General features: G+C 40.7%; 4 protein-coding genes across 10 annotated transcripts; 3 read left to right on the top strand and 1 right to left on the bottom strand.

Annotated features, from left to right (window-relative positions):
* Positions 1-1,267: 1,267 nt before the first annotated feature.
* Positions 1,268-17,870, top strand: LOC136012983 (tumor necrosis factor receptor superfamily member 1A-like). Of its 3 annotated transcripts, none has more exons than XM_065676140.1 (10): positions 1,268-1,446; positions 10,668-10,866; positions 11,091-11,219; positions 11,527-11,670; positions 13,060-13,141; positions 14,113-14,180; positions 14,387-14,527; positions 14,861-14,898; positions 15,641-15,800; positions 16,354-17,870. In XM_065676140.1, the coding sequence occupies exons 1-10, from the start codon at positions 1,408-1,410 to the stop codon at positions 16,650-16,652; spliced, it is 1,299 nt and encodes a 432-aa protein (XP_065532212.1). In that variant the 5' UTR covers positions 1,268-1,407; the 3' UTR covers positions 16,653-17,870. The 3 variants fall into 3 exon arrangements, with proteins under 3 accessions (XP_065532212.1, XP_065532213.1, XP_065532211.1); XM_065676141.1 differs by lacking the exon at positions 1,268-1,446 and adding an exon at positions 1,852-1,976; XM_065676139.1 differs by lacking the exon at positions 1,268-1,446 and having other exon boundaries at positions 8,795-10,866.
* A 1,010-nt stretch (positions 17,871-18,880) lies between these two features.
* Positions 18,881-31,376, top strand: METTL16 (methyltransferase 16, RNA N6-adenosine). 3 transcript variants are annotated; one of them, XM_065676136.1, is made up of 9 exons: positions 18,882-19,531; positions 19,635-19,834; positions 22,669-22,809; positions 23,981-24,096; positions 24,863-25,005; positions 27,508-27,577; positions 28,698-28,787; positions 29,762-29,935; positions 30,040-31,376. In XM_065676136.1, the coding sequence occupies exons 1-9, from the start codon at positions 19,404-19,406 to the stop codon at positions 30,655-30,657; spliced, it is 1,680 nt and encodes a 559-aa protein (XP_065532208.1). In that variant the 5' UTR covers positions 18,882-19,403; the 3' UTR covers positions 30,658-31,376. The 3 variants fall into 3 exon arrangements, with proteins under 3 accessions (XP_065532209.1, XP_065532208.1, XP_065532210.1); XM_065676138.1 differs by having other exon boundaries at positions 19,415-19,526; XM_065676137.1 differs by lacking the exon at positions 28,698-28,787 and having other exon boundaries at positions 18,881-19,531.
* A 1,794-nt stretch (positions 31,377-33,170) lies between these two features.
* On the top strand, positions 33,171-89,272 carry POLQ (DNA polymerase theta). Its single transcript, XM_065676135.1, has 30 exons — positions 33,171-33,375; positions 36,379-36,561; positions 37,411-37,541; positions 39,637-39,793; positions 44,130-44,238; positions 46,883-47,102; positions 48,937-49,081; positions 49,182-49,328; positions 50,387-50,599; positions 53,884-54,026; positions 55,708-55,912; positions 56,686-56,828; positions 58,759-58,952; positions 59,270-59,394; positions 61,184-61,427; positions 62,245-65,396; positions 66,339-66,482; positions 67,073-67,269; positions 68,735-68,975; positions 70,425-70,618; positions 72,227-72,364; positions 73,741-73,915; positions 74,388-74,523; positions 76,663-76,781; positions 77,406-77,590; positions 77,946-78,057; positions 79,400-79,524; positions 81,014-81,167; positions 83,643-83,758; positions 88,811-89,272. The coding sequence occupies exons 1-30, from the start codon at positions 33,171-33,173 to the stop codon at positions 88,922-88,924; spliced, it is 7,866 nt and encodes a 2,621-aa protein (XP_065532207.1). The 3' UTR covers positions 88,925-89,272.
* A 5,834-nt stretch (positions 89,273-95,106) lies between these two features.
* STXBP5L (syntaxin binding protein 5L) lies at positions 95,107-287,875 on the bottom strand. 3 transcript variants are annotated; one of them, XM_065676132.1, is made up of 27 exons: positions 287,678-287,875; positions 268,520-268,617; positions 219,422-219,503; positions 217,260-217,360; positions 195,627-195,761; positions 186,716-186,779; positions 180,943-181,026; positions 174,376-174,499; positions 172,780-172,858; positions 172,446-172,600; positions 171,191-171,263; positions 169,727-169,874; positions 168,055-168,122; positions 167,346-167,386; positions 166,045-166,262; positions 162,771-162,943; positions 156,266-156,391; positions 149,639-149,790; positions 147,975-148,046; positions 140,982-141,053; positions 120,012-120,182; positions 104,489-104,728; positions 103,167-103,527; positions 102,087-102,252; positions 99,695-99,806; positions 98,877-99,097; positions 95,107-97,568 (listed from the first exon to the last, which is right to left on the bottom strand). In XM_065676132.1, the coding sequence occupies exons 1-27, from the start codon at positions 287,873-287,875 to the stop codon at positions 97,527-97,529; spliced, it is 3,576 nt and encodes a 1,191-aa protein (XP_065532204.1). In that variant the 3' UTR covers positions 95,107-97,526. The 3 variants fall into 3 exon arrangements, with proteins under 3 accessions (XP_065532204.1, XP_065532205.1, XP_065532206.1); XM_065676133.1 differs by having other exon boundaries at positions 140,988-141,053; XM_065676134.1 differs by lacking the exon at positions 147,975-148,046 and having other exon boundaries at positions 140,988-141,053.
* Between the last annotated feature and the right edge of the window lie 483 nt (positions 287,876-288,358).

The following is a 288,358-nucleotide window of genomic DNA, read 5'->3' as shown; positions in this document are numbered from 1 at the left end:
CCAGGCTGAACAAGCCCAGCTCTCTCAGCCTGGCTCCATAGGAGAGGGGCTTAAATCCCCTTCTGTTTTTTGTATCTTCCCAATTTTCGGCAAGGAAAAGAACTAGACAAAGCTCAGTGAATTGTTTCTAGTTCTATCCCTGGAGACGGCTGCAGACTTATAACGTATTATTCTATTTTCTTCCCACTTGCAGCTGGAAGGTCAGAGCTGCCCAAGCCTGAAGTGTGGAGGAGAGCTTTGTGGCTGTGTGGCCCTTGTCATTTTGTCCCGTGCATGTGCCATTGCTGGCTTCCACACTGCAGATAAGCAACTGCATAGCAGACACAGCTGATGGAGGTGTTCGGGTTTCTTCACAGCAGTTCAGGCAGTGCACAGAGTGAATCATATGCAAACTTTGGGCTTACATACATGGAATGGGTATATTCTTCCCAAACAGTGCTTAGTGCCTCAATTTAATGTCTTTGTATGACAGAGATAGGGCAGGAAAGGGGGGAGAATTCCCTGTCACAACCCGATCACTGGGAAGTAGGTGCTGCAGCTGTTTCCATTCGGGATCCCTCCCATTCATGACACCTGCATCTTGTAACAACCAACCAATTCCTATCACCCAAAGCAGACAAGCAGTCAGGATGAGGTAACTAACCTGGCAGCTGGTTATACCAACTGGGAATAGTTCTGAAACTACATGAAGGCGGGATCTTAATGTGCAACATAGAAAAGGGAGTGCTTTATCTCTTTGCCACCTAATCTTTACTGTGTTTTTGAACACTATAATTAAAAGCATATATTAAATGAAGCAGAGCTCGCATAGAATGCTGCATTAACTTCACTTTATATTTGCATTGTCAATGCAGCTGGTTCATCGGAGCATACAAGAAAATGTATGTTTTAAATTAAAAAGTATAGGCATAGATACTCTAAATATGCTAGTTTGGGCTGATAAGTACCTTTCTCGACAATTATTTAGGTGCTGACAAGGCAGTTGAGGTGCAATGTGTTATGTCTCATCACTACACGGTTAAGTTTCACATGAACTCAACATTAACAGTAGGGGGTAAAGGTGAAACGCTGTAAGAGACTCATAGAAGGGTTTGGGTTGGAAAACGCTCACCCTGCCGTGGGCAGGGACACCCTCCACGGAGATGACTCCGTTCGCAGGTGTTTTCCAGCAGGTTTAGCCACGGAACACACCATCGGTCGTTTCTTTTTAGCCTGTTCACCCCAGGGTTAAAGGAAAGCAGCCGCCAGCGGTCGGTCTGCGCCGGTGGGTGGGCGGGGCTGGGCCGCCTCCCGCTTTCCTCCTGCCGCCCCGCTTCGTGCTCCTCCGGCCGGGGCTGGGCAGAGCTGGGGCGGCTTCCTGCGGGCGCGGCGGGACCCTGCCATGGGGACGTAGTGGGCCGCGGAGCCATGCGCGGCCCTGCGTTGCCCTGCAGCAAGCTGGGGACGGTAAGTCACGGCGGGACGGGTCCGGACCTTGAGACACCTCACTCGGTGGCGGCGGCTCCGCTCCCGCAGCGGACGGTCTGCGGGCTTTTCCCCCGGAGCTGCGAGGCTACAGCCCGCCGCGGAACTTTGGGGCCCGGGCTCCCTTCGGTCTTCCTGGTCCCCATCGTTCCGGGGTCCGGGTTCCGCTCCCACTGTCCGGGGGCTTTCGTTTCCCTCACGGGAGCCCTGAGCCGTGGCGGGGAGCGAGGGGAGGGCGGTGGCAGCTCCCAAGGAGCCATTATCACCTGAGGGGGGCGGTCGGGGGCGGCTGGTGCCCTGCTGTCGAGGCCGGGCCCGGCCCGCAGTGCCGGCTCTCGCCCGCCCACCGCTTGGCCGCTGGGTTCGCCGGGGCCGTTTCCGGGGTTTATCCCTGAGCCAGGAGAAAAGGCGGCTGGATTTCCAGGAATGGAGGAGCATTTCCTGGAGCGAGGCGCTGGGTTGACCCCGCCGGGGGCACGGAGCCTCCCGGGCTGGGCTGGGCTCCGTTCCCGGTGAGCGGGGGTCGGGGGCGGCTGCAGGCGGCGGGAGGACGAGCCGCCTCTGCCTCACCGGGCTCGACTTTGCCGTGGGGTTGGCTGCAGGTGCCTGCGGTTGTACCGCGGCGGACGGGACGGGCGCGTCGGTGCCACTCGAAGCAAGGGAAGTTGTGTTGCTGCTCTGCGGGCTTTTAAACAGAGGTTAGCGGGCGATACCTAAAACCCAAACCGTGGGGTTTGTTTATCCTCACCGGTAAATCGTCATTTTCCCGTGTGTCGAGCATCTTCTTTTAGATTTGACCCCTTGAACAGTGAGTTTTGCTGAAGAGCTTAGCCCCCTTTTGCATTAAATTTTAAGGAGAACAGAAAGCAAGTGCCATGAGGTATGAAATAAGTAAACCTTTTAATCCACTTGGGGGTTGTTTGACAACGTTGTGAAAACACGCCACGTGCCTGTATGTCTGCACATAATCATTGGCATTTGCTTTTGTTGTCAGCATCCCTGGTGGTATTTAGAAGGCATGTAGATGTGGTTCTGAGGGGTGCAGTTTAGTGGTGGACTTAGCAGTGTGAGGTTAGCAGTCAGACTCCATGATCTGAAATGTCTTTTCCAGCCTCAATGACTTCACAGTTCTGGGGTATCATAGGTCAAGATTTTTAAGCTGTCAGTTGTAACTCTGCAGGTGAAAAAGTTACTTGTGAAATAAATTGTGAGTTTTATGAATAACCAGTGTCAGCAGATGGGTGATAAAGCTGTGACAGTAGGGATGACATCAGCACCACGATATGGCTATAAATTCTGTTGCAGAAGTTACAAGATCAAGCTCTTTATTCCCCAATAGCTGAGCATTGTAGTAATTTGCACTTGACTGCACTGGGCTTGTAATGCTAGGTTAGTTGTTAATTTGCTGTCAGAAAATTGTGACTCGTGGCTCAAAGTTTCCTTCTTCCAGAAGTTGTATTTCTTTTTTTGCGCTTGGAAGCTTTCGGAAACCAGGTAATAAATAGCATTGCATCTAGCACTGGCAGGACAACACAACTAAACCGGTGGAGTAGGAGAAGTTTACACCTTGACTCTAATTGTGGATCATTTACCATCTTGGGACATAGGTAGGATACATAAACTGACTTGCATATGGATTTCAAAGCAGTTAGCAAACCTGGAAAGGTGGTTTAAGTGTTAAGTATAGTGGCGCATATATTTTGCGGTAATTCAGCTAGTATATGTAACAGTATTCATATTATTGGTGATAAAATGCACACAAAAAAGTATTTACTGTATCCCCCAAATTCATTATATTGTCTTCAGTTCAGTAATATGCTGGCGAAGAGTATCCATCCTTCAGTGGGATTTATGTTTCTTTTTGAGGACATTTTTCCTCTCTTATTTACATGTCATTTCAAGTTCTCAATAGCACCATACTCACTTATTACAGATAATTTTTATCTTTTCCATGAAATAATACTTTTTTTTTTAAGTGTTACCAATCTCACTCTGTTGCATGCCCTTCCATCCTCCATGTATTTTCCATATCATCCTGCGTTTTGCCCTCATGGCCTTTCCTACTCCCTTGATGCCCCCCCTTTTAGTTTTTGATTCTTTTACATTTCCACTGATTCTTCAAAATTTCCTGTCGGCTGTTTCCATGCATTTTCTTTTTTTTGTGTCTTTAACCTTATTTCCCGGTCCTTCATGTTTTTCCTGTGCACTTCCAACTTTCACAGTGAATAAAAGGGCATCTGTTTCTGCTTAGGCCCTTTTGTGCACTGTGAAAGTTGGAAGTGCACAGGGAAGTAAGTGCAGTGCTTCAAGCATTGAAGCCTTTTGAAGGTAAAGGGAGAAAATGCAATTTTGAAGTTAGAAGCTATGTTATATGAAAATTGAAAACCAAGCCACCAAGAGCATTGTAAGAAAGAACTGTTGGGCTTACGGTCCTGTGTCCTGCAGCGGCCAGCAGCATGTATCTGCCGAGGGTTTTGGAGCAGGGTGAGTGTAAAAACAATGAAAATAAAACCACTTTCCCAGCTTCCAGTGATCTGTGGCTGTAGGAATTCCCAAGTTGAAATGGTGTCTTCATATTTTGGAGCCCTGAGTGTGTTTTTTCTTCTGCTCATGAACGTAATGATTGCTTTTGGAACACAGGCAAGTTTCTGGCACCCTCAGCCCTCTGACAGGGAGTCGCACACATCAGCTGTGTGTTGGATAAAAAAGTACCTCCTTGTATGTGTTTCAGACCTTTCTCCTGCTTGTTTAATGTGATGCCTCTTAGATCTTGCATTGAGAGAGGGAGAATGTGAACTGGGATGGCTGTTCTCTTCATGGTATCCATGACTTTAGGGCCCACTATAGTATCCCCTACCAGCATTTTTAATAATTGCCTTTATGGCAGGTAGTCTGTACCACTGATCATCCTTGTTACCTTTCTCTGTATAATATGTGGGTTAATATATATTCTCAGGATTGGGGACCAGAAACATAGTCAGGATTCAGTCCTTATGGGTTAATATATTGGCATAACAACACTGTCTGTTTTGTCCTCAATTTTTTTTCTAATAATTCATTTGATTGCATTTCTGACTGTTTTCTGGGGCAGATGTTGTGTTCTCTTCCATAATTGTGTCCTCATCCCTGGATAACTGAGTGCTTCCTTTGAACCCTTGGTAACACATATCTTTCTATTGTGGTCTTGGGAACCTGACAGCAGAAAGCACATCTCAAAGCAATGTTGCTACGTTTATTAAACCAGGAGTATTTTGGTTCCAGTGAATAGGACTCCACATGACCATGACTTTCCTACTCTTTATCTCTGCTAATATGAAATACAAACTTTTAGCTTTGTATGCTGTATATGTATATATACACACATTTTGTGATGTGAAGTCCATGATCTTTACAAATAAATCTTTCTGTTATTGTTGTTTTAAAGTGAAGATTTCTAAGGCCTTTCTTCATGGTGTGAAAGCTGTTCCCAGTCTCCTGATTTTAGACAGGGCCCCTGTCCGATCTTCATAAAATGGAGGACTGTTCACAATAATAGCTCTTACATCCTTCTTTTGACCTTTCCAGGTTTTAGTGAGCAATGAGAAATAATTCCTGTAAATGTTGCTTTAATATACATTTCTTAATGTGTAAAGCAGAAGTTCTGGTTCCCTGTGCATCATTGTAGAGCAAACCAAAAAAACAATGCAAATCTCAGAACTTTTGGAGATGCCTGATGCAGTCAGGGAGCATAAGGGTAATCTTGCACCCTGATTTCTTTGGTACCTGACTATGAGCAGGATCTGTTTGAACTTCCAAGCTGGCGGATTTTTTTTTCTAATGACTCCTCAAAAAGACTAAGATAGGGCTGGTGCATAGATTACTTGTGCATTGGTGTTTACCATGCTGAACTCTTAAGCAAAGGGAAATTTCTATTAATATATGTTTGAGAAATTCTAATGACTTGTAACGTCTTTTATTTGCAGGAAGTTCTTTAGTTTAAAAATGGAAGTTGTAAACTGAATGTCTTTTCTGAGAGAAGCAGTTGAATAAGCTGTTGGTGGGGAAGCACTTTATTAAATGAGTATGTTAGGTACTGAAAAAGGAGTAAGCCTCCATCTCTGGATTTTAACAGCAGGTCTGGATTTATAAAATTGTTTTATTCTGAAATGCTTTTGTGTTAAGGATGTTTAAACTCTGGAAATTATTAATTTGGATTATTTTAAACATTAGCTTAGTGATGAGCAATACTATGTGAATTGTTTGGAATACTCATACTTGAGCAGCTGCTCCAGCAAGTATTACCTTCCTGTGAGTTCAAGTGAACAGGCACTGGGGTTTCCAGGTGCTGGGGAGGGTGGGGGCAGGAGTCACTTCTCACCTGTTGAATCCCTCCCTTCCCAGTCACTTTGCTTTCTGTGACTGGCCTTCCTCCACTCTGGACACCTCTAAGCATCCACCAGCTTTCTAGGAGAAGGGAGTCTTGCTCCTAACATGACCCTCTCCATCTTCTTTCCTGTCATACTGTCATACCTGTGTGTCACTGTACCTGCTTCCTCTGCCCTTTTACCTGAGGGTGGGGAGACTTGTAGGTTGCAGCCAGGCTACAGCTCTGCATGGGGAGGGCAGAGCAGATGATACAGAGCTGCAGCATTCCATGCTGAGTGATTTGGTATTTCCTAGCCTTGAGGGCACTGGCAGATAATAAGGTAACTCTGATATGCTGCACTTCCCTGTCCTTGTCCCTCTGTTTCAGATACTGTGCTGCCTTGGAGTGAGTCCAGAGGAGGCCACAAAGATGATCAGAGGGCAGGAGCATCTCTCCTATTGAGCCAGGCTGAGTTGGGATTGTTAAGCCTGGAGAAGAGAAGGCTCAGGGGAGACCTTGTAACAGTCTTCCAATACCAAAAAAGGGCCTAGAAAAAATGTGGAGAGGGACTTTTTACAAGGGCATGTAGTGATAGGACAAGGGGGAATGGCTTTAACCTGACAGAGGGGAGACAGAGATTATATATAACAAGTTCTTCCCTGTGAGGATGCTGAGGCACTGGCACAGGCTGCCCAGAGAAGTTGTGGCTGCCCCATCCCTGGCAGTGTTCAAGGCCGGGTTGTATGGGGCTTGGAGCAACCTGCTCTAGTGGAAGGTGTCCCTACCTGTGACAGGGGCTTGGAACTGGATAAGCTTTAAGGTCCCTTCCAACCGAAACCAGTCTGGGATTTTAAGATTCTTTTTCCTTGGCCTTAGAACAGTGTTCTCAAGTTCTCTCCTTATTTCCACCCTGCCTTCCTAATCTTCCTTGCATCTTGCTACATTCTTCACTTTTATATTTCCTGTTCCTTCCTTTTTTTTGCCTTACTCTGTAGAGTTGTCACCTCACAGTTCTCTGGTCTGGTGAGCAAGCAAGGGTGTGAATTGTAGCGGTGGCAGTAATTCAAGGATATTTGAGGTTGAAGATGCTGCAGAGGATCCAAAGTCCTGTCTCAGCTGTCAAAACCTTCCATAGAAGAGCTACTGGGCTTGTGCAGTGTTGTGGGTTTTTTCACTGTAGCTGTCCAACATTAAGTGCTCTCATGAGACATGAGCAGGAGCTATGGTTCCCTCACATGTGAGGGGACATAGCTGTTACCCTGAGGGGCATAATGATTTAGGGAAGCAGCATTCTGGTTTTGTTGTGTTTATTTCAGCAGCAATTGCAGAAGTAAAACCTAGAGTTTCTGCTTACTCTTCTTTCTCCTGGGTGCTCTCGGCTCACTAAGAATGTGAGTCACTGGTGTGCATGATGTGGTTTGGTGGTTTGAGTTACCATTCAGCTGACGCATGCTGTCCACTCTTGTATGCAGCATTGGTTAGTGGCTACTCGTTCTTTCTCCTGGCAAGTGAAAATGGAGCATGCTGTAAATCTGACAATGGAAAACCATTTTCAGTTGTAGCAATCTCTGAACTTTGCCTTGGTGAGCTCTTACCTATGACTTGAGGCTTCAGTGCTTTGTAAATGGAGCTGTATCTAGCTGGTGACCAGTCACCAGTGGTGTTCCTTGGGGTTCAATTTTAGGGCCAGTTCTGTTCAATATGTTTATCAATGATGTGGATGCAGGAGATGAATGCACCATAAGCAAGGTTGCTGATGATACCAAACTGGCAGGTCCTATTGACTGTCTTGAGGGACAGGAGGCCTTGCAGAGGGATCTAGCTAGGCTGGAGCACTGGGCAATGATTAATGGGATGCAGTTTAACAAGTGGAAATGCCGGATGCTGCAGCTGGGACAGTAGCACTGGGCACAAGTACAAACTGAGAGAGGGGTGGCTGGAAATAGCCCTGCAGGAAGGGCCTGGGGGTGCTGGTTGGCAGCAGCTCAGTAGGAGCCAGCGGTGTGCCCAGGCAGCCCGCAGTGCAAACCCCATCCTCGTGCATCAAACCCAGCACAGCCACAGGTCAAGAGAGGTGCTTGTCCCACTGTTTTCAGTATTGGTGTGGCCTCACCTTGAGTGTGGTTCTGGGCCCCACTGTTTAAGAAGGATATGAAGGTCCTTGAATGGATCCAGAGGAGGGCACCAAAGCTGGTGACAGAGCTGGAAGGCAAGGCCTGTGAGGAGGGCTGAGTGTTTTGGGCTCGTCTGGTTTGGAGAGAATATGCTTTAATTTTTGGTCAGCTCAGAATAGGTCAGGCATTTGGACTAGGTGATCACTGGAGGGTCGTTCCAACTGAAATAGTCTAGTCTATTAGTCTATTCAAGTTTAATGTATTTCCTGATTTTCATGAAGTGTGTCCTCGGTGTAAATCCACTGCTGCTGGATGGCCTGGGGAGCTGCTGAAGATGGTGGTGGGGTTTTTTTCTGCTATGGGAATACATTTTTCTGGAAGGCCAAGTCTTTGGTTTGTGAGTCACTTGTGGTCTGTGGCTCTCCGATTGTCATCAGTAATAATGTGTTAACTCTGGGTTGATTACACTTGCTTTCACTTAATCTGAAAAATTTAAAACACCTTTCCTGGTTTCTTTTGGGTTTTAAGGTGTATTTGACCAATTTTCTGTGGTTTTGGCTTAGTCTTTGATGCTTTTCTGTTATTTCTATTAAGGACTTGTCTGACTTACAGGCCTGCTGTATATATTGCCATGTTGGGGATTAATCATCGGCTAGAGAATCAGGATTCTTGCTGTTAAACCATCTGTGTGAATGATCTTTTACCCATTTTCTTGCAGTCAAGTCAATCTGTAGGACTGTCAGTTGCTGAAATGAGTTTTATTTCTGCTGGGTTGTTGTTGGAGTGCTTACATTTTATCCTGTGGTCAGATAATTAAGTCTGGAACAGTGGTATTTAAATATGTGGTTTTGTTTTTCTTGTTCACCATTTTAGCATCTGTCTATTGAATATGTCTTTGTATGACAGAGCTCTCTGAAAAACAGGGTTTTTGCTTTGTCAGAGTTGCAAACTCCTATCTTGCTTGAGGTTTTGAGTTGCTTTCATGTATGTACCTTTCTCTCCAAGGCTTTAATTTTGAGAGAGCAACAGGACAGCGTGGAGCTGTCATAGTTGTCTCATTTTGCATATCCTTTCTTAAGCTTGCAACCACAAAATTGATATCAACACTGTGGTTTGCCCTTATTGCTTTACTTTGCTTTTGCTGTAACTCTCCTACCTGAAAATGCAAAAAGGAACCAAACTCTGAAGCTATGCCTGTACAGGCATCTTATCTCGTCCACAAGAGCAAGCTGGGAAAACATTACAATGTAGGGAAGCTGGTGTAGTAAAACTCAGTGTGAGATCATGCAGACAGGCAGGGTGGTGTTTATTTGCAAAAACATGACTTGATTTTCATGAATTCACTCAATCTAATGCACAGACTACACCAGTACACACTCTCCATGACATACTCAGAAGTACCAACAGGTATATGGCCAGATGATATGGCCAGGATCACATGTGTGCAGCGCAGATGGCAAGGGATGCTGTGGTGGCTTGATAGTGCTGCTGGGGTTCTTCATGGCACTACAGACTAGTTTTTGGACAACTCCATCATACTCTTTGGGAGTCATAAGCTGGAATGGGATGGGCCTTTGCCATAGAAACTGGCTGGCTTCAGGTTCCATATATCTTGGGCCAAGTTGTTTCCTGGCTTTGTTTTTTTAACTTATTTTTTTATTATTGTATGGGTTTTTTTTCCTTTTCTTAATGTGTTTTGAAATAGATGATGAGGATCTTTTCTGTTGGGCCAACAGGCAAAGGAATCATGTTCGTGATCTGCTGCAGTCTCGTGACCATCCTCCTGGTGCCTCTTTTGCTGATGAATCATCTACACTGTCCTCTCACCAGTGAGAGCTTTTGGCCACAACATAAACAGCACATATCTCAATTTCAGTGCTGGGAATAGTGTTCTGAAAACAATGGCCAGGAAAATGGTGTTCTTCGTTATCAGTGCAGGCTGCTCTTTTAACCCTTTGTTTTGCTGTTCCTTCCCATGTGTGTGTACACATGCTCCCTTACAATCATACGGCAATCATGCTAGTCTTACTATTCCTGTTAACATTCTTGACAACTGCCATCTTAAAAATTAAGAATAGCAAATAAATCCTAAAGGAATAATTGAAAAAGAAAAAAGGGAACAAGTGCACATTTTTATGACAGACTCTTCAGACTGAATGTTAGTGGCTGCAGTTTAAGATAAGGAAGAATGTACGTTTGTCAGGGGGAGAGTTGAAAACCTAACTTTCCCATGTTTCTAGGGCTTGCTTGCTCAGGAGAAGTTCTGGAAGTTTTTCTGGACTTTGCATGCAGTGAGATCCTTCTCCGCTTTCTTATTCCAGACTTCCCATCTGGTTTATTTATTCAGTAGAACTGCAAGTGCTGGACGTGTTCTTCTCTCTGTTTCTGGATGGGCAGTCTTACTGCCTCCATTAATAGAAACACTTCTGTGCTCTTGAGTAACTTTCTTGGAAGCTGCAGCATTTTCAAGGCATTCCATCTATAAATTGCACATCATAAAAAAGCATTTGCTTTATATACAACCAGTTAGTCATAGAGACCATTGTATGGAGTATTAATAACACAAATGTCAGGCATGAGGGTTTTTTGGTTGTCTTTTTTTCCTAATACCAGAATTTGTCAAGTCAATTGAACTTGCTTTTGTAACAATATTTTAGTGCTGAAGTCAGCTGTGCAGTCTGCAAGGGGATATGATGTTTTCTCTCTTCCTTTCCCTCTCCTTCTTTCTCCCTCTGTATTTACAGGTTATCCTAACATTTGTCTGCATGTTGACGAAGGAATCTGTAGAAATCTCTCCAGTATCATATACACTTCAAGTCCATCAGATACCTTTGGATGGAAGAGACCCGTCTAGCTCCTTGAGTGAAAAAAGGCAGATGCAGTGTCAACTGGGACAATATCTACATCCCAGAGAGACCCACTGCTGCATGAGGTGCCATGCAGGTATGTAGAAAAGGACAGTAATAGCGACCTTCACCTTACAGCATTTCCCCGCACACTCAAACTGTCTCTGTCCTACAGCTACATCAGTGCTCTCTTTACTTGGCATGTGTCCCTACCCAGATCAGCTATTACTCCTGATCTTTTTTTTTTTTGAGGGGTATGTCCTTCACAGTGGTGAGAGGAAGCATACTCTGTCAGAGCTCTGCTAAGTGATTTTACTGCAGGTACCTACAAGGCAAAAGACTGTGATCGGCCTGACCAGGCACCCGTCTGTCTTCCTTGTGCTAATGGCACATTCACAGCTGTGGATAACACCATGTCGAAATGCTTCCAGTGCACACGTTGCCGTACAGGTGAGCTACCTATAGAACTGAGGAAAAGGGGTGATAGTTGGCAAGTGGGGGTTTGAGGGGATGGCAAGGTGAGAAAGGAAGCTTGGAAAAATGAACAATTGATTGCGCAGAAGGATGGTGTATGGGAAGAGACTGAGGACAGCAGGAATAAGAGTTGCTGAATGTCTACAGCCTGAGATATAGTCTGCAGGCCTTTTTGGCCTTTCCTGGGAAGATTAGGGGATCATGATGCCTCCAATCGTAATAGTGCTTTCACCTGAAAGTGAAAGAAGAGATTGGAAGAATCACTTCTCCTTTCTTTCCTCAGAATTCCAGCAGATAGTAGAGACTCCATGCACCCCAAAGCAAGATACCGTATGTGGCTGTCGGAAGAACCAGTACCAGATTGGCCTGGCCGATCTCTTCCAGTGTAGGAACTGCAGCTCATGTGTCCATGGGACTATTACTGGCTGTGAGTATGGCATGGACATGGTTCCAGTACAGTCATACTGTTCTAGGGTAGACATGAACAGCCCTCTGTTTACTTTCCGACGTGCTTCAGCGCCTTGCGCTGAAGTGATTGTTTATCAGCTCTCGGTTTTGCCTGCCCCATTTCCCCAGGAAGACTGGCAATTTTTGCCTGCCTTGGTATCAATCCCTGTTTTCTGTCACAGTTTCTATCTTCCTTCCGTGAGTGGCTTCTTGATTTTTGGCTGTATGAGGAGATACTCTTTACTCAATTCTGGTACCTCTGCCTTGCATGTACTGCATGTCTTTATGCTCTAGAGCAGATGTCATGAGATCAAGAAAGCTCAGGTAATTCTGAACTATACACCAAGTGGCATCAGGCATGACATGGGAATGGTGCAGGTGTCTGGGAGAAGTACCTGTGTTAGCTGTCTTAGGCTGCCTCATCTCCATTCAGGAATCGGATCTTGACCAGATACTGCTTACTGCCCTCCACTTCAAGCTATAGTCTTGTTCTGTTCATGAGCCATACATTGTCCTCAAGCTATCTCCTCTTCTTTGCAAATTCTGCTTCCCCTGACACCTTTCCTGTCTTGTAGCCTGTGTAGTGTGAGGTTTGCTGTCCCAGTGATGCATGTGTTCTTTCTGGTGCTGGGTAATCTTCGTCAGTTTCCAAACTTATACTTACCCTCAAGGGTCATCATCATACGCTGGCCTTGAGCATTTTCCTTTCCTCTTGGCTGATGTAGAACTGTTTTAGTCCTGTCCCTCACTTGTCACAGAATGCATGCTGCTTGTTCTAGTATCTTTTCCCCTCCTGCAAGTTTGCATCCTTCCATCACTATTCTTGTCTGCTCCTCCCTATGCTTGTTTTACTCAGTCTCCATACTGTGACTTGCTTAGAAGCAATACATCTTTGATTTCTTACCGCTGCCAGTCACAACATAGCAGATCACGGGAGTGAATGTGTCCCATGGCTGGAAGTGATTTCTCCTTGCCCTGAACTGACTTCCTCACCAGCCCCAGCTGCTAGGGGACCACTTCTCCCTCATCTTTGCCTGACTAATGCAATTTCTTCTTCCTGTCATGCTTGAACTTGAGTGGCTTCTCCTGCTTTTGCACTGGAACTGTCACTATCCTTTAGACCAGTTTCAGCTGCACTGTAATTTTAGTCCCTTTCCCTGCCTACCAGGACAGTGGTACCCTTATTTGTTATTATTTTTATCCTTCCCCAACCCTGTTCTCAAATGTAGACAAAGTTGTTCTTTCTGTTCTTCAGAGGCAATTCTTCAGACTCTGAGGGAAAATCTCCCACCCATCTTGGAGTAGATTTTTCTCCTTTTGTTTTCTTCTCTGTCCAGATCATGGCAATGTTTCCTTCTTTTCTCTACAGGTACAAAGAACAAAGATGCAGTTTGCAGGTGCAAGCCTGGATTCTTCCTGACACTTCGTAATGTTTGCAAGCCTTGCACCAGGTGAGCTTTTTTCTCTATATGCCCATGTACTGAAGGGGGCATACCCTTCATAGGAGAGACAGCAGACATGACCCCCCTGGTGTGGTTTAAGCCCAGCTGGTAACTTAGCACCACACAGCTGCACGCTCACTTCTCCCCTTCTTTCCTCCCCCTCCCCCTGCTCCCAGAGGGACTGGGAGCAGAATGGAAAGAATGTAGATCCCACAGGTTGAGATAAGAACAGTCCAGTAACTAAGGTATAACATAAAACTGTTACCACCAATAATAATAATAATAATAAGGGAGATAACAAGGGGAGAGAATATGAAACTAAAAAGGGAAGGGGAAAAAACTGTCAATAAACACAAGTGATGCACAACAGAATTGCTCACCACCTCTTGATTGATACCCAGGCTGATCTGAGCAGTGATCTGGGCCTTCCGAGTGATTCCCCCCAGTTTATATAGTGGGCATGATGTGCTGTGGTATGGAATACCCCTTTGGCTAGTTTGGGTCAGGTGTCCTGTCTCTGCTTCCTCCCAGCTTCCTGTGCCCCTCCTCACTGGCAGAGCATGAGTCTGAAAAGTCCTTGATCAGGGTAAGCAATAATGAGCAACAACTGGAACATGGGTGTGTTACCAGCGTTGTTCTGAGGCTAAAGCCAAAACACAGCACTGCACCAGCTACTGGGAAAGAGAAAAATTACTGTTACAGCTGAACCCAGGACAGCCCCACAGGAAGAAATTTTTCTCAAGGCTCTGTCCATCTCAACATAACTTTATAACATTCTGCTTTTCTGGGGCAATTAGGTCTTCTCCTCTGTGATCCTCAGTCTTCTCTTAGTAGGCACTGGCCCAGTAACAACCCAGAGTCACTAGTCACGCTCCACTGCTCTGCTTTGTAGGCTCATCTTAACTTGTCTGTTACTTAGGATAGTTGCAAATGGCTGGTGTTTCATTTCATGCATGCTCACCTCTGATTTGCCCTTTCAGCTGCATTGGTGAAGAATGCTTGCTGTGTCATAGCCCAGTGACTGCTTCACCAACTTCAACTGGGCTGAGTGAGTACTGGGGGAACTATGGGGCAGTGGTATCTTTTCAGTGCAGGCTTTTGTTCTGTTAATGCCTTTTATAAAATCTTTTTTCCATTCTCTCAAACTGTTCTTTTTCTCACTACTACTTATACATCTTCACTTGCTGTTCTTCCTCTAGCACTTGCCTCCTTCTTTCTCAGTCACTCACTAATTTGCTGTCTTCTTTTGTCCAGATGGGAGCCTTGTCCTTGGCATCATCGTTGCAATATTTGGAGTTATTTTCATCCTCTACATTGTAAAAAAAGTAGTGAAGCTCATCCAGAAAAAGAGGATAACATCATCTTCCTACTCCTGTGGAGAGTCCAGCATACGTGGTGATGTTATTTGGGATCGACATCATTCTCTGTGTGTTTGTGTATGCACAAGTGTGAGGGAGGGCAAAAAGTGGTATCCCGTTGCTCTGCTTTGCTGCAAGGGCAAAGGAATGTGAGAACTTGACAGCTAAGGTTTTTGGAGCAGTAGTTTTTGCAGTTCTGCATCCATGCCCATAGCTGTGACTGGAAGTGCATGTGAGCTTATTGCTGGAAGATGTGTGTTTTGCTAGAAAACCTTTTTGCGGGCACGACTGTGAATAGCTGCTTTCCTGTTTTTTCTGGGATGAGAGGAAATTAAAATAATGTTTGCTTTCTCTTTGCTTTTCTTTAAAGTCCCTTTGCCGCAGACAACCAAGGAGCTAGTATCCGAGGTGAGCAAGATGACGGGTGTAAGAGCTCTCCTTCTGCTCTCAATTATGTTAGCCTGGGATCCAGAGTAACAATTTTCCCCATGGGGCTGTTTTTTTCAAATGAGCTGAGTAATAGGGCTGTTAAATTCAGAAGTTTTTTTGAGGGTGGAGCCAGTAACATTTTACTTCTCCTCTTCTAGAGGATGCTTTTCAAACTCCTGCCTTCTTGCCTTTTTCTTTCTTTATGCATTTTTTTTTTTTCAGATAGCTGGTCCTTAATCCCTTTTTCTACCTATACACCCCAAGCTTGGAGGATTTAACTAATTTTACTTCACTTCAGATCTTGATCCTACAAACCAGTGTTGAATCACAGTGTTCTCTCAGGTGCATTGTTGTTCTGCAAGTAAGCAGTAGTTGAGGTGGGGTTTTCACAGCCTTACAGGCTGATAGGGACAGTGGCATGTGGAGATCCTAAAATGGTGGTGATTTTGGATACCAGCTTTACCAGGTTTTGTAAAGAAATAATTTCTTCTGGACTACATTTTTTTGATGCCAGGAGGGAGTTAAACTCCTTGGGTTCTGCTGGAAGGAAATGTTTGGTGCCTTCTGCTCAGAACAGGTATATAGGAAGAATTAAAACCTTAGCACCTGCTCCCCCCCTATCTTGGATAAATGTTAATCTATAAAGCTAGTGGCTCCTTGCAGGAGACAGGTGTATTGTCCTGCTGCAGGTGATTCAGGACTAAGAAAATGTGTCTTTCAGGTTGAGGTAAAAAGAGGTGAACTTTCCATCCTTCTTCCTGAGCCCCAGAAAGAAACAGAATTGTTGGTGAATGCAACACCACCACCTGCACCTCTGCCACAAAGCCCACATGAGTTCCCAGACTGTGTCAGACCTGCCAGGAAGAGACAGCTTCCAGACAGTAAGTGAAACTCCCTCATCCTTCCCTCCTTCCCCAGGCAAATGAGAACCTGGTTATGCAGATGCAGCTTAGGAGGATGTTGGACAGACCTTACCCAGTGTATATGGCCTGTGTCTATACTTAATGCATGGCCCAAAGGCAGTACAAAGCCAGAAGCACACCCAGAGCCTGTGAGGCTGTATATGCTAAATATCTATGCTAGGTTTTTCTGTTGTCCTTTTTCCCTACCAGCAAAATGGATTGTCATATGTAGTGACATGCTGTCAGTCTTAATAGCTCTGGAATGGTGACACAGAGCATTTTGGTTTTGCTGTAATGTGTGGTAGCAAGGCCTTAACATGTATGCTCAACTTTGCTCATAACTTTACACAAGAGCATGTGGAAGCATTCACTTTGCTTTTTGAGGCATAAGAGCAAATCCGTGTGACTGTAGAAGAAATGAACAGGAGTGGGCAGTGCATGATCCCAAGGCACCATTCAGCCCTGGATTTACTCACATTCTCCTTGAGGCTGCAGAATCCTGTTTCTCATGCTATTTATTCTCTTTTCACAGGCCCTTCTATTCTCTACACTGTGGTGGATCATGTACCGCCATCTCGGTGGAAAGAATTTGTGAGGCGTCTGGGCCTGAGCGACCATGATCTAGAGCGAATTGAGATGGAGCATCGGTGTTTCAGAGATGCCCAGTATGAAATGCTTAGACAGTGGAAACTGCAGATGAGCCATGCTGCAACTGTGGAGCACATCAGCTGTGTTCTCAACCAGATGGAGCTGAGTGGCTGCAGTGAAGCCATTCAGGAGGCTTTGCTAAACCAGAGTTCTCAACCTTGCAGCTTCCACATCCATCATTAGTCTTATTTCTGCTTCAGCTGCCCTGGCTGAGGCTGTTAAAAGATGATCATAAGTCCCTCCCTTTCCTGTCTTCCTTTTCTCATACCTCCCTGTCTTTCTGACACTCATCTGCATTTGTTGGGAACAGTAGCACATTATGCTGGAGGAAGGCTGAGGTTTGCTTCTCAGCCACCATATATTCAGTGCCTTTAAGCCAAGACAGACCAGAGTGACTTAGATGTTCTATGGACTAGTTGTTTCTGAAATAGGTGCTCCATGCAGCATATGTGGTAGGTGAACTTGTAGGGTGTCTTGGTTAAGCTGGCTGGTCAGATGGTAAAGTACTTAACTTTTTGCAGATCTGTGTTTCTGCAAGATCAGACAATTGAACTGGCTCACATTGCAGCCCTTGAATTGCTAAATCTGACTCAGGGGAGTGGAGGGAGGTTCTGCCTTTCTGAGACTAGGAGAGGACTGCCCCCTTTCGGCATCAACTGGTTATCCCTGTGGCAAAAGAGGCATGGAGATTCAGAAGTGGTGGCTGTGAGAAACGGGAGGACGTTACCCTTTGCACACCCCCATTTTCCTCAGGTTCAAGTGGAACAAGGATTCTGAGGCAGTGAGTCAGATGAGAAGGTCGGTGCTTTTTTGTCAAGTTTTTATTTTCCTATACCTAGAAGCCATGTAAGATAGCATTAACAAAACACCAACTTATGCGTTTGTCCAGGTGCAGAAAAGGAAGTAATGTGTGCATCTCTCTGGGTGAGAAGGTACCTATGTACCTGGTAGCATGAGCACCTGTGCGCATCTGTGCTTGCACACAAGTTGGTAGGCTTGTGTCTACCTGCTGATCTCTCTCTGAATGATTTGCTGGATCTGATCTAACTGCAAATGGGACTGTGTATGTGTACATATATAAATATATATATAGATAGATAGATATAGATAGATATGTGGGTTTTTTTTAGCAACTGTTGAATGATTTCACACTACTTCCTGGGCTGCACTCTGTGATTGCTGCCTGGGTGCAAGAGCTGTTTGGTACCATCTCCCTGCTCGCACCATCATTTTCTCATGAGTATTACACTGGGTGAAGTGTAAACAGCAAAAATCAATTAGTCTGCATCAGGTGCAGGCTGATTTGTAATGTGGACTGGTTTTAGTCTCTCATCCCTTGGCCGGAGAGATACTTTCTACTGTAAATACACTAAGTGCTCCGAATTAAAATGCATATTTTTACCTCTGCTTCTTTTCTGGTTTCTCCATATCAACTTCTGTGATGGGGGGGGGGGGGGGGCAGAGAAAGGGGAATAACTTCCAGAAGTTGCCAGAGTGGGTGGCTTGATGGTCTGATTTAAAAATCAAACCAAAACCCAAAACAAGAAAGGGTTTATGAACCCCTGTATGTAAAGCTTAGCTGCCCACAAGTCACAGGAAGCTGACTGAGGGCAGGAATTAGGACTGAGCTTAAACTGGGCTGCAGGTCTTCTCAGATATCCAAGAGTCAGAGGGGAAGCTGGCATATTTAAAGTGACTTTTTTAAACAATATGCAATGAGTCATTTTGATTTGTATTTGGCTTTTTAAAGAGGAAATATCTTAAAGTAGCAGATTAAATGTTAATGCTAATCTCACTGTGTTTTTTGTCTGAGGAACCAAAGCACTGTGTTAAGGCAGTAGGGACTGTTCTGACTCCACTGATGGGGAAACTTGGAAGTCGGTGACAAAGCCAGGAACTGAAGTAAAGCTATTTTGTTATGCTTACATCCTATTTTAGTTGAGGCTGGTTCATTTTCTTTCTTTTTTTCTTAACCAAAGGAGACAGTACAATAGTAATACACATTGGCTTTCATAATTCTGTTCACCAAGCACAACTGTATGATAACTACTAAAAGTACATGCGCTGGAGGTGAAATTAAAGTGGGGAAAATGTCATCAGTCTTCTAAGCTCCTTCTTCAGTTCATCATCTAAAATCCAGGTATTCTGAAGTTCAGTGTGCAAGGTAAGCTGCAAGCACGAGGCCCCTAGCTGCTATGTGGTTGTCAGTGATTTAATGCACTGGTCATACAGTAATTATAGAATCCCAGACTGGTTTGGGTTGTAAGGGACTTTAATGCTCACCCGGTTCCAACCCCCTGCCATGGGCAGGGACACCTTCCACTAGAGCAGCTTGCTCCAAGCCCCTGTGTCCAACCTGGCCTTGAGCACTGCCAGGGATGGGGCAGCCACAGCTCCTCTGGGCACCCTGTGCCAGTGCCTCAGCACCCTCACAGGGAAGAGCTTCTGCCTCAGAGCTCATCTCAGTCCCCCTCTGCCAGGTTAAAGCCATTCGCCCAATGTTAAAGATCTCTTCAAAGTAGCGGAGGTGACTTGTGCAGGTGATGCCTGTAAAGAGCAAAGTGTGGTCTGACCCTGGACAGAACAGGACTTCCAGTTGCTTGCATCATTTTATTCTTTTATCTTTATTACTCATTGAGTATCTAACTCTGAGGCGACGAATGTGTATATAAAACACCCAGGTAAAGCACATTGGTCTCTTCTCTATTTGGCCTGCAGGGACCCACTGCGCCCCTCAGCGCGGTGCGCTATGGTCTGAGCGGGACGGTGTCCGCCTCCCTCCACCCCCCGCCGCCTGCTGCTCCTTGGTACGGCCCAGGGCGCCGCAGTGCGCGCCGGGAGCAGGGTCGGTCGGTCCGCCTGTGGCGGGGGAGGACGTTAACGCGCCCCGCACCGGCGCCGGTTTCCCCTCTCCCCGCCCCTCTCCTCGCCGCCATGGCCCTCAACAAGTCCATGCACGCTCGCAACCGGTACAAGGACAAGCCGCCCGACTTCGCCTACCTGGCGGGCAAGTACCCCGAGTTCCAGCAGCATGTGCAGACCACCCTCACCGGCAGGGTGAGGTACGGCCCGCGCGGTGGCGGGGGTGGGCCGGGCCCCACTGGACTGTGTGTGGCGAGCGGGAGGGCGCTGGCTCCGCTTTGAGCGCTGGTTTGTATCTTTCAGCCTGAACTTCAAGGACCCCGAGGCAGTTAGAGCTCTAACGTGCACCCTCCTGAAGGAGGATTTTGGGCTTACGATTGACATCCCCGTGGAAAGGCTTATTCCGACCGTTCCCTTGAGGCTGAACTACATCCACTGGGTGGAGGATCTCATCGGTCACCAGGATGCTGGCGAGCGAGTCGTCCGACGGGGCATTGATATAGGTACTTGGAAAAACAGAACGTCTGGTGTGCTGTTTGCTGTCAGTAAAACTAGCTGGTGAGGCTTGTAACACATCTGTACCTAAACGTGAGTTTTGAGTGACAGAAAAAGCTGAGCTGTGCTTGCCATGGGGAAATGGGCAGTCTGACTGCACTGGTATGACATTTGGTTTCCTGGGGGGCAGGGTTTCTTTGCACAAACACAAGCATGGCCATAGCAGGCAACTGTTCGGCTTTTTGTGGCCTCGATCTTTCTTGAGCATAGCTTTGTGTGGTACATAAAAATGATGCTGCCACTAACACAGGCAAAAATGTCACATCAGAGGAATTAAAACAAAATGGCAACTCAGTTAGTCTTCTAACTAGTGAATTATGTTAGCCGTTACTAACTTTGCTTTAGATTTCTACATGAGTTTGTGAGTTGCATAGCAATGTTTTCTAGCATTCCTTTTAATAATGTTTTTCTGTTGTTCCAGTTGTATTCGACAGATGAATGATCTCTCTTTATAAATTGGTTTTTTTTTTTTTTTTTTTTTTTTGCCCAACGCAGCTACTTTTATGAGCTAAATTGGAAAAGGGGCTTAGTTAGAAACCAGGGCAAATGCTGGCAAAGCTGTGTTCTGGTTGTAGATGGTCAAAGATTTTCTGTTTATTGTTGAAAACAAAATATTTGTTAAACTGGACAGAACATCCACAGGTGGATGATGTTGTCTCCAGTGCCATTTGTTCAGTTTCAATATCTGGATTATTGAATCATAAAATCAGCGAGGTTGGAGCAAGACCTTTAAGCTCATCAAGTCCAACCGTTCCCCATTGCTGCCAAGGCTGCCGCTAACCTATGTCACTGAGGGCCTTGTCCACACTGTGCGTGAACACTTCCAGGGATGGTGACTCCAGCACTGCCCTGGGCAGCCTGTTCCAGTGCCTGACCACCCTTTGGGGAAGGAATTGCTCCTGATATCCAGTCTGAACCTCCCCTGGTACAGCTTGAGGCCATTTCCTCTTGTCCTGTCACTTGTTACTTGGGAGCAGAGACTAGCCACAGATCTCCTATAGCCATCTCCTACTGGGTCATAGCTGGACAATCTGGATAAAGCAGCAGATTAATGTGAACAGTTACTCAGTAGAGATGTGCGTTTATAAGATGTACGCTTATGCACAGAATTTGGTTTTCATTAGAAAAAAATGGCAAGCTCTGTAAGAGATAGAAACTATATTCCACATACAGATAATAAAACTGGCATTTGGAGTCCACGTTTTGGGTGATTCTGCATGAATAATGTAAAAGGCACCTCTGATAGTACATTTGGATTTAGTTCACACCCTTTATTTTTGTTGATAGACTCTTCTCTTAAGATTTCAGAGGTTTGTTTTTGAAGATTGTTTTCTGCAGAAGTAAACTCATAATGAAATTGAGAGAAGCTGGAATTTCCTCTCTAACTTGTGTTTTAATGGTTGACATTAAAACTTGGAAGTTACTAACTCCCTCAAAGCTTGGTACTGTTTTCTTGGTGTTTGCTAGTATGACTTATTTTTTTCTTTTTAATGGAATTTTTGATCTCCTGAAATGTACTGACTTGTACTTTTAGCTGGATTTGTGATGCATACAAGCTTTGTATCATCACAGGCATGGTGTGTGCATAGCTGCTTTCCTTTCATAACTTTTAAACTTGTTAGCCAGCTTGTGTGCATTTGATAGTAGGTTTCATTTTTGAAAACAATTTATATGAACCTCGTCATGGGTAGAAGAGACAGATGCTTTAAATCCTCCAAATATTGCAAAATCTTCAGTTTGAGTCTGCAATGAGTGTTGATGTTCCAACTCCTGGGAAGCAGAAAGTCATCCAGGAGGAATGTGGATGCTGCAGGAGTGCCTCAAATAACTACATGCTTTTGTATACTGACAGACTTTGTTAGTTATGCTTCAGTAAGTCAGTATAACAGTAGACTCATGATATGCCTCTGAACTCAAGGTTTGTGGTGGTGAAGTGCCTTTCCCTTTTCTTGTATCTCATTAGTCCTAAGTTTGACTGTCATGGGTGATATGATCACCTAGATATGCTGTAATTATGAGGAGGAATTATTTTGTGCTGTTGTGTCTTTCTGTTTGTTACCAAATTTTATCTGTTGCATCTATCTTTTCAGATGTTTTAACTGGCATTTCTATTTCTTTGACCATTTTCGGCATTAGGGAAATACACCCTGAGGGTGTTGAGGCCCTGGAACAGGTTGCCCAAAGAAGTGATAAATGCTCCATCCAGGTTGGACAGAGCCTTGGGTGACGTGGTCTAGAGTGAGGAGTCCCTGCCCATGGCAGGGGGTTGGAACTGGATGATCTTAAGGTCCTTTCCAACCCAAACCATTCTGTGATTCTATGGAACAGAAATGTTTGTAGGGTTTTTTTGGTTGTGGGTTTGGTTTTGGTTTGCGGGGTTGTTGTATGCATTGAAGTAATTTATTTGTGGCAGATAATAGAAAAATGCAGAAGAAAAATATTTGTGATTGATAGGTTCTTTTTTTTTCCCCAGTAAAACCAGAATATATTTGGCTTTTGTTATATAAGTTAATCACTGTCATATAGGAAAAAAAAAAGGTTGATAATTTACTAAAATATTTATTCCAGATTATTAAATTATTTTATTTAAAGTATATATTTGACAATGGTGTATTTCAAATCAAGAAGATAAAGTTCATTAAAGAACTGAATAGCAGATGATTATTAATCAACACTTTCTGAAATCAGTTCCTTTTGTTGTAAAAAGTCCATACTTAATAGCCATACTGTGTATAATAGCGGAGATTTCTTTTGCCTTTCTCATGCCTTTTCACTTCTGCAGGGACAGGGGCATCTTGCATATACCCACTGCTAGGAGCAACTTTGAATGGCTGGTATTTTCTTGCAACAGAAGTGGATGATATGTGCTTCAATTATGCCAAGAAGAATGTGGAACAGAATAACTTGTCTGATCTTATAAAAGGTACGAGATAATAACGTATTTAGTAGCACCAGGTGGTCCATCTGTCAAATTTATGTCTCTCCAGTTTAGAGACAAGGATGTTGTGTAGGACAGTGTTACAAGGGAAACGGAGAGATGCAGAGAGAAAGCATCACATTTCAATGTCAGTAATTTTAAATGTGAAGAACTTAATATAGGGAGAAATGCTAAGTGTTTAATTTAGATTCTAAGCCAGTGAACAATATGTTAATGTATTTTTAAAATGAACCATCCTTCTATTCTCACAGGAGTTAAAATTTGTTTCTCTCTTGTCTATAGATTTCTGTACTCTGAAATGCTTGTGACTTACAGAACTGCAGCTTTGAAGTTAGTGGGTATTCTAGGTATTAATCTTGCTGCATATCACCTGAACACCTTGGTGATAGTCTGCTACCCTAATGACTTTGTTGTCTTAGGATTGTGATCAACATGGTAAATGTTAAACAGAGAGGAATGCCTTCTGCTTCTGTTGTAAATATCTTCATTCTGTGTGCATTACCTGTGAGTTGCAGGACTGGTAAAGTCTATAAGAAGTCCTTCTTCTAGTAATGTTTACACATGCTTTAACTGGACTTCATCCATATTTAAATTCCCGCTCCTTGGGCTGGAGTTTCTGTGGTCTTCAGCATATGTGTTACAGGACTTGAGCACAGTTTCCAAGGGAATGAAAACAGCCTTTGGGGAAAGGCAGTGGAGATCTACATTGGATGTTTGCTTTCATCCTTGTGATGGGGAATAAATAACAAGTTGGTGGACCCTAGTAAGCAGAATGTTTTCCAGAAAGGAACTCTTATCTATTTCTTTTGTTGTGATTCTGATAAATTGTTTAAGACTGCAGTATGTTTAAGACTATAGTGGTTTTGGTGTGTTTGTAGTTGCATCAGAGAGCTCAGTATAACTCAGGCAGTTCCAATTGTTTTAAACAGCCTGGTGTAATTCTGCTACTGTATATAAACATACAATTTGTTTTATGCTAATCCTTGACCTGAAGTCTCTTTTTGCATGTTGAGGTTCGTTACAGTTTTTGGTAGAAAGTATTGTTTAGAAAGTACGATTTTTATACACTGTATTGTTTCAAGACACACTGAAATGTGAATGGCATGCTAGATAAAATATGGAGTTCCTTACTGACCAAATTCCTGTTTTCTCTTAGTGGTTAAGGTACCACAGAAGACTCTTCTAATGGATGCACTGAAAGAAGAATCTGAGATCATTTATGATTTCTGCATGTGCAACCCCCCCTTTTTTGCCAACCAACTGGAAGCGAAGGTAAGCTAACAAGCTAAATGTTGCATATATTCAGTGATCAGTGAGTGGGAGGGTAGCACCAATTTAACCTCTTCCCTTGAGGGAGGTTGAGTGGAAAATCCCAAATCATTATGACATAGAATTTAAGTTTTCTTTTTCCATACCTACTGGCTCCAAAGGAGTTCTGAAAAAGTTAAATGTTGTCCTTCCTAAAGTGGAGGATGACCTGTAGAATTCTTTCACAGGTTCTTGCTGTCTTAGAGCACTAGTTTGGAAACTGCTACAAGCTACTACATCCAAAATCAGAAGCCTGTTGTGTACCAGTGGTACAGGGGAATTAGCTTCTGGCATTGTGCCTGCCTGTGCTTCTTGTTTCCTTAGTGATCTAAGCAGTATCATACATGTCAGAACAGTTCTTTCAATATCCACTGAATACAGTCAGAAATGTAACTGTATAATATAGGGCAGAAAAAAATTAAGTGTTGAGATTAAATACTATAGATTGTGTAGATGCATGTAACTAGCACGTTTTATATGTGTTTGAACCACATATTTCTTATTAGCAGGATAGTGATGCGTGACAAGTAACTTACCTAGGTTTGAGATTGTAGGAGATTCGCTACGTTACGCTTATTTTGCATGTATTTCTCTATTATCCATGGTTATTATGGGGTGGGGAGGGTAACTAGAGGTGCTTGCTACCCATTAAAGATTGAGGCAGGAAGCAGTGTGCAAAGCAGTCTAATGTTTTATTAAATGTCCATCTCAAGTGTTCTTTTTCATCCAGGGAGTGAATTCTCGAAATCCACGGCGTCCTCCTCCCAGTTCTGTGAATACAGGAGGGATCACAGAAATCATGGCTGAGGGGGGTGAACTAGAATTTGTCAAAAGGATTATTCACGATAGTCTACAACTTAAAAAGAGGTTACGGTAAGTGCTTTGTTCCAGTTAAAACACACCCAATCAACCCCCTTTTATCATTTGCACGTGATTTCTGCCAAAGAAACAAGATATTTTAAGTATGAATGTACCTGTGGTCTGGTGGTATCTGTTTGGTTTGTTTAATGATACACACACATCACGAATTAGTCTCAGTTTATGTAAGATTAGTTGTTCTTGAGCATGAAAAGGTTACTACTCATCACTGGAGGCAAAAAAAAGCCTGTGCAAGTGACACCTGCAGCTTGCGGCTGAATTAGCACACATGCTTCTAAATACAGTCAGGTGGATTCTTAAGGGCTTCTGGGTTGGGGGGAGGATTTATGACATTGCCTGTTTATTATCTAAAAGTTTCTGTCTTTTTGTGGCAGAATGTTGGTAAGTTGCAGCTAAAGGACATTATCGTACTGAATGCTGTCTTGGGTGAGCATAAGCTGCAGGAAAAACCAGTGAGATCTTCTTTTGAACAAGATAAACAGATGGCACATCCTCAGTTTTCTGACTATCAGACTTCCTCTCCCCCAGTTGTGTACATTATGATTCTGGCTCTTCTGGAAGATTCTTTTTAGTTTTTTTGTTTTGTTTTAATACCCTTCTAAATTACAGCTGCTAATTTTTTTGCTTGTGTTGTGTTACCGCAGTTTCATGAGTGCCCTAAGCAGAGGAAGTACAGTCTGCTTTTTGTACATTGAAAAGTGTTTTGCTTTTGGTTTTTTCAGACCCTACTAGGCTTAGTATTGCATTAAAACCTCATCTTCATCTGTCTAATACCAAAATTTTTCTTTAGAATGCTAGTTTTTCTAGTAATGGGCCTGAAAAAATTCAGACTATATTCAGTTGGAAAGAACAAGACAAAACAAAACTGCATTGGGCTCTGTTAGAAATGCTTGTCTTCTAGTGTTTTGAAAACAGTTGAGAAGGTTTTCAGAAGCTGCAGTTTTGCAAACCTTGAAATGTGGGGCTTTTTGGGGCCTTTTTTTTTTCCTTACATTATGGTTTTCCTGTCTTTGTCACCCGCAAATCTTACAAAATATAAATGTGGGATAGATAGTATTTCAGAGTGATAAAATAGAGGTTTTGATGTTCAGAAGTGGTTCTCTGAGGCAGGGCAGAGGATGCATCTGTGTTGACTTCTTGAAAGGCCATAGCAACATGATTTCTGGTTCCGCATGTTGTGTGTAGGTCCAGGAGAAACTTGCTTTTGATAAGTTGCCATTTGATGACCTTGAAAGGAGGAGCAAATATAGTAGGGAACTGACTGACGTTACTTTCAAGGCAAGAAGTCTTTGCTTTGAAAAGGTGAGGTGGAATTATGAGGAATGCATCATCCCTGTATTGCTCCTCTTGGCAACATACCCTCCTCTTTCCTAGAGAAGTGATCTCTTCATCTGATAAATCTGATAAATTGCTTAAAGCATAGAACATACCCCAGATGCTAACTGTGTATCATAATTAGGGAAAATAAGAGTCCGTTACAGAAAGTTTACTTAAAATACTGTTTCCTGTTTCGTTAAAGGTAAGGAATGGCAACTCCACCAAAGGGCAGTGTAGTGAGCTGTTAGTAAGTAGAGATTCCCTTGGGCCAGGACGTGGTCTTGACTTATTTACCGCCATCCTCACTTCAACTAGGAGTCACAGATTTAGGATGTTATTTTGGGAAAGATGTGTGTTTTCATTTTGCCAGACGTCTTGGGGTTTCATTTAAGTATTGCTGAATGAAATTCTGTCTATTGCATTATGTGTGTGTGCTCACAGCCCAGAAAGCCAACCATATCCTGGGCTGCATCAAAAGGAGAATGACCAGCAGGTTGAAGGAGGTGATCCTGCCCCTCTACTCTGCTCTCATGAGACCTCACTTGGAGTATTGTGTGCAGTTCTGGTGTCCTCAACATAAAAAGGACATGGAACTGCTGGAACAAGTCCAGAGGAGGCCACAAGGATGATCAGGGGCTGGAGCACCTCCTATATGAGGATAGGCTGAGGAAGTTGGGGCTGTTCAGCCTGGAGAAGAGAAGGCTGCGTCAGACCTCATAGCAACCTTGCAGTATCTGAAGGGGGCCTATAAGGATGCTGGGGAGGGACTCTTCATTAGGGACTGTAGTGATAGGACAAGGGGTAATGGGTTAAAACTTAAACTGGGGAAGTTCAGATTGGATATAAGGAGGAAGTTCTTTGCTGTGAGGGTGGTGAGGCAGTGGCACAGGCTGCCCAGAGAAGTCATAAATGCTCCATCCCTGGCAATGTTCATTTATTTACTAAAACCTCAAAGAGATTCCCCTGTCCAGTTTGTCTTTAAGCCTTCTGTTCCAATATATGTTGTACTGTGTCCCAGCTGCTGTGTTTAAGAGTGTGATTTTGTTGTTGTCTTTTTGTTGTGTTTTTGAAATCTCCGACTGTTCTTGCAGGTTTCTGAAGGAAATAGTTCTTTCTGGTAGTTGCCACTTTCAGTTGACCTGTCTTTGTAAAATACTTTATTAATGTGTTCTTTTGCAGATGGTACAGTTGCATGTTGGGGAAGAAATGCAGTTTAGCACCACTGAAAGAGGAACTTCGAATCCAAGGGGTGAGTTCGTGCTTAGTCCTGTATATGTTCTATACAATATGTACTGTGTTCCAGTGCATGTGGGTAATTATTACTAAATTATTTTACTGAGGTTTTTATTTGCAAGACAAAACTGTGATTCCTTGTTAGGGAAGCACTCAAAGTGGTTGAGATTTAATTATTGTAGATTCAAAGCCGATACATAAGTAGAATATATTGTCTCCAGATTTACGTTTTTATCACATGTAGGAGCAGGTCTTTGTCACGCTAGAACGTACAGGGATCCTGCTTCAAAATAGCTTTAACAGGGCTGTTGTTAACAACCACAGAAATATAATATAGCTTTCTTTCCTCTTAGCTAACATGAAATCGAGCAATTTGCATGATAAAAGAAATGCTAACATCATTCAAGAGGCAGCGCTAGGTTTTTTGTGTTCAATTCTGGCACCAAGTAAAATTGAACCTTCTGCTCCTGTTCTCATGAAAGAAGGCTGTGTAAGGACTTCTTAATGGCTTTCTGGAGGAAGTGTAGTCTTCTCTAATTTCCATACAAAGAAAATGATTGAGAGGGCTGTTCTTGTATTTGGTGGAAGGTGAAAGGAGAGAGAATGCCTGTGAAATCAGTTCCCAAAAGGATGAACTGCAGGCTAGAGGGAGTCTGTAAACTCGGTGCCAAAAGCAGATGCTGAGCTAGGTACAAAATTTCAAGTATCTGATGTCTTGGTTGTGTAGGTGCTGTTTCAATAATAGTCTTAATGTGTTTCATGGAATCATAGAATGGTTTGGGTTGGAAAGGACCTTAAGATCATACAGTTCCAACCCCCTGCCATGGGCAGGGGTGCTACACCCTAGACCATGTCACCCAAGGCTCCATCCAGCCTGGCCTTGAACACTGCCAGGGATGGAGCATTTACCACTTCTTTGGGCAACCTGTGCCAGCACCTCACCACCTTTGCAGTGAAGAACTTCTTCCTTATATCCAACCTGACATCCATGAGCCGTGTCAGAAAGGATCTCCATTTCTGTTACGAGAAAATTACTCTATGCTAACTTTGTATTTTTTAAATATTTGAAAATGTGTGCAGGAAGGCAGTGTTGTTTATGAATATGAAATGAAGTTTGGTATTGCTGCTTTGCACAGGTTTCTAAAGTTACCCATACTGAATTCTGTCAAGGACGCACCATGAGATGGGCACTGGCATGGAGTTTCTATGATGATGTACAAGTACCTGTAAGTTGCTTCATTGTGGTGTGCTTGTCATTATCTCTGCCTCTTACTTGAGGAAGGGCCTAATGAGCTACAACCACTGTGAAACAAATTGTCCTTCTTCAGACCAGAACACTGGATGTGCGGTGGGATTTCTTAACTGGCCGCCAGTCTGTTAGCGGTCATTAGATATGATTCAGGAATAACCTCTGTTTAGGAAGGTAAAAGAAGCCTGTATAGGAACTTACTGTGGGTTTCAGTGAAACTAAGGATCATTTGTAATATACTTCAAATAGCACGGTTGTAGTATCGGAAATATGCCAAGTATGGGACCAGATTTGAGCTTTAAGCTTCCCTCTGAGAACCTGGTTTTAATTTACTGAATAGATTCAGTACCAATTAGACTTGAACATGCCTATCTCAGACTTGCCTATGAGAATGTAAGTTGAGCTTGTTTACCTTGCATGAGCCAGTTGCTTTTCTGGATCCATATGTACACATACTTGAAGATAGGTAGAGACAATAACCAGCCATATAGAAGATGCAAGTAAACCTTCAGTGAACTTTAATCACAATGTGGATATTAGCACTATTCTCAAGAGTAACCACACTTTTTCAGCTCACAGAGAATAGTTTGAAGGAACCAATGAAACTTTTTGGCTAACGTCTGAAGATAAACTCTCTGTCCATCAGGCTAGTGTAAGGTGCATGATCCTGCTAGCTGGTTTTATTCTCCTGTTAGGTGTTTTTAATATAAAACTCTTTGAGGTGAAGTGAAACACAGGCCATGTCAATGACTGTTTAGTGGCTTACATTTTACCCTTCATAGAATCAACCAGGTTGGAAAAGGCCTTTAAGGTCATTGAGTCCAACCATTATCCCAGGGCTGCCAAGACCACCGCTAAAACATACCACTCTTAATCCCATGTCTTCTGGGTACAAAAGTCCTCCCACTAATACTGCATAACTTTATAATTTGTTTTTCTTTCTTCTTCTAGTCACCTCCCTCTAAAAGAAGAAAATTAGAAAAACCACGAAAACCAATTACATTTATGGTCTTGGCTTCAACAGTCAAAGAGTTGTCCATCAAAGCTGCAGCTATGGGTTGGGATGCTGTAGAAGCCATTGCTGTGGTTAGAGCCTGGGTGGAGAAGATTCTCACTGATCTGAAGGTACAGTATTAAGTATTATACAAAACAATACCCTACTTGAAATACCCTACTTGAAAACGTACCTGTGAGAGGACAGTATGAAGTTCTGCTGTTTTCTGCTATAGGTTCAGCACAAACGTGTTCCCTGTGGAAAAGATGAAGTTAGCCTCTTTGTGACTGCCATTGAAAACTCCTGGATTCATTTGAGGAGAAAGAAACGCGAGAGAGTAAGGCAATTACGAGAACTTCCTCGAGCTTCTGAAGACGTTCTGCAAGCAATGGAAGAGGAGAAAACCAGCCAGAAGAGTGAGAGCAATAATTCAGGCTATGAAAACTCCAAGGCTGAAGACTCTGAAATGGGGTTTGTGGCACCTGATGAGGATGTCCAGTTGACCACAGGTGATGAGCTACCAGAAGAATCTGCTGCCAAAGAAGAATGTGGTGAGCACGTGAAGGAGGAGGGGACAGACGCAAAGCAGGGAGAAACATCACTTGGGAAAGGTTCCAGTAATGCAAAGGGGGAATCTTGCTCTTCAGAGGAATCTAGCAATCTGACAGTTGAAAAAGAACAAAGCCCCAAAGAAACTAGTAGATGTTTTCTCTTTAAGTGTTTAATGAATGTCAAGAAAGAAGGAAATGATGTATTAGTAGAAATGCATTGGGTTGAAGGGCAGAACAGAGACTTGATGAACCAGCTGTGCACATACTTACGGAATCAAATTCTTCGACTGGTTGCTAGTTAGCCCTTTTTCCTACTTTGGTAAAGTAAGTCAGTCCTCAAATTTTGTAAACTATTTTTAATGGATTAAAATTTTCAGTTAGCAACACCTGGCTTTCCCCCTTAAAAATAATATTAAAATGGAGCTAAAAGTCCCTTTAATATTTTAAATAGCTTTGTCAAAGCTGCACTCCATTGGACATGAGGTCGTGGGGAAGTAATAGATTTTGTGCTGCAATTGTAAAACTACATGTTAAAGTGAAATATGTTGGTTTGAGTATTTCAGATAGCAACAGTGCTTATTCTGGTATATTTTCTGGTATAATAGACTTATATATTGTTACTAAGTAGAAATCTTTACTGAAATATTTTCTTCAGTATTTTGTCAATAGTAAAGCAGGAAATGGTTAGTCTGCTGTGGGAATTGTTTTCTGCAGTGAGGAGTCTTCACCAAAGGATTTACGTATGCCTCTCTTCCCTTTAATGCATTCAACCTGTAGTCTGCAGAGCTGGATACATCCTTCAAGGGTCAATTCGTTAAAATAATCAGTTCAGGAGAAACACGTGTTGTACCTCTATGGTGCTTGGGCTTTGAAACACAGAAGAGGCTACTGTTAGCATCTGATACTGTAAACTTTTAACAACAAAATAAGCTTTTTTGAATTGCTTGCTTTAAAGAGGTTTTATGTTGGCTGTTCATTAGACCATTCCTTACACTAATTCAAATAGAATTGTCTGAAATGATAGCAGTGTTCTTAAAGGATGTTGCTTCCATTTAATATTTTAAGAGATTGTTTTAATGACAGGAATGAGAGCACATGCTCATCTCTGTGGGCCAGAAATTCCTTATGCAGGACAGAGGGTACAGAAGCTTTAGGCTGTTGCGAAGGCAGACAGCTAGAAAGAAGGCTGCTGCTTGCACACTTGACTCCCTGTCCTTTTTACCACCAGCTGTTTTCCCAGTGTTCCTGGGCCAGTGACTAGTTCTTGTGAGGAGAGAGGATGAGCGACATGGGTCTTGGGTGCCTCAGAGGGGGTGTGTGCATGTGTTTGAGATGATGTGCACTCACAGTGCTTCATGTGAAGTCAGCCTCCCGAGCTGTGATCCGTTTCTCTGTAGAGATGTACAGAATATGGAGAGAAAGTTCTCTCTAAGGAAGAAGCTCTTCCCTGTGAGGGTGCTGAGGCGCTGGCCCAGAGTGCCCAGAGGAGCTGTGGCTGCCCCATCCCTGGCAGTGCTCAAGGCCAGGTTGGACAGAGGGGCTTGGATCAGCCTGCGCTAGTGGAAGGTGGCAGGGGGGTGAACTGGATGAGCTTTAAGGTCCCTTCAACCCAAACCATTCCAGGATTCTATGAAAAGTCTTTCTAGGAAAGTGGAATGTTTGTGTGTTCACCCACAGTAAGAGATGCACTGCTGATGGACAGAAGGAAATACTGCATATGCTCATGCCGCTGGAACCACTTTGAATGTTCACCCGTAACTCCCGGTGTTTCTGGAAAGATTAATATGTTAAGTTGAAATTAAAAGCAACTTGGAAAAGCCTTCATTTTTTCCCTCGAGTCTTAACTCATTATGTATCATGCTTCCTGGCTCTGCAGGTGAGGAGGGACAGAGACCTGCATTTTTGGGGTATTGCAGAGTTTTCACGTAACTGCTTCTGACACTGATGTCATTGGGGAGAGATAAAACTAGTCTTTTAGAATCCAAAGAGGTTATTTTGGCTAGCTGAGCCTTTCAAAACAGAAAGCAAGGCTGTTTGTCCTTTGTACTGTTCCATCTTTACAATTTCAGTGTCGTCCTGCAACGTTGAAGAAGCTCTGCCAGGTAAGTCTGTGTGATTGAGCAAGGTTGTTTCGTTAAAGCAAGACTCCTTTACATAGTTTTGTTAATTACCTGTGTCTTTCATCTGTATGATAACATAACATACACTCCAGAGTGTTGCTTAAACAGAACCAGGTGTTTTTATACAGAAAACCAGTCACCTGGGGTCTGGATAACCATTCTAGGAGTTCAGACATTGTCTTGACACTTCATTTAAAACAAATACTGTAGCAGGGTACTGTTTGAGTTTGAACCCATTGCAGGTGAACCGATTACAGGGGTAATGGGTTCAAACTTAAACAGGGCAAGTTTAGGTTGGACATACGGAAGAAGTTCTTTACTGTGAGGGTGCTGAGGTGCTGGCAGAGGGTGCCCAGAGAAGTGAATGCCCCATCCCTGGCAGCGTTCAAGGCCAGGTTGGACAGAGCCTTGGGCAACTTGGTCTGGTGTGAGGCATCCCTGTTCATGGCAGGGGGTTGAACTGGATGATCTTGAGGTCCATTCAATGAAATTGATTGACCAAGGTGAGTGTGGCGCTTGGGAGCCAGCCCTGTGTTGGGAACGAGGAGCAGTTAAACCCTGCGAGCGGTGTGACTGCAGAAACCGCCGCAGGAGCCGTGGTACCCTGCCTGCTGCGGGACTGCCTTCCCGCAGCGGTCCTGCGGCACCGAGCCCGCCCGGCGGCCGCTGCGGCTCGGGGCGGAGCCGGGGTTTGAATGGCGCGGCGGGAAGATGGCGGCGTCCTCCCCAGGGGCGGCTCCGCACCCTCGGCCGCGGCGCTCGGTAGGGGCCGCTCGGGCGGCCCGGGGCAGGCAGGCCCGCCCGGCCCCGCCGCTCCCTGCCGCCGCCCGGTGCTGAGTCCGCCCCCCGGCCTCGACCTCTCCCTGCGCGGCAGCGGCAGCTCCGGCACTGGCTCAGCAGGTACCGGCGCAGCCTTCCGTTCCCTGCCTTCCCCCGGGTCCGGGTAGGGACGTGCAGGGGGGCGAGGGGAGCGGGGCTGTCCCGCTCGGCCTGCGGGTCGGTGCCCTTTGAGGCAGCATGGCGCTGGGGCGGTGCTGGAAGGGACCGGGGACTCTCTGAGCCGCTCCCGGGCTGGGGTGCGGGGCCTTGGCCCGGGGTCGGTTCGCCGTCGGGTGGGGAGTACCGTGCCTTTCCCCCGTGAGGGCAGCGGCTGCAGCCGGGGAACGTTCCGAGGGTAGCACGGGCGGTAGCGCACAAACTGGAATCGGGGGATCTTGCAGCCCTGTTCACTCTGTGGTTGAGGAAGGCAAGAAAGCGTGTGCTCTGTGCGCGCTTGTGAAGTCACGCTGCTTTCGCTGTGTGCCATTGAACAGCAGCCTCGTTCATGGCTTGGCCTCTAGGTGCTACCATAATACAGACAATCAGTATTGTCTGCGCTTTTTGGTGTATGCTACGGGGCTGAATTGTGGTTTTAAATTGATTCAAGAACGCAAGAAGCTGATATTGTGCTTTAAGTGGTCCTGGTTTGTGCCCGGATACCTGCAGATGTAGAAAAGTGTTTTATTACATGACACCACGACTGCATATATACACACACACAAAATATCCGGGATGTTATATAAACGTCTTGTGTTATATAAATACCTCGTGGCAAGATGTCGTATAAAGTGGGCCTGTCACCAGCCAGGACCACTGAAAGTGACACTTCTAGATGCAGTACCTCTTACTAGCTCATTGTGCTCTGGAATCGAGAGAGAAATCAAGGTGTACGCAGCATCATGGTCTATCTGACATCTAAAATCAAGATGTTTGTATAACATCTTGTAACTTCATCTCTTCTGCAGTTTTTCCGTAACCCTTCAAAACATTTACATCCTTCAGCCTCTTCCCCAGTCCTGTCGCATCTTCTCCCTCATATGATTATGTTCTGCAAGATCCAGTCTTGTCAGCTTCTGCAAATGGAGCTGAGGAAGGCAATGGGAGTATTTCCACAGGACAGCTCCTCAAAGACCACTGAGTAAGTGGCACACTTGTGTCCTGCTGGCACCACTTTTTGGAAGGGTTTCCTTTCGGAGAAATCTGGTGTCCGGGGCTTTTACATAACGCTGTGCATCTTCCTCGTTTTGAGTGTGTGTTTTCCTCATTCCTTAGCACTTTTTTAGTAGGTAAAAAAGAGATTAGTGTCAGTGATACAGTCTTGTACACAGATCTTTAAAAACCTAGGCACAGGTTTCCAACTCATGTTCAGTGCTGATCTACAGATGTTCTTCGAACAGCAGAATCACATAATCCATTCCTTATTTCATCTTTTACATGTAGCTTGGTTTTAACATCAAGAAAGAAGCTTGAGATCCCATCGTGGATGTTGTTTTTATGTTTCTGAATCCTAATTCTGCCCTATTAATCGCTGTATTGAGTTTGCATGGGAATGTTTTTGGAAGCAGGGGGGCTACAGGTGTGGCTTCTGCAAGGAGCTGCTAGAAGCTTCCTCTGTGTCTGACAGAGCCATTGTCAGCTGGCTCCAAGATGGACCCATCACATGGACCTATGGCCAAGCCCATCAGTGACAGCGGTAGCGCATCTGAGATAATGAGTTTAAGGAGAAAAGTTGCTGCACAACAGTAATTGCAGTGGGAAAGAGGAGAGAGAATATGTGAGAACAACTCAGCAGATGCCCAGATCAGTGATGAAGGAGGGCAGGAGGTGCTCCAGACACAGAGCAGAGGTTCCCTTGCAGCCCATGGAGGTCCATGTGGAGCAGATATCCACCTGCAGCCCATGGAGGACCCTATACTGGAGCAGGGGGATGCCAAAAGGAGATTGTGACCTGTGTGATGCCTGTGCTGGAGCAGATCCTGGCAGGACCTGTGGCCCTGTGGAGAGAGGAGCCCACACTGGAGCAGGTTTGCTACAGGACTTGTGACCCCTACGGGGGAGCCAGCCTGGAGCAGCCTGTTCCTGAAGGATGCAGCCCATGGAGCGGGCCCACACTGGAGCAGTCTGTGAAGGATGCAGCCCATGGAAGGGACCTACACTCAAAACCAGCAGCTTATCCCCAGTAGTGTTGCTGATCTAGCCTGCCCTAGTGCTGTCAGCAATGGTGGGAAACTCTTCTCAGCTCCTGGAATGTGCCGGGAGAAGTATGGCTGCAATAGAGGCAGTACACAGAACTGCTCGGTCTGCATTTCAGTGTGACAAGGTCTTTCACAGACTGTTTTGTGGGAACTATATAGTCACAGGGAAGGCATTCCTGTGGATCGGAAACCTCTGTCTCAGATGAAGAAAGGAACAAAATGTCAGAGTTTTCTTAATGATTTGGAAAAAGGGAAGAGGAGGGGAGGGAGGAGACAGTATCTGTAGCCAGCTGAAAATCATTTAGGGTCATAAAGACAAGAAATGAGACAATAATTAAGTTAGAGGTACTGGTCCATGTGGCGGAGATTCTCATCAGTGCTGATAAACTGAAGTAACACACGTTGCACAGAGTAGCTTGAGCTGCTTGTTCGCTTTGTGCAGGTTTCTTCATACATTCATAAAGCAAGACAAAGACTGGGCAGTTCTGTGGTCTCTGAGGATTGCTGAGCTCTCTGTAGCAGTATAGGTAAAGATGAGATGGCAACTATGTTGTAACGCTGTTATATTAATCAGTGCTGAGTAGGTATTTGGTAATGGCTGCTCTGTCTCAAAAGCAAATATCAGAGCAAGTGTTTGGTGAAGAAATTATTTAAATACAGAAAATCTTAGAGGAGGAAAACTTGAAAAAATGGTTTCAGGAGATACGCAGAATGGTGAGACATCCATAGGAAATACTGAGAAAAAGAACAGGGAAGATGGTTTCTTCTTACTTTCCCTCCTAATACAGGAGCTTGCAGAGAAGTTTGACATTTAGGTGTATAACCTAAGTGACCTCAGGTTCAAGGATGATGCTTGACTTCTTTGGTTTTTCATTTTCTCATCCTAAAGGGCAACATCCACAGGTAAATATTCCTGAAGAACAAGCAGACAAGCTGCTCCTTGCAAGCTGGGGTCTTCCCAGGGCAGTTCTGAAGAAATACCACAGCCTGGGGGTAGTACAGATGTTTGAATGGCAAGCAGAATGCCTAATGCTCGGACACGTTCTCGAAGGGAAGAACCTGGTTTACTCAGGTATGCAAACATCTGACAAACCCAGTTCCCGCTGGCATTCCCAGTGCCCTTTACAGGAATGTATTGGTGCCGAAGGGTTCTGATCTGGCAGATAAAAAGGTCAAGATCCTGTTTATCCTGGAGAGACCCCACTGAGACCTCTTCCACTGCTGTACCTTAGACCTGGCTTAATGGACTCCTTTCCAGATGTGAGGAGAGACTTTTCCCCCCGTTTCCTATGTTAGTGTTCTTTTAGAAACCAAAAATTAGGAGTCAGTTAATGACAATTCTCTTAACCAGGGATCTGTGGGAAACGGCAAATTCAGTGTCTGCTCTTCATGGGAAGCAGGTCCCAGAGCAGCACTGGGAGGATGAAGAACTTAGAAGGTGGGTGGGTGATTTTCTTAGGCTTGGAGCTGAGTTTTATCTACTTGGTTCCAGAAGACTTTGGGCCTGACTGCTAGGTAATGGCTGTCCCCTCGTATGTGGCATGTCCTTCACAGTTTTCTATAGATGATGGATGGGAAACAGCAGTGCTCACTGAGCAGGATGTGTTAATTCATGGGCTAAGTCAGTAAGGTTGTGGCTGATCTCTTCTGTCTTTTGTTTCTTTATTTTTATCCCTTGCTTATCTCTGAGGTGCTGTTGCTTCTGGAGCAGAGCTAAGAACACAAGCCGTGGTAGCATGGTGGAAGAGGCTGGAAGAGAAATGCTTTGCAGTCTTCTGGGGTTAACTGAAATGTGGTTGTGGCTGTGGGAGAGGGGCATCAGTTGAGGAGTCCTGCCCAAGTTCTCCAGTAACTGCTTTCTATGCTAACTTTGTAAAGCTCCTTTCTTGGGTTGGATTTATGTATTTCTTTTTAATTCCAGCTCCTACCAGTGCAGGAAAGACTCTTGTTGCAGAATTGCTTATTTTGAAGCGAGTCCTGGAGACTCGTAAGAAAGCTCTTCTCATCCTTCCCTTTGTCTCTGTGGCCAAAGAGAAAAAGAATTACCTCCAGGTAAGCAGCATTCCAAGAGGGTAAACTTACAGTTGTAGTTGTTGGGTCCTTTTTTTAAGCAGTTAGAAGTTTTGTGCATGAATTTGAGGAAAAGATAATATCGCAGAGTTGTTTCAGAAAGGATTTGTAGGTAATTTAAAATGTGCTCATTGTAAGTTGAAGATAAAAACCTGTCAGATTTAGCCAAAAAAGGGAGACTTGAAAAAATTTCAAGGAGTTGATTAAAACATTTTGTTTCAGCTTTGACTTCTAAAGCATTGTTACTTGCATTTATCATAGAATCATAGAATAGTTCAGGCTGGAAAGGACCTTAAGATCATCCAGTTCCAACCCCCTGCCATGAACAGGGGTGCCTCACACCAGACCATGTCACCCAAGGCTCTGTCCAATCTGGCCTTGAGCACTGCCAGGGATGGAGCATTTACCACTTCTCTGGGCAGCCTCTGCCAGCGCCTCAGCATCCTCACAGTAAAGAACTTCTTCCTTATATCTAACCTGAACTTCCCCTGTTTTAGTTGAAACCCATCACCCCTTGTCCTGTAGCTGCAGTCCCTGATGAAGAGTCCCTCTCTAGCATCCTTATAGGCCCCCTTCAGATACTGGAAGGCTGCTATGAGGTCTCCACGCAGCCTTCTCTTCTCCAGGCTGAACAGCCCCAACTTTCTTAGCCCGTCTTCATACATGAGGTGCTTCAGTCCCCTGATCATCCTCGTGGCCTCCTCTGGACTTGTTGCAACAGCTCCATGTCCTTTTTATGTTGAGGACACCAGAACTGCACACAATACTCCAAGTGAGGTCTCATGAGAGCAGAGTAGACGGGCACAATCACCTCCTTCAACCTGCTGGTCACCCTCCTTTTGATGCAGCCTAGGCCACAGGTGGTTTCTAGACTCAAGCTCACACTGAAGCTGGCTCATGTTCATTTTCTCATCAGCCAACACCTCTAAGTCCTTCTTCTCAGGGCAAATTTGTTCACAGATTTTTATAATTCACAAACTTTAAAGGAATTTTCTAATTAGAGGTTTCATCTGAAAAAAACTACAAAGAGAAGGTGCCAACGTTATCTGAATGGGTAAAAGGATATTTTAGCTTTCCTTGGGGGGTGTTCCACCAGATTATAGTGCCTTTGATTTCACTCTGACTTCACTACAACTTTGCTCTGACAGAATGTGGTTATGTCTTGGCTTCCCCACCCCAGCTATTTGAAAACAAAATTACAGTGGGAACAGTCTTTTTAAACCAATAAAAGATACTTTTTCTTGAAAGACTTTCATAGCAAACATGAGCTAATATGTCAAAGTAGCAACAATTACTAAGGACAAATCCAAAACCAGCAGGCGTTTTGATCAGTTTCTGACATTTAAGACATTTTGGGTGTTAATAAACTGGCATGGTACCTTAACGTTGCGAATTGCTAGGAAATGCTACAAACTGAGTGCAAAAGCTGGTTTGTAGGGATTGATGATGGAGACATGCTTTTGCTTTAATCATGTAAAGCTGGAGGATTTTCAATGCTGTGCCCTACTACTCCTGGCCTAAGGTTTGGCTGTAGCTGCACATACTTGAAATCCTATGGTATCCTCCCCATCTACTTCAAACCTCTGTACCTTTTGTTAATGCAGTGTGTAATATGCCAAAGCATTGGCACTGCAGTGCCAAGCATGGAAGAAAAGAAATAGTTTCTTAACTTTCAGTGGGAGATGTGACATCTTTGTGTTTGTGGTACCACATTTGGTATTTCTCAGGAGCAAGGCTCCATCGTACATAACCCACTGTTATTATAAACTGTTGTACTTGTGTTCTCTAACCTTTTTAATGGTAAATGTTTTATACAAAACAGCCATCCCCATCTCTTACTCAGCTATGCACACTTTATCCTGCAGTGTGTACTGTGTGGCTTTGGAAATAAAAGATGACACTGGTGACAAAAAATGATGTAGCAGTAAATGGCTGAGCTGTGGCTTTAATGTCATTGCTTGGCATTGTAAGTACTAGAAATCATGGCTGTAGGTTGCAGGCTTTTATGTGGTTCCAGGCATTGGTCAGAATTCAGAGTTGTAACCTTGGCATGGCATTCTGTATCCTTGGAAAACAGGCACTGTTTCAGGATGTGGATGTGAGAGTTGAAGGCTACATGGGAAGCATGTCTCCTGCTGGACGTTTCTCTGCCCTGGACGTTGCTGTCTGCACCATTGAGAAAGCCAACGGTCTAATCAATAGATTAATAGAAGAAAACAAAATGGACTCACTGGGTAAAATACTAAGGCTTGACTGTTGTGGGGATGAGGTTTATTATGTACTCTGAGTACATGTGAAGTCATGGGATAATTTGTGTTTGCTCAGTTCTGTATGTGACAGACATGCAAGATAAGAAAACTGAGCAGTTTTTCTTCCTCCAGAGCACCTCTAATTTGGATTTAGGAAGGCAGTCAAGACTATTCTGTGTAGCTCGGTGGCTGGGGTGCGTAGGCAGAAGCTGCAGTTCTTGGCTTCTCTGACATGGATGACAATCCATGGACAGTGATTAGCTGCATTAAGCAGTGATTCCCATAGCTAGAAAATGTCTTCTAATTAATAAAATTGAATTAAATGCCTGGGATTTGTTTGAGTTCAAGAATGTACATATGTTTGTTTTGGACAGAGACTGTTACCCAGCATCCGTGGTTTTCTTCAGTTAGCTCAAGGAAGAGGTGGAGTTGTGTTTGGTGCACATCTGGGTCCAGATAAGTGGAATGCATGCACAGAGCTCCTCTGGGTAGGGACAGTGACTAAGGAGGGCTGTGACTTTCATTTCTCTCTTGTAGCTCACTCAAAAGCCCGCTGTTCTCTTAATGTAAACTTCTGGATCACCATGGCCCTGATGGCCACTGGATAACTGTGATACTCATTTAGTGTTTGGGAGGAGAAAGCCTGAAGAAGCCTTATGTTTCCTGTGTGCATTTGGAGAGAGATGTGTTTTCCTAGTCCAGTCAGAAATTTGTTAGCTTTGTTTCCCTACTCAGTAAAGCTATATCCAATTATATTTTATACAGTAATCCCTCCCAGCTTCATTTTGGCCTGTAACATAGCTGGCTGCTATTTTAAGACTATAAAAATTGGAAAACTAGATGAGTGTCAAAGTGCTCTGGGACCTCCACTTATGAAACTGCTGTTCCATGGGCAGCTGGTGTCACAGTATTCTGCCGCATTATATGCCAGAAGAGTTTATTAAATACAAGAGAGAATAAGGGAAATAAAGCCTTGCAGTTTTTCTCAGAGTGCGCGATCATGAGATAACTCATTCACACCTGCATCTATAGGGGCTGAATCACCATGAATGCTTTAGACTACCAGTGGGCTGGAAGATGAGTGGGTGATCATGGTTGTGCAGCATTTTAAGCTCATTCAAATTGAGGCTCCTGCAGTCCAGCCTGATTCTTGAATGTGTATCTTCATCCCTTCCCTTGCAAGAGAACGTGATCGTGCAGTTAGTTATTTCAATATATGACTACTCAGTTTAGGGTTTTTAGTCTTGTTTTAAATAAGGTCAGTTTGATCCTAGGTCACCACACTGTACAAGCTGTACTGCCAGCAGAAGGCAGAGAGTGGGGTCATGATGTTCATATTTATGTTGGCTTGGAAGCATGCTCAGTATACTAAAATGTATTATTTAATGATAACATCTTTCAGAAGCTAGAGATAAGCCAAATTCCTTTGGTTGGTACCTTCATTCCATCCCTCTATTTTGTTGTGCTCTCTAAGATGAATGTACCTGAGAAGAGTCATATAACCAACAAAGTGATTGCAAGATATGTATGAATATGTGTCCTCAACACTGATACACCTCTGTTGCAACCCCTCATTTCTCTTGTGCTCTAATATAACTATATAACTGAAAGGAGGATAAAAATATTGAGGGTTCCTTTTCTTTATGTCCTTATTTGAAATGAATTTTGAAATTAAATTTGAGGTTTAAAATTTGTCAAGTTCTCACCTTAAAGATGAGGTTTTATTTGGAGATAAGTTTTCTTAAAAGCTGCAAAATACAGGCGTGAACTTAAAATGCCAGCTTAACTGTCACCTAAAGTAAGGCAGCATGTCTGAAACTGCAAGATTGTACCTTGTCTTCTAATTAAGTCTAAATTTAGACCAGTTCATAACGAGGGTGTTTTATCTTTTGAGATGAGTTACTGGGAGATGACTGCATTTCTGGCTGGATTCCATCTCAAGCTTGAGCTGTTCCTTTTGTTGATGTCAACCCCATGCTGATAGCTCACGTTGCCCTTGGAAATCGTCGAGAGAAACTCAAATCCCATGCCTGGCAGAGCTCTCTTTGCTGTATGAAGCAGTTAAAAGCAATTTTGTGTGGCTAATTATAATAGAACGTGTGTCAGGTTTGAGCATCCTGGTACACAAGAGATGCTGTTCCTCTTCTTGTTCAGCCTCTTGACACTGATGCTAGAGAAATCTTTAGGAAAGTGGTTAGAGAAGAATCTGCTGCCCTCTCAGTGTGTCAGTGGGGAATGGGTTTGTGATGTGCTGTCGTGATACTTAGTTTGTTTCTCTTCTTAATTTAAACTTAAAATTAAAAAAATTAAAAAAAAATACTGGTTTAATTGTATTTAAAAAAGGGAATAATCACATCCTCCCTGTCTGCTATTCAGAACTTTTTCATTTTAAGCAGGATGTGCACCTGAAGGAGCCTAGTTATGCTGCAGTAAACATGTTGGATAGCTCTTGGGTACTTTTTTATGGGTGCTTTTCAGCGGTCTCCTAGAGACCTATTTGCAGACAGAAACAGAAAACTGAGGCCTCATTCTCAGTAGCAACACAGTGTGATTCAGTTCTGAGCTTGCTGTTGAGTAGAAGATGCCATTGCATGCTGGGACCTGAAGCCTTCCTTGGCTGCAATTCCATTTCCAGATGAGGATCCACTTTGTGGAAAACGCTGGTTGTCTGATGGCTGCTGCTGTGTTATCCCAGCAGGTGTGCTCTGAGCACAGCCTAACCAGAGGAGAGCCCTGTGCATCTGTGCCATGCAGGTCTCACCAGCTTGCAGGCTGTCAGGGCAATACAGCACACGGGTTTAGTGTGGGCTTGAATATGTTTTCCAGCTGTGTAGCAGCAGAAGGTACACAACAAGTAGCCGAAGCATTCCCTGTGCTTTGGCCTGTAGGTACCACTAGTGTTCTGTGCTTCATCTCAGGAAGCAAAATATGCTGCTTGGCACAAAGACTGGGAAGGTAACTTGCATGCATTCCACTTTGGTAGATACCTGATTATACTGTCCTGTCTCAGCTGCTGGGAGCATTCAGATGACTGTTGTTTGAGGAAGCAGGAAGAGGCTTTTTCTGGTATCTGAATAAATATGTATGTGGTGACCAACAAATTACCATTTTTTTACAAGTGAGCACAGAACAGAGGAAGTACAGGAAGACAGAGGAGCTGGATGGGTGGGAGTTTGTACAAGAGGCTGATGAAGCATTGCAGCACTCTTTTCTAACTTAAGTGCTTTGGAAGAGAAGGGGGGAGAAAACAGACGGAGAGAGAAGGAACATATGTAGGAAGGAGAGAAAAAAAAATGAGCAGGAAAAAAGCATTGAAACAGATAATAAAAGGTCACATTTGCCCTTAAGCTCCTGCTATTTTAGCCATACTGGAAAGATATTACATAGCTGCACCAAAGAGGGAAAAAAACTCCTCAGCAGCAGAACTAATGAAGTCTGGTGTCTTCTGTGCCCTGCTTTCTTTTGTTCAACCTTCCTTCAGCCTCTTCCATGGCCCTGTGACCCTGTTGGCTGGCCAGAAAGGGTACATGCTGCTGCTAGCTGGGATGTGTGCAGGAGGCAGCTGAGTTGTAGTGGCTTTACGTTTTCTTCTCAGGGAAGATCCTAGTCTGCTCTGCTGTCTTCAGCTCCTGACAGTCAGAAAGCTTTTTAGACATTATTCTTTTCAATAGTTCTGCATTTCTCACACATTCAATGGAGGTGGCTAACAGATTAAAAAGGAATTCGCAGGAGATAGGATGACAACAAAACAGTTGTATCAGGATTTTTCTCAATAGAAAGGCAAAGTTAAATAGTAGAGCTCATTCAGGTTTGGTTAGTGAAAAAAGGTAAAACAGGAAGCAGGGTATGCCAGTGCAGTTACATGTGCTCTAGGGGGTTTTATCTGACATTACTGGGTTGGTAAGGAGTGATGCTTTTACTAAGGCAGTGATGTCAACAAAGCTTTTGACTAGGTCTTTTGGGCTCCTTTCTAGATACTCTGAAGCCCGGGGGTTTTTGCTTGCAAAGAGGTTCCAGTACAGAGGCTGCAGTACTGTTTTGCATGGAGGCCAGACTAACACCTCAATCTGTTCATGTTTATTTTTGTAAGAGCTGGTTGTGTGTGTAAGAGGTTTTTGGGGTGGGAGGGTGAAATGCCATGGTATTGGTCATGATTTACCTCTCTCAGAAGAATCAGTGACAGGAGGAAGTAGTCTTAGTAAGCACGGCTGCATTTGTGGATATAAATCTCAGTTCATCATGTGGAATCTGAGAGAAAAGAGGCTATCTGTTCTTAGTTTGTCAATTTGTCAAATATAACCTGAGTGCTTCTCTTTATCAGGAGTGGTGGTTGTGGATGAGTTGCACATGCTGGGAGACTCTCATCGAGGATATCTGCTGGAACTCCTCCTGACCAAAGTTAGATATGTTACGGAGAAGGTTGCAAAACGGTGGGTACACCAAGATGTTTGTCTCTTAATGCTAAATTATGGGTGGTTCTAAATATTCTGTTCTATGGGTGACAGGAAATTTGGGTTAGCTCCAGGTTTTCTGAGAGTGGTGACCTATTTTGGTTGTTAGAGTCTCATCCTACCACCTCTCAGGGGCCTGCCATTGTAGTCAAAACCTCTTGTCCTCATGGTTTTCAATTTGTGTGCTGCCATGGGATTCATTCTCTCAGGAAAAGAAATAAGGCTGAAGCTTTCATTTACTTTTTTTAGCCTACTTACGTAAAACAAAAACCCCAAGCCTGGATTTCTTTTAATGTTTTTGCCAGCGGACTTGCTCTGCTTCGTCTTTCAGTGTTTCATGGAATGAGGTATTTATACTGCTGAAGTGGTCAGGTACTGTGGAAGAGTGAGCATGCTGTTAACTTGTCAATGGTGAATTGATCAGAAGACTTGAGAGGATGTGCCAGTAATCTGCTTAGGTAGCACTGCCCAGGATGATCTTCAGTATCGTGTGCTGTCATAGTGGTTTCATGGTTTCTTGCCTTTAGCACAACTGACTGGACACTGGAGAACAGATTTGGTGTTTCAGAAGAGCTTTAGAGGCTTTTAAGAATTCGGAATCTGGATTCCCAGCACCAAACTGCCGAGTGGCTTCATAGTGCTCAACCACAGACAAAGGCACATTGAGGAGATGGTGCATCAAGCTTCTTAACCTTTGTCGGTGGTGCTGAGAAAAAGTCAAAATCAACTGTTTTCTTAGCACTAAAAGCCAGATTTTGCCAGTTTTCTCTGTCGCTTCCTGTCTGGAGTTGTGCCAGTGCTTGACTAAGCACAGACTACCTATTTAGTGCTGGGGGAACTGCCATTTCTACGCTGGCTCTCCAGCAGACATGTTAGCCAGTATTTCCTAGCCTGATTTCCAGGATCTAGCAATGTTCTGGGTTTAATCACCTCTGACTTTTTCTCATATTGTGCCCATTAGTCCTGGAACCCAGTACACTTCAGAGCAGTGTGAGTGGCTGCCACTCCTTTTACCTTGGCTTATCATGCAGCTGCAGCACAGGTGAAGTCCACTCTCTGCTTTCATCCCTTGCATTGAAAAAGCAGGAGGGAGAAAACATTTGTCAGGGAAAAAGGAACACATGCATCAAGGAATGTTCCTGGGAAGACACAGTACTTCAGCCTTCATCATATAGGCCCAAATACCCAGATTCAGCATCTCTTTGTTATGGTCAAGTTGACACTGGTTCCGTGTACCACTTACAGACACAAAGGAGGTGGCTGCTAGTTTTGTTTTGGAATCCATTTGAGATTCCTGGAGTTGGAGACCACATTTTATCTCAAATGCTCTCCCAAGTCTGTGCTGCATTTTTCCCTTTATCCAAATTCTTTAAACACTGTTCAGCCTGACTGACTATCAGAGTGACCAGTGCCTTTAAGAGCTTTTTAAGTGGTTAGCTGGACATCCCACTGAAGTATAAGGCTGTGTCTTCTCACCAAGAGAATATCATGTGATGGCCATTGCCAGTGTGCATGCTTTGCTTCTCCACGAGGCTTCTGCAGAGCCAGCCAGAATTCTGCAGCAGATTTTTCTTCTTCCCAGTCAAAGAGTGTGTTGTGGAGCTGTAGGGGGAAAAATCTTCAACCTGGATGACAGAGCTATCCTAGCAAATGCATGAAGAGCTTGGATCACAGAATCTGCCTCTCCACATCCTCCTTTTTTCTGTCTCATCTACTGTAGCTTCCGAGTAGTCTTTTTTCCTTTATCTTTGCTAAGATTACCTGGATCTTCTAAGGAAGGTTCAAGTTATTTCTGAGCTCACAGTGATTTGTCAGACTATTTCCTTTTATAAAGTCTCAATTTGTGGCTCAGTGCAATACGAATAAGGAGTTTTCAAACGTAGGCTTGGGAGCATAAACCCCCCCTATTGTGTGGATGTAAAAGCCTGAATTAAAATATAGATCTGGGCATCTAAATTAAGGGTTTGTGTTTTCAGATCTGTTAAGAGTCCATTACTTCTCCCTGCCGTTAGTGGAAGCTGCTGTTCAGCACTTTGAGAACTGAAGCTGCTTGCTTCTTTGCTGGACTAAGGGCTTTGGTTCCCAGCTCCAGGAAGACCTTAGTTGAGTGTTATTTGTCCTGAAATTGAAACAAATGGAAGTGTTTTAATTAAGGCATTTAAGCTTAGAAAGAATCATTCCTTTTTTGCATGTTTTAGTGAATGGCAAGGAAATAGTTGCTTTATTTGTTTGTTTCCAGTTTCTCCAAATATGTAGTCAGTTTATGGCTGTTGTTACCTAAAGAAGCTTCAAGTTTAGGTTCAAAATGATGAACAGTTGTATTATTTTGTTACCAGTGCATAACCTGACATGTGTTTGCTAAGAATAGAGTATGTCTTGTTTCTTTGGGCGGGATGGTTTAGTGTGAGGTGTCCCTGCCTATAGCAGGGGGGTTGGAACTAGATGATCTTGAGGTCCTTTCCAACCCTATTCTATGATATGATATGATATGATATGTTGAATGGAACAGCTTTGCACTTTAGCCACTGGAAGGAAGTAGATTCTGTTAGCTTTTCTGAATCCTGTTTTCCAGGACAGGAACCTGTGTTGTCACTAACTTTCATGTTCTTTTAACCACGTCCAGACAGGTGAAGATGACCAGTCCAGATTCTGGCGGGATACAGATAATAGGCATGAGTGCTACCCTCCCTAACTTGGGGCTCTTAGCCTCATGGTTAGATGCAGAGCTATACTGTACAGATTTTCGGCCTGTGCCCCTCAAAGAGTGGGTGAAAATTGGCAGCAACATTTATGACTCCTCTATGAATTTAGTGAGAGAATTCCAGCCCAAGCTTCAACTGAAGGTAACAAAACTGAGCAGTGGCTTTGGAATAACAACTTTTATATGGCTAATGTTAAACAGACAGATACTGGTATGGTTTTAATTGTTTTTTTTTGGCAATAGATGACATTCCCAACTTCATTGCTTACTTCACAGATTGTATGCTTAAACTGAGAACAAAATTGGGGTTTTTGTCCTCTCCTGATTTAAACAAAAACCAAACCAAAACACACTCACACGCATGAAGTTTCTTGACTCTGACTTGAAGACAAAGTTGACTGCATTTATCTTGTTTCTGAGCACGTGACAGATAGAAGGAGTTTGGTTCTTCCCTTACCACCCTGTCTTGTGTCCTGTAATCTACTTCACTTTCATAACTGAAAGTATTTCTTGGTTGGGCCAAGGAATTTGCGTTAATCATTGGGAGAATATATTTGCATTAAAATCTGGTATTGAACCTGCTTATGTTAAACTCCTAAATGATCTAATTCTGTTGTTAAGGCAGATGTCCATCCTGATTTTTCTGAATCTGCTTTCAGTAGTTAGCCCTTTTGTGCACTTGAAAAAGATATGGTAAGTTATGGGCAATTTACTGTAATGATTTGCAAGAATCAAATGGGTAGAAATGGGAAATTTGCACTTCCTAATTGTAGGCTCCTTTTCTGTGGAGTCTTGAAGGGTGAGTTCTCTCCCCAGTCCTTCCAACTGCTTTGTGTAATACTAGTGTAGTAATTGGATGATATGGGCTGAATGTGAGCAATACTTTGGAATATTTGGCACACAGTTTTGTGGTGCACCATCATTCTGTTGCCAGTAGCAGGGTGATACAGCAAAGAAAAAATAACCTAAAAGCAAAAGGTAACGTTTGTGACAAGAATATCTGGAAGCTTGCTTTTGAGTTCATATTGAGAAGGTGGTGTTGCATCTCCCTTTCTGGCTATTTTTTGAAGTAGTTTCTTTGGGTAGGTACTAAATTAAGTGAGAGAAAAGTAAACTAGGTTCATGACTCAATAGTTTAAGGGGGCCAGCTTATTTTATAAGACCAGATGATCCTCTTGGGCTTGAAATGTGTCACTGGACCTTCAGACTTCTGTGCCTCAGACTGAACCAGGAGAGGGAACTTGATGTCACCAATTCTGCTGAATTTGGCTGCATCCTTACCGGTCTTTTGCTGTGTATATGCAGTTCCTGCCATTGCTCCCCTGTTTTCATTTGCATTTTAATGCTTTTTATTTCTTACTGTCCACCTACATTTTTCTCTTCCTCCTTTGCTTGCTGGAAGAGAATCTGGCTTAGTCAAGCAAAACAGATCAGTTGCAGGCACTCTGTTAGGATCTTAAAACCTAACAACAGGCAAGATGAGAACAGTAGGGCTCTGCATGCGCATCTATATAAGTATCCATAAAAGCCTTCCACTTGCAATGCTTCCTGCATGCATCTTATTGGGTATGCTTAAACTCCTAAATCTTATGCCTTTAGTTCAGACATCCTGGTTGCTAAGTCTTTCTTAGTTATTGCAGAGGAATGTTTTCCTTTGGGACTCTATCACTGCTGCTAGCCATGACATAGAGGTTGCAGTGATTTTTTTGTGCACAGTGGCCTTCATTCAGAAACAGAGCTATGAAAGCAAGAGCTAAAATCTTATATTTATTCATGGGCTGTCTTTAACAATGTGGTCATACTGGTGCTTGGACTTCCAAAAGCAGAGAGAAGCTAAGAAACAGTGCTCCATCTTCTTTCGTTGCTCCCCTTTATGACTTGAAGTAGAAGATTCATACTGTGACACGGAAGAATGACAGCATTTACAAGCCTCATTCAGTGTGCGAGTGCATTGAAAATATTTTGTCTCAATTCAGGGAGATGAAGACCATGTCGTGAGCCTGTGTTATGAGACTGTTCGTGGTGGCCATTCAGTCCTCCTTTTCTGTCCGTCCAAGAACTGGTGTGAGAAGCTGGCAGACATCATTGCCAGGGAGTTCTACCGTTTGCAACAGGCTGAGAGTAAGAGAAATGTAGTTGATAGAAGACTGAAGTGTAATGCACAGTGCCTTGAATGGAAATTAATTTTAGTAGAAACTATAAAAGTATTTTCTATCTCAAGGTTCTGGAAAAAACTCAACCCTGGCCCCAGTGGCTGTGGACAGAGAAGGGATCGATGAGGTTCTGGATCAGCTAAAGCGTTCTGTCTCAGGCCTGGATTCTGTGCTTCAATGTACTTTGCCATGGGGAGTGGCATTTCATCATGCAGGTATTCCTGAATCTCTTGGTCTTGATGGTCAAGTATTACGGGTTCTTTTTGCTGTAGTTATCAGTAATTTGCCAGTTGCTTTTTAAAGCCTTCTGTAGCTTGTGAGTGAAATAAAATGCTTCAAGAACCTCACAGTTGGAGATAAGCTTGAAATTGTTTTATTGCGGCCTAAGACTTGAATTCACTCATTGCTATGATAAATCTTCTCTTGATTGGGTTGAGTAGCAGCAACTTTTTAAACAGAATTTATTTTTTTTTTTGGTGAAAAATCAGCTGATTTGCAGCTCAGGCATTTTCAACTTGTGCCTAAAGCTGACAGAGTATTTCAGAGCAGTTTTCCTCCACTTCATACTGGAATCGATGAGTGAATAGAAGAAGTATAACAATGAAAGCATAAATAAAAAGAGCATGTGCTGCAAACACTTCTGGCTAGATCTTTTATTTCTTACTTAAGTTGGCACTAGTGTATGTGACCTGTTGATCCACTGGGAGACTGACTCTGGTAGAGAGAACACTGTCTATGGCATTGAATATGTAGTGTAAGTAGTTGCAAATGCTTGAGTGTGGATTTCTTTCTCAAGAGTAAAATTGGCCTGAAGCCCTCAAGGAAATGTAGTAAGATACATGTTAGACCTGTAACCTAGAATGGAAATAATGAAGGAGGATTCCAGGGTTAGGATGGCAAATGACTAATTCCTAGTTTCCTACTGTTTGTTACATCCAGTTTGCTTCTTTTTATTTTCTTGCTTTCTCTCTCACTTGCACTGCTTGTAGATATGGAGTAGATAGTTGCTCATCTTGTTACGATGTGCACAAGAACCTTAGAAAAGCTAGTTTATAGCTGTTACTGTCAGGTTAATAATAAGAACTTAATGGTGAAGTTTTGCCTTACTTCCAGTTTGAAAGAAGTTAACTGAGGTGGTGTTGTAAGTCCTGTTCTTAACACTGAAAGGCAAATATTCATTCACTTTGTTCTTCCTCTTGCTGGTCAGTAATAATATAAGCTCTTAAATGCAGTCTCACCTTTTCTAGATTCACTAAAATTCATCTCTCCTCAGGTCTTACTTTTGATGAACGGGACATCATTGAAGGAGCCTTTCGCCAGGGCTTGATCAGAGTCCTAGCAGCAACCTCCACACTCTCATCTGGAGTGAATTTGCCAGCACGCCGAGTCATTATCCGAACTCCCATGTTTGGTGGCAAACTGCTGGACATTCTCACTTACAAGCAGATGGCTGGAAGGGCTGGCAGGAAAGGAGTAGACACAGAGGGTAAGCAGAGGCTTTATTAACGTTCTCTAAGAGCAGCATTAACCTGATTAAATCCAGTGCAGTGCTTTGCAATTACTTGCTGATCATGACGAATTCCTTTGGTATTCAGTATGATTAAGTTAATCAAGATGAATTTGTTTGGTATTAATGGAGTAAAAAATTGTAATTCCCAGGGGATTCTTTTCACTGCATGAGACTTTGGTATTTACACGTCAGTTACTTCAGGAATGGGCTATTTTCTGATTTGAATACTTGTTAGCTTCTAAGGCTGTGTTGTTCATTTGGCTTAGTTCTGGAATCCATGGTCTGGGATCCATGAGCCATGGTCAGTTTACTAGAGCGTTTACAGTTTCAGTGAAAGTATTTATGGTGAACTCTTATTGCACAGGCCTAAAATGTTAAGAACTGCACTTGGAGTCTATAACTAGAATCTGAAAACTTCTGTTGTGTGAAGTTCTGATTTGGGTTTCTTAAACTTCCACTAAACTTAACCATAACCTTTATGGGTCATGAAAGTAACAATGCAACAGTGAAGCAGGGAAAGAAGAGCAGTGGTTCATGGATAACACGGGGTCTTCCTGCATACAGCGGCACTGGTTGATGTTCAACAAAATAATCCTGCCTGCTATTTTAATTTGCAATGGAAATTTGTCTTCATGGATGATATTTGGAAAAATTCTATTACACAAGTATAAACAGGGAATCAGAAGCTTAACAGAAGCGGGAAGTGGGATTTGCCCTACTGATGGTGTGATTGGTGCTTGCTGGAACCCTGTGTAAGCAGACTGTTCTTACATTTCACTTTCTATTTTTGCTGGAGTAGCGTAGCAACAGAGCATTTTGCGACCTATATCTCTGGGAGCTATCCCCGTGTGTTAAAGCAAAAGGCAGCTGCATGCTGTATTCTGAAATTGTACAGGCTTTGTCATTTGAGTGTAGTTGGCAGGTGTAAAGTTACATTATTTCTTGAAGTTTCTCCCCCCCCCCCTTCAAGATACAATAATTAGAGCCCATTTTTGACAGTTGTGATGTGTCTGTGTTTTGCACTGTAATCACTTGAGTTTATGCTGATGAGCTTGGTAACTGCACCGGTTTTTTTCCCACTCCGCAGAGTCTTTTGGAGAGGACACAAAGCTACATTGCCAGCTGCTGCTCTTTCACAGATTAGGGACACTGGAGGATAGCAACTTCAGCTGGAAAAAATGCCTTATGTAGATATGAAATTCAGCTGACAGACAGCAGAGAAATGCCGTAGGGTTGATTTTTCCCCTCTCCTCCTAACATTGTAGTGTTGGATTGTCTCAGGTTTTGATTTTTTTTTCTGCTTTTTCTAATTTGATGGAAATCTAAACCCATCATTTTAGAGAATGAAATTGGGTTATTTTTGCATTCATCAAAACCGTTGTGTTCCCAAGGTGAAATACGTAAAGCTGTTCACGATTGCTGAACACAACTTAGAAATATAATAAGGCCTTTTTTTGCTTTTAATGGAGTTCTGTGAGTAGATAGCCAAAGTTTTCTGGTGCTAACCTGGACTTCCCATCTCATCTGAAATGTTCAATAAGGGTTCTTCAAATAGCTTAGTTCCTTCCCTCCCCCCCCACCCCAAGCACACACACACTGTTCATCACACTGTTCATTAGGTTGCAATTACTGGCTTGAAGTTCTTAGTTGCATCTTGGGAAAGAGTTTCCCCCAAGTCTTGAATGACTGTCAGATAAAGTAGAGTCAAGTGGATACCCATCTTCTGTTACATTTATCACATTGAAGAGTCAGTGTTTTCAGAGGGAATTGGAGGTCTTATCAGAACCCAACTATGAAATAAGGGAACGTTCTTTATTGCTGCAATCAAAACAAGCTTTGCTTTCACAGAACAGTGCTTGCAGGCAGTTTGTCTTCTGTACTCTCAGCTTTGGCAAAAGGACCTGGTCAACAGATGTTTAAAGTTTCACCTGGCAGGATAAAAAAGATCCCAGAGACACATGCTCTGAGTATGCCTTTCATTCTGTAATTCATTCATGTAATAATGTTTAAACTCTATTCTGTTACTCACCTACACTGCATTTGTGCTATTTATTCTGTTCATTAAAGTGCAGTTGTGTTTTCATTACCTCTGGATTTGCTAATTACAGTAGCATTACCACAGCTACGGTTTTATCATAACTTAACATTCCTAGGATCTTACTGAGATACTCACTACCAAAAGTACCGTGGTGTTCAGACAGTGTGCACTTAAATCTCAAGTAGTTGTCAGAAACCTATCGTGGTATTTAGTGTACAGCTAATCATATCTAATGCTCTCTTCTTAATCAAAGGCAAGCTTGTCCTACCCATAATTCATTTATCCTGTGACAACTGGCAAAGCTTCTTACTAGGCTAAATCTCCCAGGGACCAAGTTTCATAGAATCATAGAATGGTTTGGGTTGGAAAGAACCTTAAGATTATCTAGTTCCAACCCCCTGCCATGGGCAGACACCACACACTAAACCCTCTGTAATGGCTTCGTTGAAAAGATCTCCTTTATGTGGTGCTGCATTTTCCATGGGTAGTTAAAAGATTCACTTAATGACGTCTGAGAGAATTTTAAAGTAAGGTCTATTTGGATGTATTTTCACTGGAAAGTATTCAGGATACTTAAGATCTTAAGTATCTATTTAGGATACTTAAGATGTGTGTGTGTAGGTATATGTGGGTATATGAAAGTTCAGAGGATGCATAGTTACTTAGATTAGTAACTTTGGATTTCTGGATTACTTTGGTGTCTGTGTTATTTCATCTTGGGAATGTAAGCTGGTTGACTTAGCCAAGCTGTTGAAGTGCTGTTTGGCTTTTAAGTTTTCTTCTTGCTTTTGAGAATCTTTTCAGTTTAATAATGTAGCATAGAAGAAAAATTGATGCCACTGGATATTATAGTTCCAGTCCATTCCAGAAGAAGAAGTGAGAGTTGTCCATAGAATCATAGAATAGTTCAGCAGCAAAACAGATGAGCAGAGGCTATGGAATCTCCTTAGATGATTTGGTAAGACCCTGACCAGCGTAATGTAACTTTAAGTTTGCTCTGCTTTTAGTTCTGAAAGTATTATGCTTCTGTGGAGTTCTTACATAGCAATGGATATACACTGTTCAAAGTTGCAAAGGTGCTTCTCTTTTTTGGTGTTCACCTTTTTTAATAATACCTATGGTTTTCCATTCCATTAACATGTCTGTGATGAAAAGCTATTACACTGCTAAGCTGTGATATGAAGGTCACTGTTTGTTTGCTTATTTTTGTTTTTCCTTGTAGGTGAGAGCATTTTAGTTTGCAAGCCCTCAGAAAGATCAAAAGGAACTGCTCTACTTCAGGGATCTCTCAAGCCTGTTCGCAGTTGTTTGTTTGGAAGAGAAGGGGAAGGTGTTGCTTCTAGCATGAAAAGAGCAATACTTGAGGTATAGGACATGCGGAGAGGGGTTAGAACTGGGTGGGTTTTTTTGTGAGACCATGAAATGTTTTCTGTGGGCTTTCTTTTTCTTCTGTTTCCTCCCTTGTCAACCCAAGCAGCTTCAGAAGAAAATTACTTGGGTATGCCCAGCTTGCTTCAATATTCAGCATTTTGCTTGGTATGATTCAGTCTCTGCTTGCTGTGTATTAGGACTTGAGCACAGTCAAACGGGTTACTAAGCTTTGCTATTGCATTTAGATATGCTCAGACTTCAGGCGGAAATAATCACACAATCATGGAATGGTTTGGGTTGGAAGGGACCTTAAAACTCGTCCAGTTCAACTCCCTGCCATGGGCAGGGACACCTTCCACTAGAGCAGGTTGCTCCAAGCCCCATCCAACCCTCCCTTGAGCACTGCCAGGGATGGGGAGCCCCAGTTTTATTGGCCACCCTGTTCCACACATATTCTGAGTTTTATTAATCCTGACGGTGGAAGTTTCTTTTGTCTGCATTTAAACTGCACACAGTGGATGAAGCATCACTCTGCAGATGTGACCTTACAGTGTTGATTGAGAGATGCTTGTAAACTACAGATCCTGGAGACTTTGTAGACTGAATTGGGCCATTATGATATTTGTAGAACCTTGGAAGGTTCCTTATTTCCTTCCTGAACTTGTCTACCTCTTTGCACAGAAATGATTGAAGTTTTGTAAGTAGATTTTTGGTGAACAAGCAGGTGTGGTACCTGATCTGGTCCCTTTAGCCTGCTGTCCTCTGTGGAGTTCCTACAGGAGTAAAAAGGGCCAGAAGGATCTTTTTTTCCACATATGTGAGCCTATCTCCCTTTCCAGAGTTGCTTTTGGTCTTGAACTGAGTTAAGGCTCTTTAAATACAGCTCATTTGCCGTACTACTTCTACTGCCTTGTGAAAGCTGCTGTGGCACTTACAACTTCATTGTGGTTGCATAGATTTTGAATTTTTAGCAGACCAATGGAATTTCTAAAGGCATTTTTCTACCTAAGAGCCATCTAAAAGATGGGGGTTTCTTTTTGGTAGCGTTGATTTATAACATGAAACAAATCCATTGAAACCATGAAAGAAAGTTCTTATTTAAACACCTTGCTATCTCAAGAAAGATACACACATGGCAATGACTTGGAAAGAAAAAACAGTTATGAACCAAAAAGAGAACAAAATCCAGGGAAAAAAAAAATCACTTTCGATCAGGACAACAATGGTGGAGTATAGCACTCACATTTGTTAAGAGCAAACTTCAGTATGCTGAAGAGCCTTAGGAGAGCTCCTTCTTCCTGCTTTGCTTTATGTCTTCAGAAGATTACAGTTTGTGTTCTAACCTTTTAAAAGGATTTCACAATGTTGGCTAAGCAAAATGGCAAGGCCTAGTCTCAAATCTAAATTGCTACTATGTGCATGTCTGCTATCAAAGTAAGATTTATGATTCATTCTTTCCCATAGTTTACTCTTTTTACTTCTACCTAAGGTGTTTTAACTTCTTGCCAAGAAAGAAAACCTTGCTTAAAGGCTGGCAGTTGCTTTGCCTCATGTTCCCCTCTTGTACTGGTTCTTTAAAACCTAGATAGCTGGTGGATCAATGTCTTTGATTCTCTGATCTGTGATGCATCCTAGTGCTTCTCTGACAATGTGAACAAGTAGTTGTCTTCAACAGATCATAGTGGGGGGAGTGGCCAGCACTCCAGAAGATGTGAAGACCTACGCTTCTTGCACTCTTCTTGCATCAAGCTTGAAAGAAGGCAAGTGGGAAAATGAGAAAGCACAAGGCAAAGTGCAGACTGGACCTATTGAGGCTTGCGTGGCTTGGTTGCTAGAAAATGAATTCATTCAGGTTCTGGACTCTGGTGATGATGTGAAAGGTAATGTTGGTGTTCTCATGTACTTCAAGAAGTTTTTAGCTTTCCGAAGGGTGTCTTTATACTGGCTTTAACCGTTTGTGCATGCACATATTCTTGGAAGGCCCCACTGCCTATTACCTCTGGGACTGATGCATCCTTGTCTGCAAATGCCCAAAATATCCTTAAACAAGGCATACTTTTACTGCAGGATTTCTGCACATTATCTGTAGACTGTGATTTTGTCTTTCTCAAGAAGAACCAGTACATTCTAAGAGAATGCAAGTCTCTTCTAGAGCTGCTGCTTGGTATACATGGTTGCACTTTTTCCTGATTTTCTTAAAATGGCTAAGGATGAGACTCTTACAGTAATGTCAGGTAATCCTCATGAAAATCCCCATTGCAAGTAGTTTGTGTCTCTTTTTTAAGACAAGATGGTAGGAGATATTTTGTGTTCCTAAGGAAAAAATACTCAGAAATGATACCTCCTAGGTGGGATGGCAGATGGACTTCCAATGTTTTAGTTTGAAGAGTTGTCACAGCTGTTAGTCTGACTAGTTAGAGGGATAGAAGCTTGTGATCAGGCCTCTGAAAAAGGCTGGGTTAGACTTAGGCAAGTCTAAACCTTTTATTGTTTCCATTTCCCTTCAGAATGGAAAAATATGCTATTTCTTCTTGAGAAGACAGTTAGGAAAAATGAGTAGAATTGATATCTATAAAATACTTTGCAGCCTGAAAGTGAGATAGAAACTTGCACTTCAATGGTCTTCTGTGGTTTTGTTTTCTTTTTTACACAGAGAAGGTTTATCATCCAACACATCTTGGCTCAGCTACTCTTTCCTCTTCTCTTTCACCAACTGAAGCCATGGAAATCTTTGCTGACCTGCAGCGAGCCATGAAAAGCTTTGTTCTGGAGAATGATCTACATATTGTCTACCTGGTAGGTTCCCCCTTCTGTGTTTTGTATTTCGTCCTGCCAAAACTCGAGGGCTCTGTGAATGTAGGGAGGTGTTTTGTGCTCTGCTTTGCTCATCCTTCATGAGGAAAAGATTCTAAATTGAATGTCCTTCAGAACTAGTCCGCTCCCATAGTTTGTGTTGTGGAAGCAGGTGCTCTACCCCCGTCTAAGCCCATTGTGGCCGCTCCTGACTTTGAAAGATTTTGGAACATTGTACATTTTGGGTGTGTAGAATAATGGCAATTCTTCTGAGATACTCAGAATTGGTTTGTTGCGTGTTTGGGATCAGCAGGCTGCATCTCGAATTACTTCTGGAGGCCAGAAAACCTTTGGGGTTTTATCATCTATTTTGCCTACAAAAAAGCCTCAGAGAACTACACTGCTGTCTTCCTATGGGTGGGCCTTTCTTCAGTTCAGTAGCAGTGAATTTCTTCTCTGATTTGGTTTACTTGCCTGGCGATGCTTCCAGGGCTAAAGGAAGAAGCATGATAAATCTTTTGAGGGGAATGTGTCCCAAAGTTGGTCACGTGCACAAACATTTAAGCTAAGCAACGCTATTTAAGACCTTTGGAGAGGAAGCCATGAGCCTGTGAAGATTACTGAAGAAACAAGATGGAGTTTCAGTGAACATCTTAGTATTCATGGCTGCCAGAGGTCCATCATACAGTCACCATCCAAAACTTGGTAGTTGTCTTTAGCCTCCTTAAGTATAAAGTGAATTCGCTTTACCAGGCTGATAAATCAAAGCCAGTGATGGCAATAGAGTTTTTTACCTTGTACTTTTTCATTACATGTCTAATGTTTTTTTTAGTCAAATACACTGTTGAACAGAATGTTCTTGAGATTCTCCTCCGTTAGCTAGCCTGAAACACTTCTTTGCAAGTCTGTTCATGTCCAAGGGTGAAGGTTTTATTGGTTTTTATGGCTCTTCTTTAGTTTTTAAAGAATTGTTCCTTATAGGCTAAAGGGAATTTAAGGGACATCTGCTAAAGGGACATCTGCTATAATGCTTCTTAATTCTTTAAGGCTTGAATCTTCTACTTGTTACAAATAGGAAACTGAATTCCAGCACCTTGTGTTTTAGGCAAGTGGATTAAAGCAAGTATTTGCTAGTCAAGAAGAACTTGCAACAAAAAAGAGCAACAAACAACAAAAGACAATCCGCAACCTTAACAGCGTTTGTTCTTATCAGCAGATGAAGGGGCATGGATGATTTACAACAATGTAGACATCTGGTATTCTATGTTATGCTAAATATTCCCCAAGAACTATTAGTTGTTTCAAACTCATTAATCTTGCAGTATATTGATACAGATATGAAGACGTTTTGTCTCCTCTTACTGACACCGACTCTGTGCTGACTGAGCTATAACAGAATTGCTTTTCTGTCTGAAAGTGTTGGAATGCTCTGGGTGGCTTTTTTCTTAGTGTTAATCAAAGCTGAGTTTTCTTGTACTCCAGGTAAATGAAAGCTTCAGCAAGTTCTGGCAAAGGCTATGATCACTCTGGCTTTGTCAGATACTGTGGCAGTGGTTAGTGTGGTTGCTACTGGGTTTAATACGTAGCTGTCAGTTTTGTTAAAAACAGCATAAAGCTTAGTTTTGTTAAAGGAAAATAAAGATGGAACTTAACATCTTCTAGTGACTTGGATGTAGGGAGCAAGCTGACCAAGATTCCAGATTGTTTGATCATTAGAGTACCCATGAGTCAGATCTCATCAGTGCAAATACAAAAAAACTAGGTTAGAAGAAAGAGCTTTTGCTTTCTTCAGGGTACATGGGTATGACTCAGTGCCTCCGAGTAGTGTGTAGGATGCTCCAACCATATTCCCTAGGCTGTATTTTTGTTTACCCAGAGCTCTGTTCTGTTTGTTTCTCTGAAATAAGTTTTTGCATTGTCTTCCTTTCTTTAGGTCACCCCAGTGTATGAGGAGTGGACTGCAATTGATTGGTACCAGTTTTTCTGTTTATGGGAGAAGCTGCCTGCCTCAATGAAACGTGTGGCTGAGCTGGTGGGGATTGAAGAAGGTTTTCTGGCTCGCTCTGTAAAGGGCAAAATCATTGCTAGAACAGAGAAACAGCATAGACAAATGGCCATCCACAAAAGGTAGCCACCGATGGGTGTGAATGTGTGAAGATTAGAGTCTATAACATGTGGAGTGAATAGGCTTTGTATCTGTTTCCAGGATCTGGCTCTCTTGCTGAGAGAGCTGATAGCTCAGAGAGACTGGATCTGGTCTGCTCTGGACTGAGAACACTGCTGGCATAAGATGTTTGTGCTGATATTTTTGGAAGCCACCTTCTCTTGTTTCCTTTGTGTGCTATGCTATTAGTACCATTCTGCCCTAGGCTATCATGGTACATTTTGCCATGTACACTAATGTGCCCTTGTTGATTTTATGTTCATGTGTACTACTACTACAGGTTTTTCACCAGTCTTGCCCTTCTGGATTTAATCAGTGAGGTACCCTTGAATGATATGACCAAGAAATATGGCTGCAGTCGTGGCCAGCTTCAATCCTTGCAGCAATCTGCTGCCACCTATGCAGGTGAGTTGTCAGGGCAAAATCCTCCAGAAGTTGTAGGCTAGTCTGTTTTCTTTCCTTTCAGATAAGATTGTCACAGTGTGGTACTAACAACAAGCAGTCTTATAAGACCACTTCCAGCTTGATAGCTTCATCTGCGGTTGCCCCTGCTTTGAGATGGAACCACAGAGTGTGCTGTGGGAAGGGGGCCAGCTGAGTGGAATCAAGCAGTGCTGTAGCATGCTGAAGTCTGTGGAAACCATCTGTGTGCTGTGCAAGAATATGGTTTGTTCAATACTGAGTGTGGAAATAAGTACCAGTCCATCCTGAAGCTTTGCTCTATCAGGAAAGAATACCTTTCAATATGGGTAAAGTTTGGAGTCTCTAAGACTTAACAAGGCTTTCTCCTGCTTGCAATGTTAATTGGCCAGAAAGTATAAGTTTGTAGTTTTCAAAACAGTGTGAGTAGTTTCTGGGTCATTTATCACCATATAACAAGAAGACAGATAGCTGTCACCTTGAACTTCATTTCCTTAAGAGGGCTGTGTAGCAGTAAAAGTAACAGCCCACCATGTGGATGAGACATGCCTAAGTCCTCTATTACTCCGTAAGTGGGTCTTCAATTTTTAAGACATTTTTAGCTTGATTTGCAAAACCTTGTATGTGGGTTGAGCATGAGTCAAAGCCCCAAAATGAAAAGGTCACACCAAGTGCTGCAGAGTCGTTCAAATTAATTCTGGTAGTAGAAATAACTTTTTGTTGTAGCAGTTTCATAATTCTCTATTCCCAGTATTCATGATTTTCACAAAAGTAATTTTGGAAGTAAAATGAACTATTGACATGACATATAGTTAAGAGATGATAAAAGTTGTATTCTATAATCACTGTAAAAGTAGTCAGAAATGTGTGTCTTTCCTTTATTTTGATATTCTGAAGATGCAATGTGTGAGTAAGAAACTATCTTTGCTCTGCTCTTTAACACCTTCCATCTGCTGGGAACTGCAGTCGTAACCTTTATCACAGACTTTGCTACCTCCTGTGCTGCACTCAGTAACTGAAGGCCAAGATCTACAGGCCAAGTTCTGCTCTTATGGACATCAGTGCTGGCTTTCCTCAAAGATCTGTGGCTTCTCTTAGTGCCTCTCATCACTGCTTTTTCTGTCTTCTTCATTGTGTGGTTCTTCGGACTCCTGTTACAGGATATGTATGTGCTTCACACTTTCAAGATCAGCATCTTTGAAAAAGCAGTGTCATTCATAATCTATGCCTCACTGATAAACGAGTTAATTCTAGATTAGAATCATAGAATAGTTAGGGTTGGAAAGGACCTTAAGATCATCCAGTTCCAACCCCCCTGCCATGGGCAGGGACATCTCACACTAAACATGTCACCCAAGCCTCTGTCCAACCTGGCCTTTAACACTGCCAGGGATGGAGCATTCACAATGTCCCTGGGCAGCCCATTCCAGTGCCTCACCACCCTAACAGTAAAGAGTTTCTTCCTTATATCCAATCCAAACTTCCCCTGTTTAAGTCTGAACCTGTTACCCCTTGTCCTGTCACTATAGTCCCTAATGAATAGCCCATCCCCAGCATGCCTGTAGCCCCCCTTCAGATACTGGAAAGCTGCTATGAGATTGAGTTCTGCAAGACGAGCTCCTAGTCATAGGTACAATGAACATGAGTTAGTTTCTATAAGTAATGGGAAGGTCAGAAATGTAAAGTGAATGCAGATCAGATGAGGGGGAAAAATGGATTCAGCTTGGTAGAACTGGAGCTGGAGTTAAAGCATTGCTGTAATTCTGTGTTCCAGGAATGGTGACGGTTTTCTGTAATCGACTGGGCTGGCACAACATGGAGCTGTTGCTCTCTCAGTTCCAGAGCCGCCTCACTTTTGGGGTTCACAGGGAGCTTTGCGACCTGGTAAGAGTGTCTCTGCTGAATGCACAGCGTGCGAGGATGCTTTACAACGCTGGCTTTGTCACAGTGGCTGATCTTGCTAAAGCCAGTCCTGATGAGGTGGCAACTGCTCTGAAGAATTCAGTACCATTTAAAAGGTGAGAAATCACAAAGTCCACAAGTCAAGTAAAGGAGTTTGTCAGGTGAAAGATTACAGGATGAAACCTGTAATATAATGTGGCAACCTTTTGATACTTGGTGTCAAGCGTTAGTTAGAAATAACTTGTAGGTCTCTGTGACTGCTCACGGTCATTCCATGATTATTTTGAGATTAATAGAAGCATCTTTTATTTGCTGCATAAGTTTGTGAGACCTAAATTTTCTTCTTATTCCTCTTTTCAATGCACTGCTCAGTCTTGGGTGAATTGTTAATGCTTTCTGATGACTTTTTGCCGCTTCTAAAAGGCGGCTCCACCATATGATCAAAGGAGTTGATTTATTACTGTATATCATTTGAGCTTCTCCTGCGATTTTCATGTTGGTGCAATGACAAGCTTCCTTGATCAAGTACTTGTTAGACTGTGCCGTGGCACTTGTCTGGTTCATGCGTCTGAAGTTTCCTCGCTTTGGAAAACAGTGCATGAAGGAGGATTGATTCAGCCCCTGAATCTTCCCCTAGGAGAGAGGTGGGACTCATCTGGGGTACACGCTTGGGCACAGAAACCTGGGAGTGCTTCTGGGGTGTACAGGCAGTAATATCTTTAACCAGCATCAATTCACATATAGAAAACTGAACCAGTTAATAGGAAATAACTGGTTATTTCCTATTAAGTGATTATATTTTGGATATGCTGCTGTGAAGCTAGGAAGCTGTGAAACTAAATGAAATGGGACTGGGGAGAATAGTGCCATCTCCTTATGTTGTTTGTTATTTTATGCATAAATGTTTACATCTGTCTGGTACCTTTCCCATAGTGTTCGTAGGGCTGTGGATGAAGACGAAGAATCAGCAGAGGAGCGTCGGACTGTGCGCAGCATCTGGATGGCTGGAATGAAAGGTTTAACTGAAAGAGAAGCAGCTTCCCTCATTGTGGAGGAAGCCAGGGGACTTCTCCAGCAGGATTTGGCACTGATGGGAGTGCAATGGAACCCAGAGCCTTTTCTCGAGACTGAGACATCTGTGATCAGCAGTGAGTCAGAACTGGAAGACAGACTACATAGATCGAGTGGAGAGCAGTCTTCTGAGTCTTCGAGGGTGTTAAACAAGAAAGGCTGCAGAGTTGAACGTTGTAATGGCCTCGGTTCTCAAACCGGAAACTTATCCCTTATTAAAAAGGGACATAAAAGGCGACTAAGCAGTAGTACAGAAAACTCTAGATTTGAGAGTGAACTCCCAGACAGGAGACAGGCTCGAGCAGAGGGAGGCAGTGATGATATTGTGTGCAGTGCTAGGAAACGGCCAAATAGGTGCAGAGATAATGAAAATGTAGGAGGAGTTTCTCCGGTCAAACCCAAGCTGGATTCTGGGAGAGCAATTCCAGAACTCCCTGCTGAACAAGTGAAAACGCCAGCATTGAGGGCAAAGTCTTCAGCCTCCAGATTGCTAAAAAGCATGGACGTGCATTTAAACCGGACAAGGAACAGAAATACTGCTTCAAAACTGCAGAGGTCACTTCTTGAAGATTCAAATACACTTACCACAGACATACCAAAGCCACCTGCTTTCCACCCCACCATTACAACAGATCATCATTTTTCAGACCAAACTAGTAAGAAATTTATGGAAACAGGGTCTGGAGGTCGTCAAGTCTCAAATTCTGTACAGATGGGGGAAATGAACCTTGAGAGGAAAGATAAAATGCAAGAATTATTTCCAGAGCCTACCACCACCAATGAAGGTGTCCCCAAGGGGAGAGTGTGTCTGCAGGCACCTGGTACATTGCGGGGTACTCCACGCATTAATGTGGAGAAACATAATACTGCAGGGAGTCTGATAATACCTGTAAGTGCAAGGACACAGGAAAGCAATACTGATGTTAAGCAGAACGAAACGAGTAAAATCCAAACAGATGCAAGATGTGCTGAGATGATGATGGGTAAGCAGCAGATGGCTTTAGACACAGTCCATGGTAATGTAACTGCTAGCTGCTCTGGAAGCAGACATGTCCGTTGTGGCAGCAGGATACAGAAGCCTCTGCATTTTTGTCCTGGTGAGGATAAATCCTGCCGTATTCAGATTCAGAATAGTGGCCAAAATGGGAGTGAGAAGCCCAATGGAGTATTGCCACAAGCTGGAGCATTACAGAAAGCCAACAGTCATCCTAAAGACTCTCAAGTAAAATCCAGAGGTGTTTGCAATGCAGGTGAAGTTCATAATGGTCCATCCTCTCATCTGTTTTCTGACTGTAGAGACTTTGAAGATAGCTTCCAGTTGGACACTCAAACTGAGATGTTAATAAAACAGGAGGGAGCAGCTAGAATCACAGGACAGCAGGGAATACAAGGTTCAGAGCTGGCCGCAATACCACAGCAGGAAATCCCCAAGAAACTGAGCATTTCACGGACTGACAATGCCCCTGATGAAAAGCTGGCTGCAACACTTAGGAAACTGGGCTTATCGAGTCTTATCGCAACAAATAATATTACAAAAAACTCATCTCAGCACTGCAGTACTAAATTGTTGGAGTCTGGGGGCCTTAATTTACAGCCCATAGTGAAGGAAGCAGAATCTGCACATTTCCTTCCAGGAAGTGATTTCTCAGTGACTGACTCTCAGCTACACAGCTTTCTGCAAGATTTCCAGACCCAAAAGTCAGTGAAAGGAGAGAGTGTGTCTAAAGACCGTAATAAAGCAACCTCCCCTTTTGGTAGGGAGCACGTTGGACAAGCAGAATGCCACCCTGTCCCTGAAACAAGCCTGAATATGAGTGATAGCTTGCTGTTTGATGATAGCTTTGGTAATGTCAATGACCTTCCAGGCGCTCACATCACCGAAGCTGACAGAAAGGACCCTGTGGAGAAGCAAGAGGCTTTGCTTCCTCCAGATGGTCTTTTGCAGAACCTGAGGCCTCTTCAGAATAAATTTGATGTCAGTGGCAATCAGAAAGAGCATGAGGATCCTGTGCAGCCTAACAGTGTGTCTCCAGCATTCTCTGATATAATAGCTGAAGTTTTAGATCATGCAAACTCCCCGTCTTTCCTGGGAGATCTTCCTTCTGCATTTCACAGTCAGTCAGGATTAAGAAACCCGGTGATTTCTGACAATGACGCTTCTTCAAAGGCTTTAGTAGGAGATCAAGGTGAGAAGCACCAGAGAAGCCATCAAACTGTAGACAAGAAAACCCATCCAGCAGTGTGGACTGACCAGTCATTTGAACTAAGCCCAGGATTGCAGGATGTATTAGACAAATGGCCTAGTGCCTCAGGCATTCAACTGCTTTCAGTAAGCTCCTGTTTGAAAGGAAAGTTAATTGCTCCTGTTGGTAATCAAGAGCAAGATCCAGGTTTAGAATCTGGCTGTTGTCAGCCAGAGCCTTTGCCCGCTTGCCAGCACTTGGAAAGCTCTTTCAAAGTTAAAGAAAATGAAAGAGAAAATTTGGGTCTTCAGAGAACAGACTGCATAACACTTCCATTGAGGGGAAACAACAGAACATCCTGTCCTCCACCAGGCAGTAACAACGGGCTTATTCCTTCAGCACCCTGCAAAGAACTTTTTCTGACGAGTTCTTTTTCTCTCCCTGTGACATCTGCAAGGAAGGGACAAGTCACCTGCATGCGTGAAGGGCAGCTGATTCAGCCACTGCAGAATAGCAAGGACAATGCAGAGCAGCAGGTTAAAACACTCCAGGTCAATCTTGAAAGTGTAGACTCAATTGAGACTGATGAGATGAAAGATGATTCCACTATAGACCAAGGCTTTTCACTGCAGCTCTCTCAGGATGTTTTTCCACTTGTTCCCCTAAGTGATGAGAGTTTCACTATCATTGATGTAGCAAGCGACAAAGAACTTTTCCAGACTTTTGTTGCAGAATGGAAGGAGAAGAGCAGATTCTCCATCTCAGTGGCATGTGAAAGGACAAAATGTCTTTTGTCTCCCAAATCAACGATTGGTGGCAAATTCAGGCAAGGTCAGTTCCATGTTCAGGGTATTATTTTGTGAACAGCGGGATGGCATCTGCAGCTGAAAGCAGGAGGGGCGAAGGAAGGGGATTGCACAAAAAGGATTACAATTACTGATATTAATTGGATGTTGCCAGCTGAATATTAGCAGAGGAAGGAGAATTAGGGTCAAGCATTTCATTAGTAGGTCTTTGGTTATAGAGATGAAGTGTTAGCAGCTTGTTTGTATGTGAGAGCATCTAAGCATTCTTAACGTTTCATTGTGTATAAAATATGTCTGGCTTGTGCAGTCCCTTTATCCATGTCAGAAACAACCTTAGGATCTTTTAAAATGAATAATATATCCAACAGTAAAGTGTACAGATTGCTCAGCGTCTCCACTGAGTTACTTGTGGGATTGCCTCTTAACTAAGGTTCAACGTGCATGTGTGAAATTCAGATCAGTCTCTGGGTTCTTGCAGTATGGCTTCATACTGCATTTTTCAACCCTGCATTTTTCCACAGGAGTATTCATATGCTGCAGTTTGCTGCTGCTTGATAAAAATACTCTTCCTTTAAAATGACGAGATTAAGCAGAGTTAGATTCTTTGCTGTCATATTGCCATAACAACAACAAAACCAACGTTCCTTACCTGACAGACCAATAAGAAATGGCCTTCAGAGTAGTAGAATACGTTTCTGTTTTAGCTCCTGAAGAGATTGCCAGGAAAGGCCGGAGTTCTGCAGGAATGCTGTCTGGGTGGTTGTTTCTGTGAAGAGAAAGTTTTGCTATTCTGAATTGTTTTGGTTCTGTGATATTTTTTTCACCCCCAAAGAAACACAGATTTTTCTCGCTATACATGAAAATGAAAATAAGAAATTTAGGCTTAACTGTGTGTTATTCTGGATCCAAACTCTTCTGTATTTATGGATGCCATTTTATAATTGTAACTTTAAAATGATTTCTTTAGCAAGTTCTCCTCAGTGGATGCAAGTTAAAGATGATGGATTTCCTGTCCAAGGCTCTGAAGACGTCCTGGTAGTTGGACTGGCAGTATGTTGGGGTGGAAAAGATGCCTACTATATCTCTTTGCAGCAGGTAGAAGACCAGACTGGTAAGTGAGTGGCCAGGCTGCACTGTGTTACCTGACACTGCGTTTCAAGAAAGTACGTTCAGTAGCTAGGTTCTTGGAATTGTTTTGAGTGTCCCAAGTGCAGCTCAGTTGTGTGATGGAGTCATTTAGCCAGATTATTCAGCAGTCTTAAGCTTTGAACACCCTTCAACATGCTGTTGTGGAAGCATCTATGCTGCTATGAAAGTCCAGGTTACTGACTCAAGCACTGGACTGCTGAGCATGTATATGGCTGAAATGTTAGCTTACTCCCATTTTCTTTTTAGCTTACTTGCTTTTCTCTTTCAGCCTCTTCCAATTTTTGCTCTCCAGAAGAAATACGACACTAGAATGCTGATTTATAACCCAGTCTGTGCTATGTGGCCTCATGGCTGGTAGTACAGACACAGCATATTGTTTTCAGAGCCTTGTCTGGTTTGATAAAATATGTAATATCCATATAGATTTATTGTTATGTGTTCAGTCCAACTGTAGGTTTTGTGCTTTAGGTGATTGCATTCAAGATTTTTCTCTTGCCTTTCTTATCACGCAGTGGGTAAAAAAAGGACTTTTGCTTGTATTTCTTGCCTTAGAAATCAGCATGAGTTTGGCACCACCACCTCTGGACAAAAACCTGTCTGTAACAGAGAGACTGTATCATCTGCAGCTGTACCTGCAGAAGAAGCCGCAGCAGGAGCGCTCACTTGTGATGTATAACTTTATTCAACACTACAAGACTCTGCTGATGGCTTGTGGCATCTCCTTGGAAGGAAGTTTTGAGGACCCAAAGGTTTGCAGGATTAAGAAATTTAGCTTGGCTAAAACTACTGGTTTAAACACACAAGTGGAAAGATAGGAATACCTTCTGGTCTGTTCCTTCTGTCATTGCGATTTGAATATTCACACCTCTCAAGAGGTTTAGTGACATTTTCTTCCAGTGGGAAATCTATAACAGTATTTAGAGAAGACTTCTGCTATTTGTGTTCATGGTGCCAGCAGCAGAAACAGGGCAGGTTCAGTGATAGGTTAACACTTTCATCTTTCACACCTGATTGCTTGTGTGGGGAGGATGAAGTTAACTCCTTCCCAGTGGACAGGGCTAACCTCTTCTTTTGTTGCAATAAGAAGCCTGGGACCAGAATGGCAGAAGAGCTTCTGTTCAGGTTAGTGCTTCTAACAGCAGAAGACTTTGTAAGCAAAGATTGCCCACTGTGAGTATGGACCACCTTGCTACCACTATTTTCTCAAAACGAAACAAAGCATGCATGTAATTTCAAAAGGTTTGGTTACCATTTGTAGCTCAGAAGAAACACTAGAAAGAGGTAAAAGCACCTTCTTGCCCTTGTTAGGAAACGCTCTACACGCATTGAATTTTCTAGTATTGATTTTAAGAGCTTGTATCACACTTGGGCTGGATAGCAAAATGTCAGTAGTAAAATCTGCAGGTAAGTAGCTATGGTATTCAACACAAGAACAAATGTAGCTTTTCACACTGACACATATTTTTATTTTAGGATAAAATTAAAGAGCAATAAAGGTTGCACCTTTCCCTGCACTGTTTCTTGCAAATGAAGTCATATTTATATTTGGTCATTTTAGTGATGCAATGATTATATACATACTCACCCCTCCTGCCACCCGATATATATGCATATGGTTTTTACCTTTTCTTGCATGGTAGATACAGTGCAGAAACCTATGTTTTGTCCTATTTTGATACAAGAAATTAAGATATAGCTATGAGTGAAATAGCTTTGAAGGCAGTGGGAGGTATGAGGCTTACCATGAATAAAATTTGCCTTGTAGAATTCTTGGTACTAGTGCTGATGTGTAAAAGAGAGGAGAGCTCAGCTTGACTAATATTCTAGATCAATAGCAAGTTCTGATTTTTACAAAGTCAGTTTTCAGATTAAACATGGTTTTGATTCTGATTTTCATATTTAACCCCCTTTGTGCTAGGTTTTAATAAGTGAAAAATCCTCAGGACAACACTTCTAGATGTGTTTAGTTAACAGGGGATAAGATTTTCAAATGCGCAGTTAACTTTGAGTGAGAATGAAGCTTTTGAGTGACTTATGCCCTCTTGAAGGTTTTCTCTGAAATCATGTAAATTTTCCACAAGTTATGCCAGTCTGCCTGCCAAATGAAGACAAAATAATCTGCACTATGACCTTATATTAACCTGCGCTTAAATAGTTACATTGGTGTGATGCCTGAAATGGACAAAAAGTCTCATGGAGGTCTCCCTTCTTAAGGTTGCGTGTTGGCTGCTCGATTCTGGCTCTAAGGAACGTACCCTCCACAACATGGTGACCAACTTTCTCCCCAGCGAGCTACCTCTACTGGAAGGGGTGGCCACCGGCCAAGGGGTGCAGAGCCTGGGGCTTAGTGCCAGCGGAGATCATTCTGGGCGGTACAGAGCAGCGATAGAGTCTGTGCTTTGCTTCAATGTCATGAACCAGCTCCATAATGAATTACAGAAGGAAAACCTGACAGGTAAAGAGAGCTCCTCCATTTGGGGGCAAAGATGGAGGGCAAAGGTAACTGTCCTACCACAGGCTGAATGATCAGTGAAGAGAGGAGATTTGGAAGTTCTTCTCTAAGTGTATTCTGTGGCAAACTGTTCATTTGTTAAGAGAAAAGAGGGAGCTTCCCTTAGAAGTAAATTTGTCTTTTTTTTTTTTTTTTAAAGAAAAAAAATTGAATTTTATATTAAAAGAAATTTTTTACATCCCAAATATGCACCAGTTCCATTGGTTAAAGCAGTTGCAGCATCTTACTCTAAGTCTCTGAATCAAGCTGATCTCTATGTCCCAGCCGAGTCCTCTGGCCATTCTGAGGGGACTTGTGGGTCTGCCTATGGTTTCTCATGAAAATTTTCTAAACTTTTTGCATTTCCTTGTCACAAACAATTCCTAAAATCCTCAGATGTTTTCTGAAGGAGTTTCTTGCTTCTTGCCTGCCCACATAGCGTTGTTTGCCATGTAGGGGTTGCATCCATGGAACTTTTGATTTCTATAGTGAATGATCCAGTGTGTTTACACTTAAGATATGCTGAGTGCTTGTCTCTGTGTAAAAGCAAGCAAAAAGAACTCCCAAAAGCGCGTAACTACTGGTGGTCTTTATGATCGTTTCCCCTAAGTTATATCCAAAGCCTAAGATGAGGGTCCAGTCTTACTGAAGCCTTGCAAGTTTACCACGTCATTTCTGATGATGACAATTAAACCTTAGAACATTTTTAAAAGATGTGGGGGTTGGAATGAATCATAGATCATAGAATACTCAGGGTTGGAAAGGACCTTAAGATCATCCCGTTCCAACCCCCTGCCATGGGAAGGGACACCTCACACTAAACCATGTCACCTAAGGCTCCGTCCAGCCTGGTCTTGAACACTGCCAGCGATTTACCACTTCTCTGGGCAACCTGTGGCAGTGCCTCACCACCCTCACAGTAAAGAACTGCTTCCCTATATCTAACCTGAACTTCCCCTGTTTCAGTTTGAACCCATCACCCCTTGTCCTATCGCTGCAGTGCCTGATGAAGAGTCCCTCTCCAGCATCCTTGTAGGCCCACTTCAGGTACTAGAAGCTGCTCTGAGGTGCATCAAGTTGGAAAGCTTTAGATTAAGCACGTCTATGGTTTATAAAATGTTGATAGTACAAAGAGATGTGTATTTCTTAGGAAAAAAAAAGAAGCTGTTATTCCCATAAATATTTTTGTGCTAAAAAGTTCTGGAATACTTATTATGAAATATTTCTTACTATGAAATATTTCAGAAACAAAAGTATTTAAATCTGTATTGAAAGATTTCAGTGTGTCAGGGCGTTCAGGATTTAAAAACCTGAGGATTCCCCAGTTCTGGGTTTTTTTACTGCATCTGTTATCTGCAGTTGATCTGGTTTTGCGGTTATAAAAGCTTTTCTTGGCGTTTTTACTTACTACAGATGTATTTTCTAAAGTGGAGATGCCCTCCCATTACTGCTTGGCTCTGCTGGAGCTGAATGGCATCGGCTTTAGCACAACGGCATATGAAACCCAGAAACAAGTCATGCAAGCTAAACTGAGTGAGCTTGAGACCAAGGCGTATCAGCTGGCAGGCCACAGCTTCTCCTTGACCAGCCCTGATGACATTGCAGAGGTATGTAGGGGTTAGGGCAGGAGAGGGAGAACTTTTGCCCCCAAGAGGGTCAGAAAAAAGCCTTCTTGAGGGGACTGCATATGGGGAAAAGACAAAACACAAACTGAATGCTGCTCAGAGCTGATTTGTCTTTACACTCATGATGAGCTTGCAAGATGCTCTGTGTCTCCTGCTTGTTGCTGATCATTCTGATGTGGAAGTAAGCATGCTGGAAATAAAAACCAAGTGGAAATAAGCATGTTTGAGAGGACCTTGACTTCTCATGGTGCATGAGATGATCTGACAGTTAAATGCCTTTTGGAATATTTTGGGTGAATGGTGCGGGACTAGAGAAGCTTTTTTGCAGTACCAGTGCTCTCCACATGAGACTTGATGTCATGTCGTTTAAGTCTAAGAATGGTACTGAATAAGCTGCATATTACCCTGGTCCCTACGCAGCCATGAAAGAGGAGGAAAGACTGCTTTAACTGAATCAACTACTGTTTGATTTTAAGAACTGGTATAGAACTGATTTCTTTTAAAGCCTAAAAAAGTTTCCTGTGTAAATTAGCAAGGCATTTGTTCCTAAAGGACTTTACTATATACTTATTAATGTACGTTGCATGGAACCATAGGAATAGATTCTAATTGCTGTGCATGCTCTTTTCCCTATTTCTTTCTTTTCTATATACTAATTGCTTGCTGAGGGACTGTACTTCATATGGAAGTAGTCAAAATGTGCAAGCAGCCACCACTAAAAGAAGTTCTACAGAAATAATTCTCCCTTTTTGCAAATGCAGTTTTGCTCGGTGACAGGAGTGTGAGTTGGAACTCCTGAGATAACGCTTGCCTCCAATTTCACTCCTCCTCATGGGGAAGGGGAAGGAAAGTTTTGTCAGATGTGCTGTTCTCTGAACTACAGAAGCTTGTTTCCCATGTGGAATCATGTAAAGTGTCTTGTGTAGGTTAGTAGAGCTTTACCCTTCTAATTTTGTGTCAGTACAGATTTCGTGCTCTATAAATGAGGAAGATAAAAGCTTTCTGCCACTTCTGTTCCTTTCTGCCAGCTGCGAAATGCAACACAATAGCTGCTAAATAGTGTGTAATGCTACATAAATGCAAAATGAAGACCTATGTTATGTCTGTCACTAAGTGAGCAGATACTTCATTTTCCAGTTCTTGGCAGTGTTTTAGGAAAGTTAATATTCTGGCTATTCTATATTTGTGCCCACCTCCTCCTGTGCCATTCCTGTGGCTCTGAAGCCTGCTCCCTACTAACACTTCTCTTTTTCACCGATGTTCTTCCCACTTTCAGTCATCTTGCCATCACATGTGATTACAGCTGCCTGTCAGCAGTAACCTTACTTCTGGGATGGAGGTAATTACCTTTTCTGAAAACATACCTCAAAGTGTTCAGAAAATGAGCGTTTTACATTCCATTTTGTAGTTAATTAAAATGAGAAGGAACGGTAGTGAAGGCCGAGATCCTTCATTAGCTTTTTAATTGCCTGAAGAGTTCATCCTGTCCTGTGGTTGGAACAAGTGTTTGTCGTTTCAGTGCTTGGCTGTTTTTTGTGTTCTCCTGCGTGCTGCATGCAGAAATTGAAAGGAAATGCTGACATTTTCCAGGTTTTGTTCCTGGAGCTGAAGTTGCCCCAGAATGGAGATGTGAAGATTCAAGGGAACAAGAAAACTCTGGGTTACACCAGAAGAGCAACTGCTAAGGGAAACAGGCTTAGGTTAAGCAAGCAGTTGAGTACAACCAAGGTACAGTAAAAGCCGGGTTCTGGTCTGTACAAATAACTTCCTCTTGCTTCACACATTTGCTGCTTGGATCCATCAGAGTTGGGTACGCTGACTTAAATGAAAGTAAATTTTACTTGCCTTTTGCTTCTCCAGTTACCACTGGAAATTCAGACTGGATTCTACCTTCTCTGTTAGCAGCCATTAGCTCCTCCTACTCTCCTAAAGCCTTAGTGTAGTGAGGGCATGACTATAAATAGCAGGTGTCAATAAGAATGAATCGGGCAGACTTTGATTTCCCAAACCACATGTAAGACCAAAATAGCACAATAATTTTGTAAAACCAATAGTAGAAGGATTTTTCAACATCAGCTTGAAAGATACTTAAATGCCATGGTGATAAATCCAGTATTTTCACTGCCTAGTACAACCGTATCTGTATCTTGTGCTTTAGAGAATTTGTCTTCGAAATGGCTGATCTGATGGCTTATCAAATTTAGTATATCAAAAGCTTGTAGGTATGTGAAGGCTCTTGACATACTTGCTAGTTGATAAATATTGTGGAGTTGCATTAATACCAATCGCTGCAAGCTAATGAGTTCTCTTGCCAGACAAGTGATATTAGCAGATATATGTGCTCCCTGTTTTCGGGACTCATTAATCTGTGTTGTTTTCTCAGTTTCCCCTTGTTCAGTGTAGTCAGTGCTTGGAAGACAAGTATTGATTTCTGAAACTCAAGTGGCAGTGATGAAGTGAGTGCAGTGGTGGTGGCAGAGCAGACAGCAAGAAGCAAGGTGGGGATTTCCTTCTTTGGTGATATGGAGGGATGAGCTGCCGGCTGCACACAGAGAAACATCATTTTCAGTTGTTTGTGTGCCACTGTCTTTTGAAATTCTTGTTAGTCCCTTCATATTCTGATCGAACTGAAAGGATTTGATTGATAGTGATCAGCTTTGTCTTTCAAGGAGCATGGTCAAGGGCTTCATTTTATATGTTCCTGGTGTACGGATAGGAGAGAGCAGGGAGAAAAATACAGAAGAAGTTGGCGGAGAAGAATTAACGCTGGACAAGAGGAGACAATGTAGGGGACCTATGGCAAGTGATGCTTTATTTGATCATTTCACATGATTTATTGGTTGGTGCAGACTCAAAGTGGTGATGAGGATGCAAAAGTCCAAAGAGAAGTGACTGTGTAATCAGCCTGCAGCTGTGTCTCATGGTGCTTTGATTGCCCAGGTGTAGGTGGCATAAATGCAGGGGATATCCATTTCATTTTAAGGCAGTGACACTCGAAGCTCACTGTGGGTGAAGGAGTCACTTTTTCCTGCAGAACTGCAGAAACTTTCTAACCCAAGCTTTAAAGGCAGTTGATTATAGTTGTACCTTTTTCTCCCCACAAGGATGTTTTGGAGAAATTGAAGAAACTTCACCCATTGCCAGGGCTGATACTGGAATGGAGGAGGATCAACAATGCCATTACTAAAGTGGTGTTCCCACTACAGAGGGAAAAGCGATTGAATTCTGCGTTGGGAATGGAAAGGATATACCCAGTGTCACAGACTCACACAGCTACAGGTAAAGAAAAGTGTGCATAATCCTTACTTCTTAATGATTTTTCATTTGTGTATATGTGTGGGGGGTCAGCTTTCCAATGGGAAACGATGGAAAATCAAGCCTGCTCTACTTAAACCAAATGAAAATACTGAAATACGTATTTGACGTGAATTTAAGTGTAGGTGTGTTAAAATAGCTTTTGTGTTCACTGAGCAGTATTATTAATTTCTTGCATATATTAGCATGTAAATCTTTGACCCCAGAAGATCTTCTGGATTTGGGAGTTTCTTATTAGTGCTACAGAAATGCTGCAGGGGAACCATCTCAAGCCCATTCAATCCACATTATTTTGCCTTCAGTTTTCTCAGTGGTCCTGTCCTGTCCTACCCTCCTGCCCCTTGGTTTTTGGAGGTGCAGATGTGTGTTCAGCTGTGTTAAGTTAGCGAGACTCCTTTTGGACCCTTACTTAGTTCTGCCTTGTCTTCCTTCTCAGGTCGAATAACCTTCACAGAGCCAAATATCCAGAACGTGCCAAGAGATTTTGAGATTGAAATGCCAACTGTGGTTGAAGAAAGCCCACCCTCCCGAGCCCATGGAAATGTTAATTCTTGTGCTGTTTCTGGGGCCAGGTAGGAGGATCTTGGCAAAGTTTCTGCCTCCTCTTCTGATCTTAATGTGGTTGTCAAATTTCTCTTTTGTGATTTCACCTGTGGCTGCTGTCATGTCGGTGTGACTTGTTCCTTAGTGTTTCTCTTACGGGTTCAGAGGAATAAATACCTAAAAGCCAGTGATACATGAAATACCTAATAATGCTAACAGCATGTGGCATCCATGCTTTTTGAAAGCCACTTGCTTTTTGAAATCCTGCATGAAATCCTACAGTGAGATTAGCATTATGCTTCCAATAGTTGTATGGAAATCTGAGTCTGAGAAGGAACTAAACTGATGTTAGGGTCTGTTTTGACTTTCTTAAGAGCTAGTCTGAAAGAGGATAGGATATTGTGGCAGAAGCATAAGAAAATTTCTCTCTTTTATGTTGTGCAGCCCCCTGTGTAAGGGAGCATTGGTAAATCTATTTTTCATTCTTTGTTAATAATTTGATTTGTATTAATGATCCTGCAAAAGCTACCAGGTTAGCAGAAAGAGATACCTAAATCTGATGTCTGTTAACCGAACGCCCTGGTTTGACAGCATTACATGTCAGTGCCTAAACGGTTGTGCGGAAAGAATTTCTGATGAAATATCAAGGTGGATCTTTTAGCTGCTTGACTGTGAGCTTTGGGGCTTCAGACTTGGTAGTGGTTTTCTGTCCTTTCAGGTTCTCTTTTCATTCAAGTTCTTGTCCCACATCTCACCTGAGTGACTTCCCATCGTTTTTCCCATAGCAAGATAGGAGAAATGTGAAAAGCTTTTGGCTCTTCTTTTTTTCCCTACCACTAAGTGTTTAACATCCTCATGCCTTGAGTAGATCATGGGAAGAGAGCCCAGGAGTAGCAGGACCTTGTCCATCTCTCTTCAGAAAAACCAGGCCTAGCCATGGTCTCAGAAATGTTACTCTGAGTAATCTCTCTAGCAGTGCTAAGGCTTGCAGCAGCTTTGCAGGATGGTTGGGGAGTGAGCTGGATTCTAAAGAGCAGCAGACCATCAAAAGCATGGAGTACCTGCTTAGCGTTGAGAGAGGTCTGTTTCTTGGGCTGACTCTTGGGAGTACATTCCTTAATTAAGCAACCACAGTGTTAGGAAAATGGGCAGTCGTAAAGGCACAGAAAGGACTGCTGGCACAAAAAGCAGCTGTCAAACAGCCTAAGTCTGATAGGCCTTCCAAACTTCGGTCCAAACTGTCCTTTATCTTACTAGTATTACTCCTTCCTCTTGTAAGAAGCTCCTGACCAAAGGAGTGTAGCTAAATTAAATCATGGTATACAGCCCTTCTTCATTCAACTAAATTGGGAGCCTATGCTGGACACTGTGGTTCTCTACAGTTCCCACATATTGTCCCTCACCTTTATTTCTTGTGATAATTTATTTCTCTGATCTTTGTGCTATCTTTCATCAACTTGACCCCCACCATCCTTGGAAGGATGAGGTACAAGAAGAAAAGAGCGTGCACAAGGGAAAGCAAGATGCCTTTTTCTGTGCTTTGCTGAAATTAGTCTTGTTCTCAGAGATACCTTTTTATTCCCTCCTGCTAAAGAAAATCAAGTGGCTTTGGGGCAATTTTTTGCTCAGTCTGTAGAGAGGAAACGTGCAGTGTTTGGTGAGCATATCTTCTGCAGCTCTGCTCTGCTTTTACAGGCTTACTGGTGTGTGTTTGTACATGCGTGTGAACAGTCATGAGGCTGATGTCGGGGAGGAATCTTTGTCTCTGCTAGGTATGGGCTGATGTAGGCATTCTGCATGTGAGAATGATGTTGAGAGAACACTTGGCACTCAGGGTGGGGTGTTGAATTTTTAGGATTAGGCACTCATCACAGGTCTGGGGCCTTTCATCTTATCTGTTTTGAAGTGGAATTATCAAATTTCTGGACCAAACCCTGATAATACAAGAAAGATTTGTCCCTAAATCTGTTCAGAGTCAGTAAATCTCTTCAGGTGTACATGTGGTCTCCATCCAGTTCCGCCATGGTCATATATAGGTAGGGATTGCCCACAAGAGTGGAACAGAGGCTCCTGCCTCACTTGTTTTCACTGATTCTTTGTAGCAAAAATGATTATGCATCTTGACATGTTTTAGAAATTGGTGAAGAAGTCATTCTTTGTCTCCGCAGATACAGAAAGCGTTCCAGTATTGTGCCTAATGGCCTGAAGGTGCAAGCTGAAGACAGATCCATACAAAGAGGAATACCATTTTCTGTTAGCATGAGGCATGCTTTTGTTCCCTTTCCAGGTACTGCCCCGATCCTGCTCTGTAATTGTTAAGAGTATAGGTAATGAAATATCCTAGACCTAATGAAGAGTTAAGAATTGATGACAGTATATATCTAACTGAGCAGCCTGCTTGGAAAACTAATGCAGTAGTTAGCATGCCCTCAAAAGTTTTCACAAGACTGTAAAAGATAGAGTTTCAGTTGGGGAAGGTATTCAGATGTTCACACCTTCATTCCCTCTGTAAGAATACCTGGGTTTAAGGAGAAAGCTTAGATAGGTCTTAATACACAACCTGTGTCCTTCCTGTCCAAATGTCAGTTCTCACGTTGCCTGCCCCGGCTCAGTACAAGCCTGCTGGTCTGATCCCTGTGCCAGTCATTCCCATGAGATGCTACACTTTTACACAGACACCTGGATGGATACTTGTCGTGCGGTTTTGATGGATTCCTGATGGAGGGGCTAGATTGAAAGCAGGCATACCTGGGCATTGGGAAAACAAGCAAAACTTTGATAGAAATGGCTGTGGAAAACTTTCAGAGCAGAAGGTGCAAGGGTAACTTCGGTCTTGCTTGCTGGTACGTTGGTTGGAATGGTGTTGGAGTAATTTATGTAATAATGATTTCTGCTAACTTCTTGCCTTCAGGTGGCTTAATCTTGGCTGCTGATTACTCTCAGCTTGAACTGAGGATCCTTGCTCATTTGTCTTGCGACTGTCGACTCATTCAAGCCTTGAACAGGGGTACTGATGTCTTTAAGAGTATTGCAGCAGAATGGAAAATGCTTGATCCTGAAGCTGTTGGAGACAGGACCAGGCAACAAGCAAAACAGGTACATTTTAGGAATAAAAATCAACAGCAGCTTTCTTACCAGGAAGGTTCGGTGTTCAAAACATCAGGAACTAACTATAGAATGGCTTTCATTTTGAGTTCAGCCCTGATTGGTCAGTAGTTGCTTTGTATGTCCCTCCATTCTTGGTACATTTCAACTGGAACAGTCTGGGTTTTGGGGAATGAAGGGGGAGAAAAACATTGTGAATGGTTTTCACTCAGAGGTAGTGTCTCTTCTTGAATGCTTGCCCTTGTTCCCAATCGCTTGTCCTCCATTGAATCACATTTTGATTTGGCTTTGCTTTCTCCGCATGACTCGCCATATGGTTGTGGTTCTTCACACCGTCCTCTGTCAGATTTGCTACGGAATCATCTACGGAATAGGAGCAAAATCTTTAGGCGAGCAGATGGGGATTGATGAAACCGAAGCTGCCAGTTACATTGAATCCTTCAAGTCGAGATACACAGGTTCGGATATGGCTGGTTGGGAGTTGTGTCGTGATGGTGCTGGTTGTTTTTAGTCCCTTCTTTCCATGTCTCTTTGAATCCTAAATTTGTCTCAGCCCTCTGCTATTCCTGTCTCTTTAGAAAAAGTCTAGTGCATGAACACAGAGTTTGTTACTCTGTACTGTTTTACTCTAAATTCTGGTTTTATTCACCTTTTAGGCCCTTGTCCCTTTCTCCTTCCTTACATTCATTGTTTTGTTGGGGGTTTTTTTAATTCATTAATAAGCTCTGGGGATTCCTTTTAAAGCTCTCAACTTTCTGAATAAGAAACCCTTTTCCTTACTAAAACACACAGCTTCAAAGGATATGCACTACAGCTTTAGACCACACTTCTTTCTAAAGATGACCATTTCTCTCTACTCCTCTTGTCTTCTGCTTCATTTCTTTAGGAGATGGATGCTGAGAAATGGTGTCCTATTAAGAATCTGCTTAGTCCCCAGTAATTTCTGGGTAGTCTGTCCTACCTGACCATTAGAAATGACTTCTGCTTCTTTCCTCCCTGTACATGTACATACACACAAACTGCAACCTACCTTACATTTAACTTCACTTCTTACGCATTTTCACTTCCGTGTATTGCCAGGCTGACACACTGAATTATATACCTAATGAACTGACTAATGGTCATGCTGACCATGGCATAGTCTTGGCCTTGAATAGCTCCTGTTACATTTTGTGTTCTGTAAACCTTGGAAAGAAATTGTTTAAAATAAACTTTTTGCACTTCAGTGCAGTTGTTAGCTGAACTTGCAGTGAAGAGGTCTCTTCCCTATCTCGGCTTTCTTTCACCTAAGTTTCTTTTTAATGCTCTTGGTGGATTCGGTCTTTCACTTGCAAAGTGCAGGTAGATGAGTTTCTTTCATCCTAGAATCTGAAGTGACACAGCCTGAAGTCAGGCAGCCTGAGGCATCAAGGACTTTGACTTCTGCTTTCAACTTACCCCCTTCCTACTACTTGTCTTTCTAGTGCTGGTCCAGGTCCTGACCTCTCAATTATCAGTAATGCACATATTACTCTGTGCCTGGGCACTGTGCAGCAAGGACTTCCTGTGTCCTTGTGCACAGCTGGATACCCTGCCAGTACACACTCCCTTCTACCTCAAAAGTCTTACTTAGGCTTCTCAGCAGAGCCGCAGATAGGCTGAATGAGTGCTCGTGTGCCCTTGTCCGCTGACATGGTCTGGGAAATGTAAAGAATTACCTTTGTGCTGCTTGGATGTCCCAGACCGCTTTCAGTGACCCCAGTGAGAAGTCCACAAGGAACATCAGCTGTGTTAGGGTAAACTTTCTCTTTCCTTTCACAGGGATTCAGAAATTCTTGAGGGAGACAGTGAGGAACTGCAGAAGAGATGGATTTGTGCAGACCATCCTGGGAAGACGGAGGTACCTGCCAGCTATCAAAGACCCAAACCCCTACAGTAAAGCTCATGTATGTTGAGTGCAGTACAGGTTCTAATTATTTATTAACTTCTTAAAGTACTGGATTTCTTTGCACATCTAACTGTGGTTTTACAGGGTCTAGGAGCCATCTGGGTCACGACCTTCCACTTTTCACTTTGTTCATTGCTTCCTCGGTTGTGCTTTGAATAACAGAGCTTTTGTCATGGTCTGCTTGACGCAAGTCTGCTATGGCTGGGTGTACAGCTGTCATCATGTGCTAACCTCACTTCAAAACTCCCACGTTAGAACTGGAGTGAGTAATTCTGTGAAATTAGTGGACATGATTTTAAGAAGCCTCCACGCAGTGATGTGCTTTAACTCTTCAGTTAGTGCTTTTCAGTGGGAGCACTGAGTTGCTCCCACTCATCAGGCTTTGCATATTATATGCTGTCAGCACCTGAACAAAAAAGGGCGTTTAAGTGCTATATTTTTTGGTATTTGTTCCTTATTTCCCCTCAAAGAAAACCCAAACTTGTTAGATAAATAATTACTTAATATACGCCTTTGTGTTGGCATCAGTTTTTTCCAAGGTCATTTTGGACGCACTTGTCTAACTCTACTTCAGTAAGTGTGAATTGACACACTGGGGTAATGCTGGCACATTTCTGTGGGGAGGAAGCATTATACTTCTCAGTAGGAAGCTGGATTAGGTTGTGTGGAATTGAAGACTTGAGTGGAAGAAGGAGAAACTGGGGGAGTCTGTTGTACTCCAAGTGGCTGAAAGGGAAACAAGGAAGCTTTCAAAAGACTTTTGAGATAATGTGACTATTTAATCTGAAGGATACTTCAGCATGAAGCTTTGTAGACGCCCCTTCTGTTCAACTTTGATTTATTCTTTAAAATCCTATTGAAGACCAGTTAATGAATTATCTTCACTTTCATTTCGGCTTCCTCGTAACTTTTTGCATGCATTTTGGCTCTAATCAAAGAGAGAGGAACCTTTGAGTACAGTTTTCTTATCTGACGGTTTGCTTGTGTGGAAAGAAGTGCCACTGTGTCACAGTGTGGTCTGGTGTGGTTTTGCACAGCTGTAATGCGCTGGCAGTCAGGATTCAGTGCAGCAGACCAGGTGATTATAACATCCATGAATGCTTCTTACCTTTTGGTTCTTGATGGTTTTGAAGATAGGCAGAATGGTACTTGGATGAACTGTGAGGTTTTTCTGCTCCTGATGAAACTGTTGCCATGTGTATATACTTCTCCATCTTGTAGCTTGTGACTCTTGCAGGTTATTACCTTTGGTATGAATTCATTTTAAATTAGTGGGAATCCTGCTTCTCTCAGTCACCTGGAGAAATCTTCTGTCTGAAACTAGTCTGTAACACCTCTTTCTTTCAGGCAAATGAAACCAACTGCATCTGAGGGTTTCCTGTGCCTGTATTTGGCCGTGAATTCATTAGTTTTAATGCTGTCCAAGTGGCATGCGGGATTTGATTTATTTTTGGGGGTGACTTTTGAGAACAACTCTCTCTGTTTAGGCAGAGCGACAGGCTGTGAACACAACTGTTCAGGGATCTGCTGCTGACATTGTCAAAACAGCCACTGTGAACATTCAGAGGCGCCTGGAAGCTTTCTCCTCTGCTATCAAGTCCCATGGACATCTGGAGAGCTTCCTCCAGAGAGGTCAGACTGGTAAGCTTGCCTCTTTCTTGCACACCAGGGCAAAACCTTCAGCAAATTGCCTGCAAAACCAAAAAAGCTAGGGCTTTTGGGCTAGGGATGGACGACACAGAATCATAGAATGATTTGGGTTGGAAAGGACCTCAAGATCATCCAGTCCAACCCCCTGCCATGGGCAGGGCTGCCTCGCACTAGACCAAGTTGCTCACAGCCCCATCCAGCCTGGCCTTGAACACTGCCAGGGATGGGACATCCACAGATTCCTTGGGCAGCCTGTTCCAGTGCCTCAGCTCCCTCACAGGGAAGAATTTCTTCCCCATATTTACCCTGAATTTCCCCTGTTTTAGTTTAAACCCATCAATCCTTGTCCTATGGCTACAGTCACTAATGAAGAGTCCCTCCCCAGCATCCTTGTAGCCCCCTTCAGGTACTGGAAGCTGCTTTGAGGCCTCCACACAACTTCTCTTCTCCAGGCTGAACAGGCTGATTTTCTCAGCCTGTCTTCGTCTGGGAGGTGCTTCAGCCCCTGATCATCCTCGTGGCCTCCTCTGGACTTGTTCCGACAGTTCCATGTCCTTCTTATGCTGAGGACACCAGAACCGCACACAATACCCCAGATGGGGTCTCAGGAGAATCAGACCTCATTGCTAACATTGTTGTGCTTTTAGAAAACCAAGCATGGTTCATTTCATTACTTGTAAAGTGGTGGCTTTTAGCTTGAAAAGACTATTGACAGAGTGCCATTAGAAATTATTGTACTAATCAGAGGAAAAGTATATTTGCTGCAAAATTAACCATGCATTTCTATGTACATGGAACAGAAGCCTATCCAGTTTATCAAAGCAAAAGGACATTTTCTTGTTACATGAAAGTATCTTCCATGTAAATGAAAAGGCCTGATCTAAATGAAGCCAATAGACTGCAAACTATGACACTTGAGGGAAACATGCAGGGGGAATGTCTGCTTAACACACAAACTAAAGCCAATGCTGTGATCAGATGAGAACCCCCGGTTGCCTGAAGGCAGATCTTCCAAAGCCTGGCAGTGGGAGTTCATATGTGAGATGGGCCATGATGCCACCCCAGAATTGTTCAGAAGCAGGAAGGTGAAACTGAGCACGTATTCTGCCTTCAGAGGCAGCGTAAAGATAGAATGGAACAACTTTGGGTTCCAAAAGTACAGTTTTTTGTTAAGATCAAGTCTGGAATTTGATGTCCAGAGGCTCCAGAGGAGTATTCTATAAGTACTTGGCAGCATAAATTTCTTCTGGCTGCAGATAGCAAAGCTGTGCTGGGGTACCTATTCCCAGGGGAGTGCTACGAAGGTTTGCTTTTGAGCATGGAACAGACAGTGTTTTGTTCATCAGTCTTGTGTTTTTAGAAAGACAGCTGAAGGGGTGCAGTGCTGTATTTCTGTGATAGCTCTTGTGCTTCAGCTGAAACAGGAAGCTGTCTTAATCTGAGTATTCAGTCCTAAAGAATTAATCAGGGAGCTTTTATTTTAGAGAGACTAGAGTCTGCTATGGGTAGAAGGCATGTGCTTAGCAGAACTTCCTGTCCCTTCCAGGAACGGCAGCTCCTGGCCTTCGGTGGGTAGTTGTAGGAAGGCGAGGAGATGCATTTGTGACAGTTTTTGCTCCTTTGACAATAGCTGGTTTCAAGAACGGGAAGAAATTCCCTGAATTCTCTTTCAGCACGTTCTAAATGCCTGTGCCATCAGAGAAGGACCCTGCATTGTGCGGCTTCCTCAACATTGATGCTCCAGTGTGAGGCTTGCGTGAGGAGCTGATGATGCTGTGAAACCCTCCCTGTACTTGTGAACTGGAGTCCTCCTGGTAGCTAACCTGAGCAGTAAATAACTTGAGGCTCCGTGTGTGAGGTTGTGTTTGTTTATTTCCTTCGGAAAGCTTTCCGCAGGGAGCAGTTTGTTCTGCTTTATTTTCGTCAGGCAAACGACAAAACGGGTTATTCAGCTGCTTGTTTATTCAAAAACTGCTCTTTTGGCTTCCCTTGTTTTCATCAGGAGCGGTAGCTGCAGTTCCAGACAACCGCGTTTGGGAGGAGGCTTGCTGCCTTTTTAGACTAGCCATTAAAATGGATTTGGAGGAAAAGCAGAATTGTCATTCACTGCCAGAGAGGATGTTGGGCACTAACTCCTGATTAAACTTGACAGGATTTTGTTTAAACTTTGCTTTTTCAACAGATGGTTTCAGGAGACGCAACTGTCTCCTGTTTCTGTTCTGATTCATAGCTTTATAATGCAAGGCTGAAATATTTGTATCTAAAATGCTTCTCATTAACATTTTTCCCTCAGTAGCTGTACAAATATTGATAGAACAGTAGTGCTTTGTGGCTTTATCTGTAGGCATGGGCTTTTGCGTTTTCAAGTTCCTTCTCTCAGCATTAGGAATGTGGAAGGTTTCTTTGATACAAGAAACATGCCTTTGCATAATGGTGTCTAAAGAGCTGTGCTCTTCACCTTTGCAGGAAGGCTAGTGAGGAAGGGAAGCAGAAGGATGTTACATCCCATCAGCGGAGCTTTCTTTATCCTCCAACTCCATGATGAGCTCCTCTATGAAGTTGCAGAGGACAATGTCATCCAGGTATGGCCATGCTTTTTCAGCTATCTACCGCATCATGATGTTTGAAAGAAGCCTTCTAGGGGCTCACCTGCTCTTCCCTGCATCTCCTCTCACTGTGTGCTAAAAGGTCTGTGAAAACAAAGCTGAACTGCATGAAAAATGATGTCTGTATTCTTGACCCCTTTATTTTCAGGCTCAAGCCATCCCATTAACTGAAGTTCTTCACTGCTTCTAACAGCAGCTCGTACAACTTCTCTGCAAGACTCCATGAGTCAAGTCGCTTAATATCGGTGACAGGAGTAGGGCAAAGTGCTTTCTTTGGAGGTATTTTTGCCTCCCTGTTCACACTTGAGTTTTCTGGTGCTGAACTCAGAACATGTGTTGTTACAGCTCCGGTTTGAACTCTGTGTAGGGGAAGGAGAATGCTGTACGTCAGGTACTTGTTTCCTCATTCCCACCCTACTTGTCTTTCTGGTAGGAGAATTTCAGTGCTGAGGAGCAGCACAGTAGATGCAACGTGCTGTGTGGACTTTCAGGTACCTTTACTGCGCGTGTGTGTCTTTGTGTGTGCTCTTCCACCATGCAGGTGCTCCTGTGGCTGGGCATGGTGGTCGGTATCTGTATGGCAGCGTTCAGTAGCTCAGTGTTTGAGCTGGATTTTGGCAGCTCAGTTTTCTTCCAGGTCCTGAGCACAACAGCAAGAAGGCTCCCAGGGTGTGCTTCCATAGCTTGGGGATGTCTTTGCCCGCTTCTGTTCCGTGCATACGCATCTTTAATGCCAAAAGGCCATCTCCTTATGGCAAGCAGTGACTGCTGATCCGCAGCAGCCCTGAGTGGTTTGAGCACACATTTTATTAAGAACAAAAGGTTTAATATTTTCCTGTTGCATCTCAGCTCCGGCTTCTGTTCATTTTGCCAGCGCCATTCACACGTCTGCTGCTTCGATCCGGGCAGGCTGGTTTAGAGATGAAAAGGCTCCTGTATTGCCTTCGGTCGAAAACTGAAATCCCTTGAGTATGGGCTTTTATGTCTTTAGATACTGACATCGAGTTATCACAGTGTCTCCAGAAGAACTGGGGCCAAGGGGGTGGATTTCCTTATTATTCATGGTATTACATTTTTTCAGTAACAATTTCAACTATCACCAGCTTTTCTAACTTCCTTCAGCTCTATTTCTGTCCGTAGACTCTCTGGGCAGTCACTTAAACCACCATACGTACACAAGGCATGTTCCCTAGACTCGGATTTCCCTTTGGCGTGCCAGATTTGCTTGGTTTTCAAGGATTTCTGTCTAGATAAGGCAACAGGGTACTTCTTACCCCTTTGATTAAATGTTTTTAGGGCCAGAAAGGATCTTAAAGGTCTTTTCCAGCCTAAGGGATTGTAGGATTCTGCGATTTTTTGGTGGTAATATTGCTTGCCGTGCTTTCAGATGTGCCATTTGGATTATCCCATAGTAGAAAGATCTAGGTTTTAAGGATCTCTTGAAGTCTCTCCCTCTTAAGGCCCCTTGAAGTAGGGCCTGACTGAATTAGACCTTTTGATCTACAATGTACATTTTAGTGAGCAAGGAGTGAGTATTTCTTGGTTTGTGTATCGCCGAGGAAGGCTTTTTTCACATCTTGCTGGCACTAACACCTTTATTCTACAGTAAATCATGTATTTCTGGGCTGCAACAGCAATTTTTACGCAGACAAGTTAGTTGGGTCACAGGCTTGATGCTGGCTCAAGCTTATTGTCAGCTGCTGAAGTGCATAGAAGAAAATAAAGCGATCTTTCCATGTATGTAGGAGTTTGTGTTTCGGTCAGGGTGCCCTTACAGATGGTTTGTAAGAGGAACAATGCTAGTGAGCGTTCTTGTTTCATTCGCACTCTCTCAGCGAGCTCGCTTGCCTCTTTCGGGAAGGCCACACTGGGGTAATACCTGTTTGTTCTTGTGCTGAAGGTGTGAAATGCCTTGGGCACCAGAGCTTTTCCAGGCTGTGCAGCATGTCAAAGCGAAGCGGGTGAGCTTGCGGAGCGTACCACAAAAACAAGGTTGTAGCAATATTGCCAAAGATGGTAGAAGGAGGCTTGGCCTTCTATTTGTTGAGCTCACCCTGGCAATGAGGAATCAGGTAGGGACATAAAGGCAGGGACTAGATTAGAATTCAAAGGCTCGATGCTTTTTAAACTGCTTGCTTATTCCCAGTGGCATTGCAGGGATGTTTTTAAGATGCCTGGTATTCCTGCAAGCCCATTTTAGCTGAGTGCTGGGAGCCCTGACGTGGTGCTGTTTGCTTCACGTACAGGGAATTCAGAGTTCCGAGCCCCCCAGCTCAGATTGTTGGTGCGTGTCCTGTCTCATCCCACTGGCTTCCCCAGGAGCCTCGTGCAGGTTGTCGTGGCTCCCTTGGTCTAGGTGCAGCTGCCCTTACGCGATGTTCCTGCTGGTGATAGCGCAGGAGCTGCGGCTGTTCTCAAGGAATCTCCCTGTGTATGGTTCATGTTTCCCTTGTAATACTGATGCGCGGGTAGACTCCCCAGCTCTAACGAGTTGTAAAGTAGGTATGATTTATTCAGCGCTGAGGCACATGGGGGGATCGCTCCCCAAAGGCATGCGCACCCCAGCGTTGTTCTCCTCTATAGAATCATGGAATCATAGAATAGTTAGGGTTGGAAAGGTCCTCAAGATCACCCAGTTCCAACCCCCTGCCATGAGCAGGGACACCTCACACTAAACCATCTCACCCAAGGCTTCATCCAACCCAGCCTTGAACACCGCCAGGGATGGAGCACTCACAACCTCCCTGGGCAACCCATTCCAGTGCCTCACCATCCTAACAGGAAAGAATTTCCTCCTTACATCCAATCTAAACTTCCCCTGTTTCAGTTTTAACCCGTTGCCCCTTGTCCTGTCACTACAGTCCCTGACAAAGAGTCCCTCCCCAGCATCCCTATAGGCCCCCTTCAGATACTGGAAGGCTGCTATGAGGTCCCCACGCAGCCTTCTCTTCTCCAGGCTGAACAGCCCCAACTTCCTCAGCCTGTCTTCATACGGGAGGTGCTCCAGTCCCCTGATCATCCTCGTGGCCTCCTCTGGACTTGTTCCAGCAGCTCCATGTCCTTTTTATGTTGAGGACACCAGAACTGCACACAATGCTCCAGGTGAGGTCTCACAAGAGCAGAGCAGAGGAGCAGGATCACCTCCTTCGACCTGCTGGTCACGCTCCTTTTGATGCAGCTCAGGATACGGTTGGCTTTCTGGGCTGCGAGCGCACACTGCAGCCGGCTCATGTTCATTTTCTCATCGACCAACACCCCCAGGTCCTTCTCTGCAGGGCTGCTCTGAATCTCTTCTTTGCCCAGTCTGTAGCTGTGCCTGGGATTGCTCCAACCCAGGTGTAGGAGCTTGCACTTGTCATGGTTGAACTTCATAAGGTTGGCATCAGCCCACCTCACAAGCGTGTCAAGGTCCCTCTGGATGGCATCCCTTCCCTCCAGCGTATCAGCTGAACCACACAGCTTGGTGTCATCGGCAAACTTGCTGAGGGCGCACTCAATCCCACTGTCCATGTCAGCGATGAAGATGTTAAACAAGATCGGTCCCAACACGATCCCTGAGGGACACCACTCGTTACCAGTCTCCAGCCAGACATTGAGCCATTGATCACAACTCTTTGTGTGCGGCCATCCAGCCAGTTCTTTATCCACCGAGTGGTCCACCTATCAAATTGATGTCTCTCCAATTTAGAGACAAGGATGTCGTGTGGGACAGTGTCAAACGCTTTGCACAAGTCCAGGTAGATGACATCAACTGCTTTACCCTCTAGTTTATCCTCTAAGCTATCCTCTAAACTGGACCCCAAACTTGAGCATGGCTGGAGTGGATCAAACAGAGTGGGGAACGGATCTGTGTGTCACACAAGCAGCATTTTCTATGTTGCAGAAGTACATTCGCTTTCTTTCTCACAGCAGTGCCTTGCTTAAGCCCTCTCCAGTTTTCTATCTTGGATAGGCCTGTTTTTCTTCCTGCCCAGGCAGTTATTTTTCATCCTACTTTTGAACAGTACGTGATTTCTATCCCAGTTTTCTACCCTGCTTCTTCCTGCTCTGCACTTGTCTGTGCTGAATTACATCCTATTTATTTCAAAGCATTTTGCTAGGTTATCAAGATCAGTTTGAAACGCGGTACGCAAGGGCGTAGGGTTTGGGAAGACGAATCTGCCCCTCGTTCTTAATGCTGTTGTGAACACTTGTGCTCTGATCTCTTCAAATCCCCTCCTCCATTCCCCAGTAAAAGCTGTGGAGGAATTTGACTGTGAGTATGGGCTTATGAAGCTGTGTGGAGGGGTCGGAAAGGTGGAGTAGCTCCTGTGCTGGCAGTGGCGGAGCTGAGGAATCGCAATGGTTTCAAAGCCTTTGTCACTCTGCTGTGGAAAGCGTCCATGGGATGGGTGTGGATTGAAAGATGCATTCCAGCAAGCCATCCAGGACAGGCTGGATTCCACATGGGTCCGGGGGGAGCATGGATTTACAGTCAGGAAGAAAAGAATTCAGGTCTCTTACAACCCAAAAAGGCGCAGGCAAAAATACGTCCTGGTCCTGTATGTACTGGGATGAGGGTTTTCTTAGGAATACTCTTGGAGGGCAGCAAACAAATCTTGGAGTTGCCTCAACAAAGCAGTGAGGGGGAAGCTGGGTGGTATTTTAGCACCTGCACTGAACGTGATCTGCTCTCCCCGAGGTCTGCAGTCTGTGTTTCAGAGTGCCTTTTGGGCCGACACCTTGAGAAGGAACACCGTTCCCTGCCTCTGGTGTATTTGCTTTGTGCCTTGCTTTCAGTGCATTTCTGAGTAGTCTTAGTGCAGAATTAGCCACAGCTCCGTGCTGCATTCAATATCACCGGCGTCAGGCAGTTTCTCCATTCATAAGCCCTCATCAGGATCGGAATGCTTGCTTGCATTCCCAGCGGTGGCAAGTCAGTGTGCGTAAATGCATGAGGCGATTCCAGGGGTCCAGCCAGCCCAGCTACTGGGAGGCAAACGGAGCACTGTATGACGTGTATGCCTGACGCGCCGTGTTTCCTCGTAGGTCGCGCAGATTGTCAAGCACGAGATGGAAAATGCCATCAAGCTCTCAGTAAAGCTGAGCGTTAAAGTGAAAATCGGACCTAGCTGGGGAGACCTGCAGGACCTGGAGCTCTGAGGTGGAACTGGGAAGGTTTGTGCCCCGTAGACTGGGCAGGGCCAGCGCCTGGGACGGACCTGTGTGCGGTGACATCCTCCCGTGCCGAGTCCGTACACGTCGTCGCAAGCTGCCTCCTGAGACGTGTGGTTGAAGCTGGTATGAACTCACCACGGCAAAGTTTCAAAGGTCAGGCAGCGCCGTGGAGCAGGGACAGAACTGTGACATGCTGCGTTGCTGAAAGCACAGGATTTCAATGAATTCTGTTAAAATGTGCTTGATCCTGTCTTTTAAAACAGAACCCCAAAGCCTAATGAATTTATTACACGTGAAATGAGCTGGCTTCTTCTATTAAAAGATGATTTGGCAGTTCTTGTGTTGTAACTGTGCCTAGGGCAAAAAGAATGCAAACTATGTGTGCACTGAATGTCGGATTCTCCAGGCCTCTGCTGGGATGGTTTTGTACTGGATTCACTGATGATATTCGAGTGCTGGCATGGCCTTCCAGCTGGCTGGGTTTCTCACTGAGCAGCTGTGCAGCAACCACAGCGCATGGAACCAGTGCTTGGCTGGCCTCTGACTTTGAGGAAAGCATTTTGGTGACTGATTGCCATCATCCATCCTACCGCTACCTTGCACACTGGCCTTGACAGGGGTACTCTTTGAACATCCTGATAGTGAACAAAAAATCACCAACAAACCCATTCCTTTCTAAAGTATAAAACACAATTCAGTGGCTAAAAACGGCAATTGGTACGTTTGGGAGGAAAACTCCTATCTCCGTGCGGGCAGCTGAGGTGTCAGCCCTGCTGGGGTTTGAGGTCTGGTGCCTTAGAGTGGTGGTGGGTGACCTGTGGCTCTTCATTCAGAGAGCTCCCTGGGGAAGCCTCCTACCCTGCCTGCTGGCAGCCTTGCTAACAAGTGCTCAGGTTTCCCCTGTGCTCTGCTTCAGCACCTTTGACTCCATCCCTGTGACCAGGCAGGAAGCTTTCCTGGGAGACAGTGCTGGTCAAGGTGAGCTTGGTGCTGAGTCTGACTGCTGGGGTCAAGTGCTTCAAAAGGGGGGGCAAGGAGGGAGCTTGCAGGGGATTCATCTGCTGCTATTCAGTGTTACTCTCCTCACTGACACCTTCTGGTCTGGCTGAGCCTCACCTCACATGGTTTTGCTTCCCTTCCACATGGTGGCAATGGTTATACAAGTCCAGCTGCTTTTGTTCATTTCATACAATGCCTGACCTTGAATCTTGTTACTCTCATCATGTAGCTCTTGTGTGTTCCAAGAAAAGGAGGACAGGTGCCTCCCGTCAGCTTCTTGATACCTCTAATGATATTATCCCATCTTTCTTCGGCGGTTCCTCCCTAACAGAAGCCATCTCCATCTTCCCATTCTTGTCTCCTGTGAGAAACTGCCAAGCCCCCCGTTACCCTTTCATTCCTGAACCTCTGCCGGCTCCTTTTTCAGAAGTGTGCTTTTGAAGCTGCCTTTTCCAGCCTGATCCGAGGGGATGCAGGCCTGGCTTTCAACAGCCCGAGAGCGTGCTTGAGCTTGTTCAAAGGCGGCGCTGTTGGCGCGGCCGCTGTCCCGACATCGGAAGTACCTGGCACCGAGGCTTCAAGAACACGGTGAGTTTTAAAGGATCTTAATGGGGCCTGTGTACAAAAGGCCACATCCTGGACTCTGATCCCCCACCTGCCCATTGTGCAGCAAAACCAGACACGTGGCATCGAGCCAGAGCCCCAGGCGAGGATGCTTTGACTGTCCTCAGCCTTGAGAGAGCTGGCCTGCTTCCCCGTCTCGTGTTTCACTGCACATTGGGATGTTTTGTTTCCCTCCTGCCTCCTCTGTGCTGTGGTTTTCTACCACATCTGTCCCCGGATGGATGAGCTCTTTATGCACAGCACTCGGCTGATGGACAGTTGTTTCTTTGCTCAGCTTATGAAAGCTTTTGTTATTAACAGAGCTGAGCTCCGGCACCCTGCTGTCTGACCATTTGTGTGCTCTGCCTGTGATGCTGCTGGCTTGGACTCGGTATCGGTTCACATGGCCCCATGATTTCCTGTCCTGGGTGTCATGCAGTGACACACCTGCGCTGTATTTCAGGCCTCACTGGAGCTGCTGGAATGTGCTTGTTCTTTGGCACATTACAGCGTGTTCCTCCTGCCTCCTGCCTGTGGCATTTCAGGAGGATGTATTTCCCAACAAGCTCTCCAGACACGGTGATGCTCATCAATAAGGGATTGACACAGACCCGAAGTTATTTTGCTCACCAAACTCGATGAGTTCATTTTAATTAAGCACTAATTTGGAGCAAATGAGAAGATAAAAGGTAGCTACTGCTCTGTGAGCGAGGCAGCAGTGGCTTTTGAGTCATGATATTGGAACTGGTTCTGAGCTGTTGCCTGACTGCTGCTATTTATGTACCTTGGTTCTGATTAGACTTCAGCTATTAATGAGACTGATCAGGGCACGCAGGGGAGGGCTTAGGTCAGGAGAGCAGAACTGTGCTCAAGAGAATACCTGTTGCTTTCTGAAGGTGGTGGGAGCCTGGCTGCTCGCACTTACCTTTGCCTGGGGCTCCTCTTCCCCAGCCCCGGGTGGGCTGGGGCCTGTGTTTAGTTGGAGGCTGGGCTTTATCAGGTTCAGGACCTGATAACCTGAGTGCAGGTTACTCTTTGTCTTCTTGCAGACAGGATGGGATGCATCGGGTTGTGTCTGTTCTGTTCCTCAGCAGGTTCGAGTGTTTCTCTCTATGCAGCCTGCTCCAGCCTCCTGCTGGGTGGCGCTGCACAGCACACGCAGTAACACGCGTGGTCCCGCGGCCCGAGAAGGCGACGGATGGATGCTGTGGAAGGGCAGGAGTTCTGCTTGTGAGGGCAGCCCTGTCGCTTGGTGTGCACAAGAATGGCTGCTGCAGCCCAGTCCTGCCTTGTGCTGCCCTTGCCTGGCTCCTGCACCGGCAGGTGGGTGTCTGGATCACCCCCCTTATTTCTTTTGGCAGACAAATGGCTGGGGTCACCAGGAGCACCTTGTCTTCACATCATGTGAACCTGGGTGACCCAGCTCCTCGCAGGGAGAGCCTGGCCCCTGGGACTGCTGAGCAGCCTTGTGCTGTTTGGTTTCTATCCACTGCCTCCTCAGAATGGCTGAGATTTCAGTTCAGCCTGCTGGTATGGGGCAGCTTCCCCAGACTCAGTGGCAGGAACTCCTGCCATCGATGTCTGATGCACTTACTCTGTCCTTTTCCTCACATGTGGACCAGAAGCTTGTTTTGCCTTGGTCCTTCTGCTGCAGCTTTCCTTCTAGCCCTGCCCACTGCAAGTGCTTTGTGTGCTGTCTCGTAGCTGGGCAGTGGTGGGAGAGATGACACTCGTAATTGGATGTGTTCTGGTCCTTTTGCTTTTTGCCCGTGTTGTTTGTGTTTCATCAGGACGAGAGCCATGGAGCTTTTCCTGCAGATCCATAGCTGAAAAGAGAGAGCTGGAAGCTTTGGCTGACATTTTTGAGCTTCTCCTGGCAGAACAAAGCAAAGGTGTTGGTAAGCACCCTTCGTTGCGCTCACTCCTGCCCTTCTGAGAGGGCAGCTGGTAGGTGATGGCTTTGAACCCCAAGTGGAAGTGGCAGGAGGGTGCTGGCAGTCGGTGGGGAAGCCCAGGTCCAAGGCTGGTATTGCTGGGGCTGGTGCTGCGGCTATGAGCTCCCTGCAGTAAAGCACAGGAACATGAGCTGGGGCCCAGGTTTTGTGCCTGCGTGAGCTGCTGGAGGGAGGGAGGTGGCCATCCCTGCCCCAGCAGCAACTGTGGCTGCGTTTCCGTGTGCCTGAGTGAGTAGTGTGAACTCCATCCAAAGGCTTTCCATAAGCCACTTGCCTTTGAAATACTATAAAGAATCCAGGAGTTGAAAGAAAAAAGGAGATCTACACCAGCCAATATCAATTCTTGCCTTTATTTTCCTTCCCTCTTTTTACTTTTTTGGTTGTCACTGGGGACTCAAAACAGTCTCAGTTAGAGATGCCTTGTTTTAACTTTAGTGATGCTGACTGAGGATACCTGTGCCAACAGGCCATGGTTAGTGCAGGAGTGTTCAGCCTCCGGTCCGCAATACAGGTAGCGCCTCGGTAACAAACCCCACACGTATTCTGTCCGCGTCTCCTTGTCACTGAATCTGAATATTGGTTGCTATTTAAAAAAGTACAATGTTTGATTTGTTGATTTAATCACAAAACAAAACACATGGATGGAAACACTCATTTACGTGACTATTGCTTATACACCTAAGATGAAGAGTTGACTACAAATGGCCACACGTAGTTCTTTAATGAGAGGGAGTGTGTTCTCACTGAGACCATGCCAAGGCAGAACACTGCAGACTGAGACATGCTGTGCTTGAATTCACCTTTAGGCTATGGAGGAGGATGTATGGGGACTACAGGGTGGGTGTTTAAGGGGCATAAGTATCTGAAATCCGGGGGTTTTGCCTGTGTTACAATACACACAGTTTATATACGGAGTCCTGAGGCTGACACAGCTGCTCTTTAAGCGGCAGTGCTTTCTCCTTAAGCTGTATACTCATAAAACCAGTTTTGTACGTGTATCTTCATTACAATGCACACACTGTGGTGCAAAAGGGCTTCTCCAGAGGAATATGTAAACTGTTGTAGAGTATTTCTGCATGTGCTAATTTTACGTGTTGTAAATAGAGTGTTTCTGTTAAATATTTGTGTAACAAGCTGTATTTTGGTAACAGGGGAAATGTCTAATTGATACAAATAGTTGAAATGCAGAACTGTAAAAAGAATGTAGGAAACAGTTAATGATACAAAGCAAAACCTGATTCTCAAATTTTCCTTAATCATGGTTTTGAATTCAGGCTTTGAAACGGAATCCAAGGCTCTAGGAAATGGATTTTCTTCTTTCTTTCCTAAAATAGCTTGTAATTCATTGAAGACAACTCTCAAACCTTATAAATAACCTCATGGATTTGCTCTGCATCCTCTGTCTACCTAGAGCTCCAGGCCTATGTTTAAAAACATCTGGTTGACCCCAGATGTGTGTGTGTGTGTGTGTATCTGGGTGTGGGTGGGATAGAGAGCTGAGGGAACAGGGTATCCAAATGCATGTGAAATCCAGCTAATATTCCCAACCAATGTGGTCTATTGTAACAGGGGGTTGTGATGCTGATGATAAGGCTGTGGTTAGGATTTTGCCTGAGGTGGTGCTGTCTTAAGGGGGAAGGCGAAAGCGCATGATTTTGACAGCCAGTGTCCTCAGTTTTCTAATGGCAAGTCAGGTCAGATGCTGAGCTTGTTGCTTGGAATGCTGCATCTTTGTGCCTTGAGTAGTGTTCGGGTCAGGCCTCAACAGTCCCACACTCCCCCTCATTTCACAATACACCAACCAGGCCAGAGGGCTTCCTCCTCCCTCACTGACGTTTTTAAGTGAAGGCTGTTTGTTTTTTCCACATACATGGTAAATCTGGATAGAAAGCATTTAACAGTGTGCACTAACAAACTTATACAACATATACATTACATATATATATTTATATATATAGAATGTTCTATATACAAACATATACAACGTTTTAGATCTCTACAGACTACAAGAAAATCGATAATTATAGTCACAAGTGGTGAACTTAACAGAAATAGCAATTTGTAACTGTCTGGAAAGATGTAAAATATGGAAGAGTGGAAAGCAAGATGCAGCCGTGCCCTGCTGGGCAGCGCTAGGGGAAGGCTGCTTCCAGGTTTACTGTTAAAAAGCGTCAGTTTGAGGGATGCTAAATTCTCACTTCTCTGTTGCATAAAAAGTGGAAATCTACTGGCAGGTTCCCCCCCTCCCTGGTGTTAAACTTGAGCCTGCTGGCAGCCAGAGGCAGTCAGGCTTTGTGTGAAAGACTCGCTGAGGTCAATTCGCTCTGGATGTGCCGCAGTGATCAGCAATTAGAAGCTGCTCTTACCTTTTGAGCTGTGATGCTCAAAGCAGTGAGCAGCTCAGGCTCCAAGCCTGGAGCCGTTCGCACTGAACTCGGTGTTAACCACACACGTGAGGTACAGCTGAGAACTGACACAGGACCGGCAGCTTCCTTGTCACTGAAGTGAGCCACATGCCAGCACGCACGGGGCTGCCTCCTGAACCAGCTCATGGTGGAAACCAGATGTACAAGGGCCACACTGGACCTGGTGATGGCCTTTCTGTCTGCAGCAGCAGACAGACCAAATGCTGGTGGGATGGCCTTGGTTTGGGGTCAGTGAAGACTGCTTCGCTTCTCTGTAAAAGTGGAGAAGGCAGGGAGAATAAGGGCTTGAAAACCGGTTGGAGGGTTTGAATGCTGCCCCAAATGGTATTTTTTTTGCCCAGGGACTAGCGGGTTTGGAGCGTAGGCCAGAGTGCAGGAAGGGGGAATGTACATTTAAACAGGAGATAGAATTGCTATAATGTTGTTATTTATTTCTCATTCTAGAGAATGAGAAAGCAGGAATAAATGTGCTTCCTCATACATGCAAGTGGCCAGTTCTGTGACCCAGTTGCTGCCAGTAGTTCCCCAGTTCCTGTTGCCATCAGGGGGGTGAGTTTGCTGTTTCCTCAAACATCCTCTCGGCTCATAGACAATTCCAGTTCCTTTAGCCTTGGCAGAAATCCAGGCTTTGACCTTTTTCCCTGCAAGTTTCAAAGGTTCTGACAATTGTAGAGCAGTTTCCTCCTTGACAGAGAGGAACTTGTTGAGGCTCAGTCCCAGCTGAGTTAGACCCGGCAGGGCCATCATTTTGGTTCTGCCCACAGAGCAATGTGAAAGTCCAGCAAAGCATGACATTGCTGTGGTGCTACAATGTGGATTTAAAACTTAACACCTCTGATGTGCTCCAGCCCTTTAACTTGTGCAGCTGGGCTGATGGTGAAGCCAGGCTTCTGGACTGTACACCTTCCCAGGCTCTGTTTTATTGTAACAAAAGAAAGGATATGGGAAGGGCATCATCTGACCACTAGGGTGATAGAGACATAAGTGAAGTCAAGGTCGAGTTAGGAGGGGGATGCACCTCTGCACTAGTGTCTGTGAGGACTCTATGAAGGGACAGAAGTCCTCATTCTTTTCCTATAGAAAATTTTTTAAGTGCTGCTTCTCCACCTTTTCCTCACTTTCCCAATTTGAAGTTGTGTCCAGGCACATGCAACCAAGCCTCCAGTACCTTGTCTCCAAGCCAGTCTTGGAAAGACTTCTAACTTAACAGTTGACCTGTGCAGCACTGAGGCTCTTGTAGCATGCTCATGGACTTGGGCTGTGGTGGTGTAGACAGGTAAGAGGTTTTACATACTGTTCTCTTCTCTAGCTGCAGGCTGGGGACTTTTTGGCAGAGTTCATTATAGAAACCAAACAAGCCACTTTGAAGCAGAGGCAAATGATGTTTAGCAGCATGAGCAGAATCTCAAGTGCTGCTCACCCATGGTGTCATTTCTAGATGTGTTATATGTGCATGTTGCCAATTGTTTTCATGCTCTTTCCCTGCCCATCATTTAGTCTTGCTGCTGTGATCTTTGCCCCAGCCTTAGAGGGGTTACCATGCAGTTTCCTTAGCATAATTTCAACTGACCACTGGCACACAAGCTGCTAAGCAGCTTCTGCCAGCAGATCTTGACAGGGCTGTGCTTACCCATCTTGCTTTTCCTCAGTTGGAAGATGCCATTTCCTAAGCTGGTTTGCTATCCCTGTGATTGGGAAATAAGGCAACCAAGTGACACAGATGCCACGGGAATGACAACTGCCATAGCCCCCGACAAGGACAACTGAGATGAATCTAGAGCACATGTTAGAAAGTACAGCTAAGGATGACATGTTGTGCTCTGAAGTGCAAATAACCCTTCTATGCTCATGTTTTCATGACATTTCAGATAGTGCCTGTCTTGCTAGTTAAAAAAATCTGTAAATTTGGGGTACAGGATTTTGAATTTATTTATTCTTCTGGTAGGAGTTAGAGAGAACTGATTTCAAACAAGGGTTTTCAAGGGAAATAAATAGCAGATAGATAGCTAAGAAAATGCAGCTCAACTAATTTTTATGTTGAAAACAATAGCGAACATGCTTGAAATGTACCGGCTTTTTGTAATGTCACTTTTAAAAAATAAAGATTTTTGCCATTTAGGTGTTTGGTTTGGTTGGGGTTTTTTTTTGTCTCGGAATAGAAATAAATCCCATTTGTCTTCGGTCACAACATGCTTTCTTTTTCTCTTTTTTTTTTTGTTTTGTTTTGTTTTTATAAGATGTCACTCATGCAAAGGTTTATACGTAAGTGCATTAACATTGGAGTTTGTACAGAGTATTTTCAACCAGATGCACTCCCCACAGTTCATACCTCTGAGAAACTACATGCCACAGTGATGCTTTCGGGAAAAAATTGTCTACCGCATGAGCCAGCTGCTGGAGTAAGACCCACGTCATTTCAGCTTCCATCTCATGGTCTGTAACATTTCTCCTTGACTCCCACTGCGATGAATCCAATAATAGTAACAGGAAAACATCTTCTAGGAGAAAAAAAAACCTGTCTCTGGCCAGTGACTGGTAGATTTGGGAATGACTGCCGCTTCCCTGAACAGTGTTCTTAAAGCCACAGGTAGCTTCTGTGAAAGTCTAAAACTGGTACCACTTTTTGTCCTTGTATTTCAGCATCACCTGCAGAAACAGGAAACAGACAAAGTGATATAAACCACTGCTCTGCAAAGATTCTGCCCTGTGAGGTGGTGAGGCCCTGGCATAGGTTGCGCAGAGGAGCTGCGGCTGCCCCATCCCTGGCAGTGTTCAAGGCTAGGTTGGACAGGGCTTGGAGCAACCTGCTCTAGTGGAAGGTGTCCCTGCCTGTGGCAGGGGTTGGAACTGGATGAGCTTTAAGGTCCCTTCAACCTAAACCAGTCTGGGATTCTGTGATATCTCACACATGACCTAAGCCCAGTAACTGTCACAACCTCCATAAGTTAAAAAGGAAGAGCAATGTGGTACTTCACCAGCAGCATCATCAGGTCTCGAGTCCACAGAGGCCTCATCTTGAATTTCATAATTAATTGTGACATTTAAAACCAATAATTTTGGGATGTGCCCTGCTCTTGCTGGGCACTGGGAGAGTTTTCCTGAGGAGCTTTGATTTATTTTCTACTGCAAAAAGTACAGAGCTATGGGAATAACCAGCAACTTTCTTTTTATTCCTTACAGAAAGAAGCTTGCTTATGGAGCACAGCAGATACACCCTGAATATAGAAGCTTTCTGCATTTTAGGGCTGATTCTTTCTGTTAGTTTGGGTTTTTTTAATGGTTGGTTTTGTTTTGGGTTTTTGTCATCAGCCTTAAAAAAACAATGAAAATGTAAAGGTCTTGTCCAGAGATGTGATGGATGTTAAATAAAACCCATGCATTTTGAGATGCAGTCTTTAATGATTTATCTCAAAGGAAAATCACTGTAGTTGATTCCCAGCCTTAACAGCGTGGGATGAAGAACTTTCCATTTCCAGCTCTAAGCACAGAAGTGTCTGTTCCAGGCAAGCCCTATTCTATAGAACTGTACCACAAGGTTGTACAAGAAATGTTCTCCTCCTCTTCCCAGTCGGATCTGTAAAGGTTCCTGAATACACATCCACCTACCTGTTTTCTGCCCTACTGCATAGATGTGCTGCACTGAGAGGCTTAAAAAACCACCCCAACAGAATAAGAAAGGCGAGAGATGAGAAGTGCCATGTTCTAAATTCAGAGGCTAGCAATGGATGCTCATTTAAGAAAACGTGAAAGGAAGAGCTGTGCATTGGAAGTTTATTTTGAGTGTTCTCATTGTTTGGGAGCAGGAAAGATGTTGTGCCAGTTAATATGAGTACACCTAAACCAACTCGACGGGGTGAACTGGGAGAACCATATCTGACTTTCCCAAAGGGAAGCAAAAGCTTGGTTGCAGGGTGGCAGTTCCTAGTTCTGTGTGTGTGGTGCCAGCGCCCCTACCTCATGTGCATGCTTGGAAAATGCCTCGGCGCTGGCCATCATGCTCGCAGTCCTTTCGTCCAGCTCTCCCAGCTTCTGGCCTCTCTCATCAAGGGCAATGCGTGCACGAGTCAAGTCCCCAATGACGCCTCCTGCAGCACCTCTCACACCTTCAATCCCACCAGATCCAGGGATGTGCTGGGCAAGACTGCGAGAGGCTTTTCCTGCTGTGGCCTCGCCAACTGCAAAAGAGAAATGGACAGAGAGAGGGGAATGAGTCCCTGGCCATGGCTCTGTCAGTGCTTCTCCAAGCTGCAGCCTCACAGCGGTGATGCCCTTCAATGCACAGATGGCAAATGTGGAAGATGTTGCTCTGCGCACAGCTACCCCACAGTCATGCTGCACCCTGTCCTCAATTGCTTGAGAGAAGCTGCCAAGGTGAAGGAATGGTGAGAGGCAGCTGAGGATCCTCCCCCTTGTTCATGGTGTCATCTTTACTTTTTCATCCATGATCTGAACCTTGGGCACCACTCCATTCAGAGGTTAACAACGGATGGATGCTGAGACATTGAAACAACGGAAGGGGGGTGAGGTCCTGGCACAGGGTTCTCACCATGTGAGATGCCCCATCCCTGGCAGTGTTCAAGGCTAGGCTGGATGGGGCTTGGAGCAACCTGGTCTAGTGGAAGGTGTCCCTGCCCGTGGCAGGGGGTTGGAAGTAGATGAGTTTTAAGGTCCCTTCCACCCACATCAGTCTATGATTCCTCTATGACAAGTGCAGGGGATCCCATGAATTAATTTGTGAAATGAAACCAACCCAACCGCAATAAATTACTTACAAAGCTCCTCTCTGTCAAAAGCTTGTCCACTTCCTCCAAAAAGTCCTTTTAGAAAGCCTCTGTTTTGGGCTTCTGGTGTTTCCACAGGAGTAAACAAATCCCCAAGCATGTCCTAGCAAAGTCAGACAAAAGTCCATGTGAAAAATTAGTGAGATGGAAGCAGTTCTGGGTGTTTTCTTTATTTGCATTAATGAGCCCACATGCATTGCGTCTAATCAGCTCGTTTTAAAAGGTTCTGTTGTGCAAACACTATTGAGTACTTAGCATTTGTGCTTCGTGACAGGCAGACTAACCAGACTAATAGACTAACCAGATTCAGTCATGCTTTCAGAGGGACTTGGTTTGTCACTGCCCAGCCTTATGTTCATTACCACAGAGAAAAAAATCCATACGCACTACAGAGTGCAAATACCAGTGATAAGATCACATTTTGCTTAGAAACAGCAGAGGCGACACTGTAATTGAATAAACAAGCAGGGCAGTCACTCCTTGTTTTCCTTTTATAGCTTACCTGAGGTCAGCGCTTCTGAGCAGCTCACAGAGTTTGCTGGTTTCTTTTTTGGTTGGTTTCTGTGGGCTTTTTTAAGCAAAATCCCACCACCTTCCATACAACCTCCCCATGTACTCCTCTAGTGGTGTGCGTGGTGGCAGTGCCATCAGTAATGCTAAATAAGCTGAAGGCACTGTCATGGTGGTAGACCTTGGAGCCGTTGGCCCAACCAACTCTGATGCTCAGATTGATTTGCAGCAGTACTGGGAAAAGGGAGCTCTCCAGAATCAAACTGGGTTAGAAAGCATGCAGTCCCAGCCGTGTTTGGAACCGGAACACTCGCTGCCCTGTTGCTTGTTGCTCACCCAATCCCCAATATGCTGTTGTGCTGCACAGAGCACTCTGCTCCCGGGAGGGTGAGTGCTGAGGGCAGCAGTGCTTCCGCTCCTCTGCACAGGCACCTGCTCTGGGAGAAACATCACTGCAGCCCGTAGAGCCCAAGCAGAGGCACTCGTGAGCCTGGCTCTGTTTTCCCAGGCAGGAGGTGACACGGGGTCATCAGCTCTGGGTGCACGCATGACAACTGGGCAAGCCTTCTACTGTCCTCTTCACATACAGCCAAGGTATCAGCAGCCATGGTCTGGCAGCACAGAGAAGCAAGGGCTGAGCTTCCCTTTGGTTGTTTGTCGTATGACGTTATTAAGGTTAATAAACAAAATGATATAGCTTGCAAAAGCCTCTCACTGTATGTCCTTATTCTAAGGTACCTGGATCAAACCTTCTGATCATTTTACAGTTGGTTCCATGCAAAACAGCCTCTTCTCCAATGCGCAAAACCCCGTGTGCAATGCTCGCTATTCACAGGGCTTTTTCAGACTTGAGACAGGCAGTGCTGTGTTGGGAGCTGAGCAGCTCAGCACACGTTATTCCATGGGGCATAATGAGTGCTGGCAGGACCATTTCTTTCATATTTCTATCCTAGTTCATTGCTAATTATATAAGCTAGAGCTTACCCCTCCTCTTCCCCCCCCTTTTATTACTGCTTTTCTCCCTGTAACCTCTCACAATTCCTCCTCTTCAGTAAATGAAATTTTAATTTGCATTTTTATTGTAAAAAAAAAAAACCAAATCCAACATTCTCACATTGTAAAGACCTTTTGCTCCAATTAATTCTTTTAATTAGATCTTTTCTATAGCTTCTGTATTTTAACGCACAATGGGAGATGCTTTCCTCGTGTGGAGGAAGGGGAGTACCAATTATTGGAGTAAAAACAATGGTAAATAATTAAAAAACAGATTAAAACAGAGCATAGTTTTTGCTGCTAACCACACTGGTTTGTCTCCTGCTCCCACTGATCTCCTGCAAGCTGCAGGTACACAGGTATTTTTAACAGTTAAAATCAAAAATTATTAAAAATACAGGAAGTCATATTGTTACTGAGGCAGTTGCTGTGGTTGGACACGTGCTGGAACCAACTGTTATAGCTGCTATCCATGTGTAGCTTCCCCTTCAATCATTTCTAACAGTTGGTCTTTCATATGGTAGGACTCAGAGAACTGGGCTGTGAAGAGTCCCACATGAGCACAAGTCTACCTCTGTATGGAGCCAGCAGAGACTGCAGCTAAATGTGGGCACGGTGTAGGCTCAGGCACAGGAGCAAGGTGACAGTGCCATGAAAAGGTCCAAACAGCAACAGAGCTGCTTTGGCGTCATTCAGCCAGGGCAAGGGGAGAGGAACATGCCTGTGCTGCTCCTGCATGTCTGTCCTGCTCCTGCAGCACAGCCTGCACTTCAAATACTGAAATCCAACAGGGAATATGTGGCAATTTACACCTAACGCGCCAGGCCACCAGCCCTCCCACACGAGCACCAAGGGACCACAGCAAGAGTTTGAGCCTTACCTGCAGATTGTCACACATCTCCTGGCTGTAAGTCAGGCGCTGGATCTCTGTGGGAGAGCTGAGATACAAAGCTTGCCCTTCGTTAGTGAAACAAAAGGTCCGTGCTATCCTCATGTCTGTTACTGGCAAGTAGTTGACGTCCAGCAGTGGGCGAAGGCTGGGCAAGCTGCAGGGAAGCAGATACCCACATTACTTCACTGATTGCCACTCCCGGTACACCTGCTCTGGGGCTGCATTTTAAACCAACATCTATGTTCATGCTTTCCATAACTGGAATAGTTAAAGCGCAGCTCTAAGCTGAAAGCTCTGCCATCAGCATGCTGCCTTCCCATCATATTTCGCTTCCTTGGCTGAAGAAGTTTCAGCTGCCTCAATAACCCTTAATCTGCTGCTGCTGTCCAGGTCAGGGATGTGTATGACCTGTGCCATGGGGCTGGGCAGTTTGCAGGGTAAGGTCTGCCCCCCGTTATCACATGGGCATGGGCCCTGCTTCAAGGCCCTGCTCCCCCATCGCCTTCACTGTCCTCCAACTTACCCTGGCTTGCCATTTTGGCAAACCACTTCCAAAATGTAAATGGCCTGGCTGGGAAAAGGGAGTGCAGAAGGCGAGGGCACAGCTAGAGGGCTACTGCGCAGCCAGCTCACTGGCAGAGGTGACAAGGAAGGGAAACCAGGTGCTCTAAGCACAAAATCTGAAATGGCAAGAGTGGGACTTGCTGCTTCACACTGGATGAACAGGACCCTTTGTGCCCGAGTTTTTCTGTTCTCCTCCATACCTGACCTACCATAACTGAGCAAAATTATAAGGGTTTTCTTTTATGATAGTTAAGAATCATCAGCCATCAGTCATCATGGGTGGGGGGGAATGATTACGAAAGAACAGTCTGCTTTGCTATGCGACTGCCTTAACTCCCTGTGTGGAGACAGGCCAAGGAACACGTATGGCAGTGGCAAGGCAGGGCATTAAATGCACCCCCCAGGGAGTTAATGCAAAGCATCAGGCACTCTGGAGTAAACACAAGTGACAGCACTGTGCCACCTCTTTGCTTAGTTTTGCCCCAATATTAGTTAGATAAGTACCTCAGTGTCATGATGTGCCCATTGGCACAAAAGCACGCCAGACAGACGCTGTTACAGAGGGTGACCACATCTGCTCGCAATAAAAAGGACGTTTCGGTGATGTTGTGGACATAAAGACATGTTTGGGAAGGCAATGAGAAGACTTTGGCTTGTTTTTCTGAACAAATGACCGCAAATTGATGATCACCCATGTCCTGGGAGGAGGAAGGGGAATGCATGACAAGCTTCCTTCTCCTTGTCTTTTCACCATCATCAGCACTGTGTGGGTCCCTCCATACTTCATACGGTGGATGTGTCAAGGTCCCCATGCAGTCCAAGCACGCGAAGGTCAGCACAGCTCCTTTCAGTGTCAGAACTGTGCCTGCAAAACATAATTTGCTGTCACTGACGCTGGCCCCACAATGAAGCTGGTTGTCAGCACCGTGAATGCGTGCACCACAGCTGATGCTCAGCTCTTGTAAACAGAGCAAATGCATTCATCTAGCTACGGTGACAAGTCTTGCATGTTCTGCTCTTCCTGACCACACAACAAGGTGAACAAACAGGCTGCCAGTACTGAAAAAGTCTTAGGCAAGAGATAGTAAATAATCTTCATAATACATGCTATTGAATAGCAGAAAGATAGGCTGTTGTCTTTACATTACGCTCGTAGGATATTTGTTACCTAGCAGTAAAATTGCTGCTCTTAGTCTGGTGACCTTCAGCATTGCTCTTCTAAAGAAGCTGGTGGGTAGGAAACCCTCTATTCCTGCGCATTCCCTGATTTTTGTCATGATTTTGCTTTAAAGGTTCTAAGTGCATACTGCCTCTCCTTGGACCTGACCTCTCCCAGCCCTCTGTTCTCTCTGCTACACCATCTGTCACTCACTCAGCCAAGGATCTCTCCAGGTACCTCAACCTGCCAACATTTTTGTTTCCTTTCCTGAACTCCCTTCTGCCTCTCTGCAGCTTTCTGACACACAGACAGTGAAACACTTCCCAGCATTCCAGACAGAACTGCTATAGAATCAGAGCTGTTACGTAGGACTGTAATTTCACAATACAAAGGATCTCTGCTAATTTCCCTGTCCTCACAAGAAACGTGTAACTTTGCCCATGACACACAGTACTCTTCAGAACCAACACGACTGAAGCACCTCAGTTCATGAAGCTGCAGGTCTCCCATGGCATCTTTATTTACCTGTGTGCCTTTAATGTAGTGAGTAACCATTACTTCATGCATGTATTGAGAAATTCCTGCCCCAAAGGCCATACAAAATCATGCAGTTATTCCCCCCTTATACCAAGGCAGGTAATAGCCAGGAAAATAGTTGCACTCTTACCGCTTGGTGACACCATGACTGGCTCTGACTGCCGTAGCTCATCACTAGCAGGCAGATTAAGGGACAGGATTAAGACCATACCAAGGCCCGTTCCAACCCAGAGACATGAGGAGACAGCGGAGTCGTTCTTTCGGGCAAAGGACTCCATGAAGTACAAAGCAGTAATTGCCTCCTTGGAGTCCCTGTCGATACTGGACACGCTGGAGCTTCGGGAACGGCTGAAGGAGTTTTCCCTATTTTCTGCATAAACAAATACAAGCAAACAGGCATAAACTGGCAATCCTCGAAGAGGCACAAGCCTGCAGCAAATACAGACTCCCTGTAGAGTACAGAAAATAGAGAGTTTCTGTAACCTGAGCAAACATTCTGATACCAGCTTGCTGCCAGTGTATAAGTGTGAAAAATGCTGTCAGACCTCATCAGTTAGATCTGCATTAGAAATAGCTGCTTATTATGGAGATTAGCATAGACTAATTAGAATTTACAACAGCCCTAGCTCAAAGGACTTGTTCTAAAGAGCATGGAATAATTTTAGACCCATATGTTACCAATGCATTTTAAATTAATCCATGTATCTCATCGCTGTAGGACACAAAGGGGGACACCATTACCAACTTCAGAGCATGTGTCCTTTGCTCTGCCCTTGTTTCCATTGCTAGGACGTTCTAGCACTGTGTTCATAGCCATCGTTTATTGTCAAGCTGTTACTAACTGCTCCCTGGGGAAAAAGACTGCTAAACTGATCCCAGCATCCAAAACATCCTGGGGTAGAAATCAACTCTGTGCTCCCAGGGAGCAAAGAGAGAAACCTGCTCTGTGCCGCTGGCAACAACTGCATGGTGAGCCTGGGCTGACTGCTTCATCTTTTTCCCTAAGCTTCAGCAGGCAACAGCAGGAGCCAGCTGGAGGCAGAGTCGTATTGTCCTCACTGCAAATACATAGGTTTGAAGACTCTCTCCGAGCTTCTCAGAGAGGAACAGCAACAAACAGGGTCTAGCTGCTGTAGAGGTAGGGATCTCTGCTCTGCTTTGCCTAGCGCCAGGAAGGAAGCACAAAGCTGTGCAAGGGAGCTCCTGGCATTAGCAGGAACTGTCGGTGGCCACGCACTGGAGGCTATAAAGCACACTGAGGCTAAAAGGTTACTGAAGAGTAGAGGAGCCAGAGGGATGAAGAGAGTAGGGCTGGCTGCTAGCACAGTCTTTGCAAAACAATCTGTGCTGTCAACTAGCCTGCAGTCAAACATACGGATAGATCATTGGAAACCTCACATGCTCTTCTGCAACAATAACCAGAAGACCAGAAGGCTCTGGAGATGGAGAAACAGTAGAATCTATTGGACTTCAGATAAAAGGCTCGCTTCTGGACCTATCATTATGAAGTAGATCTGTGTCTGGTATGAAATGATCCTTGCTATAGCTCAGAAAAGAGAGAGGGTTGTCTCTTCAGAGCCAGTAGAAATGTCTAAAATGAAGAACGCTTTCTGCCATGGCTGAAGAATAGAATTAGAAAAGGACTTTCTCACGTACTCCAACTTAAAACTGGGCTAAGCCTTATATTGTGTACACGGCTCCAGCTCTCCCCCAGAAGCAGCAGTTTCGCTGGTGAATCTTTTCCTCACGTCATGCACTGCAGCACTACATTCCTGTACTCAGATGAGTCAGTGTAAACTGCATTGAAGTTATCCTCTTCACAGCAACTACCTGGGAAAGGCTGGAGACAACCATGGCAAAGCACTGCTGGAACCACACCAAGTGCTACCACATTTGCTATCTTAAAAGGTGGCAGTCAGGGATGGGGGGGCAGGTTCTCCTGCTGCTCTTTCACACTTGGGCCAGTTTCTATTCTTTGAGGGCACCTGTAACTCATCAAACAGGAGCTCCACAGGAATAGCCACCCCTGGTGCTCATGGAAGAGAAACTTACATGTACTTGACCTTCCAAACGCTGCCCTCACCCCGTTTCACCTTCATGTAGGCAGTTGTAGCTCTCTAGCTGTGGCTCAGGATTGCTAAATACATCTGCATAAAACTGGGATTATTTATTCATGTGCAAACACAGCTTCGAATACCTTGAGAGTTAGTGTCTCCTATAATCCCTAGCACTTTGTACTTTGTTGCCTGCAGTGGACTGGTTGGCCCAGCTCCTTCCTAAGCACAGTGACAGCTGCCAGGTAAAGAAGGGGAAGACAGTAATTTCAAGGCAGAGATCACAGATCCACATACATATATATCTATATCTATATCTATATATATATATATCTCCTTTTTCCCCCCAAAGGGTACCTAATCTAAAGAAAATGTTATTATGATATTCATTTTCCCTTTAACAGGTGTATTAATATCACAGTCACAAAGAATTCAACTATGGTGGTGCTCAAACTGAGAAAGATGTTGAAAGGACAAATGCAGTTAGTGTGGGCGACATACACGGAACTTAAAATATATGATGTGCCATTTGCATGTGTCATCAAGCTTTCTCCCTCCCTAAATTAACAAGAAATGTTCCTCACTCCTGTGCTCAGTTAACCAATACATCTTTGCAGAACTGCCTCTAACAGGCAGAATCTTCGGGACACTTCTGGGAACACACTGTGCCATTTTGTATTAAATGCACTACTCGAACTGAAATTCTGAACACCAGCGTGATAAATGTCAAATTCTGATGTCATTAAACATATGTGAACAGCGACCCAAACCCCATGAAAGGCTGCAATCACTGTGTGGCTTTATTGGCTAGCTCTAAAGCAAGGTAGAAATCTCTTCCTCTTTCAGGATAAAATTTACCTTGGGACTTTTTTCTCAAAAGAGATTCTACCCCAAATTCTCTATTTAGAAACCACCCAATTGTGTCCTGGAGAAACAGAAAACCACTTTCTTTGGGAAATTTTAGAACTTGCAATATCCTTCCCTAGCATGATTAAAATGATGTCCCATTGTTTAAAGGTTGACCTGTATGAACACTGCCAATCTGTAGTAATCCTTAACCCAACTGCCATATTCCAGGTTTTCTCTTACATTTTCCTTTTCTCTCACTGCATGCTGAGTGCAGCAACAATGTCAGCTACAGCATCTTTCTACAGGAGTCTGAACCAGGACCACGTCTAGGTACTCCCTGCAACCTAGGTCAAACAAAGTTTATTTGGACCCCTTGCTTTAGTAAGGGGATAGGATGATGTATGTGAAAAGCAGGCACTTTTCTGCTCCTCAGTTCTTTCCCTCTTCTCCTCCTCTGCAGAACATCCTGCTAAATGACACTTCCTCATAAATGTGCTCCTGCCTCTGAATTGTCTCCTGCTTTGAGGGAGTCCAGGATTCCTTTTCTCCAAGAGGCACATATCCAACTCCCAGGATCCCTCTGCTCCCTCCCAGCCATCTCTCTCTCAGATGACCATGTCCTTTTTCCTCCTTTTACACTTGCAGACCTGGATTTCCAAATAGGTCTCTAGACTGCTCCTGCAGCTAGCAGCAGAGGGGCTGAGAGCACCATCAGACTAGTCCAGCATCTCCTGGGAGCTAACACGTGAGTCTCATTTGGGAGATGCTGCTATTCACGCTGTTAAGACTATGAGCAACTCTGAGCAAAAGCATTATTTTCTGCAGCCAGTGCATTTTCGAAAGCTGCATTCCATGGGTCAAAAGCATACACCACCACTATCACCACTCGTAGTCTTGCTTTCTTTAAGGTGTTTTCATTCAGCCCTGTCCTATGCATGGTTTGGGTTAGTGAGATGCAGATGAAAACTCAGGATCCAACTTCCTTGGTAACACCAGACTGATTGTTAAACTCCAGCCATGAGCAGCACACAAATAGAAGGCTTCTGATCTAAAAGCAACTGCAAAACTTCTGCTAGCGACCTCACTGACAGAAACACACAGGACACTTCAACTCACATGCTAGGATAAAAACGAAGTCAGTGGTTTTGGGTCTTACCTTTGTTCATCCATGTGTAAGCAGTATAGTGACGCTCGTCGTGTGAGAATTTACTGATTCGATGTAATTGCTGAAGCATTGCCCGTCTGGAAATGTGACCTACTGCCACAAAATGCATGCATTGCAAAAGGACAAGAACAATTGAGCCAACCGTCATCATGACATTTATACGAAAGCAGCCCTGAGCAGTTATTGCCCTAGCTCTCTCCTTGCATGACAGATCTGTCCCACGGCAGCTCCCTGGTGTCCAGGAGACTTAATTCAGGGGTTTGGGCCTTTTCTGAGAATTTAAAAGAAGCTCTTCCCTGTGAGGGTGCTGAGGCGCTGGCACAGGGTGCCCAGAGAAGCTGTGGCTGCCCCATCCCTGGCAGTGCTCAAGGCCAGGTTGGACACAGGGGCTTGGATCAACCTGGTCAAGTGGAAGGTGTCCCTGCCCATGGCAGGGGGTTGGAACTGGGTGAGCTTTATGGTCACTTCCAACCCAAACCAGCCTAGGATTCTGTGAGCAAATGATTCCATATGTTTCAAGATTGCAGAGATTTATTTTTATTAAACTTCCTTTTGTTTAGTGGAAATAAAACTGTAATTTCATTAATTTCCATAGAATTAAAAAAAAAAAAAAAGAAATAAAGGAAGGGGAATATTAACGAAAAACATGGATGCGTCTTCAGGAGAATGTTTTGCCTTCTCTATTCTCAGCTGCAGTGAAGGCTTTGTAAAGGGAACACATCCTCACCTATCAGCTTTTCCAAGAAATTTTCATTGTGGCTATTCTAAAATAGTGGAGTTAGCTCTAACACAGAAGCATAAACTGATTTTCTTTTGGAAGTTAGGTCTTATGAAAGGAAAAGTATCGGTTGTTACAAGGAATGAAAAAGCCCTAAAAACCTGCCAGCGACCAAGATCAATATTTTCACAGCAAATGTTCAAATTCATTACTGAAGGGTTTTGCAATTGACTTGGATGCTATTTATAGCTACTTTCCCAGTTTTAACATACCAAGTAATTGATCTGCTTATAAAACACAGACAAAAATTGACCTTTGTTAATATGGAAACTGATACTTTCTGGAAACCAAATTAAATGGTTGCTGTTTTCACTTTGAGATTTCTAAAAGTTTTAAGCCCAAATATTAGAGCTAAGAGAAGCCAATGGAGCTATTAAAACATTTGCCACTTCAAGGATCATCATCTGAAAACTTTAAGAGAAATCTGTCACTTTTAGAATGATATAGTCAGGAAAGCATGCAAAGCTCTGAATGCCAGTGTGGACATATAGTAAAGGAATTATACTTCAAACATGAATTTGCAGACATTAACATCAGAGAGACACAGAGACTGACCCAGATTACTGATGGCAATGCTTCAGCAACACAGAGGAGAAAGGGACAGGAAGTAACGCTGCAGGGCTTTCACACAGTTAAGAACACTGCACGTTTACTTGGCTACAAACATCTTTGAACACATTTTAATAGCACCACTCTAAAGCTGCATTCCACATAAAGCAACTCGCTAAAAAGCAGCAGAAGTTGTCTTAAAGCACAAACAGCACAGTAATAATCTGGAATTTTCCTGTGAATTATTTCCTACTGGAGCAAATCAAGTAAGTTTCCCTAAAACTAGTTTGAATAGCCTGTGTATACATGGCTTGCAGAGCATTCAAACCAGGGTGGTTATGTCTGCTCTTACACAAGCTCACAGCTGTGGGATGCTCAACTCTCCCTGGAAAAAGTTCTGCCATGTATTGCCCTGAAGTTATAGCAGTGTAATCTGAATGGCTTCATGGAATCATGAATGATACAAGACTGATGTAAATGATGGAAAATAAAGGCCTGAAAGAGAAAACAGATCCAAGCCACCAGACTTGGATCTTTATTTTGATATTTCCAGAATATGGTAAAGTTCAGGCTTAGGTTTTAGTTCAACATGTTTTACAAATCAGAAGGGAACTGTTAGGGCAGAACTATTCTTTACGTTGAAAGTGAAGTAGAAATTAGCATTTTTTATGGAAAGATAAAAATGCAGGAGATCTTTACAGTAAGCAGTCTCTCAAACTTCCATATTCAATTGTATGAATCACTTCCCTTGACTTACACAAGCAAACTGTCTTCACATTCAGATCCCTAAGAGCGAGCTCAATTTGGTATAGGTTGTAAGCTTGGAAATGTATTCTTTAATCTAAGATATCACAACTCTCTAAAACTTAAATCTCAACCTAAAAATATCCACTCTGCTGAAGCGACTTTTGTAGCATTGATGGTTTGGGAAATAATAGGATGCTGTATAACTTTCATATGCGGAAGTACCCAAGAATAAGGTGGACACAAAAAGCATTACGGAAGTAAAACCTCAAGTTCATTCAATAACAAAGTCAAAATTGTTAATGTTATAATGAAGCAAGTGAAAGCATTTTAAAGGACTCTTTTTAATCCCCCCACCTCACCCCTGCCCCATAGATCTGCTTGTGTAACTGCAGTTAGAAAAGCTTTGGCTTTAAAAAACCCTTTTGAGCAGCTATTATCAGATAATGAACAATCTCAGAATATTCCCATACTCTTCCCTAGTTCTCTATACAGAACAGCCCATCACCTATTCCCTTCTGCCACAGAAGTACCAGGAACCACCCAATGGTGTGTCCCACTTCCAAAAATGCTTCCAATATTATTTCAGATGTAAAAAAATGGCTTATGTTGATCTAAAGTGATTGCCAGCAAGCACAGAAATGTTAAAGCTGAGCATGCAGTGCAAACTCTACATGCCTGGAGTAGTGTGAAAAAGCTTAACTTGGAATCAACCTCTCATTTAAAATAAAACTGAAAGCCTTTCAGTGGAATAAGAACAAGTTGATTTTCATTAGTTGGTGGTTTTAAAAACAAGTAAAAACTGCAGAGTCCTGTGAGAAAACAAGTGGATCCTAACATCCCATAGAACCTGACAGAAAACGTACTCCAAGAAAAATCAAACATGAACTCTTATCTAGCCCAACAGAGTTGGATTTTAGACACCAGCAGCTCATATGCATCCATGCAAGGCTCTTCTCAGTTTCCTCCCAGGCCTTTTCTGGGACATGCTCTTTCACAAGGCACCACAGTCTATAGACAACCTCTCTCCACTACTTTTTCCAGGGACAGAAGGTACTGAAAGCTCTATTGTGACCACAGTGAGGTGGATACACACTTAAATGCCACTTAAACATCTGATCTAACCTTAAGCCAGTGGTTAAATCCAATAAAGATTATGATTTAGTCTAAATGACAACAGCACCACTGGCTTTTTGCAGTGGAGGATTTTATTTTACCTACAGTAGAATACAAGCACACACACTCTCCATCATAACTGAAAAAGAACTTAACACTACGGACAAGTCACTTCTGGAAACAATTGTATTATCTCAAGAATAACCTATGGATTTTATAGTTCAGTGCTCAAACAGAATACTTGGAAATGGATATAAAAACCTTACAGAAGATGCTCTAATATCCTTCCATGGAGCACTTGCTTTTTTGGTGCCAAATGTTTTATTACAGCCATGCAGAATTTGCTGTTCTGAAAACTTAAAGTTCAGTGTCCATTAGAGGAGAAGTGTTATGGTTTTGCTAAAAAATAATTTCAGCTTCCTAACAACTTTTTTATTTGGATAATGCTTTGTGCAGTAAGGAAGAGACTGTCTACAGACAGAACAGGTCATCTATGCAACAACAAAATGTGGTCTATGTAACATTTTTATCTGCTTCTCTGCACAGACAAGAAATGTGGTGGCAAACTGAGCAGTTAGCGGAGACCATGGTTTACTATAGTGTCTCTAAGTTATTTCCTATTATAATATTCTTACTGTACTTGTTATAGTGATGTAAAGTAACTTCAAATGAAATGATTCAGAAGGAAAACCAACACCACAAATCCCTCACTGCAAGAAAGGAAAATTTCACACCAAGGGGTTTTCTATCTGCTCTGAAAACCTAGCTGTGAAAAGCCATGGCACCTAGGGGCCTCCTGCAATGTGCTCCCATGATTCCTGTAACATGCCCAGTGCTTCAGGTAAGTGTCAGTTTGGCTGGTTGCTTGGGCAAGGAAGTTTACGAAAATCATCCACTCTGCAGTATAGCAAAGCACAGCAAAAGGAATGCAGTGAGAGCAGGGAATACGAGCTGTTCTCAAAACTTGCTTGAGATGCAATAACCTCCTCAGGGGATCCATTTCTGTGGTTAACTGCCCTTGTGATAAAAATTCATCTCTGATTGTCTCCCTGAAGTCACGTCTCTGCCTTAGTAATTTATGTCCATTGCATCCTGTCCTTTTCTCAGCAGCCAGGGACAGCAGATAATTCCCTTCCTCTCTGCAGTACCCTGCCAGGCATCTGAATAATTTTGCGCTTTTTCTTCAGTATTTTTCTAGATCAAACCACCAGCTTGTTTCTCTCTTTCCTTGGAGGCCCAGGAACCCTTTTGAGAACTGCAGTAATCATCTTCTAGGCACCTTAGTTCAGACCCACATGTGGGCTTCAGAGCCAATAGACCCAAGAAAAAAGGAGCTAATAATAAAACCAGAAATGTTCTATGACACAGGACATCGTGCTCAGCAAATAAAGCTGGGGGAAGAAGCAGGGAGTGGGGGGGACATTCAAAGTTCTGGCTTCCCAAATAAATAGCCGTTATGCATGATGGAGCCCTGCCTTCCTGAAGATGGCTAAACATCTGCCTGCTGGCGAGAATGAGTGAATGAATTCCTTGGTTTGCTTTGCTTGTGTGCACAGCTTCTGCTCTATCTATTAAATTGTCTTTTTTATCTCAACCGATGAGTTTTCTCACTTAGGACCCTTCTGATTCCCTCCACCATCCCGCTGCAGGGGAGTGAGTGAGCGGCTGTGTGGGGCTTAGTTGCTGGCTGGGGTTATACCACAGCAAGAAAATCCTGCAGTATGCAGCATGACATCAGCTAGGGCTGGTTTCTCAGGCTGCAGACGTTTTATAAGGTAACGATACAGTATCACATTTCCAAGACAGCACATTGGGCTTGCGAGAGCAATTTTCAGCCCTTTCCTATGGCTTCACACACAGATTTACAGGCTAATGCTATTAAGGTTGATCAATCCTAAGACTTTGGAAACCTTGTTATAGAAACAACAGACCAAAGGCACGGGCTGCCATACATACACAGAAAATCTGCTGAATCTAAAAACCAAACCAAAAGCCTCAAAAAAACTCAGCACCAAAACCTGTACCAAAATCTATGAGGAAAAATATCTGAAAGCCCTGCCAGGCTGTCTATGAGGCTTCTTATGGTGATCCTCACAAATACCTCTGACTAATAAAAAAAGTTTTTAGTATACACCAAATACTACCCATTTCCAAGACAAATTGGACAAAATCATTCAAGACAACTTATCCCCCAAACACTTTTAGTCCTATATGAGATACAAAAGAAAATCTTCAAGTATAAAAAGTATACTGGATCTATTCGATTAAAATGGAAATTGTACTGTACTTGCCATGGAATTTTTGATAAGGTTATTAAGGATAATGACTAAATATTCCCGAGTGATTTGTTTTGCCAGCTCACAGTGACATTTCAAGTGCTCTATATCAAATTTTAACTACATATAATCAAGAGTTAATCCAAAAGCTGAGGTAAATGCTGAAACTGAATTATTTTAAAGACAAGCTAAAGCACATTGTAAGACTCTACCCTTAGCATTCCTAGCAAAATGCACAGCAAATTCTTGTTAGGACTCCTTGTTGAGAGGCAAGTTTGTAGCACTAAGACCTAAAAGGCCTTTCTAGTCAAGGGAGATTAAGCTGAACTAGTTAAAAACTACATAATGGGAAAGAAAAACAGTAAGAAAAAAAAGGAAGACAGTTTTCTCCAAGAGAAAATAGATTTCCAAACACATTCCTACTGTCTTCCCTAGAGGTACGATATAACCGCAGATGGACGATGGGCATACATATACAGAATGCCCCAATTTCTGCGTGAAAGCAGGCAAGGAGTTACAAAGGGCAGTCTGCCAGCACAAGCTCTCGATTGCAATAAGCAAGTCATGGCAGAGAGAAGTGTCTGGAGAATGCAAACGTGCTTAAAAGAAAAGAATGTTTATAAAAAAAGCAATAACCAAGAAGTACCAAACCTGAGAGACTTCTCAGAGTTGGCTCTGTTATAAAAGCAAAGGGGACTGCATGCTAGCGTTATGTATCTGTGCACACATCCATGTACCCTCCAGCTACACAAGTGTAACCGCACTGAGCTCCCTCCCTCCCACAACTGTTTTATTTTTATTCTTTAATGTGTTTTCCTTAATCTAAAATTACAATTAAAAGGTTGACTGAAATACGGCTTTTGTTTTCCTATGCAGAAAAAGAGCAGATATTTTGGGCCTATTCATCTACACAGAAGTTCTTGATCAGGCCGAGATCTTTGTTGCTCTAGATGGAAAAGGGGTTTTAACAGGTTTAACAACTATGTAGTATTAGCTCTTAGACTGAGATGCAGTATTTTAGGTCTATGTCACAGGACAGAAGGCAAGTCAGGTAGGGGTACACATTTCCTCCCAAGAAGCTAAACAGAAGGTTAATATAATCTGTATTCCAGTGTTTCTGTCAGGATACCTGCAGACGAAACAGGGTGCTAGTCAGAGGTCAGAGCTGGAACAGGCCATGACATGATCAGTGCAAATGGCCACAGCCATATAATCACTAACTCCTAAAATCTCTAAAATGCCTGGTCAAAAAAGGACTAGAAGAAGTAGAGAATTTAGAAGTTCAGCAATGGAATTTCCCATATTTGTGGTTTTGTTTACAACGCAAATAAATTCTTACATTATCGCAAGGAAGAAACAGCTTAATCAAAAGTATGTGAAAACAAGATGGTTTAGAATTGAGAACGTGTTATTAAGGTCTTGTAAAGTTCTATTTTCTTGCTAAAATTAGTGAATTTTGAGCATCGCACAGAATATTGAGCAACTACAGCATTCACTAGTAAAGCATAAGGATACTACATTTATAAAACCAGAAGATGCTACAGAACAACAGGTAATATTTTAAATAGCATAAATGGTATTTGAGAAGTGCTGTATTGAATGTCTGGCTAATTACCGACAGAGATGTAACCCTAACAAGCTATTTGATCCTGATACCAGTGTTTTGGGGGGAAAAAATAAACCCAGGCTTTGAACTTGAAATAGCAGTAATCCTTCGCTTGGAAGAAAATTTACTTGAGTTAAAAAAGTTGTAGAGCTTTTCAAGTTTTAATATGTTAGATGAGGATACTGGTAAAGTCATAGGTTGAAGCAGTAACAGTAACCATGATCAAAAGACATGTCTCTGCTGCTGTTACTCGGCTTTTGAATTATTCTTCTATGAGCGTGGAAGAAGTATCAGCACTTTATGAAACTGAACAGTTTGCAATATTTGGACCAGCAGAAAACTAGACACTCTCCCTCCCTCAATTCCCTTCCTATGATTCATCATTGCAAAAATGTTCTTCAAAAATGCTTTTCTGTATCACGAATCCTTCTGCACATATGAAGAGGTAAGAGTCAGCAAAACCTTGACAATCAGCTAACAGGAATGAGGTCAGAAGAGTTTATTGTGTGAAACTTGTTTGAAAACACACTTGATGAAAATGCTGGAAATGCAGTTCCTGTTGCACCAAAAAGATCACATTTAAATAGGCAGATTTTGAAATCCAGTGTGAGAGGTGAAGATTGATTTACTCTTCTAAAAGGTATCTTATGATTAGCCACCAAAATGTATTATCTTTGTAATCAAATAATTAGGAGAGGATGTAAATAGCAGGAACTGGAAGCACGCATTATTAAAAAATCTCCAGGTGTTTTCAGTGCCTCAGGGACAGACTCAAGGGAAGGTAAGAATCATTTACACACACACACAAAGGCACATTTTACTTGTAATGTAAAAAAAAGTGCTTAACACTATGTCTCTCATCAACATTCTGCACAGGTACAACAATAAAACCCTACCAAATCCTAACCCAAAATACTACCTCTCGAGCAAGGACATAAAACGTGTATCTTGATTCACCACAGGAGAATATCTATATATATAGAAAAAGAATTTCTTAGGAATACATCTATTGCTTATTGCAGCATATGCTCTGAAGTAATCAATACATTCCTAGCACAGAGAGGATTGTTTGATTTTCTTTTGGAACAGCCCAACCAGAAGGTTTAGATTAAAGCCAGTTGCATGTTTTGGAGAGAATGCTTATTCTCAGTATGTTCTTTCTCAAACCTTTTAACTCCTCATCTTCCTTCTCCCCCCCCTCCTCTTTATCCCCAGGTGAAGACTCTTTCAAGGATCATGCCACCTTCCTTCCACTATATTATTTAGTATAAACACCTTCAGAAATAAATCAAACCGCTTGTCAAAACAGCATGTCTGGAAATTCAAGATGCATGAAGAACAGGGGAATGTCAAGTCATTCCAGCCAGCTCAGTTAGTAGAGCTAGAATACCACAGAATACAAATACAATGGGCATCTAATAAATAAGTGTAGACAAGTTTGACAGACGGCTTTGTTTTAATGAGAGAATATAATCAGACAATTATTTTAGTCTATAGGCCGGCTGGAAGGTGACTTGTACACAAACCCCCACACTCAACGACAAACCCAAGCCATGCTCCATCTTATTATGTGCTAGTATCAATTTTTCTAAAGACTGTCTCTTTCTTGCAACACTCATTTCACTGAACTTAATAAGAGTTGTAGTATCATTTAAATAACATCACTCATACATCTAAATAGGGATTTCTTATGTCACTTAATTTAATCCTCATCTCTGAAAGAAAGTTTAATGATTATCTCTAGAAAGAGATGTACTTTAATAGTAAACCTGACAGGTATCTTTCATGACACAGAAATCATCATCATACCATCAAAAGTATCACTGTCTTAATAAATGTTTTGCACACAAGGGTCACTGGGACCTTAAGGGGTTAAGGTTCTGCTTCTCAGTGACCTTACTTACTCTCAGCGGGTGGGAGGGAAAAGAAAGGAAGCAGCATATAAGAATTAGGTAGTATCACGGCCTGGTTATGTGCAGGTAGTGCTGATGTTGTAGCAGTATCTGCATACAAGAATTCCAGAAGAGTTTGGTACTACATAGGCTGAAGAAAAACACACAGCAATAGAAACCACTGTGGCAGTGATGTATTTTCCACCATGAACTATCATATGACAATGGTACTTACCATATCTGTGTGGTGCATGAAGAGAGATAGATGAAAGGGTTATGCTACTAACATCATCAATAACTAATGTGGAGGAAAAAATGGCGATTATGCAGATGAAAACTGCCTTTATGCACAGGAATTTACAAACAACTCAGAGGTCTGTAAATCTGCTTTAGTGCAATGTTCACACAGGAGCCATTAAATAATCCAAGTGAAAACTGAAATTTATAGTAGGCTGGGTATTTAAACAGGATTACTTCTTATAACTGATTGCTGAGGATTACTCTTAGTTATATGCAGCCTACAGTGCAATTTAACATTTCTGATGTTTATCCCATTAATCTTTGAAGAGTTCATAACATTGTAACGTTCTCCTAAAGAAGAGATTGTTGGATGGTCACTGAAGAAACAGCAGTGTCAGCTGCAATGTCACTATTACCCAAGTTTCTGACCCTGTTTCTCTGCATAAGGTTAATACTAAACTAGTGAAGTCAGACAGATCATGTGGGCACTTCTCATTTGCTTTAGCGCAAAAGGAGTTGGAAAATGTAATCCAATATAGAAAACTGTTTAAGCAAAATGTTTCTGTATTTAAGCAAAAATTAACAACTCAAAGGATTTATCTTTCACAAGTATCTGGCCTGCTGTGATAACCTCTGGTGATGGGACGTCACTTCTAACAGAGACCTAATGATAGCTAGAAGACAGTAACACCTTCAGTGAGCAGAGCCATTTTGCAGAGAGCCTCTAACCATGCTTTGCACTTTATCTCACAAATGAATGTACATAAATGCTGTTCTTAAATAAAACTGAAGGAGCTGCTAGAGGACACTGCAACGGACTTAGGGTATCAGCTCCGTTCCAGCCAAGAACATAATCTTGGAACCCTCTATGGCAAATTAGGATGTTTTCTTACAGGGTCTCACACACACATAGACACTATTTGTTTTGTTGTATGCTCACTGCATAAGTCAGAAGGGCCAAAAAAGAATTTGCTATTTTATATTATTATAAAAAAAAACCAAACCACAATCACAGATTCTAGCAATTTCCCACTAGTAACAAAGGTATTTGCAACAACTGCATTCAAAAATACAAAATTAGATGCTGAGTGATACAATTTCTTTTGCTCTGTAACATTAAGAACCAGCAAAATTACGAAGTACTAGTTCCAGCTGTACAGAACTTCTGTGGTGCAGACACCTTTGCAGGCAGGCAGGTTAGGATACAAACGCCTCTTACAAGACAGGCGGCTTGTAGTGTCATGGTGTTGTCAACTGACTATCACTTGTAGCATCACAGGTGGTCCTAGTGGTACTTTTAGCACCACAGGCCATGCTACAGCCCAGACAACAGCCACAGGAGATTATTATCTCCTAGGCACTTAAGAAATTATTCTGCAAGTTGATTAAAATAAAAAGCTGGATTTTTAAAAGGCTTAATTGTTAAAATTAATTATTTTATTATTAAAACAATAAACTGTAACTTCTGTTGTTTAAATACTGAATTTTTACCTATTATTAAAATGGAATACAATCCACACTTCTGTCCTACACCATTTATTTTGATGCTATGCTCTTTCAGTTTCTGACAGACTGAAGCTTTTCTGCACAGACAATGCAGTTCTAGTGCAAGAATGCGGGGGAACTGGAAGCATGGGAGACAAGGGTCAAAGATACCACCAGCAGAGCTGGAACACTATCAAGGTTGAAGAAAAACACATCAGCTGAACTCTTCTACTTAAACGACTTGCAGTGAAACAGCTGCCACTGCTAAAATTAAAATGGGCTTCTGCTAAGTTTGAAGTTCAATGCACTGCCGCTTTGTGTATCCCAGCTTCATCCAGTCTCTGCACTTAGGCAGATCAAGATCTGAAGACTGTTTTTCAAGCATTAAAAGAAGAAACTTATTATAAATAAAAGAAACTGATCAGATAATGGGCTATGAATTCACCAGAAACAGTGGCCAGGAATTGTGGAATTTTAGAGAGTCTTCAGCACCAATAAAGAAAGAAAGAAAAATGTGCAAAGCCTGAACTCACATTCTAAAAATATCTTACTCATTTTCAGACTTGGTAAGTAGAGACAATGGGAGTTTAAAACGTTAGTACTACCAGCTCTCACAATCACTGTACATAAGCTGCTATGAACAATCGCACCAGATCCATCCAGGCGAGGGGACAGCTGTGCGAGTTTGGCGAGGTTCAGCATTCTGCATCCCTAGGCAGCACAGAGCTCAGGAGCAGGCTTGTTAGTAACAACGCTAACACACAGGGGTTGTTCTGATTCTAAACAGTCAGATGAACACAGCAGTTCAGGGCAAGGACAAAGGATCATGCTAAACTTATTTGCTTTCGCACCCAGCGAGAGATCCACAAATACCTAGCAGAATATTCACTGCCACCCACCTTCTGTGGTGACGGGGAGAGAAATCTCCATGCAGGCTGCAGACTGTGCTTTCCTGAAGGGGGGCCGCCCGGGCCCGCGGCGGTTTGCTTTGGAGACGTCTGCGCTGGAAAGTCGTTTTCCTGAGCTGCAGCTCTGGGATGTTGGACTTGTACAGTGACCATTCACGTGATCTGGAAGGCGAATGCAACAAGTGCCAGGTAAAGGGCCAGCTCCGACAGTTCAGAATGGAAACGGGATGTATGTTCTGATATTTAAGAATGGGTTAAATCAAATCTGAGACTAACTACTTATTTACCAACCCAGCAAGAATAACTCACCATATCTTTAAGCTATACTTGAAAAAAACACCAAAACCAAGGGACAATAGCACTGGTTCTTACAGTTCCCCCAGTGTTTTGTCGACCGATGCCTGCTGGAAATCTATCAAGATACTGCTGGTAACAATGTCATCCCTGATGTTGTGTCTCCTCACAGATACCAAACACATCTGAAAACTATCTTTCCTTTTTGTTCTCATAAAGAACTGCAAGTGTGACTACTACAGCATGGAATTTAGAGCCAGACATCTTCCCTACCTGACTCAAAGCTTCATGAAACAGGAGGCACTGAAGTGCCACTAGTCAGGATAGTTGTAAAACTAGCTATAATATTGCTAAGTGTTTTATTCTTCATATACTGCATAGACTTATTTTACTGCTAAGGAAACTGACTGCTGAACAATTGACTTGTTTGCTACAGATCTAAAGATATGAGGCTAAGTCCTTGGACTCCTGCTAGAGGCCATGGTCAATCAGCACAGCACATGCTGCTGTCTGATGGGGTGAGAAACAAAACACATCTGCTTTAAACTCTGCCTACATTTGTCTGTTCTTCCTCAATTCCTCACTGGCAACAGGTCTTTAAAACACAAAATCCACTGATCAAGGGTTAGATCAGAGTGGGTTGTACTGGACTACAAAACATTCATGCAATATTCCTCTCATGTTGGATAATGCAACAAGAGAATAACTACTGAACACCATTTTCCGCTCAGCCTATGAAAGGATACACACACAGGTATAACAGAGTTAGTTTTGGTCAGCAGGTCATTCATACTTACTAATTTAAGTAAACAGCAGCTAATAAGCATAACAGATTTATGCAAGCACTATTGAGTATTTCTATTCAAAACTACGGAAGCTCAATACTATAGGTAAGAACAAGCTTGGAGTTTCTGACTTCATTTTAAATATCTGAGAATTAGATTAGTCTTTATGATTCTGTATAGAAGTATCATATTCAGTTAACTCTCTTTGATTTGTATTACATCTAAGGAAAAGATGAATGTTAATAAGCCAAGAAAATTTATTTCTTGGCTACCATACCATGATAGCTCCACTGTACATGATGAAAAGCTATTTCTATATTAAGATGATAAAAAACATAGTTGGTATTTAATACAGCATATAGTGTGCTATTATACTAGTCTTTCATTGTGTAAGTCATGTCCTTCCCATATGAAAGCAGTTCAGTCTTAATGAACAAAATTGGAAAGAATTATAGTTTAAAATGCAATTTAGTATCTGTACTGCATAATGAGACGGCTCTGCAGGAGACACAACTTTCGTGATTCTTATCATGTTTCTTAATACATGGCTATTAACTGAGCTAACAGCAGATATAAAACTGGTGTGGGTGATTCATTCAACTTAGAGTTAGGGAATTTTCCAACACAGGCTGGAGTTATTCATATATTTCAGTAGAAAGTCCTTTGAGATCGGGGGCTTTGTTCAAGGGCACAAGCTGCCTGTTCAACCTCAGCAACAGACACATCACCATCCAGCTGCTTCCTTTCTTCACAATTCAGTTTGTATGAAGGAGTTTCAGCATGATATCTAATTATCTCCAGGGGGATCCTAGGAAGTGGTGAGGAACATAACAGAGTAAAAAAGAAACATATTCTATAGAAACATCAACAACATTTTGTGAGTCCCTTTCCCTGAACATTGTACAGAATGGGCACAATTCATCTAAATCCTTATACGCCACATCAAATGTGAAGAGACATACTGCTATGTTTCTCTTAGTATGCTTGCTTGTCTTAGTTACCTTCAAAGGCTCAAATGAAACAAAAATGGTAAGTGAGGTCTGGGCACCTAAAATCCCTTCAGTTGTTTCGACAATGGTTTTCTGAATGAGCAAAGCCACCTCCTTGTGTAGTAAAAAAAATCAGGGCTCATCCTAGAAGCTGCAGAGATAGCCCTTCAAGTACTGAAGTTGCTGAAATGTTAGTGAGTGCTACAGTGGGTGGAAGAGGGATTTTATGGATCAGCTACACACTTTTCTCTATTTTAATACTGTTCTGTTCTTCTGATTAGACATGATTATCTTTTAAATGTATACAACAGGGAGAAATGCAGCTCTTCAAACGTTAGTAAAACCAAAAAGACACTGTAGAAAGAGTAATATTATGGAAGTATGACTGCAACACTTTTGCTGAGAAGCTGGTAAGAATCATGCAGATAAAGGCCACCGAAATCTATGAGAAAATCTTACGTGTGTATTTAAAAATTAATTTCTCGTGGTTTTTATGGTATAAGCTCAGTGATACAAAGCATTTCTAAAGAAAGGCTACATGCTATTTAAGACAGGGCTCCTTACTGCGTTGGTACTAAAATGAAGTGTGCGAGAAAAGTGCTAATTAAAAACCAATACTTGTTTCCTCCAGTGTGCTTTCTAAGGGAGGCTGTGAGAATGCTCAAGCTATTACACCTTTCCAAAATGACTGCAGTGATAAAGCAATGATGCCTATGAACTGTAAGAGGGTATATCTAGAACAGATATTAGGACGAAGTTCTCCCTTTGAGGGTGCTGAGGCGCTGGCACAGGCTGCCCAGAGAAGCTGTGGCTGTCCCATCCCTGGCAGTGTTCAAGGCCAGGTTGGACAGGGCTTGGAGCAACCTGGTCCAGTGGAAGGTGTCCCGGCCCGTGGCAGGGGGTTGGGATTGGATGGGCTTTAAAGTCACTTCCAACCCAAAACAGTCTGGGATTCTAAGATTTACCGGCTCTCTGATAAATGAATCACCTGATCCTCCTTTGCCATGACAGATGTCTTCCAATCATCCAAAGAATAGATGATAGAGGAGACTTGTAAAAACCTGGCTTTTTTCCAGTTTTGCTCCATTCGTAAGGAAAAATGGCATTTTAGCTTTTTTTTTTTTTTTCTTGCTGGCTTACTGCTTTTGTCCTGTGGTCTCTGGAGCTTTTCTCATACCAGAAATAGTTGATATACCAAGCAGCAGCTGATATTGCAGACATTAGCATTGGTACTTAAGAAGCAGTGCACGGATTGCTCTGTGCTGTTGATTTAATAGTGGAACAGCTCCTAACTCTCCTTCATGAGAAGGCAGAGTGTAGTTGCTTGCGGAGAAAGCACTGCACAAAAAGCCCCTTTCCTTTGCCTTTTCCACGCTCTTCCACCACTGCATTTGCCTCGCCTCCCATCCCCTCCCATGGGTGCTGCTGCCCATGAAGTCAAGGGAATTTGCATTATACTCTCTAGTACTCCTAGATTTCAGCAGCAAGTACCAGAGTTACTAATGCACTACAAATGGGCATCCTGGTTCAGAAGAACTTATCCCTGAAGCAGTCTCCAAACAGTGTAATAGCCATTCTGCCATGCCAGGGCAGCAGCCTTTTCTCCTGTTTGTGGAGAGTGAACTAAAAAGCCAGGGCTCAGTTTGCAGCCATTAGGTTTGTTAATGTAAAAATGTAAGGCTCATGCAAGCCATTGGAATTAATCATAGCAGATTACCCCATGCTATGTTAGTCCATTTTATGCTGATTTAACTGCCCCAATTTAACAAAGCAGTGAGTAACACATTGTATCTAAAATGTATTAAAATACATAAAAGAGAAGATCATGACAAAATTTGCTAATGTTCTCATTGTGCTGCTTCTACAGCGCAGGTCCTGGTTGTTTGCCTTTGTCAGGGCTTATGGCATTACCCATATGAACTAGAGATACTTTAGCTACACCTGTTAGCAAACAGTGGGACCTTTCAGTGCAGTTTGCAGCACAAAAGCTGTGTAAGAAAAGAAACAAATTGTGCTGAATGGAAGGCCGGTGTGTCACACCAACTATCAGTGAGATGATGAGATTAAAAGATGAAGAATTAACCTTAGCTACGGTGAACTTGGTGAAACTTGTGAGATGCCTTATGAAAGCTGCAATGTGCAACATGAGAGCAGCAAGCCTGCTGGAAAGCCTTGGATTCATCTTTTTTTAGGTGTTACGTAGATAGGGAACGTATTATACACACACACACTGATTTTAGTTTAGACACAGTAACATGTATGTGTCACAACTTGCCTTGTCATACAACCATTTTAAACTACTTGGTTCCCCCTGCATAAAGGAAAAGGAACCCACTATTTACAAGGGAAAAGCTGAACGAAATGTGCTAAAAAATGTCAATAAGAAAGGAGAAACAAGCAGTTGCAGTTGCTGCCCAGCGAATTGTGTAGCACCAGATGTAACAACAAAACCATTAAGACCAACCATTTTTGTAAGTTCTTACAAAAGGGATAAATTCACAGAGACAAACTAGCTGAAAACCAGTTGTCACTAATGATCTGAGAGAGGCTGAGAACAAAGGAATTTAAATCTGACTAATCAGAGGCATTATCATCATATGCTGTACGGAAGTAATCGATAAAAGAGCAGGCAAGAAGACCAGAGAGAGATGCTTTAACATGGAGCAGAAAGAACTTGAAAAATGAGTGCCAGAGAACCTCCTCAACAAATTCTGAGGAATACAATCTCTGCTGTTAAAGAGAGGAAAAGGTCATCTGTTTCCCCTGGGGGAAGGTCAAGGGAGGTGATTCTGCCCCTCTGATCTGCTCTGGTGAGACCCCACTGGAGTCCTTAGCACAGGAAAGACATGGACCTGTTGGACATGGACAGAGGAGGGACACAAAAATGATCAGAGGAATGGAGCACCCCTGCTATGAGGGAAGGCTGAGAGTTGGGGTTGTTCCACTGGAGAAGACTCTGGGGAGACCTTACTGCGGCCTTTCAGCTCTTAAAAGGGGCCTATAAGAAAAATAGCGAGGGACTTCTTAGCAGGGCCTGTTGTGACAGGATGAGGGGTGATGGTTTTAAACTAAAAGAGGGGAGATTCAGGCTGGATGTGAGGGAAAAATTCTTTACAGCGATGGTGATAACCTGGCACAGGCTGCCCAAAGAGGTGGTGGGTGCCCCATCCCTGCAGACATTCAAGATCAGGCTGGATGTAGTTCTGGGCAACGTGATCTAGTTGGAGATGTTGGACTAGATGACCTTTGAAGGTCCCTTCCAACCCAAATTATTCTGTGATTCTGTGATTTTTGTGTATGATCAGTAAATTAAGCTCTGCGTAATAATTATGGGTATGACAAGCCTCTTCTTCTTTACACAGCAGAGATACACATTTAAACCAAGGGAAAAAACTGCACAAATGGCCTGAAGAGCAGTCTCAGGTTTGCATGTAAAATAACAAAAACGTTTGTAAAAGTAGTGTAACCATTACTGAGAATATAAAGTGACACCATAAATTACTCCTAAAAGGAAATACCTCACAGAGTCAGGATCACCATTTTCTCTTGGTGCAGTTCTGTCAAGCAGGCAGGAGAGGAGATGTGAGCCTTAGCAGAAGAGGTTAGTACAGGTGTGACTGCCAGCAAAAGAGTATATTTACCATTATGTCTTCAGCAGTTTGAAAAGGAAGGATGAATTGCTCTATTGACATAGCACTAGTACATTTAGGTCCACATTAAGAGTATAACAGGCTATCATTGTAATATACTGCCTGAGTAATATAATAGTATTCTTATTATGGTCATCAACTTTTATCACACGCCTGATCCTATATGTAGTTTTTCTTTTCAAACAGGGTCAACAGATATATTTGTCAAAGAAGCAAAATACTGTGAAGTGGTTTGGAATGTTCAGTGTGTTGTCACTGACAGAGCCCCTTTTAAAACTAGTATTTTTGCCTGCAGTTACGAACAATGACACCAAAATACAAAATAAGCATTGTCCAAATGAAGATCACTAAGAATGTATGTCCTAACGTCACCTCGGCATCACCAAACCCAAAAAACCCAAACCTAGCAGTACGAATCTGAAAATAAATCAAGCTTTGTTCCCTGAGAGCAGTAGGAAAACTTTGGACTACTTGGATGTAAACTCTGCTGAGTTTCGAGTGATCATATAACAACGTATTCTGGCCTGTCTCAAAAAGGACACAGCACTCAGTGTGTAAAACAACGTAACATAAATGGTTGCTATGCTTTGTGCAATAAACAGCAAAACACAGACAGAAAACTCGATTTCATTCTGAAATAAGCATGGGACGCAATACATCCAGAGGACAACACTGAAACATGCAATTAAAGTGGATGAACCACAGGATGACCTAGGATTTTAACAACTACTCCTGAGCACCCTCATTAGAAGCACTGCACCTGCCTTTTTGAGATGAAAAAAAATCTGAGTTTAATTCTCTGGTTTTGAAAGTGAAAAATTCATTCTTCTAAGAGGTTGAACTGGAAACAACTTTTCAACTTGAATAACAAGTAACAAAAATAAAGTCTGACACGTATGACCTGGGGTCTTTCTAAACAAAACTCCAACATTCCAGCTGGAATCATGAAGGAATAAAATGGAAGATGTTACAACTAAAGTGTTTGTAGTCTATTCTGACCAGATACTCCCAGAGATTCTTCCCCTCTTCCTTTTTCCCCAAATCATTGTTTTTAACTAGAGTTGAGAATATCTGAAACAATTGAGCTAGCATGACTCCATAGATGCTAACATAGAAATAATTTGCTTGCAAGTACCCAACAGAAAAAGGCACAGACAAGGTCAAATAAGGCATTTGAAATAGAATTAAGTTTACACACAATTTTTTATGCAGTAATTAAACAATTCTAAAAAAAAAAAATAAATTCAAGTTTTTCCAAACTTACCAATATGCATTGTAGATTTTGGAGATTTCAGACCACATTATTGTAATAAATAAACTAGCGACAATTATTCATTCTTGTTTTAATGTTGCAAAACCAGATTTTATAATTGATATCTTCTGATTTAGGGTTTCACTTTATCCTTCTTTTGTTATGAGTTTGTTGTCAAAATAATTATTCATGGGAAATTATTACTTTCTAAATATTCTTCTGCTTGCACACACAAGTCAGTTACTAAAACTGGATATTGCCTTAAGTCCAAACAAGGTGATAGGACCATCTGTCTCATGCCCGAATCTCTGCCTACAGATGACTGGCTGTGTGAGAGCTCAATCCCAATCTGAATTACTTACTATAGAGGACTCTGGGTCCAGGCAGGTCTAGTAAAATTGATGTGTAGCCCCAGATTTTGACTGCTGTGAAGTATTACAACCTGGGGAGTGTACAGAGACCACAGAATGGAAGAATGCTACATATATGTTTACAGTGCTTGAAAGGAGTGGAGAATTACTTACCTTTGAGGATTCTTAGTAAGGAACTCTGCTTTAAGTAAAACCAGAGAGCATAGGAACAGTGAAAATCTATTACATCGTGAGCCTAGCAGTTGCCTCTCTTTTTGTTATTATCAACTCTTAAATGTATAATGATATTTACTGCTTGTATTATTTCAGGTAAGAAATTTTACTGTCTTTCCTTTGTGACTGAATGTCACTGTATCAGTTATAAACGTTTTAGTTAGGGTATCATCTTGGTAATTTAAAACACTTACCTTTCCTTTAGACTACTTGCTTATTAAATCTCCCACATAGCAGCCCCTTTCTCCATTTGAAATATAACCACACAGCACGTGCCTAATCTGCTGCCATAGTTCAGAGTTAACCTGCTGGTCAGCTCTTGCTGCCTTTTTCTATTCCAGTTATTTGAACTGGCAGAGTGCTAACATATCTGTTGATATAGGTTTTCTTTTAAACCTGTTTGACCATAAACCTTCTCTTACTTAATTAAAGAAGAAACTGGTGCTTTCATACAGCTACCTGACCTTCAGCAGATGAAAGAAACTTTTGTCTAGGAAGGTCCCAGCTACAGAATATCAAAATCCAAGCCTGAAAATGTGAAATTGCAGAGGGACCAAACATTTGAAAGCTTTTCTGTAAAAGTGAAAGCCTTTAGTTCAACCCCTAATGTTTTTCATCCTAATAGTGATCAAACTTGCAGCAAAAAAGGCAATCGGAGGCAGCACAGCCAGGAGTTTGAGGGATGTCATCTTTCCCCTCTATTTGTCATTTTTAGACTACATCTCAAGTCCTGCACCCAGTTTTGGGCTCCCCATTACATGTAAGACACTTACTGTATGTAAGATACACACAGGCTTGAGTTCAACAGGGGTCTACCAAGCCAGCAAGGGAGTTATCAAGCATCATGTAAGAGGAGAGTTTGAGACCTGGGGTTTTTTTCTCAGCCTTCAGAAGAAAAAACTGAGGGGAGACCTTACTGCTGTCTGCAACTACCTCATCCAAGCATATGGAGAAGATCAAGCCAGATGCTTCTCAGAGGCGCGCACTGGTCAGATGAGAGGCAAAGGACATGTCTTGGAAGACGGGAAGTTCAGGTTAAATATTAGGAAAAACTTTTTTTCCCCTGTGGATGATGCGAAACTGGAAGAGATTGCTCAGAAAGACTGTGGACCCTCTGTCATTGGAGGCATTCAAGACTCAGTTGGATGGTGCCCTCACCTAGCTGGTCTAACTAAACCTGCTTTGAGTATGGTGAGGGCCTAAACAACCTCTAGAGGTCCCTTCCAACCTTATTATGCTGTAATTCTAACTACAAGCAGGGTTTAGTTGACTCCTTAGTTCAGCCGGTATTTTCAGACTGAAAGGTGAACAGAAATTACTCTTTCCTTCTAGGAGACACGCACTCAACAGTCCATAAAATCCTTTGCATCTAGAAATACATATAATTTCCAATGTATACTGCCACATCATTCAAGAAAAGCTTTGTTACAGCTGGATGGCTGAAATGCCTTTTCTAGAAATGTCAGACCAAGAAGGAAAGCAACACATGCCAGTTCAAAACTTCTGAACTGTTGTTTAGCATCGTAAACAGCATTACACACCAGGGCCAGACAAACCAGTGCAGGATGCACCTCTCACAAGCTCCCAGCTTGGCCAATGCAGCAGTAAAACAAAGGCACATTAAAAGATTCAAAACTTTGGCAGTGTCTAAAGTCTGCTGTAAAACACTTTGAAAGGGGAAAACAAGAACTTCTGTAACCCCACTGCTCACCTGTAAAATCAAAATGAGGTCTTGTTTACAATATCCACGTACAGTTTCATAGGCTTGGGAGCATTCCATTGCAATGAAATACAAGGGCATCAAACGGTGGCATCAGCATCAGAAGACATTTCTCAAATCCTTGAGAAAACAGATTATTTGGCACTTTGTCTAGTTTTTCACTGCTGTGTAAAATGGGCTACATTAACTCTGACCTCGTAAAGAATTCATTCACCACTTGTAAATATCTGAAGAAAGAATGGGGAATCATATTCATCTTCCGAAGATCACAGCTTGCAAGAGGAAGCAATGATGACTGTCTCTATTTGCATTTTCTTGTGTTCTTTGGCTAATAAAGTCTAGGTGATAACAGAAATTCCTACAGTGAAACCATCTGTTCATAGGAATGAAATAAAAATCAGCAGTTACCCAGTATCTCCATCTTTAGTCAGGACTTCTGTCCAGCTCCCTGTGATTACCTGGAAACTTTGAAAGCTTTTAATGAAATCAGCAAAAGTACTTCCTAAAAGAAAAAAGACAAGCTGATGCTTAAAGTGGCTGGTGAAGCAAAGTGAGAAAACTCTCATATAAAAGCAGTTGTATGCGCCATGGTATGTCCCAGATTCTCCACTTGATTAAATTAGATGAGGATTATCCCCCTAACTCATTTCACTGCAGCAGTGCATGGAAGGGTAGATGATCTTTTCAGCAAACTCTGGGAAACAGTATTAGCTTCAAAAATAAAGATACTACTATTCAGAGCTGCTTCTGAAGGATAATAAGGAAGCTGTACAGTATACGCAACATCAATATCACATCCCTGCTACTCAAAAAAAAACGTGGACAGGTTGGAGAGGGCCCAAAAGAGCCATGAGTATGATCAGAGAACTGGGAAGCCTGCCACATGAGAGAAGGCTGAGAGAACTGGGTTTGTTCAGCCTTGAGAAAAGAAGGCTCAGGGGGGACCTTACCACCATGTTCCAGTATTTAATGGGTGGCTGCAAAGAAGACGGAGACTCCTTTTCTACAATGAGTCACATGGACAAGACAAGGGGTAATGGGTAGAAGATACTCCCAGAGAGATTCTGGTTGGACACAAGAGAAAGATTTTCCAATGAGTCACTGGAATAATCTTCCCAGGGAAATGGTGGATTCCCCAACATGGGAAACCTTTAAGATTCAGCTGGACAGAGTGCTGAGACATCTAGTAGGTCATGCTAGAAAGCTTGGATCAGATGACCCTTGAGGTCCCTTCCAGCCTGGTGTTTTAGGATTCTATGATCTTCCTTCTGGACAACTCACATAAACACTGAGTTACTCAGATCTGCAGTAGGTGAAACTATCAAGAAGTTCCAATATACACCCCCAATGTATGTAGGGTAATTCTCACATTTCTGTGTGAAGATATGGCATCCAGGGCAACAAGTTCTTCAGCAAGGATAGATAATAATCATTACATCAAAATAATAAGATGCTGAGGTCAGCTTTACCAGTCATACAAAGATCAAAATGAAGTCCCAAAGTACCTTTAAGTCACAAAAATCCTGACAAGGTTTAACTAGAACACCTTGAGTCATAAGATCACACATTATTCCCTTCAATCCTAGCAAACTATTCCCCAAGTAATTCTCAGTACAGGCAGCACCTCCATCAGAAATAGATTTAACTTCTACTTAACCTCTACTACTACAATTCAAAGCAAAGTGGAAGCAAGGACGTTACATGAGCCAGATCCTAAGACGGAAGCAGAACTGTAAGGTGCCAAATGCTAATGTATTTCCTAATTAGCTGCAGCTGGTACTGAGAGTAGGTGATGTATCAGCACTCTGTAAAAAGCTATGAGCCAGAGCCGATGGGATGGATGCACAGTTTCTTCTCATTTGAAAGTGGTGACCTGAACATTACAAGAAGCGTGGGCCAGAGAGAATTGTTATTCCCTGTATATTCAGACTATGGGTATAATCCCAGGAAACAATCAAACAGTGGATAAATAATCTCTAAGAGCCCTGCCAGTGTAGCCAAGACATTTTGGAGCAGATATAAACGAAATGCATGTGTTATTCACCTTTTTCAGGAACTCCCATTTAAATTTAGCTCCTTACATTGAGAAAGAGATGCTTTTTCCAGCCTGCTGTAAACTAAGCAACCTATAATTCAGCACAGTTTTAATGGCTAGAATAATGAACAGGAATCTGCCCTTCTAAGACAGTCATGAAGGAAAACTGAAATAAGGTTTTTTGTTTTGTTTTAGGGGGAGGGTTTTCCGCCTTCCTCTGTACTTGATCAGCCGTGAGTATCTGCCAGCTTATACACTGCATGCTACTTCCACATGCTTTATCCTTAGCAATCCACCAGGCTGCTTGGTGATACTAGGCCAGAGAACTGTGGAAGTACTGTGCAAGGGGCAACAAACAGAATGTTAAAGTGATAACTTGATAATTTTGTAATTTGATGTTAATGGAGTTCTATGTTCTACGTTATTAAAATAAACCACTAGTACAAGTAAATCGTGGCATGGCAGAAACATGACTGTAATGAAATCATAAGCACAGACAGGGTTATGCACTCCAAACTTCCCTACATATGTCGTATATTTCAGAAGGATCATCATGCCTCCTACTCTCGTAGGCTGAATAACTCTTACAGCTTTCCTTTTTGGCACAGTCATACTGCTCCCTAGTTCATGGGGTTTTGTGGGTTTTTTTTTTGTGTTGTGGGTTTCAGTTTGGGGGGTTTTGTGTGTTTGTTGTCCAGCTTCCAGCATGATTACAGGAAAGCTGATGGTAAGGCAGGTTTTTTTCCTGTTACACAACATTTTAATATTACACTACAAAACCTTCAGCACTTTGAGTTACATTGGTTTGTTGCTTGCTTTTCTAAAACCCAATAAACCCAGTCTTTGACACAGAAGATTTATCTTTTTCTTGTGTTATGATTCAGAATATAAATCTATTTCATGCATGTTTAGCCTCAGATCCTACCCCATGGCTATTTTAATACCTTAAATATCAAGTACCTCTCCTCTTAATAGCTGCCCATTTATTTAGTGATAAATATTAATTCTACAGGTCTATAGCTGCCTACATCACTCCTTTTACCTTTTTGGAGTATTAAGAGTATTTTAATTTTCCACTCTGATTTTTTTTGTGTGCCCATTCCTACCTTCCTACTTTCTGAAACATCACTGTTAATGATGGAGAGAGCTATTTCAACAAAATCATTGAAATCTGCATAGCACGGATTGAATTTCCCAATGATTTTTCAATGTTTATTTCCTTAATCTTTACCAGGAGCTATTAGCAGTTTTCCGAGTTCATCAGTCATTTATAATGTGGAAGACAGATTTATTCTCGACTTTTGCCTTGGGGAACAGCACTGCATTGCTTAATATATGCACATGATTCCTAGTGATAGAAATAAAGTTTGGCTGCATTATGCAAGGATGTGTTCTAACTATAATTTCTATCTCTAAAAAGACACTCAAAGTAATGTGAAAAAGCGACATGGCTTTTTCAGTCATCTGACATGAGAAATTTCCCATGAGAGCAAAACCAGAAAGGACTCCTTGAGACTGAGAATATTTAAAGACAATCATAAAGGTAATGATGGGAGCCACACATTCCAACACAAACGCCAGGAGCAATCCCCTTTACTTGAATACTTAAGAGGGCATGATCTGCCCCAAACATTTTTAGGTTATGCAAGATGTTGAACTTTCATTTGAGGTTTTTGGAGGTGAAAGTTCTGCTCTCACTATGCATTTCCACTGAAATATAAAAGAATAATTGAGGAAAAGATTACAGCAAACTGGCTGAGGTAAGTCTCAAGGAGAGGACCAAGACACACCATAATATATAGATATTCAACTGTCTGATCATCGCTGTGGCACAGAATTTGTACATTGAAAAGAAAACAGACTAGCGCATGCATTGGGTGTTATAGGCAGAGATAAACATCACTGACAACCAGTTATAATGGCTCAAGCATGTAAAAAGTTCTGGAGCCTTTTCATCATAAAATACTACACACCCAGTGTGCAATGATTGGCAAAATATGTCTACATGAAATACATGAATATTAAACAAGCAAAATGCTGAGAGCTGCCAACAGAACTGTATGGGTTAATAGGTGGTTTTTAGAAAGCCTTTTCAGACAAAGCCTCCGAAGGTTATTGTGTTATCTCATGAATCGGTAAAATGTTTTGCCAATGAATGTAAGGAAGTTTAAAGCTGTTGGCTTTCGCCTACCGTACCAAGATCAGTCTTAAGATCTGTTGGCAGACTTAACTTTCTTGATCCTTTAACTGAAACAACAGAAAAAGGAGAAAGGCAGTTGTTAATCAGTAAGAAAGAAAAAGGAGCGAGGGAAAACAACATGCCATCTTCTGGTTAACACCATATTGCAAATTTGTAGAATGTTGTTTTGGTTATTTTTTCAATCAGCATCTAGAGGCAGAATTCTGGTTTCAATATTTTCATGTCCACCATTCAGCAAAAGAAATGTAACCGAACAAAAAAGCACTGGAAAACACCTTAACTCCAGAAGCGAATGGTGTTTTGCACAGCTTTGGCTGTGTGCTGCAATATCTTACCTTGTAGTGACAGGAATGGTTAAAAAAACCCAAATGAACTGAAGGCAAATATTGCAAATGCTGCTTATGCAGCACGTCACAAATATTTAAACACCTGGAAACCAATCTAATAACAGGGTGCAATGAAATGATGAGTTCTGACGACATCATACCTCAAGATACCATTCGAACAAGAGAGGGCATATTGTACAGATGATGGAGACAGAACACACTATTGTAATATTACGGAAAGGAAGACAGATTGCACAGAAACGAAATACAAGAGCTTCAGGATACAATGTGGTGTTATCTACACATCCAAATACAGCTCTGAATTTGCTTCGGATTTAATTATCTGTTGTGCTCCAATTATGCCCTCAAAACTATGATTTTGCTTCTGTTCAAAAATGTTTTCATTTCCTTACACAAGAGCACATTTTCAACAATGAACACCAAAGGACTGAAATGAAGCATGTCTTGTAGCAGTCAACATGGCATTACATTTATTAAAAGAATTCCTCAAGAAATCTTTAACTAATTATTCAAAAGACTTAATTTCCAATATGGTTCTTTCATTTTGCACTCAGTCAGTACTTTTCCACATTGTTTTCTGGCTTTTACCCCTCACCCATACTGTTTGTTACTGGAAGCAAACAATGCAGTAGTTGTCAGCTAGCTATTATACTTCTGAAGAAAGTCCCACATGGTATCACAGTGACAGGAACACTGGGACATATGAATACAAGGAACAAGTCCTTTGTAATTTCAATTTAATAAGCTTTTAGGTCAGAAGGATGCCCAAAACAACCACTTACCATTTCAAGTCACAAAACTCCTAAATAGAATTTCTGCTGCATTCTTTTGCAGTGTCATAAGCTACAAGGCCTGCCAGCTGGCACCTATGTTAGACGGTTTTCTTTCTTTCTTCAGAGAAGAGAAGGGGAGCCCTTTAGGCTCTTGAGCAACATTTTGGTATCGGTAGAACCAGCAGAGCCCTCCCAGTAACCCATTTCTAGCTGCCACTTTAACTGGATGCTTTGGGACAAAGCAAAGAGATCACTTCAGGTCAACCCAACATCAAAATATATATCACTAACACTACTACATGAAATGTCTCAAATTTGGATACTAAGTGTTCACCTCCTACACCCTACACTAGGCACTCTCACAAAGGGCAGCCTGATTTTCAGAACAGCCTTTTAAAAACATTCCATTTATCTGAGCAGCTGTCATACACAGGTTGTGAATAGTACTCCAGAAAATCAGTGCTTTGCTATGCAGAAAGGAGCATCACTTGTGAGATAATTTCCTTTGAAGGAAAGAACAACATCTGGCCCAACCAACCCTCTGAAAGGGTTACCAATTCCTAAGGAAGTCTGTAGGACAACTTTACTTACAGGTGAGGATCTAGATTAGGGTATTTCAGAGCTACAAAACCTAGCTGCATTTAACACCAGGGAGCTTCATTAGTGCTGTCATCATAGAGCCTCTGAGCTTTGCAAATCGGTGGTTTAGCCTCTTCTGTTAAAAGGTGTTTCTGTGTAACAGGAATTATGCCTTGTGTTATATGCCACAGATGTTCCCAAGTTATGGTATATGTCTGACTACAAGACTACAGAAATAGCTCCCAGCTATTTGTGTGCAGTCTCATATAGCACATGCAAAGTATGCACTTTCTGATTCCTCTGGAGACTCGAAACAGGTTTGATTTGGTTGAGCTGCCACAGCTGTGCACAGCCAAAATAGGCACACCATACTGAAGGCTGCAATTTAACACAGTCTCAGGATGCTGAAAAGACTGAGGATCAGAAAGGAGTATGCGGTTGATCAGTCGGTTTACAGGTACATGAGTAGAGTAGAGGGTAAGTAGAGGACATGGTGAGTAGGGGGCTAAAAGACAGAGGAGACACACAGGATGAGGAAATGAAGGAGGTGCAGTTGAGGAAGGCAGCAGTTACTCCTACCACCGCCTCCACCACCAAATTTGGAATTTTTTGGTGTAGGACACGACTGTGCTAGGAAAAGCATGGACCACTGTCAAGACCACAAGTGTAAAAACAAAAGGAGCAGCTGGTTGCTTTCATGCTTTACTGTGATTAAAGCTGTGTCTATTATTTTTGCAGGGCAAAACTAACTTCACTATTAAACTGATCAGAGTGTGGATATTATCATATCGCTATCATCATATAGGCTATTTTTAGTACTTAAATCATGTGTGTTTTACTACCTCTACATTTATTATAAAGGAGGATCATGCATGTAAACCTCTCTTCCTGAGAAAGAGCTTTTGAAATCCAGTGTAAGTATGCAGCAGAGTACAAAGGTTCAGGAGGCTAGCAAAGTTGTTTGTTACCATTATTTGTTTGCATTCATGCTGGAAGCAGCCAGTTTAAATTGTGATGCCACAGTGAAAGGCAAGACAGACCCTCCCCAAAGACCTTAATGTGTCAACAGTCAAGTTATCCAACTGTGGGGTGAGAAGGAAGCATAGACAGAGTTAATAGGTATGGTCTGGCAGCTAGCTAAGCTGAGCACCCAGTTTCCTCACCTGACAGCGTGGTATCTTGTAGCCATATGGTTCCCATCAGTCTTTCAGTGAAAACAAGAAGGCACAACCAACAAACAAACAAATCCGTGCTCGCAGCTATGACATTCAGCGGTGTGTTCCCCTCGGCTATTACAGCAGGACTGTATTCAGAGAACTTAGTCAAAATGAATACAGCTCTTTCTCTTAGGGAGCTTCTGCCTGTGTAATGACTTTTGAACATCAGTCCTCGTTCCCTACTGCTAAAACATGGATTTAAGAGCCTAATGTTTAGCTACCCAATCGGACAAGGTACACAGTCAGGTCCTGGACATTTGGCTACTGGGGCTCAGAGCCAATGTAGAGACAGCCCTTTTCCTTGGGTGGCCTCAGGCAGAGCACCCCAGGCAGTGCTTTCCTGTGGGAGCTACTTTCAAGCTTAACTTAACTCTTGCTCTGCCCTCAGCTGCAGCTACTGCTACACTGCTGCACTCCTGTGCCTGGCCATGGCCTTGCTGATCCTCCCCTGTCCCTGGTGATCACCAGGCAGTGCTCAGTCCTGGTCACCCTCCCCAGAGCTGCCCTGCTCCCTTGCTTAGCTCCTGTTTCCATTGTCCACAGGGGCTGCTGGCCTCTGCTGAGGGGCTCAGGCCCCACTGAGCCATGCACCCTGGGCTGCATGGGGACCACCCATGCTGCTCCCCTAACCCAAATTTCAAAGCTCAAATGCAGATCCCTATTTCCTTCCCTTTGCCAGCTCACACTGCTCTCTGTTCCTTGCTAATCCTTACGTGTCTCAAGATCTTCAGCAAGCATGAATTCATCAAGCCAGAAAACCCCCTCATCACATATCAGAAAAAGTGATAAAATGCACCTTGTATTCACAGGGCAGGACCTCTCTTGAATGATTAATTTGCTTTCTGACTAGTCAACACTCTTCTCAATTTGATATACGAGAAAATGGTTATTCTGGCAGTTATCAATTATAAAGTTACAAAGTAAATGACATTCTATGGTTCACACACACACAAAATGTTTTGAAACATTTACTTTCTTGCACATGAGAATACAGTTTTCAAACTGAGTAAAATCTCTTCAGCTACTTTGAAGTTACCCATGAGTGACTGTGTTAGAAAATAATACTCTTTTTGAAACAAAGCTATTTGAACACATTTCCTGTAGGGAAGTAGGAGTTTGGCATGGGCCTAATCCCAGCATATGTAACCAGTGGAATGCATGAGGGTAACAGCACTTGGAAATCACAGCACATATAAATACTCGTAATATTGCTATTAGGGACCTGTTCTAAAGCTCATGGGAATCAATTGTGGAAGTACTTACAGAGCCTTCTCTAAGATCTATAGTCTTAAAAGCATTTTGGATGCGAGCCCCCAGTATGAAGGTGATTCCTTAAGAGAAAACACAAATGGACTTTCATTTGAGAGCACACACTTGCGTGGTCACTCTCCTGTACATGGACTGACAGTCTTTGAAAGAAGTCTAAACTGCCCACTGCATCTTACACACCCAAAATTAAATGACCTCTCAAGATGCATTTTCTTGTGCTCACAATGTATTTGCAACTACACACTTCAATATAAAGCTGCATATATATGGCTAAAACAATAACGGACACATATTATGCAATTATGTATATTATATTCCTAAGGGCCCCTGAATAAATTTTCCTAATGAGGTGATCAAAATAAAGCTAAACTTTATTGGAATGGGTACTGGCTTTAATACATCACATAGCAATTAACTCTAGCACTGGATGTAGCATCATTTACACAATGAGCGTTCACAAGGCCTCAGAGCTCTTTATGTTGTTTTAGGGCTACTGAGTTCTCACATGCCACTTCAGAGCGAATGTAGTACAAAGCCCTAACCTATGATCTCCAAATCACAACAATCAAAACGCAGTTTGATTTTCTCTATTGAAAGAACATGGCCTGCATGACAAAGATACTCTGATGGTATTGAAAAATCCTTATCTCCATTGTTCTGAGTGAACTGAGGGGTGTTTTTAAGCCAGTCAAACACCATTAGATGGCACGCCATGCTGCATCACTGTCCTCACAAAGCGTACTTTATCTATATAAGTATTTGGGTGTTTTCTGAAGTTTTTTGTTCCACTATTTTTAGCAATGTTATTCCATGAATGTCGCTATTCCTGCGATACTTTTTATTTGCAACGGAAACTGCCACCACTCAGATATTCATAAGGAAGCAGAAATCTTTCAAACGGCTTTAGGAACTTTTCGTCTTCCTGTACAGTATTGAAAAATGCATCACTATAGTATTTAACTCCTAATTTAATTACAATAAAAATACTAGTGGTTAAAGCGGCTTATCCCTCTTTGCCTACCGTTCTTACAAAGCAAGGCTGGCATTTCTCCACTTGCTGCTACCCCCTGTGTGGCCAATTCTGTGCATTTCAGAAACATTTTCATCAAATGGTTTCATTTCATGTTCTACTTGAAAGACGTTCAGAACGGGAATCTCTCCAGAGTACAGCACGCTTCCATAACAGAGCCTGTGTGCCCTGCACTTTATACCAAAGGCAAGACTAGAATTAAAAGGATCCTGACTGTTGAATCCATAACTATGCAGATTCATCAGTTTGTGTGCTACAAGAAAGAAATGTTAGCCAGTGCAGAGGCTGATGCAGCTGGGAGGCTATGCTGAGAAGCACAAGGTAGTTCCAAGTTGTTCGGGGTCACAATTTTGAGGTCTTTTGTTGCAGATGATTAGACTGGGTTTTGCCCAGTTTAAGAGCACGTATGCCAGAGCAAAATTGTTTTAATTTTCCATTAAAAAGAAATAACAAATCTCTCATGGTAAAAGTAAGTTCTATTTTTAAAAAAGCAGTTACTTCTAATAATAGTTGCTACCTACAACATTGCACCTGATTTCCCATTTTAAAGATTCAAAAATAGCTTGGAAAGCCACAGGGAAGGGCTAAAATAGGAAACATTCATAAATATGCCATATTTTCCATGCTGAATAATCTCCAAAACAGAAAAGCAGAATAAATTTTGGAGCAAATGATCTTAAATTTACCTAAAAATCGGTATTTTTGATCAATAGCAGAATGAAAAATTGAGCTGCATAAAAAGTAAATTGCCATAGTTGTCACTTATCATTATAAAACTAAGCACATGCACACATGTACACCAAGTCAGTGATCTCTAAGTTTTCAGTAAAAAGAGAGAATGCAGCTCATTTCTGGAAAGAAGACTAAAAAGATGAATCCCAGTGAGCCTCCAAATAAACAGCCTGATTATACTGAATTATCTATCAAATGTTTTATTTTAAAGCCCATATCATGAGTTTCTGAGGCCCAGCTCAAGAATTTGAGCTCCTAGTGTTATACCACTATTATTACGGACTATTTCACTTTGCTATTCCCACGTCTACAGAATTTGGGTTGACAATAGTGGAAGGAAATACATCTTTCAAAACAGCTATTTTCTTTTAGATGTTTCGTGGAAATACATTTATTAGCTTTAGGTTTTTGTGAATTACTGATTAGTGGCCTTCATTCAAGATGAGTGTGTCCTGCTGCAATAAAGTAAAATGTGTGAAATAATAAGAGAGGACTTGAATAGCATATTTGTGGGAACTTGTTAACATAACTAAGGAAAATACTTACCAAACTATAAGGAAAAGTAGTGTGATACACATACCACAAGCAAAATGAATGTATCATAGAATCACAGAATGGTTTGGGTTGGAAAGGACCTTAAGATCATCCAGTTCCAACCCCCCTGCCATGAGCAGGGACACTATACACTAAACCATGTCACCCAAGGCTCTGTCCAACCTGGCCTTGAACACTGCCAGGGATGGAGCATTCACAACATTCTTGGGCAACCTGCTCCATCATCCATCCTGTTCAAGTTACACATCCTTATTTTCCATCACATTTAAAAGTCAGCTATTAGAAAACAGCTGTAAGCAACTATCCTTAAGACAGTGAACTCACATTAAAGAGATTAATGCAGACTAGGCACTTGCAGAAAAAGTCTCTCAAAATGAGATGAACTCCACCTTCTGAAGGACTATGGGTAAAATGGGAAACAGTTAATTATTTTCAAATGGCCAAAATTTCACTGCCGGATCAAAGTAGTTGATAAGCAAATATTTTGATTTGAAGTTATGTTTCCATTGCAAATGACATAACTTAGGCACTGTGTCTTAATGGTTCAAATTCATCATCTCCATATTGCTGGTTTTTAAAACTAATTTCTCTATGTGCACATATGCATAATACATACAGATAAAGACTCTCTACTGGAAAAAAGAAGTCAGAAAGCCTTTTAACAAAGCAGAGAAAAAACCCTCTAGTAGGAGGATATAGGAATATATCTGCATGATATATGATATTTGTTAAATGTTTTCATGCTCTTCACCTCGAGATGCACCACGTACATTTAATTTTCCTTTAAGTAAACAGACTTAGGCTTTAATTGTGCTATGTAATAAGCACTTCTGCAGTAAATTCTTCTTGCTGGAATTGTAACTATGCACTTCACTTCTTAGGGACTAATGAAACACAGTGATGCATGACATGAATGGCTTATACAGACTGCAGGAAGAGAAGCCAATCACCTTTACCTGAAGTGGGAGACTTGCAACGCTCTAGCTCCAGGGAAACTGGACTGTCACTGAGTTCAGTCAGGCCTGAAAAAATGGAGTTAAAAAGTTAAGTTACAATCTAACAGGGCATGCTTCAACTTTCTTGGTTGATGATATTCTGCACTTCAAAGTCAATTTGGAGAAAGGAATGGTGTGAAACGTGAGGAAAACAGGTATTTCAGATAACAGCAGTTATCAGGCTGTCGCTGCAGGAATTTAGGTCTGATTTTAAAATCACACCTTTTGCCAACTCAGATTTGTTTTCCGAGCCCCTCAGGGTAGACAAATAGTAGCTGTATCTAACTTGAGAAAATAAGTAAATAGAGCTTAAAATTTAAATGTCTGTGATGTGAATCAAACTAGTTCATCCCTGTCAAACTGATGTGGAAGCAACTCTATGCTTCCAACTGCTGCAGAATACAGGAAGAAAACCTTAAAACAGGGGGACAGATGCTGTCTGAATAGACGAATTTTTGTGCAAGAACCTGATAAATTGTTTAGAAGTATTTGTGAGGAACTCATTTGTAGCAGTCTACCATGGAAGACAGCAACGAGTAATCTTAATTTACACTGCTTAAGCTTGGGCTTGTTATTGTGATCAAACTAAGATCCATCCTTGGCACAAGTTGCATGTACAAGTTTAACATGCCTTTTGGCATGCTAGGGAGAAAAAGCCTGAGCTGGTGCTATTCTCTGCCATGGGCTAACTGTGGATGACCTGGGCATGACCACACCTTTCCAGAGGTACCCTTCGTATATATCCAAAGGTGCCCTATGGCTTGTATCGAGTGGTTCACACTTGATATATGGAGCTCTGACACTTCATGCTGTTAGGCTACTTGGGACTGGCAGACAGCCCAGCACTAGACATCCATCTGCTAGCACTGGGGACTCATCACTCAGGTCATATAGCCTAGTGAACATTAGCCCACACTCATGTGCATTACTGTCATATTGATACTGTGTTTACAGACACATTGCATATGTTGTGTACTAGAAGTCAAATATTTATCATGACCTTTCAATATGCTTTAATCTGGCACCATGCCTCCTGCAACATGACATGGGTTAATTTTTATGGCTTCTGGACGCTCAGGCTGAGAGACCCTCATCTCTAAAACTCATATAGACTGATGTTTTTGGTCACCAGTGCTGTTCTTTCTGCATTAAAACAGTGAGATCCTAGTGTAAGTACTGATATTTTCTTACAGTGTAATTTTGAACTGCTCTGAGAAATGGGGAGAATCTAAAGCCCCAACTGGCAGAATGAGAAGTTTCTACCATGAACAAAGCTACATGAGTGCTAGAACAACTTTGAGCACTTTGGAAAACCAGTATTGATTTGGCTTGTTAAGTCGGGAGCAATGACGTTTGCTCCTGACTTTTAAACAGTGAAAGATCAGTCTAGACACTAATGTTGCAAACTGAAAACTTTGTATTTTGAGAAACATATTTGAATCGTTCTTAAATTCAACTCTGAATTTGTGAGAGAATTTTATATTCCAATAATTGTGAGTCCAGCCACTTCTGATGTTAAAGAGAATTCAGGAACCACAACCATTCAGGGAGCCTCTCTATGCATAGCTTTCTTACCAAAGCCCGGAGTCAGGCAGAAGTACAATTTGCTGTATGTACCTAGAGATTTGGAACGTAATTGCTTTTTGCTGCAGAACCGTCTGCAAGGTACAGTGGGAGCGAGTCTGGCACATCTGCATAGCATCAGAGGCCTTGGAGAAACAAAATGAATTATTGAACCATTTCTTTTGTGAACGCAGTATTGGAAATATTAAAGGTTTAACACTCTGGCTATGATGTTGTGATTAATGAAATTCTTCTAAGCTTTGCACGGTTACTATTAATGATATTTACAATGTCAATTGCCAGCTCTGATTTTGCTTCTAAATAGTTTCTTTTTTCCTTTTTTTTATGATGCCACTGACGTCAGTAGGAAAGACACCAAATCACTGCTCTGAAAACCCAAGAGCAACCATTGGGAGAATACCACAAGCTCTTTATGCTTGGCAACAGCTGTACAACATACAACAGCAAAGGTTTTATGCTATGGTATTTAAGAATGGTGAACATGTGAACTTCTCTACAACCCTGGACTTGTTGTCAAGCTCTACCACCTCTAACAACGACCAAACCCCCAGACAAACCCAAAACCAACCCAAGAAGTGCAGTAAACCCCCATGTTAAGCCTAAGCGGTAATATGTGCCCTGCACAAGGGCATTAATCTCAGACACTTAGATTTGCTTAAGCACTGCCACTTGCAGATTTTCTCCTGCCATAAATCTTTCTTGCTCAGATATGAGTTCTTCTAATCATCCATCTATATATCCAGAGTATCTTTTAATCTTATGAATTCTAAATCCTGAAGATGTTACACACAATGAATCGCACAATCATCATTCACTGAAAAGAGTAAACATACACTTGTCAAATTTCGTGTTACCTTTCATTCCGTTAAATGCTGTCTTTTGTTTCCCTTTCAAAGCTCTCATGCTTTTCTTTGGACTCCTGCTTATTTTCTACCGTTGCTTCTTTTTTAAGCGAACCAAGCTAAATCTTTGCCATAATTTCTCATGTATAAATATTTCCACACAACTCAGCTTCCCTTGAACATGTGAGAGACTAAAACAGCTCCTGAAGTTGGATTACAAAACTATTTTCACTTTTGATTTTGGAGCTCTGTAGGCCCAATATATGCCCCAAAATACTTTTGCTTGTTTTAGCCCCAAAAGCCCCCACGACAGTAAATTTTGAGTCCAGGTAGAGCAAGAGCATAGCAGCAGAGCTGAGCACAGATAACTGAGATTGGCAATGTAAAGGACCACCTGTGACAAGATACATCCACTGACATTATAAAGAAATTGGTTTTGTTTTGAACAAATTATAGACATGAAAATAATGCAAGATGTAAATATAACATAAGGCGTTATGGATACTTTCCAAGGTTTACTCTGATTCCCATTTCCTTTTTATTAAAGGATAGAAAAATGTGCTGCCTAGGATGGAGTAACAACTCTCATGAGCTCCTAATTTAAAACCATTTTTGAAATTTTAAGTTTCTATCTCTGATTGAATGGTTCAGACTGATCATTGAATTAAAACCACCTGAAGTCTTTGCTTACAAATAAATGAATTATAAATAAATCATCATAAATATTCACAAGCCAATGCGTAAGACTGGTATTACCTTATTCATAGAATCATAGAATAGTTAGAGTTGGAAAGGACCTTAAGATCATCTAGTTCCAACCCCCCTGCCATGGGCAGAGACGCCTCTTCACATTGAATTACCATACTGTTTTCTTTATGTTTAAGTATGATACATTCTTTGGGAATGACATTTCAGAATTTAGCTGTCAGTTTAAAACTTAACCTATATTAGCTTCTACTGTGCTGTCAGGAGGGATTTAAAGCATCAATTACTGATATGTAATGACTCACAGCACACCGTTTTCTGTGTCCTCCTGTCAGACCAAGGTTGCTTTTGTTCACATCCCCTCTAGGGACTGGCCTGGATTAGGAACAAGGAGTTCTCACTGAAAAGTCTCCATTTGGAAAACTATTTTCCAATGGATCAACATCCTTTGAACTTGCCAACTCTTTAGATGCTTCATAAAGCCTATTTATTTTCTTGTTTTACCAACAGATGGTATGAATTTCTAGTAGGAGATGCAAATTTCTTTTGCAAGTCGGTATTTTTACATTCTGCAGCACCATTTTTCTAGATGCTGTAAATGTACTTGTTTTAATATTTGAATATGTTATCTACCACTAGGTACCACATGTACAACTTGATTTTAATTGAAGAAAATACATAACAACCGAACAACAATATTGTTGTGCACTACTGCAGAGAGAGCTTATTTGTTTTGGCTCAGCATTTATTCTTGCTACAAAGGAAGGTGGCTGCCAGCAGATGTTACATCAAATGGAACAGGTCATCAACACCAGAAAGCTACCTCAAGCTCTGCACTTACCCTCATCTGAGCCTCTTGTTTTCCCCAAACTAATTCCCCTGATAAGACAATTGCTTCCATCTCTCCCATTATGTATGTCTAGAACTGATTTCTCCCACATTTCTGCTTATAATTTCTTCCCTTCTTGTTTCTCCCTTCCCACTTTCACTTCTCAAACCAGAGAATGTGCTGTCTTAATGCTCCAAGTCATAAAATCATAGAATAGTTAGGGTTGGAAAAGGCCTTAAGATCATCTAGTTCCAACCCCCCTGCCATGGGCAGGGACACCTCACATTGAACCATGCCATCCAAGGCTCTGTCTAACCCGGCCTTGAACACTGCCAGGGATGAAGCATTCATAACCTCCCTGGGCAACCCATTCCAGGGGCTCACCACCCTAACAGTAAAGAATTCCTTCCTTATATCCAATATAAAGTCCATCCTAGATGCTTTTGAGTCTAGCTTACACATGTGTATGTTACTCTTATCAAGCTTTTTATAGATTTATTGCTAAAATTTAAAACAATTATTCCACCAGTGTGTTCTGCATATTGGATGCTGTCCTTGACACTGTTGATTACGTCTTTCCTTTGGAAAACCTCTCTTCTCCAACATACTGCTTCTTTTCCCAGTTTGAACCCCCCTCACCTTCCTTCTTCAGTTGCAGAACATCAACACTTCCTTTATCTCTCTATTCCAGTATTCGAGAAGACACTCAACTATTAACAAGGCAATAAATAACTTTTGTTGATGCTAATGATTCATAACTACACATCTCTAATTTGGATTCCTTCCATCCCTATTAAAGTAGCACTCCCATCTTTCTAAAATTGACTCACAAATGTCCAGACCTGAACTTAACATTGTCAAGATGAACTCTTGTTTTTTATCTTTGCGCTAAAGTCTTCTCTTTGCTACTGCAGCACAGTTCTATGATTCTATGATCTTTGTGCTAAAGTCTTCTCTTTGCTACTGCAGCACAGTTAACAGCAACACTCTCTTCCCTGATAATCTAATTTGTAATATTGTGTGGAATGTCACACTTTAGTATCCAGCCTGAACCTGAGAATTAAAGTAGTCTGTTTCTTCCTGCGAATTACCTCCAAAATGATAACAAAAGTCTAAGTATCTTGCTCATTGATAATCTCCTCTTTGGCTTCAGTGCCTGCAAGTCTTATTCTCTCAAACTGATCCTCATGAAATTATCTTCCTGGTTGCTTTCTTAATTGAATCAATTGAATCAACCCCTGATATGTCTTTCCATTAACTTCCATTTTCATTTATATAACCCTCAAAACTTTAGTCCTAATGCTTACGTTAGTGCATGACTGCTCCTGCTTCTGCCTTAATAATATCAGCTTCAACTGCACAATTTCCAAAAAGAATGTGTTTTTCTTTTCCCATCATCATCACTTACGAGAAGAGAGAAACTAAATCCATTCTCAGAACCCCTCTTAAAACTCCTATCTCAGGTAAGTCACATAACAAAGCATAATTTGAGAATGACTTAGCATGATATTTTTAGTCTATGACATGTTCTTGCCCTGGTGCATCTTTCAGATCATGCAGTGCTTACACCTGTAGAAGTACTGAATGGCAAAAGCAACAACCAAGTAATTTTTGAGGGAAGAAATGGAGCTGTCAATGATCTTGCACACGAGTCAGACTCATACTCTTCAATCACAATATATACAGAAAGATTTTGTGGACTTTTCTGATTTGGGGCTTGAAGATGGACACAAGATCACATATTTTCAGCTATGAGAAACTCTATGGTCTGTATTTGTAATTTTTAATGAAAATGTTGGTGATTTTGGTCTTGGAATTTATTATTTTTTCTAAACCCCTAAATCTTTGACTGCTGTTTACTCTCAGGTTCTCTGTTGCAGACTTGAAAGCAGTTAAGACCAGACTCGTATACTTTAAGACATTATACACCAAACCTTTTTATGGACTGCTGGATTTGTAAGTAGACTTGCCTTTTAACTAAACAGGTCACTTTTTATGAAGCACTATGAAACAAAATCATAGCAATCAGCTGTTGAGTAATCGGTCTAGACAGATGGAACAGAATTTCTTGTGCAAGTGTACAAATGCATTTCAGTAGCTCCACAACTCCATACTTATGTGAGATGATAAAACAACTGCCACCCCTTTATCTTGCCTATACTGAGTATTTAATGTAAAATGGCCTAACCAGTTGTTCTGTGAAAACGACCTTAAAAAGAAATTAGTAAGAGGCATCCTGGAGACCTAATTACATATAAGCACTGAAGTTAATTAAGATATATACAGCTCATCTGTTGAAAAGTCATTTTTGCAAAATTAATTATAGCTTTGTTCATCGAATGCCACAGTGATGAATACTAATATTTAATTTGCCTATCACTAGAATTCAAAATTTAAAGATAATAAAAACGTTAATTTTCATAGCTCTCTTTGATGTACGTATTTCTGTGCCCATTTTACTTTCTCTATTAAAGATCAGAGACATGGGATGGCTCCCCAAAGCCGAATATGCAAGTACCAAACCAAGATTAAAATTGTAAATTTCATAGCACACAATCCAATCAGTTCTCTTTTAAGCCACATTGTTCTTCTGAAAATAGGCAAGAATGAATTAATAGCTAGAACCAGACAGTGCCATTGCAAAACAAGAAATGCTTCATATAAGTAGATGTACACCAAAACAAATATAAACCCAAAGAAAGATACTGTCATTAAGAACACAATATTGTTCAAAAATCATTTCTAAGGCCCATGTAAGTCACTAAGCTTTTCCCATTGACTCATTTGGAAAAAAAACAAGATTTGAAATATCTGTATAATAAAGAGAATTGTCAATATCAAGCATGGTTAACATCACAAAATACAGTAAATTTGCATGCATGCTGAATGTGTTTAAATAAAACACATTACAAAGCACAAACACACGGGTTTAAGTCAGGCATAGTCCAATCACGATAAAGCTATTTGCCTAACCTTCATAGAACTTACTCTGATAGGAAGTACGGATCCGTTTCGTTAAATCTGGATAAAAGTTAGACAGGCCACGCATGCAAAAGTTGTCTTTGGAACATGCCAGTACACCAGCATCAGCAGCAGGCAGAGGAAAGAGAGAAAAAACAGTCTAAAGTGAAAGGAAGTGATATCATAACCAGCATCTAGAACAGCCAAGGTGAAGAAATTTCAGCAGATGCTTACCTTCCAATTGGGAGATATAACAAGAAAAATAATCAAAAAAGTAAAGGATGTGGGATGGATGGTGAGAAAGCAGCTGAGGCTTTTTTTAGGTGCATAGTTTCTATGAGCAATCTAGAAGTGTGTATTCCTTGTCCCCAGCGGGCTCCATTCTAGCAGCACTTCATAGCTGGAATGTTGCCTTAAAGGACTGACCAAGACTGACACAGAGTCATCCTATGTGGCACAGTGCTGATAACAGCTATTTCTAAACCAGATACCCTCTGCTTTATGTAGGGAGCTCTGTAGCATGTTGCCTGTGGCTTAAACTACTTTTGGAGCTGCTGTGAGGCTGGCTGAACCAGAGAGAGAAGCTGAAGGTAGCTTAAAGCTGCTTGTCTCTTCTCTCCTCAGCTGTGCCAAATTTACATCTTTTAAGACTTGGCACAGATGAGAAATAAGCTTGCCGTGATTAAATGCCTAGAAAGTGAGATAAACAGACTTTCAGGAACTGAAGCAGGCCTGAAGACTTCAATTTTATTCTCTATATTTTACTTTTTGTTTGAAGTACAAACATGTTCCCAATTTATAAAAGTTTCCGTTCACTCTATGGAGAAATAGGATTTGATGATGTAGTAGTGCACAGTCTGCTGATGAAAATGCTGATGTCAGAAGACCACTATAATCTGCTGCTTTTAGAATTTTATGGTTAGATTTAAAACAACATTTTCAAACAGATTTTTAAATCTAATTCTAAACTCCACAGCTACATAAAACACATGTCATAATTGTGCCTGGCTCCATCTAGGATGTTCCATGGAATATGTAGAGTAAAATGACTTGAAACATAAAAGACCTGATTTTTTTCTCATAGAAGTAAAGTTTTTAGATAACCAAAAGGATATGGTATATTTTAGCTGCATTGATACACTAGTATTTCTAACACACAATGCATAAGAATAGCTGTAACTTACATAAGGGATCACAAATGTGACCCTCTTGGCATTAAATTTTAAAATACAGTAAAGTTTCAATGCATTAACAAAGTGGCTATTCTGAGCTAATGTGCATGTCTCTCAGGTGCTACCCTTCTCCAGATACAACTGCTTATTCAAATACCAATGAAAAGCACTTGGCAGAAGATACAATTAAATTTAAATTGAATTCTTACCTACCAGTATAAACTTATTCAAACCAGAAAGAAAATAGCATACAAGTGCCTTCCAGAGAAATAATTGACTGCTCTGCTCATTATGATTTGCTACAGGCTCAGCTGAGAGAATTACTTGCTGACCTCCATCCCCAAAGAATAAACTTCATAAAACATTTTGTTTCTGAGAACATGTCATGTTTCTTTCGTCAAGTTACAGAAATTCGACTGGCCAGCAAATAGTCATGCATTTCAAAAGCACTATAGAAAGCCACAGGCAAGAAAATCAAAGAACATAACAGGCTTATAGCCACGATAATTTATTTCCTACCTGCAGCAAATTGCCTGCTTTTGCGAGGTGAACGGGGTTGACGTTGGTATGGATCACTTGATCCATATAGGTCAAGGGTTCCCATGCTCAGTAGTACTGTCTTCTGCATAAAGTCCACAACAGCCAAACCATTGCAGTTTCCAAATGCCACTCTGAGAAAAGAAATGTTTCTCAAAGGTATTAGTAATATGTAATTAAGTGGTGCAAACAATAATTATTTATTATTATGGATTCTCCACAAACATTTCCTTCAGAAACTACTCAAAGCCTACATTTCATCATTCTTTCAGATTTGCAATCCTCAATTTATAAGACTGTGTCATGAAACACAGGAGGTGATTTTCCAGAAAGCAGACTTCCCACTTTAATCAAGCTGCCGTGCCAAATGCACTGCAGTAATGTCTAAATGTTGCTTTACTGAAGGGTATAATTCTAGTAATAATGATGTAAATTAAGCCTACAAATCTGGATGGAGATCTGAAAAAGTGTTTACATCTATATAAAATATGAAAATAAATTAAAATATAAAACAAATACATGTATAAATATTTTAATCTAAATGTAAATGATAATAAAATATATTAAGCTGTACTGTGGAGACACCCAAATCTGAAAGGTATTTATAAAATTTTCTTCCAACTCTGTCAGTGTGGCTACAGTATAGACTGTTGCTAAAACAGGCTCTACCCCTCTAACGTGCTTCTACAAATGGCATTTTGTTGGTGGTTTGATTCATGGGCAAGATCTTTCAACTGGTGTGAGACTGCCTGAGATCCTGACTGCAGGACAGTCATAAGGATGAAGAGCTGGAGCAATTTATTTCTTGTGCTGCCTAGAAAGTCCCTTCTGAAGCATTCTGCCACAATTCTTCTCTATTGCTTCTACTGACTTCCTTCTGACAGCAGTTTCAGAAGGAGGGAAGAAGTTGTACTGGACCAGCAGCAGTTTCTCCTCCTCTCCCATAAAAAATGTTTTCTGGTCTTGCTTCTTCGCCAGCTGGGAAGGGATGAAGAATGAGGGGGGAGAAGGAAGTAGACAATGCATCTGTCTAAGGAAAAGAGAAAGGCTGCTAAACATGCTTGTAGGTAAGACCTGGGAAAAAGTCTAAAGTTAATCATAGCATATCGAAACCGGTCAGCCTTACCTCCATCCCTGGAAAGATGATGGAACAACTTATTCTTGACTCCATCACTAGGCATATCAAGGATGAGGGGGTCATTAAGAACAGCCAACATGGTTTTATGAGGGGGAAGTCATGTATGACCAACCTTATAGCCTTCTATGAGGAAGTGACTAGGTGGAGGGATGATGGTAGAGCGGTAGATGTAGTTTTTCTTGATTTCAGTAAGGCATTTGATACTGTCTCCCACAGCATCCTCATAGATAAGCTAAGGAAGTGTGGGCTTGATGATCAAGTAGTGAGGTGGATCGAGAACTGGTTGAAAGGAAGAAGGCAGAGAGTTGTGGTCAATGGCGCAGAATCTAGCTGGAGGTCTGTGACTAGTGGAGTTCCTCAGGGGTCGGTGCTGGGACCGGTGCTGTTTAATATTTTCATCAATGACCTGGATGAGGGAACTGAGTGCACCCTCAGCAAGTTTGCTGATGACACAAAACTGGGAGGAGTGGCTGACACACCAGAGGACTGTGCTGCCATTCAGCGAGACCTGGACAGGCTGGAGAGTTGGGCGGGGAGAAACTTGATGAAATTTAACAAGGGCAAGTGTAGAGTCTTGCATCTGGGGAAGAACAACCCCATGTACCAGTACAGGTTGGGGGTTGACCTGCTGGAAAGTAGTGAAGGGGAAAGGGACCTGGGGGTCCTGGTGGATAGGAGGATGACCATGAGCCAGCAATGTGCTCTTGTGGCCAAGAAGGCAAATGGCATCTTAGGGTGCATTAGAAAGGGAGTGGTTAGTAGGTCAAGAGAGGTTCTCCTCCCCCTCTACTCAGCCTTGGTGAGGCCGCATCTGGAATATTGCGTCCAGTTCTGGGCCCCTCTGTTCAAGAAGGACAGGGAATTGCTTGAAGGAGTCCAGCGCAGAGCCACAAAGATGATTAAGGGAGTGGAACATCTCCCTTATGAGGAGAGGCTGAGGGAGCTGGGTCTCTTTAGTCTGCAAAAGAGGAGACTGAGGGGTGACCTCATCAATGTTTACAAATATGTGAAGGGTAGGTGTCAGGATGATGGAGCTAGGCTTTTTTCAGTGATATCCAGTGATAGGACAAGGGGCAATGGGTGTAAACTGGAACATAGGAAGTTCCACGTTAACATCAGGAAGAACTTCTTTACTGTAAGAGTGACAGAGCACTGGAACAGGTTGCCCAGGGGGGTTGTGGAGTCTCCTACACTGGAGATATTCAAGGCCCGCCTGGACAAGTTCCTGTGTGATGTACTGTAGGTTACCCTGCTCTTGCAGGGGGGTTGGACTAGATGATCTTTTGAGGTCCCTTCCAACCCTTGGGATTCTGTGATTCTGTGATTCTGTGAAACTCACATATCTCAGCAGATAACATCTTCGCTTCATTCATTCTTTAATATGAGGAAGTTCTTCCCTGTGAGGGTGCTGAGGCGCTGGCAGAGGGTGCCCAGAGAAGCTGTGGCTGCCCCATCCCTGGCAGTGCTCAAGGCCAGGTTGGACAGGGCTTGGAGCAACCCGGTCTAGTGGAAGGTGGCCCTGCCTGTGGCAGGGCGTTGGAACTAGATGAGCTTTAACATCCCTTCCAACTCAAAGCCTTCTATGATTCATATTCTCACTAAGATTTAATCTTAAAACAGACAAGCAAAATTGACTCATTTCTTTCTTTTTAAATAATGACAAATAAACCCAGACAGCTATGACTATTGAAAGGATCCATATGTCAAACTCCTGACACTGCATTTTTTGAAGACTTGATTTAAGCAGGAATGTTAAATTCTAACAATTATTCTATGGATGTCTTTCTATCAGACTGCAGTTTAACTTCCAGATAGAGAGAACTGGGTACAGCCACAGGAAACTCGAAATCCCGACCCAGATTCAATCACATTAGGAATAATTTGTGATCAAGTTTTGTGATTTTATGTAATAAGTGATTAAGATGCAAAATATTAAACAGTTTTCACACTAAAAGTGAGCTCTGCACTGAACTCCACCTGACTTCTTAAAATAGCTCCAAAATATCCTAAAGGAGATATATGAATTTGTGTGTGGAAAAACTGTAAGGAAAGAGAGAAGTAACAAGATGGAAGAAGGGGAAGCAGGGTAGATGATAGAACATTTTTGTCTGTTGTACCTGTTCTTCCTCTGCTTCCTTTATAAAAAAGAGGGTTCCATATAACAAATAGAAAAGGTAAAAGGTGAAAATGAGGTGAGTTTTCTCATTTATTGAACTGGGAAATTAAGGCATCATCTAGAACAGTGGCTCAGATTCTACTGGTTGTTACTACACCACGTTTTTTACTCTTGATTGAGCACTGACTTTAGTACAACATCTATGGCAATATCACGAACAGACTCCTTTTTTCCCGATTGACTTTTCACTGATCAGCAGCTTTAGGAGCTATTAATACACACCAGCTTTAAGTGTGTACAAATACACTTTTATTTGGCAGTATTTTGTGCTTATGTGAAAAGATCCGAAGGTGAACTGAGGAATAAACTCCGCGTTTTATGAATGTAGAGTAATACCTATTTCAGAAATTACTAAAGCCTCTTTTACTTAATTTATTAATTTTGCTTAATAGCAGAACAGAGAGTTTCCCTGGGACTCTGTCACATTTGCCAGAAGATCATTCTGTGCAAGGTTTTGTCTTCATGCTTCTTGACACAAATTGACTAATGAAGAATAGTAAAAAAAATAATCTTTTGCTGTTTTAGGCATTCTTGTATTTTGCTTTAAAGCACATGTTAATAGGCATTGCCAGGGAAAGGATATTGAAGTAAAAGAGATTACTAGTGCAGACTCTGACAGCAATTCCTGTATTCATAAGTTGCTGTGTTCTAGGCAGACAAGAGAAATAAAGGACTAAAAATGACGAGTGTCAATCTGATCTGTTAATACTTGAGGGAACAAAACTCACAGCCATCTGCATTTTGGAAATGATTAACCTGAGATTTATTAATTTTGGAGAACATGAGTCACAAGAAGAGCTAGCGATCATTCACTCCGGGCAGCAAATTAACTGAAGTGCAGCATCACTTCCTGATCTGCATTTTTCTCCTTAAGTTCACACACAAGCATGGGTATAGTATTTCTTACACCTGAAAAAAAAATACTTTCCCAAGAAAAATCAGAAATTGCTTCTTAATTTTATAACACTTCTGAGGAACAATAAGAAAATCTAGACACGACATTACTATTAACAAAGCTTAAGAAAAAGTGCTAAAATCCAAGTCTTTATGAAATATACAATAAGCATCACGAATTTCTCAATTTTGAGTGATGAACAGAATTACTTGCTAGGATATGTTCTATGCTGGTATCTTCTATCTATCTATCTATCTATGTATCTATCTATGTCTATCCATCTATCTCTCTATCATATCTGGGTATCTTTCACAGAAATGTCATGAAATCTTCATCATTCTTGACAGTTATTGTGTAGATTGGCCAAAAGATTTTCATCACATGAGCTGGTAATACATTTCAAGGGACTGCTTTCAGTTCAACTGTACATACTTTAAACCAAATTGATTATTTGTATTTAACCTTGTGGATCTTCAGTGCTAACTGATGCATTTTGTAATTGTTTCTTTTCTCCTTTCATAACATACGAAATTTTTTGGTGATTCACTTCAAGAGTGTTCATACTTCTAGTTTATAGCTTGGTCCTTTAAAAAGTAAGGAAAACGTCTTAAATAAAGTTTCACAGTGCCTGAAGACTTTTATCTTTGCTGGGGGTCAATTTTTGTTATATCTCGCTTTAGTTCTGCTATGGCTGCAGTAACACCAGTAACAGTTAGAGACATCAAAGAAATCAAAAGAATACTGGAAGCAAACACTCCAGAACACACTTACTATCTTATGCCTTCCTACTAGTTAAACTGATTAGTATAGGAAAAAAAAGTGGTATGCAAAAAATAACCCTACAGATAGCAAAGCAAAAATAATACAGTCTCAAGCTTCAGCTTGTGCTGAAGTGGCACAGTTTTTTCACTGTGAGGCTAGATGAAAGGTAGGATCATATCTTGTTGTAGACTCAAGGAAAAAGTTGAGAGAGGCAAGAGAAAGGGAGAGAGAAGAGAATCTGCACAAGAAATTTAAAGAAATAGGCCTTTCTTTGGTAGTTTTGTGGGAAAGTTAAATTTAGGTTCTTGGGCTATTTTATTAACAAATGCATTTACTGCTGAAGCACTCAAGTGTAACATAGCACTTGAGTGTAATAACCACAGTTATTATATGGTGTTTTAAAGGAGGATATCCTGTAAACTATTACTGCTCCTAGCAAAGCACACAATTGAAAACATTTGATTGAACCAGGTGTGTTTAGGAAACCACTACTAGTGCCATGAGAACTGGAACCTGTCAGTAGTTTACACATAAGGGAATGGTGTGATTATTCCTGAAGTCAGATACTGCCTTAAAACCTGACACCTGCAAGGAAGCAAACTAAGCAAACCCTAACAATTGACAAATACATCTAGGTATGGTAAAACAAAAGAAATCCCATCCCTGGCAGTGTTCAAGGCCAGGTTGGACACAGGGGCTTAGAGCAACCTGCTCTAGTGGAAGATGTCCCTGCCCATGGGAGGGGGTTGGAACTGGCTGAGCTTTAAGGTCCTTTCCAACCCAAACCAGTCTATGATTCTATGAAACTTTTAGAGTTCATGAATAGGAAGTTGTCTGGAAATTGAAGCCAAAGACTTGACAAAACAGCCCTCCAATTACAGTATTTTTGCACAAAAGTAAAGGCTGCGCATAAAATTTCCAAAGTCTCTGAAGAGAGTCAAGTGATTTACTGAAAAACAGTGGGAGTCAGATACTTAACACCCATTACAGCCTATAGTTTTTATTGGAGTAACACCTTTTACAGGGAAAACCATTTTAATATATCTGGGCATTTCTCAGTGAGAGAAAACATTAACAATTGGCAAATAAATTGAACCCAAGGGAAAAATATATCCATATATGCTCACTTGCATTTCCACACAGTATTTAGCATCTGAATGTTCCTTATTCCACTTTTAATTTCAGGTCACTGGCTCTCTTGCAAACAGAAATTAGCAGTCAGAAAAATGCTATTCTTAGAAGACAATTTCTACCTAAGATATAATGTCATGTTAAATGACGTTTAACACTTAATCACATCACTTTAATGAAACGTATTTCATGTTGGTGATCCTTTCAAACTAACCTTAAAATGTACAGATCTGAAATCAGATTTCATTTTAAAGGGTAGACAGAATAATGTGAAAAGATTCAGTCTTTTAGATAGGAACAGTAAAAATACTGGCAAGAATGGCAGATTAACAGCTCATGTTCCAAACCTTATGAGAGTTCAAGTAATTTTTCCCCAGGAGTCTTGCTCCTAGCACCTTTTGGTTATTTTTACTTTAATTGTCTGTGGGAAACTTCAAAGTACAATTGGAAAAGGCATTATTTAGTGCAATAAAGAGAAAAATGCAACCCTAATTTTGAGTTACTTACAGTCCATAAGCAGAGTTTACAGCAAGACTGGTAATCTGCTGTGGAGGCTCACCATCCACCCACACCAACTGAATAACAAGATCTGCTTGGTATCCAGGAGGCATTCGCACAGGACGAGTCTTCACGCTAAAAACGAGAGGTACAAAATAAGAACAAACAAACAAACAAACTGGGCCATGAATAACTGCTTCTCTTGAGAAAATACTAGTGAAGCACAGTCCCTTAATAAGTACAAGGCAGTACCAGCACTTGCAGCATACTGAGCATACAACCATACATTGAAATGAGGCATCCTCATGAGAACAGGGATATTTTGGAGGAATTCCAGGGTTTGACTTTCAGGTCTGTTGTGGAAACAAATCTTGCATGTTCCCTACAAAAGAAACTCTGGAGAAGTTGTAGGTGGGGGGTTAATAAAAATCTTTTCTGCTTAAACATTTTGCTTATGTGCCATTCTCAGAGTATTTTCTCAAGCCCCATAATACACACTTTTAAAATCACCATGAACAATCAACTGGAATGGAAAAACTAAAATACTTCCTTCTGAAACTTTGACACAGGACATTTCTGTACTTTTGGAACTTCCTTGCTCTGAAGTAATGCATTAAAGACCAGGTTGGACAAAGCCTTGGGTGACAAGGTCTAGGGTGAGGTGTCCCTGCCAATGGCAGGGGGTTGGAACTTGATGATCTTAAAGTCCTTTCCAACCCAAACCATTCTATGGTTCTATTACTCTATGACAGAAAAAATGGAAAGAGGCAAGAGAAAATCAGAGCACGTATCTTTCTGTAGTGGTCCTCACCACTGTACATACAAAACTTATGCACTTGGCAATTCTATTTGTCCGTCTAGTACAAACAAATGCTATTTTCTTCATAGCAGTGTGATTACCTAATATGTGATGTAGTCTTAATGAATGAATGCTTCCTACATAAATCTGATATAATCATTAACACTGCAGGTTCAGTGACTTGCAAAGCAGGTAGTGAAGGTGTACATATTCCGGGGGTGTGTGAGAACTGAACACTTTCATATGGCTGCTTTATGCATGTTCTTGACTGGTAGAACATAACATGATGATACACTGAAAGAAGATACATGCAAAACCAGCAATACTTGAGGTATTCCAGATATTCATTAGTACACTCCCATTGTAGGTAGTAATTTCTACATAAAGCAAACTGACCAGTGCATTTTTGCTGTAGCTGTAAATGGTAAAGAGTGCTTACGTTGCACCCCTCTGCACACAGTCACAATAGGGCAGTCTATCACATATAATCCTCTATCCCTGTGAAAAATAGTGCCAAAAGAAAAACCGAGAATCAGGAGAAAAAGGGGAGTAATTAGTTAATATAGACCTGGACAACACATTCTGAAGAAATACAATTTTTGGCACATAGTATTTCTTTCTGCTGTAAGTGCTTTTGTATTCATATATCTCTATCATAAATAGTTGAAGCAGTATTATCCTATGTACTGGATCTTAAAAGAATAGATCTTTGATGACTGATGATGCAGACTATTTCCTGAATGTGACTTCGATGTGACTCAGCAAGCTTCCCAAGGAGCCCTGGCCTGTACACCTGAAAAGATGATGGATCAGACTGGAAAAAAACCCACGTAACTTCTAGTCCAAAGCAGATAAGCAAGCACTTCTTTCAAGAGAGGATATTCAAACTCCTCATTAAAATAACAAGGGCTATTAAGTTTTTTGTAGCTACACTGACTGCATCTTTTGGGATGGAGGCTCTGGTAACAAATAGGGCTATTGGAAACCTTGGAAAATTGAAGATAGATGCAGAAAAAGAAAATAAAATGAAGCAAAATGTCATACTAGAATGACATCAAGGCAGCCCCCCCCCCCCCCCCCAGCAACTGGGCACCTGCACCTGATACAACATCTTTGATAATTGCATTTCAAAATAGAATCACACCCTGTCTCAAATTGTTTAACCATTTCCACAATACAGTTTGTACTGCTTGTATTTTTATTGTAGAGGCTCACTCTCCCTGCCAGACCTTTCCCTTATTTATTATTTAATGAGAAAGTCATTTCTCATCTATCTTTCTAAATGCTTTACCTTAACAGCGGCTTGGCACACTATTCTATTTCTTTTGCTTGTTGTACAGTTCAGACCTTACATATCCACTTATCTGGAGCAGCAATCAGCCACTTGGCTCAGATCTTGTCATAGGAAAGACTTGACAGCACAGTTCAGCAAGCAGGATGCTTTCTCCTCTCCTCCTCTTCCTCTCTCCTGATTGTTCAGGACCAGTGGCCCTGTCTGGACTACCACTCCTCTCTTCCCCACTCAGGACTGCTGTAGTCACACAAGCAAAAGGAAACAACTAACAGCCACAGTCTTGACCCAAACTTGAAGGGAATCTCATTGTGACAATGTGTAAATAAAGACGAAGTGTATTTTATTTGCCTAGTTAGAGACAAGAAAGTAACTGCTTTCATTGTCTTGCATAAGGAGCCTTGTTACCCATGGTTGGTGACAGACTGCAACAGGCACAGTAACATACAATGTTAGCATGCCAAAAAGTTATGGGAGCCAAAAAGCAGTCATAGCAGTAGTGAGGTAAGACTTTCTCAAGTGCAGGTTGACCAAGCCAGAGTAAGCACATGGTGTAGCAGCGCTGCAGAAGATACCTTTTGTTAGAGCTAATACATGGCTGTGTCAAGCAAGAGAGGACATACAGAAACAGGAGTGCAAGTGAAGCACCAACTGATGCAGCTGGTGAAGGAGCCAAACAGTTTACTGTTAGATGTGTGATGCCTTTCACAGCCATCTACAACTTTCTCATGTCCTGCAGCCTCCTCAAACTCCATAGCCCTATCAGAGTATATCTATTCTACTGAAGATATGGGGTCACACCTTTGAGTATCACATTATCTGGATACCGCAGCCAAACATATACAGGATTTCAGGATGAGGAACGAGACCTTCACTTGCATTTCCAAGACACGAACATCTCTCCTCTTCATGACCCTGAGCAGCTCCTACCTTTTCCCCTTACAGACTGCAGAAGTACAGAAGCTGGCAAGGTTTTGGAAGTGGAGGGCAGAGGGGACCACTGCAAGGAGAAGCCAGGGCTGCTTCATGCATGACACAGCCTCATTCTACCTGGTTCCAGCTGTCTGTGCCACAGACCCATGGCAGGATGCAGCTGAGCCCCTCAACCAAGCAGGTGGCATCTCTGGGAAAACCAATTTAAGAAAGGGCAGAAAATGTTGCCTGGGAGCAAGAAGTAATGGAAAAAGAAATGTGAGAAACAGCAGTGCAAGTACCAAGGTGAAAGAACTAGGAGAGGAAGTGCTCCAAGTACAGGAGCAGAGATTCCCCTGGAGCCTGTGGAGAGGATCACAGTGGAGAAGATACCCATACTGCAGCCCTATGGTGGAGCAAGTGGATATTTCCTGTGGGAACTGTGGCTTCCAGAGAGCCCACGCTGGAGCAGGTTTATCCTGAAGGACTGTACCCTGTGGGAAGGACCCCACACCAGAGCAGGGTAAAGTGTGAGGAGGAAGAAATGGCAGAGAGGAGAGGAACTGTTACATTTTGACCACAACCACCACCCACCATGCCCTCTGCAGTGCTTGGGGCAGAAGAGGTAGAGGAGTTAGAAATGAAGGAGTGAAGGTGGGGATAAAGGAGGGTGGGAAGGCAAGTGTTTCAGTTGCTGGTTTTGATTCTCACTCTATTTTAATAATCAAAAAATGATCCTTCTTTTCCCCAAGCTGAGTATGCTTTGCCTATGACAGTAATTGGTAAATGATCTTGTTCTTGTTATGCTACACTGATTCTGGTTGTTGCAAAGCCTTGGGTTTTCGTTTTCTTCAAGAGATAATCACAGGCCTTTATAATTTTGGAGCTACTGTCAAAACCCTTGATTGAATTACTTTTGGGATGATACACTTAATGTCTGGGAACAAAGACTTACATTCTGGGTACAGCCTTTTGATGAGAGTATTTACATCAAAAATATTTATCTGCATAATCACAAATACATCAATTTCTTAGGTTATTATAGCTGTATATCTCATTCTAAAATCTTCTGAAATAAGCAAGGACAGTATTTATTCCAAACTGCTGCGTGCCTCTCTTGAAAAGATTTACTTTTGAGTTCAGAAGAATGCCAAGTTTTCAATACTTCAGCCCCTTCAATCACTTTCTTTCTAGTATCTATTTGCAGACACAAACATGTTCAGTCATTCCGAATAGCCAAAATTACGTCGAGTGCCACCCATTTCCTCTAACAAGGTTGAGAAGAAGATATGAAAATAAACACAATGGAGCCAAGATTAAAAGCTAGTCAGTATATAAAATTTTATGTCGATTATAAACATAGTTCAAGTTATGCACTCACCCTGCACGTGTAGGTGGCTGCAGCTTAAAGTTATTACTGTTGTATCTTAGATGCTGTACTGCTGCCCACCTGAATGACTTGCATATAGTCAACAGCATCATCCAGGTTTCTACTGGGTTTTCTATGTTTCCAGGACTACTTCCATTTTATCATCAGAATTCTGCTTAGAACATGAAATATGCCTTACCCCATTGGAAAGGATAAGAGTGTACACATTTTATATAAAACTATATTTTATATAAGCTGTAAGAGGGACCATGCCAGCAGTTCTAGTAGTAGAATTATTTCTACTTTGAACAAATCACTTCTCTGTCAAATAAGTTTCATTTACTTAGAGTAAAATGGGACAAATTCAGCTGGCAGCTTAAGGTGAGGTTATGTGGAGATAAGCAAACTAACCAGCGGAACCGCTACTGTTTCATTACAGATCTTCTGCCCCCAAGATAAACAACTCCCCTCCTCCCCAGACAAAATCAACTAAGAATCCCTTAAAGGAAAATCTTAGGCACTGAGAGAATCGATTGCTTTCTGGCTGATTTCAATGTCATAAATGGATTTCGCATTGGGATTTTTTTAATAACTTCTCTTTGCCTTTTCTAATGATTTCCATGGTTTACATTAGGATTAAACTGAGGTCTGTGGTTCAATTGCCTGACTGAACGAGGGGGAAACATAAACAGGATGCCAAAAAGTACTGTTAATTTTACAAGAACAGTGCCATGTTATTGCTTTTCAATGCTAATGCTATTTTCAGGAGCTCAACAGCCCAAAGTATCTGCAAAGTCAGGCGATGTTCATTTAAACTGCCTTTGAAATAATTGAGGCATTTAAAATATTTAATAATAATTAGACTGAAATAATAATGAATTCATTAAAATGAGAGCAATTGTTATCAGCAATGCACTATAATTGCTGCAAAATTACAGTTTATGGAGTTCTGTACAGAATTCTGTTTTGAGTCTATTCAAACCTATAATTTATCTGCCTTATTAGTAAGAACATACCAATCTACTCCAAATGTACTCTAGCAGACAACAATTTGCTTCTTTCTGAACTTGTGAGACCCACTTGCAGCACTGTGTGCACTTCTGGGGTTCTCAAGAAGGACATGGAGTTATTGGAGCAAGTCCAGAGGAGGCCATGACAATGATCAGGGGCTGGAGCACCTCCCATATGAAGACAGGCTGAAAACATTGGGGCTGTTCGGCCTGGAGAAGAGGACCTGCATGGAGACCTCATAGCAGCTTCCTCTATCTGAAGAGGGCCTAGGATGCTGGAGAGGGACTCTTCATCAGGAACTGTAGCGATAGGATAAGGGGTGATGGGTTCCAACTGAAACAGGGGAAGTTCAGGTTAGATATAAGGAAGAAGTTCTTTACTATGAGGCTGGTGAGGTGCTGGCACAGGTCACCCAGGGAAATGGTAAATGCTCCATAACTGTCAGTGTTCAAAGCTAGGTTGGACAGAGCCTTAGGAAACTTGGTCTAGTGTGAGGCATCTCTGCCCGTGGCAAAGGGTTGGAACTGGATGATCTTAAGGTTCTTTCCAACCCAAACTATTCTGTGATTCTATGCTTCTGTGAAACATTAAACATACATGTACACTTCTGCAGAATGCATCTTTTTCTGAATTGTGTAATTTATAGATTTTTTCATGACTATGAACAAAGTTTCTATCCCTTACACACCATAAAACACATATACTTATTTCACAAAGAAAGATTTTAGTTTTATGCTGAGTAGCCAAGGACGGGAAGCTTTGCATGTGTCAGCTTTATAGAAGTCTCTTTGTGGCCTTGAAAAAAAAGTTGCTCAGAAATGTGTCGATGTGTGCTGCAGTGCTTGTATTCCATTTCAAATCATGGATATGAGGTGAAGATTTACTCCTAGATAATACTGGAAAATTACAGCCAAGCCTTTACTGTAACAGTTTATCTTCACAGTTACGTCTGGCCTTTCAAAATCCCTTGTTGATTATTTTGCCTCAATCATTTTGTTCCATATTCTGATTTCTTCTCTTTTTGTGTTGCATACATACGATTCATCACTTGCTTGATAGTTGATGGATGGTTAATACAATGGATAGGAATGCTTTTTAGAAAGATAAATCTTGAACAACAGCACAGACTTACCTAAGACATGGGATACTATCCTTCATCGTTCCTTCACATGTGACAGTGTTGGTACTGCCTGAAAGGCTCTTTAAAGAAGGAAGCTGGGAGGAGGCATCTGGAAATGAAGGAATCATTTCCGGTTCAGGAGTAATGATATCTTCTACTTCAGACTGAAGTCGTACCTCTAATGACTGAAATAAAGAAAAAGCTCGGTTACAATTTAATAGAGAAAACTGCTGAAAGTTTGGTTACTTTAAATATCAGCCAGCTTTTGTTAAAAAAATAATATACACTCCCCCCATTTATCATTATCATTTGCAGGTGAAGAATTGTCAGCATCAGAGAGGAAGCAGTCACCTACCCTATGCTGATGGGGAAATTTTGTGCTGATTTCTTCCAATGCTGGCTTTGATGCAAGCCTTTTGCTGTATGTGAAAGGCAAGAATACAGCTTTCCAGCCCTCATTATGAAAAGAGAAGTTGATCATTCCTACACACACACTCCCTCTTCCCAATAATATTTTGGCATAAGAAGGCATCATTCAGGAAAATTTTCAGCCTATTGTCCGTTGTCTTTTTCCTAAGCACCTAACTCTGCCTCTTTATTGCTTGTATAACAAAGTCTCTACAAGACAGGGTTTAGCCAGTGTTCAGAAGTCTGACAGTGTGGGTAGTACTGATGAATGAACATTTGTCCATGGGTAGGGGTCAGGAAATCCGTGATAAGAGCACTGAGAATTCAGCTCTTCAGAGGGCAATTCCTCAGACTGAACATGAGTTTGGCAGAAAGTGAAGTTCAAACCAGTTACCCTTTTGCTTTCTTTCTGGGCTCTCTAGATAGAAACAAGGAGACCAGCCCAGCTGAAACACCTTTCAATTCTTTCCACTAGTTCAGGAAACCTTAACAGAAGGACTCCAAAACACAAAGGAAACAGGACAGGGAGCTCAAATCCATAGAAGTAACCACCTCAAAGAATCACAGTAAATACTGGGCAATTCTACCTCATGAATTGCCCAAGGAAACCCCCATTTTATAAAGAATAAAAACCAAGGTACAGTCCTCAAAGAGGGTCTTGGGATTGCCAGTTGAACAGTGATTTCAGTGCTGACACCCTGAAGTGATCAGAAGCAATTGCAGATATAGATACTGCAAACTCTGTCTTAGTGATCTCTCACTGAGTAACCATCAGTAACAGAATGGAGCTTAAGAAAATACCTACTTTCAATGAGAATCAGGAGATAAAGATCAGTTCTGAAAGCTCCCCTATTTTGCAACCACTGTGTTAAAACACAGAAGATTTCAGAAAGAAGTTAATCTGCTCAACCATGGCAATGACTGTAAGGTTGGATATAAAGCAGAATTGGTCTCATGCACATTACTTGCCTCCAAAATCTGATATGGAATGATGCAAATAATATTTCTGTTGAGGAAATCCCAAGCACAGCTTATGTTTCTAAGTCCTACTCAGCAGCAGACATCTCTGCTACATGCAGAAACCTTTAAGTAGCCTCCATGCTTCCCATTTATCACAGCAGTAACATTACAAGACTGACATCAGGCAGTCAAACCAACATGGGGTCCTTAAAATGCTGGGATTCATAGACTGAATTCAAGATGACTTCGGGCTGGCTGCTAGAGAAGGAAGTACATAAAAGTGTTAGAACTCGGGCTCGTCTCAGGCAGCAAAGAAGTCCTTGAGACCGACAGCTCAGACTCAGTGTAGACAAAGCCAGACAGCCTAAATTCAGGTACATATTCAAACAAAGCCTCCCATACTTTTTCTTAACATCCTTCCCCTCCCCTCCCCTCCCCCCCTTTAATAGTGAAGATTTGAATGCCTGCAGGAAAAATGTGGGAAAGAAAAGGAGATAAGGCCTATCTCAGGGATCCAAGAGAACTCAGTGACTATGCCACCAAGATTAGATATTAAAGCAACTCTCCAGAGAACAATTCCTCATATAAATGCTTCTTAATTATAGATGAAAGCTGAGAAACTGTTAAATTGCACATATTAACACTTCAGAAAATACCAGTTCTGATGCAATTCAACCACAAAAGTAAAAGACAGGAAAATAAAGAAATTAAATTACAGGTAATAAAAGATAAGGTGCATTTGCTACGGAACAATGTAAGAACACTGAAATGTAGTAATTTTAGCAGCATTATACATGAGCTGGTCAGTGATATTACTGTTCATTAGTTTTAAAACTTTCCTGAAAGGATACATTCAGCTAGCTTCATAATTGCCTCTAAGGGGAAAAATAAGAGGAGAACAATGGAACAGCTACAGGTAATGAATTTCCTTACCAGATGGCACATGGCTACAGGCCAAAAGTGACAGACTTGCTAAAAGTACATTAGAATAGCACGAAATGGAAAGGAACTGTATTCAGGGAAGGTGGAAAATGAAAGCAACATTTTGGGTCAACTTCTGGGGTTTGTTGAGAGCTGGCAGACACAAAAAAATGCTTTCTGGCAAGAGTGACTGAAGCTGCAAACCGTTCTCCAGCACCAGAGAATGGTAAGCCTAAAGTAGAGGCAGTCATGTTTAGTTCGTCTTTGCCTTAAGATTAGTCTCCCATAGACTTAAGAAAGACTAAAACTTAAGTCTCCTCTTAGACTTAAGAAAGAATGTTTTGTGCTATAAATCCTGTTCAGCCACACTGTTAGCAGTGGTTGTGGCTCTTGTGCAAAAAACCAAGGTTAAAACCAAAGTCAGACTTGCTGTACAACAATAAGTAGAAGGTGACTGCAGAGCAGTGAAGAGAACATGAACTGTATGATTCTACCTGAAATAAGGGGACTGCTTAAGACGTGCAGACTGAAAAAGGAGTATTTGAGCAGGATAAAGCAACAGAAATCCAGGAATGATTTTCAGTCCCCTTGAACATAAATTAGATGGATGAAATACTGGAGTTAAAAAGACCATTATTACGTACAATCATAATGCAATCTGATAAAAACATACAGCAGCCAGTATTTTTAGAGCAGTTAAGTACAACAGACATTTACTGTGTCATAAAGTCTTAAAAGCAAATTATGTCTGAAATCTGTACTGTATGTTACTATTAAAGCAAAAAAATAGTCAGTTGGCTCCCAAAAACTCAGATGTTTGTCACTAACTTAAGTAGGGTCACAATTTCATTCAGAAGGTTTAAAATGGAATGTCCCTCAACCTGTATTAAACAGCTTGACATTAATTTTATTCAAGTATATGATCACAGACACAGCCAGGCAATTTGCTTTAGAAATTATGTTCTTCTGTAAGAGAGAGAAATTCTGAAGGACTTACTGCAATTTCAGTATTTACTTCATGTTTGCTGAACCTGTAAACAACCACATAGGCAGAAACTCCTGCCACACAGAAAATTCGGCTTTCAGGACACCAGCACATCATCTGAACAGCAAATGGGTCTTCTTCCACAATCTCAGCCGTTGCTTTTCCTTCTCCCACTTTCTGTTTTTCAAAGACCTTTGATGTTTTTAATTTGTACAACATCTGTAGAGTAACTGGAATATATTAAAACATAAAAAATACTAACATGAAACAAGTAAGCTATAAAACTCCTTGGTTCTCATTTTCTATTCAGTTCTGGCATAACAAAAAGTCTTATGAAGGCCTACAAGGAGAAGATGGGCATTGTACAATACAGATATTACTCTGGTGGGCAGTACTGGTAGGATATGTATTTAATAGTTCAAAATGGGTATTTGTCTCTGAAATACTTAGTTCTTTCTGGGACAGGATGTCAATGGTGTATGTTACCCATAATGTCCATAATTAGATTAGTTAGGAACCATAGAATAGTTAGGGTTGGAAAGGACCTTAAGATCATCTAGTTCCAACCCCCCTGCCATGGGCAGGAACACCTCACACTAGACCATCTCATCCAAGGCTCTGTCTAACCCGGCCTTGAACACCGCCAGGGATGGAGCATTCACAACCTCCCTGGGCAACCCATTCCAGTGCCTCACCACCCTCACAGTAAAGAATTTCTTCCTTATATCCAATCTAAGACTAATTATTAGTCCTATACTCAATGTTACAGCGAGGCTGTGATGAAGCTGCTATTTTCCTAATGAGATGTGAAACTAAGATTTTGCTAGAATGTAAAGACTATGTGGCACTTCAAAAACAACCATTAGGGAAATATTCTGATGGCCTGGACAACACAACAAACAGGAGTTCCTTCTGAGTTCTATAATGTTTTGAATTTCCTGACTAAGAAGTATAGTGTTTCTACTTGTATAAAAAACCTTAATATCTAGAAGCCTTTGCCAAGACAAGAACTTGAGTGCCTTGAATTCTGGAGGTAAAGGAAAGATTGTAAGTAACCCTATTTTGCATTATTGAGATTCTTCCCTGCTTTTTACTACTTTTACATTCATTTATCAGTGGCATTATTTAATAACTGAGTAAGGTCAGAAAAGTGGGGTTTTTCCCTAATTTAATAAAAATTTTCTTAATTTCACCTCATTATTCCTAATGGTATAATTCCCAGGTATTACTACTTCTATTGTTAAATATCATGTTTTATAGATATACGTGTGTTATTTGTCAGTATTATATAGAAGTGAACTTCAGAAACTTACTGGCAGAAGCATCCCAAAACTTTACTGATCCATCTGCATGGCTTAAAGAAAAGATGAAAATTAAATGTGTTAAAACAAGAAGGCAACAGCATGCACCATAGCTGAAGAACTTTTGTTTTAAAGGACAGCTCCTTGAAAATCCATCACGCATTGTTCATGGGGCTTCTATTGCAATCTGAGCCTTTCTATGCCTTTTCGCTATGGATTGTCTCTCCACTCACAAGGTGAAATTCATCCCAGTTCACCACACTCTCACTAATGCCAGGGTATTAAAAAGAATTCCTAAACTGTCTCCGGATACAAAGTCCCCAGAAGGCCAAAGGACAACAGCTATAGAAGAGCAGGTGCTCCCATTTTCAAAGCTATTCTTTATGCCCTTCAAGGCCAAAGTACTCTCTTGCAAAGGATTCTCATTTCCAAAGACCCCACCTTCACAAGTATATAAACTTTCTGTCTAACCCTGGGGCCTCAAATGGTAATTCTTAATGGTAGTTCATCCCCAAGGACAAAGTTCATTTTCTACAGCAGATGGGATGTCTCAACACAATGTCTGTGATGACTCAACACAAGGAAAAAACTATGTACCTCAAATGAAAAGGCCAGGCTATGCATACTTTGTGAAGGGTCAACTCTTATCTATAGCTAACCCACAATCAAAAGTTGTAGACACTAACATTTTAAAAGTAGCAATCCTCAGTTTCATTCTCACCCTGTAATAATGATTTCAGGATATGTCTGAGCTCCAAGATTCCATGCTCCACCACTGACAGGCCACTCCTGAACAAACAACAAGAGTACAGAGATCACAACTAATTCTGATCAATCTTCCTTGGTTAATTTTTAAACTCAGGAGTAGACAACATCTTCCTCCAAAAAGCAACAGAACTCATAAAAGGCATGCAAGGCTTTTAAAATTTATTTAAGTTTTCATATTATCAGTAAAGGCTTTTGAAACAGTAACATTTTTACATTATCAGTTAAAGTTCTATGCTTTAAAAGTATTTCTGCACAGCTAACACTCAAAACCCCAAAACAGGAACTAGAGGAAGAAGTATCAAACAGTTCTGCTACTCTCTTCAGATGGCTTGGAGTTTCTACAGAACACTGAATAGACTGAGAATCTATTTTGAAGATGAAGATTACTGAAGAAACTGGCCCAGAAACAAGTATCTGAGCATGATGCCATGAGATAGGAGAAAAAGGAATGCAACTTTTACAAAACATATGAAATCATCATCTCCTCTCTGCCTTTTGTTTACTTGTGGGAAGACCCCCATTCTCTTCCTTGGTTTAGGCTGGTAGAGCGAAATGCTGGTCTGTGCCTAAAGCTTGATGTGTATGGACACCAGATACAGGATGTGGAGGATGACGTGTAGAGTGGGGGAGGATGCGTGCAGAGTGTGAATAGGTGGAAAAATCCTGGGAGCACAAACTGGTTGTGTGGATACATGGAGTGGATGCTTGTGGGTACAGAAATGCGTGGGTGGCAAATGAGAGGATACCTACGTTCAGAGGATATATTTGTATGTGCACAAATAAAGCAAGGGGACAAGAAGGTGTGCGATTGAATACAGGTAGGTGGTGAAAGTTTCAGAAACTATGTATATGAGGTAAGGATAGGAAAGCAGGCAAATTCAAGTAAGAGAGAAAAAAAAATCTTTTCTGAAGTACTCTGCTAGATCAAGATCCAAAAAGAAGTAGACAGGGCCCAGTTTCTCAGTTCAGAGAAAACAAGGCAGCTCCAAGGAGAATAATTCTGTTAGCATGAACAGAAAACTGATGATGTCCGATTTGTTTACCCAATATACTTTCTAATTTATTTATTATGATGGATTAGTTCTAGTCCAAACATAAACCAGATTAAGGCTTGAAATTTATAAAATAATTGCATTTCCTTTTTATATTTCTGCAGCTTGTCCCATTTCTAGAAGCATTATGTAAAGACTTTGGTAGCTCAGTAGAATAATTATTAATATCCCTATTTAATAAAACTCTTACAGACCTGCTGCCAATCCTCAACTTTCACTGAAGATATTCTGCTGACTTCTTCTAGTTATAGTGTGTTCTGTTTTTTCTTTGATAGAGATAACTTATCCATACGTACTTGGATTGTATACTGATAGCTTTCCTTTAAATCAATCTGGCATAACTCCAGCACCCTAACAATTAAGTCCTATATAATGGTTATTAATGGTTGCGCTTAATAGATGATGTTTTTGAGGGATAAATACCAGGCTATAAGCATGACGCTAAGCTGCTTGTTGGACCAACTTGGAAGTAATTATTAAAGAAGCAAAATGAAAATTATTTGGTAAGATGTTCCAAAAACATAGGTAGTACTTCCACTTGTTTTTCTTTACAGAAATACTGGCTTTGCTTACCTTATTGCTGTATCCTTGCTTTTTATGTTTTGCTCCTACAGAATAGAGCACAGGAATCAAATCTGGAGGACAGTCCGCAAAATATTCTGTGCAGGTAACAGGTGACTCATGAATGTCAATAGGATATGGATTTTCAAAGATTGGAAAACTAGTTAAGGAAGACAATTTATTAGAAGCACTGTGACACACTGAGCCATAGAATAAAACATATTCTTATATGAAAGTGTGTAACAGAATCTAAGTAAAATCATTACCAATAAAGTACATTTCCCCTTATTTATTAAAACATATGCATTGTTTTTAACGTCAATAATAATGTGTAGTTACTCAAATAAAGATATAAAAATTTCATCACTGTGACAAGAATTGTCTTGCAACATAAATACCCATTGATATGAATAGGACTCCTTATGTGAATGAACTAATTAGGAACTCATTTTCCCAACATCTCAAAAATCTTATTTATACAGAACTGACACATTTTTTAGAAGCTTCAGGTCAATGCATATGATATATACTATGACCTAAGAATTACTTATACAACCACAGATTTTATACTGAGTAGCTTAGCTCATTAAGTTGGTATTCTTATGATTCTACAGTAAACAACTGCAATAATAGATGATCTCGGTTTATTTCCTACTTCCATCAGTTTGGACAGTCTGATAAGAAGGGAGGCCTCACTTCTGACATATCACACAATGTTATTCACAATTCAAAAATGTAGGAAATTTGGTTCGGATTCCAGTTCCATCCATTTTGTATGCTAGGATAATTTGAAGTATTCTTGAAAGTGAGATCAGAATATGAGTCACTTAAAATGTTCCAAGACATTAAGGGCAAAATCTGTTCCTAGTCACACCATTGTGAATGTGGATGTACATTACTGGTAGTGTTGGAGGTAGAACAAAATAAGTAAGAATTAGATTCTGCATTACACAATGTATAGCTTCTTTTTGATACGAATATTGATTCTGATGTGAAAGAACTAGTTGTCATTTAAACCACTAACTAGATCATGAAATAATCCGCTAGATTCACTGAAAATCAATGCCACCTTTTATTAAGATACTGAAATAAATACTTCAGTGGTAGTCCCTGTGAAGCCCAATGAAGTTAGGCATGCATATAAGTAGTAAGTGTTATCTGGTTTCCAAAACGCACATTCATGTCATAATTCAGCATGTGACCAAATGTTACTTAACTTCAATGTTGAGTGAAGGTTTGAGGGTTATGCTGAAAAGACAGTAGATTCAGATTTATTCCCCAAATTAAGAACACATATTGTTTGTTGATTAGCTGACCTTAGCTCTTAAGATGGAGGTAAACATATAGAGTGAATTATTACCAGGAGTGAATGATTTTGGACAGTAAATGACATTACATGATAATATTTGAATTTCTATTACAATTTCCTGGACAGTTAAGATACACAAATAACTTCATATAAGAATTCATACTTACTTGCTTTGTGTCAGGTCAACAACAATGAGATCTTTTTCCAAAAGCACAACTACAGCATAGGGTTCTTGAAATTCTGTAAGTAAGGAATCAAGCGTAAAGACATAGAGTTCTCCTATGTATTAGTAATTTTAAACAAGGTGGTCATATATATATGTTCTCTAAACATTCACAGTGTATTAAACAGAAGTTTTAAGGTATAAATTCTAGACATAACCACAAACTGGACATATCTGCAAACTAGGGCCAGACAGGAACTGGGAAATGACTTTTGGGCAGTATTGCTGATCAACATACGTAGAAGAAACAGAATTGGCATATTATAAACATGCCAGCATGATGGCATATTGAAAGTAAAGAAATAGAATACGAGTAAGTTGTGTGTATCACTGCATTGCTGAATCCACTTATTATACAGAAAACGTATTTTTGCTGTCCAGTAGTAACACTTCTAACTGTTCTTCAAAACCAGATGGTGAACAGCTGGTCCAGTCCACTTGATGATAGACAATGCCTTCAGTTCTAAAGCAATTCCAAAGGAATCCTGTAAGTCTGCTGTGTTCAATTCAGGTACTATGTTCCTTCCTCCCATACACTCTTAAGTAGATTATACTGTTTGGTTTTTTATTTAATGCCTTTTTTCATTTATCAAAAATAAACAATTAAAATGACGAATGCATCCCTTGGTGCATAGGGTGTGCTAGTTTACAGAGGAGAAAAGTGATTTAAAGAAGTATGCGAAATTATGACTCCTTTGTGGCCTCTTTATACAAGGCTATGAATAACACAGGTTAATCCCCCATTTTTAAATATTACTGTATAAGCAGAGGAAGGGGCTACAAAATCTTAGTAGTGTCACTTTATTTGACACATTTTAGCAGTTTAATTCAGGCTGAAGTGTAAGAACTTTTTTTGCAGATAAGCAATACTTTAATGTTCTATAATTTAGCAATCTCTAGATTTTAAGCCTCGTGGAAAATGTCAGAAATATAAGCACATGTTTGATTAATAGCAATATTTCCTCACACTAGCCCATGTGTTTCAAGCTTATATCTGGAGATACATGCATGCTTTATCGCCCACTCATTACTTGCTTCCTATATTAAGAATGCAAACAGGTTCCAGTTACTTTCAGTGCTGTGGTTTTCTTGAGGTGGAGACAACTGTGAGAATGGAAGTCCCTGGAATGGAATTAAGGTATGAGAGAAGATCACTTCATTTATAACCTCCATAACAGCGTTTTGCTTAATAAACTCACCATTTGGATATGGGGTTTCACAAAGAGTTAAAAAATCAACTATAGGATGATCCATTTCAAGAACTGTGATTGCTTTCCCATGCATGATTGTTAAACTTGGTCTTCGACATGCCTTATCATACGACAATCCACCAGAAAATATCACAAATGGTTCACTGTATTAAAAAAATCAACATAATTATTGTAAGTTTAAATAGTACATGTACATTTACATTACAGGTTTAATACCTCTAAACAATAATAGATTTCATTGTGGAAAGAGAGTGTGAAAGATTACAAAAGGACTTTAACTTCAGAATGTAACATGGAGTTAATTACAGAATGAAAACCATACCTGTTTTTACAGGTCTTATACTCTACTTTCAGAATCGGTTTACAAGATTCAGGTTTTTTTCCATCTCTTTGAATTTTTCCTGAGGCAAGCAAGGAGATGAAAACTGTATTAAAACATCACGATAACAGAACTATCAAACTAAAACAATATGCATTGAAGCAACCGTATAAACAGGAAGAAAATGAACTTCAAAGCCACAGAAGATAATGGGCACTAGCTCCTACTTCCATAAAATATGCATTTGTCTAAGTTAATTATATTTGTTATGACTTGTCTGGTTTTGCTGCCACAGACCACACTTCAGAGACATCTAAACCCCATACAGATTACCGAGGATGACACTGAACTAATAATTAATGAATTACACAAAATGCGTGCTTTTTTCTGAGCACATTATGAGCATAAACACCTTATTTTTTCCTAAGCCACTCTTGGACTGACACAATTCCTTTTGTTGAGGAAATGGTACATCCTCTGGAGTGTAACTCGCTGAGTGATACGTACAACTGAAATTCATGGGTTCTTAGTTAATTCTGGCTCAGTACTTCTCCTCAAGAGAAAAGTCACTTGTAAGCCAAAAACCCAACAATTTAGTTTGGTTTTTGTTTGTTTGTTTCGTTTGGAAAGTCTGTACTTGCCTTCAACAACAACCTGATTGAAGGATAAAGCGTAGATGGAGCCAGACTGTTCCCAGAGGTGCATAGTGACATGACAGGAGGAAAAGGACTCAAGTTGTGAACTGGGAAAATCTCCTTTGATGTTAGCATTTGTACCACGAGAGTCATTAAATGGTAGAAGATGCTTCCCAGAGACAATTTGTCATTAGAAGTCTTCAAGTATCCAGCGTCAACTGGACACTGCCCTGAGCTAATGGATCTAATCAGGCCTGTTTTGAGCTGGGGGACCTCTGAGAGATCCCTTCTGACATAAAGTACAATTCTACAGTTAAAAAAGATAAAAGGAATTAGGAACTCAAGAAAATGCTACAACTTTCCTGGGCTACATAGATCTTGCTTTCTCTTTCTTCCTTTCTCTCCCCCAGTCTGGCTTGTTCGCAATGTACTCATTTGCAATAGATTCAATACCTTTTTACCTCATTTATAGGAAGCACTGATATATAAAATCCCAGCCATAAAAGACAGCCATTTCTAAATATGACTCTTTGCAATAACTTGGGAAGCCTTGCGCCATCTCTATAACAAGCCACACAGTGCCTGGTACAAAAGGTATTAATACTCAAGAAAATTGCACATACAAGTATGTAAGTACAAAATGTAACAGAAAGGAATGTGACAACCCCATAGCCCAGCAAACCCCAAACACCAGCAGTAGGCTCTTAAGATGGATTGGATAAAAGAAGACTTTCGAGCAATATTATCCAGTAAGAGGTATTTATGACACCAATCAAAACAAAGTTTGATCAAAACTGTTCTCTGATTTTTATATTTTGAAGCTACTTTGCAAATTCACATATTTATGCAAGAAGCAACTCTGGATCTAGGCTTTAATAAAAAATGAAATAAATACAGTTATTAGCAAACAGCATGGAGAATATTGTATTGCTTCTTAGTTATACATTTTAACTATCAAAATTACCATGTGGAATTGTGGTCTGGAATGGTCTGTTAGGACTTTTCAGATTCCACAGGGTCAAGCTGCCATCAGAGTGACTGCACATGAACTGTTTTCCTTCATGATGCCAAGCAACAGAATGAATAGCCTACAGAAATGAAAGAAGAACTTGACACTGAAATGAAGTACAGTATTGACACTAATGGTATTTTAACGTATGACTTTGAATTATATTAATCTAATGGTATATCAACACTCGGGTAGGTCTTGTTTGTCTAAAGTCCAGTACCATCATGTTTTAGTAACCAGTGGCTGTAACCTACTGCTAGTCAAGCAAAACAATTCATTATAAATGCTTACATAACACAAGAATGGAAGAAAGCCTGTACTGAATCAGAGCAAACTTGAAGGAACAGGCTATTAAAGTAAAACTATAAGAACAAGGGACATACACTGCAGTCATAGTATGTCTGATCTCATTTCGGCAGGAAACTCTGTTCAACAAGTTTTACAGGTAACATGCAACACATGCAGTCTTCCCCAGATGACTGTAGAAACAGTACTCTGGTCTTGAATATTTCCCCCTTATTCCCCCTACGTTTCAGAGCAGATACACAGAAATCTAGGATGTTGAATATAAACCCCAAACCACTAGAGAGACCAGGATTGCTTAATTCATATAGGAAATTACCAAAACAATGATGCAAGATACTTCTGGAACAAATAGTGCTTCAGAGAAGAGGGATATCACACTCCAATGTACTCAATGCAAGTACCACATGCTGAATGTTATCTATGCCAAAAAGCAACACTTCAAAAATTCATTTTGTGCATAATTAGTGGAACTGACTGGAAATATCCATAATTACATCAGATTAGCTGAAAGGATAACCGTGTAAATCCTTCCTTTTCACTGGTATGTGCTGGAAACTAACAAAACAAGGGCATGTGGTGACAGAAATGTAAAGCCCTCTTCTGTCAAAACAAAGTATTGGTTCATTGTATACCACAGTTTCTCACACACTCCCTCAGAAGCACAAACTGACAGGATTTTCCCTTGAATCCATTTCCCTTCCAGAGATGTTAGCTGCCAAATAGCAGAACCCATAATATATTTGTGTGTAAATGTAAATAAGAGACCTATTTTTGAATGCAATTTAATATATTTCCATTTATTTTGCAAGCCAGTAAATCCTAAGGCCTTGCATGCACTTACAATTGCATCTGGGCATTTACCCGATTTATTCTAATCACTTTAAAATCATGCCTGAGTATTTATAAGTCAGCACTGGTGCTGGTCATATCAATTTTGCTTAAGCTGACAAGAAATAAACGTAAGTGCTCCTGCTCACTATTCAGAACTCCCTGTTGATCTTGTCTTTTAATCAGTATATTGATTGTTGTGGTTGGTAACAACTCATGGTCTGGAGGGAATATCAGAATACACCAATGAAGAAGCCGAGACCCTTTACCAACGCTTTGCTCATCTGCTGAGGCTGGACAGCACAAATGAGCCTTTGCATTAAGATGACCCAGATGTTTTAATGGAAATCTGACATCCCTTGTGTATGAATGCTTTGCTAACGCACTAGGAAGCTAGTCATGCCAATAAAAACTCAACAAACAGAGCTGCGCAAAGTATACTCTAAATATTTACCTCTGAGTGATATAATGGGTGTCACTCAAACTTCTACCTACCAAAGGGGGCTTGACACACAATCCCTCTTATGGACCCAGAAGATATGAAACTATAACTGAAGCAACAAAAGACAATGCAGAAAAATGCTTCATACAAGGTCCATTGCCCCCAGGTAGTACAAACCTTAGATCTGTGGGGAGCGCTGCTTCACTTACACTGTCTCTCCTCATACAAATTAATCCTGACATGAGCTTATTCATGCTTGCTCCCATGCCAAATTTGAATCTGCTTTTGATGTGTTATCACACATAGAAACATTTCACATGGTTACAGTTGCTGACTATGTCTGAGCAGGAGCTAGTAACTAGTAGCTGAAAATTGTACCAAGCTGCTTGTTAAGCAGCCTCTCAGCTACTAGGTGCCACCTGCCAGCATAAACCTCCTGCTGAGTGGAGCTGAGGTGGGATGCTCCTGTCACAGACAGTTGGCATAGCAGCAGCTCAACTCACCTGTTAGACTTTGCCCTGAAACAGGCAAGAAATACTTGGAATGGGTTTTGGAGGTCTCAGCTGGGAGTCACGACTAATACTGAAAGGTAGTTTTCTCTCTGCTAGAATGTGTCTAGCATTCTAATCCACTTCTTTAGCATACACACAGAAAAGGAGCAGTTATTTTCTTAGAACAGGAGTTCATCATGGTGGGTGACTCATGTGAATGTTCACACAGTGTATGCACATAAAGCATATCACTCCAGATTGGGTACATTTCTCCTTCTGCAATACCCACAGTGGTTGCACACATATTCCATCTTCTCTCATACTCAGCATGTACTAAAATTAATCATGCCCAACACCATTTCAGTTCCTTCCCAACCACAAACCTCCACTGAAAAGAACTCATGGGAACTCTAAGACCATTTTTAACTATCTCTTGAAAAAGCACCATACTCATCTCATTCTATTGCTTGAATCTTAAGAATCCTTTATGTTAGCAGTACTCATTACAGACCATTACAAGGCTACATCCGATTTGATACTTCCATAATGGCATAGTTCCTGATAAAGTAGGGGGATGTTATTTGGCAAATGTTAGTTTACAAACTCTGCAGCTTCATTTTGGAGATGTGTTCTAATGAAAGATGATGACTATGCTTCAGGAAGCTCTGAATGTGCATTGACACAAGCTGTCAAACTTTTAAACAGTCTGTGTATGAAGACGGCTGTTTTTTTGGATCTGCCAACTATCAATAATAACTTGAGAATCCTTTAAGGATCTGCCTTGTTTATGTATTCTGTTTTATACCAATCGATGGAACCAAACTTTTGAAGGAATTCAGAAAAGGACTTGCAAGGAAAGCCTTTTACAGAGGGCAGCATAGTGAGCACCGATTGAATGGTTCTCAGTATCTCATACGTATCACCACTGAGAAAATGACCATCATCATACAAAGACACAAATTTGCGGCTGACATCTTGAAGAACAGACAAAAGATCCCTTAGCAGCAGGTTCAAGCTCTGGCACCAGGTGTCTCACAAGTGAGAACAGTTTAGTCTCTAGAGAAGTTTTGACACGGTAGGGAAGAAAATACAGAAACTCCTTGTGTCAGGAACTGATGAACTGAGGTAGTATCTAACTGGTATCAGTGGGACTAAAAGAGAGACACGGCTACTTTTAGCTCCAGTGAGTAAACCACAAGTACCAGGGATAAGCTTTAAAGGGCAGATACAGGTTTACAAGAACACCAAGCAAAAAAGTTGTAGATGATGCAACTTGTACAGTCTTTTTAAGCCCTGATGAGAAGCTCTCTCATTTGAAATGAGCAGACATATTTTATCTACAAAAGGTTCCTAGCCTTCAAGGCATGAAGTGAGGAGTGCAGCTGTAAAAGCTATAATTGCAGGTCTGTGAACAGGGGCAGAGTCTTCAGCTCAAACACTTATGAGCTATTCGGTTGTCTCAGTAAGCTGTTTATTCTAGAAGCAATGCGTCCATGACATTAATCTGAATGACAAGGATAACGAAAGGCATATTTCTGCAAATATCGGAAAGATCCGGCTAATATTGTAGGAAACAACTCCCCTCTCTGTCATAATCTGAGGAGATGCCTGCAATGTGTCTTGTACTCATGTATGCAAGCCTTAAGTGAAGTGGAGCATCACACTAGTACAATGCCATGCAGCCTAAAAAGGATAGGCAAGATTTCACAGTGGTGATATCCTAGTGGACTGAGAACCATTGATGATCTTTTTGTTAGCCAGCTGTTCAAGTGTGCAAATAAAGGGGACCTACTCCACCTGAGCCGACTGTTCACTACTTCCAAGACCTCAATTAAAAAACCAGCACTCAACATGGTAAAAAAATTCAATGGAAAATACCTTCTAACGATGTTTCTCAGTGACAATGCAACAAAAGCATTTTCTTTGTGGCAGTGTGAAAATAATTATCCTTAAATTCATGAGATACAAACCTATTCCTTCTCTGTAAGAGTTGAATGTCGGCAGATACAGACCCCATCTTGAACTTAAAAAGGAAGAATATTTTAGCTTGTAGATAGAGAGTAACCAGCCTCCTTTCCACTTCTGCATCAAAAAGAATCTGCTGTTAAGCTCTTGCTTCTGTGCTGCACAGTGACAGGTTCAACAGATCTAAATAACAACAGCAGACCTAAATAACAACAGAAGGCCTCCTTCTCAACAGCTGGTCTAGGGAGACTGAAGTCCAATGCTTCCAAGAGTGACAGAGGAGAAATCCAGTTAAGGCTTGATCGTGTGAAAGGATGAGTATTTGGATGGAGTCTTAAGGGTGCTGACATTTAGTTTGAGTGACATTACCAAGCTGGTCAGTTATCTGAAGATTACAGAGAAGTAAGAACTTGCCTCAGTGATGAGCACTGACAGTCCATCAAAGACAAGAAAATGAGCTGTTTCTCAAAGCAGACACCAAGTGCTAACGGAGAAGCCTGGTGCCAGGGGAATTTCTGATACTAAGCAGAAATATTTGCTCCACTGATAAGCCAGAAAAAGATTGTGCCATCGGACTATCCTTAAAGATGCCAGAAGAGAAAGTGGAGAGGTAAGAGATTTCCAGTTCTTTCACCATGAAATAGGGTGACCGTGTTAGTATTAAAACCAGTGCCAAAGAAAGCATAATGACTATTAGATAAATGCAGCTGGATTAATTTTGCTCAGACCCCATTCATAGAGGCACTTTGGTATTCAATGAAGGTACAAAACATTTACAGCAACTTATCTGAGACCTTACAGATACCCAGCAATTGCAACTTGTTAGCTCAGTGCCGCACCAATGACACTGGAAGATCAGACAGCTGTCACGAGGCACAGAGACCTTGCATCAGTCCAGATAGAATAGGGAAGGGGAGCAGGAACAATGTTTTCTGGACTGTGACCTTCGATGACCAATCTGTAAGAAGAGGCTTAGGTTTGAAAACTTGGGTTTGTGCCACATACCAAGTGGCACATGCCAACCTAATGATTTGTGACTCTCAAGAGCCATGTAACCCAGGATTTATAAAGGAACCCTTTTAGGGGTTCCCTAGGGGAACCTTTGCAGATCTGGAACATTATCAATCTGGAGCCTGAAAGTCTGGGATAAAGCGCAATGGCTAGTCACACAACCCTTTTAAAGACAAAATAAGAATCTTGCAACCGTTTCAGTATACCACAGCAAGCCATCACAAGTTGCGCAAAGCGGAATAATGACACAGCAGGTAACCACTGAGGAGGAAAGCACGTGACTGATAAAAGCACCAAAAAATGTTCCTGAGGATGGTTCCAAAAAATATGAAACAACTGAATTGTACAGAGAAATTTTCAAACCCCCTACCAAACAAAAAAAATCAATATCATGAAGATCCTGTTTTATGTAAGTCTCATTCTGATCACGAGAGAGGAAAATGAGTGAACAGATTCCCCTCTGCAGGAGACCTATGAAATGAAAAAGTTGTCCTGCCTTAAATAATAGCACAGGTGCAATTTCACAAGTGGATGCGGAGGTGGACTGTCACTTAGAGGCAATTTAGTGGGGATATCTTGAGGCTTAAGTGCTGGCCTGTTTAAACTCTGAATAACCCTATCCTTTAGAACATTTGCTAGGTGGATGCTCAGAATTGTGACCTTGAAGCTTATTGTACTGTTAATGGGTCCGTGAAAATGGGCCTGAAAGAGTGCAGGACTCAAATATGTTCCGATTACTTCTCAGAGTGAAAATAAATGTGTATACTTTGTACATGCAGTAAGGCAGCAAGATGAAGAAGGGAACTACAGGAAGCCAATTACTGCCTGGCTCACTTTAAAGAAAATGTCCTTTTCTAGCTTCAGCTGGAAACATTCATTCACCTATGCGTGAACTTCACAGAAGGGCTGGAAGAACAAAGCATGTTTTTCCCCAGGGCTAGTACTAAAATGATAATAACTAAGTAGATACCTGTTTCTGAAGCAGCCTGTTTATCGGCACAACAGTGTCCATGATTGATATAACCTGCTTATTAACGGCAAGAGACCACTGTCTGATAAAACTATCAGAATGCAATTTTGGAAACCTTTTATTCAGATCTTGAGTACTAGGCAATACCAATAGCCCTATAAATTTGCCTTTCACTGTAATTAATGTTCTAGTAAATTACTGATAATTATATAATTTCTAATGTAGCTATATTTCAGGTCAGCTCATTACTACACTCTGTCCAACAGATCTCCATACAGAAACTGATGAACTTGCCAGAATCAAGGGGAAGAGACTATGCCATAGAACACACTCACGACAGCTAATGCATTAGAAGCAGAGATTTCAGGTTTTGATTTCTACTGGCAAAAGCACAGCACAAACAGTATTTCCAAAACAAGCAATGCCTTCAGATAAATATTCAACTGCTTGACACAACACACTAAAACCTGCCGAATATCAACTTTTCTGAATTAATGGAAATTGCTTACCTCATCATAATAAGCTCTTAAATCAGCTCTTTTAGATCGTAAGTCCCAGAATACGATAGTCCCATTTTCATAGCCTATCAACAGCTGGAGAAGGGAAACAAACACAGTTATAGTTTCTGATTCAAAAGGTATTAATAAATGCTGAAGAACTTCATGGGTTTAAGAGATTTTAAAGAAAACAAATAAGCACTATAAAAAGAAATGCCAAAGTGATGTGCAGGATTGTAACTTGCTGTTTGTAACACCCTGCTTTCAAATTGCCTTTCATTAGAAATTCTCATTACTGACAAGTTAACTTCCCTGCAAGATTATGTATCTGGGTAGTCTCCACAAGTGTACATTTACTAAGAAAATAAGACCACAGCATGTTCCTCTATGCTCCTACCTTCTTTGCCCCTGGTTAGAGGGAAAACTGACACCGAAGGGATCATTTGAACAATTTCAAACCAGAGAGTCACCAGATTAAACTCTTACCCAGCTACTTAACATTCCTTTGGTTTCTGCTTTCTATTGCTTAAAAACATTCTTAAGATCTCCCCTTGCAGAGAATAAACTGCTTGCTTTCTTAGAAACTGAAAAGAATTAAATTGGCATGCCAGTTTTCACTTCTTCTGGAACTGGGATGTCGCATCAGCATGCACACCTAAAAAATACTGGGGAAGAAGGTCTGTGAAAAGACAAAGAGAAGAAAAACAATGCCCAGGATAAAAAAAAGGATAAGCACAATCCCTTTGCCTTGTCTCTGTTGAAAAGAACTGAATTCGTGATCTGGCACAATATTAATCTCTCATTATCTGAACACAATTTCAGATCTTATGGAAGACATGAGGTCTAGCCTATTTAGGTGTCCTGGAAATTGCTTCCCATAGAGCCTGTCTTCCTAGGAATCTATCCGAAAATGAAGACTGTGAATGACCAAACTGGCAGACTCACACATTTCTGCTATATAATATTTCATACAACTGGCAGTGATAACTACAGTTGTTCACTATCCATAAACACATGAATCACAGAATGCAAGCAAGAATTTAAAGTTTCTATATTAAGAATTTGAGCAGAAGAAAGACAAGATTATCTCTTAGTCTGTGAAACCTTACCAGCATCTTTGCCATCACCCATTTTAGCTTGCATAACTCATAAAAATGAAATTTGGCTGGAGTGCTAAACAAAATATCACTGTTCCCAAGTTATGTATAACTGATACATCAATACTGCTATAAAAGAGTCTAGGAATACTCTCAGTCCTACTAAATACGATTCTTTATATTGCCAGGAGAATACTCATTATGTGAAGATGTATTACCTAATTTGGGAATGATCTATAGTTACTATATTTAATACCTGAATATGAAAAATACTTGATTACTTAAAAATTCTGCTCCTGAGAAAAATTCAAACTGTCCTGGAGAAATTCCACAGTATTTATCATTTTTGCTCTGGATGGATCCATATGGGATCCTGGAGCAGAGTAAATATGAAAAGACATCCGGTTCAGAAAGCATGCAACTAACTGGATAGCACTTGCGTCAGGATGCCATATGGTAATCTGGGATAATAGATTGCCACTGAGAGTGAACAAAGAAGTGTCTGACTGTGAGTGCTTTCCCTGTTAGTGTAGCGATCCTAAAGAGAAGACTTATTATATCCAGGAGCTAGTGATCCACAAAGCAGTTAACCTGAGTAGGTGAGGCCTATTCTGTGTTATGTTGTGCTGTACATATACCTTGGCCACAAGATAAACTTAACTGGCTAATTCTAAAGAAGCCTGTAGGCAGCCCATGCATGATAAGGGCAATTACAGTATTCTTGTGTCTTTGCCTTTATCTTAATATAAGGCAGTATGTCTCATGTGAACACCCATTTTCTTGATAGTAGAAATGGATATTTTAAAAATAATCCTTTTATCTTTTGAGCTCTCCAAAGATCAAAATGCTGGCAAGCTCCTCACAAAGGGGACCAGCACAGCGTGTTGTGTCCTTATAGAAGGTTCATCCAAAGCTACACAACTTGGGGTTCCCATCATCCTTTTTCTATAACTTCAAAAAACAGTATTTTAATCAATACGTTACAGAATCTGAGTGCCTTCCTTACTGTCACCATAACAGACACTCGCACTAGTACAATACAGCTGGGTACCAAACCAGTTGAGCTCAGTTCCTATCTACCAGCATTCTTTTCACCTCAGCTTTTGTACAAATATATTCAGGAAACTGAAAGAACAGAAAAGCATTTAGTCTGTGACCCTGTACCTTAATAAGCTTTTCTCCCTAGTGAAGCAGGGCTTTTATCACTCTCTGTTGCAAAGACATCACACTACAGGTGATTCCTAAAAGGTTAAATACCTCGTGTCAGAGGCTGCATTTCATGTGATCTATTGCTGAAACGCTTAACGCACAACAGCACTACAGAACTGCAAGATGCAAAGTGCTGTGATTTCAGGGAAGAAGGGGGCCTACAAGGATGCCAGAGAGGGACTCTTCATTAGGGACTGCAGCGACAGGATGATGGGGAATGAGTTTAAACTGAAACAGGGGAAGTTTAGGTTAGATACAAGGAAGAAGTTCTTTACTGTGAGGGTGGTGAGGTGCTGGAACAGGATGCCCAAGGAAGTTATGAATGCTCCATCCCTGGCAGTGTTCAAGGCCAGGTTGGACAGAGCCTTGGGCAACACGGTCTAGTGTGAGGTGTCTTTGCCCATGGCAGGGGGGTTGGAACTGGATGATCTCAAGGTCCTTTCTGACCCAAACCATTCCATGATTCTGTGATTAGTCTCATTGCCAGTATATTTCTGATGGTCCAAATTCTGACCTGTCTGATCCATAAGAAACTCAAACATTCACACTCCTCTTGGCTATGGTGAGCACCTGAGAGATCTGTTAAGACAAGCTTTATGTTTGCAACAGAGGTAAAAAATAAAACATTCATAAATGCAGTTGGAGAGGAAAACACAAAGAAAAATATATGTAAATATGTGTAAAAAGAGTCAAAGAACGAAACAACCCAAAGATTTCTCTTCAGCGGGTGGTTCCTGTCACCTTGTTTAATTACTTATGCTTAATTAGGCTAAGAAATATGCAGAAAGCTGAACAGAATTTGAAGGAGGGAGGCGTTCTGCAAGATCTTCCTTGTCTCGTGGAGTTGTTCCGCATTTTGTCTTAAATCCTGCTTCATTAAATGCTTTTGATGATGGTGTTTTAGGGAGACTTCTCTTCTACAGTGAACTAATTGCATCTTGGTACATGCCAGCCAGTCCCTTCCTTGTCCTGGTAGCACAAAACAGCTGAGAACAAAAAACCCCAAGCCTTCCAAATACACTGTATTAGGTGTTATTAGATCTCAGAACACAGACTCAGAGATAGGAAGTTTAGTCCACCAGCTAATAGTTAATAACATTAAACAGTTTCCTACTAAGTTTTCTCCACTTGCTGGGAAACTGCAGATCACTGGAGTTAATGTCTTCTCCTGCATCAGCAAGAGAAATCATGTTTGCTACAGATCTGCCACTTAAAACTGGCTGTGCACTTCAGTCTGTTCCTAATGTGCCCTTACTCGTTGATTTGGCAGGCACAGTTATATTTCATGAACTTCATCACTAGGACCCCAAATTGTTCTTCAGCACCCCATTAAATACCCAAAATCTCTCTGTTGTCTGTCTTCCAGCCACAGCTTGCTAGATTCATAAAAGAAACTGTCTCCAAAGTCTGCCTGGACAGTTTGCCTGGAGGGCACTCTGGAAAAAGTGTGAATGGCAAAAGTCTTCCGGAATGACATTCAGTGCTTTGCTGCAGACAAAGTGGTCACGGGTCACTGATAGAAACCGGAAATGTTAGCAATTTTAAGTATTTTAAAAAGATGAATATACAGTCAGCACACAAATTCCACAGGCTTTCAAAAAGAGATCTTACAATTGTCCTACATTTGGCAAGGTTTGTCTGGTTTAGGACTCAACAACTCATGGCCCACAGGAAAATGCTACCTACTTATTTCAGCAAAACATACCCAGATTTGTAAACAACTTTGTGACACACCAGGAAAGATATACCACTGGACCCTTGCAAAGTATAATATCCTCGTACTTGTAGGGTACAACAATATCTGTATGACGATGACTGATTTGTATCCATTCTTTAAGTCCTGAAGCATATGTAAAAAACATTTTTATCTAATCCCACTCATGAAGTGATACGGGGAGTCTAATTTCTCCCACTAACACTGCTTGGTGCTCTTTGGTTGACTAGAACCTGAAGAACTAAGCAGAATATGTAGTATTATATTGAAACAGCTCTATCACCTAAGAACAACTCTGCTATATTAAACAAAAGGTCTGCCTATTGCAGTATCTTGTACTGAAATAGCCAAGAGCAAATAGTGAAGAACAACACAGGAAGAGGGCAATTACTTTTCATATTTTCACATATTCTTGCAGCCTAACTGATTTTCTTACTAGAAGAAAATGGAATTTACTCGTGTTGAAGTAAAAATATTTTAGGTTCCTCTTTGGCCGTGGTGCACAACATTCCTGTAAGAGATGCTCACTCACAAGACCATTTTTTTCTTTTAGTATCACATCCTTTCTACCTACACCATGTGCTTTAGGTAGGTCAGCAGCAATTTCTGTTGTAGTCAGCAAACTAGAGTTACGTCTCATCAATAAACCTTTCTTTTTATCAGGTATTTTGCCATAGATAGTTAAATAGCATTTCTTGACGGTTTCTGGTTTGAGGCTAAAACACTACACTTTATAGCGTTCAATTACTTTATTTGCTGTATTATAAATTGCATGATCTATTGTGGTACTTCCAAAAAAGCTTAAGACATCCAGTCTCACTTGTTGAAGGGCTAGCTGGCAAGTGCATTTTTTGCGCATAGGTCTCCTTACAATATGAATAAATCTAAGGATGGATAATGCAAATGAAATTCAGATGTAGTCATCAGTGTTCTTCTAGGTACCCATATTAATTTCAGTATAATGTGCTTCATATCAGTATCAGAAATTCAAACTGTTGCTAGTTTCCAATAACTATTAGCTGTACGTGGGGCACACTGTCAAATAGATACACCATTTTATAAGATGCAGTCCTGTATGAATGCACAGTAAAATGCAATTGGTGAATGCAATCAAAACCAATGAGATAGTTAAATGTCGCTTCCACACAAGCAAAATGCTCCAAAATCCAGTAACGACGCATAAATCAAAAAGCTGTCATAAAAACTGCTATTCTGGCAACCAAGTTCATTTTGAAAAAGCTACCATGCAAACAAAGCCAACTCTGATTTTGCCTCTTGATGTTACCAATCACAACTCTGTATGTTTTGCTTCCACTTGTTGACAGCTCTTCGCTATTCTCAACTTTGTTCACAAACAGTAGCAAGTTCCAAATGTGGGTTACATTTGTTATTATTCTTGTATATGAAAATACTTACTATCTTCTGAAAACTCACAATAATGCCTTCACAATAGCACGTTTATCCAAGTACTTAAGCCATGATACAGCTTTTAGTCAATTCTTACTTAAGCAAAGTCAAGTTTATTTAATCAGGAGAGATGTTGGTTGGCTATAAGTTTCGAAGAACAGTATGTTGTCTGTATCACACAATTTGACTCATTAAAATTGCACCAAGAGAATTTGTTTCTTAAAACCTGTAAAATAGTAAAAGTGACCTTGCAAATATAGAAAGGAAGCAGATGGCAAAATTACTGAGTACACAAGAAGAGTGAGCTATCAAGGCAAATAAAGCTTATGAAATGTTTTATATCATTGGTTGTACTCACTTTTCCTTCATCTCTTGGGCTGTCACTTAAATGTACAACTGGCCCAGGGTGAGTCTTTGTGGATCTGCAAGACAAAAATCAATTCAAATCTGTGAATGTTTTTTGTATGAAGAGCTAGACGCTTACCTTAATTTCTAGGTGTGTTACCAACATGTAACTCCAACAGTTCAAAAGCCATTCTAAAATTCCCAGCAGGGGAAGATAACTACCTGAAAGCTACTGATACCTTTTCATGTGCTCCTCTATCTCCCATTTTGCCATTATAGGCAAAGATTCTTCTTTGCTGATTAATCCTTTCTTTTGTCTTCTGAGGTTTTGTTTGTTTGCTTTGAAATCTCACTATTCCTCCTATCACAGTACTTTCTCCCTTGCACTTCCAAGGCTTTTTTGCCTTTCCTGGTCTCCACTCCCTCTCTTTCTGCCCTCCCTCCTCATTTGCTCAATGTCAAGGCTAATCTAGCAAGTATTTGCAAAGTCTTCACTGGATTCATTTCAAATACTGCTAACAAGACTCGCCAATTGTATAATGACAGGGCCATGAGTCTTTGTAAGCCTCTATAAAGATTGCTTCTTGTTCTTGCTGTTCCATCCTTTATTGTAACCTGCACCAACAATGAAGCACGCAACTTAGTACGGGGACTGTTGCTTAAGTCATTGATGTCCAGCACCTGAAAGCAAATGCAAATCACAGGAAGCTGAAGGGACAGATGAAGATTTTATAACTGTCATCTTTTCTGACCAAACCTTTAGGCCCTGGCAGTCATACAGAGCAAGAAGACAAGCACCAATCCATAGAACTTCAGCCTATATGAATGCTTGAACAGAACAGGACCGTTCTTCGATCTAGGCTCTGGGGTCAGAGCAGAGTTGGAGTTCAGCTTAGGATCTAGACTTGCATGGTCTTGGCTCACCAAAGGTCACCAGGAAAAAAATATGGCAGAGATTGACAGTACCCGTAAAGCTAAGAATTTATCTGGAAGCCAAACCTAAAATCACCTGGGCTCTGAGCTTTAAGACAATTTGCAAGAGAATTAAAGAAGCAAACCAAAACAAGGTTCTCTAGCCAAATTGCTCAAAGGTTTTTCTTAGATTAACATCATCCCTCTTCCTTTGGCTCAAATACGACACTTAGCAAAACTGGCCTCTCTTCTACCAGGTCAGACTTCCAATCAATATTGAGAGTTCTACGCAAAAATTCGCAGGCAACTCTAACATGAAAATACTGTGGAGTAATCCATATCCTTATAGATTCATCATTCCCTAACCAGTGTGTTCCAACACTCTTGAAAGCATGCACACCGTCCTCTGGCCTCTATTTTTTTGCCTGTAGAATGCTTTAAATATTTCAACCATTGGCTTATGCACTAAAACTAGGCCAAAGCAGAGCAGTAAAGACCTTGTCTGATATTTATCCCTCAGCTAAAGACAGTGAAAAATTACTCCAGACATCCTTCGACCTTCCAAACTATGTTTATTCCAGGCCAAAGGTATAGAAAACTTCAGGTCACCTAAAGACCAGACAACCCCATCCTTTCACTTATATTTTACCATTATTGCTAGCTGAATACACAAAAATAGCCACAGTGTGGCAAACCCTTTTCCTTGGTGAACCTTCTCCACAAGATGGTCCCGTGCCACCATCTTCAGCTTTGGCAGATCCTGTTTCCACAGATACCTGCAGTATGTTACTTTTCCACATGAGATTTCCATGAGCACGGTTTCTGCAAGAGCATTTTGCAACATATTACAGCACAGAAGTGAGATGAGCAGGAAAGCAGCAGACAGCCAGTTTATACAGTAATATTCTATACACACAGTCTTTAATGGTGCCAGCAGCAGCTACCCGTTTGGCTTGAGACTTGGCACTCAACCATTTTTGCAGAGATGCAGTTAGCAGGAGATCTGGCTGTCATTCCTATCCAAGACAAGTGACCAGTTGGGGCTGAGCTTCTGTTTGTGACTAACCTGCACTGGAATAAAAAAGTCATCTCCACACCACCAGACTTTGGAGCAGGCCGGGTAGGCAGACAGTGAAGGGTAAATGAGGGGTAAGATGAGGACATTTGCAAACAAGACTTGCACATCTGTCCTCGAGAGAGTGAATATGACATCTTGGGACATTCTAGGCTGCTTTGAACTTCATTTCTGACATAGGTTCACCTACCTGAACTGGTCAGAGTATGTTGATGGAAAGAACTAGGTCTGTTTGGGGTACATGCTGCTTATGGCATGACAGGCAAAGCAAGAAGGTTAAGAATAAGAGGGGAAAACAAAAGCAGGAAGAGAACAGGCAGCATAATAAATGTTACTGTTTAGCCAGATGAGAACCACTGACAGATGACAGAAAAGGGAGCAGAGCCAAGGAAACAGCAGGCATGACTAAGCTGGCAACAGCTACAGTGGTGGAAGGAGCACACACAGGCTGACAAGGCATACTGGTTTGGGCGGTTATCCCAACCCGTTAAACTATCCAGTATGCAGGCTGGGTTGCTTGGCCTTACCAATATTAGTACTTCACCAGGAATATTGGCAAAATTGGGGCAAATGAAGGGAGAAGGGGAAAGCACATACTGTATTTCTAAGGTAAAGGTTGATCCCACCTAGTCTGCCCTTTGTACCTACCAATTTTAAAAGTCAAGAACAATTCTGATAAATCTGTGCAACCAGTTTTCTTAAGATATATACACCATTGCTTACTAAAGAATGTGTCCATTTATCTTTGGGTAGCATCCAACTCTTACATGAGCTGCAGTCACTCTACATTACATTCAACTTTAGGCTAAACATATTTTCATTATCACAAAACTAGTTGTTCCTAGTAAGCAGCTGGGTGAGGGTCTTGCAACCAGCCAGGGTCCACCCACCACAAGCACCTTGATTGCTTAACAGCTGACAGCTTTTATTATGTCCCTGCCCATGGCAGGGGGGTTGGAACTAGATGATTTTAAGGTCCTTTCCAACCCTAACTATTCTATGATTCTACATACAGGTGAAAGGAAACAGAGTCTATTAAGTTTGGCAGACATAACACTAATTCTGTCGGGAAATGAGAAAGGATCTTCTTCAAACAGCTGTATATCCTGGAAGTCATTTCAGATGTGTCATTGAGGATAAGATCACCTACAGAGTTAATGGGGTGATGACAACAGATGTTCCTGAAGCTTTTTGGACTTGTAGAGCCTACTTCACTTCCTGCCTTTCCAAGGCTCCAATAAATATTGGGTTTTAGACATACAAAATAAAGTATTTGCAACAAAACTAATTCCTTTTTGGACTAAACAACAAGGAATATTCATGAGTGGCAGCACAAAGCTTTTGGTTTGGTTTAGGACAGAACATCCCCCATCTTGGGAGAGATGTCTGGGAGAGGATATACTGATACAAAATAATACCAGTTAAGAGGGAGCAGGGGAGAAAACAGTGTGAAAGGGTTGTAACTTTCTCCATCCTCCATGGTCTTCTGCTTGTTGCTCTCAACCTGCCCTATGGCTGTATCCAGGAGAGACATGATAAATCTCTGTCAATACATCTATCTTGCTTCTCCAGAAAAGATGTTCTCTCTTTCCTAGTGCGGGACTGTCTAGGAACCCAAAGCTAATTCTTCACATCACAGTAAGACCAGGAATAGTCTGTCAAAGGCAGATCAGTGCCTTACTTCTTGCATCTCCTTATCTCCTCAAGGAAAGTATGTATAAACCAGAAGGAATAACAGTATTTTTTTTTGATCCCTAGAGAAGTATTGCTTGTAAAAAGTGTGCCAGGCATTAGGCTTTACAGTCAATTTCTCCTAAGGGTAGACACCATGACTGCACTAGAAGTAGGATTAAATGAAGCAATTTAGTTAACTATATTATATTGATAATATTACTTTACTCTAATGAAACTCTATCAGAGCTACTGATACAGTAATTACTACTTTCATACAGAAAATTATACTGCATATGGAAATGTCAACAAGCAAAAACATTTTGCCTCATGTAGTTTTAGCGTATATAAACTGTTCTGTTTCTCCTTATTACTATTACAGTAGAGTAGTCCAGGAGAAAGGAAAGTTATATGCTGGCATTTTGGAACAGCCTACAAAGAAAGAAGAACACAGCTGAATTACATTAAAAGCAAAAACAGAGATCCAATAGCTCCTGGAAAGGACAAAGAGGTGCTGGGAAACCAACCACACTTGAAGCTATCATGAATAAAACACACTACTGTTGACGACAGACACTTGCGTACAGGCATTCCTTCAAGCTATGTAAAAACTAGCTAGACCCTATCCCTCGAGAAAGGGAAAAATGAGGAAGAATTAGTAGGCAAAAATAAGGCATAAGTGAAACAGTTGAGCAGAGAATTCTTTATTTTCAAATCCTAGCTGAGGTACAGCTAAGAATGAGAAAATAGAAGCTCTGAAGAGACAAGAAAAGGGTAAGACACAAAGCCAAGTCTAAACACGGCAGAAATGATACAAAAATGAAGGTCAAGTCAAAAGAATACCAGCAATGATTCAGGAGTAAAAAATTCCTGAAGCAGAAGCTACCCTGAACTGAGCAAGAAGAAAGTATGAGCTAATGATACTAAAGACTGCAAAATTTCATAGCTTTCACTGACCTTTAAAGCCCACAAAACCAGACTGAAACACTGAAAAATGGAACAAAAGGTTCCCATGGCAGCTATACAGAACTAGAAGTTTGTTGTGAAATGAGGGATACTTGAAGCTGTTTTGAACTTCTTCAGAAGTTATTCCTGACAGCAGCAGGTATTCATTCATTTGGTGCGTGTTCGTTCCTGGGAGATGAGAGAGCTGGTTTGCTCTAATCCTTGACTCCTACTCAGAAGAACAGGATTGAGAAGAAGAAACCATTCACAGTAACACAGCAGCCTTCAAAACAGTTGCAAGGACAGAAAAAATTATGTAATTATTTTATTCTAAACCCAGAAAACTCAAAAAGAAGTCTTCAGCAATGTTAGAATTTGGACCCCAGAAAATGTGGAAAATACAAAGATGGTGGACTCCTCCCCCATTCTGGGAATGTTTTATGCACTCTAAGAAACAGAGTGACTTACATATACTGTTGTAAGACCTTCAAATACCAAGACAATCTTAAAGCAGGTAAAAGTAATGCAAGACAAATTGGAATCAAATCAAGAGAAAACATCTTCCTTTTGAAAAAAGTATGCTGCCCAGTTCCAGAAGCACTGTAATGATTTCTGAGCAGAACGAAAACCTGGTGGTAGAAAGCAGCAGGAGGAGTTAGGAGACGGGAAAAAAAAAAAACAAACCCCAAAACCATCTATCTTAGTCACTGTTACAGAATTGGAGTTGACTGAATGTGACAGTGCTAAGAAAAGCATGTGCATAAGCTGATACTGTCATAGTGCCAGTAGTCAGACATCTTCCACAGTTCTGCTTTCCATGAAGGTGCAGTGCCCCAGAGATTTTTAAGACTTTCTTTTCCTTGGTATAATTACAGAGAAATTAAAATGAGTAAGTTAGATGCATCATGCATACGCTGTGGATCAAAGCTGGGAACTGGAGTAAGTAAGAATAAGTACAACCTCAAGACGCAACTTGTAGAATGTCTAGAAGGATGCATTGCAACTTGCACTTGCTTTATATCTGCAATTATTTTCAGTTAGGTCCGCACACAGAGAGGGTAGCAGTTGCTCCTAGACTGCTGCTTCTCCTGTGTACTGTTTTCCCTCCCTGCTGTGGAACTGTTGGCTCTGATACACATCCAGGAAATGGGGATGGGCAAGGAAAGAGCTAAGAAAGGAAAGACCCAGTTATGGTTCTGTCATAACTGAGTTCCAATTTTCCCAATCCTTTGATACTCCAAATCCCATACATTTTGTCAAGGTTAAAGTATTCATTCATTATTTAGTGGGGTGTTCAAACACTGTAATCTGCATGCTTGTGAAGGGGGCTTACAATGAATATTTCACATTTTTTGGAGTTCTGTAGACTCGTATCAAGATCTTCCTTTACTTCCCAACACCAGATGACCTTCCAAAAGGTATGATCCCGCAGGCTGAGAAAATTAATCTCACTGTAGTTGGAACAAATGGAGACATGTTGGCCCTACTGACTATTTTACTCCTCCAGACCTGTTTCCAAACACTTTTAAGGAAGACAGACACCATTCACTTATTAAAGAGTAGAAAACCAAGCCATATCATGAGGCCCAAACATGGCTAGCAAAGGACTGCCCTTTGCTACATGACAGAGAAATGACAAGTGAAAAGGTTTGGAGTTATTCTTCATTCTTAGCTAACGAGATGCTACAGTGTGGTCTGAGGTAGTGACAATGCATGAGACGGCAGAAATGGCTGCAACAACTGCCAGACAAAATGTTTCTAAAACTCCTCATGCTCTGATGTTTTCTCTCAGCTCTGGACAAGGCCAGGTCCACTGAAACTTAAGAGAGTGCACATGATTTATAAAGAACACAGGTCCTTTGTAACACAGGTATTCTGACCTCTTCAGGTTACCTTGGCCATAGCATTTTAGCAATATATATGGAAGCCCTCTTCAACCATGTTTTACTCACAAAATGAGCTGTAATCTGGCTTTACATTGACTTCAAATTGATAATATTCAGTTTAACATTCCAAAGTCAAAACATTCCAGGTTTTTTAAAATATGAACCAGTTCAATCTCCTATTGGTTTTTACTGTAAAGCCTTGAAATCTTAGTGACAACCGAGTTAAATTCAAGTCATGACAATTCATGGCGCTTTCATTAGAAGTAGGGTGAGTCAGTGAGGAAAATGAGGAGGAATTTTGAAAGAAAGTCAAGTTGTGTTGGCAGACTTAGTCTGCAATTTTACAAACTGGATGAGAATTGCACTGAAAAGGGAAGAGCTTGTTTGTGCAGATGACACACAAACCTGACACACTCAAAAATCTATTGCTATGTCCTCCATCTAAACTGAGGACTTCAATACATCAGCAGAGCAGTCACTTTTACTGGTCTTTCCTTGCCAGCAAGTTTGCACAAATATACTTGGGCAAAAGGCAAACTCTCTCCTTCCAAGCTTGATAGAGAAGAGTAACATCTTCAAACTAATTCCATACTTGGAAATGATCTAAACTATCTCAGAATGAAAAACAATGTTATGAGCACTATTACCACTGTTCATGCTAAGGCTGAAGGTGTTCCATACAAACATGAAGTTTTACATACATACGTTTACCTATTTTCTTTCATCTTTGCAAGTACCTAACATCAACAAGCCCTCTGAACTCGTAAAGCCCTGAAGAATCTGGTCTTATAGCTGATCTTACTGCGAGCAGGTTGTTAGTAAGCAGCCCTTCTTTCCCACATACATTTCCTTGGAGAGAGGCACCGTTCTGTTCTCATTAAAAGGTTGTTGTGGCCATTAAAATAAAAAATTATCCAAAAGAATTTTGAAAGAATTAGGAAGTAAGAAGTAAAACTTGGTGGAAGGCTTCTACATTGTAAAAAACTTACAGGTTTATTTCCATACAAGAAAACCCTAATGTCTGGAGGAAAGAAAATTCCAAGTGCACACAAAAAGTTCTTAAAGCTTCAAAGGCATTATCTACTCAATACAGTATATAACCATTTCAAAATATAGGAATCAAAATACCTCTTAAGATGTCAACATCACCAAACAGAGTAAGAAAGAGAAAATAATTGAGATACCTCTCACCTGAAGAGCTCATCAAAGTGAACATATTCGTTCTGCTTTTGATTAAACCACATTTCCCAACAGTAATTTTTCAGCCAGAACTCCCAAGCAAAGTCTTACAAAGGCAGCACAAACAAACATTCCAAAATCAAGAACTGGATAAAAGATTCCCTAGCAGACTGGGTCCTGATTATCATTTGAAACCTTGGGTTTATCTCTTTTGAAGATGAAAGTTGGTTCTTATGACTGTGCTTATGAAGTTTGGTGGGGGCAGAGAGGAGGAAAGAAAACAAGGCATGAGTTTTGTCAACCTGGGGGACACAGTGATTAGTGAAAGTCAGTCATAATGGGGGGGGGGGGGAAGGTGAGAATTTTGGAGAAAAGCAGCTGCTATCAATGTGATGTCTGCTTGGGGCAGAGAATTAGATCCACCACTGTAGGCCTGTAATCCTATTTATAGATACTGTCCTCTTGGTTCATTGAGCTTTGCGAATTTCTATTTACTACCAGAGCTTACAGGTACCTCACAACACGAAGAAGATGTCTCAGAAACTATATGAAATACTACAAGTTCGCCCACAGCAGTTCCTCTTGCTGGAACTTCACAGAGGAAACAGCCCAGAAAGAATGTTTTGTTTCTGCTGAGGCTTTTACTTGCAAGAAGCAGAGATTTATCCAGCTCAGGTTTTTATATGTCTCCCTCCTTCATACCCATGACACAGGCACCTGGGTTAGCCTGTCAGAGAGCTGTCATTTGCCAGACACTTTCCTATCACTTCATCAAGTTTTGATGAGCCTGATTTAACTTCGAAATTAGTCCTGTGTTGAGCAGCAGACCTCCAGTTCAGTTTCACCTAAATGATTCTACATTTCATTGAAGAAAACTTCTCCATAGTGTCTTAGGGCCAATATACTCTGTTATTATCTATAGGATGTTTGGAGGAGATGGTGATCCAATTACCCTTATAAAAATAGCAAAATCTGAATTTGTGAGATTAATGGATATCTGTATTTCAAGGACCTTCGTAGTTAAACAGATTGCCAAATAACTTTTTCTTTTCTATAATATATAATTACGCAGTCTCTGCCACAAACCTGATTCCTAATGTCCTGGAACAAAACAGTTAATACTGCATGCGCATCATTAAAATAAAAGGCTTTCAAAGGATTGTTAATATTTGGAAAAAGAAATTATTCTTAAAAGCAGATCTTAAGACAGCTATGAAAATGACTACGGACACAAATGCAAAAAAGTCTGCACTTACAGTTCTATTGCCTTGTTCCACATGATAACATATCCAGAAAGAATGAAGGACTCGATATTTACAATGTGTGTATTTCCCCTCTCTGTTCCAACATAAAGCCATTTACTCTGGAAAGGTAGATGGCAGTAAGTAATCCTGGAAAGGAGAAACAAAAGAAGTGACAGAATATTGTATTAACAGTTTTTTTTTATCATTTCTGCAGACAAAATAATTGTTCTGGTCTATAACCTGAGAAAAGTCTCCCCAGCAGATGCAGTGTTCTGAAAAATGTGCAGGTTTTGGAGGTCATCTCTGGAAAAAAATAGAACAGAACATGAAACAAAACAGGGTCAATCCTGCCTGCCTATAAAGGGCAGGAAAAAAAAGCTCTATGCCTTGAGAACTGAAGGAAGTCATGTTATCTCCAAAAGCATGTAAACTGCACTATGACAGTATCCAACACTCAAGTTAGGCTTTCTTATTTCCTTTTTTAGAACAAGCAGTTTTTGCAGTTCAACAAACAGAAGTTAATGGACATCAGCAGGATGAACATTTTGTGCATCAGAAGTGTAACACCATCATTCACACAAGAAAACATTCAATTTATTTGCTATCTGGGAGAGTAGAGCACAAGATAACAGCATTATCAAGTGCAGTTAAGTATTTTATCATAGATACGCTGTTTCCTAGACTCATATCATCTTACAGGTGATGAACCAGTGCTATATTAGCTCAGAAAGATATGACATTTTCTCATTATAAGACATAAAAGTTTTCACAGATGATGAATGAGTAGATTCAGGTTTGATATTCTAGTTATTATATAGATACTATGTACATTCACACAGGTATTTTGCTTGGTATGCCATACGTTATGATATTTATCATTCAGTTCCCCAAGCAGTCTATTTCTAGCTTTTCTATACAAACCTCATTTATCTTCAACACCTTCTTCCTCCACAAATGCATAAATATTATTTAAGAACATAGGTATTTCAACTTTTTATTCTCATGGTACAGTGATCTTTCTGAACTAATGAGAAAGGAGTGAGAGGGGTGCTGGCTGTCTTCCAGTGATGTGGCTCTCTGCCACATAAAGTCCTCCGAGTAGAATGTCTGTCACCCTTTGAATTAAAGGAATTGTTCACTATGTACATACATTTCACATACTTTCTGTAAGTGTTCCCTGGAAGGTACTCTCAACAAACAGTAAGATTCCAAATAGATTTTACACAGGATTTGGATAGTTCTGCAGTTTTCCGAGTATCTAATCATGTGTCAGAACATTTACCATTGAATTAATCCAAGTGAGAAAGTATTACTTTTGCCATATTTATCACACAGTTGAAATGTACAGATCTCACATCCTAGTTTATGGGAAAACTGACTCATGACTCCAGAATATGGCTCTTCACAGAAATCTTGTTCTGTTGATTAAAGTGAGACTTAAGTATCATATAGGCTTTGTTCTGTCTATACAGTGTTATGTTTTATCATTAGTTGTCTAAATTTGGCAATAATTCCAGTGCTCTTAGTGGAAAGAGAACTAAGTTCTATTAAGAGAATTGCTTTGATGATGGTACAGTTTAGTATGCATATATGAAATGCCTTCAATAGCAACTTCGTACTTACATTGTGGGTGCAGTCAGATCGACAAATGACTGACGGGGAGAACTGCAGAATGTACATGCTACCTACATATTCCTTGCTGGAGTTAAAGCTGTTAGCTTTATTGTTATGTTCTTCCCAGACGTAAGCCAGTTTTCACATCTTTCCTCATCCTTCTCATTAAACAACTCAATTTCTTTAACTTTCTCTCCAGACACACCATTTTCTACACTTCTGCTTAGTTTGATATTTAGTCCAAGTATATTTTGTTTCTTGCATATCTGTATTTGCTTTGCTTCTTTTTTTCTCTTGCACTCCAAAGCAAATGCATGCTCTGTTAGATCCCAGCCCATGCAAAAACTTCCCTGCTCCCTCAGATAAATCCTCTTAGCCACTTCACACTGATGCTCATTCAGTGCTTGTTTGCAGCAAACTGCCAAATTCCAGGGAAAGAAAATATTTGTGACTTTGGAAGTGTTGAAAATGTACCTGTTGAGTGACTGACAAATGACTTAAGAGTTACAAAGTGAACCCTAGTTGACTTGAATGCTGCTATTCCAAATTCTGGCAGTTATGTCATCAGACAAAAGCAGGTTCAAGTGCACCCAGGACCATATTCATTTCAGTCCTCTGACAAATCCATTCACAAGCCAGTATGCTGTACTGTGGAAAACTTTGTCTCCAAACTGCAAGACTGAATCCAACTCAGAATCACCTCAGACCCCATATGAGGCTGCTTTGGTCTGCTTGTTTCCCTTTTTGAAATCTGCTTGGAGGTTATGATCTCTAGCATGTACTGCGACGGCAACCATCAGACTAAATGGAAGTCTCATTTCCCAGCTCCTGCACGTCCTCCTTTTGTCTGCCTCAGGTTGAAAATTTCAAGAACATAGTATTTCAAGAGCAAGGTCCTACAGTAAGAGCAAAAGCATTAACTACTGCCCATCAGTTACTAGACCTATTTTCCTACTGGCCTATCTGGAATCCCAGGCACCAGTAGGTAGTTAAGTCTGGATATATAGTCTGAAGGACCAGAAGAGAATTACGCATTGCTAAAGAATGAAGAAAATGATCACGAATTTTCCTGTTTTCTTGAGCTCAGCTGCTTCCTCTTAAGTAATTCCATTTTGTTCTGAGAGATTCATGGGATAGCCATGAATATGCAGGAGTATTCTGCATATTCCTTCTCCCACAAGGAAAGCTACCCTATGAGTCTTCATCGTTTACCCAAACTGTTATGAGACATTATCAAATGCCATCTTTTACAATATTTGAGCTTATAATGCTATTCCCTTAAAGACAATACAATTCTGTAACAGGGATTGCTAGGCATTTTAATATATACTGCTAGGCTTCACCAAAGCCATATGATTTTCATGTTCTCAGAAAACTATGTATTGCTCTGAAGTAGTTTTCTTTCACATTACATAAATGAAATGCAAACTGCTTTATGTATTATTGACTCTTCACTTTTACAGAAAACATTAACTTGACTTTGAGGTTTGAAAGCATTGAAGCAAGACTCAGATTTTTAATGAACATCTTCCATTTCAGTAAGTACTGAAATTGCATCAGGATTTTTTCCAGAGAAAATAATGAAGTCTCATACTGTAGTTTTCATGGTGGATGAAAGGTATCCTTCTATTAGTCATCTACACCGCAAGCCAATTAGGATGTCCTTTGATACCTTTACAAAATCCAGTCAATTAGCCAGAAAGAAAGGCTATTTTTCTCTTTAAGAAGATAGGGGTTGTGGTGATTTATTCCAGTATGAAGGGCTTCTGCCAAAATTTAATCAGATTGTCAATCTGATTGAGATAACATGGACCCCAACTAAATGGAGACCTGAGAATTTGCTTAGCATTAAGCACTTAACAGAAAGCCAGCCAGAAATGTGGCTATTACACATTTTTATCAGCAAACCACAATATGAATGTCATTGATCATTATAAGAAATAGTAAAAAGCATGGAGTGAGACCAGAAAAGGTGTTCCTAAGCTGCCAAAATAGTTTGGAATATTGTATCAGTTTTCCAATGTATTCAAAGCACAAAACTGGATATAAAATTTAATGTAAAATAAGCAATAGTTGACAAACAAAACATCTAAATCTGATTTTTTTAAGCAAAGACTCTTTAGCAGAAATCCTGAAAACATTTCTGAACTTATACAAGCAATAAGAAAGAAAACAGAATAACTTAAAGAGGCTTTGTCAAAAGGAACATATTCTGACCAGCAGATCTTGAAAAGGTACATTTCTCAGAAAATCACAGCACTCTACAGTCTCACAGCTCTGACCAGAAAACTTCACTGCATATGAGTAGAATACTGCAATATTATAATAACTGAGACTGCTGCATTCGCTGAAACACAGTAAAGATTCTCAAGTGGCCTGAAATCATCTTTACTACACTAAGCTTGTTGCTCTAAGAAAAAGATGAGATAATATTGAGAACCCTTCCTTCTGATCCTGCTTTGTTTTTATTCTTTTTCTATTTTTAGTATGAAGAACTTCCCTGGAACACTCTTCCTGGTGGAGATTGGAGAGAGCTGCAGAAGCAGGGAGAAGAAATTGCATTTTTGTCCAAATGATGGACAGTTTTTCCAATTTAATTATTTACCTGCTCATTCCTTGATATAAAAACTGCAACTAAATTAATACTATGCTTCTTCCCCTTGTACAGATAATCTTAAGTAAGAACAGCTGTAGAGTATGTATAGCCCTTATGTCCAGCATTGACTGGCAGAAGGGTTCTGTTTCTCTAAGTCCCTAAAAAAACCCCCATCAGTTTGAACTCCACTCATAATCCTACCTGGATAAACTGCACCATCCATGCACTCAGAAAAGATGGGAATCTCACGAATTTACAGACGAGGAAGACAAAACATGAAGGAGAGTGAACTTGGAACATGAGTAGCTGACAGAAAGCAAACCCAGTAGCTGCAAGGCACACAAGCCGTGGCCCTGGCCCAGCTGCCTTCTCTCAGTAAGTACTAAGTTACAGGCATTGTCTTACACCCAAGTTACAATGCATTGTCCCAGCATGGATGAGTTCAGCTGATGAGAAAGTTAATCACCTTCTTAAGAAGGTTATGTATACCAAGAGCCTACCCTTTCATTAGAGTGATTACAGCTCCCTCCCAGCTTAAGGAAACTCCAGCATCTTCTGACACTTTCAGTACTCTCCACTAATTTATGTTACTTACCTCAGCTGGTCATCACCACCAGCTGTTTTCTTGGCACTGCGACCTGATAGACTGACCATCCTCCTGGTACTAGCCAATGAGTAGCTGATGTTCTGTCAGGACCTCTTTCAAAGCAGCTCTTTATAGAGAGGAATCTGTGGCCTGTATAGACCTCAAGGAAAATTCCCCACAGAGTTAAAACACTAGATAAGCCCTTCCCTTCCTTCTTGACTTCTGCGGGATTTGTTCTCCCCAGCAATGAAAACTACAGCTGCTGAGGGTGCCTCCTAACCCTGTATACAGTCCCCTTCTCCCTCCAGCAGCAAGCACACATTATTTCCACACAACTAATTTATCCCTCACTAGCCCCTTAACCTTTTGGTATTTTTAAACAAAATCACTATGTAAAGTCCTTACTGACAAAGAAGAACAGACTCATGGAATGCACCTCCTTCTCCAGTGGTTGAAAGCAGACTGGCCTATCTGAGGGAGCTTCTGGCTCCTGTATTCTCAGAAAGCGTTGGGTTGCCTTTCTGTCCATTAACAAGCAAATGTTACAGTTGAGATTATTGTTTTGAGCCATGAAATGCACACAAGAAGATTTATTTAGACAGATATTCAAGCAAAATAATCTGTAGCTGACCTGAAGTGCCTTACAGAAGCACATGGTAAAGCTACAGACAATGAAGGAAAGGAGCTGTCTCCAGAAGATCAAGCAAACATGTAAATTATGAGCTATTTGGTCTTTGGAGGTATTTACTCTTCTTCCTGGACTATGTATAAATTTGGAGCTCAGCAGCTCTCTAGGACATGTAAAAGACATGTACAATAGCAGCAATCCACGCAGTCTGACATCCATATCATGTGATGCTTTTGCAGCAGATGGTTGTACAGCTCCTCAGACAGACATGAGCTGGGTCTGTGCATAGTAATAATAACAGTGTTTCCCCCCAAAATGGCCTGTTTGAGTGATTATATACCAGGAAGTCCTAGGAAGGCAGAAATCCAAGATGAATTCCATTATTAGGATTTCCAGTGTTGAAGTTTTAATTTACATGAAGTGTATGTGCAGTCTCTAGGGCTGACATCAGAGTACAGAAGTATTTTAAATTACTAACTGGCAGGACTGAGAGTCATAGAATCATAGAATAGTTAGGGTTGGAAAGGACCTTAAGATCATCCAGTTCCAACCCCCCTGCCATGGGCAGGGACGCCTCACACTAAACCATGTCACCCAAGGCTCTGTCCAACCTGGCCTTGAACACCACAGAAAAAATCAAGTATATAGCAGTTCAGTACACCTGGGCAGCTTTTCCTTTCAGGGTCTTGGTGATACTCTGTCACCACATGAAGTCTTCTCCTATTCAGATGAGTTTCTCCACATACCACACTAGATCATTAAAACATTTGCAGTAGCCACACACACAGATCCCAGCAGATAGTGAACGAACTAAACATGCCTTTGAGACTGACTCTTGTGGTCCACCTAGTTTTTAATAGTGCTATTTAGTTTCAATTTACATTAAGAAAACCCTTCTGTTTCACATATATTTTCTGCTAGCATCGTCATGATGACAGCATAACAAAGGCATTGGAGTATTAAAGCCCATTGTTATTTAAGGGTATCTGAACACAAGAGTAAATTATGTTCTCAAAATACTGCATGAACATTTCCATATCTGTTTTTCTTCCAGATGGGCATTATACAGACTGCTCAAATGTTCTTAGTTGTGTTAAGAGTATAGTGCATACACTGTAATTAAAGTTTATGACAGACCTGCGTAGGTGAAGAATATCTAATGAAGAGTGTAATAATTAGAACTTAGTTCTATTTTTCCATCAAATTAGTCAGGAGCTGAATGTGACTGTTCTGTTTATAACTACTCAGTGAATCATATTTAATAATAAATTCTAGTTTATAAATGAAAGTCACAAACTATTTACAATTAAACACTGTGAAACAAGTCATCATTTAGCTCATATGCTGCTGTGCATATTTCCTGCCTGAACTATCAATACTTGCAAACAGAAGGACCACTTGAATACATTACTTAAGCTTAGTCCTCTTAAAGTAGTCTGTAGAGATCAATGATGTAAAGAAAGAGACAGTAAATTAATTGCTTTACATTAGGCAATTCAATACATGTTCCTTATGAAGGAACATGAATGAACTACCAGGTCAAATCAGTGGCAGCAGTTACTTTCTAGTGTTACCCATCTGTTTGCAATGTCCCCTTCAAGTCCGGTATCTCACATTCAGTTTATGTAACTGGTTCATAGAACAGTTTTATTTGTCTTTATATTGCTTTAGCTACAAGTATTCATTACAGTCATTATTTGCACCAACAGTGGTAATTGTGATACAGGAAGTACACATTTGGTGCTCCTTTCTTTTGCTTTACGCAGTCCATCAGTTTCCTGCAAATTAATCACTGCTTGAACTAGAACAATTTACTAAGATACCTGTCGTGATTTCAAGAACATCAATAATGGAAGATTCCTTCCAAATGGTACAACAAATCCGGATTCCATCTCTAAACTATACTGTCAATATAAATATATCCAAAGCAAAGCATTCTTCTAGCTGTTTGTGAGCGGGCTGTATATAACAAACAGACACACACGCCTCCCCAGTTCTATAAATTGTACTTGCAAAAAATGGTAAGAAAATATTTTGAATCTCTAGGTTTGTTTTAGGCAAATAGGCTTGAATAGTGCTGCTTGATACTTTATGAAGCTATTGTGTTGTGACAAAGCAAAAAGGCTTATGCAGTCATTCTCATGCAAACTTCTTAGACATGTCACCTGGCTGCTGGTACACTGCTGTTCTCAAAGTGCTTAAGACATATATACACTTTCATGTTGCCCCTTACCTGAAATATTATACGGAAACAACCTACAAGAATAAGAAAGAGGAATGCAAGAAGCAGAAAAAAGTGGTCAAATGTTAAGAAATGCACATCTCAAGATACTTTGTGTCTAACTGGGTTTCTTTTTTTTTTTTTCTTTGGATCTACTGGCACATTCTGAAACATTCTGATTTTTAGAAACTGGGATTGATTCTTAATCCTTTGAAGTGTTAAAAATTAAAATATAGAGTGCAAGCGAAGCAATATCAATAGTATACTCAGCTCCTCATTTTCCTTCTTTCGTATTAAAACAATCAAGAGTAAAATGAGGCTGTTCCTCTGTTTCTTCAAGACCTAGAAGTTTCCATGCAAAACTTCTGGACAGGTGAAGTAACCCTGTAAGCCTAAAGTTAGGTCTATTCTTGATTTGTGACCTTACTGTTTTGGATGAATTTGCAATTACAAGTGTAGTTAATATTTTCCAACGTTCCATAAATATTTGGTTTAAGATACAAATGCATATCTTAGCAACAATTTACAAACAGTCAACTGAAACTTAAAAGAATAAATCAGGAAAAAGGACTTTTTTGCATTAGATGTGTTACATTTTATTAGATTAGTAAACCCAGAGAACTCCCTTGAATAAAGGCTGAACTTACGTATTTAGATAAAACCTTATGAGGTCATCATAAGCATTTACAAGGACAAAGTAAACAGCGTGCAACAGGTCCCTTGTTTTTTAACAGTTTTATCTCTCACAGCTAACCTTACAACTCCACGGAAGATCATCCTGGCCTGCTCAACATGCCCGTATCTTGTATTATAGGAAGTTATAGTGTAGCTGTACATGTTACGGCATTTAAATTCACACCTTCTGTAACTCAATGGCTATCTGCCTTGACAGCAGCACTGCATCATGTTACCTGGCACTATTGGTGCCCCAGAACAACTTCAGAGTCACTCTCGAAATCCCAGTGTGCCAGGGGATGACAATTTTTGTAGCCTGCACTACTAATAATTTGTTTAATCCTCAGGATGACAGAAAATTATCTTCCTTCCTCTTAGACAAATACAAAGCAAAGAGAACTCCACTTTTGTCAACTCTATCTTATGGTTTTTGACTGTAAATGCATAGGGACATCTCACATGTGGGAGCAGGATTGCTGACAATGACAGCGGCATATTCTCCCTGGCTAAATCTTTAGTATCTTAGTATCATAGAATCATAGAATAGTTAGGGTTGGAAAGGACCTCAAGATCATCCAGTTCCAACCCCCCTGCCATGGGCAGGGACACCTCTCACTAAACCATGTCACCAAAGTGACCAAAGGTACACAATGGTAGTCCAGTGGATTGAACACATTTAACATGCAGACTTGGATCCAAGAAAAAAAGGCAGGAAAATTACATGGAATCTTGCTTCCTTAAATAGTAAAAGATACTGGAAGAAACCAGCGTACATTTCATTGGCTTCTTTCTAGTGTCAACTCAAGGTCACTAGACAACAACAAGAAGAATAGAAGTTTGACAGAATCAGTAAAGTGAGCAAATTAATGAAACAGGGTTGGCAAATAGACTTTTGCTTTCACTTTCAGGGGAAACATAATGTACACGATTTTTCTCTTGTCTACTGGCTTGTGAAATCACCATTTCTTATTTGTAGTACTTCATTTGCTCTCCATTAAGTTCTATGAAGGTTAAATAAAAATGGAGTTGTAATACCAAGCATAGTGACAGTGATGGGCAATACAGACCCCAAACAAGAGCCATTGAGTTTTTTAGGAACAAAAGAAAGCCAAAAACCAAAGGATGGAGAGGGAGATGATGTTCTCAAAAGAGAAAGTTCTTGATTCTTTTCTTTCATTGATTTTGTAGCAGCTGCATTAAAAACTAAACCAAACCAAACCAAAGAAACACCTAAAGGTGGATTTTCTCACATCCTGAAGCTATAAATCAAAAACGCAGTTTTTGCTTCCCCATCTCATAGTTTCAAAAAAGTAAACTGGGACTTAGCTCAAAGATGAAAGGCTGAAACTTGCCTTCTGCTAAGCAGCTTGATTTTACAGACCTGTTAGAAAAGCAAATCAAATGTATGGTACCATTTCATCCCCTGCTTGCTGCAACACACATAAATCTGTGTTCGTCATGCATTGTTACTATAATAATGTGATTTTATAGAAATATAAACTATTTTATAATATAAAAAAGTTTAAACCTTATTTTATATCAGTACTGAACAAGTTCTTTTGAATGACTCTCTACAATCAAGGGTAAGACTGAAATACTGAAATGCATTTTTTCATGTGTCTACTTTTTCTATGTATATACACTTCTTACCAGCTTCCATCAATTAAAATCATGCAGACTTATTGGAGACCAGCTGTTCTCATTTGTTATGCTTCAGTAGACAGGGACTCTGTGATTAATGGTCCTTGTTTTGCTGCAATCTGTAGTCTCTCTTCTCTTCCTGCTCATGTACTGTTTAATGAGATAATCTCAACACTGACATTACTAGCTCTATTTCTGATTTACTGGAATAATGCCCAGAGTTTATTGTGACAGAAGGAAAAGTATCCTACATCACTGCATTGGATTCTGCTTGAAGCTGACATGTGCCATGGGCAGGAAAGGGGTGGTGTGGTTTCCAAGAACCGAATGACTTAGCGCAATAGGATGGGTGCATGTTCTTCACTGCCTTAATACATGATTTGAAATCTAATGTAACAAAGGGCAAAGGATAGATCTGAACTGGACTATGAAAAATGTCTCCAAACTCAGATTTGAAAGCTTCAAAAAATAAACCCACTGATTTCCTGTAACTAACTTGCAAGCTGAAAATTCCAACTGATAAGACTGTTTACACTGTCTGAACCTGTTTCCATTTTAAAAGACATCTTTGCTTGCTGTTGTCTAATATGGCTATGTGTGAGATGAAGTTTTTGATGCATTTTCATATCACAATATTGGACTTCTCATTTGCAATGACTAAGGCCGCTAAACACGGCTGTTCCATGTATGGCTGTGTGGACGCATACATTTTAAAGTTTGCTATCTAAACCTGGCTTTAGAGCAATCTGGCAACACAGCTGCTACGTGAAAACAACAGAACATGTTACCCTGTGTTTTCTCACAAAAAGCATGAAGCTACTGACAAAACATGTTTTATTTTCTACAAAGCATTAGAAACAACAAGCACACTGCTCAGCACAGGATCTAATGTTTTTCCAGCATATACCACCATTAGGTCTACTGCTAAGAGCTGATTAAGTTACTCAGGCAGGCAATGAAAGGTGGCCAGGTGACATAAAAATTAAATCAATCAGAACATGCTTTTCTTCACCACTGAACTACATAGAAAATTTCACAAATTTCTTTTCAAAATGGAATTTTGAAGAGATACCTGTTTTCTCATAAAGAGAAGGAGCTACACTACAGCCAGGGTGACAACAGAGGGAGAAGTAAATTGGGAAAGTGGGTTTGTCAGATCAGAGAGCTCCCAGTTCCTTGTACTGTTGTTAAGTCCTCAGGTTAGATGTGCTAGTTATGCATTTTCTCCAGTAGTTCTATGGGTCATGATGATTTCATGCGTGTGTGTGTGTGTCTATGCACATGTACACACATGCACACACATATATACGTGCATTGACACACATGAATATACATGAAGCAAATTCATGAAGTTATCTCCTTAGCTGCTATAAGTAAATTTCACTTTTTAAACATTTTAACTGCTGTATTTCTAGTCACATTTGGCCTACCACCAGCTAGAAACAGTGTTTTGGTGCTTTAGAGTTGAGGGAGTTCTTGTTTAAAATCCTTCACTTGATCGCTTTTCACAGTCTCAGACATCTTTCATGTATTTGCCAAATTATTTTATGTAAAAAGCTTTAAATAAAGTAAAATTAATAGCTCAGGGGTGGGCTGGGGGGAGTAGAGGCTATCCAGTACAGTTTTAGCAATAGGGGGTAAGTAGAAGTGATGGGTTGTGAGTAATCTTTCAGGTTTTTTGGTCCCTGTGCTATTAAATACAGCTGTTATATCTAAGAGTATAACAATGGCTCATAGCATATAAGCCATTTTCTGTTAACGGGCTTTTAATGCACTGCTGTGAGGAAAACATGAATCGATTTACTATTTATTGATAACCATGAAAACAGAAAAACACTTGCCAAATTATTCATAAGACTTTGTAATGTCTTAAGTCCTGTACACATGCTTTTTAAACGAAGGTATATATGTAACCTATGTAACATGGCAACTGTATTTGGTGTTTTGAGACTTTTCTGAGTAGTTATAAAAAATAAAATTACTATCTACTGTGCACTGTTATTATTGTATATTTTAAAGTCCCATTATGGAAATAGAACCTTTATGTACAGAGCGGTGTAAGAATAGACCTTGAATATCTTAAACTGCTCTATTTGCCTTCAGGGAAGTTGTTTTGCAAACAGGTATAAAAGCAGATACTGTGGCATAATGCATTTTAGGACATTTTTAATTTAAATGAAACTATAAATAATAATATTGGCAGAATCCTGGTGGACTAAAAATTACTTTGGAGAACAACTGTGAAAGTCACCATTAAAAAGAGATTGGAGATTCTTAAATTCAAAGTTGGACCTGGATATAAACAGAGATATTTTTAATATTCTAGAATGAAAAATATGACCGGAATTTCTGTCATGAAAAGCAAGCTTATTGCATCATGTACGGATTAGAAAAGAAGTATTGCTCACAACTGAAGGGTCTCGATATTCCTGGAAATGGCAGCCAACTGATTTCTCTTCTAAACAGTCAATGGATCAATAAAAGGTGACATCTACCCTGGGGTAATTTAATCATAGAGAAACCAACCTAGTTTTAAACCAGCCAGCTCAAGTTCTTGCAGCACTTTCTCTGCAGTGGCACCAACCCAGATTGCATTACAATTACCCAAGAAGGTAAGCATAAAAAAATTAAACCCAAGAGAAATAAAGTTAAGCCATGTTGTCATTTCTGAGGTTGTGACCATAATATTATTACTACTTGCTCAAATATACTTAAACCCACACACTACCCAAGGTTTTGAGTTTCAAAAGGACACATTTTGAAAAGTTATAGTAAAATAGGGAAGCTAGGCCTACCAAAGGTAGGCTATTCCAGAATATTCCGCTGCTAGGATATCCAGCATATGTCAGCATTAAATACAGCATTTATAAAAAAATGCTGTTATCAAATTCTATTTTTAGTATTTTTCATTTGATTTTACTGAAAAAGGGAATATTTTCTGCATGTTTGAGGGATTCTCAATTATTAGTTTTACAGCTGATCTTGTCATTTCCTTAACGATCTTGGTACTAAGACTAAGGGAACGTCTTATGACGTTATATGACAAAGGAAGGATAATCTGCACAAGTAGAGTGGAAGAAATAGAATGAAATTTAAAATGCAAAGGGCAAGGCCTCAAACTTCAGAGAGTGAGAACTTCTACTTGGAACTCGTGATACAGAAGTGATGGGGAAAGATACTTCCAATTTCACTTGTCTAGCTTTACTTCGCTCTTACAGGCTTGCACTGAAAAGCAGCACGCCCTGCCAGCTAGATACACATCAGTGAAGTGTAATGGGTGTATTAGTCAATCTCAGCAAGACCACAAGCAGTGATAAGATGAAACCATGTAAAAGTAAGGTGTTATTATGGTAAGCATCAAAAAACATACACCTGCAGAGATTAAAAAAGAAAATGTTAACAATGGCAATCTCTGCAGCACAGATGGGACCATATATAGAACATGTTCCTTGTCTAATCATTAGGTCAGAGAGTATTGATGTGAGAAGAAAAGCCAAAGAAAAGGGAATGAAGACACAAATTTAGAAAGCAAAACATGTAAACTTGATTTTTGTAGTGAAAATAATAAAAAAAAGAAGGAAAGAAAAAAGCAGGTTGTGAATGGATATGAATGAGCTGTTTAACTGCAAAGGAGAGACAAGATGTTTACAATGCATGACAATGCAGATACCAGAATATCGTCGTAAGTGGGAATAACAGAGCCATAAAGATAAATCTAGTCTTGAAGCTGGAAGGTTTCTTGCCATCAGAAGGATGAAATTAGCATGGAGCAATTTTCCCTCACAGGAGGAGTAGACTTAAGCTTGAATAGTTATTTAATAGTGTCATGATGCTGGTTGGGAGACCACTGTGTGTGGAGTTAGTGATCCACCCAGGGGCTAACCTGAGTAGGCAAAAGCCTGTGTGGCGCTGTGCTGCGTATACTTAGTGGCATTCAGGCTGGGCTGTGCTGCATATACCCCTTAGGTGCAGGATAAATGCATCAGTTTGCTGCAACAGAGAAGCCTGCAGGCAATTCCCACTTGCTGACTGCACCACCTGCATGGCCTTGCCTTTCTCTAACAGTGCAGAAAGAAGTTCCAGTGTGAATGGCTTTTCTGCTCTGCTTGGTAGCAGAAATAATGAATATAGTTGTTTTCTTATTAAAAAATCCTGTAATAACCCGAATGACTGAAATAAATAGGGTAAGCTGAACTATGGATGGAGTCTGCACAACCTCCTGACTGCAGGCCTGTTGGATGAAGCATAACTCAGGATTTCCAGCATCTACAGGAATGTAAGACTATATATTATCCTCTCGTTTTTTATAGTGCTCGCTTTAATAAACAGCATTTTGAACAATAACTTACAGAGACCAAGGGCCTTTCTCACTGGCATCATAAGGGACCAGTATCTCTTGATGCAAAGCATACTCTGCTTCTTCATTATACAAAGGGAGGCATATGAGTTGTCCAGTCTGCAACTGCAGGGAACTACAACAAGGAGGTCCCTTCAGCTCCACTCCAAACAAGGCCCTCACATTTAAGATCCATTAAAAAGAAAACCTTAGGCATCATGTGAGTTTTCTTTCTCCTTTAGTGGAATTGCATAATCTCAGCAATCCATCAAATCAAACCTGCTGATTCTTGCCATCAACAAGCTAATCTTGGCTTGTAATTTTGTCTTTGTTGAGTGTTTAGCTAATGTGTGTTGAAGAACAAAAACCAAAAAAGCTTGTGCTGGGCTTCCTTTTATGGCCAAGATGCTCATCATTTCAACTAGGTTGCATACGACCTTACCAGGATGAGCTTAAGGCCGCCATCAACCCTACATGTCATACGTCCCATGAAATTTTCTATAACATGATGTAAGGCCTAAAAAAAGAATATAATGTAATTTTTTAAATATGATTTTGTTTTTATAACAGAGAAGTCAGAGGTGTGTGGTAACGACATGAACATTATTTGGGTCAGTCTCACTGGACAAACTTTTGATCCAGTCTTTGGTCTTTCTAAAGTGACATTTGACAGAGTTCACTTTCCTGCCCTACAGTGCTAAGGCACAACCCTGTAGAGCAGACATGTTCTTTGTGAGCTTCGGGAATCTTTTCAAGCTCAATAATCACACACGAACAACATTAACTGGTGTCGTGGTTTAACCCCTGCTGGCAACTAAGCACCACACAGCCACTCGCTCCCTGCCCCTGACGGCATGGGGGAGAGAATAAGAAGGGTAAACATGAGAAAACTCCTGGGATGAGATAAAGACAGTTTAACAGGTAAAGCAAAAGCCATGTACATAAGCAAAGCAAGCCAAGGAATTCATTCACTGCTCCCCATGGGCAGGCGGGTGTTCAGCCATCTCCAGGACAGCAGGGCTCCAGCGCACAGAACAGTTTCTTAGGAAGACAAATACCATCATCCCAAATGTCCCCTGTCCCATCCCCCTCCCCCCTTTCTTTATTCTTCCCCCAGCTTTATATGCTGAGCACAGCGCTGTGTGGTTTGGAATATCCCTTTGGTCAGTTGGGATCACCTGTCCTTTCTGTGTCCCCTCCCAACTCCTTGTGCACCCCCAGCCACTTGCTGGTGGGGTGGGGTGAGAGGCAGAGGTGGCCTTGGCTCTGTGTAAGCACTGCTCAGCAGTTACTAAAACATCTGTGTTTTATCAACACTGTTATCAGCACAAATCCAAAACACAGCCCCAGCCTAGCTACTATGAAGAAAATTAACTCCATGCCAACAAAACCCACCAAACAGTTATTGAAATGCCTAAGCATCATACTTTCAAAAGTGACAAGTGCTGATGAAAGACCATGCCACACATATTTAATATGTATTTATGCATTTCAGGTCCGTGCTGTCTTCACACTTCAATACACACTTCATAAGGCAATAAAAAATTAATACATCTGCACAAGCAAGTTCTGTGAGGACTTCCTCAAGATGTGGAAGCAAATGTCAAACAGCGGCATGGCTTCTTTTGCTTTCCTCAGATTTTGCCATTATTAGTCCAAGAAAGTTTAAATCCTTTCCATAAGCTGTGGCAGGACTGCATGGTGAAATATTGCTTTATATTTGAATTTTGTGGTTCTTTGGAACAGCTAAATGCTGCACCACACCATGTAATCAGATTGTTCTGTGGTTGTGCAACTGCACTGCACCTAATAACTACTTTCACGCTTGATGACAGATCTCTGACCGCAAGTCAGAAAGTACATAAACAGAGTTCACAGTTATACAGTATGAACCAGGAGGCTCATTTATGAGCAGGCAAGGTATCACATGAATTCAGTTCCTTGAACAGCCATTGAGACAGGTCATCTAAGTTTAGGAACTCACAAGTCTCTAAAACACACGCAGATACAGGTACTGCTGAGACTGCGCAGCCAGTCACTGTCATTCACTCAATAGTCTCTTGATGTCATTTTCATGAGGTGAGCTCTTAATAAGACAGAACACAAAATCCTGCAAAGATACAGCAAGAATGGATCTAGAACAACACAGAAAAGTCACCAGATCAAAAACCACCTGGTTTTATTCTTTGATTCCAAGCATTGCACTAACACTTTCAATTATCTTGTTCAAATACTGCAAAATCTCAGATGTAATAGTCAGCTTTCTAATTAACATTAAGTTACAGCTGAGAATTGCTTTAAAAGTCACCCACTTAAAGGGCTCCTCTTCCTCTGTGCCAAGATACCCTCAACACTAAAGAATGTGTTACAGATCAGAACCCCAAAGGCGGTTATACAGATTCTGTTACCTTGTGATACCCCTGCAGAAGGGCACTTACAGTATTGTCATGGCATTAGAGTACAGTATGTGCAGATGGATTTAAAGACCCAAAATAACTGTCTTAATGTATGCTGAGTATAAGTTAGTGGATAAACTGCTGTAGTGCTGCTGGCTCACTTGTAACGCACCCACCAGCACTGGCTAGAAGAAGAAAAAGAGGACGGCTATTTCCTACGTCAGTCAATACAACTGAACTAGCTCAGCTTCTGAATGACAGGAGATGAGCTGTGTTCCTAAGTGAAATGAGTGCATGCAGGCCTATAGGGCCTGGATTTCTCACTGTAATCTTTGCTGGTTTTTCCTGTCCCAGGGAAAGTTATGTAAACTGGTATATAATTAAATCTATACTTGCTGAAGTCTGCTCTATATTAAAAATAACTAAGGCCTATAATAGTTTCCAGTGGTTCTTTGCGTCAGACAGACACAGTTCCAGTAACTGAGTTATTTATTTTGCCTAAAATGTCTACTGAAGATGAATATGGCATCTCCTATGACATCAGGAAAGCAGGGATTAACATAAGGAATCTCACCATAATGTTAACCTTCAAAAATACCAAAGTGATTCTTGTACAGTCTTTCCAGAAGTTAAAAAATTTTACCTGTCCATTCCACTTGTATACGGAAAGGCAAATCATATATTATCAGTCATACGCTACTGTCAAGCATCTCCTTGAGTAACTGTGTCACCATTAGAGCTCTTGGCACAGGGCTGAGCACTGAAATGCATTGCTTACATTTAAATTTTCTTTAAGGTTCTTAAGGCATTGTATTCCATTCCAATTGCAGCAATAAAAATGAAAGATTGCAACCTTGTATTTTGATATCAGGCAAAACCATATAATTTGCTAAAAAGTCCAGACCCTTACACTGTAGAACAAAAATACGCTTGCCATTATGCCTCATTCTTCAGGGTTCCCTCTATGCATGATCCAAAGAGGCACTTTGTAAATGAGACAAGTTAATACTGCTTACGTTGCACCATCATTAGTCTAACAACAGGTCACAAGAAGAAAAAGACATCTGGAGAGGTTGCAAAGTATGATTTAATGGCTACAAAAGTGCATTTTCTGAGTGCATTATTATTCCTAAACCAGTCAGTGTTTTAATACTGGATGCTACATGATAAGTGAAATATAACCACCGTGCTGCATTAAAGAGTTCTTTACTCTTTACATTAATGTTGTTACCAAAACTTAAAGAAAGGGACAAATATGGTTTTCAGCTTTGTGAAAAAAAAAAAGGAGAAATATATGTGTATGTATACACTTGGCAAAATTTGACCCAAGTAGTTGAATAAACATACACAGAAACACTGCTAGGAGCAGATTTTAGTCCATCATCCTGCAATCTTAAATGTCAAGAAGCAGAAGCAAATTGCAATTTAAACAGTTCAACCATATGAAGACTGGTGCAGTGAGTAATAGCCAAAGCCTTAAGCAGCACTCATCCATCTAACAAAATCTAAAAGTTGTATGGTTCATGCATCAAACATTTTAAACCCTCTGAATAAAATGATTCTACGTGAAAGCTGATTAACTTAGGTCAAATTAATCAAGAGTTTGGACTAATACAGCCTTTGACGGTCCAAACTGTATGGCCTTCTTCAACAGCTGCTTTCTGAAAACATGCACCAGTATTTTAAAACCTCTTCTCTGCCAACAAGCATTTCTCCCTACATAAGAAACATCAAAACCAACCCATTCACTGTGTCACAAACTTAAGACCAAAGACCATCTCTCCTCAGTATAAACCTTGGCTCCCCTTAACCTCCCCCTGCAAGAGGATTAAAATAAAATAGAATATTAACAGTCCCAACGCTGAAGAAAACTTAAGTTTTGGAAGAACAAACCTTGGAAATTCTTAAAGAAAATTATTTTTTTCATCTTATCAGCATCCCCAATTCCCATACATTCATTTTGCCCCAAATTTCTTGTAGTTAAGGCATTCATTATTAGCTATTTCTGAGCATCACATAATTTATAACTTGTGTGCTCTAGCACAAAAGTATATTCAGAAAAAAGAGGAAACTCTCTTTCAGACTTAGTTCTGTTAGGCATATATACAGAGAAACGTTCCAAATTAATGAGAGGGTGAATTAGGATTTTAGCCCTACTTTTTTGCTACTTGCCCAAAGGCTTATGTTGAGGTTTATACCCTAAATATGCAATCAAGCTTAGAAAATTGAGTTAGATTAATTGAAATTAACTTGTATGTACATTAAAAGAAAATATAATAAAAATCAAAAGAAGTGTGACCAGTGGGTGGAAGGAGGTGATCCTGCCCCTCTGCTCTGCTCTCATGAGACCCCACTTGGAGCACTGTGTGTATTTCTGGGGTCCTCAACATAAAAATGACATGGAGCTGTTGGAGCAAGTCCAGAGGAGGCCACGAGGATGATCAGGGGCTGGAGCAGGACCTGTATGAGGACAGGCTGAGAACTTTGGGGCTGCTTGGCCTGGAGAATAGAAGCTGCTTGGAGACCTCAGAGCAGCTTCCAATGTCTGAAGGGGGCCTACAAGGATGCTGGAGAGGGACTCTTCATCAGGGACTGTAGCGATAGGACAAGGGGTAACAGGTTAAAACTTAAACAGGGGAAATTCAGTTTAGATATAAGGAAGAAGTTCTTCACTGTGAGGGTGGTGAGGCACTGGAATGGGTTGCCCAAGGAAGCTGCAAATGCTCCATCCCTGGCAGTGTTCAAGGCCAGGTTGGATGGAGCCTTGGGCGACACGGTCTAGTGCAAGTTGTCCCTGCCCACAGCAGGGGGTTGGAACTGGATGATCTTATGGTTCTTTCCAGCCCAAAGCATTCTATGATTCTGTGAAAAATGAAGAGATTTCATTCTGGAGCCAAGTGCCTGAATACAAAACCCCAGAAACTCAGGGCAGTGCTAGTCAATACTGAGAAGAACGGAACTGCCTACAGTTATTTCTTCAGACTTTTTGAAAACTCCTTTTTAATTTAAAACTGGACTTGCTGCTTTGATAATATTATATAGAGGTGTATCAGGGTATTTGCCTCACAGCCTTCGATATGCTAATAGAAGTTATTTAAGTGGCAATGATTGTAACAGTTACTTAAAATATGCATGAAACAATATTTGTTTTTTTACTTACAACTTACTAAGAGTTATATTTACTTACACTGAGACTGATAAAAGGCTGTATAGCTAGCTATGCATTTGCTCCAAATAACTACATCCTCATATCTGATTAAAAACCTCAGCCCAAAAATGTCATTACACTAAATTTGGCTTTATGCACAGTTTCCAGTATTCCAAATAACTTGCTTCCAAATATTTTCCCCTATGTTTTAGGTTGTCAGAAGCAAAAGAAGATTTAGACAAATGTGATGACACAAATGTTGCTCTCAGCAATGCCTAAATGTGTGTGACTTTAATTTATCAAGAAATTCTGACAAAATTATGACCAAGATACCACACTAGTGTCTCTGAAGAGAAATGACAGGCAAACTGCTGAACAGATGCTGCATTCTTATAAGTATTGATCCCTTAGGTTGTATGGCAGGTTGCTGCCTGGGAGAGGTAGACCAGGATGTACTGGAATAAATTCTACAAGTCAGATTTATCAGTGACAAACTGTGGATAATGTACCTGCATGGTAAGAATACCAAGATTAAAATATTTCAACATGTGTAAAATAATAACTTACTGTTCAGAAGCAGGTAGCATATGGACACAGCATTTTAGTTTTTCATCTTCCCCCACGCAGTCCCAAAACACTGCATATACTTTTGCTATAGGTTATATTAATTTGGAATCAGGATGTATATTTTCTAGATTATGTAGTTCTTCCCACAACAAACCCTGCAACTTGGTGACATTTAAGTGCAAGCATGACATGCATCTATGCATAATAGACATTATGGAAATGTCTATTTCCATAATAATTTCCAGATTTGCTGCAGTTAAAGCTTTGATGACCCTGTTTACTTCACAGCTCTGGTAAAGTACTGGTTATCTTTCACCACTGCATAAGCATACATATAAATATCTAAAAGAAGGTGCTGCACCTTAATAAACACTGAATGTATATCTTAAGAAAATAACAAAATCACTGAAACCTCCAGTCAAAACCATGCTATGTATTATGTATCATATCTATGTATTTTATCTATGTATTCAAACTTCAAAAAGGTCCATGCCAAAGATGAACTACAGAATAACCATATTGCCCAAGGACTCTCCACTGCTGCATTTCTGCACTGAATCTTGCTCTGCTGACCTAATTCCTTAATAGAAACACAGAACTTTTTTGTATTATTAGTAGAAAGGTATCATTCAAACTCCATAATATCGCACCAGGTTTTACTTGGGTAACCAGATACAGACTCAAGTGCTCAGCTTCTGTTTGAGTTTGAAATCACAACCACTCATTTAACTTATTATCAGTAGGGATTTCTACAATTAGGTACTGATCAAACAGAATTTAGAGAAGCAGCCTCTGATTCATTTGTCATTTGCCAGTTTCCCAAATCCACAATTTATTTCTGCCCAACTTCCAGTATTTTACAGTTTAAAACCCTTTCAAGGTAAAGAAAATAATTATTTCCCCAATACAGGCAGCTGAGGTACTCTGGCTAGAACTGAAGGAATCACAGTGCTTGTGGCTTGTTGTAAGGAAAACAAATACACTACTGTCATAGCAGTTAATGCAAAAAGAAGGTAAAATGAAAAACATTTTGACGAAAAGCAGACAAAATCTGTCTAGTTCTGAGAAGGTTGCAGGAAGAGAAAGTGAGGTTTTGTTCTGTGGAAACAAGACTCAAACAATGGAAAACTATATCTACCTTTAGAAAGACAAACTAATAAGCGTCTATTACCAGAAATCCAGAAAGTAGGCTTGGGTTTTGAAAAAATAATACATTTATTTTGTCAGAGAGTCTTACCTTTCCCTGTTAAATTTCAGAGAATGTAGGATAGCTGGTCGCTTCTGTCGGAGATTCCACAAATGAAGTGCATCATCTGCACTTGCACTGACCAAAGCACCCTAGAGCAGACACAAAATACAGCACAACATATTACTTTTCTGCAGATCCTGCCTTATTTTTCAGTGATCCTGCCTGGTAATGATCTACCCATAGCAAATTATACAGTTTATAGAAAATGTTCACTTTCTTCTAGAAAAAAATATATATTCTACTGTAAATAATAGTCAATTTGAATTGATCTGGTAAATGTAATTGTTTTAAATGAGCTCAAGATCAGCCAAAGTGAAATCAAAACTCCAATTTAAAGCTTTAGAGTAAGGTTACATGTGAAGGTACATGTGAACTTTCATGTATTTCCATATAAGCATAGAGATTAATGAAATGGAGAACAGCCAACATTTACTTAAAAAGGTGAGTATGAACGGTATCTAAAGGATAAAGGGATTAGTGCACACACTGTCACACAAGTGATGGTGCCAAGCACAGTTCAGCAGTCCTATAAAGACAACATGAAACTCAGAAGTGGAACTGCGAAAAGCAAATGCAGGCAAGACCACAGGGTCAGGTAGCAGGGGGAGAAGACCTAGGAAAAAGTAACAGATGTAGACAAAAGGAGAGTCTTTATCACAGATAAGAAATACTCTGAAGACTGGTTCTGCTTCTGGTGACCCCAAAATGGGCATCTTCCGAAGTCCAGACCTCTGCCTGCCTGGGCAGCTTGATGTGAAGTTACTCTATCTCTTTTCTACTATTCTTTCTTCTCACCATGGAACAGTGATGCTATGTGAAAATGGACTGCAGAGGAAGCTCCCTACTGCTGCTGCAGTGACTTACTACATTTACACCTCAGATCAGTTCTAATACAAAAGATCCATCCCTGTGTATTATTATGGCAGAGAGAAACTAGATATTGCCCAAACAGAAGGCAGTGCTTTATTCTGAGGAAGGGTGAGCATGTAACTGAAAAGATCAGTTCATAGCAACTATGACTGACCAATAAACTTCTCTTTCTGCATCTTGGATTTTCTTCCTAATCCTAGCAACTTTTCAATGTTGACATATGCAGGTGAGACTTCTCTAACTCGGTATAATCCATGCTTTAATTCTCATCTCCCAAATAGTTTGGACCAGTTTTAGAGAGAATTTCCACCACAGAAATCAAATTAATCTTATGTATTAGGGGTTCTAGGTATCACCTAATAAAAAGAACAATGATGCAAACCTTGGCCTCCCTGTTTTCATCCCTGCCTTCCTCTAAAGAGCTCCACTGGACTGTTTCTGAAGTTTCAGTCCCATCTCCTCAGTTTCTGTGGTTCAGGCAGTTTCTCCAAACAAAGGTATGAAAAAAAAAAATAATTTCTCACATTTAAAAAAATGCAAAACTAAAACCTTTTTACTGAGAAGCTCTAAGATGTCCATGCTTAGAAAGGGGACTTGAAACTATCAAAAGTTTTCCCTTATTTCATGGGGGAAAATGAATTAAAACTGAACTAGAACTAGCTTTTAATTTAGACAAGTTAAGAGGTTCTAGGGAAAAAAAGCAAAACAGGTCTATATGCTCCAGAAAGTCTCTTGACTGTTACCATCTCTAAAGATATTTTGCATGAGCATGCTATAATCTGTCACTGTTTCTTCATGTTGTCTGAACTTGATTTTGACAAACCATTTGCTGAAACTAAGCACGCTGGTTTGATTGATGACCCCTGCAATTGCTTTTCCTTGTTTCAAGTAGTAACATATTCCCAAATATTGAGTTTTCAGCCAATAACCATCAATATATTTCCATAGAAAGATTTATCCCATTTATTAATTTCTATCTGAATCAGGACTGTGCAGCACATTTCGTAATTTAATGGATTTTACATCTACATGAACACATTCATATATTAACTGCCTTTGTTCAGTACTTCATACTGATGTATATGAGGGTAATACTTTCCCCAGCATGCAGTCCCATAAATAATCTTCTAAAAGGCTGTATGGCGAATGTCCTCTGGAGGTATGCCACTTATTTGCTGGCACGATTTGTCAACGTGAAAGTTATATCACTCAATTACAAGACATGAATTGACTTATTGAACTAAATTCATACAGAAGAATCTGAGCAAGTATGTTCTTACCTCATTGATTAAGAACTGGAGCTGCAGAACTGCAGCACCACTTTCATGCTGGCAGTAGCAATCAACACCAGGCCTGCCCAATCTGTTGGCATCACAGTCAAGGACTCTAAGATTCCTGTTATCACCACGAGTAAGGGTGGGGGGGAGGGAAGAACTACCAATTAAATTCTAATTAACCTCTAATTAACCTCAATTCTTCTTGCTTTCTGTAAAACAAAAGGAGTCATGCTGACTTGCCACTGTCCTAATGAAAGCACCAACATCAGCAAGCTGAAACACATGCAACTGTGAGTGATTTCTTCTTCCCTGTTTTTATTTGCCTGTGAAATAAGGTATATGAATTAATACAAAAATTCAGCAGGATACATCTTAAAAGTCTTTTTATACGTTACTGATTCATATACACATAAATATATCAGATTTTTGTACTTATCAAGACATTATAAAATTAATAATAACAGTTCTGTAGCAGGCTTTCTTTTTTAAATCTGAGAGAATGCTTTTCAGAGTGCATCATTTCACACTTAAAGCTCACGTTACTATTGCTCTGTCTCATCAACAGAAGTACAATGCAGTGAAATGCAGAGTTACCAAAGTCTAGCTATGAACTACATTACCTAATCCAATCCACAGTCTGAGTCAAACCACTTACATTGCTTCTGGGCAACCCAGCTAGTTCACGTGGACTCAATGTAGACACGCTGCTTTGCAGCAGTATCTTCTTGTCCAGATGTATCATGAATGTAGCTTTCTCTCTGTTCTCTTTGGGTCTTTTTCTCTGCAAGCTGAACTGCCATCTCCCTAACTCAAATGGGCCCTTTCCCACCTGGGTCGGAGACTTTAACAAGAAAATGCTGTTGCAGGGAACTATCAAAGATAAAAAATAAGACAAGAGAGGAATATGAAATATGTTATTAACAAATGTTGTATGAAACAGGTGAAAAACCTTATGCATTCAAACATCAAGATAATGTTGTAAAATCTTGTTTCTAATCATAAAGTCCTATCTACTTGTTATATTTAATCATGGAATCATAGAATTCCTTAGGTTAGAAAAGAGATTTAAGATCATTTCATCAACCCATAAACCACCATTAAACCATCGTTCCCTAAGTGCCACATCTGCACATCTTTTAAATACATCCAGGGACAGTGACTCCACTGCTGCCCTGGACAGCCTGTTCCAATGCCTGAGCACCCTCTGAGTGAAGAAATTGTTCCTAATTGTTCCTAAACTCCAGACTAATCCTCCCCAGCGCAGCTTGAGGCCATTTCCTCTTGTCCTGTCATTTGCTCCTTGGGAGAAGAGGCTAACCCCACCTCACTACAACCTCCTGCCAGGCAGTTGTAGGGAGCGATACGGTCCCACCCCCTCACCCCAAGCCTTCTCTTCTCCAGACTAAACCCTCCAGATCCCTCAGCCATTCCGCATCACACTTGTGCTCCAGGCCCTGCACCAGCTTCATTGGCCTTCTCAGGACCCACTCCAGCACCTCCACGTCTCTCTTGCAAGGAGGGAACCAGAACTGAACACAGCATATTGTAAAATCCTGAACACAAAAGTGCCCACTGAGCACCCATACTGCAGGCAAATGTCAGAAACTTTACTTCCCCTTTCACAGGTGAAAAGACTTGCGGTAAACTATTCTAAAATTGGCCTCAGGGAAGTAGTCCATAGATTAGCAAACGTGAGGGCGAAAACTTTAAAGTATTAAGCAATTGTTTTTACAGTTGTTAAACAAGCAGTTTAAGAGAGACCACTGACCTTAACAGACCTGAGCTCTACTCCTGATGTTGTCAACTCTCTACTGGATAACCTCAGGGTGAAACAAAAGAGTACCTTTTCTTCCCTGTGCTTTCATTTCCCTATTTGTAAGGTGGAGATAGTATTTTACACAAGAATACAATATTTCCTTCGAGAGTGATCTCAGTGCACTGGTATTTCCAGATGAAAAGCTGTGTATGAAACATCATTACAGGACCACAAGGTGGAAAAGTACTGGAAATAACTCTATTTGCAACTTGTTCCCAAAATGTGGTCCTGAATACAAGCATAGTCAATCAAATAATAAAAACGTGCATCATTTAAACAACCTGTTTAAAATAGACGATAAAGACAGATGTCAATACTTTTTAAGGGTTGATGGCAATTCTCTGGCCCATTCTGAATGAGTGCTCTGTGGCACTCTTTTTTTATATCGTTCCCCACTACTTGTAAAGTGAGAGGAAGCAAGACTGGCACTAAACCCAACAGGGATTTCAAACTGAGGGAAGTTTTCAGTGGTGTTTTCCCTTTAACTTAAGCTTTATATTCAGTATAAATACATGGCACTATCTAATGACTGTTCTTAATGAAAATTACACTAGTATTGCCCTGATTAAGCTGCTGTCGCCCTTCAGCATAAGTATCATGCTAAATCAGTTTTCTAGGAAATATCCTAACAGAGTAGATGATTTCATTCAGTGTATCACAAAGAAAGCACTCTCCAGTAATTCATATTTATTTGCATAAGTGTTCAGATTGAAATACTTCACGAATTACTAGAATAAGAGAGAAATTGTGCCGTCTGAGTCAGTCTGGCCAATTGCCCTAAAGTGAGGACTGGTGCTTAAATAGCAGCTTTCTTACTGACTGATGGTGGTTTTCAAACATTCTGGGAGCTGCAGTGAAGTCCTTTCAGCAAAAGTAGCTGGAGAGATACGATGACTTGGCACCTGCTCTTGCACTTTAGTCCATCTTCTGAAATTCTGTGCTTTGCTGCCAAGCATGGAGGACTGCAACCTTACCTCATTAAATCTTTTCATACCAGTGAACTCTACCAGGGCATAGAGCAGAAGTAGCTACAGTACAGGCTTCTGACTGAATTTATTCTTTTACTTTTGCTTTTTTTGTTAAATAATGATGCTGTTATCAGGGAGAGTGGAATATCTCTGAGGATATTAAAAGGGGGGACTAACACAGAAGCATCTGAATACCTTGAAGCAGACATCATGGGTTTCAAGGATAAAACCCAGTCACCATCTTCTCTCTCATCAGTATGTTGGATCTCCCAGAGGCTTTCACAGACATGTCAGATTATCCTAACTTATACATAAGAGGGAAAAGGATGAAAACTAAGTCTGGGTATCTGTGGGGATCTAAAGTGAAACAAATAAAATCAGAATTACATTCATCAAGCAGTAAAATTGTGACAGCAGTAACAATCAAATGGAAAAATGTCAGTCCTGAAATTATGTTTAATCCTGATTTTAATATCTATATATGTGAAATAGGGTATTTTGCTCTGTATCCACTTCTATGCAGCAGTTTTTCACAGAGTATTTCAACATCTCGTTATTAAAAAACTTATTATTTTAGGGGGGAAAAAATCGAATTCAGCTTCCCAGATGAAGACTTCTATGACAGCATAATACATTACTAATAAAGACTTTACAGTCTCATGTCTTGGGCCATTACATCACAAGTTAAAGATAATTTCCATTTCCAAACATTACAACCCAATTCAGATCTTTCCTGCAGCAAGTCCTTTTGGTCACTTGTATAAAGATCAGTTAGTATATATCTGATACTCCCATGTCATATCCATACTCATCTTGAATGCCTGATGTCAAAGCACATGCATATATGGGTATGTTTTACTAGAAACCAAAGTTACCAGTGAATGATTGCATACATAGGAGAGGTATCAATGGGCAAAGGTTCTCATAAGCCTGATCTATGACCAAACTTTCCACAGCATGCCACAGCTTCCATGACTCATTTTTACTACATGATACATACAGATCTGATGTCTCATTCTTCTCAGTGGTTAGTACTAATGGCATCTGAAGACTTGAAAGTCTTGTGTGTTAGCTGAGAACCAAAAGTGCAGATATGTCAGAACTGACTGGAGTTGAGACCAGTGCTACCTGCAGTAGATGCTCTTAGGACCAGAAGAGGCAGAGGTAAGACATGTTTTTCTTCATTAAGATGGGCAATTCTTTACTAGTGTCAGATTAAATCTTTCTGCAGTAACAAGGACTGCAGTTTGATTTGTTCCTCCTTGCAAGGCAGAGGAACTGAAGCCATGGTATCATAAAGGACCTCCTGCCAAAGCATGCCAAGCAGCTAACAAACATCCCCTGTTGAATAAAAACTGTTAAATCATATATGGCATCTTTTTCAAAACCAAAATTCTCCCATAGAAGAAAATTACACCAAGCTAAGTATTTTTCAACCACTTAACTTCTTCCATGACTAAAACCAATCTATGTACAGCAATGAGCACTAAATTAAGGAGTTGTAATTATTATGCAGAGACCAGGGTCTCACATCCACTGCTTTATTAAAAGACACACTTAAATCAGGCAATCCCTATTTATAGCTTCTCCTTTAAAACATTTGGGAATTGTGGGGTGCTGCTTGAAGAAGTCCTGTCATCTGATCTGCACTGACTGGTACATGTCTGAGTAGGAATATGCAGCACCCTAAAAGCAGATGCCTGTGGGCTGGTGTTACTCCATTACATAAACCAACTGTAATATTGATTTAGTGTGTAATTGGAATATAGAACAGCTTCTTCTTGCAGAAGACCTATGCCACTGCGTGATTTATCAGTCAAAAACCCACCGATTATTTAGCCAAATAATTAATAGAATGGTTGAAGAATTCAAACATACCACTAACCAAGTAAGCCAATGAAGAGGTTAGTCAGCTGTATCTGCGTCACAGGATGGATTTTGTCAAAACATAACCATTATGGGCACATCATCTTTATCAACTGGATTTGTAGTTCTGAACATAGCTACTTTCAGTTCCTGGAATATAGTTTCACAGTTCCTTTGTGGAATTTCTGTAAGTCTCACATACATTTATTTTCTATCTAATAAGGAAAGCATCTATTTTGGTACAAATAAATGGCACAGCCCTAGGTTTTGTACCTCAAATGGGCTTCAAACGGAGGTTTTCTCTCTTTTCATGAGAAATTCTATCTATCTTTGTGATTTCTGAAGCATATTGCTCCAGCGTTCACTTCTCCTCACTATTAAGAATGTCATGCTATATGTAGAATCAATACATTTAGCTTCAGTTTCAAGCCTTTGGATCTCATTATGCCTTTATGTGCTAAATTAAATAACTTCCTCCCAGCAGAAATTTCCTGCTTTGGAACTGTGATCAAGCTGTATCTTATCCATCTTCTGCATAAATAAAACCAAAATACCCTGAGCTCCTTTATTTTCATGTGCACAGCAATTTTGTTAGCTCTTGAATGGCTCTCATGGGGTTTTTTAAATACAGATTTTAGAATATGTGCTCAACTTCCAGTATGAAAAGAGCTACACATCATTTGGAAATGGTTTCTTTAAGACAGTGTGAAAATGTACATGGCATTTTATTATTTGTTAAATTCAACATAGTTTTCAATACATGTGTGTGACACCTCTAAATTACCTTAACAAATTGGGAAATTACATTTGTATGGTTTTTGAGACGTCTCCATTGCTTTACCAAGAATAAGCACCCCCTTACGAAGCTTCATTTTGTTAAATACATGTAGTTGAGCTCACTGAATTCCTTAAAAGGAACATGCAACTTAATCCTAGCTTTATGGCCTTCTATTTGCTGTGCATTCACTGGACACTGCTTCATTAAACAACTCTTCGTGGGTTTGGTTTAAAATATAGAAGGATTCAGTTTTACAATGAGCTTCACTGTAACTTGAGTTCATTCATCTGATAATAAAGATCTCTTCTTTTTTTCCCCTTCACTCTGGAAAGATGGAATCTCTCAGGATGCTAAGCATCAATTATTTTATAAATACAGACCTTTTTGGCATGGGTAAGAGTGAGCATTTGGTCTACAATAACCTTTGCCTTGTTTATTTCTCTTGACATAGATTTCTCTATTCGTGCATACAAATTATGTGAGAATTCATCTCAGGAACAGCTAAATATCCACTATGATATATACAGGCAGAAAAAATTGCTTTTGGTAACTTTGATTTCTTCCAGGTGAAAGCCCTCATGGGTACCTTGCATTTAATGGCAAGTCTATATATATATATATATATATATATATATATAGACTACAGTTGGATAGCTGAATGAATGCTGTGAAAAATATGACCATTTATTCAAGTAACATGCAAATTCACATCAACACTATTCACGTTTTTTTGATTCCTATGAATTTAGAAGCTATTTTAATTCCCAAAATATCTGCAGATACCACAAGAATTACCAGCACTTATAGGGCTATATATTTTCATCTCTTTGTGAGATCGCCTTTCAGATCTTTGTCATTTTGGGAATCATCTGTTCTGGAAACAGAATATGAACACAATCACCATGTGACTGAACTCAATCAACCCTAAACCTGAAATAGCAAATTGTGAAAAGCGGATACTGAGAGGTAATGACTCTACCACTGTTTCACAAATAACATGTAGATGAATAAGTTCATATCCCATTTGAGGAGTACCAATAATTTTCGATTTCCATTTGTATATGCATATATATATACATCTATAGTCATTAACAGAAACAACCCAGCTCTAAAGTCACCTCCAAAAAGGAGCCATTTGGTTACTAGTCTGTAAAAGCTCCACATTGCCAGGCCTGAAAGATCTGTATTTTGAGGTTGTATTTCTTGTGGTAGTAACAAACAACTGTAAGAGCTTGCACTTACAGTGGGCGTCCTCTATTTTTTTCCATGTAGTCATAAACCTCAGCAAGCTCACTGACACATACAGATACAAACAAGAAAGGCAATAGCAAGTGAAAACTGAAATCTGTAGAAGTGAGGGAAGAGCATACTGACTGTACTCACACGGGCTGTTGTTTCAAAGAAGCTTACAAATGCTGACAGAAGTTTAGTCAAAGGCATGACAAATAAGGGAATAGAAGCAAAAACCTATCTATTAAGCTCATTTACAAACACATCTGGTAAAAAACTACAGACAGGATAAGCTGAGATAGAATAGTACTCTTGTCCTAATGTACACTGGAGGTTATAGAAAACTAAACTGGGCCACAAAATGAGGGCTGTGTATTTTGGAACATCCAAAAGCCAGAAAGTCACTTTAACATAACCAAAAGTCTGCACAACAACATAGAGAGATACAGATCTAAAAACTGGTAACAACTGCATTTATTCAATTTATTGCTTTTTAAGAGGACTATGCAAACGATACCATTTGCTGGCCATTTGTATGCACTGAGCATAGACAATAGACTAAAATACTCTCCCTTACAAAAGAAACCAAGCAGGTAGCTTTAACTCAGCCTTCAGATATTAATATTTAACACAATATTTGCTCCATGTGTATCTGAACACCCAGAACACACAACAGATGCAGGTTACCACATGTGCAGTCACTGACAAACGTAACCATCTACAATGCCTTCATACTAAACCCCAGTGCATGTGAAAGTTAATGTGTGTTAGTATTCACATTACCCCTGCTTGTCCACTCTGTCACTGAATTTGTTGATAACATGTTTAGAGAAGGTCATTGCATTTTTAGCCATTTGTAACAGTGATCACAAGGTGCTGCTTTTCCTCATAGCTTCCAGTAATGAAGAATGACCGGTGAGAAAAGAAGATAAAATGCAAAGTGATCACTTTGTAAGTCTTTCCAAAAAAGGTCAAAAGATCTGTCAAACTCCTTGCTTCTAAAAATAAAAAGACATTTTTCCAAACAGTAATTCTTCCTGTGGCTGCTATGCAAAAGTTATACTACTAAAAAAATACATTAAACCTTCATCCATGTCATGACAGAGCTTGAAAATACACACTAGATTTTCTCTTTTAAACAAAAAGACAGCAATTAGCCATTACTGGATATCTTTAAAACAAGGCTGCATGTGCTCCCAAATTCTACTTCCATCTCCAACCACTGGACTAGGAATTAGGTAATGAAGGTCCTAAGGCAAACTCTGTAGACTGCAGGAGATGAGAATAGATGATTAAATAGTGTTACCTCTTATGTGAAACTGTTTTATGATCTATTTTGGCTAACACAGATACAGAGAGTGAAACCTTCTTTTTCAGGGGTGTCAGAATAACAAACAGTTGCTCTGCTTACTTCTTGTTAATTCTTCATGCTAGGTACTTCACAGCAATGAGTCCCCCACAACTACAGTTCTGTGTGTCATGTGCAATTATGGAGTTCTAGGATGAGCTCTGCTCTGTGCACTGTCGTCTTACTCCCAATCTGGTCAAAACAGAAGCAATCAGGGGCACAGATACTTTTTTTTCAAAGTTAAATTCACAATTACATGTACTATTGTCCTGGGTTGAGCAGCCGCAGTCATTTTTCTCCTTCTTAGGAGCTAGTACAGTGCTGTGTTTTGATCTTTTGGCCTTGGAACAGTGGTGATAATGCCGATATTTTCAGTTGCTGCTCAAATGTTTGGTCTGGCCAAGGACTTTCTGAGCCTCATGCTCTGCCAGGGAGGAGGGGAGGCCGGGAGGAAGCAGAGACAGGACACCTGACTCAAACTAGCCAAATAGGTATTCCATACCACAGCACGTCATGCCCAGGATGTAACGGGGAGTGACCCGGAAGGGTTGGGACTGCAGGGTTGGACGAGGTATCGGTCGGTGCTTGGCTGGGGGGAGTGGGGCGAGTTATCAGTCAGCTGGTGCTGAGATGTTGTATTCTTTCCTCTTGTTATTTCCTTTAGCATTATTATTATTGGTGGTAGCAGTAGTGATTTGTGTTATACCTTAGTTACTAAACTGTTCTTATCTCAACCCGTGGGAGTTGCATTCTTTTTGATTCTCCTCTCCGTCCCTCCAGGAGCAGGAGGGGAGGGCAAGAAGGGGGGGGAGTGAGTAAAAGAGGTTTGTGGTTGGGTTCAAACCACGACAACTATGTAATAAATCATAGAATCACAGATTCATAGAATGGTTTGGGCTGGAAAGGACCTTAAGATCATCCAGTTCCAATCCCCTGCCATGGGCAGGGACACCTCACACTAAACCATGTCACCCAAGGCTCTGTCCAACCTGGCCTTGAACACCGCCAGGGATGGAGCATTCACAACCTCCCTGGGCAACCCATTCCCGTGCCTCACCGCCCTAACAGTAAAGAACTTCTTCCTTATATCTAACCTGAACTTCCCCTGTTTCAGTTTGAACCCATCACCCCTTGGCCTGTCATTACAGGATGAAAAGTCAGTCCCTTTCCAGGGTCTTTGTAGGCCCCTTTCATATAAAAGCAAACAAAAAAAATCCCAGAATTAATTTTTAGAAATCTAGTCCCTGAAAGTCTCCAGACCACCAGCTATGAAGACAGTTATCAGATATGCAAGTGAAGCAATTGTCCAATAAGAGATCATTAGCAGAACTTGTATTCTGATTCACATATCTACTGTAAGAACTCAACTTCACAAATCAGATTATATTATCATTCTGTTAAATTTCCTGATTATGATGGAATAAACAGCAGGGTTTACTGTGCAAATATAACCCTGAGGCACCGAAGTCAAAGTGGACTATTCGATGACACTCAGGGAGAATACATTTTCAGTCTTATCCAGTAGTATGCCAGAAAATTTCCATGTATAACAGCACATGACACTTGTGTGTAACTGAAAGATCTGAGTATAATTATGTATATCCTTAGAGAGATATATTATGCAAGGGCACTTTAGTCAGAAAAAAATGCACTAACACACAGGTCCTAATGCATTGAGACAGACTACCTGATCTTGGCTCAGGCTTTGTAAGAGGTAAGTGGTTTAGAGGTTCATTCCCTTGACTGTCTGAACATTTCCACAGTTTCAAGGAATGCGCCCTATAACATCAATATGCCAAAAAAAATTACTTACTTTAAAAGCCTTTCATTCATACATTTCAGTGTTTACGCCAACTACAAGATGATGCAGTTGCTGAGCTCATTCACCACGGTCTTCTTAGGCAGAGCAGTGCTGCCTGAAATACTAAATAATTTTATTACTTAACAGGAAGCTGCTTGTAGCTTGTCAGTTTATGAGCAATTCCTCACATTCATCACCTGCATCAGCTTTATTATCATCTCTTTAGTATTGGATGGTTCCAGGTTGTCTCTGGTACAACACAGAAAGTACTTCACATTCAAAACCTTATTAAGAGGAGGTTCAATATGTTAAATTACGCAGTAATTTCATTCCTGCCCCAGAAAAAACAGATGAAAGACATTTCTATACACTGCAGTTACACTCTATTAATACTCAGCACTTTTGCCAACCAATATACTTACTTTGACACTTAATAAGGAAAAATACAAACATAGAATTTCATTTATTAAACAAGAATTGCCAAGTAAAGCATGGGAACTCACATGCTATCAACAGGAGTCAAAACTGGCAATGAAGCTATTCAACAGTCGATTTGTCTTCTATTACTGTAAAACTCATGGGTTTTTAAGAAAAGTTTTCAGCAACAGATGACATGGAAGAGGCTTTTTTCTTTTCCTAGTGCAAGACAAAGGTTAAATGTTACCTACATTTCATCACTCGTATAATCCTCCTTAGCCATGTATTTATTGTATCAGATTTTGAAATAAAGTACACTACAGACCACAGTTCATCAACCCTTCCATCCAATTTGTCTGAAACAGGTAATCAGCAGCTGGTTATAATGTATTTCAGGAAGTCCTTTTGGTGCGAGTGAGTATGAACTATGACTTTGCCACTTTAAACAGATACTTGTAGATTGTATTATACAAACTACATTCATGTTTGTTACCAGCTATGTTAAGCATTTAAGTTTTATTTGAATTAAAATTCATAATCACATTAGTTAACATGGGTTAAAACAGGAGTAAAGGTTTGAAAGCCTAGTTGGTGAATACTAAGTAAGGTTCAAAGAGCATTTTCAGTTTAAGAAAAGACTGACTACTTTTGGGAATAAAACAGGATGTAGCAGAAATCTCTAAGGATCCCAGTTTTTCCATGCCAGTTACTGAAGGCTGCATGTTTCAGTGAAGTGGGATGCTGTTTCAGAACTTACTATACTAATACAGTATTATCTCAGAATAACCCAGTTCTAGACCTTGTTGGACAAGAATCAAAAGGGATCAAAACTACTTTTAGACTTCCCTAGCAATCCAAATGAAAAAGACAGAGAGCTCTGCCTCCCTCCAAGGGATTATTCTTTGCAGAATTTGAGAGAACTGAAATGCTGCCATAGCTGAAGCACAGTTCTCATGCTGAGGCTCTGCCAGATGCTACTGGGCAAGACGGTGCTACTGGGGGCAGTGACTAGCAATAATCCAAATCCCTCGCTACAGAATGAAGACAGCCAGCAGAAGCAGTTGAGGCTGGATGGTTATCGATCCAGCCCTCCTTTACCACTGCTATAATCTTTGGCAAGATCTACAGGTTTCATAGAAGATCTGCAGGAAGATCTTCAGGAGGTAGATCTGCAGTCACAGCTGCAAATCCAGCACAGATCAATAGGAAACAACATCAGGGCACTCATTTCTACTCAAGCTGAAGAGAAAAATACCTTATGCCTATCTAATTTGTGCTTCTGCAGTGCGATGTGAGGGAGGAATCCTACAGGGGAACTAACTGTGCAGAGGAAGCAAGACATGGTGTAGGCCATCCATACTGCCTACTGGAGAATTCCCCATATCAATTTTATTAAGCTTGGTTTCTCTAGGGGACACAGCTTTTACAACTAAACAGAATCCTAAGAGCAATCTATCACATATATAGCATGAGCAAAAGAGAAGAGAAGCCTGGAGAAACAGGGAGAAATCCAGTTTGACAGTGCAGACACACATCCATTGCTTGTGCTTCTCCCCACATTGATTTTCACAAGTTGGAGATACTACTCACACAGCCATATGGAAGTTTTAGTATATAAACTGCAGGGAGGATGAGGAAGGGTGACCGCTGACTAGTTAAAGCCTTTTACTCTCACTAATGTGAAAGAAACCTCTTTGGGAGGTTTTAAACATGGAGATGTACTGTTAGCTTCCATTTTGTTAAAACCTAACAAACAGCACTGAACATTCAGTGACACAAAAGGTATATCTATTCCGTTCTACCCCACAAACAATAACCACGAAAGTCACATTTCTTTAATCCTATATTGTCTACAAGACTTGAACAGCAGATTAAAATATGAAGAGTACCTCTGCACAGACCCATCTTCTGCCCTCTACATCCCTGATTTGCTAATGCAAATTTACTAAGGGAAAAAAACCCAAACCCTTTAATTTTCCCTAGCACTGTTGTTTCACATTCAGCATAAAAACTAGCATCTAGATTCATTTTAAGGTAGATATAAGAATTTAAATACATAAGGTTCATACGGAGCAAAGTCTAGGGGAAAAAAGATATTTATCTCCATTTCATTTCAATGCACATAAACAACCCATTGCTCAGGATGTCTGCCCAGGAAAACATGGAGGTGATTTTGAATTTGGAAATTGGACTGCCCGCTTTCAGCTGTCACCTCCTGCCCTGTGGCATAACTTACCAAAGGGAGTAGGAGATTTCCAATACTTGAAAACTCAGGAGTCTATCAACTTTCCAAGTGAATATTATTAGAGAAGCTTTTGTAGAACCACATTAGACTTCCTAAACCAGCTCCAGAAACTGACTGGGAGAGACAAGCACACACACACACAAACACACTGGGCTGGAGAGAGGTTGTGAGTGCTCCATCACTGGCGGTGTTCAAGGCCAGGTTGGATGAAGCCTTGTGTTGGATGGTTTAGTGAGAGGTGTCCCTGTCCATGGCAGGGGGGTTGGAACTAGATGATCTTGAGGTCCTTTCCAACCCTAACTATTCTATGATTCTAAGATGGGGAAAATATGAAGATACCAAGGAAAGAAGGATATGCTGATCAGTGCTTGCAAGAGGTAGAATGAGATTATTCCTGCCAGGAAGTCACTCACAACATAGGTCAATCAAAACTATAACATAAAAAAATTAAGAATTAAGGAATCGCAGTGGAACAAAAAGTTTACTTTCTGATGAAAAAAAACCCAAACCTAACCCAAACAAAAAACCCCCCACCCTAAACAAAATACACAAGCGCACACACACCCCCCTGTTCTCTCCAGCGCACACTTCTCGTGTTGTGATTTTTATGCTTTGGAAGGACGCTGAATCTTCAAAGAGAAGGTAAACAGATTCAGAGTTTAGGTTTGCACAAGGAAATAACAGTATCTGTACAGATAAAGCAGGAGCCATACAAGAATGTCTTCTGAGAACACTGATGTGTTAGAACAAGCATTGACAAGACATACTCACAGCTACTGACAATGCTTGAGGCTCTCTTGTCCAAATTTGCTGATGGATCTCTGTTAAAGATGAGATATTCTCACATTCTAATATGTGATAAAAATATAAGGCCATGGTTTGGATCAAGTTACGTATTTTACATCATAGCACTGATTTGTAGTGTGAAAAACTGATTAGTAAGGAAATGGAAGGAGAAGAAATGCTTCTGAAAGGGATGATGTCAAACTGACCATACTTCAAGGCAGATGTTTATTCTTACTGGGTCTCCCCACTCTCTCTGCCAACGGTAAGCATCAGAACTTGAAATGGTGTCCCATTGTTCTTGTGGCTTGATTTCAATTTTGTTTGTCTTAAAACTATCAGCTGTTGAGGAGCCCTAGCTTTAGCCTATAAACAAGCACTTCCCATGCCAACCTGTCAAGTGTTAAGAGAACTGTAAATTCACCACACCGAAGCTTGTCCCGCGACTGAGATCTGCATTTCCCTGACTACGAAGAGTTAGATGGCATTGATTGCTCAACATAATTACTATGCTGTAACAAAATGCTGTTTTGTTTCATTAAATTAAGGCATGGACACCAAAGCAGATTTTAAATCCAGTTCACAAAGAAATTTCTATTTCTCACAGTCTTTTCTAATCTTTAGCATTCACATTAATTGCACAATACTAATATGACAGACATAACAATGGTACTGTAAAATGACAGAGATAGTATCAAAATAAAGTGGTCACTCTGACATGAAAAAAGAATATATTCAACAGTATTTATCAAATAGAAGTTAAAGTCTCCGGACGGTTTATCTACCTCATAATTCAAATATATACTATAGATTTCATACACTTTTATTTTGCAAATCAGTAAATCGATAAAGTCTCCTATGTTAAAACTGATCTTATGCTTACTGTAGACAAAAGAAAGGGTAGTCTACCAGCTTTAGGAAGATCAGTTTTTGCACTGGCAAAGTACAGCACGTCAGAATCAAAGGTTACAAGTCAAGCTATGCTTTTCCTTTACTACGTCATGACAGTAAATACTTGTATTTTTACTTCCTTCTGAATTACAACTCTGCAATGAGGGTACATAAAATCTACCTGCTGACTCTACAACAATTGCTACAGTGATTTTGTTTCATTTGGAAAGTCCAAGCTCTTCTATTCACATTGCACATAATGTCCCTGCCGTATTTGTTTGTTACTGAATAGGATCCAGAAACAAAAATGTGGTAAGAAATTTCTTGCTACATTTCCTATTATTTCCTCTATTCTGGCTATTACTTATTCCGGCACCATTATTACAGTGGCAGAAGGAGGAAAATAGCTTTTGATACTTAGAGATTCAAGGAAAAAATTGTTGTTCCTTGTGGGTTTGGGAAGGGATGGGGTTTATGTAATACAGGCAATACCCTGAATTTCTGTCAACTTCAAGGTATGCATGTTTGTGGATGACCATTATGCATCCTGCTTTACCTAACAGAGTCCAGGACAATGACACCGGCTTTAATGCACTCTACAGCAATGTTTTTAAAACTGTTTCCTGTAACAGACATTATCATTGGATACAAAATACTCAGCTGCTGGCCGTATTTTTCCACAATGATATCCCCAGCAATACTGTTCCTCTAGCACAACGCAAGTGCCACAGCTGGACCCTGGGTTCAGTGCTCTGCAGCCTGCTGAATACAAGAAATTCTTCAAATGAAGGAAATGGTGAAGAGCAAAGCTACTGAAAATGTTTATTAGCAAAGGCCTGGTAGACATGCAGGCCACAAAGCATAAATCAAGGCAGCTCCTCTGTTTCAAACCTCACTTGAATCATATACCACAAATTCCAAGCTCTGCACCAAGGAGCTTTGCATGTCAAAGTGTCCTGCGTTAATTTAGGTATGTTCTGACAATTTCTTTCTTGCAAGACAGATTATGAAACCTGAACCAGATTCATACTTAATTTGCCAGGATTCTCTTACTTTCTCTAGTGCTGAACTTATTTCAGGTCACTGTGTAACATATCATGTTCTTATAAAAGGTATGAGTAGCCAAAGCTCTCATAGGTATGATTGTCTAACCAAAACTCTTACTATAATATCCCTTCATCATGAGCTCTCTTCTGTCTCCAGCTCCAGTTTTACAGAGCATGCTAGAATTGCTGGATTAGCATTAAAACAAACTATAATAATAAGGAAAAAAAGTACTAGACAAAGTACTAACAAAAGAGATTACTCTGGCGATATTAGATTTTAGTACTAATATTCTCTGATAGCTAATGGAGAAAAAGCAAATATTCTTGGTTGCTGGAGCATGAAAACAACTAGTCCAAATTCTTGCATTAACTCAGTGATGCAGTACTGTCTTTTTAACGGAAGCCTGTCTTCCAAAAAAGGCAATAAAATTTAAGATTTCAAGAAATTAAGACCCTATGACTTTCCTTGGGAATTCACTTCAAAGACTAACTACAGATAGGGCTAAAACTATTAAGGCAATTTGTCAGACTTGAATTTCTCTGTTAGAAAACTTTCAAATGGCCATTTTATTCCAGAGAAGGGACACATACAAAGCAGTAAATCCATCATTCAGTCTTCTTTTTAACAAACTACATCAGACTGAGATCTGCAAGTCTGTCATTATAACATACTTCGTCCAGCCAAATTATTTTTCTCTCCCTTCTCTAAGTCTATCAAGATTTCTACAGTTTTCTTTCCCATTCAGAAAAAGACAAGGCAAGCAAAAGAGAGAGAAAACAGTGAAAACTTCCCTAACAAGCACTGCCTTCTGGTTACATAGCCCTTACCTAGATTTCACAGACTGGTAATTTATATCTCCACCATAAGAAAGACCTCAACCAGAATTAAACTAGTAATGTAGCAGTTGTCTGTTAAACTTCAGTGCCATTAACGCACACTCCTGTTGGTAAGGTAATTAACCAGCTCTTCAAGTAATAACCCTTATATTAAGGTACAGCATCATGGAGAGCTATATCATGAATTCATTTCTCAAGAAAATGACGGATGCATTCTGCTTCTTCATGGGAAATAAATTGACTGATTTTATCTTTATCCAAATTACCAACTACTTCATGAGAAGCCAGCCTTGTCTCTGGAGATGAAGTAACCTACTGGCATTTTTGTGCAGTCCCTTAAGAGAGACCTCCCGATACTGTCATCATGAAGGCCAGGGGCAGTGAGCATGTCCCAGATCAGAAAAAGGAAACACAAACTCTTTGCACCTTCTTTTCAGGTAGAGATTAGACTGAGCTTTGACTTTGTATGGCAGGTATGAAGTCTCCAGTCTGTAAACCACAGCTGCTGTTAGTCACAAAAGCACTGGAGTTTCCGGGATGCTTTAGGCTGCCACCTATAATCAGACTTGGGTGCTTCCTAACTAGGAAGGCTGCCAGAAAAGTAATAGCCTGTAGCTAGCTGGTATAATCAAAGTCTCTGCTATTGTGCAGCAGGGAGAGAGACTGCCACATAAATTTTTAGGACATTTTGGGAACATTTCTTTACAAGTAATAGATTTCTCAGTGTTAATTCCATTGCTGTCTCTTCCTTGTCTCCCCTCCCCTGGCCTCTAAAACAAGTGATTTATAAGACAGGGAGATCTTTCTAAATCACAGATCACTCCTGCACAGTCTGTGACTCAAAATAGCAGTTATCTCAGCTATTGGACTTGTATCACATTCAAAACTGGACTTCTAATTAATCCCAGTATCACCTCCAGACTGATGGCAATAGAGACTGTTTACCCATTCCTAAAGCAGGTTCTCAGAGCATGTTCATTAGCTATAGAATTACTCTATTAACTACAATCCTACTAAATTGTTTGATGGCATCATTCAAGGTATTGTATTCAACCTATAAAACCTGACTAATCTGAAAGCTCATTAATGAAACACTTTCAGCCTTATAGTATAGTCAAGCACCAAGAAGCTGAGGAATGTTTTCTTCAGCTCTAATAGTACCTCTCATTGTTAGCATTAATCTCCATGTAGTTCGTGAATGTGATCGTGGTTTAGAAGCTCCTTTTTTTTTCCTTATTAGTGAGAAAGAAACAGACAAAACTCACAATTATTGTATCATTAGAGAACTACATAAAAATTCCTTTTGCTGCAAAGAAAGCACCTAAGCCTTTAAAAATTGACATTTTGCTATCTACTAAAAAAGAACCTATCTCTCAAGCACAAAGCAGGATTTTTCAAGAAGTGGGACATTACTAACCCTTAACCACTGTGACTGATTTATCACTAGACACACAGCTCTCACCTAGTGCTGCTAATTCCGTGCCTTTCACTCACAAATTAAGATAACATAGAAAATAACAAAGGCATAACAAAGACATCATTTCTTGGGACTTTTGACTCTCTAACTATATAAATGCATTATTAAAAAAAATCTGTGGAAAATTTCAGGTGGACAAAAGTAACACAGATCATGGCAGGTAAGCAATGGCACAGGAGATCTGCCTGGTATTTTGAAACCAGAGTATTTCCTGTAGTCCTTCTAATTATCTCACCCCTCACATAGCATGAAAACATGTATGTATTCTCCAAATCAATGCTGTTTGATCATTAACCAGCTCAAACACAGCAGTCAGAAGAGACTGAGAAACATTTTCCGCGGTATAAATTTCAACTGGCTTTCAAGGAGGAGCATGTTGATCAAGAAAGATCACTGTTACAGTAAAACACGCTTAACCCAGTAAACAGTCCTTGTAATAACTTCTGAAAAAGTCCATTTGCAATGACACAGGTAGGAAAGCTTCTGACTTCACACTGAAATCTGTTCTCCAAGCTCTTAAGTCTGATACAGAACCTGATCCGTAACCTGTTCCAGGTGCACGTGGTGAAAGGTCACTGAAGCAGAAATGGACACAATCTGTGAAGACTCGGCTTGGTGACTAATACTGTGAGACTAAAAGGCTAATTTGTTTAAAAGTCTGAAACCATAGGGAACTCAGGACAAGCCTGAATACAATTTTGTAATCATGAGAGATAAGGAAGAGCAGGAGTTCTTCCCATCCTTCAGGCCACATCTGTCTTAAAGAAGAAGATAAGGGAACACAAGGAGGTAGCCACTGAGTAGAAAGAGTACAGCTATTAAATTATGGAAAGCTACCCCAAGACTGCAGAAAAGAAAGGCTTACATTTGTAGAAAGCACAAAGCACTGCTTCAAACATTTCCCGAGGGTGGAGGAAGGAAACATAACACAGCCTTGCCTCTGTTCTTCCTGCACATTTCCCATCATGAACACAGGAGAAGCACTACCCCACGGCCCCACCACAATCGCATATTACAGCAGAACTGCCTGGTCCCTTCCTCCCAAGCGGGTGACTCCCAGAGCTCCCCAAAGTCTCAGAATTACTGACATTAGCTCTTCTCAGAGCACAAACCAAAACAAGGGAGAAAGAGAAAACTCGGACCCATTGGGAGTGAGGCAGCTCCAAATACAAGTTAACAAGAAGAAACCTCCATGCTTGTACACCTGCAGAGCGGCACATTGACCCTATACAGTTCCTCTTTGGCATGGACAAAGACATCTTCTTTGCCTTCCACCAGAGCCACATGTGTACCAAGCTCCAGAGAGGGCTGCCTCCCACTCCCTACTCTTTCCTGCAACAGCTGGAAACTTCCCATGGGTGAAAGGTCTCAGCACCATACCAGGACACAACCTTCCCCCCAGGGATCCAGCCAGCAAGGAAGGTAGATGGAACCAACACAAGGTAAATGGAAGATCTCTTTCAGCTGTCCAACACAACCATTTATCAAAACACAACGAAGCAAGCAAAAGTGGTGCAGCCTGTTATAATTACATCTGTTGGCTTTAGAATAAAAAAGAGCATGTCTCTTCGACATTGCTGATGCACCAGAATCAGAAGAACAAGCAAATCAGAGCATTCTGCTGGGGAAGGTAAGTGGACCAACTAAAGGGCTGTGACATTGCTACTCTACTGCAAGAGGATTCTGTGGAACTGTTCTCCCACAATGCTCTAAAATGTAAGCTGAATAGTTTGGGGATAGTATAGTTCCAAGTACTGCAAGGCCATGTGCACTTCGATTTCTAGTGCAGATATATCACCCGCCTGTTGCTTCAACATAACTGCTGTGTTGCTGTCAGTCACTATTTTCCTCATGAGGCTATAAAAGAGAAGCAAAAGACACTTTTGTGACAAAAAACCTGCTCCAAATTCTGACCTGCTGATGCAGACTAAGACACAGAATCACAAAATCACAGAATAGTTCGGGTTGGAAGGGACCACCAAAGCTCATCTAGTCCAAGCCCCTGCAGTAAGAAGGGACATCTTCAACTAGATCAGGTTGCCCAGAATGACATCCAGCCTGGGCCTGAATATCTCCAGGGATGGGGCATCCACCACCTCTCTGGGTAACCTGTGCCAATGTATTACCAGTCTCATCGTAAAGAATTTTTTCCTCACATCCAGTCTGAGTCATAGAATCATAGAATGGTTCGGGTTGGAAGGGACATGAAGATCATCCAGTTCCAACCCCCCTGCCATGGGCAGGGACACCTCACACTAGACCATTATCACCCAAGACTCAGTCCATCCTGGGTGGGTGTTCAAGTCCAGCCTTGAACACTGCCAGGGATGGAGCATTTACCACTTCTTTGGGCAATCTTCCCTCTTACAGTTTAAAACCATCACCCCTGTCCTACTGCAACAGGCCCTGCTAAGAAAGCACCTCCCCATCTTTCTTGTAGGCCCCTTTTAAGAACTGAAAGGCAGCGATAAGGTCTCCCCAGAGTCTTCTCTTTGCCAGCCTGAACAACCCTAACTCAGCCCTTCCTCATAGGACAGGCATTCTTTCTGAGTCTGTTTCTCTTGAACCTGTATGAGGTCTCAGCAAGCACGGTTTGCACACTGAATAGCTGTCATTAATAGAAGTGATAGGGTGAACAAAACTCACCCACACGGTTCTCGTCAAATTTGTTAATGATTAATATGCTCCCACAAGGAGGAAGACCATACTATGCTCATACTATGCCTCCATACCTATGGGGGACTCCATAGTTGATGTTATCCAAAACACATATGGGATTTCTTAGAAATTCATAATTTTTGTTACTTGGGATCTGGAAAATAATTGGGGAAGCATATGGGATTTTTCTCCTATTTTCAGTTATGTCATAGAATAAGTCTTCCCAACAGTTACTTGTGTTGTCAGATGATCTCTGTAAGGCATTGCACTATGCCCATGATTACTAAGCTATTTTAAAAAATGTATCAGCTATACAGCAATTTATTATTTTGGGTTGGCTTTAATGAGGTGTGATGCAGTGAAGCTCTGCACACAGCTGAACATCATTCCATCGCTACCGTATCTGGGCTATATAAATACATGCAAAAGCATGCTACACATTTTAAACATACTATCTTGATGTCATTATTTTAGTTCATAGAAAGAATCAGACTTAGCTATACTGATCCTCAAAGAACACCTCGGATAGTTATTTTGTATTACTAAAAACCTGGACATTTTCTGACTTTATATTTTGAGGTTTTGCTTTCAATTGGCTGAAAGGAAAACCTGATTTTATTTTCCAGAATGTTATCTTCTACTCTTCACAAATTATGTATCTGGAAGTAAAACAAGAGATTTCATCACATTCTACAGATACCGATCTAACTTGGATTGTCCTTACATACATACAGTTTTCAATCCAGCAAACCATTTGTCTTATTTACATACAGTATCAGTCATTACTGCTTATATATCCTTTCCCTTTTTACTTTCCTTTCCTCTCCTCTCCTTTCCTTTCCTCTCCTCCCCTCCTCTTCCCTTCCCTTTCCTTTCCTTTTTCCTTTCCCTTTCCTTTCCTTTTTCCTTTCCCTTTCCTTTTCCTTTCCTTTCTCTTTCCTTTTTCCTTTCCTCTCCTCTCCTTTCCTCTCTTCCCCTCCTCTTCCTTTCCCTTTCCTTTTTCCTTTCCTTTCTCTTTCCTTTCCTTTTTCCTTTCCTTTCCCTTTCCTTTCCTTTTTCCTATCCTTTCCTTTCCCCTTTCCTTTCCTTTCCCCTTTCCATTCCTTTCCTTTCCTCTTTCCTTTCCTTTTCCTTTCCTTCCTTTCCTTTCCCTTTCCTTCCTTTTCTTCCTTTCCTTTTCCTTTCCTTTCCTTTCCTTTCCTTTCCTTTCCTTTCCTTTCCTTTCCTTTCCTTTCCTTTCCTTTCCTTTCCTTTCCTTTCCTTTCCTTTCCTTTCCTTTCCTTTCCTTTCCTTTCCTTTCCTTTCCTTTCCTTTCCTTTCTCCTTTCCTTTCCTTTCCTTTCTCCTTTCCTTTCCTTTCCTTTCCCTCTTTTCTCATATGTAAAGAAAATATGTATGAGCTCTAATGCATATGTGTATATATATACACACACATACAATATAAACACAATACCTACATATAAATAAAATACATACATATACTTATGTGTACAATGTGTATCTATGTTAGAACCTCCAATTTGCAGTGACAGATTATTTGTGGCCAAATTCCTATGAAAAAGTAAAGCTGTAATTACCTTTGAGGTATCTGTGAGGTACTCAGAATCAGCAGCACAGGATCTGACATATGAAAACTACACACAATACGGTACATAAACCAGGTAGTAAAACCACAAAGATTTTGAAATCTAAAGACTTTAAATACAAGATCTGTAAAATACAGTGGCTATTTATTGCTATATATCACTTGTGATCTTTTATAGTTTGGTCTACAGTAATAATACACGTTATAAATTTTACATGTTTCCTACTATTCCTACATGTATTTTAAAATGTGGGTTATCTTGTAATTTATACAATTATAGAAAGTATTCATGTGGTTCTGTAATTGAATAAATACTACTTATTAAAATAGCAAAGGCTGTAATTTATCTTTCACTATCAACTTGTAATTCCTTTTTGTTTCAGAGTTTCATTACAACAGTTCACTATTCTTATTTCTTCAGAATGAAAACCTGATAATTAAACAGAAGGTATTCTTACACTGTGTGAAAATTCCCATGGATCCCTAAATGGGAAGTGGAAAGACTGCACTAGAGAGAAAACAGAGTATTCAGACATCCGCAGCCCACAGAACAAAGTAAGGCAGTATAGTGGAGAGAAGCAACAGGAAACAGTCTAGTTTCACTTTAAGCCTAGCCTCCCTAAAACCAGATCAGAGATGCTTTCATGCACTGTGATTCCCTATGTAAGTCACATGTAAACAAAGCTGAGAAGCTGCAACCTTTTATGCTCGTTTGCTCCCCCAAAACAAAACAGGTAGTGAACCCTAGACCCTAGACCTCCCCGCTTCTTTTTCTCATGGATTGCTGTTCGGAAGGTGTTTCTTCTGCAGTTCCAGAAAACAAGATTAAAAGCCACGCAGCGTAGGAACAATTCTCCAGGCAAGCAAATCAAACTCAACTTGTTCACTGCTGCATTTGGCACATAGTCCATGTCTGCTCAACGAGTGAAGGCCCTGCTCAGTCACAGTGAGAGGTAGACTTTTGTAGAGGACAAATGAAGACCACAGAGTATTTAAAGCTTTCAAACATAATGCTTGTATAGGCAATCTCCAGAGCCACAAAGCTTACTCTGGAAAACATCAATGTCACTGCCAATGACTGCAGAAACTGCAGAAATCCCTGAAATGTTCTTTCATAGTGCTTCATCTGACTCACCCTGCGGTAAGTTTCCAGGGCTGCTTCTCCATTCTTCAGATGCAGGAGTCACTGGATTTTTCAAAGACCACTTTCAAAGTTCTGAAGACTCAGTATTTAACTAGCACAATCCATACTACAAAACTGACTCTGCTGTGCTGATATGGTCACCTCCCATTATGAACTACAAACTACTACAGTAATGAGTGGAGAAACCGATAAGGTAATGGTAAAAAGCCGGTAAAAGCTGGACTACACAAAATACTGAGAAAATGCACGAAACTGCCTTAAAAAAAGCAAGTCAAAAATCAGAAATATTAGGGATAACACGAAAGCGAACTGCAGCACTCTATGCAGTCAATGTGTTGCATTCGCCTGAACCAGTTAAAAGCAGAGTGACCCCAGAGAAACCGAAAAAGAAGAAAAGAATATATCTCAACCTGAAGAACAGCCAGGGACAAACACACCTTTATGAAATCCTATTTCTGAACTACTGAACCTCCGTGTCAGACTGGTATGTGCATACACACTCCTAGCACACAGAAGAATTTTACAGTGAAAATCCTTTCCATTTACATCCTTGAGACCTTGGAAACAAGATGGAAGTAAAAAGAGAAGACACTAAAAAAGCCTAAAGTAGGGGCAAAGGAGGTTAAAAGACTTCTAAGGAATCCATGTCTTAAAAGGACAATATTTCCTGAGCCACCTCTATTAACAACACGGCTCTAAGTCAGTAGCCTTCTGCTCAAACACTTTCTCTTTTTAGCAGTCAGCATGACCTTTGGTCACAAGAGGAACCAGATCAATAGCATCAACATGAACTAATCCTTGCTGAAGCATTTATTTCTTCTTTGTCCTTTGCTAAGCCAGAAAGCAAAACTGCCACAGCTCTCAAGTAACGAGCTGAAGATGATACACCTGAAGTTCTGTGTTTAGACAGTTTTAAAAGTAATCAATTTTTTTAGAGCCAAGCAACTCAGTATTTCCTTTGTACACTGATCTGAACATTGCTGTGGTCAGAAAGTATGTGTACTCAGTTTTGGCAGCAATGGTTTACAGACCAAATCATTTCTAAATGCCACATTGTTGTAACTTTCATGGTTTGTAAAATTAAAAACCTGAGTGGATGTATGATAACAGAAATCCAATTTTAGAGTCATAGAATCATAGAATGGTTTGGGTTGGAAAGGACCTTAAGATCATCCAGTTCCAACCCCCCTGCCATGGGCAAAGACACCTCACACTAGACCGTGTCGCCCAAGGCTCTGTCCAACCTGACCTTGAACACTGCCAGAGATGGAGCATTCATAACTTCCCTGGGCATTTCCTGGATTTAATCCTAATCCACATTTATTATTTGGTTGTTCTATTGATGCACACAGCAAAAAACGTGGTAAAATCTTATTCAAGCAAAATGACCAAAATGTAGCAAAATAGAATGATTTTTAAGAATGTTTTAACTTGGAAATCAAAGATACTACAAACAATGCTGACTATACTCATGCTATGTAAGTTTCTAATGTCTAATCGCATATGGCATACATGTAGGAGAGAAAAACATTAATGTATGTATCACTGTCTGAAGTAGTAAAACCACACATAGATAAAGTAAGATTTCTATTAGAAATGGCAACACAGGATAGACAAGTAATGCATATTTAGACGTAAGGTTGTAGGAGAACATATTTTATGTAATTTTTTGAATTGTATGCAGCCAAGGTATTCCTCGTGATGTAGAAAAAAATAGGTAGAGCTCGGAATAAAGAGACCAAAAGACTTTAAAAAATCACCTAGTCCATCCTCTTCTCCTGCACTGCTCTAACTGATGTCCAAAAATCATTAACTGGACTTCTTCAGCTTCCTTACGAAACCTTTACGTGATAAAAAAGGTAAGTTCCTGCCACTTACTCTCTATGGAGATCTGTCCACTTTCTATTTTGTTTCCTTTTGAAGCAGTAAAGATATAAAGAAACTATTCAAAAGTGGCAGCTTAATTTACTGGACTTTCAAGGATCTGGAAACTTAAAAAGAGTCTTCCCTTTCTGTGTTACCACATCTTTTTCTCCAGCAGTAAGTTACCTATTTTGTCCTGCTAATACTGCAACATCTCACTTGTGTGATGTTAGCACTGGTGAGAGTACCTGCTTTGTACTCACCACGGTGATGCAAATATCTGAATCTAAGTGGAAACACTGTCTACAGACCCATTACTCTTCCTGGTGCGTTAAAGGAGTCAACATTACAACACTACAGTAGGCAGACATTTTAAGCTTCAGCAATCCTACCTTTGAGACAGGGTAATGAAATTTGGTCAACAAAGGCTAGAACTGTAAAGCATAAGGAAATGATGAGAACAAATCAAAGAAAAAAAGGAGATGAGATTTCAGGCCTCCTTGATTTCTAATTTATTAAGGAAAGAAGCAGAGGGCAGATCATTCTACAGATTTTGTGATTCCTGAAACGTTGTGTTTTGAGAGCTCATTCTAATAACTTCAATGAGTAACTTAAATAGATGAAACAAACTAATAAAATCTATGCATTTTTTCTCCTCGAAAGAGCAGCAATTAAGGAAAAGGCAAACACTGCATGAGCTTTTTAAGAAGCCTGCCAAAATTCTGCTCATTTTCATTCCTCAGCTATTTAATAATTCAGGCAGCACACTGCAGTCAAAACGCCCATTTGCCATTTTTGCATTTGTATAAAGCATTAGTCAGTGTTTTTTAGTCATGTTGTCTATCTTTGGAACTGTCATTGCCCTTCCTCATTTTGCTACTTTGAGGAGAAAGACCAGTGATAACAGTTTCATGCCTTGCAAACACACATGCAGTGCTACCTCTGTTCTGTAAAGCAGAATATACATTCTAAATTTCATGCTCACAACTTTCCAAAGTGATGATTTATCCTCACACTCCCATGAGGTAAAGCTACTTCTAAATAGCTCTGCTTGTTCTATTCTCCGATTGTTTCCATTTGAACCGATTAGTTAAGTCTACCCAGACAGAAAACTGCAGTAAAACTCATCCAATTTTTGAGGGGCTGCAAGCAGACCAAATTCATGCCATATCCATGCCTTGGAAGCCATGTATCAGCATTACTGTAGCAGCAAGTTTGTACTCACAGTGAAGAGTACTCTAAAAAGAAATGCAAGAAAACCCCAAAACCCGTTCTTCGCAACATTTGAGCACAGGAGAATAACTACGATAGAGGTAAGCAAGCAAATAATGTTCATAAAATTACTGAACATATAGCTTATCCTAAACTAAGCCATCAGCTAACTTTAATGGTTTTAAGGATCCTGTGGAAAAAATCCAGCATGTTGAGGTTAATAAAGATCACCTCTCGAATATCTCCCAGAGAAAGAATTAAAATTATAACGGCAGATATAAGCATGACAATCTTCTATTTTAAACACATCACTTCCTGAGTTACATTCGCTCTTATTATCATAAGAAAAATTGTTTTTCCAGTCTCTCTAAATTAAAATAAATACTTTGCAGCATCTAATATCACCATTAGGTAACAGATACATGAAAAATGTTCAATTCATTGTGCATGAACTCATTGTGAGAACCTTGAAACACTTCCTCGTGCAAGGATAATTCCAGTGATGCACTGATTTATTGCAGCTTGCCGACAAGTTTGCAGTCAGCAACTGTGCAACAGATTTCACTCTTAAAATCTAAGGAACCTCCAGAAATGATACTAGTTTAAACTCTGAACTTTCTAGCCTACAGAAAAAGAAAAGGTCTAAATAGCATCTCAAAAAGCCATTCTGGAACTAGGAGCAAAGATAACCCAGCTTCATTTTGGACTGTGACAATTTAGAGATATCAAGTTATGGAGTATATTTTTGGTGCTATTAAGTTTGATAATATGCTGCTCGGAAACAGCAAAGGAAATAGTTTCACCTAATTAAATTATCTGATAGCAGGATCTTTGGCATAGCTTCAAAAGGCATAGGAACAAATGACTGGAAAATGTAGTAGCCTTCCTGATTTTGTGTATGATGATTTGTTAATGATTACTTTAAAAAGAAAGTGATTCATAATGAGCTTTTAAAATAAAAGAGGATTATTACAATGAGATAATTATATCTTTCACATAATAAGGTATAGGGTTTTGTTATGTGGTTCTTGCATTATTGTGATTCTGTTTTAACAGGCATATGCAAGTTAGAAAGAGACTGGTATTGCTTTAAAGATGTCAACACTAAGCACTATTCAACGGTTCAGACTATGCATCCTCCCTTCTTACACTGAGCTGCAGAACTGTCGTATAAAACCATATTCAGACAAGAGCCTTGCATGAAGACAGTCTCATTCTCTTACTTGATACAGAGAAATACACGCTTCTTGCTGTCTCTTTCCTCTTCCCAAACCACACATCCTGTGGTCATGCAAAACTGTGACAAGGAAGGTGGATACCTCTGTCAACATGAAGTCACTTCCTCAAACAGAAAACACCTACAAGCAAATTATTTGCTTCCTTCTAGAGGTTTCTCTGCAGTTTTGCTCGTGGAAAACTAGGCAACAGTGTTTCATCAGATAAATAGTGTTTTGGGAGATACAATTAAAAATTAATGACTACTGGATAAAACTTCCAAACCAAGAAGTGGAACACACCGTAAAATTTATACAGTCCTTTAGAGTGGATGTATTGTGTACCACCAGCAGGTCTTGAGAAAGATACCTGAACCATTAACCAGATCACTAAGATGGCACTCTTTTAACTGGCGAAGATGACCTTCCTAGACAGATGTAAGGCAAGGCTGACAAAGTCCATTCTTCAGAGATCATTGGGTGGTCCCCAAAAGCCTTTATCCATATGCATTATTAACCGGCCAGAAGCAAAGGTATCAGATAATTTCATGAGATTCTTTCTGTCATCAGAGAGATGATGCTTCTAGTGAGGCTCCACAGAGTTGCTTAGTAGGTCAAGGTAAAATTACCAGGGCTGGTAAAATCTGCAAGTAACACAAAGGCTATTGTTCAAGGAAAAATTCCTGCTGAATTCCAGAGCCTGTGGCCCAGGCAAACAATATGGAGCACAGACTCCTAAAAAGTAGTGACTAAATAGGATTCAGGAATCATAACAAGCCAGCAATTCATTTTGAACTACTTCTAAAAACAAAGGCTACCATGGCGACATGGATATGTGCAATGACATCAGAGAAAACATTAAAAGAGCTAATGGAATATTGTGATATTCGTAGATAAAAAAGGGAAAATGGACAGAAAAGAATCAAGGCGAGTATATATGCTATCAGTACAGTTCATGAAAAAGAAGACTGAGATAGTTCGCTTATTGTCTATAAATCTGCTTCAAGAAGACAAAAAAACCATTACTAAAGAGCACTTTAATCTTTATTAAGAAGCAATTCCTGAAAGCTGAATTTGAAAAAGAAGCAAATTGGAAATATGGAACAAAGTTGTTGCTGTTTCTTTGTTAACTAATGATCTTAATAGTGGAAACTAGTGAAAAAGGGTGAATTGTGCATTTTCTGCCTTCACATCAAGTTTTATTCTTACTGATAAGGTAACAACAAATAAATAACAAAGTATGAGATATTTATTTATTGATATGATATATCATTGACAACACAGGAAGACAGGAATGGTTTCAAAGATCACAGAATGTATAGAGAACAGGTATCTTGTGTACCATTTAAAATCAATGTCATGGTGGCTTTAGTAATTCAGTGACTGTAAAATAACAAAATCCATGCAGGACAGCAGCTGGCTGGCAGGCTGAAGAGCACAGTCTTTAACCAAGGTGCGTGATTCCTGGCTTTGCCGTAGTTGACGTAACTCCTGGGTAATTAGGCAGGTAGCTTTAAGTAGCCAAACTGCCTGATACTGACAACTGCCATCAAATGCATTTGTGTCTAGGGTTTAAATCCAAGGGAATATAAATGCAATAGATAAAAGTGAAAGTAGTTCAAAATGTAAGGAGCATTTGGAAGGCAGAGTACTGCATTCACTCTCCTAAGTAAATACCCATGAGCAAAGCTAGGAGCAAATTCCCTGATTGTCCATGTGACGTAATTGTTACTTAGCTCCCAGGCTCTGTTTGGAAGAGATCCATTTAGCTCACTCTGAGACCTAACCAGGGAGTGGTTCAGAGGGAGGAATATTCCAGAGCACTCACCATAGGCAATATGAAGAATCTGTGACTGGTTTGGCTTCTTCTGCTCCATACAGTTTTTCAGCTCTATTCCAAAAGCTTTTTCATCCTCATATACCACTGCATGCATTCCTGTTGTATTCTAGAGCTTGTAAGAAACACCTTTGTCATGTGTTATACAAATACTGTGCTGTAGGGCCGAAACACAGCCCTCTTATTCAGAGGCTTTGAAGTGAAAAGAGCAAACAAAAGAAAAAACACCTTAGGCTCACAGTGGACCTCAGTCAAGTGTCAGGCTGGGTGACGTCTCAGGAAAAGGAAAGATCTGAGTAGTTTTGAGGTAAGATACTCCATTCCTTGGAGTTCAACAAGCATTCCCTCAGATGGACACACCATTGCATTGTCCATTAATCCTCTGAGTCACCGCTACTCACAGCTAAATGAAAAAAAAGTGAAAAAAGGATTTAGGTGGGGGAAATTTGAAACAGGGGAAGAGATTCTGTCATCGACAGTGACTGGGAGAAAAGACAACAACTAATCAGGTGCGGAACAGAATCTTGTTCATCAAACCCTGAACATCTAAACTCTTTGCTTTAATATTAAAGACAGTAGAGTGTCGAAAAGCAAGATGAACCACAGTAAAAAAAAGGCAAGCTAAGAATGCTCTGCCTCTAGAGGTTAAAAAAATCCTAAAGCATTTGCTTCTATGAATGTTGAAAGAATTGTTTTAGAACCTAAGGGCTGTGGAATCCTTTCCCAGGACTGCAAAAGGTCATTAGAACATGCAGTTTGCTTAAGCTTTTAAAAAATAAGTATAGATGGTGAAAAATTTCCCTGGCTCCAGGAAAATCCTGAAGCATGGCAGATGTCTATTCTCAATGTTTTCTGATTCACTCCCATGTATTTCTTCTGTTTTTGCAGTCTAGAGGGCAACATCCAGCATACAAATTGGCTGAGGTCTTTTCTGCTTGTACAACAGGAAACTGCTGCCTTAGCTACTCACATCCTACATTCTGAAGACGCAAGGGCATGTACTCAGCAAGCTCGCTGGCACATTCCCTTGAAGCACAAAATATAACATAGGTAATTTAATACCTTTTGACTATTTGAGTTTAGCAACCTTTTGGCACTTAAACTATGAAACATGACTTGAATATTACTTCAACATACTGCATTTTTGAAATGAAGTCAGTTTGGAAGTGAAAGGTCTCAGAGTATTTGCTCTGTTCCATGTGTATTTTTCCATGCATCCTGTTTTCCATAACGTACATGTATATTATACAACCGGTGTGTGCATAGTGTTTGATCTCTAATCTTTGTTAACTTTAAAATTGTGCCTGACTGATGAAACACACCTGCTTTTATACATAAGAAAAACTACTTTGATTGAGAACTCTTTCTATATGTAAAAGATTGCCATTGACAATAATGAAACTAAACACGGAAATAAAAGGAACAAAAGCTCAAAGAGTGATATCTGGATATTATAAAACAGATTAAAACTCAGCCACTTGATGAAGAACAGATTGTTATGCATAAAATTACGCTTGCAAGAGGAAAGTGTTCACTCGGAGTAAGATAATAGCAACACAAAAGAAACAGGGACAGAGCAAAGACAGAGTCATAACACTCTTCATGATTCCATCACAAGCTATCAGTAACACAATAAGATCTGACATAATTAGCTAAATAGTGTAAGATAAGGAACAGGTTGACATGTGAAAAATTGTGCTGACTATGTGAATGCCACATATCATTAAATATCATTCTAAAGAGCATCTGTCTCAGGCACTGAGGGTGATGTTTTAAAAAGAACTGTGCATTATATTTCTAGCCTTTATGAATATCATGCAGCTGCCAATGTACTGTCAAAATTAAAGAGCAAACCTCTCATGGCTAACTTCCCAGGACCTTTTTTCTACTATTATTTTCATCATCAACCACACAGGAGCAGTAAACAATCTGTACACATGTAATCTTTACCCTATGGGAATGTGCTTTTAACTGATTCAGGAATGATGTCAACTGTAGTCCACTTCTGGTAGTAAACTGCAAAATGCTGATGGTTCAATGCCCATGACAATTCCTCAAAGTACTGGGAAATGAAAAGGTAAAGGGAGAGGAGAATGAAAATTAGCGACTCAGGCAAGTATTAAAATCATGGATATTGGATACATATTTGTGCTTTAGGATCATCTATATTATCTGATGGGATGAAAACAATATAAAGCAAAAATATGGTTAAAGGTATTTATATAAAGAACTGTCAAAGTTAGGAAGGGCACAGTCACATTCGCCATAACACCTCAATTGGAAAGTTAAAGCTTACAACTACAGCATCATTTAAAACTGACTTACTAGGTAACTCATGCAGACATCACTCTTTTGAAAACAATGGCAAAAAGCTATCTGGAGTTTTGTACTACTGGTATAGATATACTTCAGAAAGAAAACAGAAATTGTCTAGACAGGCCTTATATGTGGAAACTGTGACTAAAAAATAGCCATCCTGCATCCCAAGAGAAGCTGCTGAAAACAGGGATGTTCCTCATTGAATTTTGCAGTCAGTGACCAGGACACGTCAACAACATCTAGACTGTTAGTTACATATTTGCACTCAATCATTTGAAATTTACTATATTTGGAACTCTGTGACTCTGTGACTGTCCTGCTTTGTTGTCTGATCTTTCTGCTTTACCCTGTCTTTTTGATGGTAAACCATGTTTGCAAGATGCCTGACAAAGTGAAAATCAACCTAGTTAATACCTCCACAGCATCCAATGTTAGACAGCAAATGGGGAAACCCTGTCGTGTGGTTTCATGATTGGTCTAAACAAATTTAAGTCCACACTATCAATGAAAGCGATGCTCCTGACTTTCTCATTACTGTCCGTGGCTGAGCAGTCCAATCTTCCTTGTGCTGACACTACGGTTCATTCCACTGGTACACAAAAACAAACAGGGAACCATTTGTGCTGGAAAGCAGCTCCACAACATAAGACAAAACAACTCCTTCCCTGAGGACTGCAGTCCCTACATCACAGATCTGGCTCACCAGGCAGCAAGAGAGAGGGATGGTAATGTTGGCTGGTGGCTACTGAACAGAACCAGTCCTCAAAGTAGGAACACTCACAGATTAGATTCTATTAATTATGTGGCTGCACCCTTTGACACAATGTTAAATATTCTATTGCAACATTTTCATCTTTTAGTCCTGAACTCCTCACATCTAAAAGCAAGATTAAAAGGTGGAAAACACTTGATTTTTATCAGTGTTCATGGTGAAAAAAGATTTTACTAAATTAAATTACCTTGGGTCTGTTGGATTGTCACTTCAGAAAAAAGTCACCACATCCTTATCTGCCTATAGACTAAAAACCTAACACAAGATACCCAGGTTCTAAAACATCGTACAACGCTTCAGTGGGTTTCCCCACTACTTTCTTTAGTATATTTAACTTCTCTGTGGTATTGTTGTTTCTAACTTAGATTTGTTTCCGTAGATTTTGGTACTACAGTAGTGACAATCAAAATGACAATGTGACAATCAAAAGTGAAACCATCACACTTAATCTCAGTGTATATTATAAAGCAAGAAGTCAGCAAGTAAAAGCAACCAGCAAGTGATTCTATATTAATCTTACTTCCAATTTCTAACAATATTTTAGAAAGGAGAATACTTGAAATTGATACCTTGTCTAAAGGGAGAGTATGCAAACAGAAATAACCCACCTTTAATTTTTTATTATTCCTTGCACTATTTGCATCAGCACAGAACAGTTCCAGCAAAGAGGTTTCCAGTCATTCACCCTACTAATAGAATAAAACTAATAATGTGATTAGAGCTTCAAGCAAAGCTTTCAGTGAGCTCAGGGATGATGGAGAGAGATCTTAAGCTTTAGGCAAATATATATAACCTGTCATACAAATGTTAATGGCTGAAGAATCTTAAAAAGGGAAAAATATCCTGAAGTGTTTAAATCAAAAGTGACTTTATTTAATGTGTGAGTTGGCCCTGAACACATTAAAGCAGCAAAGCGAGAACACATTTTTGCTGCAAGGTTTTCTTTCCTTCCTTTCTTGTATTAAGTGTATCAAGTTGATATCTAGGAGAACATTTTTAAATGTGAATATTCACTGTGGCATAGTATGGTCCTGATCATATTTCAAAATTGCTTGAGTTATTTTGACACTGAATTCTGAAAGAGGCATTCTAAGGGAAATCCAATTACAGGACAAAAGAACTGGATCCACATAATTTTAGAACTTACTAAAGTGAAACAATGTCATGATTTCACTACTTTTTTCTGACCTTCCCCATGGAGGCGCTAGAAGAAGACCCCTCTTAAGCCTTCCTGCAGCACACTGGCAAAAAATAAGGTAAAAAGAAGCAAATGGAGAAGATCTAATGAGAGAAAGTGGTGGTGGAAAGGACAGCTGCAGGAATTGCAGCACCACTCTTCCTTAGTACTTCCTTATCAGACTGGTTATGCAGGACAGCTCACCATTTCCAGTTACCCAGGTGACCTTCTCTAAGAGGTTAAATACCCAGCCTCAGCAACCCAAGCACCCATCAAGGCATGAACCCACAGGATTTCCAGGAATTACATCAAGTACATACGATCCCATTCTGAGAAGAGAATGCTTACAGATAAACAAGATGTATTTTCTAACTGGTTCTGAAAAACTGTTTGCCCATGGTCACAAGTCAAGAAATCACTGCCTTCAATGGCTTTTTAATGTGGATGTTTAAAAATAAAACTGCATCAGAACTCTCTAGTGCTGCTCCTAGTATTTTATCTTGGGGCTGCTTTTCCTCTCCAGAAACCACTTCAGTCTGATAAGTCATGGACAAGGGATGAATAAGAAATACATGATGTCTACATCTGTGAAGGAAAAAAAAACCCAAACACATCTGTAGAAAAGGAGAATTCTAGCCCAAGATTTTTTCACATTTGAATAGCTGTGAAGGGTCATTTTTCTTTAAGCATTATGAAACAAAATGCATTGAAGTGTAAAGTCGTTTCATAAACAGGAAGCACAAACGTGGGGACCCAGTGCACCGCTAACCAAGGTAACTCACGTGTAAAGTACTTCTTATGATGCATTAGATGTGTCAGCATATTTCCAGGCTAAGAACAGAGTGGAATAAGCAGTCCATTTTTTTTTTCCCCATGCAAACAGACTGGAATTCATACTGCATATTACTCATGCAACTAGAAAACCGCAATCTTACATGTTTTCAGTTTTACTGCTTCTCTTTGCCAAACTGACTGAAATCCATTAAGGTGACACATTATGAAAATCATTGCACATAACAAATTCATAACTTCAAGAGCACAAGCAGCACTAATTGCTCAAAAACTGTCTTAAACATTTATGAGTTACTGTAAAGTATGAAAAGAACACAGCCTCTAGTTACAAAGAGACAATCATACAACCGGCAAAGATATAACTACAGTTCAGGCAGGTAATTCACAATGAGCTCACCAAGCTTAGGTACTGTAATAATGTTATCTGCAGCAGCATGATCATTAGTATGGCCTGATCTCCCAACGTGTTGCTTGTGTTAAAATACCGATTATTGGCTTTTTACATGTTGCTTTCACATTAACTGCTACCTCACAACTTCAATACTTCTACTTAAAGAAGCTGCCAAGGAAAATTCTTAAGGGCAAGGAATGGCTGAGGTCACTTGTCCAGCTTGAAGAAGGCTGAGGAGTGACCATCCTTGCTCAAAGGGGGCAGTGGAGGGGTACATGTTGATAGGATACAAGAAAAGGGAATGAAACTGCGTCACGGGAAGTTCAGATGGGACACTGGAAAAGGTTCTTTACTGAGAGGGTGTCAGTTGCTGGAACAGGCTCCACAAGGAAGTGGTCACGCCACTCAACCTGTCACAGTTCAAGGGGTATCTGGATGATGCTCTTAGTCATATGGTTTAGTTTTAGGTAGTCCTGTGAGGAGCAGAGTTGAACTCAATGATCCTTATGGGTCCCTTCCAACTTGAAATATTCTATGATTCCATGATCCACGTTCTTAGGTAGAATGTGAGTCCATTCACTTAGTTCTTTCCTACCCCAATTGTGCTCCAGGCACCTTACTTAGGTATGTGCCTGCAGGGGTGCTACACCCCAAGAGGTTTCAAAGCTTTTATAAAGACTGGAAAAAACCTACTTGAAACTGCAAGAGTATTTGAACAACCTCTGGAGACTTGCTGATGAATTCAGAAAACTGATGATATTTATTCTCCTCCTCCTTTCAACTGACCAAATTGCATTAAAATTAGTTAAAAATAGTACTTGTTTTTCTTTTTGATATTCCATTGTTAGCAAATTTTTGTCACTGGAATATTCTTTAATTGCAAGTAGAAGAAGAAATTGTTCCCTTACTTCATGACCACCAAATCTTCAAGTTCTATATTTAACACAAATAATTTATGGAGTTATTTGTATACTTGCAAATCCTTTGTGTTCAGCTCCAAGCATCAGTGCATATGGTCAATATATCCTGCTGCAAACAGGAGCAAAAGAAGGTCACAGTTCTGCAAAACTTGGCAGCTCTTGCAGATGAACAAACAGGGTAATTCTCACTGGGTATACTGAAATTCTGAGACACTTTGGAATGAAAGGCAATCATCAGACCTCAGAAACTCACAGAGGCATAGTAACATGCAGAGGAGTACCAGGCAGGTAGGAGTAAAGGACTCCTAGGTTTGCCAAGACAGCTTTAATGTGGGTAACTGCTGATACTGAGAGGATGCAGGAGAGTGGTTGCAGATTTCTAAAACAGCAGAATTAGTAGTCTGAAGATGCTGGAGTATTAGATTTTCCTGCAACAGCAGGACAGTATTCTACAGCAGAAGACTTTGGGAAGACTGTCCTCACCCTAAGATTATGTTGTTTCAGATTCCTTCTCTCCTGGTTATCTTCTCTTGTTAGATCTCAGCAGAATGGCCAGATGGGCAATAACAGGCTTCCAGTCTAGGAAGCATGCCAGACATTACATGTGCAGAGCTACTAACATGTGCAGTGCTACAGAAAAACACCTACTGGTTTCCTAAAGTTTTGCAGAACACAAGAGAGTAGCAGAATACAAGCAGCATTTCAGGGTTTTAAGATGTGAAGTACCTGGTAGCTTTTTGTGATTCAGTGGGAATGCTGCCCAGGTAAGTGAAATTAGTAAGAAAACATAGTTGGAGACAGAAGAAGAGGACTTGCCTATGAAGGCTTTTCCTTCAAGATGTGATTCACACTGAGGACTGAGGATTCTAGACTGCCAACAGTAGTAGTATCAGTGTGCTGCTGGAAGCTGTGGTCTTCATACATGCATTCATAATTTCAATCCATGTTCAATGCTTAACCCTGCCTCATCCTTCAGAGAGAAAAGATAGGGAAGAGGTGACAAAGGAGAACCTGAAAGCTTCTCATTCCTTGCTTGGGAGAACGGTGATGAGAGAAACCAACAATGGGATTCTACAGTATGGATGGTAAGTTTGGCAGTTGCTTGAACCCACAAGCAATAGTGATTAAAATTTGCCACTGTGACTAAACTGAAAGAAGTGTTAGTGAGATGAAAGAGAACTCTGAAAGGTTTTTAATATGTAGGTTTACAGAACCTAAAAACTAACATACAGAGAGATACCAAGAGCCAGTTCCGTCCTCCTGAGACTGATATTCTAACATACAGTGCAAACAATTTATTCAGCCTTTTATTGCATGGGATATCACTCTTTTTCATTCTGTTAATGTTCTGAACAACTAAGATCAAGGCTGGAGAGAGGTGGTAATTTTCCTGACAGGTGGCCACATTACACAGCATTTTCCCAAATTCTCTCCCCTCAAATGCAAATGCAATCTGGGAGTATACAACTGCCAAGACTATCTTTTTCTCTTTGTGTGCATACTGTTTCCTTTTTCCTCACTTCAGATAGGAGCTAAAATAACACACAGTGACGCACATTTGGGCAATGAATTTTTTACAACCTCTTCTTACATGTGAGGAAAGTGCACACTGAATCTATTTATCCAGGGATTTTATATAGCATTTCTGTATGTAGCAGAACATTAAACAAATGCCTGTGTATGCCATCAGAGTGCTCAAAACCTGACCCTGAGAACAATTTCCACGTGTGCTACATATGCCATTCAATGATGGTAATATGTAATCTAAAACCTATGGATCAAGCCTCATCAAAAGTTAAGTATATGGGGAAAATAAGACACAGTACTTGATTTATCCTTAACACATTACATTGTTACGTCACTATTAAAGCAGCACGATGCAGAACAATAAGGGAATCAATCCTGAATTCCTTACAATCCGGACGATAACACAAAAAGTATCATCAGAAACATGTACACAAGCTTTCAGGCTAAATGCCACTGAATTAAACAGCTCGAGGCTGCAGTGCCAGTCTGGAGATCAAAGAACTACATTTTTAACCATCTCTCACTAAACACTGGGTCAAGACACTTTGCCACTCAGTGCCTCAGTCTCCTCAGCAGTAAAACTGGGATGGATACCCATTTTAATCTTTCTGATACTTGTTGATTAGAGGTCTCCTGAAGAGATACTATTTTTTCCCCATTCTATAGCGTGTTTTTTTGTAATTTTAATTCATGTCAGCATATATGATAAAATACTGATTGAGAATAATTGCAGTTTTCTATTTGACAAATAAATACAGATCTTCTAATTGAAAATATTTCTAATTGAAAATCAGTACAAAGGCAAAATGGAAGCATTAAAAAACTAAGGAATTCTGTCTTCCTTTACATGCAGTACTTCTGTTAAACTTCCTTTTAAAACAAAACTGACTGAGATCCAAGAAAACTATATGATTCCCTGCACTTTGCTTGTTGTTACATCCATAGGCAATGGTAAATAAGAGTTTTTTTCTTTGTTTTAAAAGACCCTGGGAGCCCAAAATAATTTCAAGTAAAGGTTATGTTACCTATTAAACACAATGGCACCAATACGGATGCCATTTTTCCTGCAAAAAGTTGAAGAAAATATTTACAGTGGGGATTTTATGATTTCAAGAACAGCAGCTGGGCTAACAGTCCAACCTTCTTTATGCACAACCAATTTTCAACACAACTCTTTGCTCATTATCATGAAAACCAAATATATATACTTCAAATATCTTAATGAGGAGAATAAAATCTGGGGGGAAATGCAGTCAAGTTATGCGGAGGTGGAAGGTACAACATCTATCTGGAATAATCTCATCCAACTCAGAACTCTAACAGAGTACCCTCTGTAAGAAGGGTAGATTTAGATTACATAGTAAGAAAAAACACTTCCCTGTGAGAGTGCTGAGGCACTGGCACAGGATGCCCAGAGAAGCTGTGGCTGCCCCATCCCTGGCAGTGCTCAAGGCCAGGTTGGACAGAGGGGCTTGGAGCAACCTGCTCTAGTGGAAGGTGTCCCTGCCCATGCAGGCGGTTGGAACTGGATGAGCTTTAAAGGTCCCTTCCAACCCAAACTGTTCTATGACTGAATCATCTAATAATAAAAGCACAGTGAATTTCAAATTGGTGTGTCTCAGCTCAGACGGCATAATCTAGGCAATCCTTGTTTATTTACTGAAGCAACTGAAATATGTAAATATAATGTCACAGAGGTATCAATTTTGCATTGTAACAGCAAAGTAACAGCTAAATAACAGAAACTCAAACTCCTCTGAAAGCTTTAGCATTTAAAATGCACCTGCTGTAGCTGCTTAAAATCTAGCATTGTAGTGGGTGATAAGGGCTTTAGCTTGCTCTGAGCTGTCAAAAAACCCCAAAAAACCCAGATATCAACCATATTACAAAAGAATCAAATTCCAGTATTTCCTTCTTATGTTATCTGTAAGCAATTTTATAGCTAATGTTGAACAGCAACACATAAATATACCCAACATCCCAGATACGGTTTACTGGAAAGCACAGTTATCAGTAATTAGAGAGAAGATTGTGAAATGTTGTTTCTGCTCAAGTCAGCAGTTTGACACTGAAAGCACATGCAGATCACTGGATTTCCAGCCCTCATTGTTTGAAAGTCACAACTTTTCAACCAAATAGTACTGTGGAATTTTTGAGAAGTGTAACTGAGTCTGGCTGCGATGGAGCTGATTTGCTTCCTGGCAGCCTGTATGGTGGTGTGGCTTGGATATGTGACTAAAACAGTGCTGAGAACATACCCGAATTTTACTGCTGTGGAGCAGTGCTTACACAGCATTGAGTTTTTCTATTTTGCCCATTCTGCTCCTGCCGTGAGTAAGGCTGGGGCACACAAGAGTCTGAGGGTGGACACAGCCAAAGTGACCAAAGGGTTATCCGATATTATACAACATCATGCTCAGTATGATGCTCAGGATGTTGGGACATTTGTGGATACAGCATTTGTCTTCCCAAGTGACTGTTTCACATGGTAAGGCCTGGTTTTCAAGATGTGGCTGGACATCTGCATGCTGATGGGAAGTAGTGAATGAATTTTGCTTTGCTTGCAGGCACAGACCTGCTCCACTTATTAAAATGTCTCTATCTGAAGACGGACTTATTCCACAAATGTTTGCTTACTTCATTACAGGCTATCTAGAGAGTATTACACTGGCCTTCCCACAGATGACATTAGCACCGCATTGCCTATGTGATTTCACATGCTACCACTGCCCAGGGAAGGTCTTTCTTTTTTCTAATTCTCTTGTACTTGCTTGTACCATTTCTGAATGGCACAATGGTGCCTGCCTTCCTGGCCTGCCGCCCCATGGACAACGTACTCTGTGAGATGCTCCAGAAGAAGAATGTGATTTAACCTTGAACCTGCAGAAGCTATGTTGGAAGTATATTTTAATGAGCCCATCCTCCTGGACCTCTTTCTCTGTGGAAGAAGATAGGCTGAATGATTTTTCAGTAATACTTGCCACCATGATGGCTTTACGTATGTTTGACTGGAGGCTCTGGTCCCACAAATCAAGCTTGGATTTCTGTGGCAGCATTATCCTCTAGATGGGAAACCATCAGCAGTTGATGGAAAATTTTCAGCTGTAGAGCAGAGTTGTAGAGCCCCTCTGCTGTAAGCTACTACTATGACCATCACCCTTTCATGTAGTCTTGGAAGTCCATGCCTGATTTCAAGAGTGTCAATCACCCTGTGAAGCCCTGAAACTCCAACTCAGTAGCCAGTTTGCAATGAGTAAGTCCACCAGTGGTGATGATTGACTGCCTCAGACATTATCCTTCAAACCATCTTCCTTCAAATAGTAATATCAGGAGACACCAACAAAATCTTCCAAGTCTTTGATCTCGGTGAGTGTATGAATTACGAAGTGGAAGCCACATTTCAGGATTACTATAACTACCCAAATCTCATGACTATCACTTCATGCTATGCAAGTCTTGAACAGCCGTCAGTACAGACTTACAAGTATCTTAACAAGCTTCACAAGAAGGCATGATGTTTGTGACTTACCTAACTTTGGCCTAAGAGCTGATGAAGACTAATGCCTTATTTACTATCAGGTACATCTTTAACACTGTTTGGGTGCTTGTCTACACCAGAAGAGATGCTGGTGGCTCATAATATGCCTTGACAATGATGGAACCCACTTCTGGTTAAACTGATCCTTAGGACATGTGGGCATGAAGTCAAAAGTGCTTGTCCTGAGTGCAAGAGGTTATGTATCAGTTATGTAAGAAAGAGACTGGGGATTAATCTCAATCTTAGGTGCCTGCTGTCCCCTGTAAAACCCCTGTAAGGACTCAGGGCAGCCTTTCCATTCAGACAGGAATACTAAGGATCAGTTCTTTTTGAAGGACTACCTTCCACATTCTCCAAATGATGCAGGCACTGAGGATGGTACTCACGTACATGATTGAGGAGGGCTATGAACTTACTGTATGTCCAGAACAGGTTTGAGTGGGTTGGTAGAAATGTGCTAAAGTGGTGATGGCTTCTACGTATACATTTCTAAACTACCTTTGATCTCCACAACAACACTAAAAAGCAACAGGCTCCCAAAATTTCTGGGTCATTTCTCCTTCCTGTGCTCCCTCTGGATGCGGTTGAGGCTACACTTACATTCTTCAATGCCACCTAATGACCCACAATCTCTTTTGAACAAGCTTGGTGTCTTCTGTGATCCTCTTTTTTTGACTCTTCCTTCAGTACTCGTGTGGCTTTGAATGTTCTATCTGAAGCACCCAGGAAACATGTCATTTCCTGACTTGAAGAGATTCATTAGAAAGATATGTCATTCAGAGGCCACTTTGCACAGGTCAGGAGAAAGGTGGGCATTGAAAGAATGTTGCTTGCTTGCTGCCACTAAAAAAAGACAGGTCAGGGCTGAGGAACAGAAACACAAGAACTATGAGAACTGAAGTGAAACTAGGTCACAGCTAGGGAAGGAGAGATTGAGCTGGTTATGGATGGGGGAAAAGAATCCCTTCAAAGTAACCTTTCCCTCCCCTCTCCTGAATGAGATCATAGTTTCTGTTTTGTCTATATCTCCCCATTTTTCAGACCTCAGGAAAAATTATGCATGTCCTATACCTATACCTAAGCTTTTGGCTGAAAGCGTGTGATTATGTCTGTCCTGCCTCATACTGAACCACCAACATGGGGTATGTGCTCCTTGCTGCAGAAGATCCTCACATCCAGATGTCTTTGGTTCCAGAAACTTTGAAAGATCTCCTACACCGCTATTCCCACTGTAGAGAAAAATTATTCAGTCATTATAGCCTTTCCTTTCTATCTCATGATGGGTATTGAACCCTCCACAGCTCCCTTTTGTCCATGCCCTCCCTCCATAAAGAAGTGGGCAAGAAAGGCCCTTGACTTCAAGAAGTCATCAAGACTTTACAATGGGAAGAATGCCTGTAGCTAGACAGAAATAGGTCTCTCTTCACAATGCTAAAAGACACCCAGTGCATGTAAGTATGTGCTTATGTACTTCAGGTTTGTCTTCTTGCTAGATATTAATTTTCCGAAGTTATTTGAAGAAATGTTAATTTTCTCTCCATCAAGAGTATTTGCCAAATAAAAGCAAAAGAAGAAAAGAGTAAAAATAAATAGATAAGTGCAGAGTATGACTACAAATTTCTGTGGCTTAAGGATGTTTGCTAAATTTAGGTCACGGATATTTGTCTAAAAGATATCATTAGCAGCCTGGAAAGGAGGGCAAGTTGATGTGCTTTATCTCCTATGCATGACAACACTTCTGTTGATGACAGAGGTTTGAACAAAAAAGGCAGGGAAAGCTCTAAAGCTCACACAAAGTTTAATTAAGACACATCACTTCTTTATAAATGGCTGACTATCACCACTAGTCATCACTGCAATATCACAGTAAGTTGGGGTTTTTTATTAAATTAAATGAAATTCTTGGAAGAAACATCCAGAAAGTATTTTTTCAGATAGTGATCACAAATACAGCCATCAGCTCCAATTAAAATGCTGCCAGGTCCATCCACCTCTATGCTATTTTTATGTGCATCTCCAAATACATGAAAATCTATTTATTCTTGGTAAATTTGCCTGCAGATGTCAGATTCCTTTTTTACCACCTGGATAAACACCAATTGAAAGTGAAGGAAGCCCAGTACATTTCACTGTAACATATTTAACCTGATTAATTCAAAAGCATCAAAGAGGCTTGTGAGACCAATGGACCCAAATTTATGCATATAGGCAGAGACCCCATATCTATACATGTGAGTGCACGCATAACCAGACACATGGTAATCTCAGCATAGATCTTAAATTTCCCAAATTCTGGTTGTGTCAGATTTAATCATATAGGCATAGTTTATTCTTTCTGTACATTTTATGATGTTTTTCATTCTTGACTGACAATAAATTCATTTCAGCAATAACCTATTTGGCTATCCATACATCTATACAGTTCTGTGTATGTGTTGATTCCCATGGGAATTTTTAAAAGACCTTATATGAGGAGTACTGACTCTTGGTGAGGTTTGTGTTCCTGAGTCACTCAAGTGCTTTGGAAAAATCCCAAATATATTCCACAAGGAGATAAAGATGAAGTGCATCAATGATTCTTCCAAGTCAAACAACAGAACTTTGGGTTTATGATCTTGCCTGTGCTTCCCCCATTCCATCTGCCCAATAAATCACATAGAGTAAACAGCATGGAACACAGTTGGCTTATTTTAAGGATAAAGATCTACTGAAACCTTGTTTAGATCAAGAGACAGCAGTTCCAGGGACAGTAAATCTGTCACACTTTATATGTTATGCCATCCTTCTCACAGACCAAAACCTCAAGTTATATTCTCCTGTTTTACATTACATCCAACCTGATGTCAAACATTCTTTACCTCACTTCCTTTAACTACTGCAAAATTCCGTGCCTCCTCAGAACTCTGCAGGCAATGATTTAATTAGTGCTATTTGGTTTTCTGCCTGATTTTTCACTAGAGCACACAAACAGCCTCAGTTTTACCTCCCAGTAATATAGTCCGTCTGTGTACATCAGCTGCTGAGGATCCACGCTGTTCAACAGAGCTATCGTCGGTTTAAATTTCACTTTCTCCTCTACTTGGGATAGTAACTCTGGAATCAAATATATTATTATTGTCTGTTTCATAGAAAGAGATTATATAATCTTATAGAATCATATAGCTGGAAAAGACCCTTAAAATCAAGTCCAACCCTTAACTACCAAGTCTACCACTACACTATGTCCCTAAGCACCACATCTACATGTCTTTTAAATACCCTCCAGGGACAGTGACTTATCAATTGCCCTGGGCAGCCTGTTCCAGCACCTGACAACCCTTTTGGGGAAGAAATTGCTCCTAATATCCAATCCAAACCTCCCCTGATGCAACTTGAGGCTGTTTTGTCCTGTCCTATCACTTGTGAGTTGGGAGAAGAGACTGATCCCAATTCACTGTAACCTCCTGTCAGGTAATTGTAGAGAGCAATAACGTCTCCCCTAAGCCTTCTCTTCTCCAGACTAAACCCCCCAGGTCCCTCAGCTGCTCCTAGTAAATTTTGTGCTCCAGGCCCTTCACCAGCTTCATTACTCTTCTCTGGACCCTCTCCACAACTCCGTATCTTTCTTGTAGTGAGGGATCCAGAACTGAACACAGGATTTGAGGTGCAGCCTCACCAGTGCCGAGTACAAGGGGTGCTGTTAGCATTCTTTGCCGTCTTGAAGCCATTTGTCTATCACAAAATGTACCTATTAAAGTAAATATTTTTATACTGTATTTGAAGTTCAGAAATCTTCCTTGTTACCAAAGTACTGAAAGAAATTCATAAAACAGATCAGAAAAATTAGTTCAAATATGATCCTAAAGCAGAATCTCCTTGAACAGAGCCTTGTGATTTGCATATAGTTTTACAAGAAGAGTTTTTACATGTAAGCAAAAGCTAGGCTATCTTCCATACCACACAAACCTGAAAGGCTATTTCTACATTTTGTAGCAAATTTCATGGACAACTGCATTGTGCCATAGCTGAATTCTGTGATGCAATTTCACACAGTAAAACAAGCCAATTCTTACTGCCAACATTTCTATTTCTCCTCTATCTCCCTCTGTCCAGTCCCAACTACAAACAGCAAAGAAGAACAAGTATTTTGCCAGGTTAGTGAATTGGACCGCTTATAGAAATACGTGGTGAGCACCACAGTCAGAGCAATGAAAGTGCCTGGTCCATGCAGTTAAGCAAAAGGTGGGGGCACAGCAACAATTCTACTTCCATGTGCTAGTGAGAATAATTTTGTTTCAGTATAAAATGGCTACTGTATTGCCTGATAACACAGGAAAACAGGAACCTGTCATGTTGTATGAGTTGTGGGTGGCTTGCTTTTTTGCTCAAGCAACAAAGAGTGAAAATGAGGATTCACATGCCCCATAACCTGCATCCATGACAACATGAAGCACATCAGTCTAAAGAGTATGTATGAATGACAACAAACAACATTAAAATATGTCAAAATACATATTACCAATTTAAGCCATTGATGGTAAATAAGCTTTCACTGGTGTGGAGTCCATTGTGGACCCAGTAAGTCATTTTCTTCGCGCTGGGTAAGACAAACTTTCATTTCTTAATAAGCAAAGACCACAATAGCTGCATAAGAGTCTCTTTCAGAATTTCTTATTGCAGCTGACTACCAACTAATCAGCACCTCAATACAAAAATATGTAGATGTTCTATACTATATATTTGAAGTAGGTGGCTGTACTGGCTAAGTACATCTTTGAAATGATGGAATTCCAAACAAAAGGACTCGGTAAATCTAGAAAGTACCTATAATGAATTTTAACAAGCATTTGTGAGCTGAATAAATGACAGTATAGAAATCTGAGAGCCACATGCTACTTTTCAGATCTGATACTGGAATAATCACTGCTCCATCCCTGGCAGTGTTCAAGTCAGGTTGGACAGAGCCTTGGTGACATGGTCTAGGGTGAGGCATCCCTGCCCATGGCAGGGGGTTGAAACTATATGATCTTACGGTCCTTTCCAACCCAAACCATTCTATGATTGCTAACAACACATTTCAATCTATTTATTGAGACTGAGAACATAACAAACCCGCAGACTTCTCCTTTTCCTCTGAAATGAGGGAGAAACTTAAGTCTGACAGTCTCTTAATTTCTTGCTCCCTTGTACAGTGATATGGAACCTTCTCTGATAGTAACCAGAGACTGCACACTTCATTTTATTGTGTGCAATGTCAGAAGGTTCTCTGAACTGGGACTATGGAAGAAGGACATGAAGATAATAAGAAAAGGAATTCCATTTCATCGCTACTCTTCATCTAAATGTGCTTGCCTAAAGCAAAGACAGTGCAGGCAGAGTGGTATCAAGCAATGATCTGAGCAGTGATCAGGGGTATGGGAGCTGGAAACAGTCTTCAAACAGGAAAAAGGCTCTTGGAGGGGAAATGAAATCTGCTGTGTTTAGGACAAGGTAAAAGAATGACCAGATGGCATAGCAACTGTCTCAAGAGGGCTTCTTTTGCCCTTTACTTGCAGATTTTGTTAACTTGTTGGTAATAGGAAGATACTCTTCCATCAATGACTTGCAGTGCACTCTCATCCTGTGGGCTGGAGCATTGCTGTTCCTATGAGGATCCAGTACTCAGCAGTCATCAGTATAGGTAAAACCTATGTTGTTGTTTGAAGTTCCCTGAGAATCCCACAGAGACTACTAGGATCAGCAGAGCACAGCAACAGCAATTCCCACTGCTATAGAAGCTATAGCAGTTGCATCTAAAGCAGCCTGAACAAGAAATCTAGGAGAAGACAAATCGACTGTCAGACCAAAACGAACTTTCATTTATCTGTGTACCCTCTAATGGTGACTTCTGAATAATATACTCTATTTCAGACCAGTTCAGCATAGTCAGCCTCAGTACTGCTACAGGATCATTTGAAATGATCATCTGAAGGTGAGATGTTAACCATTAACTCACAACACAGAGGTACATGCTTCATTTTCTTTGGAAACAGCTTATCTCTTGAGAGCTGTTAACTTGTGACCCACAGAAATACCAATACTTTATGAATCTTTTAGAAAGACAAGGAAGCATCAATACTGTGATATGGCTTACACTCATCACAGGAAAACTTGGTCTACATCATTACATGAATAAATTCTGTCTCGCTATGCCTTTATGTTCCCCAGCAAAACAGTCTGATCCAAAAAAAACGCCCTTTTGGTGCTACCAATAAACAAACAACTGAATAATTCAGTGTATTTCTCTGACAACAGCAAAGATAGTTTGTCCTTTCAGTCCATCTATACTACTGTTCAGAAGCAGCCAAACAGAACATATGTGTGAAACAAATTCTCTCTTTTCATTACCTAACACATTGATAGCAGAATGAAATTATGCAGCTCTGTACTTTACAGGATACTGTGGAAGACAGAGCCATTGAAATCAAACTTCTTTTAGTTTGCTTAAAAAAAATCCATTATTAATTATATTTTCAGATGTAATGCTAACCTGTTCCATCTTGACTTGAATTTTATTGGCCAATTTCAACAATCACAAATGGTTGCAGCAAGACTGGCTTAAACAAATGGTGTTGTGTTTGTGGTCCTTGGCCTGTTTCATTGATTACTGTTCAGCCTTGTGTACAAATGCAGTTATTAGTCCACAGCTAGGCTTTTAATGCAAGATGTTCTGTGAAGCTTTCAGAACCAAGCAGAGAAGCCTTAGTTAAAATGAATAAGTAATTCCTTTTATGGCACCCTCTGTCTTCAAAGCACAGCTTCCAGCTTAATTAAGCAAACCAGGTTCTGTGTGCCCAAGCTGAGAAGCCTTTCTGTTATGAGATGACAACTCTTTAAAAACAAAAAAATCCCTAGTAATTTTGATGCTCTTCCTTGATTCAGATGCTAGAACTGGTAGCAAATTTTCTGTGAATGAGGTAGGGGTTTGCTGGAGAGGATATATTAAAGGGAAGGGTGCGTTAAAAAACTTTTTCCCTTCTTTTTCTCACCTTTATAATCCATTTCCACAGAAGATGTATAGATAGTTTCATGTAAGGTTAGGCATATAGCTCATTTTCCACTGCATGTTCTATTCTGGTGTCAGGGAACATGCAGGTTTAACTTAATTCTACACGAATCTGCATTAATTCAGGCTCTGTACCTGCATTTTTCTCAAAGGAGGAATTTATAAACGTATAGGATGCCTAGCCAGAAACTGTACTGCCCCTACAAAATCCAGGTTGCTGAGATGGAAAGAAGAGGTGTTCTTGGAGGTCAATCTTCTGCAAGGTCTTCTTCCTTCATCTACATTACCATGAAATTCCCAATCCTCCCTCTCTCACACATGGTCTCAGTGAAGTTTCCAGAGACAAAGCCACAGCTTTCTAACCTTGCAAGGAGAAGGAAACACGACCACTAGACCTGCACCTTCCCAGAAGTGCACAAATTCAAGTGGATTTTCCACTTTGAAATCAAACAGAATGTATGCAATCTAATTCATACAAGTAAATATTAAGAGTAGAACTATCAAAGCAAAGCTTGTCACATAACTAGAGGTTTAGCTGAGTCTTGTGAGAAGTGCCAGACCAAATAGAAAATAAAGCTTATGAAAAATGCAAGAACAAGATCACCAAAAACCAGAGGAAATTAAGTATTAATCATGTTACACGAAGCACAGACATGTCCAGGAGAAGATTTTCTTTATTTTGGAACCTGCCTTTGGGTTCATTAGGTTTATAAGTTACCTTGGGAACAGTGGTAGCAAAAGAACCAGAAAATATTAGATTGGTGTTTTATACCCAGAATTTATTTAGCTACAAAAAGGTTGTAAAAAATATTGGTTAATTACTTCCATATCCTGTAACTTTTAAACCTTTGTTAATGTTCTTTCTTTTTTCCCCCTTTGTTTGTATTTTCACCAAATTTGAATACATTTGAACCATGACAAGCGAAGAAAATGATGCAAACATTCTGAAATATGCATTTAAATACTCTCAGATTTTTTTTTAATCAAAGTTTTCAGATTTTTCATTACATTTATATTCTATTCATTCTGTGCAGACTTTCAACTTCAAATTCCTACTATATAAAAAAATGCATGAAATGCTGGCACTGATGTACCTTTATAATTCATGAAAAAGAACAGGCATTTTCAGAGTGTTTCACCTTCTCGTCTAATGGTGATTCTGCCCTAAAATCACTTCTTTGCCACCATTCACTTGGAAGAGTCTGAACAATATCTCATACCTAGATATCAAGAATGAAGATGTCCACAGTTCAGTGCTGCGATGCAGCTAGCCAATTTATTTATTGCTAGCACAAGATTCACAACTCGCTCACCACCACTTTGTAGTCTACGTTCTGAAGAGAGTCTACTTTTCATGCTGAAACTCGAAATTAATTCTGGTTTATATTAGCAATACATTCCAAAACGATATGCCAAAAACGCAAGCAAAACTTTTTCTTTGGAACCTGAAGGACCTAACGGTTATTCCTCAACAGCACATCCTTTTCCAGTCCATCTAGGAAAGCAAACTGAGGCAGAACATAACAATATAAACTGTAACCTTACCTGAGTGCTTGTAGAAGATGATTCATGTCAATGTATTACAAATACATAGAAATGGTGCAAACTCTGAATGAGAAAGGATACATTCGTATGGCTCCTGTCCTTGTTCCAATTGCCAGGATTTTCTGCACTGGGTCAAAAGCTAAGGCAGTGGGTAGGTAAGGAAAGCCATGGCGAACCGTCTGAAACAGAACAAATGAGCAAAATGATTAAGCTGCACCCACACATAACAGCATGTATGCATAACAGCACTTACACTTTGCTATATGTTGTACTACTTGCAATGAATTTCAAGAAAAGTATTAATAGAATCACAGAATGGTTTGGGTTGGAAAGGACCTAAGATCATCCAGTTCCAACCCCCTGCCATGGGCAGGGACACCTCACACTAAACCACGTCACCCAAGACTCAGTCCAGTCTGAGTCCAGACTCATCCCTGAATGCTCAGGGATGGAGCATTCACCTCCGCGGCCAACCCATTCCAGTGCCTCAGCACCCTCACAGGAAAGAACTTTTTCCTTATATCTAAACTGAACTTCTGTTTCAATTTAAACCCATCACCCCTTGTCCTATCGCTACAGTCCCTGATGAAGAGTCCCTTCCCAGCATCCTTGTAGGCCCCCTTCAGACATTGGAAGCTGCTCTGAGGTCTCCAAGCAGCTTCTCTTTGCCAGGCTGAACAGCTCCAGCTTTCTCAGCCTGTCTTCAAACAGGAGGTGCTCCAGCCCCTGATCATCCTCGTGGCCTCCTCTGGACTTGCTCCAACAGCTCCATGTCCTTCTTATGTTGAGGACACAAGAACCACACACAGTGCTCCAAGTGGGGTCTCACGAGAGCAGAATAGAGGGGCAGGATCACCTCCTTCAACCTGCTGGTCACGCTTGATACAGTTGTATAGTATTTTGAATAGGGGAGAGTCTCACTCATGTCAATTTCTAGGTATGGTCCTTAGTGATACTTTAAATGGTTTTGTTGTAACAAAGTAGATTGCAATGCATATGCCAACATACAACTGATACATATTGCTTATATTGTATAATGAAAGATAACATCAATATGCAACGCAGCTGAACTAGAAATTGAAGAAAGACACATAATATGCTTTGAAAACACTGCCACAAATAACCTTAGCCTCCACAGAAGAGCTTCAGCAGAAAGAAACAACACATCCAGGAGAAGAGATCAAACAAACCAGTAGACTGAATTGAGTCTATGAGGTAAAAGTCCTCAATATAAATTTAAAAAACAAAGATGCCAGAGGTGCTCTCAAAATAAGCAACTGAACCACTCACCCTTTCTTAGTATTTATTTGTAATACTATGCTTTGAATTCTAATTTTTGCATAGATATATTGGGGAATAAATGAACTGAGCATGATGCAACACAGCCTTGAGTTTGAAGACCACCTCAAATAACAATTTACCTTAACCCGGAGGTTCTGACCAACATGACCTGCCTGATTCTTATGAAGAAAAATCTGATGAGGGAGAACACTAACATAAGAAAAAAACTGGACATAACTAGAGTAGAATATACAAACACACCTCCAAATTAACCAATTCATTTTGTGTGCAACTGCTTACTGAAAACTGGCTAACAATATATTTCTTTCGTATAATATTAACGATTTATAACGTTTAATAGAATATTGAACTTGAGGATTGACTCTTTTTTAGTACATAGTTAGGACTGCAGAGGAAGTACTTTGAACTGAATAAAATTTAACTTTTTAAGATATCTTTTTCTTCCTTGAAAGGATCTGGCTCATGAACTGTCCACTAAAGCATTCAGCAGTCTCTATGGAACAGCTTCAACAAACGGGATTCGTTATTTGCAGACCTGTTGAGTAAAAGGCAGCTGATGATTCCTACAGTTGTATCACTCCAACTCTTCCAGTACAGCTGGAAACACTTGAACCGATATTCCTAAGTAGCTTGGGAACAACCAAATGTATGGTTCTCAGCACACAGCCACCTCCTTAAAAGAAATCTTACTGATCTCCAATCTTAATTATTGCTGAGAGTGGATGTTGTTTAAAAGAAAGTCTAATTTTTAGTTACTAGACTGCAAAAATCCAGAAATGTGCTACTTCAGCAAGCTGTAGAAAAGTAATTCACTTCTTATGTCAATGGAGACATTTGTCAAAGATCTCCACAACTGTGTTTCTGGCTTGGTTTGCTTTGAGGTTTTTTACCACCTTGTCATGTGGTAGGATCACCCAAATATAACATTTTTTCATTTGACATCTAAGCTGGAACTCAACATATATACTATAAAAATGGTTTTGCCTCTCATGCCGCAAACACATCAGGAATTACGAACTGTAGTATTTTCTAGTGTGCTGAATGTCTGGCCTAACTTACTAATTTCCTGACTAATTTCCTATTCTGTTTGAGATTTCTGGGTTCTTGGGAATAGATCTTCCTTTTCTGGGGAAAAAAAAAAACAAACAAACAAAAAAAAACCCATATATTGCAAAAATGATCTTTTTTATAATTCATTTTTAGAAATCCTCTCTAAGAAAGTTTGAATTTCTAGCAATACCAGGCACAGTATTTGTTTCTGAGGTTTAGTGACGACTCGAGCTTTCAGCACTACTTTTTAGAGCTAAGAATGCAAAGATCAATGAGTTTAAAGTCTTACTTGCATTCTTGCTCATATGTATTTAGCATAGGGTTTGTATTTTCAGTATTTTTGCCATCTCCAGTCAGACTTTTCATTTGGAAATTTTAATTGAGTCCTGTTACTGAGACAAAACAATGGTTTAGAAGTAGAACCAGAATTCCCAAACTCTAGGATTGACTCAAAAGTGTTACTTCTGCTTCGCAGCCATCTTCCAAATTTGAGTATTTCCAGTAATTCCAATTGGGAAGTTCTTGGGAATGCAAAATTCTGTTGTTTGTAGAATTAAAAAAATAAACAAATAAATAAGAAATGTTGAAGACTATTGAACATTCAAGTAAACAACAATTTTCAAGCAAAACATTTAAATTTATTAAGACTCTAATAAAGGACAAATGCAGCTTGGCTGGAGCGCCAAGCTACAGTATACACAATTAAGGCAGAAAAAGATGCGTTTATGATTGAGATTTTGGCACAAATAAGAACGGCCTCCAAAATGGTTATGAAGATCAAAGACAAGAACAGGGACAAGCTGGAACACTTCAGGCCCTCAGACTCTTCTCCTTAGCCTTGGTCCAATATCCTTTCTATTTCCAAGTACTGTGAGGAAATGACATGACAAGCTAACACTTGAAGTGGATACGAGCATACATCTAAGAATTAGGAATGATTCTAGAACTGCACCTGTGCTTCCTTAGAGCATTCACTAATACAGATCAAGAAGAGAGGAAGGCCACAAAATTAACTTGATTCAAGGGTGACAAGAAAAAGTTTGTTCCTACTTAATCTGAGTTGTGACTGGTAAGAACAATGTAGACCGAAACTACCAATGGTGAGCAGAAAACACAAGGCAAAGCAGATCTTTTTCCCAAAATTAAACCATCTCAATGACAGGTCAAAGGAGAAAAATGACCCTAAAACATCAGTTTGTGTTCAAGGAAATACGGGACCTCCCTACCCTGGATGGCCTAAGGAAGAAAAAAAAAAGGAGAGAAAAAGCAGACAGCAGATGGAGCCAGGGCTGCTTTTCTCCACATTATCCAGCTTTCTTCTATGTCTCCTCTGATAGCATGCAGTCTCTAGGGGCAGTCTGTGCTCCCTATGACAAACAGTTTATCTGCAGTATGTGAAATAATTTTGAAACAGAGCAGTGAGAAATGCTGCAACAATTTCAGCACTAATTTTTGTTCAGCTTTGCTGTTCTCTTTCAGATTTTCTTTTAAACCATTGTAAGCAAATATTCTTACAGTGAATTGCATATATATAGATATACATATATATATATATCTCGTTAAAGTAATCTTCACACAACCAGTTTACCTATATGAATATAGGAAATCGATTATTTGGGCTTACTAGCATTCTACCACAGAACACTTTAATATGCTGTACAGAACATAATAATCTCTTTCCCAGATACTTATCTTACTCACATATTTAGGAGGGCCACCCAGATAATCAGGGGCTGGAGCACCTCCCGTATGGAGAGGGGCTGAGAAAGTTGGGGCTGTGCAGCCTGGAGAAGAGAAGCTGCGTGAAGACCTGAGAGCAGCTTCCAGTGTCTGAAGGGGGCCTATGAGAGTGCTGAAGAGGGACTCTTCATCAGGGCCTTGAGCAATAGGACAAGGGGTGACAGGTTTAAACTAACACAGGGGAAGTTCAGGTTAGATGTAAGGAAGAAGTTCTTTACTGTGAGGGTGGTGAGGCATTGGCACAGGGTGCCCAGAGAAGCGGTAAATGCTCCACCCCTGGCAGTGTTCAAAGCCAGGCTGGGCAGAGCCTTGGGCAAGCTGGTCTAGTGTGAGGCATCCTTGCCCATGGGAGGGATTGGAACTGGATGATCTTAAGGTCCTTTCTAACCTAACATTCTATGATTCTATACCATGACATATGTCAATAACAGAAAAAAAATCTCAATAGTATAATATATACTATCCACTATAATTGTTCACATGGTTTATAATACAGTCTTCCAGTAGAAGAGTTTTTAACTAATTTTCTTCCTATGGCAGTTTTATATTAGACTGCAAGCACCATTTTTTCAAAGTGCTTTTTTTTATTGTCTCAATAGCTTCAAAAATACAGGACTAAACTTGATCTTAAACCAAATCAAGTAAGTAATAGTGTTTATAGTCAAATCTGTCCCTGCTATCTGCATAAACTTAAAATTGTAACTTTTCAACTAGTGTTTTACAGATACCCTGTTTGTCAGACAGCAAAACTTACTTACTTAGTTAAGTATCTTTTAGATGTCTATTTGCTAAAACTGATCTCTGTAGTCTAAGCCTGTGACTCTGGATGTAAAATCTACATCCAAACTGTGACCAGCATGTCACATGCAAAAACCTAATTGAAGCAAGTAAGTGATTGGTTTACCAGCTAGAGGATGAATGTTGACTGAAACCTATATCGCCTCTTACTCAGCTATATAGGAAATTAAGAAATGCCAATGATTACAGCTTTCACCAAGGTTGCAGTGGTGAAAATGGGTGCTTACAAGGACAAGCTGCCATGTATTGTATTGCTTTAAGATGATGACATCCCTCATTTGTGCCTGGAATTTCTGTTACAATTGTTGCCTGCTCACAAAAGACGGAAAGAGAACAAGGTATCAGTAGGCTTCCAACCTGAAAAAAAAAAAAAAGTGTACCTCTTGTATTGTTTTCTTATTAGCTAAATTTTCATTTTGTACAAGGAATATTTTTTGTAAAAACCTAGCTTCCCTAAAACTTTCCAAAATTTCAAAACCAAGCCACAGATTCCATGTAACCCTTAACCTACATTAGGAACTGAGGCTTCTGAGCATCTTCACAGGATATCCTAAAAATTATCTAAGAAAAAAGAAAAACCAACCCCCAAAACCCCAGGTTAATACACCCACAGACAGCTCTTTTACTCTGTGTAAAGCTTAGATGATATGTTCCTTTCCAACCCTTACTATTCTATGATTCTATGAAACAGTCATATAGGAAAAAACATCTACTCTGGAGCTATAAACTGGGAAGGTTGATTGCTGTCCCCCGCAAGATGGGATAATAAAGACTAATGGAGCGCGTGGATAAAGACCTTTACAGAAGCCAGTAGAGCTTCTACAATAGCAAATCCTCTTTAACTTGTTTTCTCCAATTCTATGAAGCTGTCAGCATGCATGTAAATAAAGAGAATATGAATAGAATCACAGAATGGCTTGGGCTGGAAAGGACCTTAAGGTCATCTGGTTCCAACCCCCTGCCATGGGCAGGGACACCTACCACTAGACCAGGTTGTTGAAGGCTCTGCCCAACCTGACCTTGAATAGTGTCAGCAACAGAGCATTCATAACTTCCTTGGGCAGCCTGTGCCAATGCCTCACCACCTTCACAGTAAAGAACTTTTCCTTGTATCTAATCTGAACTTCCCCTGCTTCAGTTTAAACCCATTACCCCTTGCCCTATTACTACAGTCCCTGATACAGAGGACTGTATGTAACAATTTATGTAAGAAAGAGAATATGCATATGTAAGAGAATACATATAAGTATTCCAAAAGCCTTTCTGCAACATTCCATCTACAGCAACATTATTAAAGAAATAAAGTTGTCATGGGAGTGAAAAAAAGTTTTTTTGGTGTACTGAAAGCTGGTTAGAGAACAGAAAATAAAGGATAGGGTTTTAAGTTACCATGAAGAAAATTCAAAAAGTAGGGTACTCCATGGAGAAGTGCTTGGACTACTTTTATTCATCATTTTTAATTTGTAAGAGGTAGTGAACACTGAAATCTCTAAGTTCATAGCTGATAGCAAGCTGCTTTGCATAGTGAAATTCACTGCTGATGGTTATCAACTCCTGAAAGACCTCATCAGCCTGAGTAAGTGTGCAAGAAGGTGATAAATGAGATTCAGTGTGGACAGATGTAAGATCAGGAACCTAAAGGAAAAAATCCCACAACTCTTCATTAGGTTTCCACAATGCTGAATTTGGAAATGGCATTTACAAGTCAGGAAAGTGATTTTGTGGGCATGGTTGGCATTCCTCTGAAATCTATGGCTTAATGTGCAGCAGCAACCCAAAAAGCCAAGTAATATTGGACATATTTCATCAGGAAGAGCATAAAGAAAACCAGAGGGCATTGTTTTGCTGCTACATAAAACCTCTGTGAGACCATTACTTGAGTACTATGAAGCTCTAGTCTCCACATCTGAAGTAGTGAAGTCAAAGCTGATACGGAGAAGGCAACCAATGCTCAGGGTGTCGGACACAAGCCTTACCAGGAAAGACTAAAACTGCCAAAACTTCAGTTTGGAGAGGAGAAGGTTGTGAGGGGATATGACTGAGATTTTTGTCATCAAAAGAGTGGGTAAGCTAAACATGGAACTGTTCTTCAGCTAAACCACAGAGCAATTCAAAACAAATGAAAGTAAGTTTAAAACAGGAAAAAAACAAAAAAACAAAACAAAAAAACAAAACCAAAACTTCCTTATACAACAGGTAATGAAACTTGCCACTGTGAAGGCTAACAGTAGCAGCAAGTTCAAAAAGGCATTAGACAAATTCATGGACATTACTGAAATGGATTATAAAAGGACTGGCTAGGGATACACTCTCTGATGTCTCCAATCAAGTGATGGTGGATGATGGGACATTAGAAAGGGAATGGTCTATAGAAAGTGATCTAACACTACTCTCCCTCAATGACATATTCTATTGCCACTGTCAGAGACTGACTGCTGGGTGATATGGACCATTGGTTTGTCACAGCAGGGTATTTCTCATAAGCTTATTATCTTCACCAGCAGCAGTGCATCTGAGGGAGGGAGGGAAAGGAGAGCAGCCTCAGTGAAGAACGACACAGTAGAGAAAAAGCATGGAAAATGTGGGTACATGAAGGAAAAAGAAATGTTGCTGAATTAGGTAATACAGAGTCAGGAAGAAAAGCTATGCACAGGGAACAATAGGATTAGTAAAAAATGTTCCTAACATTTACATACACAACTTTTGGAATAGAAGAATAATACTTTCAGCAATAGGCAAATTTGGGTTGTCTTTTTAATTCTGAAAATTTACAAATTTTACAGAGCTTACTTTGCTATAAAAGGTCCCTCAATAAGCTACAGTAGATTTTTGAGAAGAATCTCTGTCCTGGACATGAAGCAGACTTCAAACACAACCTGAATTTTTACAGTTTTGTTCCACAATTATCATATACTGATAATTATGTGAAAAATTCAGTGCTAGAGTATTTAAAATTAACTGACCTGGACATCAGATATTTTTGTCCTATGAACATATGAAATATTTTTCCCTTTGCAAACAGCTTAATGTACTTAGAAGATGTAAAACATAAGGCTGAAAAACACAGCATTAAGTCTATATTTTAGTATGCACTGGTTTTACTCTACTAGTTTTAAAAAGCCTGTATGCAGACCATATGATTGGTTTTTGAAACATGCTAGTTCTACCACACATTACATAATTTTTCAGTTTCCTCATACAGATCGGCCCTGAAAATGAAACTACATCAAAAAGGCATCTTCCAGACAACAACCTTAATAAATAACTAAAATGTAGAAGAAATCTTGCAGTCCTTCCTAAAATTCCTCTTTTCATGACCAAAATCTCTGCAGCAACCTCAGAGACGTCTGTTTTTTTTCCACTGTCAGTTTCAGTTCAGAAAACTGGATGTTAAGAACTATCATCAAATAAGAACGGTCCTATTCACACAGGATTCATATTGATACAAATAGCCAAGTTAAGTGAACCACAGGGGAAAAATAAGGCCTTCTGAATTTCAAAAAAGCATTCTCATTCTTTGAAATATACTGTAGTGTATCAAAAATACACAACTAATATAATTCAGACAAAAACCTACAAATAAATAAAATTACATTGATCCTCGAAGAAGGATGCTGGAAAGGGACTCTTCGTCAGGGACCAGAGCAATATGATAAGGGGTGATGGGTCTAACCTTAACCAGGGGAAGCTCAGGTTAGATATAAGGAAGAAATTCTTTGCTGTGAGGGTGGCAAGGCGCTGGCACAGGTTGCCCAGAGAAGTGGTAAAAGCTCCATCCCTGGCAGTGTTCAGAGTTGGACAGGGCCTTGATTGACATCATCTAGTATGAGGTATCCCTGCCCATGGCAGTGGGTTGGAAATGGATGGTCTTCAGGTCCTTTCCAACCCAAAATGTTCTATGATACTACGAACTGCATTATTCCCAGTTCACAGCAGAGATGAGATTGGAGGGGAATTCTGCAGACTGTCTAGTCCAACTTCCCCTGCCCAAAGCAGTGTTTGGATTTTAATTTGATTGATCTATTTAAATCAGTCTTGCTGTGGCCAAGCGACAACTTGACAACTACACCACCTTGCCACATCTACCACAGCACTGAGTCGCAGCTTTATAGTAAGTTAATAAAATAAGTTACAGGACAATACATGAATATAATCATCCCAAAGTAGGTATTACCCCCTTTGGAGAAACCCTAAATTCAAGAGAAATATTGTATGCAAATGTTTTCACATTTTTCATTCCCATTCTTTCTAAAAAGAACTCCACCAAGTTTTAAATAAAAAAATTACAAAAAAGGGAAGAAAATGGAGAATACAACAATGCAGGAATTGCATCCATTTTCAGTAAATATGTTCTAGCAGACTCCTCATTCTCACCATTTAAACTGGCAAGAAGAAATGAGGCATCAACCTATAGAAAATGTCACGGACTTTAAAAGGATTATATTTTGCCTTGGCTTTAATGTAAAATACTAACAAAAAAAAAAAAAATCCAGCCCTAAACCACTGATTTCAAACCCCAATTGGTCCTACCTACTTAAGTAAAGCTTCTGTCCAAATGGGAATCATTACAGCCAAAGTAACTCAAATAATAGTTCATATTGATTTTGTTGTTGTTGTTGCCTCATTTAACCATATTGCTCTATAACTTGAAATAGTTTGGTTCAGAATATCATCTGTCTGATGGAGATCTGGCTTATAGGGATTTACAAGAATTGTAAAATCATTCAACATAGCCAAGAGCCTTGAAAGAAAATATTTTTGTCGTCACTATGACTGTGGATGCAGAAAATAACATAATTTCATAACTTTAATGGAGAAAAAAAAATCATCTATTTTTATTAAAGTTCTACCAGAACAACATAGCAATAACTCTAATTCATTTTGCATGCCTTCTCACTTCTTGATTTTCTGGGACTTTGCTACTTTAGGCTGATTATGTAGTGTTCTATTCTGGCTGATTGTGGTTCCTGTTCTGAAGCAGATGCTTTGTTTGCTGCTTTCAGAATATTTCAATTTAAAAAAAATAAAAATGAAATAAACTCACAAAAGCAAAACAAAAACTCCCACACAAAATATAAAAATTCAAAAACCCCAAAAGAGCCATAAAAATTCTTGCACAAAAATGCCCTGCTGCTGTGATACAAGAAAATTCTGCTACTCTGCTAAAGTTCTTGAAGGTTGATTTTCTATTATTATTTTTTAAATCTATAGAAACAGTGTTAAAGCCCTACTTTGCTATAATCTATATTCTTGATGTATTTCCATGGAAATCTTTCATTCTGCAACAAAATTTGGCATTTCTACCTGCTAAGATCATTACCAGATTTCATTACTAGCATCTACAACACATTTACTATTTATTACTAGCTCATAATTAATATTCTCCTACCTTCTTTCTGTATGCATATTGTATGCAATGAGGACTTTTTTTTTCTGATGTTGAATGGAGAATTTAATCAGGAGATACTGGCCAGCATCCCATCTCACATATGGTGAAGATATACTCCAGATTAACTCGGGATATTTTGTGGCAGGTTTTGCCCTCTAAAGCAGTGAAATCCAGCAGATCTTGCACATTAGTATCCCCTGCTGCATCGCCCAAAATGCTACCAAGGGCACAGCCCACAGACACAGATGAAGGCACTGTATCTAAAGACGATAAGAATCAGATCTCTGTTTACATAACCACATGCCAGTTTTCCTGCCTTTGCCTCATTCAGGGAGCACTTCAAAACATATGTAGGGACAAACGAGAAATAAACTAGGATTCTTTGGACCCACAACAACTGACTTTTATCCACAGCTACAGTGGAATGTATCTGTAATACAACTGAAAGCACATATCCATCCTTAAGGGATGCAATAGATAGAATGTGATGAACAAAGCCAAGATGAGCATTCATAATTTATTTAGAATGAATCTTTGTTGATGTCCAGTGGATAATGCAGAGACTTCATCTCACAGGAACACACAGTGAGTAACATCCATCCTTCCCACATGCTGCGTACTCTTCAAACCAAACGTGGTGGTGGACAGGAACAAAACATAAGCAGAGACTTCAAGAAAATAAACGGTGCTACAAAGACTAGACTGCCACACATACAGAGTTAACTGCATACCAGCTGAATAAGGAACTTGACTTCTGAGTGTTTGACCTCATGGTACTATTCTATAGCATATTTTTTAATGTAACAAAAAAAAATTGGTCTTAATTGATTGGATTCAAATTCTGCAAGAAGACATGCTACCATGTACACCTGCATCTGCACATATACCACTGAATTCAGTAAGGCTACTTTTGAGTACATGCATTCATCAATTCAAAGCCTTAAATATTAAGGGTCAATTTTTTTTCCAGTACTGTATACAACTTAACTTCAAAGGAACCATAAAAAGTGTACCTCAGCAGACTTTGACCCTAGCTACAGGCGACAGATTGTCTCTAGCATTTTTTACTATTCATAGTCTATGCTGGTGATCTGCTAGGAATGGACACAGCACTGCACAAAGATAACATCTTATTACATTTGAGCATATTTACTAGCCATCTGTACCTAACAATATTGTTTTCTCTCCTCTCCACAGATGCACATTACTTTTACTTCCAATCATAAAATCCTCTAACTTTCCCCTATAATGACTCTAACATACATTGTGACAAATTAATACATCCCTATAATCTGCTTTTCTAAACACGTTTTCTTAGAATAGCAAATAGACCAGTACATTCATGTAGCTTAGGGTATTTTAGATCATTTCTCTACTGCTTCTTTTTCTCTGTTTCCAAAGTGAGTGTACTAACTTTTCACAGTATTTTCACACAGACCTTGCAAAGGGATCTGGGTATACACTATACACCAGGCAGTGTCACATATCTCAGAATAAGAGTCAGATATGAATGGAGATTCATCCAAAATAACCAAGTTAGAACAGGCTCTGTCTTAGATTTAGTCCATTCCACTGAGGATAACTGCATGTTTTATGTAGCCTATATATTTCCATTTGGAAAAACAAAAAAAATCTCCTATTACTTTGTAGTTTTATTCATGAACTTCAAAGTAATTTCTCAGCCATTTCTTTAAATTAATGAGGTACAACTTTTTCTTTCATAAAAAAGTAGGAAAGGTTGCTTACACAGCCAATGTTTTACACGACAGCTCTAAGATCAGAACACTCCGTAAGATATGGGCCAACCAGGCCGAATTTCCTCCATCCTCTCAGAAGGGATTCAAAACCACTTTTCTCACTAAGAGTGAGAAAATGTCTCACTAACTAACCAGTGGCTCACAAGTGAGGCGAGGTATATCCAATCCAGTGTGTCCAATTCCACTACCAGGGAGTAACAATTAAGAGGATAAAAATCATGGAATACAGAATAAAGCAGAGACAACAAGAGCAAACTTGGTAACGGGAATTAGCTTGGTGAGAAAAGCCCTGTGTCCCAGGTATAAACTCAGCACATTTCTCACAAGATGAAAGTTGGCATCACCACAGCTGGCCTGAGCGATGTAAACATGAAAACATTGCATTCCTCAGTATGTTTCACGGGGGTTTTTTCACCATTTCTAGGATATCCATAGATTTCCCAGTCCAATAATTAGCTCAGGGAAGAAAGACTAGAGTCCTGCTATGATGATCTGATCTCTGAACAATTGCCTGTGAAAAAGTGACCCCTGAACCAAGAGAGTATTAACCTATGCCTAACATGCATTTTCAGTGAGGAGGGACATTCTTTCTCATGGGGAAAACGCGTATCCTGATTTCAATTTTTTATCCAAGGACTCTATGTGATTGAAATGAATGAATCCTTGGAATAAAACAAACAAAACACCCCCAAACAAACAAATCCACAAACCAAAAGCAAAATAACCCCACTTGAAATGGCACACAAAATTACAGCAAATAGTCTAACTTTTAGATTGCTCTGTGTGGAGTCCGGAGTTGAACTCTGTGATTTCCATGTGTCTACTCCAACTCCAGATATTCTATGATTCTTATATTGCTAAAAAATGCAAGGTCAACCATAAAAAGCAGAAAATTTAGAACATACGTGCACTAAAATAATCTATGCAACCTGAATTTCTTCCCCTCTTATAGGAATCAAATTCTCCTTTGCTGCCATAGAACTTCTGCCTCACTCCATGCATAGTACAGGTCTAGTCTGTTGCATGGACAAACCAAAAGTGAACCATCAAAGAACTGTTGTCTGCCAAATGTGTGTACTTGGCACAAACCAGGAAGGTGAAAGGTACAATTCAGATAGAATTTCCTTTCTGCAATTCTCTATCAATGCTCTTATCATTTAGTTTTATAAATGAGCAAGCCAAGGGCCATGAATTAAGCTTTTCACATGTGGCTGCTAATCATGTTTCCGTTTTGTGATTGACCAATTTGAGATAATTGAGGTTGATGATATTCAGACAGCTTCAGTACAATTCACAGGTCCAGTACGGAGCCAGAATTCCATCTGTAGCTATTTGAGACAGGAAGGAAATTCAGAACCATTCCAAGGTGGACACATAAATTGAGATGTAACTAGCAAGCCTAAAGACTGTCCATTTTGTGCACAATACTTGCAACAAAATGTGAATACAATAGGAGGCATAATTGGAAGACATAAGTGGTATAAAAACATTAAATATTCTAAAAAAATATATCAGATTCAAATCAGATGAAGCTGGAAGCTCAAAACAGTGGACACCAAACAATCTAGCATTTGGGATTTTCATCTATACCGCAGGAGTAATAATACCTCCATCTCACAGAAATATTATGAAGGTCAATTCATTAATGTTCATAAAGATTGCAAAACTACAGTGGTGAGCACTTCTGTTGCAAAAGTCCATGAGGAGCTTAATATTCAGGCATGCTCTGAGCTCTAATTAGGCAGAGAAATACTGGAGTGCTTTCCATTGAGCACACACTACTCATTTTACTAAATTAAACCTATAGAAGAAATACTGATCATGTAATGAAAGGTTGTATGACGAGCAAACTTCATTTAAGAAATCTGGAACTTCTGAGTGCTTTGTTTCGCAACCTTAAAAGTCTTAAAATTGTTTTGAAGCTGTAATTGCATGTGTTGGCCATGAAGGGTCTACGTTAATGCATTTAGGATTAATATTTGATTAATGAGCATAGTGATGCAAAAAGATGAGTATTTGCAAAAAAACAGAACAAGAGAGTCCACTCATACTACTATAGGTTGCTACAAATCTTCTAAGTTCTTAAAGAAGCTTTTAATGTGTTGTGCTCTTCAGCACTGAAGAGTCTGGGTTGTAATTAATGCAAACATTTAAAAAAGAAAAGTATGTTACACTTATCACACATTTCATAAAATTACTATCATCTAATTACAGAAGTGTCATTTACGCCTCTCTAGTTTTCAACAGAATAGGGGTTTGCACCTAGCATTAGGTCCGAACTGCAGTGTATAGGAAAAATCCTTCCGAAATTATCTTATTTACCACTAAAGTAACTCTGTTCATTTACCATTAAATGAACTCTGAGCACTTACAAGTAAGGGTTAATACTTTTTTTAACATGGGTTTTCTCTGAAATGTAGCCCTTCACATACTTCTCTTTCCCCTGAATAACCTTATTAAGGAAGCAATGCAGATTAACTAAACAGCTCAAGCTAACTAAAACACTATGAATAGCTTATAACAAAGAATTTTTATTATTATTCATAGCAAAACATAGAACTATGTGCTATCACAGAATTGTTCCTAAACTGTCATTCCAAAATTCAACTTCTCTCCATTATCATTGAACTATAATGTCATGTTGCATCTGCAGTTAAAGTACCTCCTTGACTGTTGTCAAGTACAAGTGACTAAATGTTCATCTTCACTGGTCAACAAAATAGAGTATTATCATCTATAAACAGTGGGAATTAAAATTTAAGACTACCTTATAGGAAATCCAGATAGAATCACAGAATGGTTCAGGTTGGAAGGGAGCTTAAAGCTCATCCAGTTCCAATCCCCTGCTACAAGCAAGGGCACCTTCCGCTAGAGCAAGTTGCTCCAAGCCCTGTCCAACCTGGACTTGAACACTGCCAGGGAAGGGGCAGCCACAAGTTCCTTGTTCATTCATGAAGGCCTCTTTAAATTACTTAGATTGGCTACTGAGGGTCTTCTTTTGTCAAAGACAAGAAGGGTTAGGAAAGCACAGCTGCAATGGGCCATGAGCTTCCATACCAGTTTCAACAAAAAACTAACACTATTCTGGCCTGCATGGATTTTGTACAAAGATTCCGTAATGTGTCTACTGAAACTGTGACTATACTACCAATGTGAATGATACAGCAAGATTCAAAGGGATGTTTATTAGATAGCAAGACTACTCAGTAATTGACACTAAAGACCAGTTTTGGACAGAACACAAATCTTGTGCTTCAGGGTTTAAAGGTAGTCTATAACAATCAGCATTTGGGGGATAACTCTGTGAGAAGATGATCAGTTCAGCTGTTCTTAAACCTTTTCTAGGGTATCAGGTTGTTAAGAAAACATTCTACATTAATGGTACATCTGCTAAAGTGCAACTGTTATTGTGCTCTAAACTGAGGTCTTGGTTTCAAACATTTTCTGCACAGTTATTAACAACAAGCTCTACAAATTAAAACCCCATGATTGTTCTTCAAGAAAAGCTCAAAGACTTTTCTGTGGAAGACTTATTTTCATGAAAAATATGCACTTTCTGGTCAAAAAATGTACATCTTCATTCCTACTCAGTTTTTCCCAACTGCACCATCCCCTAACAGTCAAGCTTCTGCAAAAGTAATAAGAACACTGCTGTCACCTTATATCTTCTTTCTGTTTGAAGTTCTACTCAAATAATTTACAACATCCTAATTGTGATCTTCCCACTTCCTATATTAATAGCACATCTCTCCCCAGTGCTGTATTTTAGTTTCTGAATGCTATGAACAAACACTGGTGAACCTAAAAAAATCATTGCCAACATATATACAGTGGGAAAATATAAAGGAGCAAACCCAAGGAAACTAGATCTATCCTTGTTAAAATTAACATATGCTTTACTAACATATTCTACTGGATCATGCCTAGTTTTTGGCATGATGCTGCTGTCTGACATGTTGAACTTAATTAATGTGAATTATAATCAATACTTTCATGATTTCCACTTGGATACTCAAATCCCAGCCCTAGATATAAGAAACTATACCTCAGCTTCCTGTTACCACGAAATATAGTTTTGACCAAATTTGACATTACATGAATACTTGGTAGTACAGGTTGTACTACCTGTACTACCAACTACAGGTTGAACAGTACTAGGTTGGTAGTACAGCTACCAACCTAGAGATTTATCATGCTTAAAAAAGGCCAGTTCATTCATATGTAATAGTTTCAACAATATTTCATTTTTTGACTTGCAATACAGAAGATTAATTTAATGATTGAAATATAAATGCCAAAAGTAAGTTATTGTATACATCTCAGTGTAAAATGAAATATCCAATTTACTTTTATTAAGTTCTGAACCCATATCTCAGAAAGACACTGTGATAATAAGCATCCTAAAAACATCACAAAACGGAGAGACAGCTTTCAGGTGTGTTACTAATGAAATCAAGTGTGTTACGAATAGAAAGAGTTTTGGTAGAGGGCTGGATCTGTGATTTTAGCCAAGCAGACCTCCCACAAACTTCAGAAAGACGATTTATTTAAATAAAAACTGCAGGGTAATGCTCTTTAATTCTCAAGTATGAGTCAGCTTTTATGTTTCATATTTAAATAAAGATTTTATAATCAGCAAAGAAAGAAAAACAAGTTTGAGGTGCTACTGAGACTGTGAGTCCATCTGCCTTGATCCTGCAGATCATAACAAACCAAACCTGCCATTAGCTTTACTCAGTTCTGTGTGCAGCAGGATCACAGATCATGGATCCTGAAATATGCAGCCTATATAACTTATGTAACTTAACGTGAAAATACACAAACAAAACACCAGACATTCCACACAACACAAGCTCAGGGAAGGCAATGCTTGGATTGTATGTGCCTTGCTGTATTTTGAATTTAATTCAAATTGAATGAGGTACGAATTCTGGCTCGGATCCTGCACCCTGAAGCATGCAGGATGAAAGCTGCGCCTGCGTCAAGTCCCACTGGCTTCAGTACACTTGCACAGTACATAATGCAGGATAGTGGCTTGTGGGGCTTTGTTGGTTCACTCAAACATGCTTGTAATGTTATTAAACTGCAGTACAGCTGATTAAGGAGAGCCTGTTGAATAAACATTGCAGTATTTTATGAGCACATAATCACCAAGTATTTTGGAAGTTTGTTTTTAGCATACTCTTGTACCTTGAAAAAAGGAAGCTGGTGGTTTGTATACCACCAGCTAGTAGACTTCTGCAGTACCATGCATTCATAAGCAAGTGCTGCTGCAAGCAATCAAAAGCCTTCCTATATGCAAATACTTACTTCGCTGAGAACATTTTAACCTGAGAGCAAAGACAAACAAATACTGCCCACTGAAATCTTCTCAAAAATTACATATACCTATACACCAAGTAGATCTACCAGATCCATTTCCAAGTGCATCTAGCAAATTAAGCAGAAAACTAATTTCTTTTAATCTTATGTTGCCTATTTTTGCAAATATATCATACAAACTAAAAACATATCATGCTAAATACAGATCTTCGGCCCTATCAAATGACTTAAACACAGAAAACTATGTTTTTAGCCTTACTTAAAGTCCCAGAATGTCAGACCTTCTAATGATATTTTAATGTGTCTTAATTATCTGCATTATTGTTTTACTGAATTTTCACTGAAGTGGCGACAATGGGAAATCACTGTACTGAATACCTGGAGTCTCACAAAATGCTAAATTACTATGAACATAAGCAAAAGGAGTCAAATTCAACCCTGGGAAACAGGTATGACTCTAATGCACTGATCACTGACACTCTATTAAAATACTGAATAATTTGACGTAAAAGGCCTGAACCTGTTTTCATTCAGGATGGCAAAGTATAAAACCTTCAGAAATTAGAATTATGTAGAACCTATTTCTAAGGTCTCCAACTGTTAACTCATAGTGGCTCACCCTTCTTCCCTGAACTCTGCAAGAGTTTTGACACTAGCTGTAGCTGAAAACCAAACAGAATTGGAATCATGATATCCAAGATGAGAAAAGCTGTGTTTCACAAGGATCAGATCTGCACACAGTCTTACAGGTTTGTCGTATTGATTGTTTATATTTCTTCCTTCTCCCCAAAACACAAAAAGAAATGAGAATGCACTTGAGTTGGCCATAACCTAAATTTGAAATCAATTCGTATCTAGCTAATTGCTAATTTTATTAGCTATTACTTAGCTAATAAAAGTATACTGAATAAGTAAATATATAAATGAAGTTCATTTACCCTCAATATGGTAAACTGCACTAACTAAAAATTCTGCATTTGAACCTTTTAAGCAAAACACATAAGCAAACAAAACTTCTAGTAAAGTCTACTGAATAACATCAAAGTTAAATATAACAGCAGAGGATTATAATATAATCTCTCCTTTTGCTTCTGATCTTCATTTCAAAAGTGTAATTTTTGTATTCCAGAGTTGGTCAGAAGTACCAAATAGTTTGTGCTGATTTCACTTGTGCAATTAAGGAACACCACTGGAAACTTTGTTGCAGAAAAATGATACAAAGCATAAAATACACAGGGATATTATATGTTTTCTGCTCAAAGAAAATTCCCACTTAAGGACCTAACCAATACATAAAACCCAATGCCAAACAGATTTGGCAACTTTTGACATTTAGGCTGCCCCACTAAGTTTGTTGTCATATAATCTTCAGTATTAATGCTAAAAAAAACCACCCCGACTCTACACCCAGTTCCTCACAAATCACTGAGGTGCACATCCAGTAACCACTGTGTTGTTTTTTTATTTCTAGTTGGTGCCTTTTTCTTAAAAAAGGGAAGGAAAGGACGAGGATGAGATGAGTGAGGAGGGGAAGCAGATGTATACAATTTTGAATTTCTAATCACTTGTAAATGTTATCTGTACTAGTACCAATCGATTTGTTTTCCTGCCCACAATCTACTTACTAGTTTGGGGTCCAAGCACGGACTCAGGATTTGGCCTTGAATGCTGAAATCAAGATTTTTATTAATTTACTGACCACCCCAACTCTGCAGCAGGAAGAAAAAAAAGCATCAACGAGACCTCTGCCTTTTCATCCCGAAGTCCTTATACAACCACTGCAGTTCTCAGCTTACTGGCATCATATTACTGCCCCCACACACCACACAGCTTTTCTTACTTCCATAGTAAAAGAAAAATAGAATAAATTACAGCCCTTACCTTACAAATCTGGAAATAATCTGAAGTGAGCGTCTCCTGGATCTCATCTCTGGGTGTCCCTGCAGCTCCTGCAGTCCCTCCTGGGTGCATGGAGCCTCCACCAGCCCCGCTTCCACCACCACTGCCACCACCACTGCTTCCTCCAGGGGATGAGGCAGTTAAACCGTCCAAAACTTTGCGAAAATTAAATTTCTTCATTTTGGAAAAATCTTTCGGAAGATTGGCGGGGAGAGAAAAGATGTGTCGTAACACATTCAGCTACATGGAGCGAAAAAGAAAGTCTTTGATGGTCCTCTGAGTGAGGCAGCACTTACAAGTCTCTTGTACCCAACACAACGTCAGTATTAGGTATAATTGATTGAAAAATACAAAGGCTTCATTTTGTCAGCTACCTGGAAAGGTCCTCTTAAAAAAATAAATAAATGAAAAAAAAAAAAAATAATCCACAAGCAGCAGAACTAAGATTTAATTCAAATAAGGACCAACGGAACAACCGCCATCGGGTTCTCTCACAAAATCCACATTTAGCAGTGGCTAAAACCGAAAAGTAAACAAAAAATTCAAGCCGGCATCCAAAACAGTAGGCTCCATCTCTCTACCTTTCCTGCCTAAGGTTTGCCTTCGGTACTTGGTTATTTAGCAGAACTACAAAGATTTGGCTACAATCGCCTTCCTCCTCCC

This window comes from Lathamus discolor, chromosome 4 (genome assembly GCF_037157495.1).
Source record: "Lathamus discolor isolate bLatDis1 chromosome 4, bLatDis1.hap1, whole genome shotgun sequence".
In the NCBI taxonomy this organism is placed as follows: Eukaryota; Metazoa; Chordata; class Aves; order Psittaciformes; family Psittacidae; genus Lathamus; species Lathamus discolor.
Note: the sequence above shows the minus strand (reverse complement) of the source record. Positions and strands in the feature narration are given on the sequence as shown.

Excerpts from the sequence above, each read along its gene's own strand:
- LOC136012983 (XM_065676139.1), top strand. The coding sequence starts at position 10,614 with ATGATGTTTTCTCTCTTCCTTTCCCTCTCCTTCTTTCTCCCTCTGTAT. Across the intron at positions 11,220-11,526 it reads GTGCACACGTTGCCGTACAG|AATTCCAGCAGATAGTAGAG; the intron begins GTGAGCTACCTA and ends TTCTTTCCTCAG. Across the intron at positions 13,142-14,112 it reads GTTTGCAAGCCTTGCACCAG|CTGCATTGGTGAAGAATGCT; the intron begins GTGAGCTTTTTT and ends TTGCCCTTTCAG.
- METTL16 (XM_065676136.1), top strand. The coding sequence starts at position 19,404 with ATGGCCCTCAACAAGTCCATGCACGCTCGCAACCGGTACAAGGACAAG. Across the intron at positions 19,532-19,634 it reads ACCCTCACCGGCAGGGTGAG|CCTGAACTTCAAGGACCCCG; the intron begins GTACGGCCCGCG and ends TGTATCTTTCAG. Across the intron at positions 28,788-29,761 it reads ATGATGATGTACAAGTACCT|TCACCTCCCTCTAAAAGAAG; the intron begins GTAAGTTGCTTC and ends TTCTTCTTCTAG.
- POLQ (XM_065676135.1), top strand. The coding sequence starts at position 33,171 with ATGGCGCGGCGGGAAGATGGCGGCGTCCTCCCCAGGGGCGGCTCCGCA. Across the intron at positions 74,524-76,662 it reads TGTGCTGTTTCTGGGGCCAG|ATACAGAAAGCGTTCCAGTA; the intron begins GTAGGAGGATCT and ends TTGTCTCCGCAG. Across the intron at positions 77,591-77,945 it reads CCAGGCAACAAGCAAAACAG|ATTTGCTACGGAATCATCTA; the intron begins GTACATTTTAGG and ends GTCCTCTGTCAG.
- STXBP5L (XM_065676132.1), bottom strand. The coding sequence starts at position 287,875 with ATGAAGAAATTTAATTTTCGCAAAGTTTTGGACGGTTTAACTGCCTCA. Across the intron at positions 195,762-217,259 it reads CTGAAATTTAACAGGGAAAG|GATTACTTACTGCCATCTAC; the intron begins GTAAGACTCTCT and ends TCTCCTTTCCAG. Across the intron at positions 156,392-162,770 it reads GATAGTATCCCATGTCTTAG|CGTGAAGACTCGTCCTGTGC; the intron begins GTAAGTCTGTGC and ends TCTCGTTTTTAG.